Here is a 288358-nt window from a genome sequence, read left to right as displayed (position 1 = left end):
AGATGAAGAATCTGGAGGTCTGCGGTGATAGCGGGAGAGGACTACGGGCTTAAGCAAGGATACGTGGAAGACATTGTGGACTCGAAGTGAGGATGGCAGCCTCAGCCGATATGAAACTAACCCCACTCTCTCGGCGACCTGGAATGGCCCACAGAATCTGGGCGCAAATCTTCGTGAGGGGAGGCGGAGACGGATGTTTTTGGTGCTAAGCCAGACCCGGACTCCCGGCTGGTAGATAGGAGCTGGTCGTCTGTGGCAGTCGGCCGCCTGTTTGGCGGAAGAGGCTGAGCGGAGTAGCTTGGTCTGAGTCTTCTGCCACAATGTCTGTAGCTGGCGCGCCGTCAACTGGGCGGCTGGTGAGGCGCTGGGAATAGCGAGAGGAAGTGGAGGTCTCAGCTGTTTTCCGTAGACTAGCTGGAATGGTGCTAGCCCGGTGGCTGCATGAGCTTGATTATTATAGGCAAACTCGGCCCAGGGCAGTAGCTCCGACCAGTTGTCTTGTTTTTCATTGGTGAAGGCTCGAAGGTAGGTTTTCAGAGACCGATTCATCCTTTCGGACTGTCCGTTTCTCTGTGGGTGGAAAGCTGTAGAGAAGCTGAGCTTTACCTTGAAGCACTTGCAGATAGCCCTCCAATAGCGTGCAACAAACTGGGGTCCCCGGTCGGACACAATGTCCTGCGGAAGGCCGTGTAGCCTAAAAATATGCTGGGTAAAGAGGAGAGCTAGTTCGGGTGCAGAGGGTAACTTGGACAGTGGGACTAGGTGCACCATCTTAGAGAAGCGGTCGACGGTAACCCATATAACCATTTGACCGCGAGACGGGGGCAAGTCCACCATGAAGTCTGTAGCGAGATGGGTCCAGGGCTCTGTGGGGACCGGCAGAGGGTGTAAGAGGCCGCACAGGGAACCAGGACTGGGCTTTTGACGGGCGCAGGTGGGACAGGAACTCACATAGGTGCGCACATCTTGTCGGATGTTGGGCCACCAGTAGAAGCGGTTGATGAGTTCCAGGGTTCTCTCGCGTCCTGCGTGTCCTCCAGTGAGGGAGTCAGGAGCCCAGCATAGTGCCTTTAAGCGATCTCGTCGAGGAACCACGGTCCTATCTTGGGAGAGGATCATCAGGGCAGACAGGCGAACTTTACTGGGGTCGAAGATATACTGAGGAGGTTCTTGGTCTTCCTCGGAAAAGGAAGTTCAGGAGAGAGCATCAGCTCGGAGATTCTTGGCCATCGGCTGGTATTGTAAGACGAAATCAAAGCGACTGAAAAACAGGGCCCAGCGGGCTTGGCGAGGATTTAGTCGTTGAGCCTGAGATAGGAACTCTAAGTTTTTGTGGTCCGTATACACGGTGGTCGTGTGTCGGGCCCCCTCGAGCCATTGCCTCCACTCTTCAAAGGCGAGTTTGATTGCCAGCAGCTCCTTATCGCCAATGGAGTAATTAATTTCGGCAGGGGAAAATTTCCTGGAGAAGTAGGAACATGGGAGGAGCTGCCCAGAGTCGGAGTGTTGGCTGAGGACTGCCCCGACGGCAATGCTAGAAGCGTCGACCTCTACGATAAAAGGTCTGGTGGGATCTGGGTGACTGAGACAGATGTCCGAGAGGAATGCTTCTTTCAAGTTGGTAAAGGCTGCAACTGCAGCGTCAGGCCAGTTCTTGGCGTCGGCTCCCTTGCGGGTCAGGGCGGTAAGAGGAGCAACGGTGCGAGTATTGAGGGATGAAATGTCTGTAAAAGTTAGCGAAGCCTAGGAATCTCTGGAGGGCCTTGAGACCCTTGGGTTGAGGCCACCTAGTTATGGCAGCTACTTTTTCGGGGTCCATTCGGAATCCAGTGGAGGAGATGATGTACCCGAGGAAGGGCAGAGCCTCAGCCTAAAAAACGCATTTTTCAAGCTTGGTGTACAAGTGGTTGTCTCGGAGAGCCTGCAGGACTTGTGCGATGTGGCGACGGTGTGTCTTCAGATCCTTGGAGAAGATGAGCACGTCATCTAGATAGACTATGACATGCGAGTGGAGCATGTCGCGTAGAACCTCGTTCATGAGGTTCTGGAAGATGGCTGGGGCGTTGCAGAGTCCAAAGGGCATTACCAGGTACTCGTAATGCCCATCCCTGGTATTAAAGGCCGTCTTCCACTCATCCCCGGGGCGAATGCGAACGAGGTTATAGGCCCCACGGAGATCTAGCTTGGTGAAGATGCGTGCTCCCTGCAGGCGGTCCAAGAGCTCAGGGATCAAAGGAAGCGGATACCGGTCTCATTTAGTGATGGCATTCAAGCCACGATAGTCTATACATGGCCGGAGGGAGCCATCCTTCTTGGCCACGAAGAAGAAACCGGCTCCGGCAGGCGAGCGAGAAGGGCGAATGAAGCCCTTGGCAAGGTTCTCAGTCACATATTGGGACATGGCAGTAGTCTCGGGCAAAGACAAAGGGTACACCCGGCCACGAGGATGCGTGGTGCCTGGCAACAAGTCAATTGGGCAATCAAAAGGCCGGTGTTGAGGGAGTACTTCTGCCATCTCTTTGGAAAAGACGTCAGCAAAGCCCTGATATGGCTCGGGCAGCAGAAGCGAGGAGCAGAGGTGCAAGGGTTTTGGTGGCCGTGGGAGACGCAAACAATGTTCAAAACAAAAGGGACTCCATCGGACCAGCTGAAAGTTATCCCACTATATTAGTGGCGAATGCTGTCGCAACCAGGGTAGTCCAAGAACCAAGGGATGCACAGCTCGCTCCAGGACTAACAGGGAGATCTCCTCCGAATGGAACAGGCCTGTTTGGAGAGTCAGGGGGGCCATGGAGCAGGTGATGACTCCAGGGAGCAGGGTGCCCCGGATTGAGGAGATCCGCAGAGGAGGGACCTTCTGTAGCGTGGGGAGAGATAGCTGATTCACCAGGTCGGCCACAATGAAATTCCCCTGAGCACCAGAATCGATGAAAGCACGGATCTGGAGTTCCCCACCGGGATATTTCAGAGTTACTGGTAAGGTACATAGAGGAGCTGATCCTGTAGCGCCTAGCTGTAGCTCCTCGGTATAACCTAGGCACGGTCGTTTCCCGGATGTTCTGGGCAATTGGCGAGGAAGTGCCCCTTGCCTCCGCAGTAGAGACAAAGGCCTAGCGAGCGGCGTCTCCTCCTTTCCTCAGGGGTCAGTGGAGATCTACCCAATTGCATGGGTTCCCCACTGCTGACAGAGGCCGGGAGAGCCTTAGGAGCCAGGGTTCTGGAGGCAGTGGACGACTGTGGTGAGGTCTTCCGATAGGAGCGGGTCTCTTTATCCCGCTGCTGAAGGCGACGATCCACCCTGCCAGCGATGTCAATCAAGTCATTTAAGTCCTCCGGGAGGTCCCGATCTGCTAACTCATCCTTGATACGACTAGCAAGCCCCTCGAGGAAGATTCCCCTAAGGCAATCATCTCGCCAACCAACTTCCATGGCCAGCGTGCGAAAGTCTATGGTGTAGTCGGCCACCGGGCGTGTCTCTTGCCTGGGGTGCAAGAGCTCCGAGGCTGCTGTGGTCTGGCGTGCAGGGTCATCAAAAGCGAGGCGGAAGTTGAGGACAAATTCCTGTAGATTCTGTAGCAAGGGATCCTGACGCTCCCACATGGGTGAAGCCCAGTCGAGGGCCTTACCATCTAGTAGCGAGAATATAAACGCTACTTTAACTGCGTCCGTGGGAAACTGCACAGGCAGGAGAGCAAAACGCACGTAGCACTGATTAAAAAAGCCACGGCATGTCTTGATATCTCCGGCATACCGGGTAGGCGTGGGTAACTAGTCACTGAGGCTGAACTGGGTGCTGGTGCCGGGAGAGGGGCTGGAGGCGGTTCCGGAGGAGAGGCCTCCAGACGAGAGACCAGCTGTTCCACGGTAGCAGCGAGTGTGTCGATACAGTGCTGTTGCTGCTGGAGGCGTTGTGCCATCCCTGGAATGGCCTGCAGGCCTGGGGCCTCCGCCGAGTCCATGGCCTTGCAAACTGTTGCAGTCGGACACTGCTGGCGAGGTGGTGGACCCTTGGGCCGGCCTACCTAGGGTGACGGGGTAGGCTGGGAGGCGGAGCCACAGGCAGGAGGTGTTCACCCGGGAACCAGAAACCCCCCAGGAGGAGCCCATAGGGCACTGGGACCTCGGGATTTGGAGTATAGACAGAGAGTCCGGAGGCAGGGATGGCTTTAGGCCGGGACCAGAGTGAATAGGATAGATAGGAAGTCCAAGGTACCAGGGAGGCAGGGAACCAGCTGTACAGGGCCGAGGGCCAGCTGAAGACAGGGTAGCGGGCGGCAGCAGAAACTGTAGCAAACCGGAGGCTGAAGCAGGCTATAAGCTGAAGTGGAGTCTGTAGCAAACCAGAGCTGGAGCAGGCTGTAGGCTGAAGCGGAGTCTGTAGCAATCTGGGGCTGAAGCAGGCTGTGGTCAGAGGCTGGCTGCAGGCTGAAGCGGAGTTGGAAGCAGACCGGGGTCAGAGGCAGGCAGCAGGCTGAAGCGGAGTCGGAAGCAGACGGGCGGGGCCAGGCTTCCGGGAGTTGAGCGTGCGAGACGGAGGGGAAGCAGGCACGTAATGGCGGCCGCCACGTGGAGTGAGAGAAGCCCCCGGGGTCCAGAGCGGGCGGAACGCGGCGATTCCTGAAGCGGAGGTAGGCAGGGTTGAGCCCTAAGCGGGGGGAAGCGGTGGAGACCGCAACAGAGGGAGCATGTATGTATGTGTGAGACCCGCACACATATTTCCTCTGTGTGTCTCTCTCATACACACAAACACGCTTCCTCTATCTCTCTTTCTCACACATGCAGACAAAAACTGAACTGGAAACCACAACAAGCAAGATTCTGTATGCAGTGCAACAATGGAAAAGCAGATCATCACTATTCCTCACAACAATACAATCAAGAAATATAAATCAACCAGAACAGTAAAACCATACTAAAAAATATACAAATCAAAACAGCTGATGAATAGAATAAAGGAGCAGAGACATTGCATCCAATAATTAAAACTAACAAGAATAAAAATAATCTCACTCTCCATACCTGGGAACTTAAGATTTCTAGTCATCCTAAGACTGACATAGATTGGAGGAGAGCACACAAACTTTAACCCCGCACACACATACACACACACACACACCCTTTCATACACATATATAAGCATACACACACTGACTCATATATACACTCACTCTCACAGGGCCAGTCTCTCGCTGTCTTACACACATTTTGGACTTCTTCTTTGGCCACTGGCTGCACAGCAGGGCCTCTTCTTCTGCCACTGGCTCCGCAATATTTTCTTCATCTGCCACTGGCTCGGAAAAAACTCCAGCGGTACTGCAGGGCCTCTTCATCTTCCACCGGCTTGGAGGAAGCGCAAGTGGCACTGCAGGGCCTCTTCTTCTGACGCAGGACCTCGCTTTCATTGGCAGGGAATGGGAACCCTGCCAGCACATCACTTCTCCACACTGCTGCGGGACCTTCCTATATGCTGGCGGCAATGGCACCTCTCCCCCTGTTGTCACCCGGGGCAGGCTGACTTGCCCCCACCCCCTGCCTTTTAGTATGCCACTGTACATAGCCTACCATCACCATGCTGTCAGTATAGAAGTTGCCCATGTCTGGCTGAATGCCTGTTTCACTTAGTTTCAGCTCCACTATCTCCACTGCTCCACATAATTCAAGCCAAGGTATGGTGTGGTTAGATTAAGGAGCTAATTTAGCCTTGCCTGGGATAAGTTCTGTGTGAGAAATGCCTTCTGCATCTGTGGCTATAGTCTTACAGAGCCATCTGAAAAGACACAACGCTCTTTGTAATGCAATGTAGAGAGAGAGAGAAATATACATATGTGGAATTTGGAGCTGCTCAAGATCTCAGAGGGGATCCTTCCACATATTCCATTCTTGCTTCTTTTCCAGAGGCAGTGGGGCATCCCACTCCTTTGTTTCTGATAAAAGTTTTTTTTTAATAGTGACCTTCTTTATGTTATGGTGTTAGAGTTGTAGACCCTTGTGTTGGAGTGAGGTTGATGCTACCTACTGGGAAGGCCCAGTAGATTCTCACTGCCAACTGGTGGAGTAGATAGTGCAGAGACTGAACTGGAGCTTTGTCTTTACCAGCCCTTTTGGGCTTCAGGGGTTGGCAGGTCTTAGGTGATGGTTTCTGGTGTGAATGCTGAAGAGAGGTTCCCATGATAAGCTGTGGGCAAGGCTGGCGGCAAGCAAGGATGGTCGTGGTCACAGATAATGGTCAAGGCAGGCAGGAAGCAAAGGATGGTCAGGTCACAGATATGATCGGTATTGGAGATCAATCCAAGAATAGGCAAGCAAGAGAGAAAGACAAGGCTGGATGAGGCTGAAGGCAAGGCAAGGCTTCAGACACGGAAGGCTGGATGAGGCTGAATACAAGGAAGGCAAAGCAAGACTGAAGATATGGAAGGCTGGACAAAGCTGAAGATGAGGAAGGCGAAGCTGAAGACAAGGCTAGATGAGGCTGAAGATGAGGAAGGCAAGGCTGGATGCAGGAGAAGCAACTAGCACTCTAGACAGAGTCTATCTGTTGCTGAGGCAGTGAGAGTCAGTAGAGACCCTTTATAGGGTTAAGCGGGTGAAGTCATAGAGGATGCTGCAAATCTTTCGCATCGCAGGCCTTTTAAGTCTGGCCAGGTTCAGCGCGTGCGTGCCTAGGGGCATATTTGGAGGAAGAAGGAGCAGCAGTGTTCTCCCACATGTCGACAATCTGGTGACATCCTGCTGTGCTTTGGGAGACTAGCAGTATGGCATGAGTGAGCCGGCAAACATAACAGATAGCTGGAGCTACAAAGTCAAGTGGATTGTTAGGATTGTGGATCCTTGTCTTGAGGTAAGGTTGATGCAACCTACAGGGAAGGCCCTGTAAGTCCTCACCACCAATTGGCGGAGCAGACAGTGCATAGTCTGGATTGGAGCTTTGCTTTACTAACCCCTTTCTCTTTGGGTTGAGTTTTTGGTTCCGGGGCTGGCAGGCCTTAGGTGGCAGTCTCTGGGGTGCAGACAGAAAAGTAGATCCGGTGTCAGGCTGAGGTCAAAGGCAGGTGACAAGCAGGAGTAACGAGTTCAGGCTAAGGTCAATACCAGTAATCCATCCAAGGATAGGAATGATAGGTGGCTAAGGCTGGAGAGGCAAAAGCAAGGCTGGAGAGGCAAAGGCAAGGCTGAGCAAGCTGAAGAGGTGAAGACGAGGCTAGAGAGACAAAGGCAAGGCTGAAGGCATGAAGGAGCAGCAACTCACCACTGCATAGACAGATGACTTGTTGCTGAGGCGATTCTGTATTGCATGGCTGGGGTTTAAATACCCAGCCATGTGATGTCATCAGAGGGCACTGGGGAAGTCTGTTCCCACTGCTGGGCCTTCATAGGTTGGTGTGCGCTGCGTGCGTGCGCCTTGAGGAAGGCCCTGATGGCAAAGACTGCAGCACTCCCAGCTGCGTGGTGCAGCTGCATTCATGGCTTCTTGGAGTAGCGGTGCTGGACTGGTTTGGCAGCATTGGGTGAGTGAGCCGGCTTGCGGGAGCAGTCCTCGAGCTGGCAAATGTAACATGGATCATATAAGCCGCTGACTGTAGACAGACTGTCATAGTGTGTATATGGTTTCTTCTTACTTGAGACTTGGAACTTAAAATATCTCTTTTCAGGTCACGGCGCATGCATGTTATAAAATTGTTGGGCTGTGCGCAAGGTGGGGTAGACTTTGGCAATTTCACATGGCGACGCATAGTGGCCTTCCCCAGGTCCATCCCAGTCTGCTCCAATTAAGAAGCAGACTGGGAAGGAACTTTCTACCACCTACCCTAACCTCCCCTTCCCCTCTCCTCCCTGCCCCCTATCCCTGTCCTATCCTATCTACCCCTGTTTTGTTTTTTTTTTACCTTTGCTCCTCAACAGGAGCAGTAGCAAGTTGCGCACACCGGCAGAGTACCAGCGCACTTCCCCGGCACAGCGGCAAATGGTCACCAAACCGGCGCCTCATGTCCCGCCCCTCCCCACCCCCCAGACTGCCCATTTTCTTTGGCCTGGCACCTTTCCGCTTAACGGAAGTTACGCACGTGGATGAGCCCCTTCTAAAATGCGTGCCTTGCATGCAAGGCCCGGCTGCGCACATAACCCCTGGATTTTACATGTGCGACGGATTAAAAATTCGCCCATTAGTGTCTTTTCTCTAAAACCATGGCATTTCTATAGAGGGTGAGGTTTCCTGTGTATAGGGCCTTGTCTGTCTGGGTCCTCTACCCTCTTGCTTGTGGAGAGGTGAGTAGGAGCTGCAGACATGGTAGATGACACCTCTGTTGTGTACAGAAATTTTTTTTGTGTGTGTTCTTACCTATTAGTTGATCTTCCATTGTAGGGGTGGTTTGCATTGATCACATCCGAGGTGTCTTTTGATACACCACACTTGAAACTCAGATCATTTCTTATCACTGTTTGATCCTGGATAAACCTTAGGAAAACTGTGAATGGAGGAAAAGCTTTATGTCTTGAGCCTAGGGAAACCAATTTTTCCTGCAGGCTGTATGGCAGCTTTTGCACAATTGGCTTCAGTCTATGAGCAGTGTCCAGAGGCTAAGGCCTAGAAGATCTGGATCAACCTTGGCTGCTTCCATTTCTAAGAGCAAATCTCCAAGTTTTTGTAGATCGATTGTCTTGAGATTCTTGGGAAGTTCCTAATTCTTCGGAGAAGAGCATCTCCAATGACTTCAGGACTACCATAGTACTTCTCAATATTTCTCTAAATTATTGCCAGACCACTGAGGGATTATCTTTGTGCACTGACCTTAATCTCTTCAAATATTCTGAAGACTTGTTACCCAGCCATGTCACTAACAGGTCTATTCTTTGTTCATCTTTGATGCATTTAAATGGAGATCTTCATGTTCTGTAATTCTCAGGATGATCACCAAACTTAATGAGCCTTGAGTTGACAATCTCACTATGGGGCCATGTACTTGGCCAGATAAGAACCGTTTGACTCCTCATTTTTCAGGTGGTGAACTGCGTGTGGGATGCTGTTGTGTGACATGTCATTGGCTTTTTGTTCTACTGCATCAGTTCAAGTTATTGACTACATACCCTTGGTTCTTGTGGAGGATAGGTGGCATATATTCTTGCTGATGATGCATTCTCAGCCATGTCTTGAACCCAATCCACATTGAGTTCTGGGGAGTATACTTGAATAGAGTCTCTCTTTGCATATGTACCTGTATCGTGAGCCAGTTTGACTGCATCCATGAACATATGAACATGTGGATGACTGTGGTGGCAATTAAATCCATGGTAGCGCGTGCATTGGGTTGATCTCTGGTAGGCATAGAGTCTACTTCATGGACAGGCTGAGTCAACCCAGCATCTATTATTTCTCTTGACTGTGGGTGCGAAAGTGAGTCTCCATGCTCAGAGGCAAGGCTTAAGACATAGTCTCTGATACACAGAACAGGGTCCTCTGAGAAAGCCTGATCAATATGAATCTCCCCGCTTTCATGTTCCACAGTAGCTTCAAGGCTCTTAGTTTGGGCTTCTGCAGCAATGGCTTTCCTCTCTTGATGTAGCATTTCTAGCTCTGCATCCAGCTCATCCTTCCTGTGTATGGCTGCTGCTGTGGCAATAGCAGCTGCTGTGCATTATTATTTGATTCTTGCCTTCGCTAGCTTTATAATAGCTTCTTGTTTATTGAAAGAAAGCATGTGCACATGCAGCCTCTGCTTCTGCACATGCCCTGGCAGTGGCCGCACTTGCTGAACACAGATTTAATGGACTGACTTCAGTGAATGAAGAGCATTTGGAAAGGTTGGAGAACTGAGATGCAGTATCCTTAGTTCTCAATTTTTTGCTGCACTTGTGCAATACTGTCCTGCACCCAATTGTCATGCTCTAGGTCAGTGTTTCCCAACCTTTTCAAGCCCAAGGCACATCTATATTAACAAAAATTTTGTATGGTATACCAACATCCATGGAACAGGCAATGCAGACATGGAGATGATTCATATGGCCAGAAGAAGAGCCAGGGAATTACTGAAAGGCCTGCTAGTCTCTCTGAAATTTTAAAATAAAGAGGAGAAGGGCCAAGACACGCAGGGGCGGATTTTAAAAGGGTTATGCACATAATATACGCGTGTAACCCTTTTAAACCCGCTCCTGTGCGCGCCGAGCCTATTTTGCATAAGCCTGGCAACGTGCACAAGCCCCGGGATGCGCGTATGTCCCGGGGCTTGAAAAAAGGGGCAGGGAGTGGGCGGGGAGGTCTGGGGGCAGGGCGGGGACGGGACCGAGGCCTCCAGCACATTGGCCGTGCCAGGGGATCGCTCGCCGGTACTTGGCCAGCGTGCGCAAACTACACGTGCCTGGAGGCAGGCGTAAATTAAAAAATAAAGGTAGGGGGGGAATTTAGGTAGGGCTGGGGGGTGGGTTAGATAGGGGAAGGTGGGGGGGGGTGGAAGGAAAGTTCCTTCCGAGGCCACTGATTTCAGCCTCGGAGGGAACGGGGAAAGCCATTGGGGCTCTCCTAGGGCTCGGTGTGCACAAGTGTGCACCCTCTTGCACGCGCCAACCCCGGATTTTATAACATGCATGCGGCTGAACTTGCGTTATAAAATCGGGTGTAGATTTGTGCACGCCAGGTTGCGCGCACAAATTTACGCCCGCGCTTAGATACGAAAATCTGGCCCACGGTGCACTGGTTGGGAAACTTCTCTAGATCAATGTCATTAGGTAGGTCTCTCCCTTCAGTAATTTCCTCAGTATTAATTCTTGACATGAGTGCAAGGTATTTTTCTGATTGAAATCTACATTTATAACTATATTTATGTTGAACTATATCTTGTTGAATTTCTTCTATTCCTGCAGCTTTGACAAGTTCATGTTTGAGACTACTTCTTCCCACATTTTTTATCTACTTCAGATAACCAGATTTCTCAGATTTGTAGTTCTCTAGTGCTTTGATTGTTAACACATGCCTTCACGTACAAGCAGTGGTGCTTAAGAGTGCAGTCTCATTTGCATCTTCACAAACCACAGTGCTCATTGATGAAGCGGCTTCTGCAATAATGACAATGGTAAACACTGACAGGATTTGGTTATAGCTCATAGACTCAGTACTGCTCTTCAAGCTACTGATGTAATCACAAATGGGAGGGGGGATATGAAAGTGCTCCCAGGCTGAGTACTGGACTTGCACAGCAGAAAGAGTTTTGGATACAGGCAAGCAGTAACACACAAGACTAAGAAATATTTCCACTTCCTTCTCTTAAAAATGTATAAAACCAGATCTGTAAATTTTTTATTTATCACTCCTTTAATTCTTAAACATCCTTTCACTGTCTTGCCCTTTGAGTTTGCTCTCTAGTTTGAATTCCTAGACAGTCAGCTAAACCTTTTTTTTTTTTTTTAACCAATTTCCAGATATCAGAACTCATTTCTTAATGCCAATGTTTATTAGAATGAAGAGAAACAGATTCAACACTCACAGAGACTTGCAAGGTGAGAAGAGTAGCCATACAGACAACAGCCTGGTTAGCTGCTGGAGCGCAGCAACAGATGAAGACCACTGTAGCTTGTGGTAGAAGTTGTAGCAACTAACAATTAAGGCAGACTAGCAGCATATGGGAAATAGACATAGAAAGTAAGGTGAAAGGATGATGGCTTTCTAGGAGCTTGAAAAAGGATGAAGGAGAGCTGTTAGCTTACAAGAGCCTGCTTCTTACTGAAACCTCAGCAGGAAGTTATAAAATCCCAGATTGCTTTGAGTCAAGGGACCAGTAGGAAGGAGAGAGAAAACAGAGGGAGAGATAGAAGGCAATCAAGAACACATCCAATAAGGGTTCAGCAACATTCAAACAATATCTACTCCTGGGGAAATTCTGCTCTACTGCGGGGCACAGAATTCCCCTCTTGCACAGATTTTTCCTTTTTTTGTGCAAAATTTTAAGCTGCCCGGTAGGCTGAGTAGAGCCCATTCTGTTCGTGGCCAAAGTGGAGGGAGGCCTGGTGGGCCGCGAGCGGAGCCCATCCTAGTCACGTCTGAAGACGAGGAAAGCGCCGGTGGACCGCGAGCGGAGCTCATCCTGTTTGAGGCCGAAGTTGAGGAAGGCCCCAGTGGTCTGCGAGCAGAGCTCATCCCCCTCATGGCCAAAGTGGAACGAGGCCTGTTGGGCCACAAGCGGGGCCAATCTCACTCCAGCTGAAGACAAGGTGGGTGCTAGTGGAACACAAGCGGGTCACGGCCGAGGAGTAACATTGATGTGGCCTGTGAGTATTAGTGTGTGTGTGTGTGCCAGAATGACAGACACAGGAGGGTGTGTGTGAGATTTGGAGCTTTTGTGTCTGAGAATGTGTGTAAGCAAGAGATTTTCTGAGGGTGTGTGTTTGTATGTGAGAAGCCCATGTGAAGGGGTGTGTGTGAATGAGAGAGAGCCTATCTTCAGGGCTATATGAGTGTGCAAGAGAGAGGAGCTTGTATGAGTGTGTGTTGCCAGAGAGAGATCGAGCCTATGTGAGGGGGGAGGTGTGCTGGCTCAGTAACGAGTGGCTTCTGGTGTGGGAATCTCATCTCTGTTGTCAGGCATCTGGTTGTACTCGATGAGCGTGGGCAAGTTTGACTTGTTGCTGCCTTCTATCGCTTCTATCACATATCCGCCTGCTCTCCTCCCTGTCACACGGGTGACCTCTGAGTAGGTTTGGAGGTTGTACGGAGAGTAGTGGTGACGGATACCAAACAAGTCGAAGAATTCCAGCCTTGCCAGGGATCTGTTGCTCTGCTCATCTATGATGACATATATTTTGACTGCCTTCGCAGGTGACTCTTCGGGATATACTCTGGCCAAGCATATTTTTGTGCAGGATTTCCCGTCGCTGTTTCTCCCATACACTTGTGTGTATTTGGGGATCACTTCAGGTTCTGGCGTTTGCTCGTCCTCCTCCCCGCCGTAGTCTGGGCTGGGGTGTAAGGTTCCCGAAGGGTGAAATCTTGTTCCATCAGGGTGCAGGGCGCTATCGTGTTAGTCACTCCCACACTCTGAACATTTAATGGCTATTTCACAGTCCTTAGCCATGTAGTTAAATGAAGAACAGCACCGGTAGCAAATGCTGTACTTTTTCAACAGTTCTTTGCGCTCTTTCAAAGGTTTCCCTTTGAATCCTTGGCACTTTCTGAGTGGGTGAGGTTTTTTGTGGATTGGGCACTGCCGGTCTGGGTCCTCTGCCCTATCCATATCGGGAAGTTGGTCTGATGTAGATGCTGTAGGCGACACTTCCGTTTTGTGTACGGAAATGGGCTTCCTGCTGCTGCCGTGCTCCTTGGTTGGCCTTTCGCCCACTCGGTGGCTGATTCTGTGTATCTCATGTGTGCTGAATGAGAAGCTGGGGTCATTCCTGTGCCTTGCTAAGTCTCGTATGAACTTTGCGAAGACATGGAAAGGTGGGTACTCTTTGTTGTCGTCTTTGTACTGTGCACCATGAGATGCCCATTTATATTGTATATCACCTGGCAGTTTATTTATGATGGCGTTCGTGCCTCGTGATGTGTCCAAAAGGTTGAGACCTGGATAAATTAGTTTAGCCTTCGCTGTCTCCACCTCTTGGAGGAGATCTCCCAGTTCTTGTAACTTTCGGTTATCCTTTCTGGATATTTCTGGAAAGTTTTCCATTTCCTCGAACCACACATTCTCTATGGTGACTGGGTCCCCATAATATCGCTCAAGTCTCTCCCACACCTCTTTTAGCACTGTAGGAGGATCCTCTGGGTGGATGTTTTTTAATCTTTTCACGTGTTCGCCCGATTCTCGTCCCAACCATTTCATCATCAAGTTCATCTCTTCCTGTGGGGTCAATCTCATATCCTTCACAGCATCTTTAAAGTCAGATTTCCATGCCCTGTAACTCTTAGGGCGGTCGTTGAACTCATAGAGCCCTGTGGTTATGAATTCCCAGCGAGTCCTGTACCTTGCTAAGTCTTCTCTTTCTGAAGACTCGTCCTGAAAGGTAGCAGGCCTTGCTGGGCGGATGTCCTGTGGTTGACTATGCACATCGCTCCTGTTGTGCATTGGCTCAGGTTGTGGTTGGTTAACTGTCTTCTGTTTAGGCTCAGGGTGTGCAGGAGGCCTTTTCTGAGTGTGGCTGCCCAGTTTTTTCTCGTTCCCGATGCCCATGGGACGTTGGGATCCATGGCTGCGCGGAAGCGTTTAGTTTGGGGTGTGTGCTTGGCTCGTGAGTTGGCTGTCATGTACCCGTGTGATTTAGAACCAGTGGATTGCTGCCATGGGGTTTGTTACTCATGGCATTTTGCGTTTCAGGTCTGCTTTCTTGGTTAAAGGCTGCTATTTGTGGAAGAGAGCGGGCTCTCTTGGTGCGAGGTTTGCTCTGGGGGAGGTGGCGTTTTGGCGCCGGCGTGAGTTAGAGGGTGAGCTGTGAGATAGGACCCAGCCCAGGGGATGCTGAACTGTTGGGCCATGGAGCTGAGTAAGTCCTCCCCATTGTCTTGGTCCAGGGCCTCACCCAATAGCTTAATTTCGGCTTCAAGGGCTGCTGCTTCTCTTTGCTGCCGCAACAAGTCCAGGTCGATATTTAATTCGGCTTTTCTGTGTTCCTGAACAGCAGCTGTGGTGGCAGTTGTAGCAGCGGCGGCGGCAACTGTAGCAGCAGCTGCTTTTTGTTGTTCTATTCTGAGCTCTTCTTTTTTAAGGGCTGCTTCTCATTCAACGTACTGTATGCGTGTCATAGCTGCTTCAGACTATGCTTTCTTGCGGAGGATGATAGAGCTGAGTTGAGAGCGGCTCAAGTGCCTTGACCCGTGTGACCCTTAGAGGCGCGAGAGTGCTGAGAGCCTGTCTCGCTCATTGGGTAATCTACTTCTGCACTGTTAATGGTGTCCATTACCATTTCCTGGCGTATTTGGTACAAGTTCTGTTGGCTGCCCTTTTCTTCAAGGCTTTCTGCATTGTTAGTTCATGTCAGGAACTCGAGATACTCTTTTGTGATGAGCTGATAGGTTTGGAAACGAAGCTGCAGGTGTTCTATGTGGTGCTTAAGATGGGTGGGACTTCCTAAGAAGCCTGGAATTTTTACACAAAGCCAACTGCTTCTTTAGTGCTCCTAGTATTCTTTGCTTACAGTATGGGCTGACTTTTAAATCTGCTTTGGATTTTAAATGCCTTGCAGACTTAGTTAGTTCCGAAGTGTAAATCTTTACAATCTAGGGTTTTTTTAATGCTTGGTTCTTCCCACAGCTGAAGGCTCATTCAAATGCAAGGCAGTCTTTAATGATTGCTATTCAATGCAAGCCTTCCTGTAGCAGGATGTGTTGAAATCCCTGTTTCTTTGTACTGCATACACTTCTTTAAAATGTTTTCAGTTCAAACAAGTTTCCCAGACTGTACAAACGAATTTTACTGAGTTTCTACTTGCTGGTTTCTCACTTGTTATTATCTTCTGTATGATTTGAGCTTTTACTTTCAAACCACTGGCGAGCTTTTCTGCAACTTTATGTATGATACAGCTTTTTTACTTGCTGTTATCTAATTAGCTTTTTTACTGTGCTGGCTCAGTAAGAAACACCTGGGTTTCCCTCTTCCAACCAGCTAACTTTTCTTCCCAATCAGTCTTCAGGCAAAGATCTTTTGAAATTATTTAATGTACAGATAATTTTCCATTACTTACAATTGTTGCTTCCAAACGTATATATGCCCCAGGCAGAGATCTTTGTAGCTGGAGATAAGCAGGAGAAGGGAGATGGAGTTTCTTGGGATTCAAGATGAGAAGACAAAGGGTTCTGAAGCTGATTAATCTTTAGAATTAAAGCGGTAAGAAGAAATGTAAAAAAGCTAATTGTATTACAGAGGTCGCAGGCACTTCTAGCTTTGAAGCAGCATGGCTTAGACTGACTAACAGTCTTGGAGAAGATTACAGGAAACATCCCCACAAGCTGGGGCTAGAGGGCGAGATCCAATGGTAGCAAGCCTAGGATCCGAGTGTCACAGGGGGGAGCATGAAGCGTAGTCCCTTGAGCCAATAAGGCACTTAAGAAGACTCAAGTTAGATTGAGAGGGCATACAGGCTCTTCCCAGAGAGAGAAGGCAAAGGGGGAGGGGACTTCTCTTAAGGGCAAAGTTCCCCTTAAAGGCAAGGCTCACAGGCTTTTATCATGGGTTACAAAGTAAGGACTGCACTAGACACAGTTAAACTGCAATGTATATACAGATTCCAACATGTACCCACTGCTGGGGAAAGAACAGGAGGGGTGTGTGCAATAGAGAAAGGGAGTCTTTGTGAGGGGTGTGTGTGTGGGCGCAATACAGAGGGAGCCTATGTAAGGGTTGTGTGTGTGAGAGGGCAGAGGGATCCTGTGTGTGTGTGTGCGAGAGAGAGAGAGAGAGGGTGTGTGTTTGAGTGAAGGACAGAGGAAGCCTGTGGGAGGAGAGTGTGCACAAGAGACAGCCTGTATGTAGGGGTGTGTGTGTGTGAGAGAGAGAGAGGGACAGAGAGAACCTGTTTGAAGGCATGTGTGTGCAAGAGAAGGGAGCCTGTGTGAAGGTATGTGTGTGTGTGTGAGAGAAAGAGGGAGGGTGTCTGTGTGTGAGTGTGACAGAGGGAGCCTGTGTGAAAGGCTGTATGAGAGAGTGGTCAAATTCTAGGAGTGAAGAGGTGGAGAGCAGAGAAGTTAGAACCTGAGAGGGCAGTGTGAAAGCGGTCTGACCAGGGGAGAAGGGAGAGAGAGTGGAAGAGACACGCCTAGTGTACTTCTAGGGGAATTCTGCTCAAAATATTTTAAACTCTGCATCTTTGAATAATAATTTTTCTGTATTACATTTTAAGTTAGTTACCTAAAGACTGTGTTGTATATTGTATTATTTTGACCAATATAAAGTTTGCAGAATTTTATAATTTTGGGGCCGATGCAATAAATCTTTATAGAAAACGGGCACTCATTTTTGAGCGTCTGCTTTCCTAACGCGCGCCCAGCCACCTCTCCTGGGCATGCGATCAAATATTTAAATGAAGGGTCGCGCTGCCAAGGAGGTGCTAGGAACAAATGTGTGCCCTTAGTACCTCCTTGGCAGTGGGCACCCCAGGAGCGATGGCTGTCAGCAGGTTAGGAAAACGGATGCTCAATTTTAAGAGCACCCATTTTCCTAACCTGTAAACAGCCATGGGTTAGGAAAATGGATGCTCGTTAATTGAGCAATCTATCTTCACTTTACAATTTAGCTGGTACCACTGAATACAAATTTGCTGAGCTTGTGGCCTTAACAGACTTTTTATCTAATTATGAGGCCCAGTATTGTTCATCAGATGTCTTCTAACTCACATTATCTTCTATGTGAGAATCTCCATGCATGCCCCAGCTGAGATGACGTCATAGTGGGAGCCCACCAGTAATATGCCAGTGGACTGTGGTAATCAAAGGGTGCAGCAAATCCTTCCCACCGCAGGCCCTGGTTCAGCACATGCGTGCCTAGGGGCACCTCGGGAGGAAGAAGGAGCAGCAGCGTTCTGTCACATGTCGACAATCTCCAAACATTATTGACTTTTGGGTGATATGCATGAAGTCCTGATGAAGAAACTCTGGACAGATTCAACTCTCCACCTCCACCTCCACACACTTCACGCAAACCTCACACCCCGAGACTTTACATAAGACTTTTAATGAAGCCTCATTACCAGACATAGGAGCAAATGCAATAAAACTGCATGGTAAAATGGAGGCTCGTATTGAGCGCCCGTTTTACTGACGAGCGCATAACCACCTCTCCTGGGCACCTGATGCAATAATCAAATGTGCATCCCTAGCGTTCCAAAGCATCAGGGACCCAGGACTCGTGACTGTGCGCGGGTTGGGAAAACGGATGCTCAATTCAAGTATCCATTTTATCCCACTGCTTCAAAATTTTATAAGCTGGCTGATCCGTCATTTGAGAGAGGACACCTTACATACTGAGGGAATGGCCAGCAGAAAAATTAAAATAAACCATTTCATGAATTATGTGCAATCTTTTTTTTTATTAACTTTAGAAAAAGGAGTCAGTTAAACATGTACAAATGGTAATATACGATATATAATGTACTCTGTTACATATGTTTCATGATTTAAGGAAAAATAGTAAAATGGACAAATTCTTCACAGTTTATCACTGCAACACCCCAAATCTGCAAAATAAGAAAGGCTTTATTTAAATGGGAAGCACAGAAAGCAGTATTGTTTTAGTTTTTAGTTGAGCCCTGCACTTGTAGGTTGACAACGCCAGCTCTGGGGCTGGCTTTAAATTTTCTGCGTTACAAAGAGTGTGTTAGCCGAGTGGTGATTTTCTGCATCAGGGGGGGGTAATAGCCTCATCCATATGGTATTTCACTGTGATGAGAGCACTATTAGCTACATGTGAGTTTGGTTAGCATGTTTTGGACATCCTAATCCCCTTATTGCATCGGCTATAAGCCAAATAACTTTAGACCTGCTTGGAAGCAGGTTAGCCAGATATCTCAGCCCCTCCCCGGCACACACCTGAAATGCCCCTTTTTTATATGGCTAATTTATAACCAGATAAGTAGCTGAATATGTCACATTAACCATTTAAGATAGATAACTTGTGAGTTAGCTGTAAATAGCTTTAGAATATCTACCCCACTATATCCCCTCTACTACTGAAACAAATATAAGCTATAGTTTTCTATGAATAGAAGTTAAGCATAGAGGAGGTTAAGTATAATTATATATTTTATCCTGAGGGTCACACTTTTGGGACCAAGGTTAGATCAGGCAAAGGAAGCAAATCTTTTTGAGAGGAAAGAATATTTTATAAGAAAAGGACATGGTATGAGGATCCAAGGAGGTGAATTCAAGAGCAACATCAGAAAATATTTCTTCACAGAAAGGATGGTGAACACATGGAATGAATGGCCTTCCAAGGAAGATGGTGGAAGCAAAAATAATAAGGGAATTCAAGAAAGCCTGGGATCTACAGAGAGTTGCAAAGGGAAACCAGAGATCAACTGAGATCTATAGCCATACACTAGGCATGAAAACAGGCAGACCAGATTGACTTCTTTAAATTCCTTCCTTGTACCCTGCAGACTATCTTCAGCTGGCGGTACAACAGCAGAACTGACTACAAAATTACAGAGGAAAATCTTTTCATTAAAAACAATGTTTCCTCCCAGGGTACAAAGGCTGGATGCCCACATAAAGCATTTAATCCACCTGCCCTCAATGATTTGAAGAGATAGCCTCACTCAGCTAGTGTCCTGCATGGCCTTTTTTCCCCACACTTTTCACTCACACTGTGGCTGGTGCTCAAGGTATGGGTTTTTATTGTATAGGTTTTGGTGGTGGTGATGTTTTATGTGGTTTTATATCATGGCTTTTGTTATAGTACTTGTGGAGCAAGAGAAGTTGCTTGCATCCTACCATTTGAAAGCTCTCAAGACAGATTTGGGGAGAGGATGAAAGCAGTTTTCCCGTCGATAGCAGGGCTGAATTAGCCATGCTGTCATGGGATCTGTCAATCAGGTCCGGGAGGCGGAGCTTGTCAAAGCAGAGTACAGAGCTTTGCTCTCTGCGGCTGCGCATGTGTTCCTGCGCAGGAAAGTAATGGAATCTCCTCAGTCTGTTTTTTCTGTGAGTGGGATTGTTCGCAGAGCTGTTCTTCTCCTCAGCATTAAAAAATAGCCCTGTAATTGCGGTAAGTCCTGTAATTGCGGTAAGGTAATGTCGGTCACGGATGGCCATGACCGATGTTACCGATGCCTGGGGCCAGATCACAATCATGAGGATTGTGAACATTGTTCAAGAATGTCTCCAAGAGCCCTGAAACAACGGGCCTACAGACTTCAGGAATGTTTTGCCTCATCGGAGCCATCGGAGGCTCATTCGTCACCTGGCCCTGCTTCTTTACAGGCTCCCTCAAAAAAGAGGGCATTGTCGTGGGATCCTCAATCCTCCAAATTTGGAGGTAAGGACTTGGCGAACCATCAAGGGCCATTGGATTTTAAAAAATCCACAGACCCAGAATCACCGGCTCAAGAGACATTGGCGCCAAACATCCAAGAGCCTAAAACGTCTGTGCCTAAGATGCCTTAGGCGCATAATGTGAAGAAGGCGCATGACACTTCTGCGGCTGAAGAGGTATTGGCACACAAGATGACTGTGTGCACGGCACCAAAGACACTTGGGCACAGGGCGCCGAAAGACCCTGCATGCACGGAGCAGAAAACTTCGCGCATGGCTCCGAAGATTTCTGCGCACATGGCGGCAGAAACACCTGTGCGCATGGCGCCGATGACATCTACGCGCTTTGTGCAGGACATGTCTGTACGCACGGCGCCGGAGACATCGGCGCCGATGACTCCTGTGCACATGGAACAAAAAAGATATGCGCACAAGTTTAGTTGTGCGCACAACCCCAAATCGGCGCACAAATCACCAGATCATGGGTTAAAGCAATGACATGGACATTCCAGAAGATCTTATTCCACCTATCCATAGCTAACCCCACCTCGTTCTGGTACTTCCCTCTCTTCGAGAGCTACTTCGACAGAGTATACAATAAAACGTAGAAAGCGATCACCGTCTTCACGTACAAATCATACAGACTCGTCGTCACACTATTATCATAAGCACTCACGGCACTCCCACCACAGAAAGTCTGAAAAAAGAAGTGCAACATGGAAAGTAAGCCCTTTGACTTCTAAATCATCTCATGTACCAACTTCAAACACCTTCTCCCACAGAGAGGTAATACAAGTTGATTCCTCTAACGCTTCTACAGCTTCGGAGGATTCAATGCACACAATCAGTGGAAAGAAACAGAAAGTCCATAAAGTGTCTAGTAATTTACCTCAAACCACTCCAATGCAACCGAAAGCATGTGAGTCACAAGAACCAGATGGGCGGACAATAATGCCCCATCGTACAAAAGAGGCATTTTACCAATTGTCACAGTCTTTGGCAGGATTTTATGAAACACTTCAGTCATCCTTCAAAATGTCTAATCTTGCCTCTGTCAGTTCTCCGGAACATAAGACACAGACTGACAAAGAGCCGTCGGTGGAGCCTCCTACATCTCCTATAGTCAACCGACCAACTTCACCGATTTATAAACAAGATACATCTTTTGATTCTCCTTCACTGCAAACATCCCCATCATCAGTTACGGGATTCCCATCGGATCCACAGGAACAACCTCAGGAGCCATATTCCCCTCCGGAAGACCTTACATACCCAAGATTTCTGGAAAAATTGGGTACAATACTGCATCTAGAGGACCAAAAAAAGACAGACCCTAGATCAGAAACCCTTGGTCTCCTAAAGATTTTTGATACTCCAGGGGAACCAACATCTCTTCCACCACAAGAAATCCTGCACTCCGTCTTACAAAAATCCTAGGAAACACCTTATGCAATTCTCAGCGGTATCCAGGAAGATGGACATAAAATTCCGTATGAGGAAAACATCATCATACTCTATACCACAATTACCTCATGCTTCAATTGTGGTAGAATCGGTGATGCACAGATTTAAGAAAACGAAGTTGCATTCCTCATACCTACCAGGGAAAGACAACAAATATTTGGATGAGTTTGGCAGGAAAATATACCATAACTCCATGTTGAGTGCCCGAATTATGCACCATCAATTTTACATGGTACAATACCTATATGAGTACATACAAGCTATAAAAAGGATGTTTTCTTCGACTGCGGATCAGATCCCACAACCTCTTCATGACATGGAAGAATGTTCGTGACATCTTTTGAGGTCAATCTATGAAGCATATGAAACATCTTCCAGAGCGTCTGCAACAGCTATTGCAGCCCGAAGACTAGCATGGTTACGCTCAAGTTCGATACGTGAAGATTTCCACGAGAAACTAACAAACCTCCCATGTACAGGAGATAACCTGTTCGGGGAACGATTTCAGGACACAGTAGGTAAACTGAAGGAGGAAGCTCTAGCAGTACAGTCATTAACATCACAACTTCATTATTGGACTACACATCGTTATATGGGATCTACTCGTTGGTAATCATATGCCAGAAGACCTTACAGGTCTTACCAGTCCTTTCGTACACAGACATACCCTTCTAACCAGCGTCCTGCTCCACAACAAAATACCTCTAACCAACGCAGGGGTAAAATACGTAATCAGAGACAGCAGGCTCAACAGCCGGTTACTACAGTAAAATCGACTCCATCTTTTTAATTACCCAGCCACCATCACAGCATCAAGCACCACCCGGCAGGATTCATTCTTGCCTAGCAGCCTGGGAAAGGATAACATCCAATCAGTGGGTTTTGGAGATAGTACGACACGGTTACCAACTCCAGTTTGTCACAAAACCCACATTACCTCATCTTTCCACTCTCAAGACTCACAACTTCCAACCACAATTAGGGGAGGAAATTGCTTTGCTTCGCAAACAACAAGCAATTCGACGAATTTTCCTGGGAAACCAATCAGTAGGATTTTATTCCCCATATTTCCTCATACCCAAGAAGTCGGGTGGCCTTCGTCCCATACTAGACCTAAGGGAATTGAACAAATTTCTCACCAAAGAGAAATTCAAAATGGTATCATTGAAATCAATCCTTCCTCTGATTCAAACCAACGATTGGATGTGTTCCATCGATCTGAAGGATGCCTACACACACATTCCAATCCATCCATCCTCGTGGCGTTACATATGCTTTCACTACAAGCATCAACACTACCAGTACAAAGTTCTTCCCTTTGGACTATAGGCTGCACCCAGGGTTTTCACCAAATGCATGGTTGTGGTGGTGGCTTATCTCAGACAACAAGGTATAACCATCTTCCCATATCTGGACGATTGGCTCATAATCGCCCCAGCTCCAAACATCTTACTCGATCACCTCCATCAGGTGATACAATTAGGGATGTGAATCGTTTTTTGAAGATTTAAAATATCGTCCGATATATTTTAAATCGTCAAAATCGTTAGGGCCACGATACAATACCAATTCCCCCGATTTATCGTTAAAAAATCGTAAATCGGGGGAAGGGGGAGGGCAGGAAAACCGGCACACTAAAACCCACCCCCGACCCTTTAAATTAAATCCCCCACCCTCCCGAACCCCCCCCAAATGCTTTAAATTACCTGGGGATCCAGTGGTGGTCCAGAACGGCGGCGGTCCGGAACGGCCCCCTCAATTGAATCCTGTTGTCTTCAGCCGGCGCCATTTTGCAAAATGGCCACCGCAAAATGGCGGCGGCCATAGACAAAAACGATTCGACGCAGGAGGTCGTTCCGGACCCCCGCTGGACTTTTGGCAAGTCTTGTGGGGGTCAGGAGGCCCCCCCAAGCTGGCCAAAAGTTCCTGGGAGTCCAGCGGGGTTCAGGAAGCGATTTCTTGCCGCGAATCGTTTTCCGTACGGAAAATGGCGCCGGCAGAAGATCGACTGCAGGAGGTCGTTCAGTGGGGGTTCCGGACCGCCGCTGAACGCGTATGGCCAGCGCCATTTTCCGTACGGAAAACGATTCGCGGCAAGAAATCGCTTCCTGAACCCCGCTGGACTCCCAGGAACTTTTGGCCAGCTTGGGGGGGCCTCCTGACCCCCACAAGACTTGCCAAAAGTCCAGCAGGGGTCCTGAACGACCTCCTGCGTCGAATCATTTTTGTCTATGGCCGCCGCCATTTTGCGGCGGCCATTTTGCAAAATGGCGCCGGCTGAAGACAACAGGATTCAATTGAGGGGGCCGTTCCGGACTGCCGCCGTTCTGGACCACCGCTGGATCCCCAGGTAATTTAAAGCATTTGGGGGGGGTTCGGGAGGGTGGGGGATTTAATTTAAAGGGTCGGGGGTGGGTTTTAGGGGGTTTTAGTGTGCCGGCTCACGATTTTAACGATTTTCACGATAGTTTACACTCCCAAACGGCAACAATACGATTCCCTCCCCCTCCCAGCCGAAATCGATCGTTAAGACGATCGAGGACACGATTCACATCTCTAGATACAATGCTTACTGGAGTTAGGATTGGTGATCAATTTTCAGAAATCACACCTACAACCCACACAGCAACTATAATTCATAGGAGCATGCCCGGACACCACTTGCAACCGAGCATACCTACCAAACAACAGAATATCACACTTCCATCACCTTCTACACGAATTGAACCTTACGCAGAAACCTTCAGCGAGACAAGTTCTAGTAGTCCTAGGCCACATGGTGGCAGCTATCTTCACAGTTCCCAATACCAGGCTACACATGAGATGCCTGCAATGGGGTTTGAAACGTCAATGGAAACAACACTCACAACCATTGACACAGCAAGTATCGTTGACCTCTGAGATGAGGAAAGACATAACATGGTGGCTCCTGGACTCCACCCTGTCCAAAGGAGCATTGTTCAGCTCCCCTCCCCACAACACAGTCTTAACCACAGATGTGTCTCGCAAAGGCTGGGGGGCACACCTCGAGATTTACAAAACACAAGGGTTATGGACAATTTCGGAACAGAACCTGCAAATAAATTTATTGGAACTCAGAGCGATTCGGAAGGCCTTACAAGTGTTCCAAGACCATCTGAAGGGCCGCAGGGTCATGAACTACACGGACAATCAAGTAGCAATGTTTTACATCAACAAACAAGGAGGGTCCGGTTCATGGTCCCTTTGCAAGGAGACCCTGCAAATATTCGAAAACGCTCACAAAAATTGCATACATCTACAAGCAATTTACTTACCAGGAGTAGCAAATACAAGAGCGGACAGGCTAATCCGCATCTTTCATCCTCATGAATGAGCACTCAATACAGAAATAGCCCAAGACATATTCATGCACTGGGGGACACCTGCGATAGATCTCTTTGCAACGGAGATCAATGCTCAAGTTCCCAAATTCTGTTCGATAAGACCAAGCTAATTCAGGATCGCTCAAGATGCCTTCCTCATTCCGTGGATGACAGGTCTCCTGTACGCCTTTTCTCCCATACCACTCATAACAAGGACAATTCAAAAGTGCATAGCAGACAAAGCTCAACTGATACTCATCGCCCCGGCCTGGCCGAGGCAACCATGATACAGTTTCCTTCTCCGACTATCCATCATGGATCCAATTCGGTTACTGAATCACCAAGATCTTCTCTGCCAAGATCAAGGGATGCTTCTACACCCGCTACATTCATCTCTCCACTTGACAGTGTGGAGATTGAGAGGTTCCTTTTAACAGAACAGGGAGTTTCCACTTCGGCACAATTCATTTTGTTAGAATCCAGGAAACTCTCAACCAGGAAAAATTATAGCTATAAATGGAAACGCTATTCTACCTGGTGCACTTCCAAAGGGGTACCACCATTGGACTGCTCACCTGAATTGCTCATTGATTATCTACATACACTATATGTAGCTGGTCTAGCAACATCATCCATTAGAGTTCATCTCAGCGCCATAGGGGCATATCATAGACCAGTTAACAATATTTCTATATCCAATCACCCCTTACTATCTCGTTTCATCAAGGGGTTAACGCACCTTCGTCCTCCGATCTCTAAGCCTCCAATTCCATGGAACCTCAATATAGTTCTGGAACAGCTTATGCTTTTCCCATTTGAACCCATGGACTCGGCACATATTAAATACCTCACATGGAAAGTTGTATTCCTCGTTGCAGTAACATCAGCACGAAGAGTTAGTGAATTACAGGCCTTGGTCCATTATTCACCATATCTGCAGTTTCATCATCAAAAAGTAGTTCTCCGAACTCACCCATCCTTTCTACCAAAAGTGGTTTCTCAATTCCATCTCAATCAAACCATGGAATTATCCACTTTTTCCCCTAAACCTCATGCAAATGATAGGGAAAAACTACTGCACACACTAGATTGTAAAAGAGCCTGAGCATACTATAAAGAGAGAACAAACTTGGACTCCTGTGTTTCTCAACTCTTTGTCTCCTTTGACCAAAGGCACCTGGATTTCCAGTGGCTAAATGCACCATCTCCAGCTGGATAGTGCAGTGCATCAAATTCTGTTACGACAAACAGAAACTACAACTACATTCAGAGCTTAAATCTCACCAAGTCAGAGCAGTAGCTGCCTCATTGGCACACCTAAAGAATGTGCAATCCATAGACATTTGCAAAGCAGCTACATGGTCATCACTTCATACATTCACATCTCACTACTGCCTTGATCAACAGGCAGCCACTGATGCGAAGATAGGGCAAGCAATCCTACAATCTCTACCCTCCTTTCCACAATGACTGCCACACTCTTAAGGATCACGTACAAATATATATATCGTACATAACATGATCGGGAGCTTGGGACTCCCATGACAGCATGGCTAATTCAGCCCTGCTATCGACGGGAAAAAGCAAGTTTGCTTACCGTAAACGGTGTTTCCTTAGATAGCAGGATGAATTAGCCATGCTGACCCACCCTCCTCCCTGGCAGTCATCTCATCTTCGACTACACTACAGTTTAATCACAGACTGAGGAGATTCCATTACTTTCCTGTGCGGGAACACACGAGCAGCCGCAGAGAGCAAAACTCTAATCTCTGCTTTGACAAGCTCCGCCTCCCGGACCTGATTGACAGATCCCATGACAGCATGGCTAATTCATCCTGCTATCTACGGAAACACTGTTTATGGTAAGCAAACTTGCTTATCTTTCTGATTCACCATGGAAACAAAGCTGCTGAGGGACTTGTTTCTGGAGGCAGACATTTGGCTGGTCCTGTTTTTGACTGTATCACTCAGAGCACTGTGGGAATGGTAGTTTTGCTTTATCCATTTGAAATCTGCAGGAAACATACCAAAATTCACCAGAATGGGAAGGTAGAAAGTCAAGATCGGTCTGAGTCTCTAGGAACTGGGTCACTGAGTAGCTCTGCAGAGATACATTGAAATCAAAGAAAGAGGGGTTGCAAATGCATGGCCAAATATCCAACCCCTCTCCAGCGAAGCAGACCAGAAAGTAATAATCTCAGATAAAGGATTGAGCAATTTAGATCCCAATTTTATCAGTCTAATTCTCTTCTCCGATTGCAATCTGTTTAATCTTACCCCAACGGAGAATGAGCATGGCGGGGTTTAGCCTAGGGATTATTGGCGGGGTTTAGCCTAGGGATTATTGGCTGGGTTGAGGCACTCCTTGATAGTTCTTTGATTTTCCCCCTCTTTTAGTAAATGCCTCCCAAACCAACAGGCCGATGCAACACTGGCGCTTGTAAAAGGGGTGCTCATAATTGAGCGCTCACTCTCCTAATGCACACCAATCCACCTCTCCCAGGAGCCTGCTTTGATATTTAAATGAGCTGCCACGGTAAAAAGGGGAAATTTGTGCTTCCTTAGCGCCTCCTCGGCATCAGGCTCCCAGGAGAGGTGGCTGTCAGTGCGGGTTAGGAAAATGGACGCTCATTAATTGAACGTCCCTTTTCTTAACCTGACTGCCATCAAAATTTTTTTTTTTCCACTTACTCCTTTTTTCGGTTCCTCAGACTTCGGATCACCATGCTTTTCTGTTAACTTTCAAGGCTTCTCAAGAATTAACGCCTGCTCCAGGGCAGATGTTAATTTTTGAGAGTAAAAATGTGCATTGGCACTTTTTTTTTTTTTTTGCATAGGTGGGTAGTACCTAATAGCCTATTCCACATAAATTTACATGTGATGAGTGCTATTAGCTATGCGCTGATCCCCTTATTGCATAAGGGGTTTTGGACACGCGTGTAAAGCTGTGTGCTCGGCTGAGCATACTATATTGCACTGGCCTGCAAGTGTTCCTCTATTTATTTATTTAACGCTTTTTATATACCGGCATTCGTAGGACACATCATGTCGGTTTACAGGTAACTGAGAAAGGAAATTACAATGAACGATGAGAGAAGGCTAACTAGATAATATACGACAGTGCAAAGATAGAGAGTCAACGAGCAGAAATACAACTTGGTAGAGCGAAATGGATTTTGATTATCCATATTAAAATTAGATATGCAAATGAACTTATAAACAATGTTAGGGGGGGGCGTGTGCACTTATGAACTTAGCATATGAACTTATGAACAATATAAAGAAAGTATGTGCACTACTGTACAATTGATTGCAGGGGCGGGGGGCAGGGAGGGAGGGAGCGAGGAGGGAAAAGGGCGGAAGGGGTGGGGGAATAGAGCGGGGGAAGAAGGTGGGGCAAGGGGAAAAAAGGGTACTTTAAAGCAGGGGTACTTTCGAGGAAAAGTTGCTAGGGGGTGAAAGGGCGGGGTGGGGGGAGGCTACGGGGCGCTGGAAAGGGTGAGGGGAAAAAGGCAGGGAGAGTCTTAACTTTGCAGGGGATGAGGGTGAGGGAAGGGGCAGAGGAGGGGATGGGGCAGGAAGGGTGCTAGGGTGGTACGGAGGAGGTCAATGAGAAGGATTGTGGGCCGGGCGGAGCTGTGGTTACTCTAGCAATTGATTGTAATGTAAATAAAAACTGTAAACAAATTGCTTAGAGTACTGCAGTGTACTTAGTCATCTCTTGGAGTTTCATTAATTCCCTGTAACACTATCACTTTATATCCCACATATATCCCAAGGGCATTTTTATTTTTAATCCTCCTGCTTTGGCAGTGGTTGTAATGTAATTGTGACCCCAGTGGGGTCAGATGGCAGAGTGTTAACCCCACTTCCCCACCCACCATCTTGTGGCGGTTCTCACTTGCAGTACCAGGCCAAGAATGTTTATTCTCAACTCATGGTTCGGACCCTGCTGATGGCTCTTAGCCACAATCACATTATATGAGCGGACCCAGCTTAGTGAGCGGCGTTGCAAAGACAATGTACAAGGAGGCCTGAGACTGGCAGGCGTTTGGAACTGAAAGCTCAGCTGTTCGTCTGACTCAGGGAAAGTCAGTATTAAATACATGTAGCATTAGGTAGTACAGCTGGGTGCAGGCTGGGCAGTCCTATAAATTGGTGCCTTTCCACTCCCCACAAGCTGCTCATCAGAACTCCTGGAATTACATATTAGATTCAGTCCCCTGCAGCTTGGAAAAAAGTAGCTAAAGACGACTCATGGTATTCTTGGAGTCCAGGAATTTGTATGTTGTGGTTGGATGCTGGTTATAAAAGAGCTGAGAGGAGGAAAAACAGAGTTTATTTAGAACTTTTGCTATATTGCAAAAATGTCTAACACACAGTTCTTCCAATTTTGACAAAAGTTGACCAGTTTCCACATTCTGTCTCCAAAATAATTCCCTCCAATCCATTTCAGTGAAAAGGCTTTCAAATGTTATGGATCGTACAGTGTATGTATCGCTGTAACCATGTGCACCCTCATGGAGCAGTGCTACAGCTGCATACACTAGCACTGCCCATGACTCCAGCCATCACACCAGTGCTGTCCATCACTGCCCATTCCAGTAACCCCACAAACCACCACCTTAGCTATTACCAACATCATTAGATCTGTCCACACCCACATCTAGGCCCTCTCTGGGTGGATCTCCATCCCCGTTTGCAGAGAAGGCCCAGCAAAGAGCATTCTGATGCACAGGATCTTCAAGATTTACAAGAACTTTATGTTGTAACTTTAAAACCATGGCTATACCTGTTTGGAATCCTGTTTAATATAAGTGGGGATCCCTGCGTTGCAAAAAATCCAGAGGGCGCAGAAAAGTTTCCGAGACAGCACGGCATAGAGGTAAAAGGACAAGCTGCAGGAAACCAACCAGGAAGAAATGGACTGGCACCTAGATGGCAGCGCAAGGGAAAAGGAGGAAAACGATTGCGCAGACAAGATGGTCTTAAAGAGGGACACGGCCACAGCGAAGATTGATTTATCCTTGGTATCTGGAGTGGAATGGAAGTATTTGACTATGCAGTGTTATTGTTCCCTTCTCCTGCTGCCTATATACGGGAGAAGCACCTGTACAGTGGATAACAGTCTCAACAGCCTACAGTACATGAGGGACACTAGTGAGCATTATGAGTACGCTGGAGTTTCTAAAGGACTGTTAGGTGCCATGAGGTGGGCAGTTTCTGAATTTGCAATTGTATTTAGTACGGTTATTAAGGTGTATGGTTAGCACTACACAGGATGACGTTATTCTTCCAATATGGTCAGGGTGAGGAAGAATACCTCACTAATGCTGGATGGGGTTGGGGGGAGGGGGGTACTAAGGGGTAGGTATGTGGTGTATAACTGTAAGTCGGGGGGGGGGGGGGGTATTTCAGAGTGCGTTTGGACAACCGGATAGGGGGTCACTCATCGGCGAGCAGTTATATAGCTACTATGGCTGACTTACGTTTTGTATCCCTAAATGTTAAAGGCCTGAATCATCCTAGGAAACGCCAATTGTTATTTACAGATGCAAAAGCACATAAAGCATAGATTTATTTTGTCCAAGAGACACATTTGCTGCGAAAGGATGAGAAATTATTATGGGATAAGGTGTACCCACACATTATTTTGGCATCTAATCGCGAGGAAAAAAAGATTTGTGGGGTGGGAATCCTGATAGCTAAAGATCTTCGAGTGGAAATTTTAGACAGCAGGAAAGACCGAGCGGGCAGATATATTGCTGTAGTGGCTAAACTTGATAATATCCTGGTCACATTACTCAATGTATATGCACCTAATCAAAATCAAGGGGCCTTCTTCACTCAGCTGGAACAAACATTAAGTGGTTTCATTCAAGGGTCCCTGTTAATGGGGGGTGACTTTAACACTATTCTGAATCCGCAACTAGATCACAGTAATTGGACCGGAGGAGGGAACAAGGGGCACAGGGCGAGGTTAAAACTCTTGATGGAGCATTGGGGATTGGTAGATATCTGGCATCATCAGCATTCAAAAGACAGGGACTATTCGTTTTTCTCCAGAGTACATGGGTCTTACTCTCGTATAGACATGTGGTTGGGAAGCAAACTCTGGTATATGGGCTGTAAAGATACCAGGATAGGACATATTACGTGGTCTGACCACGCAAACCTTCAAGGTACCTTTTGTCTAATGCAGGACGTCCCAGGGATTAAGTATTGGCGTTTAAATAATAGCCTCCTTACGGATTCACATCTGTGTGAGTCCCTAACAAATGATATTAAGGACTACCGTATTTCCACGACAATAACCCGCCCACGTATATAACCCGCCCACACACATAACCCGCAGGTTTTCAAGATTTATGAAAAAAAGTTTTAATATACCCCGCCTCCTCATATAACCCGCAATTCAAAAAAAAATAAATTTTTAAATACCTGTCGGAGGGCCGCGTGGGTCCAGGCGGGCGGCGGGAGCCGGGTGGTCGCGTGTTAAATCTAGGCCGCGGGCGGGTGGGCGCTTGTTCCAGGCGGGGGCGGGTGGACGCGCGTTAGTTCGAGACGGCCGGCGGGTGGTCGCGTGTTAAATCTAGGCCGGGTCGCACAGGCGCGCATTCATTCACTGCCGGTGGGGGCAGCCCCCACCGGCAGTGAATGAATGCGCGCCGAAAGCAGCTTGTTCCAGGCGGCGGTGGCGGGTGGACGCGCGTTAGTTCGAGGCGGGTGGTCGCGTGTTAAATCTAGGCCGGGTCGCTCAAGGCAATCTAGGCCGGGTCGCTCAAGGCAGTCACATGCCGTGACGTCACGGCATGTGACTGCCTTGAGCATCGAATCGCAGGGGTCGCATTCATTCATCCAGGCGGAGGAGCCGGCTGCTTTCGCCGCTACTGCCTTGAGCGCCGAAAGCAGCCGGCAGCGGCAGCTGAAAGCAGCCGGCTCCTCCGCCTGGATGAATGAATTCATTCACTGCCGGTGGGGGCTGCCCCAGCCCCCACCGGCAGTGAATGAATGCGACCCCTGCGATTCGATGCTCAAGGCAGTCACATGCCGTGACGTCACGGCATGTGACTGCCTTGAGCGACCCGGCCTAGATTGCCTTGAGCGACCCGGCCTAGATTTAACACGCGACCACCCGCCTCGAACTAACGCGCGTCCACCCGCCACCGCCGCCTGGAACAAGCTGCTTTCGGCGCGCATTCATTCACTGCCGGTGGGGGCTGCCCCCACCGGCAGTGAATGAATGCGCGCCTGTGCGACCCGGCCTAGATTTAACACGCGACCACCCGCCGGCCGTCTCGAACTAACGCGCGTCCACCCGCCCCCGCCGCCGCCTGGAACAAGCGCCCACCCGCCTGCGGCCTAGATTTAACACGCGACCAATCAGGAAGCGGCCGGGCGCAGGGATAGGACGGACTCCTCTCAGCTGCAGCCTATTCAGAGTCGGGAAACTTTATTGGTTGTAAAATTTTTTCTGGATAACCCGCCCACGTTTATACCCCGCGGGGGGCATGCGGGGTAGGTAAAAACGCACATTACCCGCGGGTTATATGCGTGGAAATACGGTACTTTAAACTTAATGATAATGGCGAAGTTCCCCCAAGGACAGTGTGGGATTGCTTTAATGCTGTATTACGAGGGAAGTTAATCGCCAAGGCGGCGGCTAGACAAAGAGAGAACAGAAGAGCACGGGACGAGCTGACTATGGATATTGAGAGGCTGGAAAGGAAACACAAACAATATGAGGGGTGGCGCACCCTACGTGATCTAGATAAAAAGCGAAATGAATTACGTACCTTATTGGACGGGGAAATACTGGATAAGCTAGATAAAAATAGGGGGACTTATTTTCTGGAAGGAAATAGGCCGGGAAGGCTGCTAGCGAGACAGTTAAAACAGCAAATTGCACAGAGTATTATATTTAAAATTAAAGACTCCAAGGGTAACTATATTTTGGATAATACGGGTATTCGGAATTGATTTGCTCAATTTTATAAAGAACTCTACTCGGCAGGGCCCCATGTCTCATACGAGTGGATTGCTGCATATCTGCAGGAGGTTAAGATGCCAGCTCTATCTGCTGATCAATCACGGATTCTAGATAAACCTATAACTAAAGGGGAAATATCTGATGCTATATCTAATCTTAAGCCTTACAAGGCACCCGGTTTAGATGGTTTTACAGGCCTTTTTTATAAGAAGTTTAAGGACCTCCTTGTCCACACCTGCAATTGGTATATAATGACCTCCTCAATACACCTACACTGCCGGCAACTATGGACCTAGCTGGCATAACGGTGCTCCCTAAGCCAGGAAAAGATAAATCAGTGTGTGGTTTATATAGGCCCATATCCCTCCTTAGCTTGGATCTAAAGATCATGGCCAAGGTATTGGCCTGTAGACTGAATATGGTTATGCCCCTGCTAATACTCCCTCCCACCCACCCTCTCCCTCCTCCCTCTCCCCACCAGCCCACACCCTCCCACCTCTACCCTTCCTTTCTCTTCCCCCTGCTCCCCTGTCCGCCTTCCCAAAAAATTTGCAGCCTTGATAGTTATAACCCAAACAAGTAATTCTTCTATTGATTTAATGTATACAAGTACCCCGTCGTATTTTGTAGTTTAGAACCCAGTTACAGTTATGTTTCCTCTTATATTGCTAAATTATTGTTTTGCTACTCTCTCGCTACCTGCCCTATCCTTTCTCGCTGTTCTTGCCCTGCCCCTCTCTCTCCCTTTCTTACCTGCTCCCCCTATCCCCTCCCTGTTTTTTGTATTTTCTGCCTGCTTCAGTTTTTTGTAAACCGGCGTGATATGTCCTATGAATGTCGGTATATTAAAAGTTTCAAAATAAAATAAATAATAAATAATACATCCTGATCAAGCGGGGTTTATACCGGGCAGACAGGCAGGGGATAATATTAGGAAAGTAGTTAGCTTAATATGGACCGCATGAGTACATAAAATTCCATCAGTGTTAATAAGGGTGGATGCAGAGAAAGCCTTCGACAGGGTAAATTGGGACTTTATGTTTGGTGTATTGAGAAAGGTGGGGCTAGGGGACAACTTTAGAAGATGGATTGCGGCAATGTAAGAACATAAGAACATAAGAAAATGCCATACTGGGTCAGACCAAGGGTCCATCAAGCCCAGCATCCTGTTTCCAACAGTGGCCAATCCAGGCCATAAGAACCTGGCAAATACCCAAAAACGAAGTCTATTCCATGTTACCATTGCTAATGGCAGTGGCTATTCTCTAAGTGAACTTAATAGCAGGTAATGGACTTCTCCTCCAAGAACTTATCCAATCCTTTTTTAAACACAGCTATACTAACTGCACTAACCACATCCTCTGGCAACAAATTCCAGAGTTTAATTGTGCGTTGAGTAAAAAAGAACTTTCTCCGGTTAGTTTTAAATGTGCCCCATGCTAACTTCATGGAGTGCCCCCTAGTCTTTCTACTATCCGAAAGAGTAAATAACCGATTCACATCTACCCGTTCTAGACCTCTCATGATTTTAAACACCTCTATCATATCCCCCCTCAGTTGTCTCTTCTCCAAGCTGAAAAGTCCTAACCTCTTTAGTCTTTCCTCATAGGGGAGTTGTTCCATTCCCCTTATCATTTTGGTAGCCCTTCTCTGTACCTTCTCCATTGCAATTATATATTTTTTGAGATGCGGCAACCAGAATTGTACACAGTATTAAGGTGTGGTCTCACCATGGAGCGATACAGAGGCATTATGACATTTTCCGTTTTATTCACCATTCCCTTTCTAATAATTCCCAACATTCTGTTTGCTTTTTTGACTGCCACAGCACACTGAACCGATGATTTCAATGTGTTATCCACTATGACACCTAGATCTCTTTCTTGGGTTGTAGCACCTTCCTGGTCTTCCTGCAATTTATCACAATCTGCTTGTGATTTAACTACTCTAAACAATTTTGTGTCATCTGCAAATTTGATTATCTCACTCGTATTTCTTTCCAGATCATTTATAAATATATTGAAAAGTAAGGGTCCCAATACAGATCCCTGAGGCACTCCACTGTCCACTCCCTTCCACTGAGAAAATTGTCCATTTAATCCTACTCTCTGTTTCCTGTCTTTTAGCCAGTTTGCAATCCACGAAAGGACATTGCCACCTATCCCATGACTTTTTACTTTTCCTAGAAGCCTCTCATGAGGAACTTTGTCAAACGCCTTCTGAAAATCCAAGTATACTATATCTACCGGTTCACCTTTATCCACATGTTTATTAACTCCTTCAAAAAAGTGAAGCAGATTTGTGAGGCAAGACTTGCCCTGGGTAAAGCCATGCTGACTTTGTTCCATTAAACCATGTCTTTCAATATGTTCTGTGATTTTGATTTTTAGAACACTTTCCACTATTTTTCCTGGTACTCTTCCCCAAAGGCATGTATAAAAGTTAATGGTTCATATTCCCCCACCTTTGACCTGGGACGGGGTACTCGACAGGGGTGCCCTCTATCCCCACTGCTGTTTGCGTTGTTTATGGAACCATTCGCAGCTCTGATCCAACAACATAGGGATATGTTGTTGGATCAGAGAACTGGACCAGGCTCTTCAAAGGCGCCCCTTCGTGCGCCTTTGAAGAGCCTGGTCCAGTTCTCAAAATTTTTCTCCTGTCTCCAGACCCATTTTATCGTCTTTCTCCCCCTTACCCCTGCTCCCTTCTTTGTACAACTCTGAACTCCCCATCTTGTTCCCCTTTCTTGTCTCACACCTCTTTCATTCAACTATGCCACCCCAAATTTGTGTTTGTACTTCATCTAAGCGAAATCTCCCCCCAATGTACTCAAAATACTCCTTTCACTCACCCAACCCTTCCGCCCTAATGCAGAGAAGACTCACCCCCATTTTGATATTCCCCTTTACTCAATTCCTTGGCCGATCCCTTATATCAGTACTCCTCTTCAATGCCCAATCACTTCAAAAGAAAACACACCTTGTCCATGACCTCCTAACAGACTCAAAGCCTGAAATCTGTGCTATAACTGAGACTTTGCTTAAACCCTCTGACATCTCCCTATTAAACCAGCTGCCCACTGACATCTACAATATTTTCTCTATCCCTGTAAAAAGAAAAGAGGAGGAGGACTACTCCTCCTCGCCAAAAAAGATCTAAAATTTCTACCCCAAAAATGTGACCTTCCTAACTGCTACGAAATTGGTTACTTTAAATCTAAACTCCTTCAAATATGCCTCATCTACACCCCTCCTGGCCTCCTAGAAAATGACTCCTCCCCTCTGATCGAATTCTTTACCGAGTCCCTCTCCACTGACATCCCCACCATTCTCCTTGGTGACTTTAACCTTCATGTGGACTCCAACCCACAGTCTCCCGCCTGCGAAGCTTTCATCTCTTCCCTCGAAGCAATGGGATTTAGACAAATCATAGTCTCCAACCCATAGAGCTGGCCACACCTTAGACCTGATCTTCTCTAACCATTCCATTAACACAATCAATTCCCCTACATGTCTTGCCGTGCCTTGGTCTGACCACTGAATCATTAAAACTACTCTCTCACTTCAGCAATCAACTTCCCCCTCCCACCCCAACCACAATCCTTTAAATACCATAAATCTTATACTTTAGAAACCCTCTCAACAGCCTGTCTAGACATTCCCAACCAAATCGACCTTTCATCAACTGAGAACGCCATCTCTTCCTGGCTTGATGTCACCCTCAAAATTGCTAACCAAAACTGCCCTATTACAAATAAAACCATCAAACCTACCCAACTAAACAAAAAACCATGGTTCTCTCCCGAACTCAAGAACCTCAAAACCCTCCTCAGAACTGCCGAAAGATGTTGGCGAAAACATCCCTCCCCAGCAACAAAAACCTCATACTACCAACTCATGCATAAATACAGGAAAGCAATTCAACAGACCAAACGAGAATACTATGCAAAAAAGATACACAATCTCCAGTACAATCCCAAAGCCCTCTTTAACATAATCTCCAACCTCACCAGGTCCACCAAAACACAGCTGCAAGAACTGACATCCAAAAAACGCTGTAATGACCTAGCTCAATTCTTTCAGAACAAAGTCACATCACACTCTGCACAATTCTCCACCATCCCCCAAAATGTGATACCTCCCACTACCAACCAGTCCTCTACTCTCCCTTCTTTCGAACCCTCCTCCTCCTTGGAAATAGAAAACATCTTAAAAAAGATGAAACCATCATCCCACCCCTCTGAAACCATTCCAACCAAGCTCCTACTATCCATTCCCAAAATAATTGCCAAACCTCTCTCCTCTCTCCTTAACCGATCCCTAGAACAAGGAACAGTCCCCAACACACTAAAACAAGCTGTGGTGAAACCCATTCTCAAGAAACCTAGTCTAGATCCCTCTAATTTATCTAACTTCCGACCCATCTCCAATCTCCCCTTCTTGTCAAACATCCTAGAAAGACTTGTCAACTCCCGCCTGACTATCTCGAACATTACAACATTTTTCCCTCTACGCAAAATGGTTTCCGGAAATACCTCAGCACTGAAACCTTACTTCTCTCCCTATCAGACACTATAATCAAAGGAATGGACACCGGGAATTCCTACCTCCTCGTGATGTTAGATATCTCCGCAGCATTTGATACGGTTAATCACAATATCCTTACCAGCATCCTCATCAGTATAGGCATTTCTGGAACTGCTCTCTCCTGGATAAAATCCTACCTACAAAATCGTTCCTACACAGTCATCATGGACAACAACGAATCTGACCCAATCAGTCTTGACAAAGGCGTCCCCCAAGGGTCCTCTCTCTCTTCCACCCTATTTAATATTTACATGCTCCCCCTCACTAATCTCCTCACTAACCTTGGCATCAAACACTTCATCTACGCAGATGATGTTCAACTTCTCTTCCCCTTTACAGAATCCCTGCAGACTGCCCTCCAAAACTGGGACTCATGCCTAACCACCATTAAACAACTTCTCACTGACATGCACCTTGCTCTCAACCCACAAAAAAACGAACTCCTTATCATTTCTTATCAACATCTGTTACCTTCCATTCCCCCAACCTTCTCCGCCACCACCTTCCCTACCCACACACGAAGCCTGGGTGTCCTGATTGACAACCAGCTTACCTTTAAACCTTTCATCAAATCCATCCTCAGTGACTGTTACTTCAAACTGCAAACAATAAAAAAACTACGGCCTCTGCTATACTTCACTGATTTTCTCACTGTTCTACAGTCTATTATTTTTTCAAAGATAGACTACTGTAATGCTCTTCTTCTCGGCCTCCCGTCCACCTATACCAAACCATTACAACTCCTACAAAACGCCTCAGTCCGCATCCTCACTAATTCCAGAAAAAGAGACCATATCACACCAACGCTCATGGAGTTGCACTGGCTACCAATTAAATCACGAATCCTTTACAAAACCCTTTCCCTCATTCATAAAAGTATCGTACATGAAAACTTTTGCTGGCTCAATCCTCCCCTCATGACACGCACCTCCACACGTCCGACCCGCACCTCCCATCAAGGAATGCTCCACCTCCCATCCATCAAATCCATCAAACTTACCTCCACCACTAAGAGGGCCTTTTCCCTGGCTGGACCCACCCTTTGGAACTCCATTCCTCCAGATTTACGCACCGAAACCTCCACCCCCAAGTTAAAAAAACAAACTAAAAACCTGGATTTTTCTACAGGCCTTCCCCTCCAACACCACTCTCCATTGAGGACTATGGGTTTCTCTTCCTCTACAGGCTTCTCCCCCCATCCTTTAGTTTTGATCCCCTTCTCATCAACACCATAGATGCCCAAGCGTATGTCCTTCCCCCTGCACTCCCCCTGTCCTCCCAAGCACATGTTCTTCCCCCTGTACTCCCTTAACTTTAACATAATCTTCCTCCACCTCTTGCAGCAACCCCCACTACTCCCCCTACCCCTACGTAATTTCTTCCTTCCCCTTAAACTCCCATCCTCTCCCTTTGCGTTTGACTTTCTCCCTTGCCACTCTTAACCCCCTGTATATACTGTACATAAAACACTAGTTATAAATCAATCTTTCAGTTAACCGATCTCTCCAGATAACTTCCTTAATTCCGATCATGTATCACATATTTATCTTGTTCCTTAGAAAGGCTATGTATCACGTATTTATCTTGGTTCCTTGTAAAGGCTTTGCCTAACTGACAGAGTCCCTGCCAGAGTTTCAAGTTATTTGTAAACCGATACGATGTGCAAATGGATGTCGGTATATAAAAATGCTAAAATAAAATAAATAAAAAATATTAAAGGCATAGTCAGTGGAGATGCCCAATATAAAATATCGCTGTTTGCAGACGACATCTTGTTTTCAATCGCACATCCACAATTGACGATGCCAATTTTGGTACAAGAAATGGATTGCTTTAGCTCCATTTCGGGATTTAAGGTTAACATGACAAAAACGGAGATTTTGAATCTTATGCTCACGGAGGTCCAGAAATCTAGTATCCAGGATCATTTTCCATTTAAATGGACCACACGTGGCTTAAAATATTTAGGTATTATGCTCAATGCGAATTGGAAGCAATTGTTCACTTTAAACTATCTGCCTTTGATGTCTAAAACAGCTAGGGACCTAGAGATATGGGGCCCTTACAGGCTATCATGGGTGGGGAGAGTGGTCACTATTAAAATGAATGTGCTGCCGAGGTGGCTTTATCTTTTCCAGACACTGCTGATAGATCTACCAACTAAATTTCTGAAAAGGCTACATGTTAAGATTTTTCATTTCATCTGGCGGAGGAGACCACCTCGCATCACTAGACAGGTTTTACATAAACCTCGAGAGGATGGGGGGTTGGCTGTTCCAAACTTTACCCGGTATTATCAAGCTGGTATTATCAAGGGTCATTCCTGAATGGAAAGGGGGACAAGACTTGAAGCAATGGGCAAAGATTGAACAAGCCTCAGGCAATGGGGGGCCCCTGTTACATAGAATATGGGGGATGCCACGGAAAACTATTGGTCAGGAATTGGGTAATCTCTTTACACAAGTTACAGTGCGGATTTGGCAGAAATGCAGATCCCTATTATCCGGGTCAAGTTTGGTTACACCTTTGCTACCAATCGGTTTATATAAAAATAACTGCTGGGTACCCGACAAGGGGAGTCCTCCTGACCAGTGGGGCAGATGGGGGGTCTGGTATTATGGTCAGCTGATACAAGAGCAGCGTATCATTCCTTTTGAGAAACTACAGTGCCTGTATGGACTTCCAGATACGGAGTATTATTATTATTTACAATTGCGGCACTGCCTTCAGGAGATGCACCACACAGACGATATGTTTCGGAGGAAAATGGATTTTGAAACTATGTGTCGTGCCCAAACGGGAACGAAAGGCACTATTTCAAATATATATGTTTGGCTGGCAGGTTCGGCGCCAGTAGTGGCTCGATATCAGCTGGAATGGGAAAAGGATCTAAATCTACAGTTGACAGCTACACAATGGAAGCAGTGTTTTGGATATCTGATCCAACATTCCATCTCTGCCAACCTTATGGAAACTAATTATAAATTGTTATCTAGATAGTACCTAACCCCCTTTAAATTACAAAAATTTATCCCAGCCAGGGGGTACATTGTTGGAGGCAATGTGGCCAAGAGGGTACCTTTCTTCACATTTGGTGGTCCTGTCCAAAACTAGTGCCGTATTGGCAACGGATACAGACCATGATTTTTCAGGTGCTGAACATTAATATCTCCCTGCGTCCAGAGGTCTACTTGCTATCCGCCTACCCGGCCACATGGACAGCGTCGAAACGGATCCTAATACATCAAGTACTCAGTGCGGCTACGCAGGAGCTAGCGGCACACTGGAAAACAGATTGATTGCCAACAGTTATTACTGTTTCGCACAGGCTTTGGCAAATGCATTATTGGTATTATCTTAGAGTTCAGCAACAAGATAAGATGGCGAAGCATGTGTTAATTTGGGAACCTTTTCTCCTTTGGTATAAGGTTTATTAAGGAGTCTTGGGTCTATGGCACCAGGGAGTTTATTTCTGACTGGGAATAAGAAACTTCTTTACCAGAGCCCCATGAGGATGGTAAGGGCGGGACAATCCGGGGCACGAATCAGGAGTTGGGTGAGGCTGAGCCCCATAGATATGACGCTTTGCCACGCACTTCAGAATTGGAATCAGTATGCACCATGGGGGGAGGGGAAGGGAGGGAGTGGTGGGGGGAGGGGGCAAGGTGGTGGAACGGGAAATGGGTACAGAAAAAGAAACCAGCACCACTGTAATATGTTCAAAGTTTATTGCAATTTGTTTATACATCATATCAATGTTCAAAGTTATTGGAATGTTTATATTGAATGTGCCAATAAAAATTTAAATTAAAAAAAAAAATCTTTGGTGGGGCTAGATGCAAATTTTAATGACCTCTTCTCCCATCATCTCTCCTTTTGTCTCCTCACATCTCTCATTTTTACATAGATAAGCAGTTGAATTAGCCATGCTGTCTGGGTACATCTTCCGTGCCACTAGGTGGCAGAGCTCTCTAAGTGTAGTAAAGTCTTTCAGCTAGGTGCTCCCTTTTGTATCTTCCCGCCTTTGCCCGAGGCTCATCAGTCAGTTCTTTTCCACGCGACTGTTCGCATGCAGAGCTCCTTTCTCCTGAGAGAAATAGTTTCTGTGAAAAAAAAAAAAAAAGATAGAATAAAATAGTTAGCAGCACATTGATCCAGCGACATGCCTCGTCCAGGATTCAAATTTTGTGCCTGCGGTAAGATAAGGTCAGCCACTGATGGCCACATTTCCTTCTATTTATGCCTGGGTCCGAATCATGACCAGGCAAACTATGCAGACTGCGGACGGATGACCCCGCGAGCGCAGCGCCAGCATGCTGCCAAACTTCAAGAATTAAAGTCAAGACCATCGGGCTCTTATGCCCCTTCGGAACTTCCATCAGATCCTCCCCAGGCCCAAAGAGGAGGAAAAAGTCTCCTTCTACGAGAAGGGCTTCCTCAGTCCACCCCCCCACCCCCGGTCAGAACATGCACCGTTGTTGGCCCGCCAAAAATTGGGGCATGGCGTGGGGTATGCATCGGTAGCATCGCAGCCACATGCTACATTGACGCTGTCAACGCATCGAAGATCAACACGCCAACTCGGAACCGAGGCATCGATGCACCTTCTAAAAAATGACACACCGACGCATCGATGCAAAGAGAACGGTGCGTCGCATCCATGCCCGACCAGCGCAACATTGACGCAGTCGACTCATCGACGCACGAATAGCGATACTTCACATCCACACCTGACCGACGCACCACTGACGCAGTCGGCGCAGATTTCGTCCACCGATGCGACCGACGCAAACCAAGTCCAAAAAACACCACACAGGTCATAAAAGGCCTAGAGAGGTATCACCCCTTCTAGTCATCGATTCAGATCCAGACATCTCTCCGCCTCGGTTGTCACGTGGTGCGCTATCAAGCTTCTCTTTAGCCTCCATCGGCAGTCTTGTCCCTGATTGTTCGGCACCAATACCTCCACCGGTTGCCCCACCTCTGGAAAAGGTTCCACGCAAGAAATGCACACAGGCAGATATACTCAAGGGCGCCCTACCACCTATAGCAGACCCACCTCCTGTACCATCTACCTCGGGACTGGCTAACCAAATTATGTCACAGATAACCTCAATTCTGACTCAATTCCTACATTCTGTGGAACAGTCTCATCTGCCACCTCAGCATTCTCCCATATTACCAACTGTTCCAGAAGACTCCGCAATCCCTGGTCCAACACCAAAAGACATGCCGAGCACATCTTCCTCACCAGTTGAAGATATTTTACAGTCGGATTCTTCATCAGACTCATCGACAGGCTATCCGTCTGACCCAGCGGAGGACCCACCTGAACCCGCCTCTCCGACAGAGGATCTTACATATTCTCAATTTATAGAAAAGGTTGGTCAGATGTTCAATGTGGAGACAAGGAGAATCCCCAATCCACGACAGGATATGTTACGGATTTTAAAGATCTTTGATGCTCCAAATGAGCTGGTGGTGCTACCGCAACACTCAGTATTGACTGCGTTGATGGAGAAGGCATGGGATACCCTGCTATCCATTCCTCCAACATCACGTAAAATAGACCTTAAATATCGTATGAAGGACTCTCCCTTCCATTCAACGGTCCAGCTCCTACATAATTCAATAGTGGTAGAGTCGGCGATGCAGAAGGCTCGGAAATCAAGACTTCACTCAAATACACCACCAACCAGAGATAATAAATCTCTTGATGACTTCGCTAAGAAGTCATTTCAATCTAATTTGCTAAATGCTCATATTCAGAACCATCAATTCTATATAGCTCAAAATCTTTTTGAAAACTTGCAGGCGCTGAAGCCACATCTCCAGGAGGGAACCCAGGAGGCCGGTTTACCTGTACAATACCACAACCTAGAGGAAGGTTTATGACACCTCCTTCGGTCTATTTATGAAGGGTTTGATATATCTTCTAAAGCCTCGGCTAACGCCATAGCAGCAAGACGCCTTGCATGGCTGCATTCCAGCACAATCAGTTCATGATAAATTAGCAAATCTACCCCGCCGTCCAGATAACTTATTTGGTGATAAGTTTATTGACACAGTAACAAAGCTCAAAGAACAGAAAACAGCAGTTCTGGCACTCACATCCCCTCACCAACCATCCACATCTACGCGTCAATATTCTTCTTCTGCTACATACAGAACCAACTACAAACCCTATAAACCTTACCCATACTACAAGCCTCCAACCTATCAACCGTCAAGGCAACAACCATATCCACACCAACCATCACACCAACCATATCCGCACCAAACATCACACCAACCATATCTGCACCAACCATCACCAACCGTCCCAGAGCCCCTCATCAGCCATGTAAACAAGCTGACCCTCAACCTGCAAAAACCCAACTGGGTTTTTAGGAATCATGCTGCCACTGACACAGACACATCTGCCACTGACACAGACACATCTAGTAGGGGGCAGATGGTCCAATTTCCTTCCAGCCTGGAACCACATCACTTCCGATCGATGGGTCCTGACAATAATAGAACAAGGTTACTCTCTCCATTTCTCATCCCTCCCAACCCTTCCGCACTTAGTTCCTCAAAAACAGCAAACAGCGCACAGAGAACCTCTCCTACGGGAACTCGAGATTCTCCTCCAGAACAAGTGCCTTCAGAAATGACCTTACCTGCAATTTCATCAAGGGTTCTACTCACAATTCTTCCTTATTCCCAAAAAGTCAGGAGGACTGCGTCCCATCTTGGACCTACGTTCACTGAATAAACAACTTCACAAGGAAAAGTTCAAAATGACTTCTCTCAAATCCATTCTTCCGTTCCTATGACCCAAAGGATTGGATGTGTTCACTGGATTTGAAGGATGCATGTGCTCACATACCAATGCATCCCAACTCCTGGTGTTACCTCTGTTTCTAGATGGACAACCAACACTTCCAATACAAGGTTCTCCCATTTGGCCTTTTCCTCTGCCTCAGCGTCTTCACCAAATGTCTGGCAGTAGCGGTGGCACACCTGTCGTCGGGGGTGCAAATATTTCCTTACCTAGATGACTGGCTTATAGTAGCACCCAATCAGACTCTCTTATGAGACAACCTGCTTCAAATTATTTCTTGCCTAGACAATCTAGGTCTATTAATCAACCACGAAAAGTCAAATCTAGAGCCAACTCAAACCTTACAATTCATCGGAGCCTACATCGACACAATTCAAAACAAGGCCTTCCTACCACACCCACGAGCATTAGTTCTTTCCACACTATCTTCAGTTCTACTTCACAGTACGGCTGTTCCAGCCCGCCAAATCCTAACCATTCTAGGACACATGGCAGCATCCATCTACGTAGTCCCACATACAAGTCTACATATGCTTCGCCTACAATGGGGTCTAAAAAACCAATGGACCCAATTTCTCCATCCATTGTCGACTCTCATCTCCTTAACCAACAGCATGAAGAAAGACCAGCAATGGTGGCTACTCCCATCGACACTACTAGTGGAATCACTTCTACGACCCCTTCGACATCAGATACTACTTACCACAGATGCATCTCCCAAAGGATGGGGAGCTCACCTAGACCAGCTACAAACACAGGGTCTATGGACCACATACGAACGCACACTACACATAAATCCTCTGGAACTCAGAGTGGTCAAAAATGCCCTTCTAGCCTTCAAAAACTCCCTACAGGGAAAAGCAGTGATGATTCACACAATCAAGTTACAATGTTCTACATAAACAAAGAAGGCGGGTCCGGTTCTTGGAACCTCTGCAAGGAAGCAGTACAGATACTGGAGTGGGCTCACCACAGATCCATCTCTCTCCAAGCAACTTATTTGCCCAGAATCAGCAATTCCAGAGCAGACAAACTCAGCAGAATATTTCACCCCCATGAATGGGAACTACATCAAGAGGTTGCACAGCATCTATTCTCCATTTGGGGCCTTCCTTCTATTGACCTCTTCGCGACCGAAAGCAACAGGAAAGTGGAGAGCTTTTGCTCCGTTTACCCGAGCTCATTCAGACTAGCTCCAGACGCTTTCCTCATAAGTGGGTCTCACAACCTACCATATGCTTTCCCTCTGATACCACTCATCTCTCACACGATTCAGAGATGCATCGAAGATGAGGTGGATATGATCCTAATCGCGCCAGCATGGCCAAGACAACCATGGTACAGCTACCTCATACAGCTGTCAATACACAACCCAATTCCCCTGGGCAACAGCCCTCAACTTCTTACACAGGACAGCGGATCATTACTGCATCCTCTTCACTCCTCCCAGCATGTAGATTGAGAGGGTTGTGTACCAGAACTTGAACATTTCTCCTACTCTTCAAGACATATTGCTGTCCTCGAGAAAACCTTTGACCAGACTCAACTACCAAAGAAAGTGGTCACACTACACTTTCTGGTGCTCAAGGACGGGCATGGACCCACTTACCTGCCCACCAGAACATCTTCTGTCCTTCCTCCATCTTCTCTACAGTGAAGGCCTCGCCACGGCCTCACTCCGAGTACACTTAAGTGCTATAGCAGCTTACCACAATCCCCTAAATGGAGAACCCATATCATGTCATTCTCTCGTATCCAGATTCATGAAGGGAGTATTACACTTACGTCCACCAATAAAGAAACCACCGGTGCCGTGGGATATTAATATAATCCTTTAAAAATTGATGCTACCACCATTTGAACCATTAGATACTTGTCACCCACGATACCTCTCATGGAAGGTACTCTTCCTGACTGCTCTAACATCAGCACAAAGGGTCAGTGAACTTCAAGCATTAGTTCACTACCCTCCTTACCTTCAATTTCACCATGACAAAGTGACATTATGCACTCACCCCAATTTCCTACCAAAGATGATTTCTAGTTTTCACATTAATAAACCATCACCTTACCCACCTTCCATCCAAAACCTCATGCAAACGACAATGAGCGAAAACTCCATACTCTAGACTGTAAGCATGCGCTTGCCTACTACAAACAGTGCACCCATTCGCCCAACAGACCCTCACAGTTATTCCTTTCTTTCAACCCGAATGCACCAGGACGTCCAGTGACAAAAAACTTTATCTGCTTGGATATCCAACTGTATACAGTTCTGTTATCAAAAGCGTTCACAGCAGCTATTTGCTACTCCAAAAGCACATCAAGTACGTGCGATGGCTGCTTCACTTGCCCATCTCCATGAAGTTCCTCTCATTGACATCTGTACAGCGGCAACGTGGTCATCATTAGATACTTTCACATCCCATTACTCTTTGGACAAAGACTGCAGATGATGCACTCATGGGGCGGACTATCCTGCAAAAGAGCACATGTTCCTCACATAAACTGCCTTCATAGGAACTGTCCACCAAATACTCCCGTATTGAGCAAAATAGACAAACTACACTCACATCAAAATGTTCAATACGTCAGCTGGGGACTCCCTGACAACATGGCTATTTCAGCTACTTATCTACGTGAAAAAAGCAGGTTTGCTTACCGTAAACGGTATTTTCCATAGATAGCAGATGAATTAGCCATGCTGACCCACCCGCCTCCCCGGACAGTTCTGACATGGCATACTAACTTGCTTTGATGCAGACTGAGGAACCTCAGCCAAAGGTGGGAAGATACAAGAGGGAGCACGTAGCTGAAAGACTTTATTACACTTAGAGAGCTCCGCCACCTAGTGGCACGGAAGATATACCCAGACAGCATGGCTAATTCATCTGCTATCTACGGAAAACACTGTTTACAGTAAGCAAACCTGCTTTTCCTTCCCCTCTTTCAGCATCTCTCTTTTCCACATTTCACCTTTCTTCCCAGTATTTTCCTCCCCCTCCCTCCCCCCATAGATGGGCAGTTTCATGTGCCTTCTCACTCAGCAGTAGCTCCAGTGGCATTTTTGGCCTTTCTTCCCAATGGCGACTTAGATTCCCTCCAGTGCAGCTCCACTGGTTACTCTGGCTTTCCTTCCCAGAAGCTGCAGGAGCAGCTCTGTCTTCCCTCCTCTGGTGCAATTCCAGCGGTGGCTCCAACGTTGGCGGCGGTGTATCTGGCTTCCCTCCTCTACTGGCAGCTTCCTTCTTCCTCCTGCAGTATAGGCATATGTGCATGCAGCTCCTGCACTTTTGTTGCATGGGTGGTCCATGCCTAGTTCCTGTGCATACTTCACTCTTTCTTTTAGGAAAGGAGATGCTGGCAAGCATCACAGACCTGCAGCTGGGAAAATCAGCTTAAAATGATCATCACTTTTGCAAAAACCCAATTTATTGGTGATTATTGATTTAAACAGAAAATGAAGGATACTAAGTACATGGGAGAGATTTTTCAGGGTTTTACCCATTTACTGTCAAGGAGCACAAGATAACTACCTATTCTTTGAAAAGGCACTAAAATGAATTTTTGGAATATGACTCTCACACCAGTAATTGCATGTGGTATGTATGGTGAATGAAAGGAAGGTTGTAAAGGGTGGATTGTTTCTATTTTTGGTTAAAACTGGAAAACCAGTGTGTATTAAGCTTGATGATTATGTCTGTATGCAACCTTTTTTGTTTGATATTGAACTAATGTATCCATGATCAGATGTTGCTGGACACACTTAATAAAAAAAAACAAAAAACAGCAATACTAAAAGTACTGCTTTATGATGGTAGCCCTTATGATCCACTGCTCGGGAAGGAACAGGTAATGTTAGGGGACAGCCAAATATAGGATGCCTCCCTAATGAAAATGGTGGATGTCTGGAATGCCCTTCAATACTGCCATGGTGGAGGCTGAAACAATAGCAGACTTCAAAAATACTGTACATGTGAGAAACAGAATATTTTTGCTTTCAAAAAGGGACAGCAGAAGCCTGAACTAGTGGCACCAGAGGCCAGTGAGGCAGGACTAGCAGTTATAATGCTAACAGCAGTGATACAACTGCATCCAGCTCCAAGAACAAACTGAGATAACCTGCACAGAGTGGTTGTTATGACCCTAACAGTGGTGGCATGGTTGAATCTGGCTTCTAAGAAGACTGGGGTAATCTGCATGGTTAAAACCCATATTTCAATGAGCATGGGGGAGGCCAGATGTTTTGGACAATAGCCTTGCTTGTTTGGTGGCTGTGGGGATTGTTAGAAAGGTTGGTGCTAACACCTAGACTGGGACCTGTGTGTTGAATTAAATGTTAGTCAACAAGAGTCAAAGAGAAAGATAACAAGGCCTGACATGACCTACCAGTGGGAGGGGCAGAGAAGGCCAGTACTTTAACAGATTCTGGGCATGCTTGGGCCTGATATGCAGGGTAGTGGTACAAAAAAAAGGGTGAAAGATCAGAAAAAAGACATGGGGGTTAGGGACCTGTGTTGGGTTGTATATGGATTTGTATGCTTATCTAACCAAAGTGGAAGAATCTCAACTGGGCAGACTGGATGGGCCAATTTGTCTTTTTCTGCCAATATTTACTATGTCAGAAGATAGAAAAATAAGAAAATATGGGAACCTCTGATCATCTTTACATTAACTGCACAGTGCTTGAACAGTCCTTAGACTACACAAGAATAAACTAGAAGATTCCAACAATCATCATAGCAAGACCAATAAAAGAATGACCACTTTTTTTTTAAAAATTTATGCATCACATAAAAGGGTTCACAGTTAGCAAGAAAACTGCTTCTAAAAAGAATTTACATTATTTTAACTGCCATGTGTCCACCACAGGGCCACAATATCGCAGCGTTCAAAGAAGCTTAACAATTAATATTCTCTATTCTAAAAATAAAATACATACATTGTACATGGTGCACTGCAAACAGCATAAATACAGCCAGTAACCAAAAGCTTCACATCTTGAAAAGAAAACTAAGTAAACTGTTCACGTTAAATGGCTGTTAAGGTTTCATCCTGTAATTGGTGCAAGGGGCAAAACAATGACCTGAATGTGTCATGGCAGGTGGGTGCTCCAGTGGCGACTTGTTAATGTACCACTGTCATCCGAAATACCAAGGCGTGCTTCGATCTAAGCAAACAATCCCAGGGCAGCCACCTCGCAGGCACAATCAAAATGAAAAGGAGAGTGCCACTCTATGGAGTTAAAACAAGCTCTTTATTCTGGCCTCGCTAAGCTTAGACAGGGCTTCCCAAATCTGTCCTGGTGACCCCACAGCCACTTGAGTTTTCAGGATATCAACAATCAATATGCATGAGATACATTTGCATATATTGAGACTTCAATGCATGCTATTTATCTCATGCATATTCATTTGTGGCTATCCTGAAAACTCAAGTGTTTGTAGGATCACCAGGACAGGTTTGGGAAACCGTGACTTATGCAGTTTGGGCCAGCAGAGCAGTAAGATCTGAATCCCAGTGGAAGAATATTGAAATATGTATTGGGGGTTCAGATCTTGCTGGTCCACTATCCGAGACTCCATAAGCCCAGTGGGGCCAGTGTAAATAATTTTATTTTCACTCTGTATTGCACTGCGCTCCTCTGTGTTGGATGTACTACTACTTTACAGCACAGGGCTTGACTGTATTCTTAGGGAACAAAGAGAACTCTATAGGACATCTAGAGGCTAAAAAGTCAACTGAAAGCTCTTCCAAAAAAGTGAGTCAATTCAAAGCAGTTAACCTGAGAAGGTGGGGTACTAGCACTTTATTTATTTTTGTTTCTATTAACATAATAATGCAACTGCTCTCTGATTTGCTGTGAAAGTGAACCCATTTTATTGTAGGGTCTTGCTTAATTTTAATAAAGACATTGTAAAGAATGTGTACCGTGACCTAGGAAACTAAAGGCTCTGTTCATTCCCCAATCTGTGTTTTGACCATAGTTATGGAAGTGACCTCTGTGCACAAAATGCATCGGCACTGCAGAGTTAGAACCCTGCATGCTGAGACAGCACCCTCTTGATGCAGGGCTACAATGACACTGGCACTTGGTGTTGGGTGTCCCCGACACCAAGTTCATGATTTTGAACAGGGAGGGTTTCAAATCATGAACCCCTCCCTGTTTTCCATCATCACCACATCTCTAATGAAAAAAAAAAAATCAACTTTATGCAATTACACAGAATAGAGATCCCTGGTCAAATTTATCCTTGCCAGGACTTAATACCACTTATTATTAATTTTACATACAGGTATGTATGGCAAATGGGCACATAAAATATGAGAAAAGAGCTTAGTTATGGATATTGGTAACAAGTGTCCAGGCAGATTACCTTGTCTTGCACTGGAATTTTTCTTTTTATTCATGTTCCAACAAATCTAATGAATTACTTAGTAAAAAAATATAGTAGATTATACTTATATTAACTAGTTTTGTTAAAATGTTTACTCTTTGCTTTAGGAGTGCTACTAGATTTTTTTCAGTAACAAATTAATTGGCCAAATCTTCTCCAATTATCATAATAAAAAACATGAAACACTGCATCAATGTGAATTGAACCTCCCTACATGACAGTGAGAGCAGTAATTCCAACCTCTGAAAAGTGCCTGGAGCTTTCATTCTAACCTAAAGCTGTTCAAGAGCACTCTACTGCCTCCCAGCAGCTAACACTTTTATGTCTCTCCAAGAGATAATATGAAAAACTGGCAGAGTGGGGCTGCTCTGACACTCACAACCAACTCAGGAGCAGTTGCAGAAATCTCCTATGTAATAAATGCATCTGCCAATAACATGCTTCTGAAAGAGATCTTGCTGTAGTGTGCAAGCTTAAAGACAGAACAAGCTATTTGAGAAACCTCATTAATTTAAAACAGATTGCAGTTGGAAAATAACAGTGACAACCAACTGCTGTTTATCCGTCAGACACACATAGCTGTGATGTCAACAGCTAAATTCTGCAACCCTCTGATTGAGAAGTGGGACTTAAGTTTAAGGTCAAAGCATTGGATTAGCTAATGCCTCAGTTTCTGTACAGAATGGTGCTAGAGTAGAAGAGTTGATAATGCAAGTTTTGAAAATAAAAAGTATGGAAAAGAGGAAAACTTGATTGCATTTTGTAAGATCCTGAGAAACATTTTCACCTCCCCTGCTGTATATCCAAGGTTCTTGTAGCCAGGCACCACAGGAAAGAGATTCCATAGCCTGCCTTTTATTTAGACACAATTGTAGGGCCTATGCCCAGTAGTAACTTTATCAGTCACTTAGGCAAATTATCAGGTGATTCCAGTTGGCTGATTGTAGCCCATTAATTTCCTGTACTAATAAAAAAAATTTGCTATGAGGTAGGCTAGAAAAAAGATACTTTAGGTAGCCATTTCCAAACTCAATGCAGGGGGAATATCACCGTGAGATATGCCAATGAGTTAGGACTGAAGCAGCAATAGCAGCACATGTTTTGCTTGAAAGTCTCCGACTCGTTTATTTCAATTTTCCATCCTCCAGTATCACTCCTGTATAGCACAAATGTTTGAAAATGGAGCATTTTTGCCATTCAATGAGAAATAAGGTTCAGGATGCATTATTTAACTGTAGAAGTCACTTGAATTCACAAAGTGGTAACTCATTTTTAAAAAGTACAAAACTATTTAAGTCAAAAGAGTTCTTTTTAAAAATGTATTTTAAAAATGAAGAGGTCGATATTCAAAAGCTATTTAGACGGATAACTAAAAAGTTAGTCGTCTACATGGCAAAACCGGCATATTGCGAGACTTATCCAACTAAATTCTAGCCGGATAATTAGTTATCCGGCTAGAATTTAGCCGCATAACTTGGGGGCGTTCCGGGGGCAGGCGGGAGGCCTTTCGGGGAGGAGTGGAGTTAGCTGCATAAGTTAACCAGTCATTCAGAGTTAGCCAGTTAACTTATGTGGCTAATTCTGCTTGTACCACTAACCTGTCCTAAAATTAGCCAAATAAACATATCCAGCTAACTTTAAGATGGCCAGGTATATTCAGCAGTGCAACTGTTCCGTTGAATATATCCGGCTAACTAGCCAAGTCTCTGAAGTGGCTGATTATTGCTCCCTCAATTTCTAAAAGGAATAGATTCACTGGTCACCAGTTCTACTATCAAGAATTCCACTAAATTCTAAACCACATGGGAAAAGCTTAGAATGCAGAGGTAAGAATAGTGAGTTTTAACTGGCTGATGCCCAACATTCCATTGGCTCAATACATTCATTATCTTGTTGGGGAGGAGTTCTAAAGTAAACAGAACCGTGAACATGAACAGGTTTTTAAATAAGCACAGTGATTTTATTAGCTTAATGGGAGGCAGATTGTGATTATAATGACCTCCAGCGACTGCATATTGTGATAACTTCCTTTTGGGTTAAGGGACCAAGGCTAAGTTGAGGGTCCTCATCTCCTTCTACCCAAGCATTAAGTGCCAGAAAATGACCTCCGCTATGTTCCTCGTTACTTAAAATTGTAACTGACAGCTAGCGAGCAGTTCCACTGTAATCTCTTAAAATCTCTGGAAGTAGTCATATTTGCAGCAGTGTCAGAAATTTCCTGCCATTTTTACTAGTCCCTTGCGGTATGTGATGTAATTTGTGACATCACAGCAATAAGGACCAATGAGGTCCAGCAAGTGCGATATAATTTGTGATTCTCTTGCTAATGTGGCTACTCACAGAGGCTACAAGAAAATTAAGATGAGGTAAGTTAAAGAAATTGAAGCATGATGTAATATTTTTAATTGATACACGTTTTTAGTGCTTGTCATCTAAATCTCTGAAATGCTACACAATATATAGGGGATACTGCTTTCTCTTTATTCCAGTCCTGCTAGCTTTTGTATTCCTGACATGTCACTTGCTAAACAAGGAACTGCTCTAAAGATCTGACAGTACAATTTGAAGTACATTAAACCTTTCAAGTATTAATCTTAATAGTACCAAAGCATTTATCCATTTGTTTTGTATTCACAGCATTATAATCCATCCCATGTCAATGCTTCCTACTCATTCAGGAAAACTGAGGCAGGGTGCAAAATCCAATCCAGGTGGAGATTTATGGATGTCTGTATAACATACAGTACTATACTATATTAAGGATTTCTGAAAATTGTACAAAACTACAGGAGAATGTCTTTGAATACCAAAGTACAACTACAAACCCGGGCAAATACAGCAGTATCACTAATTAAAAAAAAAAAGTGCACAGAAACCTAAAACATACAGAAGCTAGATAATAAATGACTAGGTGCCATTAGAGATGCTTCTTATGGAATAAACAACATTACTGCTATTGTCTCTCACAGTTTGTAGCAAAAACAGTGCTCAGCTTCTCAGGCCGATGCAATAAGACGCACGGTAAAACAGGCGCTCATATTGTTTTCCTAACACACGCACATCTACCTCTCCTGGGCACCCGATGCTATATTTAAATGAGCTGCTGTGTTAAAAAGGATGCACGAGGTAAAGATTGTGTATCCCTAGCACTCAAAAGCATCAGGCGCCCAGGAGTTGTGGCCATGCATGCATCTCAACATTGTTTAAATTAAAAATTAATAAATAAAAAGACAATATAGGTTATTCTTGTCTGCAATAAGCTCTCTTCCTGCCTTTAAAGCTCCATTGTTCCTCCTGGTCGCCCTGAAATTAAAGAGGCTTTACAAGCTGCTTTGCGTAATGATGCCTTTTATTTTTTGTTTCAAAAGCAGTATTTTTTGTTTTTTAAGGAGCCCCTGATTCGCTTAACTGACTTAACGCCAGCTCCAGGGCTGGGGTTAAATTTGCCGTGTTAGGGTGCATTGGGTGACTGGCAATTTTCTGCATCAGGGGGTAATAGCTAATAGCCTCATCTACATGGAATTTACATGTGATGAGCGCTGTTGGCTACGTGTTTGTTTGGATGCGCATTTTGGATGTGCTAATCGCCTTATTGCATCAGGTGTTATGCTAGTGCGTCCAACCGCGTGTGAACCTGTATGTTAGGCTGAGCGCACTTTATTGCATCGGCCCCTCAGTGTGTGATCCTCTCAGGCAAATTTCATGGTATATATTCACCTTTGAAAGGCTGATTTAAAAAGCAGGAGTCTACCAATGCAACAGTATGGGAAACATTCAGAATCTAGACCAGAGAGTGAACATACTCTTTAAGAGATTTCACACATGTGCTGGACATTTGCCAGAGATTCATATGAGGTGCACTCTTGGCTGATTACATGGGATACTTCAGCACAATACTAGAAGCCTGGAGAAGTGAGTGAAGAGTAGTCTAAGCAACTGGCAGATTAGCAGTGTATGTTCACAAGAATAGAAAAATGCATAAAATCCATCTTTCATTATTCTAACAGCTGGTACTGTCAAATTATTAGGATTTGTAATATCACGGAAGACAGTATGATGACACAGCATGTCCTCTGAATACAATCAGATGGAATTTCTTGACATGCTCAGCACAAACTGAGAACCTGTGACCAATCTCATACTGTCACCATAGTTTCTAGAATAAGGAAAGACATATGATTCAGAGCCTGGGATGAGTCTAACAGCCTACATTGATTCTATAAACTAAAAGTAAGAACTACAGCAAACCCTGCTCTCCAGCTGATGGAATATACTGCATTATTTACCACTGTTTTCTTAGAAGCCAAGCCAGGGAAGAAACCAGCAATTACAGCTGCAACAAACCAAGAACACTGAAACCCTATAGCACTCGTCATAGATTTCCCAGCAGCTGAGTGAGAAGGAAAAGTAATTACAGCTCCAAATCACAGGTCAAAACCACAATCCTACTATGCTTATTGCGGCTTTCTCAGGAGCTGAGCCAGACAGAGCATTCAGTAGCACAATTTCAGTCAACTGACAAAACTGAAACTCAGAAAACTACCTGCAGCTTTCCATGGACTTTCAGCAGCTAGATATTTGAATAAGCTTTTAGTCTGTGGACAGAAACTGAATCTTTGCTTTACTGCAAATCAGTCAGAATCGTAACTGAAATCTGGTTAAGAACTATGCCTGGTTTGACCACCTCTACCTATTCAATAAAGCAACAACAGTTTTCATATACTGACAGCTATTAATGTAATAATTTGTTAAATCCTGATTATCTGCAATTTCTAAAGCAAGTTGGGATGTAATATGTTATAGAAGGGGTCCCAGACTCCAACTTCAAGGCGCGCAACCCAGTTGGGATTTCAGGATTTTCAAAATGAATAAGCAAGAGACATATTTGCATACAATGGAGGCAATACATGCACATAGATTTCGTACATTTCTTTGTGGAAACCCTGAAAACCCTACTGGTTTGCGGCCCTTGACATCAAGAGTTTTGACTCCTGCCATAATGTATAACATCCCTGCTTGCTTAGAAATTGCAGATAGTAGATAGGATGAATTAGCTATGGCATGTGGGTGATGTCATCCGACAGTATGAAATGAGCCCTTCTCTCATAGAGTTTTTGCTCTACTGAGCATGTGCACGAATTCTGCCCTCTCAGTTGATTTTAGAGCTAAGGAAAGCTAAGTAAATGACTCTCCAGGGAGGTGGGTGGGTATTTAGCATGGCTAATTCATCCTGCTGTTTATGGAGAACACCATTTACAGCAAGCAAACTTGCTTTCTCCGTTGACCAGCTGGGCTGAATTAACCATGACATGTGGGGAGTCTCAAGCTGAGGGCTGTAGCAGAGCACTTACTGAAAAAGCAACCCAGACCTCACCAAGGAGAGTAGGCTACTGGGTGAACAGCCTATGCAAAACTGCTTGTCCAAATATACTATTACATTTTGATAAATTGTCCTGACAGTAATGGGACATGAAGATGGGCACTGACGACCAAGTTGCAGCTTTGCAGATGTCTTCAGTAAGTACTGTTTTCAGATAAGCCACTGATGTAGCCCATGGCTTCCACTTGATGAGCCTTGAGAGTCTGTAATCCGGAGGCCTGTTAGGGCATAACAATGTGCAATACAATCTGCCTGCCAACTGGACAATGTTCGTTTGGCAACTGCTATGCCCGGTCGGTTAGGTTTGTAAGAGACAAATAGCTGCAAAGTTTGATGTTGTGGTGGCATTTGTTTTCTGTAGTAAGCAAACACTAATTTACGGTCTAGAGAAAGGTTTGTCTCACCTTCATGTGTGTGTGTAGTCTCAGGAAGAATGCAGATAACGTGATAGTCTGATTAATATGGAAAGTTGAGGCTACCTTTGACAGAAATTTTGGGTGGATGCGAAGCACCACACTATTGTGGAAGAATTACATATAAGGTGAATCTTGAACCAAAGCATGAAGCTCACTGACTCTTCTGGATGAGGTGATAGCCCCAAGGAATAATACTTTCCATGTGAAGTCAATTCCAATGGTTCACAATGTGGTTTCATAAGTTGTGTCTGGACAGGTGTTTTGACAACTAAAGGTTTAGTATGCCATAAGCCTTTCATGAACTTTGACACCAAAGGATGAGTGGAGATTAGTTTACCCTCAATCTGAATATGGTAGGCTGCTATGGCACTGAGGTGTACTCTCACTGAAGAATTACCAAGACCTGAGGAAGAAAGAAAAAATAGTGAAGTAGCTCTCGTGGTTCACATGCGAATGAATCCATGGAGCTTTGATGACACCAGAAAAAGAATCATTTACATTTAAAGTCGTAAGCTCTCTTAGTTGAGAGTTTTCTGACAGACACTATTATGCCCTCAACTTCTCTGGGTAAGGCTGTCAAGTTGAGAGAGGGAAGGTTTAGATGATAAAGACATCCCTCGTTTTGAGTTAATAAGGATGGATCGGCCCCAAGAGAGTTCGGAGGGCTGATGAATAATTGTACTAGGTATGCGAACCACAGTTGTCTGGGCCATGCTAGTGCAATAACTTATCAGAAGAGTCCGGTCTTTTGAGCATTTTTTGTACCATCCTGGCTATCAGTGGAATTGGTGGAAAAGCACATATAAGATCTGCATTCCTGTTGAGCAGAAACGGGTCCTGAGCAGATCTGAGTTCTCTGGGAAAAATGGAACAAAATCTTTCCACTTTTCTGTTCTCTTCCAATGTCAAGAGGTAGATGAAATGATGTCCCCAAAGATTGAACAGTCTGTTGGTTGTAGTCTATTGCAGGGACCATTCATGCATGCAATATTCTGTTGAGGCAGTCCATTAACATGTTGGCAATCCCCAGAAGTTAGATTATTTGCAAAATAGCTTGATGCTTGCATGCCCATTCCCATATTTAATCGCCTCTTGGCAGAGAGTCCATGACTCCATGTCTGTTCGGTTGTCAGTTTGAATGAGATTGCTCTTCCTATTGAGATGATGTGTTAATATTGTTATGGCATATCTGATTGCTCACAGTTCTAGAAGGTTGATCTGAAACTGTCTTTCTGCTAACGATCAAGTACCTTGGATTCAGAAAGGACCTGTCTGGGTTCTCCATCCCTTCATGGAGATAGAAGGTATCTGTTGTCAGTGTGACCTGGAGAGGAAGTAGACAGAGTGGTGCCCCCTCTTGTAAGTTATAGGAGTCTAGCTATCAGCCAAGTTCTTGTTTCATTTCCCATGAGACATTTATCAAAGTAGTCAAAGGTTGAGTCAATTGGTCCCATTAAGAGAGGAGGCCCCATTGAAGGAGGTAGGTTAGTGATACTACATGAGCTGTTGCCATGTGCCTAGCACAACTAGCACTTCTCTGGCTATTGTCTGATCTGTGTTCAGCAATCAATGAACAAGGAATTTGAGAGCATTTGCCTGATCTGTTGGAGGAAACACTCTCTCGAAAATAGTCTATCCATACCCCAATGAATTTATTTAAGATGGAATGAGGATTGATTTTCCAAAATTCACTAGGAATTCCAAAGATTGTAAAAGATGAATTGAATTCTGCAGGGAGGTCAGCACACCTTCCTGGGAATTTGTAGTCACTAGCCAGTTGTCCAGGTAAGGGAAGACACAGATGCCCTGACGATGCAGGGGTGCTCCTACTACAGCTAAGCATTTGGTAAAAGCCTTTGGAGCCACTAACATACAGGGGAACACCCGGTAATTGTAATGAGAGGATTCCACCATCTTTCAGATTCAGGATACACATCCACTCTGCCTGGATGAAAGAATCATGTGGAGGGAGTTCATCTTGAATTTCTTCTGAAGTTGCTACTTTTTCAGACTTCTTCAATCCAGGATAGGTCTCAATTCCCTGAATTTCTTGTGGATAAGAAAATAGTGGGAGTAGAATTTCTAGCCATGTTGATTGGGTGGGACAGGTTCTATTGCCTGCTGTGTGAATAGAAACTCCATCTCCAGGTGGAGCTGCATTAAGTGAGATGGGTCTGGATTAAAGGCTGAGCAATGAGGAAGCAGTCGGGAGAAATGCAAGCAGTAACCAGACTCTATGAGCTTGAGAACCCAATGATTCTTAGTGTTCTTGCTCCATTTCTAAACCTCCTACCACAGAGGATGAATGCTGGGCTTGGAAACTGGTCAAAAACTTGGTCCAGGCTTGGTCTGGACTTATTGCATCACTTTTTGTTGGTGCCTTTCATCCTTTCAGCTTCAAGCTGGAAGCTGTTGTTGTTGTGTAAGAAGAGGCAGAGTTCGGTACCACTAGAATTGCTGGAAGAGGTGTCTCTGGAAATAAGACCACTTACAAGCAAAATAGGGCCATCTTGAAGTGGATTGTTGTTCTGAGCCTGTTGAGAGGTCTTGGACTGCCAAATGTGGCTCCTTGATTTAGGCAACTGTTTCTCTGAGTTTATCTCTGAAGAAATGATCTCCCAAGCAGGGGACATCTCACAGCTAGCTCTCAGTCAAACCATCCGGCATGCTCCCATGGAGGTGAGGAGGAGTAGGCCTTATAAACTGATTGAATAAGATGGCATAATCACTCTTCCAGATCTGTGTGGCTGTGGGATGCAGAGCTGCTATCCCCTGGAGGAAGAAAGGGCTTCAGTTTTTAAATGCAGTCAAATAAGTATTGAACCACATAAAATTGTTGAGTGAAAATGTGTGTATTGAGCATGGAGCTCTGGAACACCTTTTTACCAAAATGGTCCAGGAGCAGGGGGCTTTTCCCTTAAATTTTGCACAAATGCAAATTTTTTTTGTAGAGTGCCAACTAGTCAACCATGTCTACTTGTTCACAGTCAAACTTGGTCCCATGTTGACAACACTCCTTCAGTACCAACAATACTCAAAACAGGAATGCTGCCCCAGAGAACATTGGGCATTTCTTTCTGAATTTCCACAGTATCGTTAGTGGCATGCATCACTGAAAAAAACCAGGGTGGGGGGAAATGATACCTTGTAGCTCCTGAGAACTGCTTTGTTGGAAAAGTCCAATATATTTGGGAGGGGAGGGTCTTGGACCTTTTTTTTTTTTTTAATAAATGTTACCAAAGAAAGATGCATAGACTCAATGTACATTTGTTAGCACCACAAAAACCTTTCAGTTTGTCCTTAGAGCTCTGTTTCTCCAAGACCATGATATATGAACTATGAGTTAAATTACAATTTAGTTACTGGTAAGGCAAGAAGCATAAGACATGTCCATTTTACATCTTAGATCCCTATACTTGTTTGCCAATCCACTGTTTGTTTGGGGGATTTTTTAGCTGCCATCCACTGTCCTCGCTCATCTGTGCCCTGAGCAGGTGTCTGCTGAAACTATTTCTGTTTGGTAAACAATACATTGGAGGTTCTTCCTACTGGTTTACAACCACTGGGGCAGATCATAAAACCTGCATACGGGCGTAGATTTATTCGTGCAACCCGGCACAAACAAATCTACGCCCGGTTTTATAACATGCATGCGCAGCCGCACGCATATTATAAAATCCAGGGTCGGCGCGCGCAAGGAGGTGCACAATTGTGCAACTTGCACGCGCCGAGCCGTGTGGCTTTCCTCCATTCCCTCCCCCCACCTTCTCCTACCTACCCTGCCCCCCAGCCCTACCTAAAACCCCCCCCTTACCTTTGTTGGAGAAGTTGCGCCTGCCTCCTGGCAGGTGTAGCTTACACGCGCCGGCTGATGGCCGGCCCGCGATCCTGGGCACAGCGGCAAATGGCCACTGTGCCTGGAGGCTCCGGCCACGCTCCCGCCCAGGACCACCCATTCCCCGCCCCTTCTTGCAAGCCCCGGGACATAATTGCATCCCGGGGCTTGGGCACGCCGCCAAGCCTATGCAAGATAGGCTCGGTGCACAGGGGCAGGTTTTTGAAAATCTGCCCCACTATGTTTAGACAGACAGAGACAAGAGGGGCTAAAACAGATGAGAATGTCTGGAATATCAGAAAGGGACAGGCACGTTTGGCATGGTCCAATGACAGTGGACAGTGTTTCCAAATCAACTCTATCACAGTACAAGATTTTGGGCATATTTCAATTTTCTTTATTATCTATTTCAAATTCAAATATCATTGGTTTTGTAGAAATATTTTTGTCACAAAAGTGAGGCAATATGGTAGTCTCACTTAAATATGTTTCCATAACAGTATGTCAGAGATGTATTCACAATGAATGTGCATGAGATAGATTTGCATACAATGCAGGCATTGCATGCAAATGTATCTCATGCATATTCATTGTGGATATCCTGAAAATCTGGCGTTTGTGGCTTTCAAAGATGGGAGTTGGTCACCCCTGGTCTATAGTCTAAAATAAATCAGCAAGAATGAGGGTGGCTTACACCAGAAGCTGTAATCTTCAGGAGTAATTCAGTCCTTCATGAAGAAGCTCCTATTAGAGCTTTAACTAAAGAGGGCTTTAACTAAAAAGGGCTTCAGGGGTGATCCAGAAAACTATAGACCAGTGAGCCTGACTTCAGTGCTGGGAAAAATAATGGAAACTATTCTAAAGATCAAAATCACAGAGCATATAGAAAAGACATGGTTTAATGGAAAAAAGTTACTTGATGTAATAGACTTAGTTTTTGGGTACTTGCCAGGTTCTTATGGGCCTGTATTGGCCACTGTTGGAAACAGGATGCTGGGCTTGATGGACCCTTGGTCTGACCCAGTATGGCATGTTCTTATGGAATATAGTCAACATGGATTTACCCAAGGGAAGGTTTGCCTCACAAATATGCTGCTTATGGACATTGACTAGACATTTTAAATGTGGATCCTGTTCAATATGTGGAGTTAATGTACAAAAGAAGAGTTTTGTCAGTCCTCTGGAACAGATGGAATATAAACTTTGATATTTTACTAATTGTGGGACATCATTTGTCATTTATGTGATACAATGTCCATGCTCTATGTTATATGTTGGGAAAACAAGCAGATCTTCTAGAATGCATTGAATTGAACACAGAAACTGGATTTGTTTGAAAAATTCTCAGCAACATTAGTAACACATTGCATTGAGAAGGGACATTCTTTTGAACAACTGACATGCTTTATTATAGATTGTGTTCAAAGACATCCAAGAGGAGGTAATCAAGATGCTCGATTGTGTCATCTAGAACAAAAGTATTTTTTAAATTAAAAACTACAGAATCCTTTGGTTTGAATACATCAGTGTGATTATTGCAGTGACCTTTTATTGATTGGCTAGTTTGTTCAATCAATCTAATTTTTGAGTTGTTGTTTTTTGACCACCTGACTAGCATTATCTGTACATGAAGGCTGCTGTTGCTTGCATTTGTTGCCATTATTACAGTTAACGGGTAGTCACTGTCACCATAAAGATCACATTTTGTTTACAATAACAAAGTTTTACGTTATTTTGAGTGTTTAAGCTTGAATTGCAGTTTTTTTTCATTTTAAATCTTTTTTTAGCATCTATTTTGGAATAACCTCATCTGGTTAAATCACTGAGTACATATGCCCTGAAGCAGCTCTATGTAGCGAAATATTGGCCACTATTAAGTGGCTTCGCTGTGGCATTCATATTTAAGATAAGTGACTGATATTTTGAGATTATCAAAACATTTGTATTCACGTATAAAATAAAGAAAGCAATATTTTGAGGTGCTTTACATGACAGGAGGTTTTTTGATCAATGACTGAAAGTACAGCATATATGTTTGGACACATGGCTCTATGCTGAGATCTTTTTCCTCCTTTATGTGTACTTCTGGAAGTACCATCCATGTGTCATGCTTGCCTCTCTGAGACTCAGGAGAGGACGTTCTCGATTGCTGCCCTGGAATTGTAGAATTCATTTCCAGAGGCCTTACAGCAAATATCTTGCTTGATCCTGTTCAAGAAATTGTTAAATACTTTCTTATTTTATCTGGCCTTCCCTGAGCTGATTTGAATGTCTGGAATGTGTACTGAGACGCTGAGAGCTAATTCTGTATAAGCAAGTTTGCTTACCATAAATGATGTTTTCCACAGTAGGATGAATTAGCCATGCTGAATGGGTGATGTCATCAGGGTGGCACCAGGTGGAGCTGTCGCTTTCAAAGATAAGGCTTTTTTGCCCCACTGGGCATGCCCGGCAGTTCCCATGCGAATGAGCATTCTAGAAGTCTCCTCAGTTCATATCAAAGCGAAAGAAGTCATCCAGAAAGTGTAGAGATGCTATCCAGGGAGAAGGGCGGGAATGAATGGCTAATTCATCCTGCTATCTACGGAAAACACCATTTACGGTAAGCAAACTTGCTTTTTTCCCCGTCGATAAACAGGATGAATTAGCCATGCTGAATGGGGAGTCCCAAGTTGAGGGTTGTAAACAAAAAAACATTTTATCGAAGAGGTTGTTACTGGTTGTCAGTTCTCTTTTCTCTTTGTTTCTTCTTTTACTTTTTACAACCTGGACTCCTCTATGGACAGCTTACTACTGGATGACACATGATGCAAAACTGCTCTTCCCACTGATCCATCTGTGTTAGCCTGCTCATCTAGGCAATAGTGCGATGTGAATGTATGGATGGAGGATCAAGTGGCTGTTTCGCAAATGTCTCCAATAGGCACATTTCCCAGATGCGCAAGCTGCCATTGCTCTGACTTAAGTGCTTTCACAGGATATGTAAGAGTAAAGGATCTTCTTGCGTAACAATGATGAATGCAATTTGCAATCTAACTGGACAGAATTCTCTTTGCAACTGGCATTCCCAATCTGATTGGGTCGTAAGACACAAAAAGTTGAGATGATTTCCTACGATTTTGCTTTTGACGTTTATAATAAGCAAGGCTCTCTTAGTCTAGCGAATACAATCTCCTTTATTGATCGTGTCTATGTGGCTTTGGAAAATTGTAGGAAGCATAATGGACTGATTTATGCGGAAAGCAGAGCCCACCTTTGGTAGAAATTTTGGGTGAGTTTGCAAGATCAACTTGTCATGGAAGAACTGTAGGTTAGGTGGAAAATATACTAGGGCTTGAAGTTCGCTCACTCTTCTTGCTGATGTAATCATCACTAAGAAGAAAACCTTCCAAGTTAAGAACTTTAGCGGAGCCTTATCTAGTTGTTTGAAAGGTGGTTCCATCAGAACCTGCAGTATGATGTTAATATTCCAAGGTATTGGAGGTTTTTTAATAGGAAGGGGGGGAGGGAGTGTCATAAATGTAGGAGTCCTTTCATGTATTGAGAAACAAGAGGATGGTGCCATATGGAAATTCCCTCCTCCAAGATATGGTAAGCAGCTATAGCACTTAGTGGTACTCGAATGGAAGATGTTGCTAGACCTTTCCGGGAAAGGTAGTGGAGGTAATTCAACATTAGTCGAGGTTTCCATGTGAATGGATTTATGGATCGATCCTCACATCATCTGGTGTATCACTTTCATTTAGTTACTAGACTGTTTCCTTGCTGAGACTATGATGTTCTTCAACCTCGGATGATAAGTGGAAACATGCTAGGGTTGAGTGCTCAATTTCCATGCTGTGAATTTGATAGAAGGTTGTAAGGGATGGATGAGTAATCCATTCTCCAGAGTTAGAAGGGAAGAATCTGACCCCAGTTTTTGCGGTGGCTCTGTTGAAAGTTGAATGAGATATGCATACCATGGTTCTCTCGGCCACACTGGGGCTATCAATATCATCTTGGCCAATCCCGAGCAGGCGCCGTGGTTCATGTGAGGAGAATCCTTGCTAATTCCTAGAGTTTGTCTGCTTGGTTGTGGGGTAGAAAAGTCGTGAATGAGGTTGAGTCTATCTGGGCCCCTATGAACTGTATTGTGTTGGATATAGGTTTGACTTTTTGTAATTGATTACAAATCCCAACTCTTCCAGACAGTGGATTGTTAACACTGTGTCTAAATGTAAAGCCTCTTGTGAGAGAGCTGTGATCAACCAGTAGTGCAGGTAAGGAAACAGGCAAATTCCTAATTTGCGCAGGTGTGCTACCACCACAGCTAGATATTTTGTGAATACTCTCGGGGCTGACGAGAGGCCAAAAGGGGTACCTTGTATTGGTAATGTTTGTTCCCCATATTGAAACAAAGGTAACACCAAGACGATGGATGCATAAGTATGTGTGCATATGTATCTTTGAGGTCCAGAGAGCATATCCAGTCCTGTGGCTGGATAAATAGCAGGATGGTACTCGGGGAGGTCATCTTGAATTTTTCCTGACAAAGATGCTTGTTGAGAGCTCTGAGATCCAGGCTAGGTCAGAGCCCCCCTGATTTTTTTCGGATGAGGAAGTATTTGGAATAATAATCTTGGTTGCAATTGGTGTGGGATAACTCCTGTATGGCGTTCTGATTGAGCAGGGATTGCATCTCCTGTTGTGATAGATCCTGTTGGGAATGATCACTCAGTGGAGTGCAGAGGTGGGGGTTATGTGATTGGGTTTTGAAGTTGAGTCAGTATCTCCATTGCACTATCGACAAGACCTACTGGTCGGATGCCAGGATGCTGCAGATAGCTGTAGTCTGCTTCCTATTGGTGTTTCCAGCTGTGGAGGAGTTTCTTAAAAACCCTGCTATGGCTTTGAAGATGTTTGTGATGGCTGCTTCTGCTAACGCCAATCTCTTTGCCTTCCTCTCTGCTGGGTAGATTGTTGCTGAGGCTGTGGAGACTGGAAAGGAAGCTGACGGTAGCCCTGATATGGGCAGTAAGGCCTCTGCTGATAGTATGGCTTTCTATATTGTGGATAGAACCAGCGAGATCCTGAAGACTGATCTCCTCTGCCAATAGTGACTGTACTGCTAGGTTCTGGTCTTTTATTTGGGTGATGGTCTCTTTCAGTCTGTCACTGAATAGATGCTGTCTGGTGCAGGGGAAGTCCATTAATTTCTCGTAGACATCCTCCCAAATACCACTGGCTAAGAGCCAAGTCGTTTGGTGTGCCACACTGGATGATGGCGAGGTTCTTGCCACTGTATCAAAGCCTTCATAAATTGCTTATGCCACCTGTTAAGGGCCATCTTCCATATCAAGAAGGGGTTGTGGGGCAATAACTTCACCCTCTTCTGATTGCACAAACAGTTTTAGTTGCTGGAGGCACTCATACAGGTACTGCACAACGTGGAACTGATGTTGTATCCTGGTCGAGAGCATGGAACCCTGGAAAACATTTTTTTCCAAAGTCTTTTCTCAGAGGCGAGTTGGAATAGAGTCTGGGCTTCTTTGCCTTGCATATAGCCGAGTCCACCATGACTGAGTTATATGGAAGTTGAACTATCCTGTACCCTAGTGATTTTTGCATGCAAAACTTTAAATTCAATTTCCTTGCTTTTGTTGTCCCTGACAAAGGGGTTTCCCAGAATTTTATTAAAGACTTTTGTATTACCAGATGGGACAGAAATGCTGTGGGCTCACTTGGAAGCTCCAGGATTCGTAGTAAATTCATTACTTCCGTGCGGGGGTCAGTCTCCTTACTGATGTCCACCTTCAGCAGAGAACCGACATTCTCCACAAATCAAGAATATGTCAGATTTTCTGACGGAGCGGAGTGGTCTGGCATATCTTTCAGTGGGTCTGTAAGGTATACACCAGTAGCCTTAAAACAGGAGGAGCATCATGAACTTTCAGGCTAGTACTGCACACAGACTGACCAAAGTGCAGGCCTAAAGTTGCAGGCATGGAGTTTTACCACCATGTGATATTTTTGGAAAACTTTTTATAGGTGTTTTTCACACAGAGGAGAAAAGACTGTTTGTTTCTTCATATCAGAGTTGTCAAAATCTCCCAAATAATAAGAAACCTTGGACCAGAACTGAGAACATGACGTTGGTAAAACTTTGATTCCAGCTTGAAGACCACTAAGAAGCAGGTATTGTTCTAACACCTGTTTTTGCTGATGAACTCTAATGAGCATGAGAATATTTCTATGCATTGAGGCATAGATGACATCATTTACATCCCATCAATCTTGTGTCTATAGGAGGTGGCAACATCCAATCCGGTCTAACACTGGAATGTTATAGAGCTGGATATCCAAGAGAGACTGTGCTATACAAATAGATGAACTCTGAAATAAGACAGACGATCTTTGCTATCTGAAGATTTTAACCTTGGCCAAGGGTTTTCTGAGATTTTTGTGTTTTTATTGGTCATCCTCAAAAAGGGATATGGATCCATCCCTTGGATGTCAGACATGGAATCCTGTTACAGGAATGACCCTGGACTGATGCGGCACTTTGAAGGGTGAGAACACTGGTTCAAATACTTTACAGCTGGGATGTTTAAATAGGGTAACTGAGTAATTTTAGGTGCAAGTTAAGCTTAGATAACATTTATTCTCTGCTCATCTCAAATGACATTGCTTACATTGTAAAACTAAAATTGAAACTGTATCAAATCAAAAACAAAACAAAGAAATAATATTACTGTATTATGTCTCCGTGAAGTATGTATACTGCTAATAAACTAATTGACTACCTCATAAAGTATTTTGGATCTGCTCCCTAAGCTAATGAATTTGTTTCGTAAGATTGTTGGTTAAATCTGATAATCTACTGTAAGATCTCCAACCTGAGACATCCTTACAGGTCGGAAGAGATATATGTTAAGCTAGCACAGGACTCCCCAGGGGAAGGTGATGTTGGACTAGTTGACCTTGGGGACAATGGCAGCAAACAGTGCCCAGAGGGTGGAGGATCTTCCTTAGAGACATCAGGAATGTTCAGACTAGGCAACTGGGGTGCAGTGGACTCCAGTGTTTGAACTGGAGGGAATGAAGGAGGGGTTGCTTGAGGAAGCAGTGATGAAAAAAGTTATGAACAATGTCCGTAATTTGCTCTATCCCTTGTTGGGAGTGTCAAGAATGGAGTGTAGAGGTTTCCTGCTACAAGTCTTGCTGGTTTTCTAGTGCTACAGCGGGAGTCAGAAGCAAGAGAGAGAAAATGGGCTGGGGTATAGTCAGCCTGAAGCCCTGTACCATAAAGATGAAGGAAGTAAGCTAACCTGAGTACTTAGCAGAAGCTGAGGTGGCACCGTTAGAGGATGATACAGGGTTTTTGGTATCCTAGGTGGTGAAATACTACTGCTAGAATATCCAATGAACGTTCCTGCCATTCTTCTTGCCTAGCCTCTGGAGAAGCAGGGGTGAAAAAACTGTCCCTAGATGAGCTTGACATGGGAGGGAAATGAGGATGATACTGAGCTTCCTCAATTCTTTCCTTGGCCAACAGATATGGCTTCTCCCTATGAAGTCTGTGTTTCTTAAGGAGGGAATACCAGATGTGGCAGAAGTGTCTTGTTTGTTCTTTTCTGGTGTTCTTGTGGTGCTTTTGTCCTGTGTTCAGTGTGCTTCGTATGCAACCAGGCACGAAGGATATTGTGTCAATTCTTTTAGCTGCCTTTGGCACTGTAAGAGGTCTGTGTACTCCATGCATCGTCAGTTGTGAGTTCAGCACCAAATGCACCGTAGCATGCTTTGTATGAGCCAGCATGTACACTGTGTGAGTCATTGAATGCGCCATCTTATGCGCTGTGTGAGCCGAGTGCATTGCATGTGGTAATGAGTGCGCTGTCTTTGGCGCCAAGTGGACTATGTTCGGCGCTGTGTGTTCAGACTTTGATATATGCAGCACTTTTTTTGGTGCTGTGAGTCGCCTCAGGCTGAGCCATGTGCTTGTGCACCTTAGTTGGATCAGAAAGTGTGCCTGCGGAGGCCAGTTGGTGCTCTGGTGCACGAGGGTGTCAAATCTGGCCCAGGGAGGATTAAGCTGATCAGAGGAGCTCTCCTATCTCTTCCGGGAATGACAAAGAGGCTGAGAATTGGGCCGAGATGTCTTCAGCTCAGAGTCGAGATATTTCTTTTTTACTCGCTGTCTTTTTGCTGTGGCGACATCCTGCTACAATCATGGCAATTTGCCTGATTGTGATCTGGGCCCAGGCACAAATAACAGTAGTTGTGGCCATCTATAATGGACATAAAGTGCTACAACTACAATACGTAAAGCCACCGGTCTTCGCCTGGGCCATGGTAGCACTGAAAAGTGCTGTTGTGGGGTCGAGTGAGAAAAATATTGATTAAATCTGAGGAGGAATTAGAGAGACAGATTCCATGTCCGAGTGAAGCGTGGATGAAAAAATACTGAGGAAACTTCTAGAAGGTTCATTTGTGTGGGAACTGTCACACATGCCCGGTAGGCAAAAGGCCTTAGGATTGAGACAGTTCCGCCTGGTGCCGCCCTAATGATGTCACCCATTCAGCATAGCTAATTCAGCTTACTTACTGACAGAAAATAATTGTTTTGCTTGCACTATTTGGTTGTACTGTATGAATTTTATTATGAATGTTTTATTTTGTGAGCCACACAGAGCCGTAGTATTGTGTCTGCATATGAATATTTAAAAAAAAAAAAAAAAATAATTAAATAATACACTTGTGGGAATTTTTGTTTTTGAATTATTTCACGATATTCTCACTTTCCTTGAGGCTAAATAGGTTAGGACTCTTCAGTTTGGAGAATAGACGGCTGAGGGGAGATTATGATAGAGGTCTATAAAATGATGAGTGGAATGAAACAAGTAAACATTAATCGGTTGTTTACTCTTTCAAAAAGTACAAAGACCAGGGGACACACAATGAAGTTACTGGGTAATACATTTAAAACTAATAAGAGAAAATATTTTTTTACTCAACGCATAATTAAGTTCTGGAATTTGTTGCCAAAGGATTTGGTGAAAGCTATTAGTAAAGCTGCATTAAAAAAAGGTTTGGACAAGTTCCTGGAGGAAAAGTCCATTAACAATTATTAAGAGAGAGTTGCAGAAATCCACTGCTTATTCTTGGGATAAGCAGCTTGGAATTTATATACCCTTTGCGATCCTGCCAGGTACTTGTGACCTGGCTTGGAAACTGTTGGAAACAGGATACTTGACTTGATTGACCCTTGGTCTGACCCAGTATGGCAAGTCTTATGTTCTTATGAGGCTTTTTAAACATGTATTAAATGCTCTATGTAAAAGTTTAAAAACAGCCAACCCCCCCCCCCCAAAAAAAAACAAAAACAAAACAGGTTTAGTTTTGCTGCAAGTACACAAAGTTGCTCAATTACTCTTTTTTTCTACCATCTGCAAAAGAAGTGTTAATGGAAGTCTAAATTCTCTTGCTTTGGATTTCACACACACAGTGGGAGTAACAGGTACTGGTTTCCTAACTTCTTTTCTATATTTCCTCATCTTTCAGTTTTCTTCAAAGAAGAAAAAATACAATGGAACAGAGTTAGAAAACTAACACTGGACTGAAATGTCATCATGAGATGGAGTACACCTGGAAACACTGTAAGAACTACAAGGCCAAGAATGCAGTGGGATGAGAGCTAGTAAATTCAGATTTGGAAAAAAAAACATCCTGAGTTTGGTTGGCAATATTGCCAAAAATGACTAATGCTTTTTAATAACTGGGTTTTTTTCCTCTCTTCTAGTAAGATGCTGAGGGTCTGCATAGGTCCATAAATACTTCAATGATGACCTGGTACTTTATTTGCTGTCGTTAGAAGGTTTGATATTTTAAAATTTGTCCCATTTTACTTTAAACCGCACAATTGTTTCCAAACAGGCCATCTGATACGTACATATTTTCACCATTATTATGTTTGCATGTAATCAGCTCTATCATAACCACAGCAAAATTTGCAATTCCACAAATTTACAAAGCAACTTCCGTAAACCTCACAATAAGAAACAGATGTAAATAACAGAGTTTAACATTTCTTTCTTTCACAAACTGCCTTTCAATAGTCCAAACTATTTTGAGGAACCTCATTGCATGCTGGTGAATTAAGGATTTGTATAAGGTTTTGTTAAACCTGTCACATATCCTTATATTTCCAACCTATGTTATTAAAGATTGGTCTTTACAGAATTATAATTTGATTTTATATTCTGCCTTTCATGACAGGTCAGCCACTTCAAAGTGGATTACGTTCCATTACTATATTTTCCTGTCCCCAGAGGACTTACAATCTGAGGATTTCATTTACTAAGCATTTTTCCCAAGGACACAAAATGGGAGAAAAGTCTTATCAGGTCCTAAGTTTGTACCTGAGACAATGGAGGAGACAATGGAGGGTAACTTGCCCAAGGTCACAAGAAGTGTCAGTAGGAAGTAAAGCCTGGCTTCCCTTGTTTGCAGCCTGCTGCTTTAACTACCAGGCTACTCCATAATGTGAGATCAGTAAGAGATACCCCTACTCTATTTTAGGTCTAGAGAATTCTGAGGCAGAGTGCTCTTCAGATAATGGCACCTACACAATTATCAATTTATTGGATTTGAAATAAGAGGAAGAGATAGTAAAGGGCCTTCTTTTTTTCTTTTTTATCTAAGTGGTGACCATTTTCAGTTTCCTTCTTTCTCATTCAACAACCATGTCAGATTTTGTGAAGTTATTCTTCATTTCTATTACGGATTCTTATACTCTGTGCTATAGAATCATTCAGCCAGCTGACAGTATTCAATATGCCAGTCAAGCTTTATATACCATGGCATCTTGGTCTCATGTAGCACAGTTCACACTGCACAGATAGTACTGTGCCCATACATATTACTCTGAGATCTCCAAGTTAGCCAACTGTAAATTGGAGACTTTATGTTACACATGGAGAATGACCAGGAAGAAGCTAACATTGATGGCTGTAATTCCAACACAGGTTCTTCTGACACCACAGAATATGAAGGTCATTTTAAAAGGAATTATACATGTAAATATAACATACTATTGTAGCAATTTTCAATAGCCATTTACCTGTGTAAAGTGCACTTACGTGTGTATAACCTATGGACAATTTAATGGTATATACTGTAGCAATTTTCAAAAGCCCACTCACACGTTTAAAGTGTATTTACACATATAAAACCCAGTTTTAAATGTGTAAATGCTTTTTAAAATCAGGCCCTAAGAGAGCAAGAGCTGACTCCATATCACCTCTGGAACCTAAATTTCAGCCCCACCTATGTTTTTCTACTCTTTTATTGGTCTCTGGATCATGGGACCCCCTTGACTATCAATGTGTCCAACCTTCAGCATTTGAAGTTCTCCTTCCAGGAGCTGATATTCTAGAAAGGTTTGTTGCTCTAATGTCAGAATGACAACAAGCAAACAAAAATAGATGATCATTATCTATAGGCAAACAGTAGCCATTCCTACTCAAACTTTCAATAATCAATAGTAATAGACAGGAAGTCTCAAAATAGTCTATTTTTGCTAAAACATACAGTGCAACTTCTATATTAAGGACACTGGCAGGATTATATAGGAAGATAACACTAAATCAGATAATACTACTGTACTAAGCCAGTTTCCTTTATAAAGAAGTTTTAAATATACACATTCTGTTAAAACATATTCTTAGTTATTTTTTTAATTTTCACTAAGCATGCTAAAAGCATGGTGAACTGAGAATTAGGAGGTCCATGTTCTTTTTTAATTTATATTTCGCTTTTCAGTCACTTCAAAGCGGATTACATTCAGGTACTGTAAGTATTCCCTGTCTCCAATGGGCTCACAATCTAACAGGCTGATACAGTACAGTGCGCTCCAACAGAGTGCACTGTTAACCTGTCATTGGACACGCGTTTTCCCTTACCCCTTATTCAGTAAGGGGAGGAAAACGCGTGTCCAACCCGCCGAACCTAATAGCGCCCTCAACATGCAAATGCATGTTGATGGCCCTATTAAGTATTCGCACGCGATTCAGAAAGTAAAATGTGCAGCCAGGCCGCACATTTTACTTTCAGAAATTAGCGCCTACCCAAAGGTAGGCGCTAATTTCTTCCGGCACTGGGAAAGTGCACAGAAAAGCAGTAAAAACTGCTTTTCTGTGCACCCTCTGACTTAATATCATGGCAATATTAAGTCGGAGGTCCTGAAGGGTAAAAAAAGTAAAGAAAAAAGAAAAAAAAATTTGAAGTCGGCCGGCGGCTGTCGGGTCAAAAACCGGACGCTCAATTTTGCCAGCGTCCGGTTTCTGAGCCCATAGCTGTCAGCGGGCTCGAGAACCGACGCCAGCAAAATTGAGCGTCGGCTGTCAAACCCACTGACAGCTGCCGCTCTGGGCCAAAAGGAGGCGCTAGGGACGCGCTAGTGTCCCTAGCGCCTCCTTTTGCCCGTTTCTACCGCAGGGCCTAATTTAAATACTGAATCTCGTGCACAGGCGAGTGGCTTGTGTGCGTGCCAGGAGAGCGGGCATTTGCCTGCTCTCCCATGGACTTTACTGAATCGGCCTGTAAGTTTGTTATCTGAGGCAATGGAGGATGAAGTGACTTGCCGAAGGTCACAAGGAGTGACAGTGGGACTCGAACCCTGGCCCGCTGCTCTAACCACTAGGCTAGATCTCCAAAATGAATATTTGGGCACTTAACCTGCTGTTATAGTTGGAAATCTTATTATCCAGCTAAAATTTAGATGAATAACTTAGATAAATTATCTAGCTAATTCTGATATTTATCTGGCTAAGTCTGATCACGCCAAAGAACTGTCCTAGGGTTATCCAGCTAACTTTAAGGTAACTGGTTATATTTAGTAGTGTGGCTGCACTATTGAATATACCTCCAAAATTAGTTGGATAAGTTTATCCGGACAGTGACTGAATAGGGAACTCTAGGTGCCTAACTCTGAGAGCCACCTAAGTTTGAGAATCTACCATCAGAGATAGTGGCAACCAAAACTGACAGAATTTAAATGTTTGAGAAAGACACAAATAGGAAGGGAAGATGGGAGGAAATACGTAGAAGAAATGAAGAGAGGGCTTAAGTATTTGCTCAGACACATGAGGGGAAAATACAAGCACCAAGCTTCCACAAAGGCTGGGGATACCTGCATAGAGTGGCCATGGTTTGAATCCTAACAGCAGTAATATAACAGCATTGGGCTTCCAAGCAAGCTGGGGTAACCTGCACGAACCTGCATGCTTGGGACACATATACAGGCCAGTGGTGGGAGCACAGTTGAGAGATTAGGAAAATAGACAAGGGGGGAGTTGGTACAGGTTTAAGTAAGGAAATTTATGTATTAATCTACCAAGTGGTAGAAAACTAGAGGAAGACAAATGGGCAGACTGGATGTTCTTTATCTGCCATTATTTATGATATTACTATGTAATGTTCAGAAGGCTTGATGATCACATCCAAATAATTAAATAAAACTCCCTGTTCAACTCACAAAGCCATTTCCTTGATGACCATCTGCATCTTAGCATTTGAGTTTAAAAAAAGATCCATAATGTGTCACAAATTTGATTTTCCTGTGCCAGCTCAATCTTTCAAAAACACATTATTAAGGCTTCTTGCAATGCAGCCTGTGAAAGGTTATTCTTCCTATCACATCTATCCCTTGCTCTACATGTGACTGTAACATATCCAAACATGCTGAACACAGTAGTTTAATATCTACTTTTATTCTTTGTAGAAGAAAGACATCTCCTGCAACCGTACTCCAAGTCTCCCCCCCACACTGCCCTACCACACGACAGCAGCAGTGCAAGCTTGTCCTCCCTGTGCCCTAAGAATGTGCCTCGGTGTCTGTCTAAGTCAAGCTCCATGCCTGCACAGAACTTGGCCTCTCTGGTGTTAACGCGTCCCAGTTATGGCAGTGGTCTTCATGGACATTGACTCTCATCATCTGAGAAATAGACCGAGACCTTCACAGAACATGATACAGCCAGGAATAAATGAGGTACTTTAAACAAATCGCAATAATGCCTCTTGGCTTTAAAAGAAGAAAAGATTCATAAGGTTTTTTTCCTCTTGTATTTAACATCAGTAAAGATAAATGCCAAACTGGCCTACCTCTCTCTGGCTTCACATGACTTAATTACACATAGTCTTCCAGTAATCTCAGAAAGTGCTGTGTCAAAACAGTTTCCAAATGAAAGAAAACCACATTTTCATGTTTTAAAGATGACATGCTACTTTGCCAGCAAGGGAGAGCCAGGGCATTACTCAATAGTATTGACAATTACTGACAACTCCTTAGCTAAAACAATTATCAATAATGCAACAATAAGACAAGTCCAGGCACCTGCTGCAGTCTACTATACTTTGATGTGTGCTGCTGTAAACCTGTGTGTATGTTTTTACACTACAGGCCACACTAGCATCCACATACATTTAAAATAGGGGTGTAAACAAAGGGCCATAAATGTAACTAAATCCATTCTTTTTTAACACTGTTTCACACATATGGCACTGAATTACTCATCTTGGAGTGAAGCACAGCAGCTTTGTGATTCTGCTATTACGACTACCAAAAGCAGGAAGAGGTTCTGCCCAGCAGAACAAATGAACTTAATACGCATCTATTCAGCCAGCCAAATTCCAAGATTTTCCAGGTCCATTTTATATTCATGGTCGATGCCCACACAGAATGTTTCCCGCTAGCATGTTGCTTTTCACAGGTTACAATCATGGATATTCACAACCTTGGAGATTCTGCAGTAAAAGAAGATACCGCTACTGTAAACCAACAGGACTCTCCATGGTAACCTCTGGTTTACAGGGCAGCTTATGGAGAGATTTTTTTTCAAATGGTGTATTATAAAAATATATATCCTTAGTGACAGGCATTATTAGCTTGTGACCTAGTTATCATAGCCACAGAAGTTATGTCTTCTTATCGAGCTCCTACGGTACTCTACCGCCAATGTTTGAACCCTCTCCATTCCCGTGAGTGCCACACCACTGCTTGCAACCAGCATCTATACTGCCAATAACTGGTCTTCCTCTTCCCTTTACCCTACCTGATCATGCAGCTTCCAAGCTTTGGTGCGTACAACATATTAGCCACATCCTACTTAAAAACTAGACGTGGAACCTATTTTAACTAGGCACTTGAGGCAAAAAGCAGACAATACCTCACCTCTTTCAGTGCTGGGCACAGTTGACAATTTAAACTCTGCTATCAACTGTGCAAAGGTCAGTGCCCACAAATGGTTACTACTGATCTAAGCTGCTATGGACAGGAAATGACAATTTATAAAGACTAAACAATTTTGCTATTCCTAGTATTTTAATAATGTAGTCAACATATCCATTATCATAATCTGTTGTTGACCTTTCGAAAATCTGTGACTTTTTTTGCCACTCACTCCTAATCCCTAGGTTGTCCACATCACCTTCATGAGGTAATCAGTTACAGGTTACTCCTTATTGGCTCAAAATGGTAATTAGTTAGAGACTATTTATTTATTTAAAAAGTAACCAAACAGTTACATGTTCTACCTGTGTGAAAAAAAAGCACTTTTTGGTGGCATTCAAAGATAGGGAAAAATGTCCATGTTGGAGGCTGAGGGAGACACATTGCCACATGTAAAAAGCAGATGTAAAAGGGAGGAAAGTAATTAAAATAAATCTATCAAGCAGGACCCTACTATACTGACTTTTCTGGTATGGGCAGCACTGCCTGAAGTCACATTTTCTTCTGTTACTTTAATGAAACCAGGATCCAGCTGTAGTGAAGGAGTGCACTGTTTACAGTGAACTTCTGCTGGCCAGCACAGTAGATTTTAATTGTTACACCACATTTATAAAAGCCTCCCTCTTCCATAGTCAAATTATTAATGCAAATAGGACCTAAACTCATCAGAAGCGTAAGGGATTAACCCTGCTAGTGATGCAAGTAAATGTCTAACAGTCAACTAACAAATGTCAACATGCATTTAAACAGAGCCAGAAGATGAAGGAACTAGCCCTTTTAGAAGACAGAAGTTTCACCAATAAAAGTCAGCCTTTGTTTTCAGCTGTGATCTATGGCTCACGGGATCTCAGAGTGGACTGGCTGGCATACATGTATTTACCTGCGTAAGTTCTTCACACCACATGATACAGGCATCTGATGTTTCAGACACAGTTAACAGCAAAAACGACTTTCTCCTGATACAGTGCATCTGTTTCATATAAAAAGGAGTTCACTATGAAAGGTCCCACTATCAAACTTTGCCAACTAAAAGTAAAGCAATTTGATTACCATTTAATTTACTTTCCTTATTATAATCTGTTTTTCATAAAAGAAATCAGATTACAGGCACTACATTAATTAACCCAGGGATATAACTGAGTTTAAAAACATAGTGAACTTCAACAGACAGCAAAAATTAAAATATTTTAGTGTTAGTGCTTTCTATAAGAATAACTGGGAAATCTAGGTACATAGACAGGGTTTATTTAATAATAATTGATCTGAATCTCACCTTTCCTTCAAAGAGGATCCCCATGTACTTTATAATTATATGACTTCAAAAACCTTATATGTAACCACCTTTGGGGCTGATGTTCTGGCTGTACATCTAGCCCCACGAGAGCTTCAAAATGGGAAAGGAAAGGGTGTTCTGATTACTATGCACTTACACTTGGATAATATAACCTGAGGCCCAGATAGATAAAGTGACGTGCCCAAGGTCACAGAGAGCATTCATGGCACAGCTGGAATTACAGCTGAGGCCCAAAGTCATCCAGAATCTGGGGCAGAGTTGGGATTACTGCTGAGGAACAGGGAGATAAGATTTGCCCAGGGTTATAGTGGCAGAGAAAAAAAAATGGAACTTGCATCTCAGTTCTCCCCAACTTAATGCCTATACTTTTAAGCACAAGATCACAACTACTCCCTCTCTGTCTACACTCCAAGTTAGCTTCATAACCCAGTGACTATGAAACAACTGGTACAATACAAAGGATATTAAAAAAAACCATGAGGTTAAGTGCCTGCTGCAGAGACCTAAATGTGACACACAGGCCACTTGGAAGAAGACTTTCTCCAAATGCAAGAGTGGCTGATAAAAATCCTGCAGGAGTTCTTACGAAGCAAGCTGGGAAATGGATGGCTTCGGTATCAACCAGACATGTCTGCCTTGGAAACAACTGTTGGCATCAAACAAGCAACTTTAACCCAACCAAAAAATAAAGCAAAAATGAAATAAAAATGTAAAACAGATGCAGGTAGTGTAGTAACACAGAGTCGAAAGCACTCAGAAACCCAAGCATCTTCATGTTTCTGTTGTAGAAAATTCTTCATGAATGGCACATGGTATTAGGTAAACAATTGGTAGCCAGTCTGTAGTTTATTTTTCTTGTTTCTAATCTGCACTGAAGTTCCAAGTAAGAGACTTGTCCCTTTAATTTCTTCTTTTGGAAAAAAAAAAAAAAAAAAAAAAGCTTTTTTTGTAAAATTGGCTTAGTTTGTTTTGTTTTTTTACATTGCATATTTCTGTGTCCATTCTCTTGCTAGCCTGTTGTATCTGAAAGAGAAGAAAGGTATGTTAATAGAAAGGAAATAGACCTGTTTATGTGTCTGTAGCACAGAAAACAAGCCAGGGCTCACTATTCCCAGTGCAAGGGCTTAGGAGTCAGAGCTCTAGCCAAGTCAAATGAAGGTATTTGCATATGAATGTAGAAGAAATCCTTTAAAATTAAAAGACAGATTTACTCTCTCTGTATTGAGCCATGCTCACGTTAATTAAATATTATACTGCTACATCAATATGAAATTCTTTCAGCAGTTCCTCTGCTATTCCCTTAACCCCCTCTCCAGAACACAAGAAGGAATCTAATTTTTTTTTTTTTTTCCATTTATAGCTTTTATTGGCATAGAATATAACAATAAGGCACCTGATACAGAATAAAATGCAACCATAATAAAACACAGAGTGCAGATACGCTGCATTCCATAGCTAGAAGCCATTTTACACATATTTACCCCCTGATAATCCCCCCTCCCCATAGAGGTAGCTGATAAAGAACATGAAGACACATGTTCTTTATTAGATTCCTTCTGATAAAGAACATGTGTCTTCATGTTCTTTATCAGAAGGAATCTAATTTATGTAAGGGCAAGTGGGGGCAACAGGTAGAAGAAAGAAGAGAACGAGCTTGACTGTTTTCTCAGTCACAGAAAACGTTAGATCCAGCAACTCCAATCATTGAGTGCTGCAAGTCAGTTGGGTTTTCCTGATATCCACAGTGAATATGCATGAGATGCAACTGCATGCAATGGAAATAGGGCATGCAAATGCATTTCATGAATATTCAACATGGGTACCTTGAAAACCCAACAGATTTGCAGCACTTGAGGACTAATGGGCAGAAAATGGGAGAATGACTTCATCAGACTTCCAAACAGGCTGGAATAACCTGCACATGGCAACCATGGTCACAGTCCTCTTAAGAATGATTTGGTCTGATATAGAGGGTAGTGCTAGAAACTGGGTTAGAAGGTATGATAAAAGACATAGGAGGAGTTGGTATTGGTTTAAGTACAGTGTTGGGAATCTATGTGCTTAGCATCCCAAAGTGGTAGAAAACCAGAGAGGAAGTTCACTGGGCAGTCTGGATGGGCCAGCTGATCCTTATCTGCAATCATTTACTATGCTATTGACTATGACAGCAGAAAAGGGTCATCTAATCTGCCCCATCTCCATTCCTGTTGCAATACTGCAGATCCCACTTGATCTCTGGCTTTTCCTGTTAAGGATCCTCTGTGGTTACCCCAGGCTTTGTTGAATTCTATTACTGTTCTGGCCTCCACTGGGATGTTTATTTTATTTTTTTTATTTATTCATTTATTTGGGCTGTTTTATATACCGTTGAATGGAGAAATCCATCTCAACGGTTTTCAAAATTCAAATTTAATAATAACAAAAGAATAGTTAGAAGAAAGAAACAATACATATTATAATATTATAAATAATTGAATAAGGGGTAAAGCTAGTGCGTCCAAAACGCGCATCCAACCCCCCCCCCCCCCCCGAACCTAATAGCGCCCGCAACATGCAAATGCATGATGATGGCCCTATTAGGTATTCCCGCGCGATTCAGAAAACAAAATGTGCAGCCAAAGGTAGGTGCTAATTTCTTCCGGCACCGGGAAAGTGCACAGAAAAGCAGTAAAATCTGCTTTTCTGTGCACCCTCCGACTTAATATCATGGCGATATTAAGTTGGAGGTCCCGAAGGGTAAAGAAAGAAAAAAAAATTTGAAGTTGGCCCGCGGCTGTCGGGTCGAAAACTGGATGCTCAATTTTGCCGGCGTCCGGTTTCTGAACGTGGCTGTCAGCGGGCTCGAGAACCGACGCCGGCAAAATTGAGCGTCGGCTATCAAACCCGCTGACAGCCGCCGCTCCGGGCCAAAAGGAGGTGCTAGGGACGCGCGTTTTGGACGTGCTATTACCCCTTACTGAATAAGGGGTAAAGCTAGCACATCCAAAACGCACGTCCAATCGCGGGTTAACAGTGCGCTCCATCGGAGAGCACTGTACTGTATCGGCCCGATAGTAATTAAATGAAAGTCATTCTAAGAATTCATAAACATCAATAACAAATGTAATTGCTGGTACTTGTTGTGTACTCCTGAAATACTACACAGGACTCAGAGACTCATTGAGCAGTACAGTCCTACTCTACAGGATAATGATCCATACGGGGTCCACAAGTGCTGCAACTGAGATTCTTTACAGAATTAGCATAAGCATCTCCTGCAAACATTAACACAGAGGCAGAGCCAACATATCAAAGAGAAATGGTTGATTGCTGAATTCATCTGGTTCTAGTAAAGCAAGCATACTTATTTTAAATGATGTTTTCTGTAGATAGCAGGATGAACTAGCCATGATATGTGGGCAACATCATCTGGCAGCACCAAATAGACTTCTCTCAGTTAGTAGAGCTTTTGTGCTACTGAGCATGTGTGCGAATTCCTTCATGGCCATTGCCTTGTGAGCCCCCTCAGTCGATTTTAGAGATAATTCTAGCTAGGTAGTTGACTCTCTAGGAAGGTGGTCACATATTTAGCATAGCTAATTTATCCTGCTATCTGTGGAAAACACCATTTATAGCAAGCAAATTTGCTTTTGCCATTGGTAAGTAAAGCTGAATTAGCCATGACTCGTGGGGCGTCTCAAGCTGAGGGTTGCAGCAAAGCATTTACTGAGTAAGCAACCTGGAGAGTAGACTACTGGGTGAACAGGCTACACAAAACTGCTTCTCCAAATTTACTATCAGTCTTTGATAGGTTATCCAGATAGTAATGGGATGCAAAGATGTGCACTCATGACCATGTTGCAGCTTTGCAGCTGTCTTCAAGTGGTACTGCTCATAAATGAGCCACTGAATCAGCCATGGCTCTGACTTGATGAGCCTTGATGGTATCTATGATTTGTAAGCCTGCTAGAATGTAGCAGAGTGTGATACAATATGCTAGCCAGTTGGACAATGTATCGGGCCAATACAGAAAAACCCGCGGGAGAGCAAGCAAGCGCCCGCTCTCCTGGGTGCACGATTCAGAAAAAAAAAATGTAAATGAGGGCCCGCGGTAAAAGGAGGTGCTAGGGATGCTCAATTTTACTGGCGTCAGTTCTCGAACCTGCTGACAGCCACGAGTTCGGAAAACGGACGCCGGCTAAATTGAATGTCCGTCTTCCAACCCGTGGGCAGATTTTTAATTTTTTTTTTGGGCTCCGGCTTAATATCGCTGATATTAAGTCGGAAGATGTACAGAAAAGCAATTTTCGGCAAAGAGCGAGCCAATATCTAGCAACAACTGTGGACCACTATCAGACGCAATATCCTTGGGTAGGCCATGCAATCTGAAGATGTGAGGAAGAATAGGCATGCCAGTTCTGGAGCAGATGGTAGGTCCGGTAGAGGGACGAAATGGGCCATTTTTTAAAATCGGTCTATGACCCTTAGATGGAGGCAAATCCAAGATAGCGGCGTGAACGTCATGCCACCCAGGATCATCAAAGGTCCATTGAAACATAGCCACGAACTGGGATAACTCCCTTAGGAGGGAGTCTGATCGTTCCCATAGGGGCAAAGCCCAAGCCAGCGCCTTCCCTTCAAAACGAGATAGGATGAAGGTGACTTTGGTCAGTTCGTCATGGAAGACGGAGGGCTGCAGAGCAAATTGCATATAGCATTGGTTGATAAACCCTCTGCAGAGTCTGGAGTCACCGTTGAAGCATGGGGGTGCTGGTAGGGCCAACAGGGCTCGAGGCATCGTAGATGATGGCTGTGGAAGAGGAGGAGCTGGTATGGAAATCGGATTACTGGTGAGGGCATCAAGCAAGGTATGGAGATGGTCAATGGAGGAGGCCAATGCCTCAAGAAACTGCTGCTGTTCTTGTACCTTGGATGCCAGGCCTGGAATGGCCTGGAGGGCACACGACTCCACCGAGTCCATAGCCTTTGCAATCTGTTGCGTCGGAGGTGGACCCTTGGGTTGAGGTGGGGTTGATGCAACCCATAGGTAAGGACCTACGGGTCCCCACCATCGGCAGGTGGAGTGGGCTGATAGACTGAGGCCGCTGGAGCTTCACCTATACCAGCCCTCATTCCCCGGGGGTTGAGCCTTTGGGTGCCGGCAGGACTTAGGTGGGCCTCTGTGTGTAGTCGAAGTAAGAGTTGGTTCAGTCCAGAGACAGCAGGTGAGAGATGGTACAGTCTTACTCTGGACTGGGTAATGTCCTGGAAACTCGGGCGCCAATGGAACGGACTTGGAAGGGCAGGCTTGAGTCAGGGCTGGCGGAAATCCGAAGGTAGTGGCAAGCAAGGCTGAAGTTTGATCACGGAGATAGTCAAGAGCGTAGTCAGGCAAGGCAGAGGACTGATCATTGAGATGGTCAAAAGCGTAGTCAGGCAAAGCGGAGGTCTGGATCTGGAGATAGGCAATGGTGAAGTCGGATGAAGCAGAAGTCTGGATCTGGAGATAGGCAGTGGCATAGTCAGACGAAGCAGAGGTCTGGGTCTTGAGATAGGCAGTAGCGTAGTCAGACGAAACAGAGGTCTGGGTCTTGAGATAGGCAGTCGCGTAGTCAAACGAAGCAGAGATCTGGGTCTGGAGATAGGCAGTAGCGTAGTCAGACGAAGCAGAGGTCTGGGTCTGGAGATAGGCAGTAGCGTAGTCAGGCGAAGCAGAGGTATGGGTCTGGAGATAGGCCGTAGCGTAGTCGGGCGAAGCAAAGGTCCAGGCTTGGAGAGATTAATGGCGTAGTCAGGCGAAGCAGAGGTATGGGTCTGGAGATAGGCCGTAGCATAGTCAGGCGAAGCAAAGGTCCAGGCTTGGAGAGATTAATGGCATGGTCAGGCGAAGTGGAGGTCCAGGCTTGGAGAGAGTCAATGGCGAAGTCAGGCAAAGCAAAGTCCAAGTCCGTGTAGTCAATCCGAGGTATGAAGCAAGGTAGGAACCAGGAACCAGGAGACAGGAACCAGGAATAACGAGGAACAGGAACGCAAGGATGAGACGAATCTCTAGCAGGCAATGAGTACTCGATCAGCGAGGAGACCTGTTGCAAAGGCAATGCTAGGGAGCAGAGCCTGAGCTTAAATACTGTAGCTAGGTTGACATCATCATCCGGGGCTGCGGCTAGGTTCCCGCCACGGTCCCTACTTAAGGATCAATAGTGCGCGCGCCAAGGGAGGGGTGCGGTGCGAGTAGCAACGTCTCTCCATGGGCTATGCAGAGAGGCCTGACGAGAACTGGTAGCAGGACCGGGAACACCGAGGACTGTGGCAGGGCTGGAGGCACAGGGGGAGGTCCGAGGATGGAGCTGATGGCCCACCGCCGCCAGCAAGGAAGAACCAGAAGCTGGAGTCATTGAAGAAAGGTGAGGAGGCCGTGCTGCGGGTAAGCTGCGGACGGCACGCGTAACAAGGCATCAATCACCGACTTCTTGATGATTAGAAAGTACCGGGAATAAAATCCCTGGCCACATTCCTGAGGCAGGACAAGTTTAATCACCTTGTATTGAAGAAGAGAGGCTACTGTAGCTGAGCAGACTGAGAGGGGTCGAAACTGAAAATCAAATTTCACTGGACTGGAGGAGGGTAAGAGACATGCAAGAGGTAGCCATATTCCACAATTTTCAGGATTCTTTTATCCTTAGTGAAGGAATTCAAAATGAAATTTCTGATCTATTAGATAAAATTTGTACCTATCATTAAAATCATCCATTGTACCTGAAGGCTGGAAGGTGGCCAATGTAACCCCAATATTTAAAAAGGGCTCCAGGGGCAATCCGGGTACCTATACACCAGTGAGCCTGACTTCAGTGCTGGGAAAAATAATGGAAACTATTCTAAAGATCAAAATCGTAGAGCATATAGAAAAATATGGTTTAATGGAACACAGTCAACATGGATTTACCCAAGGGAAGTCTTACCTAATAAATCTGCTTCATTTTTTTGAAGCGGTTAATAAATATGTGGATAAAGGTGAACCAGTAGACATAGTGTATTTGGATTTTCAGAAATCATTTGACAAAGTCCCTCATGAGAGGCTTCTAAGAAAACTAAAAAGTCATGGGATAGGAGGCGATGTCCTTTCATGGATTACAAACTGGTTAAAAGACAGGAAACAGAGAGTAGGATTAAATGGTCAATTTTCTCAGTGGAAAAGTGTAAACAGTGGAGTGCCTCAGGGATCTGTACTTGGACCAGTGCTTTTCCATATATATATATAAATGATCTGGAAAGGTATAGTTACGATGGTGAAGGTACAGAGAAGGGCAATCAAAATGATAAAGGGGATGGAACAGCTCCCCTATGAGGAAAGGCTGAAGAGGTTACGGCTGTTCAGCTTGGAGAAGAGACGGCTGAGGGGGCATATGATAGAGGTCTTTAAGATCATGAGAGGTCTTGAACGAATAGACGTGAATCGGTTATTTACACTTTCGGATAATAGAAGGATTAGGGGGCATTCCATGAAGTTAGCCAGTAGCACATTTAAGACTCAGAGAAAATTCTTTTTCACTCAGTGTACAATTAAGCTCTAGAATTTGTTGCCAGAGGATGTGGTTAGTGCAGTTAGTGTAGCTGGGTTCAAAAAAGGTTTGGATAAGTTCTTGGAGGAGAAGTCCATTAACTGCTATTAATCAAGTTTACTTAGGGAATAGCCACTACTATTAATTGCATCAGTAGCGTGGGATCTTCTTGGTGTTTGGGTAATTGCCAGGTTCTTGTGGCCTGGTTTGGCCTCTGTTGGAAACAGGATGCTGGGCTTGATGGACCCTTGGTCTGACCCAGCATGGAAATTTCTTATGTTCTTATGACCTTTCCCTCTGCTGGAGGAAGGGATGTCATAAACTAATCCTTGGCTTAGGCTGTGACTGTTGCTGGGACTTCGGCTAATGCCTCAACTACTGCCGACCTTTAGCAGGTAGCTGCTATGGCAAATTAGAAGCAGCTCAGAAGGATAGAAGAATAATCTCTAGAAAAATTGACACTTGTAGGTGAAATGCTGGCATTTGGTAGGAGATAGCTGGTCACACACCACTGCAGTAGCGACTTAGTGTTGCGACCGTTGTTGCCCGACGTCTCCACTACGCCCAGCTTACCTCTTTGGCGACTCCCTCTTTGCCTGTTGGAAGTTAGGCTGCCAGGGGTTCATTTTGCCATTCTCCGGCGTCCCTGGACCGGCTAGATGCTGCACTCCGCCATGTTTCCCAGCAGCGTAAGGGCTCGCGCACGGCGCGGCCCCGACTCGAGTACCAACAGTGGCGCGAACCTCAGGGGCGTCCCCCTGAGGTGACATCATCCTCACCGGATATTTAAGGTCTCTGAAATTGCTAACGAATCAAGTTAGCAAGGACTTTCCTCCAGGTATCAGCGGATGGGATTCGCTCTCCGCATACCTTGCTACTCTGCCTCCTCGGACTTACCAGGGGTATCCGCTCCTCAGGGGCCTCGCTTTCTCTTTTGCTTTTCAGATCACAGTCTGGAACCGGTACTCGCTCCTCGAGGGCCCACGTTCCCAGACTTGCTACTGAATACCACTTCTGCCAGGAAGTCATCGCTGCCTACAACACCAGTGAGTTACCATCTCTCTCTCAGAGCGTTCCCTGGAACCAGGTACTCGCTCCTTGAGGGCCTTCTTCATCCCAGCTCCTGGGCTGCTTCTAAGAGACTATTGTGTGAGTGTTACCATCAAAGTTCTGTTCCTGAACTCTGCATACCCTGCCTACTCACTATATTCAGTTTCTCTACAGCTCAGTTATCCAGGATCGCTGTTCCAGTATCTGAGGGACTACAGCCCAGCCGGGCACTTCCAGCTCACTACTGCCACCTCTGGTGGATCTCAAAAACTGTTTAATAAAAGAACTAGTGTGTGTGTCTCCATACTCTGAGCCTGACCGGTGGTCCCTCTAGCGATCTTCCCCCGGGGGCGTGGTCATCTGCTACCGGCCCAAGGATCCACCCACAACTACCATGAACACTAACACTTAGTGGCTTGATGCTTCTTAATCAGGGCCACTGTCTTCTGTACCTTATCCCCAAATACATTTTCCCCTGTATAGCGCACATCCACCAGGTGGTTTTATCATCTTCAAGAAAGCCACTCACAATCACATGAGCCTCCTGGCTCCTACAGAGACAGCAGAGGTTTTGGCCACAATATCGAAGGCCTCACACACAGAAGGGATAAGATACTTCTCATAATCCTCTACATCTTTCACAGCTCATGAAATTCCACATGCCCAGGATCTGATGATTCTGTCAATGGCATCAGCTCTTGCAAACACTTGTGTAAACACTGCTCCATGAACAACTGATGAGCACAATTCAAGCACTAAGCATGAATCCCTGGAAGACCTTCCCTAATGTATCCAACACCTTTGGATGGACAGACTAGATAGGATGTAAGAATCGTTTTATATCGTCTTGTTTCTAGGTTCCTATGTAGAGTGATTCTGGGTTTGCTTTGCTCACTTCAATGCCAATTCTACCACATGAGAGTGGTGTGGCAGCTGGACAACACCAAAATCTGGGCAGTCTTGGACTCTATACTTCAAATTGATTTTCTGAGCTAGCAGAAAACATGAAATTGGAGCATGCTACATTCCCATTTGCAGATCCTTGAAGAAGCTATGAACCAAGATGGCTGCGGAGTCTACTAGAAGTTGGAGAAAATGTAACAAACTGAAAATATCCATTCCTGGGTCCTATTCCTTCATGTTGATGGACAACATCTTCATCTACTTATCTAGAAAGCAAAAGTAGCTGAAATCTTCTGGAGGAGACAAAAACAGAGTTAAGTCTGACAGGGGATCTGAAGGGATTCCTGTAGAATATTCCTCACCTGATTACAGATGGATATTTAGTCAGAACCCCTATGATGATGAGGAAGTCTGAGAAGGAGATCTCTACTGGTCTGGGGGAGAAACTGGCTCATCTTTACCAAGTGCTGCTGCTGCCAACAGTGCCAAATAGGAGTTTGGAGATGCAGTAGTCGCAACTGAAGAAGCAACAAATTGTGACAAAATTCATGCCAATTGCACAGATGTGTCCTGACACCTGCACTGATTGCTGGGGCCACTAAGGCCACTCTCTGTGCAAATGCCACACCTTTTATTGTTGAAGAATGCCTATTCCTGTGTGCCAAAGCATGCCACTCAAATAAGATCGAGGGCACCAGAGTTCCACACCAAAGGGGGCTGACTGTACCTGGAATGCACCAGTATGCTCTGTGCAGATGAGTGCCTGCGCCAGTGACTAGTACAGGAAAAACAAATGGCTTTGCACCATGGGGTTCTACTGTGCCAAAAATGAGGACACCTGCACCGAAGAAGGTAACTCCTGTCTCAGCATTAAGGTGGGGTCTGCCCTGGCTGAGCACTGTGTGGAAGGTATTGGCTTCTTCAGTGCCAAGGGAGACAAAGCTGGAGGGGATCACTCATGCTATTTCAGCTTTCTTCTCAGCGCTATGCCCTTCTGCGTGTTGCTCAACTCTTGACCTGTGGAGGATCTAGGTACCTCATACCGGGAGGAGGAATGGCTCTGCTGCCTTCTGCAGGGCCTTCCTGCTCCCTCAGGGACATCTGACCTCAACCAAGGAAGTTGAGAGCATCATGAACTGGGCCCTGCTAGTGATAGCAAACAGAATGCTAGTCTGTGTTGGACATGTGATGCTCACATCTGCAGGCCTTAAACCTGATAATTGTAGGCACTTTGGCCTTGGGTTTGCTTACTTTCTTCTCTCTCTTTTTTTTTTTTGGAAGAACTGAAAAATTCTATTGAGGGGCTGCCGGGTAGCAATATGAGAAAAAAGATTTGCAAAATGCAAACTGAGGCAAAAACAAGGCCAAAACGTCAAGGTCACAACAACAAGGCCAAAAGTTTGAGAGCAAGAGACTGAGAACATTTATCTGTGCGGTATCTCGGACAAAGGACTGAGGGACTTATGAGGCAGCATGCATGCATGGGAACTCCCATGCATGCTCAGTATGACTTTTACTGAGCTCTGAGAGATGGATCTGTGTTGGTGCCATCAGATGACACCATCCACACATTATGGCTGATTCTTGCCTGCTTGTCAATGGGGAATTGAGCAATTCATTCAATATTTATTTATTTATTCAAATTTATTAATCACCTATCTTGAGGCTCTAGGCAAAAAAGATCAGGAAAACTCTCAAAAACGTGTGTCTTTTTTTCCCAGCAGTAATTTTTGGTTTTATAGTGAATAACAATAAACACTCTATGCAATATGCCAGTCAGGAACAGAACTAGCAGTTACAAAATGCTCAGTATTCCCTGTTGTAGAGCTGCCATGCATGCAGTTTAGAAAAGATTTTCAAAGTTCAATTCTGCAAAAGAATTATGTTCAATTTGCAGCCTCTACAGGCATCTAAAGTAAAAAAGATTAGGAATAATCCCTGAAACTCAATTTTCTCCATCAAATCCAATTTAACTTTTTACTGATTTTTCCTCCTTCAAACTGTGAGGAAATGTGACTGTTGGTAAGTAATGATTCTATTCGATCTCTGCTAGAATATGAAAGATCTTACTTTTCTTTGTCTGCTTTGTACGTGTGAGCTATCTCTGGTACCAAAGGATCATCTGGATTGGGGTCACATAGCAGGGAACAGATAGACAATAGAACTGCAAGGAAAAAGAATGAGCAATTTAATATAATGAGCAAAAAAGAGGGCTACTCATAGCCCAAATCTGGTACATACAAAACCCTCAACACCACCATAGCAGTGAAATATATGTACTTGCACCTGTTTCAGTGGAGGTGCAAAGTACAGAAGTACAAATGTACTCATGTTGTACAAACTGGCTGCATTTGCAAAGGGAAACACCGTGAGGAGTCTCCTTTTAAAAATGAGCTTGCAGACCCATAAGCGCTTTGCAAGATGCCTACAGAGTCTCCTAATTGCCCTCCCCATTTTCTGCAATCTCTGGAAGATTTTAAAAATTCCACAGAAAAAAAAGAAAATTCATGCAAGCAAAAACTTGTGTAAAATGCACTGAAAACTTTTGCCCAGTTCTTAAAATTTAGTACTTTTGGTCAAAAAGCACACACAACCCTTTTATAATCACGCATGCAACCAGATGTGGAAGCTTTTATGCACTTGTCCTGCTTGGGCGCACATGTACACACATATGCTGGCTCGTGCCAGTAGATGCAGCCATTTTATAACATGCCGCATATATGCACGCATGGTATAAAATAGGCAGTATGTGCATACGTGTGTGCACAATTTTATATAGATGTGTTCATGTGCGCGCAAATGCCGCTTCTATCATGTAAGTGGGGAAATTGTAGTAGACCCACGCACTGACACAATTACCAGTCTCCCCACTTCATTCCCAGTTCGCCCAGGTAAAGGTTAGGACTTTCTAACCCTCCCCTAGTTAAATAGCCTCCCTTTTACCGTTAGCCCCAACCCTTAAAACCCTTCTGATTAGCCTAGTTTTTATTCTTGCATGACTTATATACCATCTATAGCAGAAGTAAAGTTACGTGGTAGGGTACCCAGTGCGCGATTGTGCGTGGAAATACTTAAGTGTTGGTTTCATTCAAAAATACAGGAATGTCCACATCCCGACCCTTTTTCAAAAAAGGTTTTGGGCCTGTTTCAGGAGATATGCACGTACTTGTGCACCTTTTACAATATGCATGGCACGCGCTGGCTCGACTTCTGATGCGTATCTCCTGGCTTTGGCATGTATAGGGCTTTAAATATTTGCCTGCTAGGGCTGCCAACTTTCAACTGTGAAAATTCCGAATTCTTGGACGTGCAGAGTAAAATTTTCAGCTATGTCCTTCCACATGACTATTTAGTTTAAACTTTTATTACTAGAAAACTGTACAGAAAGCAAGTTACAACCAAATGATCCCAAATATAATACCAATAATATTCCACTTTTTAATTGTGTGTGGAAAGGGGGGTCTCGCAAAGCTGTAAGCTTTGCCTAGCACACCTCCTATCCTTGACCTGACTTTGGGAAGGCAGTGGTGGATAAAGGTGTGTGTGATATCAGGTATAAAAGACAAGATAGTGAGGGGAAGTTAGTGTTTGGTTGTATGTGGGAATATGTATGCTCATCGACCAAAGCAGAGGATTCTCAACTGGGTAGACTGGATGGATCAGTTTGGACTTTATTTGCCATCATCTGTATCGTACTATGAGACTGATCACTGCCTCATGGGATAAGTAAACGTAATAGGGCAAAATAGATTTAATGAGTTATTAGAAAGTTTGTGTGACCCAATAAATGACTAGTATTTGCGATTATAACAAATTTCACATGGAAAAGGACATTCAAATAAGGTAAAATATGAATTACAACATTATATTATATTTACATGTACCATTGTAATAAAGAGCAAGAAACCCTACATAAAATACACTTGGAACCCATACTGGAACAAGGGTGGGTGTGGGCTTGGCTGTCAGAAAGCTAAGAGTAAACTGAATTACAATTACAATATAGTAAACCTCTCAAACCACAACAGCACTAACTGCCAGCACTCAAACAGTAAAAACCCTACCTGAGAATAGATAACACTGCAAATATTACACCAGGATCTAAAACATCAATAAGCTATTAGGAAAACAGAACAAACTAGGCTGCAACAGATCCCTACACAGAAACTATATGCTAGCGGAATATCTCATCTTGGTCACACGTACAGAAAACAGCTAGACCCTGAACAAATACAAAAAAAGTGACCATAAAGTATAAATAAAAATGTGCAGTTGGAAACTGCAAAAAGCCAGACTGCATATTGGGGTACATTAAAAAAAAAAGCGTGAGCGCGTACTTTTGTTCGCGCACCAGGCGCAAACAAAAGTACACCGCATTTCAATAGATATGCGCGTAGCCGCGCGTATCTTTTAAAATCCGGGGTCAGCATAAGAACATAAGAACATAAGAAAATGCCATACTGGGTCAGACCAAGGGTCCATCAAGCCCAGCATCCTGTTTTCCAACAGTGGCCAATCCAGGCCATAAGAACCTGGCAAGTACCCAAAAACTAAGTCTATTCCATGTAACCATTGCTAATGGCAGTGGCTATTCTCTAAGTGAACTTAATAGCAGGTAATGGACTTCTCCTCCAAGAACTTATCCAATCCTTTTTTAAACACAGCTATACTTACTGCACTAACCACATCCTCTGGCAACAAATTCCAGAGTTTAATTGTGCGTTGAGTACATAAAAACATAAGAACATAAGAAATTGCCATGCTGGGTCAGACCAAGGGTCCATCAAGCCCAGCATCCTGTTTCCAACAGAGGCCAAACCAGGCCACAAGAACCTGGCAATTACCCAAACACCTAGAAGATCCCATGCTACTGATGCAATTAATTGCATGCGCAAGGGGGTGCAAATTTGTGCACCTTGCGTGCGCTGCTCGTACCCTTCTCCTATCTAACCCACCCCACAGCCCTACCTAAATCCTCCTCCTAACCTTTATCCAGGAAGCTACGCCGGTCTCCGGGCAGTCGTAACTTGCGCGTGCCGAATGTCTGCTGGCGCGTCAGGCCCCGACACAGGCCGCTGTATCAGGGCACTCAGCCACACCCCCGGACCGACAACATAAGAACATAAGAAATTGCCATGCTGGGTCAGACCAAGGGTCCATCAAGCCCAGCATCCTGTTTCCAACAGAGGCCAAAACCAGGCCAAAAGAACCTGGCAATTACCCAAACACTAAGAAGAACCCATGCTACTGATGCAATTAATAGCAGTGGCTATTTCCTAAGTATAATTGATTAATAGCCATTAATGGACTTCCCCTCCAAGAACTTATCCAAACCTTTTTTGAACCCAGCTACACTAACTGCACTAACCACCTCCTCTGGCAACAAATTCCAGAGCTTTATTGTGCGTTAAGTGAAAAAGAATTTTCTCCGATTAGTCTTAAATGTGTAACTTGCTAACTTCATGGAATGCCCCCTAGTCCTTCTATTATTCGAAAGTGTAAATAACCGAGTCACATCTACTCGTTCAAGACCTCTCATGATCTTAAAGACCTCTATCATATCCCCCCTCAGCTGTCTCTTCTCCAAGCTGAACAGCCCTAACCTCTTCAGCCTTTCCTCATAGGGGAGCTGTTCCATCCCCTTTATCATTTTGGTTGCCCTTCTCTGTACCTTCACCATTGCAACTATATCTTTTTTGAGATGCGGCGACCAGAATTGTACACAGTATTCAAGGTGCGGTCTCACCATGGAGCGATACAGAGGCATTATGACATTTTCCATTCTATTATTATTGTGAAGGCTACGCCGAGACAACGGTATATAAACACAAATAAACCTTAAACCTTATTAACCATTCCCTTCCTAATAATTCCTAAAATTCTATTTGCTTTTTTGACTGCTGCAGCACACTGAGCCGATGATTTTAAAGTATTATCCACTATGATGCCTAGATCTTTTTCCTGGGTGGTAGCTCCTAATATGGAACCTAACATTGTATAACTACAGCAAGGGTTATTTTTCCCTATATGCAACACCTTGCACTTGTCCACATTAAATTTCATCTGCCATTTGGATGCCCAATCTTCCAGTCTTGCAAGGTCCTCCTGTAATGTATCACAGTCTGCTTGTGATTTAACTACTCTGGATAATTTTGTATCATCCGCAAATTTGATAACCTCACTCGTCGTATTCCTTTCCAGATCATTTATATATATATATATATATATATATTGAAAAGCACCGGTCCAAGAACAGATCCCTGAGGCACTCCACTGTTTACCCTTTTCCACTGAGAAAATTGACCATTTAATCCTACTCTCTGTTTCCTGTCTTTTAACCAGTTTGTAATCCATGAAAGGACATCGCCTCCTATCCCATGACTTTTTAGTTTTCGTAGAAGCCTCTCATGAGGGACTTTGTCAAATGCCTTCTGAAAATCCAAATACACGACATCTACCGGTTCACCTTTATCCACAAGTTTATTAACCCCTTCAAAAAAATGAAGCAGATTTGTTAGGCAAGACTTCCCTAGGGTAAATCCATGTTGACTGTGTCCCATTAAATCATGCCTTTCTATATGCTCTACGATTTTGATCTTGAGAATAGTTTCCACTATTTTTCCCGGCACTGAAGTCAGGCTCACTGGTCTATAGTTACCTGGATCGCCCCTGGAGTCTTTTTTAAATATTGGGGTTACATTAGCCACCCTCCAGTCTTCAGGTACAATGGATGATTTTAATGATAGGTTACAAATTTTAACTAATAGATCAGAAATTTCATTTTTGAGTTCCTTCAGAACCCTAGGATGCATACCATCTGGTCCAGATGATTTGCTACTCTTTAGTTTGTCAATCTGGCCTACTACATCTTCCAGGTTCACAGTGATTTCGTTCAGTTCGTCTGAGTCATCACCCCTGAAAACCATCTCTGGAACTGGTATCTCCCCAACATCCTCATTAGTAAACACGGAGGCAAAGAATTCATTTAGTCTTTCTGCAATGGCCTTATCTTCCCTAAGAGCCCCTTTAACCCCTCTGTCATCTAATGGTCCAACCGACTCCCTAACAGGTTTCTTGCTTTGGATATATTTTAAAAAGCTTTTATTATGAGTTTTTGCCTCTATGGCCAACTTCATTTCAAATTCTCTCTTCGCCTGTCTTATCAATGTTTTACACTTACCTTGACAATGCTTATGTTTTATCCTATTTTCTTCAGATGGATCCTTCTTCCAATTTTTGAAGGATGTTTTTTTGGCTAAAATAGCCTCTCACCTCACCTTTTAACCATGACGGTAATCGTTTTGCCTTCCTTCCACCTTTCTTAATGCACGGAATACATATGGACTGCGCCTCTAGGATTGTATTTTTAAACAATGTCCAAGCCTGTTGAACACGCCCCCTTTTTGCAAGCTCCGGGACATACGCACGTCCCGGGGCTTGCGCGCGCCGCCGAGCCTATGCAAATAGGCTCGGCGTGCGCAGGGGCAGATTTCCTCAGGTTATGCACGTAGCCTTTGAAAATCTGCCCAATAGTGTAAGAATGGAAAAACAGAAATATCAGAAATATCAGAAAAAAGTCAGTTTAAACTTACCTGATGAAAAACACACTTGCTAAAAATGTATACTTGTAGGGGTATTACTCAAAGGTGGCAACCACAACCTACTTTTATTATACTGAAGGAGCCACAAATCATCGTTACCTTTTACGTGTACAGAGCACAAATATTTTTACTATTTTTATGCAAGTCCCAATACTGCAAGATGAGTCTTATTCCAAGTTTGTTTTGAAAGCTGCGAGATAAGTTTGAATCTTATTAGATTTAACTGGAGTTTTTTTTATTGCATAATTAAAAAGCAAAATTCACATTTGGGACTTAAATAAAAATAGTAAAACAATTTGTGCTTGAAGGCATCCACGGCTGGTCTCATTCGGCTCCCTTGCAGGGAGCATAAGAACATAAGAAATTGCCATGCTGGGTTAGACCAAGGGTCCATCAAGCACAGCAACCTGTTTCCAACAGAGACCAAACCAGGCCACAAGAACCTGGCAATTACCCAAACACTAAGCAGATCCCATGCCACTTATGCAATTAATAGCAGTGGCTATTCCCTAAGTAAACTTGATTAATAGCAGTTAATGGACTTCTCCTCCAAGAACTTATCCAAACCTTTTTTGAACCCGGCTACACTAACCGCACTAACCATATGCTCTGTCAACAAATTCCAGAGCTTTATTGGGCGTTGAGTGAAAAAGAATTTTCTCCGATTAGTCTTAAATGTGCTACTTGCTAACTTCATGGAATGCCCCCTAGTCCTTCTATTATTCGAAAGTGTAAATAACCGATTCACATCTATTCGTTCAAGACCTCTCATGATCTTAAAGACCTCCATCATATCCCCCCTCCGCCGTCTCTTCTCCAAGCTGAACAACTCTAACTTCTTCAGCCTTTCCTCATAGGGGAGCAGTTCCATCTCCTTTATGATTTTGGTTACCTTTCTCAGTACCTTCTCCATCGCAACTATATCTTTTTTGAGATGCGGCGACCAGAACTGTACGCAGTATTTCAGGTGCGGTCTCACCATGGAGCGATATAGAGGCATTATGACATTTTCTGTTTTATTAACCACTCCCTTCCTAATAATTCCTAACATTCTGTTTGCTTTTTTTGACTGCTGCAGCACACAGAGCCAACGATTTTAAAGTATTATCCACTATGATGCCTAGATCTTTTTCCTGGGTGGTAGCTCCTAATATGGAACCTAACATCATGTAACTACAGCAAGGGTTATTTTTCCCTATATGCAACACCTTGCACTTGTCCACATTAAATTTCATCTGCCATTTGGATGCCCAATCTTCCAGTCTTGCAAGGTCCTCCTGTAATATATCACAATCCGCTTGTGATTTAACTACTCTGAATAATTTTGTATCATCCACAAATTTGATAACCTCACTCCTCGTATTCCTTTCCAGATCATTTATATATATATTGAAAAGCACCGGTCCAAGTACAGATCCCTGTGGCACTCCACTATTTACCCTTTTCCAAGGAGAAAACTGACCATTTAATCCTACGCTCTGTTTCCTGTCTTTTAACCAGTTTGTAATCCATGAAAGGGCATTGCCTCCTATCCCATGACTTTTTAATTTTCTTAGAAGCCTCTCATGAGGGACTTTGTCAAACGCCTTCTGAAAATCCAAATACACTACATCTACTGGTTCACCTTTATCCACGTTTATTAACCCCTTCAAAAAAATGAAGCAGATTTGTTAGACAAGACTTCCCTTGGTTAAATCCATGTTGACTGTGTTCCATCAAACCATGTCTTTCTATATGCTCTAAGATTTTGAGAATAGTTTCCACTATTTTTCCTGGCACTGAAGTCTGGCTCACTGGTCTATAGTTACTCGGATCGCCCCTGGAGAAAAAGGCTATTTAAAAAAGGCTCCAGGGGCGATCCGGGTAACTATAGACCAGTGAGCCTTTTTTAAATATTGGGGTTACATTGGCCACCCTCCAGTCTTCAGGTACAATGGATGATTTTAATGATAGGTTACAAATTTTAACTAATAGATCAGAAATTTCATTTTTTAGTTCCTTCAGTATCCTAAGGATGCATACCATCAATCTGGCCTACTACATCTTCCAGGTTCACAGTGATTTCGTTCAGTTCGTCTGACTCATCACCCCTGAAAACCATCTCCGGAACTGGTATCTCCCCAACATCCTCATTAGGAAACACGGAAGCAAAGAATTCATTTAGTCTTTCTGCAATGGTCTTATCTTCCCTAAGAGCCCCTTTAACCCCTCGGTCATCTAATGGTCCAACCGACTCCCTCACTGGTTTCTTGCTTCGGATATATTTTTAAAAGTTTTTATTATGAGTTTTTGCCTCTATGGCCAACTTCAATTCAAATTCTCTCTTCGCCTGTCTTATCAATGTTTTACACTTAACTTGACAATGCTTATGTTTTATCCTATTTTCTTCAGATGCATCCTTCTTCCAATTTTTGAAGAATGTTTTTTTGCTAAAATAGCCTCTTTCACCTCACCTTTTAACCATGACGGTAATCGTTTTACCTTCCTTCCACCTTTCTTAACGTGTGGGATACATATGGACTGCACCTCTAGGATTGTATTTTTAAACAATGTCCATGCCTGTTGAACACTTTTAACCTTTGCAGCTGCACCTTTCAGTTTTTTTCTAACTATTTTCCTCATTTTATCAAAGTTTCCCTTTTGAAAGTTTAGTGTTAGAGCTGCAGATTTACTTCTTGCCCCCTTCCAGTTATTAGTTTAAATTTGATCATGTTATGATCACTGTTGCCAAGTAGCCCCACCACCGTTACCTCTCTCACTAAATCCTGTGTTCCACTAAGAATTACATCTAAAATAGCTCCCTCTCTTGTTGGTTCCTGAACCAATTGCTCCATGAAGCAGTCATTTATTACATCCAGGAACTTTCTCTCTAGCAAGTCCTGATGTTACATTTACCCAGTCAATATTGGGGTAATTGAAATCTCCCATTATTACTGCACTGCCAAATTGGTTAGCTTCCATTCTGAACTTTCCCTTCTGAAGAAATTTGTTGAGATTTCTGAGGTCCAGGATGGGCGGAGATCACCTGCTTTCTGTTGAAAAAAGGAAATAGCGGGATTAAAATTCTCCGCCTTGTTGTGTCCAGGGAATGTATCCCGAGCCCTGGTTCTCAGTGAGATGGCTGCTCAAATGTCTGGCAAGGTTGAAAATTCCAGGAGCCTGCCTGACTAGCAGAGCTGGTGTAATCTGGATATCAGTTAGTCTCACGCGGGAGCGGGAGTGGTAAAAGTCCTTCCTGCATCCCTCTCTGCTGTGCAAGAAACGTAGAGAGCTGTTGCAGGGTCTCGAGGTGGTCTTGCAATTGAGGCACTGTCTGCTGGACCTTGTGCATGGCAGATCAGCTAGTGTATCTTGAACTTCAGGCCGTATATCAGGGTTCGGAAGCCAGGCTACTATCAAGTACGGAGTCCTTTTGCTGGCAATGGAAGGACGTCTTGAAGCAATCCCATGTTGCTGGCAGAGAGGTTCCCTTGGTGTTGTGTCAAACATAGCTGGTAATAGCTATATGTGACACAAATATGGTTTTTGGAAGATTTTACGACCTAGAATCTTCCGAAAACATCTGGTCCGTTTTAGTGTCTAGGTCTCAATAGGATCAGTGCCGAAGCGGGATTAGGGTGCCCATTGCCCTTCGTGGTGGAGGCTCAGAAGGACGAGTCGGCAGCGATGACAGGTTGTCGTTGGTAGGTATCGCAACGAGGCGGTGCTACAACAGTGCGAATATTGATGGCTTCGGTGTTAGTAGATTTCGGGAGGCATTGAGGACAGCCTAAAGGACGTACAGCTCCACCCTGTAAGCTGGTATGGGTAGCGCAGCTACAGGGGAGACAGGCTAGGCGTTACCGGCATTCCACATTATTTTGTGGTGGCTCAGTACCCGGCACTGGTGTCGGTGGGGAATGCCTCGGCGCCTTGGGTGCAGAGGAGCATGGAGACTCGTGTACCCGGACCCGCTTCGCAACTGGCTCAATGGACATTGATGCCAGTGCGGTATCAGTGCCAGCACCGAACTTGGAATCAAGTCAGTGCTGGCAGTTTCCCTTGGAGCTCAGCCCAGTCATTCTCCAGCACAGAGGAACTGCAACCGATGTAAAGAACAGCGTCGGCGACAGTTGTTTACCGTGGCAGTAGCGATGTTTCCATCGGTGCTCGGCCTGGTCATTCTCCAGCACTGAGGAAGACGCCACCGATGTCATGGCTGGTGTCAGTGGCGGACAGTCACCGTGCTGGTGACGATAATTCCCACGGTGCTCCCACGGGGCTCGGCCCGGTCATTCTCCAGCACTGAGAAAGATGCCCTTGCTGTCTCGGATGGCATTGGTGACGGAGTGTCACCGTGCCTCCACTGCTCCTGGCAGTGTTTGTCGCCCAAGGATTACACGGGGCTCTGGTTTAGAACCCAAAGTATAGAGCGTTTTCTTTAGTCGAGGGCATTGATTGAGGTATAGATGCTTCGGCAGTATCAACGGTATCAATGGCGGCATTGAAAGCGGCATCGGCGAAGGCATCGAAGGAAGCATCGATGGCATGAACGGAGCACCGATGGCATCGACGGAAGCACCGATAGCATCGATGGCGGCATCGATGGAATCGAGGAGGGCATCGATGGCAGCGATAGAACCGATGGGAGCATCGATGGAATCGACTTGGGCATTAATGGTATCAATGTGGGCATCAATGGCATTGACGGAACCAATATGGGCATCGATGTCATCGATGGAACCGATGGGGGCATCGATGGAGGGCATCGAGGGAATCGATGGAAGCACCAATGGAATCGATGTGAGCATAGATAGCATCGACGGCGGCCCTGGCGGCAATGGGAACCGTGGACATTCCTATCCCTCTAGCCCTGATGAACCCGGTGGAGGATCGCAGGAAGGACACTCACGGGAATCACCGGGCGGACAGAGGGTGATAGACATAGGGAAAAGAAGGCTGCAATTCGGTTGGTAACCCAGGGAAACTGATAGTGAGGTGACAGGAACCGACCGAAAATCAGGGCATAGTACTCACAGAGCGTCGATGAAATGTACGCGAAGGGAGACCCGTGTAGGGAAAAATTATTTGTGAAGTAAAACTTCAAGTGTTTCTGTGAGGGAAAGTTGTGAGAAAAATCTCACAGAGCTCCTGAACATGAGGCAAACTGCATCTTGGAAAAAAAGAGACTGAAGGGACACAGGGATCATAGCATGGACACAGGGATCATAGCATGCTGGGCATGCTCAGTGCACTCAGTTTGCCTGTCAAAGTTTCTAGAAACTTTGACAAAAGTGTTCCATAATAGGGCTCCGTCTGCTGACGTCACCCATATGTGAGGACTACTGCTTGTCCTGGGAGAATGAAGGGATTCTGAATAGGGCTCTTACATGCCCAAACTAATAACTTACATTCCAAGTAAGAATTTCACAAAATTCGATTAATATGTTAACATGTTAGCAGATAAGAACCAACTGGCCCACCCTTTCTATCTGGTTCTTCCCAGCAAGCTAAAGATATCTCCCACTTGTCAGTCCTACACGTTATTATTCCTTTTCAAGGTCAGTTTTATTTTCTTCCCTCTTTGTTCCTCTACCAATTTGGATAAACTTAAAAATTCCCAAACTTAAACCAATTTCCAAGACCTCCCTTACTCACCCATGACTTTTATCCAATGTCTTGGTCATGTTCTTACCACTGTCCTCTATATCTTTCCCAAGCAAGTTAAAATTCTGTTACAGTACTGGTTTTATGATCATTTAAATCATTTATGCCCCTGCTTCTTGCTTTAAGTACATCATCCCCACCCTCTTCTTCTGTAAACAGTAAGTAAAATAAGGTGTTTAAGATTTCTGCTGGTTTCCCTCCTGGCTAACTTTAAGTTCTTACTTAACTATTCTTTCTTTGTTTTTTGTCTTTCCTTTGTATAGCTAAAGGTAGTTTTTCAAACTCCTTTTATTGATTGGACAGTTTAATTTTCATTTTGGATCTTTACTTGTCTAACTGCCCTCCTTACCTCGTTTGCTTTTCCTGGTAATATGTGCGAGATTCTCTGTATTTTCTGGATGCTAGTCCCTTTACTCTTAACATTTTTTGTTACCAGGTCCAGTCTCTGGGAAAACAGCACCCTATGAGTGTCAAAAAATGGTTCCCCTGCCACCCACAGGGAAAATTTCTCTGTGCAAACAAATCACTGCATATCAAGACAATAAGTATAGCCAAACAGATGCATCTGTATATACATGTATATACATGTATAATATAGGCAATCAAATGGTAAAATACATCCCCAAAATAAAAAAACAGCCATAGTCTGTCAAGCTTGTTTAAAAAAAAAAAAGAAAATCAAACGCAACAGCAGCATGGTCCAATACAATATCCAAGGGATGACAGATGTGTATGTATGCACACACATACCAAGCCTGGGTGCAGGGTTTGGGAGGGAAATTGAGATTTAGGACACTTGCCTACCACCTCTTCAATCTTTCTCAGACACTCAGAGCCACACAAGATATGGGAGAGAGAGAGACATGCTAAGGCCCTCAGCAAATTCTCCAGCAGTCTCTTCCAGCTTCCTCTCCATCCATAGGAATGATCCTCCCCTAGCCATTAACCTCTTCCCCCCATCCTTTCCTAATGCAATCCCCTCCCCACCAGCAGAAGGAAAGAAGCACTTCTTATTTGCAACTACCTCCTCCTCTGAAGACTTCAGACTTCATAGTGAACTTTGTTGGGCCAGTGGGTTCAAAGAACCATAGGGTCCCTACATGGTTCAAAAGTAAGCCAGCAGAGGAAGAGACTGCTTCTCTCCTCCTGCTGGTGAGGTACTGGGGGATGGGGATAGGGGAGTGGGAAGGGTCACACCTGGAGCAGGGAACACACAAGAGCCTGCCAATAACACTACTGCGGACCTGCTGCACCATGAGGAAAGATACTCCTCACACATGGTGTCCTGTGTGGTTACCTCCTTAAAGAACATTATTGACCTGTTTTCTCTTCCCTTTACTAACCTGCCTTAGACAGAGATATGTTGCCTTTTCCTGTTTTTAAACTAAGCATTATTCAAATATAATTGACATCAAATGAAGAAGAAAAAATTATCACACCATGTTCATACCTTATTTCAAAGTATTAGGACTTTTCGTAAGTAACTGAAAGCCACACTATTTCAGGAAGCATTTTAAGATGAATTGCACTGATTTTCGTTGGCCTTATTCACTTTTGTATATTATCTGTGTATATTACGCTTTTATTTTAATGTCCTGTTTTACTCTTTTGGTTTTACTGTGTTTCTATAATGTATATGCTACTTTGTTTACAGCTTAGAATGGTTTAGTCACTGTAAAGCTGTCTATATTATTTGTAATAAATAAATAAAATAAGAACACATAAACAAGAACAATACCATCACAATGAGAAGACTGACCGCACTGAATGTCATTCAAGATTATGTGGTTTATTAAAATGAAGAAATAAAAAGTTCCCAACAGACAAAATCCAAGACAGAGAAAGAAAAATACTCTCTTAAATATTAATAATTTAGGAAATAAAAAAGGAACCCCCCCATTAATATATCATGATGGAACTCTAAAAATGATACTATACTATCCAAATACATCAGTTCTGAGGTACCCCATTTGCTCCATGTACAGCCATAGCAGCACTTGATTCCTTATATAAGATTTGCCATTCTGGATCAGACCAAAGTCCATCAAGCCCAGCATTCTGTTTCCAACAATGCCAATACAGGTCACAAGTACCGGGCAAGATCCCTAGAGTTAGATAGATTCCATGCTGCTTATCCCAGGGATGAGTGGATTTCTGCAACTCCAACTTAATAATAGTTTATTGACTTTTCCCTTCAGGAACTTGTCCAAAACTTTATTAAATGCAACTATACTAACAAACAGCTTTCACCACATCCTCTGGCAATGAATTCCAGAACTTAATTATGCATTGAGTAAAAAATTATTTTCACTTATTAGTTTGAAATGTATCACCTAGTAACTTAATTGTGGGTCCCCTAGTCTTTGTACTTTTTGAAAGAGTAAATAACTGAATCATGTTCACTTTTAAGAACATAAGAACATGCCATACAGGGTCAGACCAAGGGTCCATCAAGCCCAGCATCCTGTCTCCAACAGTGGCCAATCCAGGCCATAAGAATCTGCCAAGTACCCAAAAACTAAGTCTATCCCATGTTACTGTTGCTGGTAATAGCAGTGGCTATTTTCCAAGTCAACTTAATTAATAGCAGGCAATGGACCTCTCCTCTAAGAACTTATCCACCTCCATTTATTATTTTATAGACCTCTATCATATCTCCCCCTCAACCGTCTCATCTCCAAGCTGAAGAGTCTTAACCACTTTAGCCTTTCCTAACAGGGGAATTGTTCCATCCCCTTTATCATTTTGGTCAGCCTTCTCTGTACCATTATCTTTTTTAAGATATAATGACCAGAACTATAAACTATACTCAAGATAAGTTCGCACCATGAAGTGATACAGACGCATTATGGTATTCTCTGTTTTATTCTCCATTCCCTTTCTAATAATTCCTAACATTCTATTTGCTTTATTGGCTGTAGCTGTTGTGTTCCGCGGCCGTGGCGCCCCACGACCGCGGCCCCCTACCGTGTTCACGGCGTTCCCTTGCCGCAGGAGCCCCGGGGGAGGGCTCTGATTCAGGCCGTCGCTCCCGCGCGGCCTCCGGTGCTGCTCGCTGCAGGGGGAGCCGTCCTGCTCCCCCCTCGCGGCGTCCAGCGGCGTCTCTCCTCCGCGGAGGAAAATCCACGATGGCCGCCGCCATCCTTAGGCGCGAGGCTGTGCCTCCTCTTCAGATTTAAAGGGACCTAATCCCTTTAACTGGCTTCACCTGTTCCTGATCAGCCTAGGCAGGGGAAGTATAAAAGGAAGCTTCCGCTGCTCATCCAGTGACTTGGCAACGTCCTCCAGCGCTGTCTAGTCTGCTTGCTTCGGTGAGTTCCTTGAGCTTTGGATCCTGTTCCTGTTTCGTCTTGGTGTTCCCGGTTTCTGACTTCGGATTGGCTTACGGTGATTCTCTGGTGAACGACTTCAGATTGGCAAGCGGTGATTCTCTGGTGTGTGACTTCGGACTGGCAAGTGGTGATCCTTCAGTGTGTGGCCTCGGACTGGTGAGCGACGACCCTCTGGCACTCGACCTAGGACTCCTGCTAGACTACCGTCTCCAAGGGCCCGCCTAAGTCCCAGCAGCCCGGGTCCCTACGGGCTCCTCCCGGGGGGACCGCGGGCTTCCAGGGCAAAGCTCCAGTCAGCCCTTGCACTGACACCCTGACCTCTCAAAGGTCCGCCTAAGTCCCAGCGGTCTGAGTCCCTACGGGCTCCTCCTGGGGGGACCACAGACTTCCAGTGGTGAAGACACAGCATCTCTTCTCGTCTCTTCACCCGCCTCCACAGTCGCCTCAGTCTCCAGTGCCAAGGGTCAGCTGGTCCCGTCTTCTGCGCTGCCTCGCCATGTGGACATGTGCAACACTTTGCACATGTCCACATTAAATTTCATTTAACATTTGCATGCCCAGTCTTCCAGTTTTGCAAGATGTTCTTGCAATTTCTCACAATCCTCTTGTGATTTGACAACTTTGAATAATTTTGTGTCATCGGCAAATTTGATCACGTCCCTCTATGTTCCCATTTCCAGGTCGTTTATATAGAAACATAGAAATGATGGCAGAAGAAGACCAAACGGCCCATCCAGTCTGCCCAGCAAGCTTCGCACTCTTTTTTTTTTTTTCCTCATACTTATCTGTTACTCTTGGCTCTTAGTAACCCTTTGGTTCTATTTCCCTTCCACCCCCACCATTAATGCAAAGAGCAGTGTTGGAGCTGCATTTAAGTGTAATATCTAGCTTAATTAGTTAGGGGTAGTAACCGCCGCAATAAGCAAGCTACACCCTTGCCCATTTGTCTACTCAGACTATGCGACTTAGTCCCTGTTGGTTGTTGTCTGTATATAGATCCACTTTTCTTCATTCCCCCTGCCGTTGAAGCAGAGAGCTATGCTGGATTTGCACGAAGTATCAGACTTTCTCCTCTGCCATTGAAGCAGAGAGCTATGCTGGATATGCATGTAGTATCAGACATAAAATAAAAATGTTAAAAAGCAGTGGTGCCAGAACAGATCCCTTGAGCACTCCACTATTCACGTTTCTCCATTGAGAAAATTTACCATTTAGCCCCACTCTCCGTTTTCTATCTTTTAACCAGTTCCCAATCCACAATAGGACACTGCCATGACATTTTAATTTCTTAAGAAGTCTTTCATGAGGAACTTTGTCAAATGCTTTCTGGAAATCCAGATATATTATATCAACTGTCTCAACTTTTTCTACATGTTCATTTGTGCTCTCAAAATTGTAGCAGATTGGTAAGGCAAGATTTTCCTTGGCTTTGTTCCTTTAAACTATGCCTAGCTATATGTTCAGTAATTTCATTCTTTATGATAAGTTTCTACCATTTTGCCTGGCACAGATGTCAGATTCACTGGACTGCAGTTTCCTGGATCAACCCTTGATCTGCTTTTTAAAAATGGGTTACATTGGCAACCCTCCAGTCTTCAGGTACCAAAGATGATAGTTTACAAATTACAAACTGCAGGTCTGCCATTTTCTTTCTCAGTATTTTCAGCACTCTGGGAAAAATACCATCTGGACCAGGTGATTAGCTATCCTTTAGTTTGTCAATTTGCCCTATTACATCTTTCAGGTACACTGAAGTTTGTTGCAGTTCCTCTGAATCAACACCTTTAAATATTGTTTCTGGCATGAGTATCTATCTTACATCTTCCTCAGTGAAAACTGAAGCAAATAATTCATTTAGTCTTTCTGCTATGGCTTTGTCATCCCTAAGTGCCCCTTTTACTCTTTGATCATCTAATGGTCCAACTGATTCCCTCGCATGTTTTTTTGTTTTTTTTTAAATTTCAAATGTACCTTCAAAAGATTTTATGAGTTTTTGCTTTCACAGCAAGCTTCTTTTCAAATTCTCTCTTTGCCTTCCTTATCAATGCTTTCCATCTAACTTTCTAACTTTGCCAGTGCTTACGTTGTTTCCTGTTTTCTTCATTTAGATCCCTTTTCCATTTCTTGAAAGATGTTCTTTTAGCTCTTATAGCCTCTCTCACCTCACGTTTTAGCCAGGCTAGTCATTATTTAGCCTTCCACCTGCCTTTTCTAATGCATGGAATACATCTGATCTGGGGTTCAAAGATGGTATTTTTAAACAACATCCATGTTTTTAAGATGTAAACTTTTAACTTTTACGGCTGCTCCTTTCAATTTTTTTCCTAACCATTTTCCTCATTTTATCATAGTCACCGTTTTGAAAGTTAAATGCTGTCACAATAGATTTCTTTAGTGTCCTCTCTCCAGTTATTAAATTTGATCATGATGTGATCGATATTGCCAACTGGCTCCAACACTGTTGCCTCTTGCACCAAATCCTGTGCTCCAGTAAGGACTAGGTCGAAAATAGTTTCTCCTCTTATTGGTTTTGTACCAGCTGCTCCATGAAGCAATTATTTATTTTATCTAGGAACTTTACCTTTCTAGCATGTCTCGATGTGTCATTCACCCAGTCAATACTGAGGTAATTGAAATAAAAAAATTGGTTCTTACCTGATAATTTTCGTTCCTGTAATACCACGGATCAGTCCAAACCATGGGTTATGCCTCCCTTCCAGCAGTTAGAGACAGAGAAAAACTTGAAAGGCACCCTCACTTAACCTGGTGTGCCTCCTGCATCCCTTCAGTATATAGAGTATCAAAGCAGAATAATACTAGCAATGAATCAAACAAGAACAGAACTATAAGAACGAACATATAAACATGTAAGCTGTAGCTTTCTTTTTTAGTATGCTGCAATAACATAACCTGAATATGCATGCGTGGACTTTACAGATCTCCCTGCTACCCACTCCTAGTCTTTGGGCGGGTGTCTGGACTGATCCGTGGTACTACAGGAACAAAAATTATCAGGTAAGAACCGATTTTCTTATCCCTGTACTTACCTGGATCAGTCCAGACCATGGGATATACCAAAGCTTCCCTAAACTGGGTGGGACCTTGCGAGTCCCGCGGCAGCACGCCACTGCCAAAATCTCTGGGCGCTTGAACGTCCAAGCGGTAGTGGCGAACAAATGTGTGGAGCGTCTTCCAAGTAGCAGCTCTGCAAATCTCCTGAGGTGATACCAACTGGCATTCGGCCCAAGAAGCTGCTTGAGAGCGAATAGAATGAGTCTTCAGGCCCTCAGGAACAGGTCGTCCTTTACAAATGTGTGCAGACGAAATTGCTTCTCTCAACCAGTGGGAAATCATCATTATAGAAGCCTTGTGACCTCTCCTGGGACCGCTCCAAAGGACAAACAAATGATTTGAGAGTCTGAAAGAATTTGTGACTTCCAAGTAGCATAACAAAGAACATCAAACGCTCTCGTGCTTGTGGAACATCGTTCGATAAATTAGGAAAAGCCGGAAGCTCAACTGACTGACTTAAATGGAAGGACGTGACCACCTTCAGCAAAAAAGACGGAACAGTTCGAAGAGAAACCCCCAACTCAGAAATTCTCAAAAAAGGTTCTCTACAAGAAAGGGCCTGTAACTCAGACACTCTACGAGCTGAGCATATAGCCACCAAAAAGACCGTTTTCAGCGTGAGATCTTTCAACGTCATCGTTTTAAGGGGCTCAAACGGCGGATCACACAATACGCGAAGTACTAAATTAAGACTCCACGACGGACATACCAGACGAACAGGAGGCTTTAAATGCCTTACTCCTGAGAAAACGCACCACATCTGGATGCGACGCCACTGAGCTACCAACCAGAGTGCCTATGGCCGCTACTTGTACCCGGAGGGAGTTAAAAGACAAGCCCTTGTCTAAACCATTTTGTAAAAAGGCTAACATCTGAGCAATCGCAGCATGTCTGGAGAGAATCTCTTGCTCACGACACCACTTCTCAAAAACTCTCCACACCCTACCATATGAGAGAGAGATAGACATTTTTCTGGCTTGTAGCAGTGTAGTGATAATGTCCTCAGAGTACCCTTTCTTCCTCAATCTCCACCTTTCAAAAGCCAGGCCGCTAGACAAAAGCGATCTGACTTGACGAAGAAGATGTGGAAGATGCCTGAGCCTTAGAGGGCCATCCACCGCCAGATTGATTAGAACCGCAAACCACAGTTGTCGGGGCCACTCAGGAGCTACTAGGATTACATTCCCTGGGTGGACCTCTATCCTGCAAAGCACCTTGCCCACCAGAGGCCAAGGAGGGAACATGTACAGGAGAACTGATGTGGGCCAGGGAAGTACTAGCGCATTGACCCCCCTCTGTGCCGTGATCCCTTCTGCAACTGAAGAAGCGAGGAGCCTTGGCATTGTCCTGTGTCGCCATCAAGTCCAGGTGAGTCCCCCACCTGCGAGAAATGAGATCCATTGCTCGATCCGAGAGTTTCCACTCTCCGGGATCTATGCGCCGCCGACTTAGGAAGTCCACTTGTATGTTGTCCTTCCTGGCGATGTGAGATGCCACTAGCATCCCAAGATTTTGTTCCGCCCAAACCATGAGCAGCTCCGCCTCGTCTGCTACGGCTTCTGGTGCCTCCTTGATGGTTGATGTAGGCCACTGTCATCGCATTGTCAGAGAGAGCGCGAACCGCCTGATGGCGTAATTGGGGGAGAAAGTGTTGCAAAGCCAAGCGAACCGCTCTGGTCTCCAGGCAATTGATTGACCATCCGGACTCCTCCGGGGACTGGGAGATATCCTGAAAGAGAGGGCCTGGGACTGGGAGATATCCTGAAAGAGAGGGCCATCCTCCTGCACTTAAGCCACAGAAGTGATAGAAACATGGAAACATAGAAATGACCGCAGAAGAAGACCAAACGGCCCATCCAGTATGCCCAGCAAGCTTTCACACTTATTTTTTTCATACTTGTTACTCTTGGCCCTTATAAGTAACTTTTTGGTTCTATTTCCCTTCCACCCCCACCATCGATGTAGATAGCAGTGCTGGAGCTGCATCTAAGTGAAATATCTAGCTAATTGGTTAGGGGTAGTAACCTCCGTAATAAGCAAGCTACTCCCACGCTTGTTTACCCAGCCTGTGCAATTCAGTCCATGTTGATTGCCTGAATATAAATCCTTTTCTTCATCTCCCCCCGATGTTGAAGCAGTGCGCTGCGCTGGATATGTATTCCAAGTGAAGTATCAGGCTTAATTGATTCGGGGTAGTAACCGCCGTAACAAGCAATCTACACCCATGCTTATTTGTTTACCCAGACTATGTAATTCAGTCCTTGTTGGTTGTCGTCTGAATATAAATCATCTTTTCTTCATTCCCACTGCCACTGAAGCAGAGAGCTGCAGCAGTCAAAAAAGCAAACAGAATGTTAGGAATTATTAGGAAGGGAATGGTTAATAAAATGGAAAATGTCATAATGCCTCTATATCGCTCCATGGTGAGACCGCACCTGGAATACTGTGTATGATTCTGGTCGCCGCATCTAAAAAAAACAGATATAGTTGCAATGGAGAAGGTACAGAGAAGGGCAACTAAAATGATAAAGGGGATGGAATAGCTCCCATATGGGGAAAGGCTGAAGAGGTTAGGGCTGTTCAGCTTGGAGAAGAGACGGTTGAGGGGGGATATGATAGAGGTCTTTAAGATCATGAGAGGTCTTGAACGAGTAGATGTGAATCGGTTATTTACACTTTCGAATAATAGAAGAACTAGGGGGCATTCCATGAAGTTAGCAAGTAGCACATTTAAGACTAATGGAGAAAATTCTTTTTCACTCATCGCATAACAAAGCTCTGGAATCTGTTGCCAGAGGATGTGGTTAGTGCAGTTAGTGTAGCTGGGTTCAAAAAAGGTTTGGATAAGTTCTTGGAGGAGAAGTCCATTAATGGCTATTAATCAAATTTACTTAGGGAATAGCCATTGCTATTAATTGCATCAGTGGCATGGGATCTTCTTAGTGTTTGGGTAATTGCCAGGTTCTTGTAACTTGGTTTGGCCTCTGTTGGAAACAGAATGCTGGGCTTGATGGACCCTTGGTCTGACCCAGCATGGCAATTTTTTATGTTCTTATGTACTGAAAGATACTAGCAAACAGTTCACCAGCCGGAGAGACAGGCATCCGTGGTCACCACTATCCAGTTCGGGACTTCCAAATCCACCCTTCAAGACAGGTTGTGTGGGCAAAGCTACCACCCAAGACTGGACCTGGCGTGATCAGTGAGTGGCAGAGGGAATTGAAAATTCTCTGACTTGGGATCCCACTGGGAAAGCAATGCTCGTTGTAACGGTCTCATATGAGCGAAAGCCCAGGGAACGACCTCCAGAGTAGATGCCATTGAGCCGAGAACTTGAAGGTAGTCCCAGGCCTTGGGCAGTGGAAGAGCCAACAAGTAATGAACTTACCCAATCATTTTGTGCATTCGATCTGTCGCGAGAAAAATTTTCCTGATAGCAGTGTCGAACCTGGCTCCCAGAAATTCCAATGTCTGAGAAGGGACAAAGTTGCTCTTGGCCTGACTGATTACCCATACGAGGGATTCCAGGAGAGCAGTCACCTTGTGGATGGCCTCCACATAGCAACCTCTCATCTTCACCCTGATAAGCCAATCGTCCAGGTAGAGATGAATGAGAAGGCCTTGTCTCTGGAGGGCCGCTGCCACAACCACCATGACTTTGGTGAATGTACAGGGGGCGGTCACGAGACCGAATGGTAGCGCGCAGAATTGGTAATGCATTCCCAGGACCATAAAGCGAAGGAACCTTTGCTGATCCTCACGAATGGAAATGTGCAAGTAGGCCTCCATCAGATCCAGAGAGGCCAGGAATTCGCCCTTGCGTACCGCCGCAATGACAAAACGCAGAGTCTCCATGTGAAAGTGCGGCATCTTAAGAGACTTGTTTACCCTTCTTGAGGTCCAAATTGGTCGGAAGGATCCCTCCTTCTTTGGAACTACAAAGTAAATGGAGTACCTCCCTTTCCTCCAGTGTTCTGGAGGGACCGGTTTTACAGTTTTGAGAGCTAGGAGACGGTCGAGAGTCTGACGAACAATCTGCCGTTTGATATCAAGTAGAAATCTCGGAGAGGTGGAGCATATTCCAAAGCGAAGCCTCGTTCTATTATGCTTAGCACCCACTGATCGGAAGTAATTCTGGTCCATGCCTCGTAAAACCGGGACAGGCGGCCCCATCTCATTGTGTAATCTTGGAGGTGAGAGAGGAGGAAGAACCACCCTCCCGGGAGGTTCTGCAGCCACGAAAGGACATGGTCCAGGCTTGGCTTCTGGCCAACGGTTGTTGCTGCCCGGCCGCTTGTTGCCTGATCTGACGAAACCTCCGTTGACCCCAAAAACGAGAGCGGGAGGAAGGAAACCTTCTGGAGGGTTTCAGTCTGTCCTCTGGTAACTTGTGAACTTTGTTCTCCCCCAGGGACTTTATCAACTGCTCCAAATCATCACCGAACAAAAAACCACATTTAAACGGAATAGCCCCAAGCTGAGCCTTGGATGAAACACCCGCTGACCAGTTTCAGAGCCACAAAAGACGCCTTGCTGACACTGCTGACGACATGGTGCGAGAGGAAGTGCGGAGCAGGTCATACAGTTCATCCGCTCCATATGTCACGGCAGCCTCCAATCGTTCCGCTGCTCTGACTCTCCTGGAGGCTCGCCTGCAGCATATAACTGCTACATACCACCGCCCGGATACCCAGGGCCGACACTTCAAATATGCGCTTAAGCATAGTTTGATTACCTTAAGCATAGTTTGCTTACCCTGGTTTAATGTAAGACATTCTCATGTCATTGTTATTGTTGGAATGTAAACCGACGTGATTGGTAACTATGTTACTTGAATATCGGTATATAAAAATGCTAAATAAATAATAAAAAAAATAGGCAGGACTTCCAGCTTGCAGTCCTGAAGATCCTTGAGAGCCGCCGAACCTACGACTGGAATAGTGGTCTGCTTGACAACAGTCAAAACTGAAGCATCTATCTTAGGGGACCGCAGGAGCTCCAGAGATTAATCTAATAGTGGATAAATCTTATCCATGGCCCGACCAACCCGCAAACACGCATCCGGAGCATCCCACTCCCTTGTCATCAGCTGCTGAAGCATGGGATGGAAAGGAAAAGCCCGGGTCGGTGATCACAAACCCACCAGGACTGGGTCCATCGAGTCCTGCGGCGGAGCATGCAGGGAGAGCTCCACTCTGAGCTCAGAAAGAACTGCAGGAATGAGGGGTTCTAATTCTCCATCCAAGGGGGTCTGTTTCCCCTGGTCTTCATCCAATCCCCCACCAGCGGGGGGGAAAGGAGGGGCCCCCGCATCTATAGCCGCACTGCCTGGAACCTCTGGAGCAGCTGTGCCTCCTGAAGCCAAAGCACCTTTTAACTTCGCGACCCGTAGAGCCGCGGGCACATCCGTGCGCTTGGCTACCTTGGGGTCCCTGCGCAGGTCTCACCGACAAAGCACCACCTTGCGGAGACCTGGAAGCCAAAAAGGCTTTATGCATAAGGAGGACAAAATCTAAAGAAAAAGAATTAGAATCAACATCATCTCCTCCTGAGATATCAGGGTCCTCCTGAAAAAAATCCTGGTCCTGATCAAGAGTATCATCAGGACTGGCAGGGACCGGTGACAGCGCTGGAGGAAGCTCCCCCGCCCCCATAGCCCTTGCCTGAACTTCAGCAAAGGTGTTTAAGATGGCTGCTGTCCCTGCATTGAGGGGAAATGGGTCAGCCAGAGGCTTCCATGGAGCAGATCGTTTTTGAGCCCCTCGAGGCTTAGCAAATGCTGAAGACCCAGAAAAAGAGCTGCCTTCCCCACCAGGAAGGCAGCGGGAGCAAATACCAGCCCGGAAAAGCTGCGCGGACGATTCTCCACATGTTACACACAAAGATGGCCGCGGCATCGTGGAGGGGGAAAAACAGCCCAAAACTCGGCAAAAACGCAGCAAAATTTGTCGAAAATGCGGCAATTCAGACAGGGAGGGGTCCTGGATTGCAGCTCACCAAAAAAAACATTTTCAAAAATTTCGATTTTTTTTTTTTCCCAAACACTGAGGTAAGAGAGGGACCAGACCACCGGTAATCCCTTCCCTAGCTCCTTACCTGACTGGAGCCCCGCGGGGTTACCAACCCCAGATCCAATAACCTGCCACCAGAGGGGATGACCCCGCAGGATCTATTAACCGCCCGGGAGGATTGGGAAACACTCCCTGCTGCAGAAGAACTTCTTCTCTTAGTTTTTTTAAACTTGCTTGATTCAAAACTTTATATGGCTAGTTCACTTTTAGTTATTTTAAGGGATAGCCTACACCCCAGAAACAGGACAAGACTGCAGGGTTTGCACCACCTCCATCTACTGGAGACAGAGAAATACTGAAGGGATGCAGGAGGCACACCAGGTTAAGTGAGGGTGCCTTTCAAGTTTTTCTCTGTCTCCACCTGCTGGAAGGGAGGCATAATCCATGGTCTGGACTGATCCGGGTATGTACAGGGAACACCCATTATTACTGTGCTGCTGATTTTGTTAACTTCCCTAATTTCTTTTAGCATTTCATTGTCTGCTAGTTCATTCTGGCCAGGTGGATGGTAATTCATTCCCACTGATATTTAATTTCTCTTTTCACCTGGAGTTTCTATCCATAAAGATTTAACATTGCATTTCATTTCTGCAGAACTTTTATCCTGTTTGATGCAATGCCCTCTTTAATATATAGTGCCGCCACTCTACCAATTTCATCTATCCTATCATTTTGATATAATCTGTAGTCTGGTATCACAGTGTCCCATTGGTTATCCTATTTCCACCATGTCGCTGAGATGCTAATTATATCTACCTCCTCATCCAGTGCTAAACACTTTCCCATTTTATTTTTTTAGACTTCTAGCATTTGTATACATATATTTCAAAGTATGTTTTTTGTTTGTATTAATAACCTGTTTATCAGTTGACAGGGATAATTTGGAATCTTTCTGATCTTTACTTAAAGGCACCTGATCCACTTTAGCATTTATTGAAACCTCTCTACTGGGATGCCCTAATTTGCTTGGGTTATGAATCTGAAGGTGGACCCCTGTTCCGAGGTAGAGTCAGCGCTACCTAAAAGGAAAATGATCCCCTTGGATCTCTACCATTGAAGGGCAAGGCCAAATGCCGTAGCTGTAGAATGAAGACTTTGCCCTGGAAGCTCGAGATCCCCCCAGGAGAAGCCTGTAGGGACCTGGCCGCTGGGACTTAGGAGACTCCCTTGAACTGAAGAAAGGTCTGGATGCAGGCGTCTCCTGCGGGTCGTGGGTTCCAGATGGCCGGCGACTCCAGCAGGTTGTAGTAGTCTTGAGGACGGAGTCACAGAATAGTCCAAAGCCGGTCCGAGTATTCAGTACACAAGAAGGGTCAAAGTCCAGGCCAGGATCAAAACAGGAGAAGGGTCCGAAGCCAGTCCAGGAGAAGTCAGGAGAAGGGTCGCAAGCCGTACCAGGATCAAGCCAGGGAAACACGAATACCAGTCCAGAAGTCAGAAGCCAAGAGTCAATCCACGGAGCAGGGAAGCAGAGCGGGATGAAGAACCAAGGACAAGAAGCTCTGAGCCAAACTCAGCCAGGAACCTTGATACCAAGGCAAGGTCTGAGGATCAGAACTTGCCTTAAGTAGCGGAAGTCAGGGGAGGAGTCTCAGGGGGAGCCATGACTATTTCCTGTCATGGCTCCTTTAAGAGTAATCCTCAGCTGTGCGCGCGGCTCTTAGTGAAGGCAGAGGGGGAGGAGCCGAAGCGCGCGAGGAACCATGCTGCCGAGCCTGGCCGTGGCAGCGGCCACAGAAGCTGAGGGGGGCTGCCTGCAACCGCAGGAGCCCTCGACGATGCCTGACGCTTCAGGTATTTATTTTATTCACGACCGCCGGCCTGGCCCTGATTGCGGCCCGCCGCAGCCGGCGGCCATGACACCCGGTCCCGGTCGGCGATGCTAACAGCTTGTTCTGTTAGTATCTTTCAAAGATGCATAGTTCAGAATGATGTACTTCTGAGCAACTATCAGCTTCCCCCATCACCTAGTTTAAAATCTGCATTATCTCCTTTTTAAAGGTTAGTGCCAACAGCCTGGTTCCACTCTGGTTAAGATGGAGCCCATTCTTTAGGAAAAGACCCCTCCTTGCCCCAAAATGATGCCCAGTTCCTAACAAACCTAAAACCCTCTGCCCTGCACCATCTCATTCACACCTTGAGGCTCTGGAGATCTGCCTGTCTCTGGTGTCCTGCATGAGGAATGGGGAGCATTTCTGAAAATGCTACCTTGGAGGTTCTGGATTTCTACTTAAAATCAGGTTCCAGAACCTCCCTCCTGTACTTTCCTTTGTTATTGGTACCCACATGTATCTAGATAGCCGGCTCCTCCCCAGCACTATCTAAAATCCTTAAAAGGTTCTGCTATGCACTTACAGCAAAGCAATTTAACACACCAAATTTTGGCTATATTGAATTACTGATCTAAACTCATAGTTTCCTTACAAATAAACTAAAGAATCTCATAAGTGATGGATCTATTATTACAAGGAAGTACATCTTTCTACTACAAGCTAAACACTGGTGTATTTTTTTTGCTTTTCAGCACCTCGTCTTCTCCGTTTCCCTCCTACCTGCTGGTTCTATTCCTACCGTTGGTTCAGCATATTCTGGTTATTTTTTGCTCTAAAGTTTCATCCATAGGGATTTATAAATGACAAACATTTGCTGGCAGTTCAGTTTCTATATTTGCCTGTCTTTGTGCACTTGGCCCAGTGACAGCTGCTAACTTGCACATTATATTATCAGATGCAGGATTTCAGCTATGCAATGACTCCTATTAAGAATCTGGCACAAGTCAATAGAGTCAATAAGTAATAAACAAAAATTAAAGAGGAAGTTCGCTGTATTAAAGAACTGATACTGCATACAAAAAGGAAAGCAGAGTTGCTTACCTGTAACAGGTGTTCTCCCAGGACAGCAGGATGTAGTCCTCACATATGGGTGACGTCATCAGGCGGAACCCTATTACGGAACACTTTTGTCAAGGTTTCTAGAAATTTTGACTGGCACACTGAGCATGCCCAGCATGCCATGATCCCTGTGTCCACAGGGGTCTCCCTTCAGTCTCGTTTGTAGCAAAAAATGCGAGCGAAGAAATAAAATAAGAAAACGTAAGCGGACCCAACTCCGCAGGGTGGCGGGTGGGTTTCATGAGGACTACATCCTGCTGTCCTGGGAGAACACCTGTTACAGGGTAAGCAACTCTGCTTTCTACCAGGACAAGCAGGATGGTAGTCCTCACAGATGGGTGATTAGCAAGCTACAGGCTTGCTCATATTACAACAGGCCAATAGCAGACAACTCGTACAGCAGGCACAATAACTGGGATGCTATTGGCAATGATGAGGTAGCCTGAAATCACAGCAGGTGGTTGTGGAAGAAGTTGGGGATTATACTGAAACAAAGTTTTGCAAGACAGATTTGCAAAAGGCAGAGTCTTGACGGACTTCCTTATCTAAGTAGTAGAGGGCTGTGTATGTGTGAAGAGAGCTCCATGTCACGGGCTAGCAGATGTTGGCAATTGGTACTGAACGACAGTGTGCTACTGATGTTGCCATGGCCTTTTCAAAACGTGCCTGCACTCACCCCTGGAGAGGAAGGCCTGTTTCCTCACAGCAGAATTCGATACAGTCAGCTAGCCAGTTGGAGAGAGTTTGTTTGCCCACTGGAACTTGCAGCTTGTCTTTCTCAAAGAAGTTAAGAGTTGAGTGGATTTCCTATGGAGTGCAGTGCGGTCTAGATAGAATGCAAGTGCATGCTTACAGTCCAAGGAGTGCAAAAACCCTCCCGCCCTGGTGAGAGTGAGGCCTTGGGAAAGAGTGGGCAGACTATAGACTGAGTAAGGTGAGAGGATGTGTCCACTTTAAGAAGAAAGTTACGGTGAGTACGGAGGACCACTCAGTCACGGAGGAACCTAGTGTCGGGTGAGTATGCAACAAGGGCTTGTAACTCACTGATCCTTTTAGCAGAGGTGATGGCTACGAGGAAAAGAATTTTCCATGTTAGAATTGTAATGTTATAGGAATGCAAAGGCTCGAACGGGGAACGCATGAGCCTTGTAAGCACTACATTTAGGCCCCATTCCGTAACCGGTGATTGTAGACGAGGCTTAAGTTGTAGAAAACCCATGATAAGCCGACTCAAGGGGTTGAGCCGTTAACAGGGCATCCTCTACTCCCTGGTGGTACGCTGAGATGGAACTGAGGTGTACCGGTATGGAGGATGGCTGGGGACCAGAATCCGAAAGGTATCCTAGATAGCCCAATAAAGTTGGAGTGGGGCAGGAAAAAAGGGGCCAATACCTTTTTGTGCATGTCATTTGATAAATCTTGCCCATTTCGAATGGTAAGATTTACGTGTGGAAGGTTGTCATGAAACTACAAGTACCTGAGAATATCAGTGAGTCTGTGTTATGAGGTTGACCTGTGGGCAGGCGAATTGATAACCGGAGTAATAGGTAGAGAAGTATGGGGAAGCATACTTGTCGAGGCCAGTACGGGGTTATGAGAATCATTGAAAACCTGTCCTGCTGTAGCTTCACGAGAGTTTTGGCTATGAGCGGTATCGGAAGAGACGCCTATAGGAGGCCTTTGTTGCAGGGGCAAGCAAAGGCACCAATGGCTAACGCATTTCGATGCCTGTGTAGGGAGAAGAATCTGTCCACTCTGTGGTTCAATTCAGACACAAGAGGTCGATGGTTGGTTGACCTCAGCGCTAGAAGATTTTGCTCACTACACATGGATTCAGAGACCACTTGTGGGGATGGAGACATTGATTGAGATGGTCTGTTAGTATGTTCAGTATGCCTGTTAGATAAGTGGCCCGGAGATGCATGGAGTGTGCAAGGGCCCAGGCCCATAACTGCATGGCTTTCTGGCAGAGCAGATAAGAGCCTGTGCGTCCTTGTTCGAGTATCACATTGCTAATATGTTGTCTGTCTATATCCACAAAGTTTTGTGTGAGAGGCAGTGTTTGAAGGCATAAAGGGCATAATGCATGGCTCGAAGCTCCAGGAAGTTGATCTGAGACTTTTCATGGAGCAGAGTCTATGCATTTTGGGTTTGGAGGGTGTTGATACGAGCTCTCCAACCCAAGTTGGATGCGACCGTGGCCAAGATCATCTGAGGATTTGGTTACTGGATCGGTGATATGGATCAGGGACAAAAGCGGTTGAACGGCTTAGAGCCACTGAAATTTTAAAATCCACTAAGTTTTTCTCATGGCTAGTCCGGCCATAGGAGGGACGGGAATCGTGGAAACCATGTGGCCTAGCAATGGAAGAATTGATGGACTGAGGCTATGTTGCTTGCACGCAGAGATGTAGACAATTTGATAGGATGTCTGCGCAGTTGTTGGGCAGGAAGGCCATTGCGACTGTAGTGCCCAGATCTACTCCATATGGGATTTATGGTAGTTGATCAGAATTCCCAGCCAAATGTAGTAGATTTATAGTAAGTCTTAGAGAATTTAGAGTTCCTTGTTTGGATTGACTCCTTATTAGGCAGTTGTCCAAGTAAGGAAATGCGTGAATGCTGTTGTTCTTTGTAGATGAGCGGCAGTCCTGCTAGGCATTTGGTGAAATACACAAGTTGTCGAAGCTAGTTCGAATAGCAGAACTTGGTATTGAAAATGTTGTTGACTCACTGTGAAGCGTATGGAAAGTCCAGAGAATAGAGGCAACCCCCTTGTTGTAGTAAGAGAAGCATGGTGCCGAGAGACACCATTCTGAACTTTTCTTTCTGAAGAAATTTGTTGAGATTTCTGAGGTCCAGGATGGGCGGAGGTCGCCTGTTTTCTTTGAAAGTAGGAAATAGCGGGATTAAAATCCTCTTCCTTGTTGCGTCCAGGGAACGGTATATCCTGAGCCCTGGTCCTCAGTGGGATGGACTGTTCTGTTCTCTGGCAAGGTTGAAAAATCCAGGAGCCTGCCCGACTGGTGGAGCTGGTGTGATCTGGATATCAGTTGGTCTCATGCGGGAGCGTGAGCGTTAAAAGGTCCTTCTAGCATCCCTCTTGCTGTGCAAGAAATGTAGAGAGCTGTCGCAGGGTCTCACGGTGGTCTTGCAATTGAGCCACTGTCTGCTGGATCTTGTGCACAAAGAAATTATCTGCGGTGCATGGCAGATCAGCTAGTTTATCTTGGACTTCGGGCCGTAAATCAGGGGCCGTAAGCCAGGTTACCATCTAGTACGGAGTCCTGTTGCTGGCAACGGGAGGACGTTTCAAAACAATCACATGCTGCTCCAATTTCATGTGGATGGCAGAGAGGTTCCCTTGGTGTTGTGTCAAATATAGCTGGTAAATAGCAATATGTGACACCAATATGGTTCTTGGAAGATGTTATGACCTAGATCCTTTTGAAAACTTCTGGTCCTTTTTAGTGACCAGGTCGAAAGGGATGGTTTCAGACATGTCCTTTACTTAGGTCTTGATGGGATCGGTGCCGAAGCAGGATTAGAGTGCCCATCGCCCTTCGAGGATCCCAGGATAGGAATAGGGGTCTGTGGAGGCTCAGAAGGACAAGTTGGCATCGATGACTTAGGCTATTGTTGGTAGGTGCCACAACGGTGCGAATATCTATGGCTCCGGTGTTAGTACATTCCGGAAGGCATCGAGGACAGCCTGACGGATGAGGACGTCCAGCTCCTCCCTGGAAGCTGGTATAGGTAGCGCAGCTAGGCGTTAGTGGCACTTCCACATGAATCTGTGGTAGCTCAGTTCCCGGCACAGGTGTCGGTGGGGAATGCCTCGGGTACAGAGGAGCATGGAGACTCTTGTACCTGGGCCCGCTTCGCAACTGGCTCAATGGACATTGATGCTAGTGCGGTATCAGTGCTGGCACCGAACGCGGAACCGTTGGTGCCGGCGACGATGTTTCCCTCGGTGCTCGGCCTGGTCATTCTCCAGCACCGAGGAAACTGCCACCGATGTCCAGAATGGCGTTGGCGACGGTTACCATGGCAGTAACTATGTTTCCCTCGGTGCTCAGCCCGGTCATTCTCCAGCACAGAGGAAGATGCCACCGATGACATGGATGGCATTGGTGACTGACGGTCACCATGTCTATACTGCTCCTGGCATTGTTTCTCGCCCAAGGATTGCATGGGGCTCTGGTTGAGAACCCGAAGTATGGAGCGTTTTCTTTAGTCGAGGACATCTATGGAGGTATCGATGGCGGCTTCGATAGATTCGACGGAATCGAAGGCATCGACAGAAGCACTGATGGTATCAACGGAGGCATCGATGGAGCATCGATGGGGGCATGGACAGCATCGACGGGACCGCAATGGGAACTGTGGACGTCCCAATCCCTCTAGCCCCGACGGAAGATCGCAGCAAGGACACTCGCAAGCATCGTGGGGCAGACCAAGGGTGATAGACATAGGGAGAAAAGAGGGCCGCAATTTGGTTGGTAACCCGGGGGAACCGATAGTGAGGTGACAGGAACTAACCGAAGAACAGGGCATAGTACTCACTGAGCGTTGATGAAATGTAAGCAAAGGGAGACCCGTGTAGGGAAATTATTTGTAAAGTAAAACTTCAAGTGTTTTCGTGAGGAAAAGTTGTGAGACAAATCTCACAGAGCTCCTAAAAGTGAGGCAAACTGCAGCGCGGAAAAAAAGAGATTGAAGGGAGACCCCTGTGGACACAGGGATCATGGCATGCTGGGTATGCTCAGATTGCCAGTCAAAGTTTCTAGAAACTTTGACAAAAGTGTTCCGTAATAGGGCTCCGCCTGATGACATCACCCATATGTGAGGACTACCATCCTGCTTGTCCTGGGAGAATCATCAAACCTTTTCCATTGGAAAGAGATCAATAAAACTAGAGATCATGAAATGAAACTCCAGGGAGGATGACTCACAACCAATATCAGAATATATTTCTGTTACGCTTGGGCTCCGGTCAGGAGGCGTGAACACCACCCAGCAGGGTGGCTCCAGGTGGAGAGAGACAGGAAGCTAGAAACAGTGTCTGGTTCCAGGCTGGGTCAAGGCAGGCAGCAATAAGCAGTGTCTAGTTCAGGCTGGGTCAGAGCAGGCGGCAAGGAGCAGAGTCTAAGTTCAGGCTGGGTCAGGGCAGGCGGCAATGAGCAGAGTCTAAGTTCAGGCTGGGTCAGGGCAGGCGGCAATGAGCAGAGTCTAAGTTCAGGCTGGGTCAGGGCAGGCGGCAATGAGCAGAGTCTAAGTTCAGGCTGGGTCAGGGCAGGCGGCAATGAGCAGAGTCTAAGTTCAGGCTGGGTCAGGGCACAGTAAGCAGGGCAAGGCAGGTCAGAAGGCCCGTAGGCCACACACACACAGAAGGCCCGTAGGCCACACACCATAAGCGGGGCAAGGCAGGTCAGAAGGCCCGTAGGCCACACACACACAGAAGGCCCGTAGGCCACACACCATAAGCGGGGCAAGGCAGGTCAGAAGGCCCGTAGGCTCCACACACACAGACAGAAGGCCCGTAGGCCACACACCATAAGCAGAGCAGGGCAGGTCAGAAGGCCCGTAGGCCACACACACACAGAAGGCCCGTAGGCCACACACCATAAGCGGGGCAAGGCAGGTCAGAAGGCCCATAGGCTCCACACACACAGACAGAAGGCCCGTAGGCCACACACCATAAGCAGAGCAGGGCAGGTCAGAAGGCCCGTAGGCCACACACACACAGAAGGCCCGTAGGCCACACACCATAAGCGGGGCAAGGCAGGTCAGAAGGCCCGTAGGCTCCACATACACAGACAGAAGGCCCGTAGGCCACACACCGTAAGCAGAACAAGCAGGTCAGAAGGCCCGTAGGCCAGGTGAGAACAACGAGGAAGGAGGCCCGAAGGCCGCGCAAGGCTAGAGCAGGGAGCCCAGGTGAGCTCGATGCCGAAGCACCGAGGCAACTGTCAGGCAGGGTTATAAGGACACACCCAGAGCACAGAGTGGACAGATAAGATGGACTGGGCCTGTCCGGAAAGCCAGCACTAGAGGGACCCCTGGTGGTGAGGCGGTTGCACTGCAGCCAAAACTGTAACAATTTCTTCACAGAATGTAAATGTATGGAATGCCCTTCCGGAGGAGGTGGTGAAGATGAAAACAGTGAAGGAATTCAAAGGGGCATGGGATAAACACTGTGGATTTATTTATTTATTTATTTATTTCTTTTGTATACCGACATTCGATCGAGATATCACATCGGTTTCCAGATAACTAAAGGAATAGGGTGATAACAGCCCTATTTTACATTATAACATGGTATTAAATAGATATAAGAATATTTTACATTATAACATGGTAATAAATATAACAAGAATATTTTACATTATAACATGGTAATAAATATAACAAGTTGTAACAGAACTAACAGGAGTACATGGAACATTAGACTATAGTATATAACATATGTACATAAATGGCTTGTTGATGAGCAGGGAGTGTAGAGGGGGGAGGGGAGAGAAAGGGATGTGTGGGAGGAAGGTAGTGATAAGGAGGGAAAGGGTGGTGTGAGATGCTTGTGTAGGGAGGGAAAGGTGTGGGGCGAGATGCTTGTGGAGGGGGCATGGAGTGGATGGTGCGATTGGGCGGGTTATGTGTCGGGTGGGAAAGCTTTTAAAAATAGCCATGTTTTGAGGTGTTTTTTGAAGACTTGCAGTGAAGGTTCGTTTCTGAGACAGGTGGGGAGGGTGTTCCATAAGGTGGGGCCCGCTATTGTTATGGCTCGTTTGCGGGTGACGTTGAGGTGTGCAGTTTTGAGATTGGGGACGGCTAGGAGTCCAGTGTTGGTGGATCTGAGAGTTCTTTGAGTGGGGTAAGGTTGTATTCCGTTGTTTAGCCAGTCCATTTTGTTGTTGTTTATTTTTTTGTGCATGAGGGTGAGGGTTTTATACTGGATTCTTTGTGTAATGGGTAGCCAGTGGAGTTCTTTGAGCGTGGGTGTGATGTGAGGGGATTTTTTGTTGTTAGAGATGATTCTGGTGGCAGCGTTCTGTAGAACTTGGAGGGGTTTGATGTGTATTTCTGGTAGTCCGAGGAGGAGGGAGTTGCAGTAGTCGAGTCTTGACAAGATAATTGATTGGAGGACTGTTCGGAAATCGTGCTCTTGGAGAAGGGGTTTGAGTTTTTTTAGTGTCTGCAGTTTGAAGAATCCATCTTTGATTGTATTGGAGATGTGTTGTTTAAAGTTGAGTTGGCTGTCAATTGTTACGCTTAGGTTTCTTGTGGATGGCGTGAGTGAGGTTTGTGAGATTTGTGGCACTCCCGGGTTGATTGAGTTTCCTGGGTGGTCAGAGAGGGTGCACATGAGTGGATAGGAGGGATGGTCATCGTGGATGTGAATGATTTCTGTTTTGGCTTGGTTGAGACATAGTGATAATTGAGATAGTAAGTGGGATAAGTTTGAGCTGAGTTTGTTCCATTTTTCCATAGTGAGTTGAATGGAGTTGTTTATGGGGAGTAATATTTGTATGTCGTCTGCATAGACAAAGTAGGTGAGGTTTGCCTCTGATAGGTATTTGCATAGTGGGATGAGGTATATGTTGAAGAGGGTTGATGATAGGGAAGAACCTTGTGGGACTCCATGAGTGAGGGGCACTTGTGAGGATTCAGATGAGTTCATCTTGACGATGTAAGATCTGTTTGAGAGGTAGGATTTGAACCACTTGATTGTGGTGTCTTGGAGACCCTTATGGCATTGAGGACAATCATGCACCTCGATGGTTCCAGGGCACCCTCGATACCTCGACACTGTCAAGGGTGACCATGGCGCTGAATGGCACACCAGGTCCCTGACGCAGTTCTGATATGTCAGATCATTGGTGCACTAGTCACAGATGTGCGCGGACATGGCACCAAAGGTGCAGCAGCAAGCTGCTTGCCTAGGCTCCTGCTCATCCTCTTTCACAAGGAGACTGTACTGCCATCACAGGCAAGCAGGAGGGGAGGCTACATCAACTAGGGCTCCTACCCATGAAGACTACTTTCTTTGAATGTGGGGAAGATGAACTCTCTCTCTCCCCCCCCCCCCCCACACACACACAGGAATGGTGTGGTCCTCCATCTCTTCACTGTTTGAACCTCCATAGATTCTGATCGATTGGTGAAACAACATGGAACACCTCCCCGGGTAGAACTCAGAGGAGTCCCCAGGCTCAGCAGCCTACACAGATCACCCATGGACTGCTTTCTGTCAGTCCTGCCAGCACATGACCAAGGTACAAAAAACAGACGGAGCAAGGAGAGGACACATATATCAAACTGCAGGTGCAGTATTTGTTTAATAAGGGATAGTATTAGACTCTGCCAGGTTGCACAGCGACTAAGACCCACCATGTGGCTGGCTGACAGTGGAAAAGAAAATGTAAAATAAAACTACCATAAGGTAAGGGAAAGAAAAACAGCTGTAGTTCTAGGAAAAAAAAATCACTTACAAAAACTGTGAGGAGAAAGCAACACTGAATACCGTGAGACACACGGCTGATCTTACACAGATGCTATTATGATATTACTAAACTTTTTAGCATGGGGATAAGTGATTTTGATAAATGGGGATAAGTGATTTTGATAAATGCACAAAGGCACCTTTTCTCACAGCTTTATTTTTTTTGTGGTAGATTATATTCCTACTGGGAGAAGGTTTAGTACAGTACCTGAATGTAATCTGCTTTGAAGTGCCAGACATGAGAGAGAGAGAGACTGGGAGAGACTGGCCATAATATCATGGACCATAGGTAGGTATTTGTATCCCTATGGTAGGGCCACCTAGTAACTCGAGGTGGGGATTAGGGAAGAGTGTAGGGGGTTAGGGGCCACTTTGACATTCTACGTGATACCTACGAACAGAACAGTGGTCTCTTGTGAAGATTTGCTGGCCTTTGGAGTGAGGAAACTCACTCCAAGATGAAATTTGGGCAATGTTCTCTCAACCTAGCTTGATGTTTATTTTATTTATTTATTTTATTTATTTAAAAGTATTTATATACCGCTTTTTAAAATAAAATTTTATCAAAACGGTTTACAATATGTTAAAATAAAGTAAAAATAAAATATAACTAAAATAAACTTTAAAATACATAAATTTAACTAAATAGCTAGATAAATGTTAGCTAAAACAAATTATTAAATAACAAAATAATAATAATGGTAACATGCCATGGGTAAAGAGTAGGGAGGGTAAAAGGGATGGAGGGGGGAGGAGAGGGGGGGGGGTAGCAACTTATCGAATTGTAATGTCCTAGAAAGAACATGGATGGGATAATAGAAGAGAGACGATAATGTAGTATGTATCTGATGAGAGAAAATTAGGGGATGGAGTTTCATTTTTGATCGGGGAGATGTTTAGTGGGAATGTTAAATGCTTGTTGAAAAAAGAATGTTTTTAAAGCCTTTTTGAAATGATGAGGATTTGATATTAAACGGAGTGGGTTGGGTAAAGAGTTCCAGAGAGATGGTCCTGCAACAGAAAAAGCTCTTTTCCTGGTGATATCTAATCTGGCCTGTCGTGGTGATGGAATGTCTAAGAGATTTTGAGTAAGTGATCTTAAGTGTCGGGTGGGTTTGTAAATGCGGAGTAAGGTGCAAAGCCAAGTGGATGTAGAGTTGTAAATTAAACTATGAATGATTGAGATTACTTTGTATTTTATCCTGTATTTTATGGGTAACCAGTGAAGGGAATGTAAGATAGGTGTAATGTGATTGCGAATGGAGGTACCGGATAATAAGCGAGCTGCACTATTTTGAACTAATTGTAGCGGGTGAATTGATGAGTCAGATAGACCTAGATATAGAGCGTTACAATAGTCTAGACCAGAAAATATAAGAGATTGTAGAACAGTCCTGAAATCACGATAGAAAAGAAGAGGACGAAGACGTTTCAGAAGCTGTAATTTGTAGAATGATTTCTTTGTTAGGGAGGAAATTTGTTGTTTCATAGATAAGTCTGTATTTATGGTTACACCTAGATTTATGGCATGGCAGTTAATTGGGATGGTTGAGCCATTGAAAGTGAAATGAGATGGTGGGCCTATAGAGGAATCTGTAATGGATGTTAAATGGACTAATTCAGTTTTTGATGGATTTAATTTTAAACGATTATGAGATAGCCAAGAGTTAATGGTGGAAAGATAGAGTGAAACTAAAGATAGAGTATCGGACCAGGAAGTTTTGTAGGGGACCAGAAATTGAATGTCGTCTGCATAAATTTTGAATTGTAGGTTGAGTGATGATAAAATATGACAAAGCGGAAGGAGATATATATTAAATAATATGGGAGATAATGAAGATCTTTGGGGAACGCCGGATGGGATTGTGTAGGGGGTAGAAGATTGATGGTTAATATTAACTTGCTGAGGACGATCTGTGAGAAAAGATGAAAACCAACTTAATACTGTTCCAGTGATGCCTATTGCTTGTAGGCCTGAGATGAGAATTTGGTGATCGACCGTATCAAATGCTGCTGAGATATCTAAAAATACTATAATGTACTCTGTATATGAATCAAATGCCCGGAATAATGTGTCAAAGGTAGATAGGAGAAGTGTTTCTGTAGAGTGTCCCTTTCTGAAGCCGTGCTGGTTAATGTGGAGAATGTTATTTTCGGATAGAAAGTCAGAAAGTTGACGTAAAACTGCAGATTCTATTAGTTTAGCTAATGATGTGAGGGAGGCAATAGGTCTCTCAACCTAGCTTGATGTTACCCAGGTAGAGAGTCCATCAAGCTAGGTTGAGAGATAGTAGTTGTCTCTAAAGGGTGGCAAGTGGTTATTTAGCATGGCTAATTCATCCTATCTCCGAAAAACAACTTTTACATCAAGGAAACTTGCTTTTTCCGTCTATAAGCAGAGTTGAATTAGCCATGACATGTAAGGAGTCCCAAACTGAGGTTTGCACTGGAATATTTACCGAGTAAGCAACCCAGACCCCAATGTGGAGAGTAAACTACTGGATGAACAGGCTATGCAAAACTGCTTGTCTGAATTTACTGTTAGTCTTTGAGAGATTGTCCAGACAGTAATCAGATGCAAAGGCGTGCACTAAAGACACGTTGCATCTTTGCATATATCTTCAAGTAGTACTGCATGTACATGAGCCACTGAAGCACTCATGGCTCTGACTTGATAAGCCTTAATCGTATATGTGATCTGTAAGCCTACTAGAGTGTAGCAGTATGCAATGCAGTCTGCTAGCTAGTTGGACAATGTACATTTGGCCACTGTTATGCCTAGTCTGTTAGGATCATAGGAGATAAAAAGCTGAGAAGCAGGATGATGAGACAGAGTTCTTCTCTTGTAGTAAACCAGTGCCCTTTTACAGTCTAAGGTATGAAGAGCTTTTTAACTTTCATGAGTGTGTGTAGCTTTGGGAAGAACATAAGTAACACAATACATTGAATATGAAAAGCTAGTATACAACCTTTGATTGGCTGGACTCCGCTGCAAGTTACTGCTGTGGGCTAGAACGCCCTGGCAAGGATTCGAATTAAATAGTTAACTGAACTGGAGATATTGGGACTGCTTCTCATGTAAGTAGATCTGATATCCTAGAAAGTAGAGGTTTCAAAGTGCTCTCTTTTTCTTTAGCCACCATAGAGTTAAAGAAATCCTTCACCAACTGCGCTATTTGGTCAATAGGCTGATGCATCCTCTGAGGGTGGTGGAAAATCCTCTTCTGATGCAAGTATGGAATCCTATACATCTTCTGGGCTCTGCAGAATTTGAACTGTAGACCAATTAGATATGAGAGATACCAGAAAGAAAACGGGCTCTGGAGTCTCCAGATGAAACCCTTGTTTTATTAATTATGTTGGTGCAAAGGATCTAGCAATTGGTGGGATACAGGTATCATATTCTCCTTTGCTTCCATTAAACTTTTGTGTAAGTCAGTATATAGTTGTGTTGGAAGCACTGACATATGACTTGGTGGTACATGTGTTGAGGATCGATACAATTCACGATCCAGGGCTCAACGCATCGAGTGCATAAAAAATGTTTGTGTTGACATCGATTGCTTTGAATTTTTGTGTTGATGGCACCAATGCACCATGTGCTCATGTACTTCGGTGCTTTCTGTGCACTGGCAGCTCTGCAGAATGATGATGCTTCTTTTTCAATACATGTCGCTTACTTGACCCTAACAATTCAGCCTGTCCCGCCAAAGGGGGAGATACTTTCGTGGAGCTCATGCTCAACTTGATTCCCGAGAGGCAGACTAGACTGGCTTCAGAAGGAGGACTGACTGTGGCTTCTAAGTGACTTATGCAGTTCTTCCATTTTCCAGGCCCTGGATTTGTGAGTAATTGGGGATATCCATCTGCAGTTGTAATAACTGGCCTGCTCTTGGTCCAGTCCAAGGCTGTGGTAGCAGTTTGTGCCCATTGTAATGGAGATTATCCTGCCACAAACACAGTCCTTGAATCCACTGACTGTAGATTTCTTCTTTCCAGACATTGTGAGAAAAAATATATGTTCTTAATTTTTTCTCCTTTTTTATGTAGCACTGAAAAGTGCTGTTTGGGGCTGCTAAGGCAGGGAGGCAACTTTAAATAGAGAAATATTACGTTTTTAGAGAAAAAATAGAGATAAGAGGTACATGTCCACACTGGTGCTCAGATGAAAAAAAGACTGAGGGGGGCTCATGAGGTAACACCCACATGGGAATTCTTATACATGCTCAGTAGAGCAAAAGTTCTACTAGAGTGAGAGAGAGGTATGTTTGGTGCCACAGGAGGACATCACCCACATGTCATAGCTAATTCAGCCCTGCTTACTGACTGAAAAAGCAGCTACTTGAAATATCAATGAAATCTGGGATCAAACCTGAATGCAACCCTCTTTGAAAGAAGGCTAAAATGTTGGAAGTATTCAATTGCCACAGTAATACAGACCACTCCCTGCAGCATTCTTCAAACAGATGCTAAAGTCAAACATAAACAAGTGAAATGGCATTCTTATGGGCCTTCAACAGGGTAAATAAAATCAAGAGAAATTATCCCTTACTATGCATTGCGACCTTTAAAGAACCAGGCTGTAAGGTAAATGGAGCTTGACCCTCCATGAGGATTAGACCATGATTCAGAAAAGCTCGATCCCCTAGGAATAGTATCAGAAAATCAACCTGTAATCTCATAAGATCTGCATGCCAAGGACAACGTGGCTAATCTGGAGCCATTAGAATAACATGCAAACACTGTTTCACTATAAGAACATAAAAACATAAGATTTGCCATAGTAGGTCATACCAAAGATCCATCAAGTCCAGTATCCTGTTTCCAACTGTGGCCAAGCTAGGTCACAAGTACCTGGAATAATCCCAAAGGGTAGATCGATTCCACGCTACTTATTCCAGGGATAAGCAGTGGATTTCTGCAACTCCACTTTAATAGTAGTTTATGGACTTTTCCTCCAAGAACTTGTCCAAACCTTTTTTAAACACAGCTACACTAAAGGCTTTCACCACATACTCTGGTAACAAATTCCAGAGCTTAATTACGTGTTGAGTAAAAAAATATTTTCCCTTATTAGTTTTAAATGTACAACTTAGTAATTTCTTTTTGAAAGAGTAAACAACCGATTCACATTTACTTGTTCCAGTCCAATCAGTGTTTTATAGACCACTATCATATCTCTCCTCAGCCGTCTCTTCTCCAAGTTGAAGAGTCATTGTTACGGCTGTGGCTGCTGTGCTACCGCCTCACCACCAGGGGTCCCTCTAGGGCTGGCTTTCCTGACAGGCCCAGTCCATCTCCTATGTCCACTCTATGCTCTGGGTGTGCCCTCTTAACCCTGCCTGACAGTTGCCTCGGTGCTTCGGCATCGAGCTCACCTGGGCTCCCTGCTCTAGCCTGCCTTGCGTGGCCTTCGGGCCTATCCTTGCCTTGCCTTGCGCGGCCTTCGGGCCTATCCTTGCCTTGCCTTGCCTTGCGTGGCCTTCGGGCCTATCCTTGCCTTGCCTTGCCTTGCGCGGCCTTCGGGCCTATCCTTGCCTTGCCTTGCCTTGCGCGGCCTTCGGGCCTATCCTTGCCTTGCCTTGCGTGGCCTTCGGGCCTATCCTTGCCTTGCCTTGCCTTGCGCGGCCTTCGGGCCTATCCTTGCCTTGCCTTGCCCTGCGCGGCCTTCGGGCCTATCCTTGCCTTGCCTTGCCTTGCGTGGCCTTCGGGCCTATCCTTGCCTTGCCTTGCCTTGCGCGGCCTTCGGGCCTATCCTTGCCTTGCCTTGCCTTGCGTGGCCTTCGGGCCTTTCCTTTCCTTGCCTTGCCTTGTGCGGCCTTTTGGCCTTCTTCCTTGATTTCCATACCTGGCCTACGGGCCTTCCGTGTGTGTGTGTGTGGCCTACGGGCCTTCTGACCTGCCTTGCCCCGCTATTGGTGTGTGGCCTACGGGCCTTCCATGTGTGTGTGTGTGGCCTACGGGCCTTCTGACCTGCCTTGCCCCGCTATTGGTGTGTGGCCTACGGGCCTTCCGTGTGTGTGTGTGTGGCCTACGGGCCTTCTGACCTGCCTTGCCCCGCTATTGGTGTGTGGCCTACGGGCCTTCCATGTGTGTGTGTGTGGCCTACGGGCCTTCGGACCTGCCTTGCCCCGCTATTGGTGTGTGGCCTACGGGCCTTCCGTGTGTGTGTGTGTGGCCTACGGGCCTTCTGACCTGCCTTGCCCCGCTATTGGTGTGTGGCCTACGGGCCTTCCGTGTGTGTGTGTGTGGCCTACGGGCCTTCTGACCTGCCTTGCCCCGCTATTGGTGTGTGGCCTACGGGCCTTCCGTGTGTGTGTGTGTGTGGCCTACGGGCCTTCTGACCTGCCCTGCCCTGCTTACTGTGCCCTGACCCAGCCTGGACCCAGACACTGCTGACTGCCGCCTGCCCTGACCCAGCCTGTACTTGACACTGCCACTTGCCGCCTGCCCTGACCCAGCCTGTACTTAGACACTGCCACTTGCCGCCTGCCCTGACCCAGCCTGAACCCAGACTCTGATTCTTGCTGCCTGCCCTGACCCAGCCTGGTACCTGACTCTGTTCGAGCTTCCTGTCTCTCTCCACCTGGAGCCACCCTGCTGGGTGGTGTGCACGACTCCTGTCCGGAGCCCAAGCGTAACAGTATGCCGAAGCCATCACATTTTCCAGGGGAAGAGATAGGTCTGTGTCCTGCCGGTGAGTCAACTTTTCACTAATTCAAGATGCCTCCTTCTTTAAAGTTTTATACCTGCCATTCCTGTCAGACTTTGAATTATCCCAGCTATCAGAACTGTCTAGCCTGTGAACTTGTTGGTCAGGAACACTGGTCATGCAATAACTGCAACAAGAAAAATGTCTCTGTCTATCAGGAGTGTTTGAACTGTCTGGCTCCTAAACCAGGGTGGTGGAAATGCTCCTGTCTCCCGTGTTTGTTACCTCCAGGCAAACCCTGCCCCTGTTGTTCTGCTCTAGGACCAGCTGTGCAATTAGAAAAAGCTATCAGCTCTCCTAACCAGTTTTCTGTTTCTGGCTCAACTAAAACAGACATTTTTGCTGGCAGTTTGTGGGTAGAAAAACCCAGGACTTACCTGGCCAAGAAGGCTTCTGTGAGACCAGTGCTAGAGCCTCGGGAACAGGTTTCTCTACAACGGAGAGAGCTGATTAACTCTAGCAGGGCTCAGCTTCCCACAGCTGCCAAGTGGACACTAACGAGCACCTTCCCTAGACGTCCTAGAACTGCCTGTGCCTTCTCTAAACTGCTCCTCCAGAAACAAAATCAGGAGCATCAGACTTTGGCTCGAGGTATCAAGCCCACGGCAGTACTATCTGTGTCTTCCATGCACACTACCTTTAACCATGCTACTCTGCCATCTGAACCTGCTGCACTACCCCGAGAAGAGCCTGAGTCTGCTGAACCGGCCCTGCTGCCGTCCTCGGAGGGGTCCGCACCAGCCCTGCTGACAGACTTTCTAACTCTGCCATCTGAGCCTGCCGAACCGGCCCTGCTGCCGTCTTCAGAGGGGTCCGAACCAGTCCTACTGACAGACTTCCTGAGTCAGCCATCGGAGTCTGCTGAACTGGTCCTGCTGCCACCCCGGGAGGGGTCCATACCGGTCCTGCTGCCACCCCTGGAGGGGCCTGTACCGGTCTTGATGCCGACCTTGGAAGGGTCCGGACCGATCCTACTATCGCCTCAAGAAGGGTTACGGACTATTTCTCTGCCCCAGGTGGGGTTTGTGTTCCCCTTGTCACCCCAGGAGGGGTTATGGAAATCTGCACCGCCTCTGCTACCCCAGGAGGGGTCTAACCCTGCCGCCTTATCACCCCAGGTGGGGTTATGGACTGCCTTATTTCCTCGGGAAGGAGTTGACCCTGCCGCATCACCCCCGGAGTGGTCTCCCGTTATTCTTGATTACCTCCTGCACAGATGGGATCCAGGAGGAGGGGGAGGCCTTGAGGGGGGGGTACTGTTACGGCTGTGGCTGCTGTGCTACCGCCTCACCACCAGGGGTCCCTCTAGGGCTGGCTTTCCTGACAGGCCCAGTCCATCTCCTATGTCCACTCTATGCTCTGGGTGTGCCCTCTTAACCCTGCCTGACAGTTGCCTCGGTGCTTCGGCATCGAGCTCACCTGGGCTCCCTGCTCTAGCCTGCCTTGCGTGGCCTTCGGGCCTATCCTTGCCTTGCCTTGCGCGGCCTTCGGGCCTATCCTTGCCTTGCCTTGCCTTGCGTGGCCTTCGGGCCTATCCTTGCCTTGCCTTGCCTTGCGCGGCCTTCGGGCCTATCCTTGCCTTGCCTTGCCTTGCGCGGCCTTCGGGCCTATCCTTGCCTTGCCTTGCGTGGCCTTCGGGCCTATCCTTGCCTTGCCTTGCCTTGCGCGGCCTTCGGGCCTATCCTTGCCTTGCCTTGCCTTGCGCGGCCTTCGGGCCTATCCTTGCCTTGCCTTGCCTTGCGTGGCCTTCGGGCCTATCCTTGCCTTGCCTTGCCTTGCGCGGCCTTCGGGCCTATCCTTGCCTTGCCTTGCGTGGCCTTCGGGCCTTTCCTTTCCTTGCCTTGCCTTGTGCGGCCTTTTGGCCTTCTTCCTTGATTTCCATACCTGGCCTACGGGCCTTCCGTGTGTGTGTGTGTGGCCTACGGGCCTTCTGACCTGCCTTGCCCCGCTATTGGTGTGTGGCCTACGGGCCTTCCATGTGTGTGTGTGTGGCCTACGGGCCTTCTGACCTGCCTTGCCCCGCTATTGGTGTGTGGCCTACGGGCCTTCCGTGTGTGTGTGTGTGGCCTACGGGCCTTCTGACCTGCCTTGCCCCGCTATTGGTGTGTGGCCTACGGGCCTTCCATGTGTGTGTGTGTGGCCTACGGGCCTTCGGACCTGCCTTGCCCCGCTATTGGTGTGTGGCCTACGGGCCTTCCGTGTGTGTGTGTGTGGCCTACGGGCCTTCTGACCTGCCTTGCCCCGCTATTGGTGTGTGGCCTACGGGCCTTCCGTGTGTGTGTGTGTGGCCTACGGGCCTTCTGACCTGCCTTGCCCCGCTATTGGTGTGTGGCCTACGGGCCTTCCGTGTGTGTGTGTGTGTGGCCTACGGGCCTTCTGACCTGCCCTGCCCTGCTTACTGTGCCCTGACCCAGCCTGGACCCAGACACTGCTGACTGCCGCCTGCCCTGACCCAGCCTGTACTTGACACTGCCACTTGCCGCCTGCCCTGACCCAGCCTGTACTTAGACACTGCCACTTGCCGCCTGCCCTGACCCAGCCTGAACCCAGACTCTGATTCTTGCTGCCTGCCCTGACCCAGCCTGGTACCTGACTCTGTTCGAGCTTCCTGTCTCTCTCCACCTGGAGCCACCCTGCTGGGTGGTGTGCACGACTCCTGTCCGGAGCCCAAGCGTAACAGTCATAACCTCTTTAGCCTTTTCTCATAGGGGAATCTTTCTCAAGGTCCTCACTCTCAGAAGACAGGAAGGAAACACACACAATATTTCCACTTCTGACCATGGCTGGACCACAATGTCTATCTCTTTGGAGCCAAACTTCCTGTGATAACTGAAGCACAAGAGGGCCTTGGCATTCTTGTAAGTTGATATCAAGACCATGTGTGGAGGTTCCCATCAAGCCACTGTCTTCTAAAACGTTTCCTGGCTGAGTTCCTTCTCTCTGGGAACCAACATATCTCTGAAGAGAGTGACAGACTTGATGTTTCCAGTTCCATAATATGAGTTGTGGAAATTGTAGAAGATTCTGCTCTGTTCATTGGAAAACAGAAGGTTCATTTCCTTGGAGACCCCTTGATGTGTCTGTTCTCATAAGACACTGCATAACATTGTCACAGAGAATCCAGACTGCCAAGGATAAGAAAAGTAGAGGAGGAAATGCAGCAAAACTAATTTGAAGACCCTGGTTTCTAGCCTGTTGATAGACCACTAGCCATCCTCCTGAGCAACCCAGTCCAGGCAGTGGGCTCAACAATCCTGCATCTGCTTTGAGGAGCACCAAATTAAGGAGGTCCTAGACTCATTCTCCTCAGCAAGTTCAGCAGTGTCGATCCCATGAGAGATTTTTCCTGCCCAACACTGGGAGAAATAGACAAACTTCATAATTCTGAGATTGAGGGGACCAGCGAGAGAGATGGAAAAACAGCAGTGGGCCCACTGAATCAAATCTAAGGAGGAGGCCCAGAAGTCAAGGAGCTGTATATAATTCTAAACTCTGGGAGCTCTCTAAGCAAGAAATTTCTCTGTCTGGCTCATAACTGGAAATACTCTTTCCTGAGTCAGATAGGTTAGGCCTGTTTTGGCATGAAAGAGAGATCCCAGGTATTCCAAAGGTTGGGAAGAAACAGCTTGCTCTTGGCAAAGTTGATTACCCAGCCCAAGCATTCTAAAACTTGCCCAACTCTGTTGGACACCATAAAGACCTTGCACAAAAAAAGCGGGGAGTAGCTTGCTTGTTATGGCGGTTACTACCCCAAACCAAATAAGCCTGATACTTCACTTTCAATGCATATCCAGCATAGCTCTCTGCTTCAACGGCAGGGGAGGAAGACCGATACTTTACGCATATCCAGCATAGCTCTCTGCTTCAACGGCAGGGGAGGAAGACCGATACTTCACGCATATCCAGCATAGCTCTCTGCTTCAACGGCAGGGCAGGAAGACCAATACTTCACGCATATCCAGCATAGCTCTCTGCTTCAACGGCAGGGGAGGAAGGTCGATACTTCATGTATATCCAGCATAGCTCTCTGCTTCAACGGCAGGGGGAATGAAGAAAAGTGGATCTATATACAGACAACAACCAACAAGGACTGAATTACATAGTCTGGGTAAACAAATAAGCATGGGTGTAGCTTGCTTATTGCGGTGGTTACTACCCCTAACTAATTAAGCTAGATATTTCACTTAGATGCAGTTCCAACACTGCTCTCTACATTAATGGTGGGGGTGGAAGGGAAATAGAACCAAAAGGTTACTAAGAGCCAAGAGAACCAGATGAGTATGAGAAGAAAAAAAGTGCAAAGCTTGCTGGGCAGACTGGATGGGCCGTTTGGTCTTCTTCTGCCGTCATTTCTATGTTTCTATAGTGGGACTTGGCCCTGTTAAGCAATTGCCAAGAAATGGATGAAACATATTCCATTCTTTTGTAAGAAAATTGCCATTACTACCATTGTCTTGGAAAGATTCTTGGGGCAATGGTGAGATCAAAATGAGTGTGACCTGAATTGAAAGTGCTTTTTTAGGATGCAAAATTGGAGGAACCAATAATGATCTTCCCAGATAGGGAATATGGAAGTAAGCCTCAGAAAGTTTACAAGGAGTGAGAAACTCTCTCTGCTGCACAGTCACTAATGTAGGCTGGAGGGTTTCCACACTGAAATGGGAAATGCAAAAACTGTCATTTACCTCTTTCAAATCAAGGACAGGTCTGTAGGAACTGTCCTTTAGTACAAAAAAATAAATGGAGTACTAACCATGCCTCTGCACGTCACATGGAACTGGAAGTGCTGCTTACAAGTGTGGAAGCTACTCAAGAGTATTAAGAACAGCCTTCCTTCCAGTAGGTGAAACTTACTGAGAGCCCATACAGACATTGGGAACTAAAGCGGCAAGAACTAGGGTGCAACCATGAAGATATCTAGAACCAGTCTTAGTAAAATTGCTGAAGGCAAATTTCTACAAGCACCCCAAGGGGGGAAACCATCAACCTTCATTGGGTGGACCAGATGGACACACTGGAAATAGATTATTTATTTATTATTTTATTTAGTGCTTTTTTATACCGGCATTCATGATACATTCATATCATGTCGGTTTACAAGGAACCGGGGTACAAAAACCTTAAACATTAACATCACGAAGAGAGGCAAAAAGTTACAATGAAACAGGGGTAATGGAACTGGGGGAAGAAGACGACAAAGCAGAAAGTAACTCAATGATCATAATAATTATTTACAGTGTGCTGAATGTTCAGTAATGATAGCTATGGCTATCATTACTATTATCATTATTATTAATTTCTTGGCCTTATGGCTGCTTGAAAAAACCAATTTCTTCTTCTGAAACTGAATGATTGGGAAGCAGATCAGTTCCCTGAGGTTTTGCTTCCCCTAGTTTCTATATAAGTGAACGGCTTCTATCATTCTCACATTCTCTTTTCCCACAAAGCGGGAGGCAGAGATCTCCTGGAGATGTACCTCTACTCATACCATGAGTTGGTCTATTTCCTGTGACGTCCCATAAGCATGTACTCTCTCATGATGAAGCACTTAGGCACTTGGATCAGAGGAATGCATGAACTACGGACGCCCAAACCGCACAGAGCAGACACACGCCCAAACTGCAAGTGCAGGCAAGAAATGACAGTCACTGTTTCGCGGCAGACTTGTGCAGAAGGGGGCGAGTGAATGTCGCTGCGGCCTACCACCGGATCGAGGCACTCACCTGAGGGAGGGATCTTGAGATATCACCTCAGGAGAACTCGACTGAGGGAGAGACCACAAGATATCACCTTTGGAGAAGCTGTGCATGATTAATCTCCTTCTTCTTTTCTTTCTCTCTCTTTTTTTTTTTTTTTTTTTTTTTAATTAAACAAGCAATCCCCAGTAGGGAACTGCACATCCACCATCTGCTGGAGTCAGAGAATACAGGTAGGGTGATGTCAGCTTTGCTCCGTCTCCATCTGCTGGTAGAGGTGCATAACCCACTGGTCATGGATTAAGCTGTCTGAATGCTGAGAAAGTTTGCTTAGATGGGCTTTGGAGGAAGCATATGCCGCCCAGTGTCATAGCCTTCACGCTGCAACTAACAAGGCTACAGAACTAGACGAGATCCCAATAAGATTATACAAGGCATCCTTGAGGAAAGCAGCCCTGGAAGCTGAGCCACCTCCTGCCTTTCAAGGAGCTGTTGTACTCAGAGGAAGTGCCAAAGCTACAGAGATGTCACAGATAATGATCTACACTGATAAAGAAATAAATGAAAAGGCATATTTCAATAAAGCATACATCTTTCTATCTTGGTCATTTTTGAAGGCTGTGCCCCTTACTACCAGAATAGGTGTTTTGCAGGCATCCACCAACACCAGGGCATCCCTCCACAGCATTTGAAAAAAAAGGCATTGGTTGGCATCCAGTGACAAAAGAGGACAGCTTGGTGAAGCCTCAATACCTTTGAACTATTCTCAGAGTATTCCTACTTCATTAGGAGCATACCATGAACTTCTGAATGAAGAGGAAAGGCTTTAGATGAACTAAGGATTTCTTGCAAAATAGGATCCCAACATGGAAGCTCCACAACCTGATTAACTGATGTCCTAAGGGACATGACTACCTGAGATAAGAGAGAGATATTTGATTTTTTTTTTTTTTTTTTTACAAATAGGCAAAATACAGGTTTATTCTCACCCTCTGTTGCCATCTCTTCTTCCTCTAATGACTGCTACATCCATTTTATCCTTCAGGACAGAAGAAAAAGCAGAATTGCTTACCTGTAACAGGTGTTCTCCCAGGACAGCAGGATATAGTCCTCACATGTGGGTGATGTCATCAGACGGAGCCCTGTCACAGAATACTTTTGTCAAAGTTTCTAGAATTTTGACTGGCACACTGAGCATGCCCAGCATGCCATAATCCCTGTAGCCACTGGGGTCTCCCTACAGTCTCGTTTGTAGCAAAAGGTGTGAGCGAAAAAATAAAATAATAAAACGGATTTGGATCCAACTCCGCGGAGTGGCAGGTGGGTTTCATGAGGACTACATCCTGCTGTCCTGGGAGAACACCTGTTACAGGTAAGCAACTCTGCTTTCTCCCAGGACAAGCAAGATGGTAGTCCTCACATGTGGGTGATTAGCAAGCTACAGGCTGACTCATATTTAAATTGGATCAACAGCATACAACTTGTGCAACAGGCACAACAACTGGTGTACTGCTGGGAAAAATGAGGCAGCCTGAAAATCACAGCAGCCGAAGAATTTGGCGTGCCGATGCATGCGATTGATTGAATAGATGCTGAGCAAGAGAGGACAGAGTTTGAATCCTGTCTCGTGGTAGGTAAGCTCTCTGTTGCGCTGTATTGAGTGCCCCAATGAACTGCAGAGCCTGTGTTGGTTGCAGGTGGGACTTTTCGTAATTGAATATAAATCCCAATGTCTGAAGACAATTGATTGTTTGGAACGCGTGAGTCTTCAAGGTAGTCGGATCCGAGGCTACCAGCAGCCAGTCGTCGAGATAGGGAAAAATCTGTATTGAGAGCTGTTGGAGATGAGCCACCAACACCGCTAAACATTTCGTGAATACCCTCGGGGCTGAGGAGAGGCCAAAAGGTAGAACTTTGAATTGATAGTGGTTGTTCTGAGCTTGGAAACAAAGGTAATGCCAGGAGGAAGGGTGCATGGATATATGGGAATATGCATCCTTCAGGTCTATGGAGCATAGGCAGTCGTTGGGCTGTAGAAGAGGAAGAATACTCTTGAGAGAGGTCATCTTGAATTTTTCTTTCTGGATGTGTTTGTTGAGGTTCCGTAAATCTAAGATTGGTTGAAGACCTCCGGACTTTTTTGGAATGAGAAAATAGGGGGAGTAAAACCCTTGATTTTTTTTTTTGTGTAAATATTTTTATTGGAGTACAGTAGGTAAAAGAGCATCTGAAAACACACAAAGTGCTAAGAGTGCGACAACAACATCAAGAAGAGCCATAGTGCAATGAAACACAAAACCAGGAGTCTGATCTGGAAGTCAGCTATGAAACACAGGACCCCAGTTAGGTAATCGCACAAAGAAACCAAACTGTAAACCGGTTTTTTTTTAACAATAATAAACTACAGAGATACCCTCCCCGCCTCCCCCCCCCCCCTTTTTCCCCCGGGCAGAGCACTGGTGTATAAGCTAAGAAACAGAACATTATCAGCAGAGGTTACGAAGAGCCATATACTTAACTAGTATAGTTAGTGTAACGTGTAGAAGTCAAAAACAGGAGACAGAATACAAAAGTAATAATACACATCATGATATGACTCCAGATTCCTCCACTGGCAGAAGTTTCACATAGTCCTTCCATAATAATTGGATTTTTTGGTATTTCTCACTAGAACTGTGTTTGGCAGTTAAGAGTTCCATATGCATGAGGTTGTGAAATTTAGTTTTCCAGACTGGAATGTAAACAGGCGTGTGCTGAGTCCATTGCGCCAAAACCGCTGCCCGCGCAATAAGAATAATCTTTTGGAATAAGCCCTGTTGGAGGCCAGTAAGTTCGGTGTCCGCCAGCTCCCTCATGCCAAGGAGCCAAAGTCGAGGGTCTAGAGGAAGATCAAGTTGCCACATTGAATGAACTAAAGACTGCAAATACCCCCAGAAAACCTGTAAAGTTGGGCATGACCAAAAACAATGATAGAAATCAGGGTGTGAGGCGGCACATCGAGTACAGTGTATATCTGACGTAAGTCCCATATAATAAGCATGACATTGAGAGTAGAAAGCTTGGTGTAGAAACTTGTACGTCTGGTCCCGTAGCGTGACATTCACCACAGTTCGAGAGATATGTGTAAAGCATGCCTGAAGGTCCCGCGAGGAGACAGCCTGTGGCAAAACCTTATTCCATTTTGCAGTAACGCTCTCCAAGGTTGGTGCTAAAGTCAGTATCGCCAGTGCCGAGTAATATTGTGAGGCAGACATTCTTTTCCCGTCCTCACCAATCAAAAAATCACGGACCTTGTGGCCCTGAAAAAAGGTCGGATTTGCCTTTTGCTCCTCCAACATAAAATGCCGAAGTTGTAAGTATCCATACAGATCAGAATGAGGGACAGAAAAACGGTCCATGAGGTCTTGAAAACTGCACAGCCGATAGCGATCTGCTTCCGACTCCAGGAGTTGGTACATACACTGTAAACCTTTAATTGACCACAACTTGAAGATCATTTGCGACATTCCGGGCTGGAATGTTTGACAGCCACGAATGGGTAAGCAAGTGGTCACTCCCGGAGTAAGTTTAAATTGCCGACACAGCCGCCTCCACACTTGACGCAGGGGCCGTACCACCACACTGGTAGTTATTAATTTTGGAAGGGAGGAGTCCGATAGGTGTAGAGTAGCCCCAGGAGCGTGTGGAGAGAGCCAAGCTGTGTAGTGGTCCATTGGAGAATAAAAAGCCGTGCCACAGACCCAGTCCCTTACATGACGTAATAAACATGCTTGATTATAGCGCTCCAAATCCGGGCAATTGAGGCCTCCCTGTCCTTTGGGTTGCATTAGAGTCTTTAAGGGAATGCGGGCCTTTTTACCATTCCATAGATATTGCTGAAGTCCTTTGTTAACATCTCGCACATCCTGTTTCCTAAGCCATAGCGGCAACATATGAAAAAGATACAACCATTTTGAGATTTCCATCATCTTTAATAGCAAAATTTTTCCAGATAGTGACAAGGGTAAGTCCCTCCACGCCGCGAGATGGGTAAGCAATTTCTGCTTCAGAGGGGTGACATTTAACCCATAAAGCTTACTAGGTAAGGCAGGGATGTGGATACCCAGATACTTTAGAGAGGTGCCCACCCACCTCAAGGGGAAGGTACCCGGCCACGTCGAGTGCAAAGTCCCCAGTATATCCAAAGCCTCTGATTTTTCCACATTGATTTTTAACCCGGAAAATGTCCCAAACACAGCCTGTAAATGGAGGACATGTGGTAAGGAGGCAGCAGGGTTACAAAGAAAAACCAACATATCGTCAGCAAAGGCCGCTACTTTGAAATTCCCATTCTTGTAATGGAGACCCTGAATAATAGAGGATTCAGCCAATTTCCTTAACAGGGGGTCAAGGGTAAGAATATATAGAATCGGGGATAGCGGGCATCCCTGCCGTACCCCACGTGCAATACCGAAGGCTTCCGATATAGTGTCATTAGCTACAATATGAGACATTGGTTGATGATATAGAATAGAAATGGCCTGTATAATCTTATTGGGAAACCCAAAACGCCGCAGGACAGAAAACATATAATCCCAGGAAACTCTATCAAAGGCTTTTTCTGAGTCAAACCCTACCGCCATGGATTCAAGACCAAGGGAATGCGATGTTTCTATGGCAGAGAGTAGGCGAATAACATGGGCCCCTGCATTTCGGCCCCCCACAAACCCTGCCTGGTACTGTGAAATAATAGAGGGCAAGACAGAATTCATTCTTTGTGCCAAAATCCTTGCATATAATTTTAAGTCGCAATTTAACAAAGATATGGGGCGGTAAGAGGAGGCTAAAGTGGAATCCTTCCCTGGTTTGGGCAAAACAGTAATAAATGCTTTGTTAAACGAAGGGGGAAATTGGTTAATATCACAAGCATGGTTGAAAAAGGCTGCTAAAGGCCCCGCCAACGAAGCACTCAGAATTTTATAATATTCTAAGGTAAACCCATCCGGACCTGGGGACTTATGGTTTTTACCTGTTTTAATAACACCCCGTATCTCCCCTTCAGTAATAGGTCTGCAAAGAAAATCCCTCTTGTCCTCTGGGACCTGAGGCAATCTTATATCTTGAAAGAATGCCTCTTCTTCTGCCGAACCCCCTGCTCTGTCCTCACTGTAAAGTCTTTCATAAAAATCACGCAAAACTGTACAGATCTCTTTAGTAGAGGTAACATGATGGCCAAGGTGGGTTTTTAGGCCCCCAATAAAGGTTTTACGGCGTTTTATGGCTACCATCCGTGCTAGTAATTTACTAGATTTATTCCCATACTGAAAGAAAAAATTTTCAGAGGCTTTAAGTGACTTTTGCGCCCGAAGATGAAGGTGGGAATTTAAGGCAGTGAGGCAAGCGTTATAGGCATCTTTATGCACCTGGGACGGAGAGTTAGCTAACACTCTCTGGGCTGTGTGGAGCTGGGAATCAAGCTGCAAAATGAGTGCGTTTAATTTTTTCCTCTGCGCAATAGAATAAGCTATAACCTCCCCTCTTAACACTACCTTGCTCGTTTCCCAGTATAGAGTGGGGTCTACTACATGCTGCTCATTATTCTGAGCATACTCATCCCACTTTGTCCGGAGATACAACTGAAAATCCTTATCTGCATGTAAAGATCCAGGGAAGCGCCACGTCCTCTGTCCTGTCCTGGGAGCAGCTAGCCAGAGGTCCACCCACACTGGGGCATGATCAGCTATCACAATAGATTCAATATCTGCTGTGTCCACCTTGTCCAACAAGGGTTTGGACAGTAAAATGTAGTCTATTCTTGACAAGGTATAGTGCGCCCTAGAGATATGTGTATAAACTTTATTTTCTGGATTTAAGAGGCGCCAAACATCTAACAGCCCCAGACGTTTACAGAATTGGCGAACCCCAGAGTCCGCGGAGTCCTTGAAGCTTTTTGGAATGTAAGATTTATCCACGCCAGCCTGAAAAACACTATTAAAGTCTCCCACCAAAAGGAGTTCGCCCTGAGAGCTAGTTAGTAAGATATTAGTTACCTTATTAACAAAGGCTGGGTCCGGAGTATTGGGAGCATATATAGTGCCAATAGTTACCGTGTTCCCTGCTAGAGTTCCTATAACTATTAAAAACCGTCCCTCCGGATCCTTAATTTCCTGGATAAGTGTAAAGGGGATATTCTTATTGATAAGTACCGCGACGCCTCCCTTCTTCCCCTTAGCTTCCGAGAAATAGCAAGCAGCAACCCAGTCCCTGCAAAGTTTCTTACTTTCAAGGGCAGTTAAGTGTGTTTCTTGTAAGCAGGCGATACCAACCTTTAAACGCTTTAAATGTTGGAAAACTTTCTTTCTTTTAATAGGGGTACCCAACCCATTAACATTCCATGAAATTATCCTGCATTTACTACCCATAACGGCCAAGGTATGGTGTGAGCCATAACACAGGATGAATAAAAAACGGAAGAGCAAGCTCCCAGCCTAACTCACCCTCCCTAGTAAAGAGCTGTGTCCAGCCAACAAAGGTGTTCATCACACAGAGAAATACCAGTAAGAAAGGAAAATGAAAATTCAAAAGCATACATAATCCCAATAACACCAGTGCCCTCCCCCCCCCCCCCCATCCCCGGTCCCATAACCCCAACAACTAGTAACCCGTCCAGACACATAAGCCTGGTAGTGGAGTCAATCATGAGTGCTCGGACCTTCCAGAGCTCCCCCTCCCCCTCCATTTTAACTATATAGCCTTCCATGCGGTATTAATACTTAAGGGCTAGAATTCAGGGAGTCCAAGAACTTCGTAGCCTCTGCCACTGTTTCATACGATTGCCATTTGCCTTCATAATTAACGCGAAGCTTAGCTGGAAACTGCATGATAAACCGTAAGTTCTTGTCAATTAACTTTCCGCAAACAGGGGCAAAGGCTCTCCTCATTGCAGCCACTCTCGCCGAGTAGTCCGGTGCAAGCCGAACGTTTGCTCCCTGGAATTGCACAGTACCACATTTCCTAGCTGCTTGCATCAGTAGTTGCTTGTGATGGAAATTGAGTATTTTCATAATGACCACTCGCGGCCGTGACTGGTCTTGACCCTTGGCTCCCATCCGATGGGCCCGCTCGATTTCTAGACAGCCCTCCAATTCCGGCAGGCCCAAAGCCTCTGGCAGCCATTTTATAAGAGAAGGCCTAAGCAGGTGTTCCTCTACGCTTTCCGGTATTCCTAGGCATCGAATATTAGACCTGCGGGCCCTATTCTCAAGGTCATCAGTCTTAGCAATCTGCTCTTGTAGCATTTTATCAAAAGTAGCCACCTGCCCACGCAGGCCCGTGACTTCGTCTTCCAAGGAGGACGTGCGGTCCTCGATTTGATTGAGTCGTGGCGCATAATCCGTGATCACCTCTCTCAGGGCCCCAATCTGGTCTGAAATGCCCGTCAATTTGCAGTCCAAAGCCGCTAAGACTGCTTCTTTAATTTCAGTCACCGTAAGCGAAAGCGGCACAGTTACCTGTGCTTCGCTCTCCTGCATCGGCACAGCCGTTCCGGGCGCCATCTTGGGATCCGGCCCCTTGCCTTTTTCTTTATCACGTTTTGCCAGCTTAGGAGGCATGGGGGACGGCGTTTTGGACATAAACGAGGTAATCGACATAGGCTAAGTCCGTCTTGAGCAGAAAAGGGGTACCGCAGAAGATTGTTGCCAGTGGATGGAGGCGGAGGGGAGCCTGGCGTCCGGAGCGAGATCAGATGCGTCCGATCCCGTTCACCACATCACGTGACTCCCCACCCTTGATTTTTTGATGAGATTGGTATTGTTTGAATTGAGTTCTGCAACTGTAGAGTAACTAACTGTTCCTGAAGGTCCCGGGAGTGGTTTGATATATTCCTTAGAGGGGGAACTTGAGGGAGGCGTGGAAGAGTTAGAAAATTTAATTGGTAACCCTCTCTTATGATGTTTAGTATCCAGTGATCTGTAGTAATTGCCTCCCAAATGGCATAAAAATGTTGAAGGCGGCTCCCTATGTATAGCGGTGGAGGTGGCTAGGGGTAGCACAAAAAGATGGAGTCTGCTTTGGAGGAGCTGCTGGAGTTTGTTTTTGTGCACGTGGTTGGCGCGGACGTCCACGGGAGGGATGAGCCTGTGGTTGGTAACGCTGATGGGGTAATATTGCATTCTATAAGTGTTGTATGGTTTGAAAGGTGCTCTTGCATAAGGCCATCTTCTGAATGAAGGGTAGAATCTTCTAGAAGAGGCAGGAGGGTCTGTCGGTGATGTCAAAGACTGAACCGCAGTATTCTGTTCTTTCAAAAGGGTAACAGTTTCCCTAAACTTATTACCAAAAAGATTGTCTCCAAGACAAGGTATATCAACCAACTTGTCATGGACATCGTCACGTACTGAACTGGCTCTCAACCATGCCATGCGCCGTGCTGCTATTGCCGTAGCTGAGGATCTAGCAGAAGATTCAAATGATTCATAAACAGATCGAAGCAAATGTCAAAGACCTTCCTCCATGTCTGTAAATGGCTGTGGCAAGAAGTTGTCCGAAGCTAGACATATGGGACGTAATCTCTGGAGACATTCAAATAGATATTGGATTTCGTAAAATTGATGGTGCTGGATTTATGGTCACCACCGGGCAAGGATTTATGGTCCTTGCCCGGTGGTGAATTTGCATGACGTTTTGATCTTTTGGCTCGTAGTAATGCAGATTCCACTACTACGGAGTTGTGGGATAATTGTGTGGACTCATAGATCGTGGAATTTCACATACGGTATCTTAAGTCCATTTTCCTTGACGCAGCTGTGGTGCTAAAGGGTTTCTCCCACATCTTATGCAGAACAGCATCTAGTACCGCATGTGGTGGCAGAACTATGGGTTCTGGCAGCATTTCAAAAATGTTTAGAATCCCTAGAACCTCTGCACAAGGGTTGGGAACCTTTCCCGTTTCAATATTTAATAGGGATCCTACATTCTTGATGAACTTTGCATAGGATAAATCTTCGGGAGGGGAATAAGCTTCCGGAAGACCCTCGGGAGGATCTGACGGGAATCCAGTAGATGAGGACGGTGACGACGTAGACCATTGTGAATGTGGAGAATCCAGTCGATCTGGGATTGGAGCCGGTTCTTCCGGCTGAGTTGGATGTATTTATTTATTTATTATTTTTTATATACCGACAGTCATCTCAATTGAGATATCACACTGGTTTACATTCAGGTACTGTAGGTATTTCTCTATCCCCAGAGGGCTTACAATCTAAGTTTTTGTACCTGAGGCAATGTAGGGTAAAGTGACTTGCCCAAGGTCACAAGGAGTGACAGCGGGACTTGAACCATGGTCTCCTGGTTCATAGTCCACTGCTCTAACCACTAGGCTATTCCTCCTCCCTACGTATAGGAATTGGTATCACCTGAGGAGAAGGTGGTGAAGATGGAATTGGAAGCGGAGGATGCGCGGCCTCCAGATCCTGGAAAAAAGTATTTAACGCCAATGAAATTTGTGACATCGCTTTTGATGCGAGGCTCTGCTGTGAAGGTGCTGGAAATGGGGTTGGAGGTGGAGGCAGTGCTCCTAGAAGCAAGTCCTCAGAAGGTCGGCGTGGTTCTGGGAGATGGAGTGAATGAGGTCGACTAAGAGAAGACCAATCAGAATGAGAACCTTCTGCACTTGAAGAGTCGTGGTTAGAATCAGAGACCACTTCTACGTCAGAATCTGTTTGTGGAGATTCAGACGGCTGGAGATGCTTTGTTTTTGATGTCTTCTTGGCATGGTGTTGGCCTTGTATTGAAGACTGTGCAGAGGCAGGTGTTGGAGCTTTAGGTTGAGCGAAGTATTTCGCATGTTTTGCGTCACCATGTTTGGAGCTGTGATGTTTGGAATGCTTTCTTTTTAAAACGTCACGATGTGATGCCCCATCTGGTGATATAGCTGTTCCTGATGCACTGTCTGATGCACCCTGCGCCGGTGCGACGTACTCCAATGCGCCGTGTGTCCATGCGCCATGCGTCGATCTCTGCGCCGATGCGTCTCGGCTGTTTTGACTTCCCATGCTCCAAATACTGTGGCGTCGAGGAGCGGGAACGAGCGGGTACAGAGCCCTGTGACCCGAACGGCGCATGAAGGGACTTTTTCTTTAGAGGAGTCAAAGCCTCGATATCCTTCAGCGGCCCTGGTGGTGGTACCGACCTGGCCGAAGCACCTTCCAATGACGCCGATCTTCTGGCTTGAGTTTTCTTCACTTTCTTCGCGGGGCTGAAAAGTGAGGAGATCTTAAGCACGCAATTTTCTCAGCGCATTGTCTTTAGACCCAGGTCGACATCCGACCACAGTCTCGACATGAGGCTGGGTTGTGCTCTGGGCCCAAACAGATATAACAATAATTATGTCCATCTGTTATAGACATAATTTTCCTGCATTGGCAATATTTGAAGCTTGATGGCTTCAAATATTGCCAAGAAACGGGAAAACAATTTTGAAAAAATTCTTCAGAGACGAGGAGAGAGAAAAACCCCGTGTGCAGTCCTGCTCGTGGAAAAAAAAGAGACTGAGGTAAAAGGGCAATCGAGCGGGAACCTCACCGCGCAGCCGTACAGGGTTCAAAACTCTGTACTCTATGAGAAAACTCCGCCTACTGACCTGGTCGCGACGCTCCTAGACAGCATGGCTAATTCAGCCTGCTATTCCTGGGAAATGTTGATGACCCACTATAAAATGCAGGTATTTGCAGTGATGTGGGGATATGGCAATGTGTGCATATGCGTATTGAAGTTTCAGAGAACAGAGCCAGTCTCTTTGTTGTAGAAGGGGAAGCATGGTGCCTAGAGACACCATCCTGAATTTTTCTTTTTGTAGAAATTTGTTGAGATTGCGGAGGCCGCCTGATTTCTTTGGAATGAGAACATAGCAGGAGTAGAACCCTCTGCCCTGCTGTGCCCGGGGAACGGCTTCCACAGCCCTGGTGCTCAGTAGGGTGGACAGTTCTGACTCTAGAAGGCTTGTGTGATCTCTGCGGATCCACAGTGGATTGGGTGGTGAATCTGGGGGTACCATGAGGAAATTGAGATGGTATCCCTGGGTTATGATGGATATTACCCATTGGTTTGTTGTAATGAGGTGCCGGTTGTCTATGAAGTGGTGTAGCAGACCTCCTACAGGTAATTCTGGTCTTGGATTCATGGAGTGGCTGCTATTCTCTGGAAAGGTTTCAAAATCCAGAGGCCGGGACCTTTTGCAGGACTGGTTGAAATCTAGACGTTGGTAGTACTTGCGTGAGTGATAAAAAGGCCTTCTGGGATCCCTTCTTGTGTTTTTTCGAGCAGAGGAGGGAACTTCAGCAGTGACTGTGGAAAGCTGACGCAGGGTCTCGTCATGATCCTTTAATTGAGCCACTGCGTCCTGTATCTTGTCGCCAAAGAGATTATCTCCAGTAAACAGAAGATCAGCGAGGTTATCCTGGACTTCCGGCCTTAAATCAGAGACCTTAAACCAGGTCCATCTTCTGGCACTGATTCCTGTTGCTGATAAACGAGAAGCCGCCTCAAATGAATCATATGTAGCTCTGACCTCATGTTTCCCTGCCTCAAGGCCTTTTTGGAGAATGGCAGTTAGGTTTCTCTTGTTGTTGTTTGGGGAGGGAGTCTGCTATCTCTCTTGAACTTGTTTCCATAGATTCCTCTGGTATTGTGTCATATATACCTGATAGGCAGCTATGCGTGACACTAACATAGAGCCCTGGAAGATTTTACGACCTAGACCGTCCAAAAACCTTTGGTCTTTTCCAGGGGGAGCTGAAGAATGAGGGTGCAATCTCTTGGCCTTCTTCTGCGCAGATTCCACTACTACTGATTGGTGAGGTAGCTGTGGCTTCTGAAACCCTGGAGTGTGCAGGACCAGATATGTTGCATCTGTCTTCCTATTAACTGGTGGGACAGTGCAAGGGTGCTCCCATAGGCGACGTTGCAGATCCAAGAGCACTTCATGGACTGGGGTGGCCATAATTTCCTTGGGGGCATCCACAAATTGAAGGACTTGTAACGTCTCGTGACGGGTGTCCACTTCGGTGCCAGGTCAAAAAGGATGGTTTCAGACATTTCTTTTATGAAGTTAGCAAAGGAGAGGTCTTCGCGGGGGGGACCTTCTCCTTTCTTCTGGAGGAGAAGGCTCTGAGAGTAGGTCCTCTGTGGAAGTGTCCGTGTCAACATCCTCCCATGGATCATAAGGGGTCTCTGGTTGAGATCCCAAAGGAGGGAGAATGTCTGTTACTCCAGGACGTGGAGTCATCGATGGAGGTTTCAACGGCATTGATGGCAATCGAAGGGAACCATAGGCACTTCGATCCTGAGAGCCCCGATGGACCTGGAACTGATTCCGACACTGATGGAAGTGGAGCTGGGGTAGGACTAGAGTCCATATCCTCATCCTCCGAGGACCCCGGAATGGGTATCGGGGGCTACGGAGGTTTGGAAGGTCGACTCGGTACCGATGGCACAGGCTGGGTCGGTAGGGCACCAATGAGGGTATCAAGGTGGTCGACCAACGGTGTAAACATCGATGGCTCCGGTGTCGGTATGGGGACCAGCATCGATGGCGGATGCAGGCTCTGGAAGGCATCGAGGACTGCCTGGTGGACAAGGATGTCCAACTCTTTCCTGGAAGCTGGTATAGGCAGAGCAGCCACAGGGGAGGCAGGCTAGGCGCTACTAGCACCTCCACAGGAATCTGTGGGGGCTCAGTACCCGGCATAGATGTCAGTGGGGAGCAGCTCGAGGTCTCGGGTGCAGAGGAGGATGGAGGATCCTCTCCCCGGGACCTCTTCGCAACTGGCTCGATAGCTATTGAAGCCGATGTGGTGTCGGTGCTGGCACGGTTGTGGAATTGCGTCGGTGCCGGTGACTATTTCCCTCGGTGCTTGGCCCGGTCCTTTGGCACCAAGGAAGACGCTACCAATGTCCTGGATGGTGTCGGTGACGGACAGTTACCGTCCCCTTGCTGCTTTCTGTGAGGTTTTTCAATGAAGGAAGATTTTCCTGCCGGTGATGACTGCGCAGAAGTTGATGGAGTTAGTTTTATCTTAAAAAGAGACTCCATCTTGTCCAAACGGGCACGCCTGCCTTTCGGAGTCATTTGAGGCAGCTAGGACACTGATGTACATCGTGTGATGGGCCAAGGCATAGCACACAGACATCGTGCGAGTCAGTGATAGACATTGTGAACGGACACTCTGAGCACTTTCTGAAGCCCATCGCCATGGCGAAAAAGGGGCCACAGAACGGTCAGTGGCCTGCAGGAATCGACAACAAGGTAGCAGGAACCCACCAGAGATGGTGGAAAATTACTCACCGAGCGTCAAGAAACTGTGTCGTGATGGGAGACCCCTATGAGGGAACTTTTTAAAGAAGAAAACTTCAAGTTTTTCTATGAGGAAAAGTGGTGAGAAAATTCTCAGAGAGCTCCTAATCGTGAGGCAAACTGTAGTGCGGAAAAATAGAGACTGAAGGGAGACCCCTGTGGCTACAGGGATTATGGCATGCCGGGCATGTTCAGTGTGCCAGTCAAAGTTCTAGAAACTTTGACAAAAGTATTCCATGACAGGGCTCCGTCTGATGATATCACTCACATGTGAGGACTACCATCCTGCTTGTCCTGGGAGAAATGGGAGTACTCTACCACAGAGTCCTCTGCTCCAAACACCATTGAAAATAGCTGAATCTCCTTTTTTCTGCGGGTCCTTATTCCATGGAGAATAATATGCATTCATTTGAAATGCAATCTATGAATATCATTTTCCTTCCCTGATCTAAATACATCCCTAGAAATGCCTCCTCTTAACCCAGATAAAAGTACATAAGCTGTGGAATTCCATGTGTGCTTTTAGTTGGGTTAAACCTGTGCAATTTTCAGACAGCCCTTTTACCTGGGTAAGCAGCTTTTGAAAATTGCTTCTAGACTATAAGGACAGTTACATGGTTCCTGCTAGGTATCTTCTGAAGAAATTTCAGGTCAAAGGGCTTTGGTAAGAGACCAAAAAGCATGTGAACATGTGGTTGAATAACCATTTGTGGGAAGAGCACAGGGCAATAAACAAGTATTTATGACCGCTCCTCTTCCTGCCCACCCTACCTGTAATGCAGCCATGTCAAGTAGTTTTCTGACCACCCCAAATATTTCTCAACTATTCCCTTTTACAACAGCAGCTTTTCAGTAAAGCAGAGTGGCTTACCTGTAACAGGTGTTCTCCTAGGACAGCAGGATGTTAGTCCTCACACATGGGTGACATCATCGAATGGAGCCCAGCACAGAAAACTTCAGTCTACGTTTCTGGAACCTTGACTGTGCACACTGAGCATGCCCAGCATGCCCTAAACCATATATCCATTGGGGGCCCTCTTCAGTCTGATAACATAGAATTACAATTAAAATAAAAATACAGGAGAAACCCAACTCCTTGGGGTGGCCAGCGGGTTTCATGTGGACTAACATCCTGCTGACCTAGGAAAAAACCTGTTTTCTGTGTGGTGTAAGCAGAAGGCCCTAGATCCGTGCTCCTGCCCCAATATCCAATTGGATAACAGATTGCATCTCCTTCAGTTATGCCCAGGCGGGACTGCATCTTGGGGGTCATCTCAAGGCTCATTCTGTCAGAGATATGGCAACGTTGGTGGCCCACTTGCAAGCAGTTCCTGTGGAGGAGATCTGCAAGGCTGCAATGTGGATTTCTCTCCACACATCTCTCCACTCATTCGTATCTGGATAGGACTGGCTGACATGACAGTAGGTTCGGCCAGTCTGTTCTTCACAATCTGAGGTGTAGAACCCAACTCTCCCTGCCTAGGATCCATTGTTTGGGTTCAGGCTGTCTCCCCCTCTGCCACCAACAGCACTGTTGTTGTTGTGCCTGTTGGCACCTGGTTGGTGCTTGTTGGTCCCATTTTGTGTTGGGGAGCTGCCTGTAGCAAGGAATTCACCCATGCCTCCCTGCTTGTTGACATACCACATTGCTACTTGGTTGTCTGTTTGGATCAGGACAATTGTGTTGAACAGCTGATTTCTGAAAGCCCACAGTATGTATCTGATTGCCCGGTGCGCCAAGAAGTTGATTTGTCACTGTGCTTCCTCCCTGGGTGCTGAGCCCCTCTACATGAGCTCAAACTCCAGGGTGGACGCATCTGTGATTAGGATAATTTGGGTAGGGGGATTTTGGAAAGATATTTCTCGTTCCAAATTTGAGAGAACCCACCACCAGGACAAAGAGTCCCAGAGAGACGGAGTAACTCAATTGCGAACCTGGCTGAGGAGGGCTGATCGGAAGTGTTGGCGGAGAGTTGCTGTAGGGTCTCATGGTGATCCCGCAACTGGGCCATCGCGTCCCTCATCTTACCTCCGAAGGTATTCTCTCCTATACACAGCAAATCAGCGAGTCTTTCCTGTACCTCTGGTCGGAGATCTGAGGCCCAAAGCCATGCCATTCTGCAGATGCCAATTCCCGCTGCAGAGATTCTCAATTCCATCTCAAAGACATTGTAGGTTGGATGAACCTTGTGTTTTTCAGACTCTAGGCCCTGACACACCAGCGATAAGAAGGTGTCTTGCTGCTGTTGAGGCAGCCACTCAGCTGCCTTCTGCACCTGCTTCCAGAGGTTGCGCGAGTATTGGCTCATGTAGAGCTGGTAAAGAGGTGATGCAAGCAATGAGCATGGCCCCCTGGAATACTTTCCTCCCAAGAGTGACCATCGCTCTGTGATCCTTCCCTGGGGGGTACCAAGGCATGGGTCCGACAGCGCTTGGCCCTGTTGAGAGAGGATTCAACCACTACCAATTGGTGTGATGGCTTATGTTTCTCGAATTCGGTAGTCTGTTGGACGAGGTAAACCCCATCCACTTACCTGTGTACAGGAGGTACCATGAGGTTGTGATCCCAGATCCTGAGCAGCAACTCCTTAAAGATCTCATGCACGGGACCATCACGATCTCTTTAGGAGCCTCCAGAAAGTGAAGGATTTCCAGTATCTTTTATCTGGCTTCCTCCTCCGTCATTAACTGAAAAGAGATGGCCTTGGCCATTGCCAGCACAAAACCTGTGAAGGTCAAGTACTCCAATGGAGACCTCCTTCAGTCCTCTGGATGAGACTGCTCTGAAGGGAGACCCTCCAAGTCCTCGGAGGAGGATTCTGCAATGTCATCCTCCCAGAGGTCATACGGCGCCCTCATCTTCACTGTAATCCACAGGGAATGGAGCCCTAGGTGCTCAGCCTTCGTCCAGAGGCATGAGCACAGGTGGCACTGACGCCGGCCCCAGCAAAACTGGATGGGGGCTACAGGTCTCAGTGTCCCTGCTAGCTTTGATAGAGCTTCCTCCTCCTTGGAACTGGTTGGGGGGAAGCATCAGTGCCCCACCGGGCACTATCGCCTCCCGGGAACCAATGCCAACTGGGTTGGTAACACACCGTTGAGCACACTGAGCCATTGCAGCAGCTGTTCCAGCAGGGAAAGTGTAGGCATCGTTTCCGTTGGTGCTGCCAGCTCGATGCTCTGCAACACCCGCTCCTCCGCCAGCTGGACCCTGCACTTCAACTCCTCCTCGAAAGTTGCAGATGCCAAAACTGAATGGGAGGCAGGAGGGGTGGCCAGATCTTCCTCGGATCCCCAAGGTGGACCGGTGACTGGCACCAGGACTGGTGGAGACTGTCGCAGACCCCAGCATCGATGAAGGATGGGCACTTCTTGCTGTGGGGTCGCTTCAGGGTCAACAGGGTATGAGCCGGTGCTTTCCCGTGCATGGCACTGTGCATCAAAGGTGACCGGTGCCGATGCTTCCTCGGCTTCCCTCAGTGCTCAGCCCAGTCTTTCCCCAGTGCCGAGGTCAATGATGATGAACAAACATCCTCGACTTGGAAGAGACCGACAGGGGCCGGTTCCTGGCACCCCTATCTACTGGTGGCATTGATGGAACCGATGGCCCCACTAATGTCGATGGCTTGGTGTCCATCGGTGCGGCTCCAAAGTCTATTGGTGCAGATGCTGCCGATGCCATTGTCTTGGACTTCCTCGACCCGAGTTTCTCCATCTTATCGAGTCGAGCACAAACTCCCTTAGGGGGTCATCTGGGCACACAAGCGGCAACCCCGGATGTTGTGCAATGCCCCCATGCAGAGAATACATACCTCATGAGGGTCTGTGATGGACATGGTTCTCAACAGAAACCAGACAAGCCATGATGAACGAAAAGAAAGGGAAAAACTGAGAGACGGTGACGGCGGGTGATCAACGTCAGCAGGCTCTGAGGCACCGCCGCCACGGGGGGAACGGAAGCGAAAAACCTGACTGAGGAGTGTAAGCAGAACCAAGAGGGACCGCGGGTTGTTGAAACACACAAAAAACGAAAAATAATCAGTGAAAATGTTTTCCAAGGCAATTTATTGAAGAAAAGCCAAGAGCTCACCTAACAGTAAGGCGAAAGCTCTGCGGAAAAAAAGAGACTTAAGAGAGACCCTGCGTGGATACATGGTCTAGGGCATGCTGGGCATGCTTAGTGTGCACAGTCAAAATTCCAGAAACTTTGACATAAGTTTTCCATGCCTGGCTCCATCCGATGATGTCACCCATGTGTGAGGACTACCATTCTACTTGTCCTAAGAGAAAATCCAAATACAGTAAAATATTCACCCTCCAGAGCCCAAACGCACAGGGAGTGAATAGAGTTATTATTATACAGCCTAAATGCCAGAAATGTGCTGCAGCGTCATCCACTCTATATGGGGCTGCCCAATGGAAAGCAGACCACTATCCTATCGGGATAGAAAGTGCCACAGGAATGCAAACTAAGATTATCATTATTTTTAGAATTATTGAACCCCCATATGCCCGATGGCCCTAGAGTGAACACCAACAATAGATAGTCTAGAATGCTTGATCTGTCTTCATCCTTTTCTTGAGGGATCAAACAATAACTTGGAAGGGAAAAGTAATTTAAAAAAAAATATTTCTTAGAAATATTCATAAAGTTTGAGCTAAAAATAGCTAACATTATTACTAGACATGAAGGGATTCTGCAAAACTGAAGAGATATGAGCTTCTAGAGATAAAGAAAGCTTTTACAGAAAAAGCTTTTTTTTTTTTATACACAAAAGTGCAGCTTCTTCTATTTATAAACTACACATTAATAATCCAAGCAATATTCTCTCATAGAATCCAGGGGGAAGAATGTTTTATTTTCATTGACATCACACATTTTGCAAGTGTGAAATTAACCCACTGCTATAAAACAACTGCTTGTATTATAAAAGATTTCCTACAGGCACAGAACTAGTGAAAACCCTTTATTTATTTAAAAACTTTTATGTTCCGCATTTTCCATAGTTCATAGCGGAGTATAGATTGACATACAAATCAGAAATCATATAAAAACATTAAATCATATAGACAGAAGGAAGTAAAAACACACTACACTTCAAATCTGTGTCGAAAAAAGATGACATCTAACATGTTTGCAGGTTGGTAAAAGTATATGTTTAACTCTGCATACACAAAGAAAATTGTGACAGATATAGGTATGACCGAATGATTGGTCTCACTGAATTAAACGATGCAGAGAATTCTCCTTACAGACTACCAAATGTGAAACATGCTATAGCTCAGCATGTGAACAGCTGAAGCACATAAAAACCAAGCTAGGCAGCAACGAAACATTTCTGACAGCTTTATACACCATGGTTAGGTTCACACTGATTCATGAGATTTACTCTCTTGCACTCATCATTTTGCTCTAATAAAGATAATTTGCTGGTAGATCATTTGATGATTTTTCTGGGCATACAGAGAATATAAAGCAAAGTCAGGAGAACTGCTACTGGCATTGCCTATACCTGCCTTTTGGGTTTTACTGCCCTATTAGGTCCCACTCTTCTTCTCTCTGTCCTGGCTCATAAAATGTGGCACCCCCTCTTGTGTCAGTCAGTTCACTCTAGAGTACTGTCTTATGCTGCTATTTAAGCCACACACCAGAAAAGGGTCTGATCCTGACCCTCTGCACCCTCAAACCCCCCCCCCCCCCCCCCCACCAAATATTAAGTATGTTTCCTCCCCAGCATATGTGACACTAGTCAATTTGGGATGCCAAAAGTTAAAAGCAGAACTTATGCTACCCATAAGTTTGAAGTGCTATTAAATGTCTTATATGTTATTTTATCGGGGGTGTTTTTAATGTTTATGTACATGATTACACTGAATGTATATTTTTATCGTGGGCTTTAATTGTAAACTGCTCTGGCCAGATCTGGAATCTGTTGTGTGGTATATAAGGAATTAGAAATAAATAAATAAATAACATAGGGCAGGGTGAAGAAATGAGAGTTACTTACCTGCAGGATGGCAGTCCTCACACATGAACTGGCACGGAAAACTTCTAGAAGCTTTCATAATGCCCTTCTGGGCATATGCAGCCATGACCTGTACCCCATGCAGGGTGTCCCTCAGTATATAATAAACCTAATACTTGGAGAAACCAATATCAAGGGGAGGTGGGAGGGTTTTGTAAGGATGTTTCCTCCCCAGCATATGTGACATCCTTCTGTCCTCAGAGAACACTTGCTATAAGTAACAGGCCAATTCAGTATGGTGCGCTCAGGCCGAGCGCACCATTAGCCCCCATTTGGACGCGCGTTTTCGACGCGCTATTATTACCTTTTATACAGTAAGAGGTAATAGTGTATGGAAAACGCGCGGCCAACCCCCCGAAACTAATAGCGCGCATCGCATGCAAATGCATGTTGATGAGCCTATTAGTTAGTCACGCTCAATACAGAAAGTAAAATGTGCGGCCAACGGCAGGAGTTAATTTCGACCAGCACCGGGCAAGTGTACAGAAAAGCAGAAAAAACTGCTTTTCTGTACATCCTCCGACTTAATATCATAGCGATATTAAGTTGGAGGCCCCAAAAATAAAAATCTACTCACGGCTCGCGGGTTGGAAAACGGATGCTCCATTTTGCCGGCATCTGTGTTCCGAACCGTGGCTGTCAGCGGATTTGACAACCGACGCCGGTAAAATTAAGTATCGGCTGTCAAACCCGCTGACAGCCGCCACTTCCGCCAATTAGGAGGCACTAGGGATGAGCTCGTGTCCCTAGCGCCTCCTTATTAGCGCGGGCCCTAATTTAAATACTGCAGCGCGTGCCCAGGAGAAGGGCCTGGTGCGCGTTGGGAGAGTGGGCGCTCGCCTCGGAGCACCGGCTCTCCCATGCAGTTTACTGAATAGGCCTGTAAGTAAGTAAGTTTGCTCAGAGGATAAGCAGGAGGCAGTCCTTGCAAATCCCAAACTATAGGCTGCCTGAACGAAAAAGGATAAAATACCCCCCATAAACTCTCAACAGGGTACCAATGGGCAAGCCTGATTTTGGTAGCCATAAGCCATCCTGTTTTGGTTTTTTTCTTTTTTTTTTTTAATGGCAGACCGGAACCAAAATAACAGGCCTTAGGAGGAATGGAGTTGGATTTACAACTTCGAGAGACTCTGTAGCACCATCTGGCCAAAACTACTGTCATGTCAGGAGCCCCAATTGAAAGTGTAGTGATATGTATAGAAAGAACTTCAGATTGTAACTTTGCTTATCTCCTGAATGGAGGCAGATCTCAGGTAGGCTACCAATGACACCATGATTCTAACACTGTGAGCCTTGAATAGGCCCATCAGATACAGGGCTGCCTGGATGTAATAGGAGGAGATATAATCTGCTATCCAAATAAAACTAATGTGTTTGGATACAGCAGTTCCAGGTTTATTGGTGTCAAACAAAAAAAAAAAGTTGGGTGGACAATCTGAGGACTTCAGTCTGCACTAAACAGAAAATTATGGTTCCCTTGCAATCTAAACTGCAACATCCATTCACCTTTGTGGACTCCGACACAACCACAGGCAAAAGCTTAGGATTCATGTCACCATATTGTAAAAAGCTTTGCAATAGGTGGATAAGTCTTTAGGGCCTGGAGCTCGCTGAATCCATGTGTTGAAATGATCGCCACTAAAAATATGATCTTACAATTCACAGTTACGTCTGTCCACAAAAATTTAGAGACTCAAAAGATACGTTCATCAACTGGGCGAGTACCACGTTAATGCTCGATGGTAGGCTTCAACTGAAGCAATCCTGACATAAACCAGGCTGTACAGAAATAGGTTCACCTTTTATATGGTGGTGATTAGTGCTAATTGCACTGAGGCAAACTCTGAATTCATCAAACCCGACAGAGAGATGTTACTTAAGCTGCTTTTGTGTGAAACAGGCAAAAGGATCTAAGGCCTTCCCTTCACACCACACAGCAAAAGTCCTCCTCTCCAAATCATAGTTTCCTCTTGAAATCCTTCCTAGAAACCAGAAAAACACTAGACTTCGCCAGACAGATCCAGGGGTTATAGGGCTACTCCTTTAACTTCTAAGCTGTGACAGCCAGATACGCATGCTAAGGTGGTGTAGTAGTCCCCAATCTTGAGTGAGTGGAGGAGAAGCCTAGTGGTTAGAGATTTGTACATTGTAATCTCGACCTAGCTTGATAGCAGCTAGGTAGAAAGTGCATCAAGCTAGGTTGAGAGTACATTGTACAAATCTCATCTTTTTATACCTTTCATCACTCCAAATCACATCAAATCTTCACTGATGTCTACTATGCTGTTCGTACCTCTGACTGTGCATGTAAAACTTCCCCCCCAAAACCTAGCCCACCACCAAAACCTCACCCCAAGTTCAGAATGCCCCTCCTACAGTGGTATAAAAAGTTGACTAATGTGTGTGCCTCCCCAAAGGCTCTCTTTCTCTCTCTCCTTCCCTCCCCGAAATGGGATTTACGATATTTATTGCAAATCCTGTTTCAGCCATAATGCACAGCATAACGCCCACAAAAAAAGGTGTAGTTATTTCTGGCAATAAATCCCGCAATAGTGTGCATTACGCTATCACATGCAATGTTAAGCGCCCCTCATTTTCATTTATTCTGTCCAAACTCCCAAACTCCTTCCACTTGACTAAATTTTTAAAATTTGTATACACATCTTGTGATGTGTTATTGCATGCGTTATGGTGTTATCGTGGGTGTTAGGGCCTTATCGCTGGCATTAGGGCCTTAATGAGATTTGAAAAATGACCTCCTTAGATTGTAAGCCCTTTGAGGAAAGGGAAATATTTGCACTACCTGCTTTGAAGTAATCTGCTTTGAAGTGCCTAAAAGCAGAATATAAACAATAATAATGATTAGAGGAAAAATTACCCAACCCTGATGGACATCTCCTTAAGAAGCGGGAACCAAGGCTGTCTCAGCCAAAAGTGAGCTACAAGGATCATAGTTTCTTCTGCAACCAGAGGAATTAAAGGATATGCTTACAGAAGACCCCCAACTTCAATCTAGGATATAGGTATCCAAGGCTAGTTGCCACAAGCTCCTCTCTTGTAACAGAAGATCGAAGACCTTTCTGTTCAGAAATGTAAACAGAGCTACCATAGGTATGCTCCACCTGTGGGAAAACCTAGTCTGCTATTCCCCTATCTAGGAACCAGTTGAGGGGTTCCAGGACCTGACTCATTCTATCCAAGAGGACAGTCATCTCACCACCAGATACGCATCCATGATTTGGACAATTTGTATCAGAGGAATTTGGAATGAATCAGCCAACAGGTCAGAGTCCCTCAAGGCTGGAATCCACTGAGTTCTTAGTGTCTGAAATCCACTAAGATCTTGGGGTCCACTGGACTCTTTGACTTTGAAAATGTGCCATATGTGTAACACATACAATCGAAGATATTAAGAGTGGAGGAGTAGCTTAGTGGTTAGAGCAGTGAGCTACGAACCAGGAGACCAGGATTTGAGTCCTGCTGTAACTCCTTGTGACCTTGGGCAAGTCATTTTACCCTCCATTGCCTCAGGTACAAACTTAGATTGTAAACCCTCTGGGGACAGGGAAATACCTACAGTACCTGAATGTAATCCACTTTGAAGCGCTGAAAAAAGTGCAAAAAACAAAATATAAATCTAAATAAATAAATAAAATAAATAAATAGTTATGTAAATATAATATGTAATATAGTTGATATCTCTCTCTATAAAGTTGTTTAAGTTTGCTGTATTCTCCTGCGATTACACTCACTTGGTCCCTTAGACCGTTCCTCATTCTCTCCCCGTTCCTTACGAATCCCTGTTAATTGTAACTTTATCCTTCCTTTCTCCCAACTAGTTTTTTGGCTCCCCAGTTATATGTGAACCGATGTGATATTCATTTGAATGTCGGTATATAAAAGTTATAAATAAAATAAATAAATAAATAAATAAAATAAATATAAGAACCAACAACCTGGGCATTTCCCAGTGCTGATATCTGCTGGCCATTCCTATCCTCTCCACAGTGGATATCAATGCCTTAATCCTCTCGCAAGAGAGGGGCTTTTACCTAAGCTGCGACTAGCAGAGCTCCTATAAATCCAAATGAGGCAATGGCCTCAGGTGAGATTTGGGGTGATTAATAATGAACTGTAGCAATTCTAATATCTGGATGGTCTTGCTCACTAATTCTGCTCGAGATGTGTTCTTGACCAAACAATTGTCCAGGTAGGGAAATACATGCAGCTATCTCCACCCTACAACCCCACACACACACAATTTCTGTAGGTGCCATTGCATCATAGAAAGTTAATGGGTGGTTATCCGAGTGATGAGCATTGAGCTTTGGAAAAAGATTTTCCCTAAATCAGTCAACCAGCTTTGGGTCCCTTCCCAGAGGGTTATTTGAATAAAATCTTGTCTTCTCCTTTTTCAAGATGGATTCCACCATCATTACTGACTAATGGGAAAGATGGACCTCACAAAACCAGGAGATTGCTACACTCCTTCACTCTCCTTGCCACTAGAGCACAAGAAGCCAGACTTTCTCACATTCTGATCTGGAGGTTTTGAAGAATTTTATGAACTGGCAAGACTACAGGCTCCAACAGCAACATTGAATCCTAACGTATTGACAGTGCCGATTGTGCCATTGCCTGATGCTTTGTCAACATCGACTGCACCGAGCTCTGGTGCTTTGACAGCACTAGACTTTATTTTGGCGCCAAAACTGCTGGTGCATCAGGCCCCTGCCCTGGTGGTGCTGAGAAGCTCCAAGCCTGTTTCCGATGCTCTGACAGGGCCATGTCAGCTGATGTCCTTCGCTTCTTAGATCCTTTACTCGACTGGCCGTACAAAGAGCTCACAGATAAGAGGAGCTATGAGAGCCCCGGAGTCCAGCCGTTTCATAGGCCTATTTTTCTGCAATTTGGGGGACATCAGCTACAACTGTAGGCAGTTCGAAAATGCATGGCACAGCCTCAGGCACCTATAATAGAGGTCACAATCATCTGTGGTAGATATCATTTGCTGGCAGATGCAGTCCTGTAAGCTGATGACTCTAGGCTTCTTGGGCCCAGGCATTTTCCTCTTATTTTATTTCTTCTTTTCTTTTTATTGGTAGCACTGAAAATTGCTGTTGTGGGGGGTGCCAAGAGAGTGAAGCAGAAAAGGTTAGCAGAAAAACCAGAGAAATATTTTGACAACAAGAGAGAGAAAGAGGTGAATGTCCAGACAGAAGTATGGACAAAATTTGACAGAGAGACTCATGAAGCAGTGCTCACACAGGGATTCCTGTACCTGCTCAGCAGAGCTCAGATAGAGTGATCTGTTCAGCGACATCAGATGACATCACCCATGTGTCATGGCTAATTCAGTCCTGCTTGTTAACACAGAAAATCACACAGCCCCCAATTTCTATAGGTGTGTAGCCACTACTGCAAGGCATTTTGTAAACATGTGGGGTGCTACTGGAAGGCTGAAAGGCAACTCATGATATTGGAAGTTGTTTTCCTACTGTAATCCTGATGTCAATATTAGTGGGTGTGTGGGCCCTGGGCCGAGGTGAGAGATGGTACCGCCCACGGGGAGGAGCCCCGTGAGCCTCACCATCGGGAGGCAAGGTCTCAGCTGACGTCAGACACAGTACAAGTACAGAGTCTTTATTAAAGAGAACGAGCAGCACTACACGCAGAGCAGGGGGGTGCCAGAGAAAGTCTGTCAGACACTGAGGTACCACTGGCCAGTGGAATGGGGAATACCCAAGGAGGGTACCTCAGAACAAATGGTAATGATCCGCAGAGCGGGGTACACTGGAGAGGTCCTCAGTATAGATGGTAATGGTCCGCAGAACGGGGCACAACGGAGAGGTCCTCGGTAGAGAAGGTAATGGTCTGCAGAGCGGAGTACTCACGGCTGGAGTAGCGATGGTTCCAGGGAAGCCCCGGGGAACGGGGCAGGCAGAGGTCCAAGGCATTAGGCCCTCCAAGGAGTGGATAGCCAGAGACGAAGGAGAGGTCCCTGAGGAGCGGGTACCCAGGACATCTCACGCCACGGAAGTTGAAGCTGGAACAAAGGGTCCTTCAGTGAGCGAAGCGGAATTATCAAGAGGGAACTCATTGCCAAGTCGTAGGTAGGCAGGGCCAGCCGGCTTAAATGTGCAGGAGGATTGACATCATCTGGAAGGGATGCCCCCGAGGTTCCTGCCATGACGTGCTTAAGACTGGCCCATGCGTGCGCGCGCACCTCTAAGTGACTCCGAAGGCAAGATGGCGGTCAGCGGTGTCCGTGCCGCTCTGGGAGCAGTATGCAGGCTGGCTGAGGCCGCAAGTCTTCCCAATGGAGTCGGGGATGTGAAGAAAGAGGTGAGCAACAGCGGTCGCAGTTGTCTGCGACCGACGGGTGTAACACCTGAGATACTTCCTGAAAGCTGGATGATCTCTATGTGGGTGCAAGCATCCCCTAAGTCTAGGGAGCACAGCCTAGAAAAGGAATCAGGGTGCCAAGGTAAACCACTGTGAACCTTCCCTTACCTGGTACTTGTTTAATGCCCCCAGGTCAAGGATGAAGACTGAGTCCTCCCATCTACTTGGGGATTACGATAAGCCTGGAGCAGAATCCTGTCCTCTTATACCTGGTGAACTGGGTTTGACTCCATAGTCCTTTAAGAAGCAGTAAAGTTTCTCTCACAGTATGTCCTGATGCAGAGAGGCTATCCAAGCACCTCTCAGTGGGTATTTAGAAGAATATCGAATAGGCATATTCTCCTCTCCTGATTATGATGAGAACCTGAGTGATTAAGGATAAATTGGGTCAATGGTTTACTTAAAAGCTTAGCCTGCCCTCGACTGGAAAGTGAAAGGTGGGCCTGGAGCAGCAGTGGATAGGGTTTGCAGTGGCCTTATCACTTAGCCACCTCTTCCTTGACACTGTTGTGGCATTCAGAACAATATAGGTTGGCTAGCCATTGCCATATCCATACTCCAGCACATCAACACTAGCGATTTAACAGATATAATGGCATTTGAAGGGCCAATAGGAGGCTATGCAAGCATGAAGCATATCTCCTTAATCTACCTTCCTTTCAAGAATATCCAGGGTAAAGTGGGTGCTAAACCTTTTGGTCTTCTTGCACACAGATTTGACCATCACAGACCGATGTAGTAGCAGAAAGGGAATTCATTCTTATCTGTGTTTCCTGGAAGATCTCATGAACAGGCAGTTCCACAATATCCCTGAAGGGATCCATGAACTGATCCTGAACGTTTCCTACTTTTCCAAGTCGAATGAAATGACATTCACCATTCTGCTCACAAATTGACAAAGGAGAGATACTGTGAAGAAAGATTTCTCCTTTCCTTCGGTGTGAGATGGGTTGGAGAGGCACTGACTCCCCTGATCAGAGCCCACCCCCATCCAAACCCAATAGGCATGATGGATGTGGTATAGGATCTCACTGAACTAGCAGGCGATGCCCCACAGAGTACTCAGTTGCCTGAGGGGCCCAGCCAGAACCTCTGCACATTGGGGGGAGCTTCCCCTGCCAATGGGTATGGCGATTTTTATTTGTGTATGGGCAACCAATGTCACCATTGGTGTGGCAGCACCAGAAGGAACTGGACTTCAGCCTGCTTTGACACACATGTTGATTCCTGTACACCAATGAACTCCCGGGCCTCCTGGAGCTTTCTTTCCAGCTCCTCCTCAAAACTGCCAATACCAGCATAGACTGGGAGGCAGGAGGGAAGGCCACATGTTACTAGGCGCCAGAGGCAAATCAATCACCTGGACCCTTGGATATTGATGCGATTCTTCTGACTGTGGTGAGGATGAACTCTCCTCCCCACAGGAATGCTTGTAGAGAGATTCATGGCTGCTGTCAGAATATCCCCTCTTCTGGTACTGTGTATTGACCCAATGTCGATGCCTTCTGATCCTTCCTAGTGCCTGGAAATAGGGGGCGGGGAAATTGATGCTACCCCGATATCAATGGCTGGTTCAGATCCTGGGTTACTTGATGTCAATGCTTCTCATGTCAATGCCTATTAGCTTAGGTTAAAGTCTCCCGAGTTTATGCGATCTCACTGAGAACCATGTCCTCCAAGGATCATGGCTTCACTAAGAGAGCAGCACAAGATATCATGGTCAGCCCTCCAGGCAAAGCACCCACTGATCATGAGGCATAACAGACCAAACCCAGACATGCAGCGGGCACTTACCTAAGCCATAGGCCTTCTAAGGCATCAGATGAAAAATATGCAAGTCAAATAAACTGCTTGACAATGGGGCAAAAAAACCCAACAATATGCCCTGGAGCACCAGAACCGTGCACGATGTAGCCAACAAAAAAATTAGGAAACTTAAAACCATATGAAAAAACCTGCCTAGAGGACTAGAGGGTAAAAAAACAACTTGTGTGGTCCTAAGAGAAACAGCTCCTGGAGCTCCAGAAAACTTTCTCTGTAGCAGCTGTGAAAGAGAGAGAGAGAGAGAAAGAGAGAATGAACCGCAGTCTGCAATTTCCTACAAAAAGATGAGACTGAGGGGTCCTGAATGGGAGTGGTCTGGTCTGCACATGCCCAAGTAGGGCATACTCAAAGCTTCTAGAATTATTTTGATAGCTAAATTCACTGCCAAGATCTATCTGATGTCATCCATGTATGAGAACTGTCATCGTGTCTCCTCTGAGAACCTTTGCCCATAGATTGCATCTAGCCCCTTGCTCAGTTTACCACAGACAATAACAAGAAACAGCTGATTGCAGTGGGAGCTTCACTACAATCAGCTGTATGTATGCCAAGCTGTTCTTAGTTATATTCTCTCCCCCCTCCACCCCCATTAATATGGCCTGCCAAGGGGCTCTATGATCGCCATTATGAACATCAAGTACAAAGGTTTCCTCCACTTCTAATGTAGAGCAAGACAACAGTACAGAAACCAGTAGACCAGCCACACTTTGAAATGGCAAACTGGAGAAATCAGTAAGGTATGGTCCAAGGAAGCAAACCGGTAACCGATCCAATGTGGCGAACAACAGAAGAATGAAAAGATGGATCGGTAAAAATGGACTTTTATTGGAACTTGCCCGACTCTGGCCGAGTTTCGCTCTGCCGAGCTGCCTCAGGGGCTTGTTGAGCCAGAAACTTGGCTCTATATACTTTTGCTGATTTCCTAAGATGAAGGAGTATGAGTGAACACACCGAATCCGGGCTTGTCACTTGTGATTCATCAATCACTTGTGTGAACAGTATTGATGCAATTCTTTGTTGAACGTGCACCGGTCACATACTGCTCTGACAAACACTGCAAGAAGTGTTTGTCAGAGCAGTATGTGACCGGTGCAAGTTCAACAAAGAATTGCATCAATACTGTTCACACAAGTGATTGATGAATCACAAGTGACAAGCCCGGATTCGGTGTGTTCACTCATACTCCTTCATCTTAGGAAATCAGCAAAAGTATATAGAGCCAAGTTTCTGGCTCAACAAGCCCCTGAGGCAGCTCGGCAGAGCGAAACTCGGCCAGAGTCGGGCAAGTTCCAATAAAAGTCCATTTTTACCGATCCATCTTTTCATTCTTCTGAAATCAGTAAGGTATCCAGAAATAAATTATTATGTACATATAATTTCTGTACTTACCTTTTGATACTGTGAGTGCCGGAGACCACTGTGATCTCAAAATATCAAGACATATACTACCATTGCTGTTGATGTTGGGATGATATATTTTAGTTGTAAATGCAACCTACAAGAAGAGACAAACCTGTTAAGTTACATCTATCTTCACTCATATTAAAGGGAAGCTGCTGGCTATTTAGACTATCCTATGAATAGTTTAAAGCAAAACAATATAACTGTGCAACCAAATTAAAATTCTAGCCCTGATTTAATATTGGAATTGGGTACCTAATTCACCTGGCATTGAATACACCACAGTATAATAGCTAGTAAAATTTGTATAGCCTCATTAGGCAATGAGCCAGAGTCGATTCAAATTTGATTAATATCATCCCACACTGATGTCTAGAGAGAATGGGGGGCTTTCCAGCAGAAAAGTTTCCAATTTTTATCAATATGTTAAAAGCAAGTTTGCTTACCGTAAATGGTGTTTCCGTAGATAGCAGGATGAATTAGCCATGCTGACTGGGAGCATGCACACGGCCGGAGTAGGTGGAGTTTTTCTTAGTTAGTGACAGAGTTTTAACTCTATGCGGCTGAGCGGTCATCTTCCTGCTCGATTCTGTCGATTTCTCCTCAGTCTCTTTGTAGCCAAGCGAGATGTATAATAAAAAGTTGATTAATATTAGACTGTCTAGGGAGGTGGGAGGGATCGCATGGCTAATTCATCCTGCTATCTACGGAAACACCGTTTATGGTAAGCAAACTTGTTTTTTCCCGTCGATAGCAAGGCTGAATTATCCATGCTGTCTGGGAGTCCCAAGCTCCCGGGTTGTGTCCACGCAGTATGGCTGTTAAAGTTCAGAACACCAACCCTTAGGCAGAGTAGACAGTCTCATCGATTATTAAGGGTTGACAAGACTGCTGAACCTAGTGCTGCATCGAAGATGCTTGTTTTTCAATACAATAGTGTGATGTGAGGGTATGAAGAGAAGACCAAGTTGCCGCCTTGCATATGTCCAGTAGCGGAACCTTTCGTACGTGGGCACAGATGCTGCTGTGGCGCGTATCTGGTGTGCTTTAGGCCTCTTGTTAAGTTTAATGGAACATTTGTTATATCAGAACTCAATGCATTGGGATAACCAACTTGTCATGGTTCTCTTCGAGATGGATTGACCAGGGTTATTTGGAATGAAGGAAAGGAAGAGTTGAGAAGGTCTAGAGGGAGAATGAGTTCTCCGTTTATAGTAAGCTAGTGCTCTTTTACAGTCTAGCGAGTGTAGAAGTTTGTCTTGCTCATTGTTATGAGGCTTAGGTTTGAAGATTGGCAGAGTGATGGTTTGATTAATATGAAAAGCAGAGACCACCTTGGGGAGGAAGGCAGGATGAGTTCGAAGAGTAAACTTGTTGTGGTAAAATTCCAAGTAAGGGGAATAGTGAACCAAGACTTGTTCACTTACTCTCCTTGCCGATGTGACGGCCACTAGGAATACCGTTTTCCAGGTTAGGTATTTTATGTGGCATGAATCTAAAGGTTCAAAGGGAGACACCATTAGCTGTTCTAGGATGTCGTTTAGATCCCATGGTACAGGTGGTTTTGTCACTGACGGTCGTAGATGTAGCATGCCATGCATGAATCTGGAAAACAAGGGATGGTTAGAAATGAGAAGGCCGTTATGAGAGTGATGAAAAGCTGCAATAGCACTGATATGTACTTGAACTGACGTGACAGCTAGACCAGCTTGGTAGAGTGTATAGAGATATTCCAGCAGTTGTGTGACTGTAGATGAGAAAGGATCCAAGTTTTGTGGTTTGCACCATTCCGTGTAACGATGCCATTTCCCTGCATAGTTACATCTGGTTGAAGGCTTTCTGGATGCAATAAGTATATCTTCCAGTTGCGAAGGAAGGCCCAGGTGGTTCAATATTTGCCTTTCAACCTCCACACCAGCAGATGGAGGGAATGATGCATTGGATGGAGGAGGGAGCCTCCGTCTTGTGTTAGCAATGTTTGGTGGTTTTCCAGTGGAATTGGTGGGCGTTTGGAAAGTCGAATGAGATATGCATACCATGGTTGTCTCGGCCATGCCGGAGCTATGAGAATCATGTCCGCTATGTCTTGAATACATTTCTGAATTGTCGTTGATATTAGTGGTATGGGAGGGTGGGCGTACAGCAAGCCCTCCGTCCATGGAATGAGAAAGGCATCTGGAGCGTAACGAAGTTTGCTGGAGAAAATGGAGCAAAAGGCTTGTGTCTGTCGATCGCTTTCCGTGGCAAAGAGATCAATTGTTGGGAAGCACCAGTGTTGAAATATACTCAGAGCTACTTCCCGATTTAAAATCTATTCGTGTGGGTGAAAAATCCTGCTCAGGCGATCCGCCGTGACATTGTCCAGACCTGGCAGGTAAGTGGCTTGAAGTGACACTCTCTTTGCGTTTGCCCAAAGTAGTATCCAAAGAGCCTCTCAACAGTGTCCATGAACCAGATCCTCCTTCTTTGTTTATGTAGAACATGGCGACCTGGTTGTCTGTGTACACCATGAAGCGTTTTCCTTGAACTTGAGAAGAGAATGTTTGTAGTGCTCTCCAGATGGCACGGAGTTCCAGGAGGTTGATCTGGTACATGGACTCCTGGGAAGATCATAGACCTTGGGTTTTTAGATCGGCAAGATGGGCTCCCCAACCCTTCCTGGAGGCATCTGTCATGAGCGTCAGCTGATGCAGAGGCACCCGAAAGGGAGCTCCTGAGGACAGGTTGGTGGGAGAAAGCCACCATCGAATGTCTGTGCACATCAGTGTGATAAGTCTTATCCTGGAGGAGAGGGGTTGCAGGAATTGTGACCATTGAGTTTTGAGGCCCCATTGTAAACGGCGCATGTGTAGTCTCATGTGGGGAACCACATGGATAGCTGCCGCCATATGACCCAGCAGTTGGAGGACTTGATGTGCCGATGCATGAGATTGATTACATAGTCTTTGTGCTAGGTAGGAGAGAGTTTGAATCCTGTCTTGTGGAAGGTAGCTCTTTCCTCCACTGTATTGATGAGAGCTCCTATGAACTGCAGTGTTTGGGTTGGTTGTAGATTTGATTTTTTGTAATTTATTAGGAATCCCAGTGTCTGAAGACAGTTGATTGTGCGCACCGTGTATGCTTGCAGAGTGGTCTGATCTGAGGCCACTAATAGCCAGTCATCCAGATAGGGAAAAATCGATAAGTTGTCTGAGATGAGCCACCACCACCGCTAAACATTTCGTGAAAACTCTCAGGGCTGAAGACAGGCCAAAGAGTAGAACCTTGTAGTGATAGTGCCTGTTCTGAGCTCGAAAACAAAGGTAGCGCCATGAAGAAGGGTGCATTGGTATACGGGAATATGCATCCTTCAGGTCCATAGAACATAGTCAGTTGTTGGGCTTTAGGAGGGGTAGGATGCTCTTGAGAGAGGTCATCTTGAACTTTTCCTTTTGGATGTGCTTGTTGAGGTTCTGTAAATCTAAGATAGGGCGAAGGCCCCCGGATTTTTTTGGAATGAGAAAATAATGGGAATAGAATCCTTGATTTTGTTGTGGAACGTTGAACTTGTAGATTCCTTATTTCTTCCTGGAGATATGGTAAGTGGGTCGATGTATTTCGGAGAGGAGGTACATGAGGAAAGGATGGAAGATTCATAAAGTTCAGGCGATAACCTTCCCTAACAACAATCTGAGGTGATCGCCTCCCAATTGGTGTAAAAATGTTGTAGGCGACCTCCTATGAATGGTGGTGGAAGTGGCTCGAGATAGCTCAAAAAGCCGGTGGTTGCTTCTGTGGAGCTGTGGTTCCTTGTTTATGTGATCGCTGATGGCGAGGGCGTCCACGCAATTGGTGAGGTTGAGATGAAAATCTTTGTTGACTATAGTGCTGTGAGCGGTAAGTATTGTAAGGTTTGAAAGATGCTCTTGGATAGGATTTTCTTCTATAAAAGGGTAACATTTCCTGGAGGCGGCATGAGAATCGGCAGGAGATATGAGGGAATGCACTGTCGTACTTTGCTCTTTTAAATGAGTTACAGTTTCTCCAAATTTATGCCCAAACAAGTTATCCCCATGCAAGGGATATCTGCCAACCTGTCGTGTATGTTTTCTCGAATTGCACTTGCTCTTAACCAGCCATGCGTCAGGCTGTTATAGCTGTAGCTGTTCTTATACAGGATTCGAAAGACTCGTAAACTGACCTAAGCAAGTGACGAAGACCTTCTTCCATGTCCGTGAAGACCTGCGGTAAGGTGTTATCAGCGGCTAGACAAACAGGGTGCAATTTTTGAAGACATTCAAACAAGTATTGGATCATGTAAAATTGGTGATGTTGTATTTTGGTTGTCAACATGGAGGAATGGTATACTTTACGGCCAAAGTCGTCCATAGACTTATGGTCTTTCCTTGGAGGTGAATTAACATGAAGCTTCGATCGTTTTGCCTTTGACAGTGCAGACTCCACAACAATACAGTTATGAGGCAACTGGGCAGAATCATAGATTGTTGAATTTCGCATTCTGTATTTAAGGTCTATTTTTCTAGATGCGGCTATAGTGGAAAAGGGTTTTTCCCACATTTTGTAGAGGACTCCATCCAAAACTGAATGAGGTGGTAAAGCTGTTGGTTCTGGTGGTATATCAAAAATTGTTAGTATACCAAGAACCTCTGACCTGGGATCTGGAACTTTTCCTGTCTCTACGTTTAGCAATTTTCCCACCTTTTCTATGAATTTTGCGTAGGACAGATCCTCTGGTGGTGAATAAGGTTCTGACAGACCCTCCGGTGGGTCGGAAGGCATGTCAGTGGAGGAACTTGGCGAAGATGATGTTCACTGAAAATCCGGGCTATCTGGATGAGTTGGAATTGGAGATGGTAAGTGCAGCTGAGTAGGTGTGTCGAGGTGATGCAGGTGGTGAAGATTGAGGAGATGCCCTTGGAGGCTGGGGGTGCGTAGACTCCAGATCTTGAAAAAACGTATTCAGAGCTTGTGAAATTTGTAGCATGGCCTTGGATGCTAGATGTTCTGGTTGTGGCTGTGATGGACCCAGTAATGGAATTGGTCTGGGAGGTAGTGCTGCCAAAAGAAGGTCTTGAGGCGTCGGCAATGGTTTGTGCTGTTTATGAAGAGGCGCCTGCAGTTGAGGGGAATGTCGTTTACTATGGGATGCTGATGACCATCCCGAGGTAGAACCGCCACTAAGTGAAGCCTCTCTAGAGGACCCAGAATCTTGATCAGCGAGGAGCTCTACTTCCACGTCGGAGTTTGTACTTGGTCGTTTTGATGTGATAGAATGACCAGAGAGCTCTGAGTGTGTAGAAGGAGCTTTATGTATATGTTTCGTCTTTTCTGTTTTCTTGAGGTGTTGTTTCTGCCCCTGAAGCAGCGACTGCATTGAAAAAAGCGTCTCGTGCGTCGGGGTTTGCGCCTGGCGCGCGGGATGTGCCGTGTCCTTCGCAGGTGTCGAGTGCTTCGAATGCTTTCTGTGCGTCAAAGATGCGCCGTAATCTTCTGGTGCTCCATATGCTTTGATGCATCAATAGTTTTTGGACGCTTCGATTTTGCATGCTCCGATGGCTTCGGCGCCGAGGAGTCCGGTTGAACGGGAACAGGTCCCTGTGTCCCGATCGGCTCATGAGGGGGTCTTAGAGGAAGAGGAGTCAAGGCCTCAACTCTTTTCCCCGGCCCTGAATGTATGTCAAACCTGGCCGTGGCGCCCAGGTCGGCGCGAAGATGATCCCCCAGCTCCAAAGAAGAGGCTCTCTTCAACGGCGTCTTCTTAGATTTCTTCACCGGTCCCATCGAAGATTGAGTTGATGGTGCCCTCAAACGCGCCATTTTCTCCACACATTGCCTTTGGGCCCGGGGGGACATAAAACCACAATCTCGGCATGAGGCGTGGTCGTGGTCCGGCCCTAGGCAAATGTAGCAATAGTTATGTCCATCTGTGATGGACATAACTTTGCCACATTGACAATACTTGAAACCTGATGGCTTCGGAGCCATCGCAGTGCCAAAAATGTTTCGAAAAAGTTGAGACAAGGAGGAGAGAAAAAACCCCGTGTGCGAACGGCTCGCGGAAAAAAAGAGACTGAGGAGAAAACGACAGAATCACACGGTAAGACAACCTTGAGCCGCACAGAGTTAAAACTCTGTCACTAACTGAGAAAAACTCCACCTACTCCGGTCACATGCACGCTCCCAGACAGCATGGCTAATTCAGCCCTGCTATCGATGGGAAAAATAAGCTTAGAGATGGGGTGTACTGATACAAAAAAAAGTTAGGGAGGAGGATTTTAATTGGTCTCTAGAATAGGAAGTTTGATCTAAGATTTGGGAAAAATCCTTCTTTATAATAAATTGTCACAAAGACAATATATTATATAGCCCATAGAATAATCTGGACACCCTTATTCAAAACAAGCAGGGAATAAATGTTGTCTATGATTTATACTGGCAAGAGGGGATTCCTTATATTGCACTGGCTCTGGATGTGACACACATATGGGTTTGATTGCTTCTATAATTTGTATTCCCTGCTCTTCTTGTTGGTGGCTCAGTTCCATGCAACATTCGCACTTCATAAACTTGGGCCCACACACCTCTTGCACCTGCAGTGATGGTGGATCATTACACACTGGCAGCTCATGGGCTTTTTCAAGCTGTTAATATCCTAGATAAATGTTTCATATATTGTGATTCACTGTCACAGGTACCAGACACAACACTGAATCTGCAGTTGTTTACTGCATCTTTTGACTGGCTGGGACTAAAGGAGTATTTTTGATACAGGCCATCTTTTGTTATATGCACAGATGTTGTTGGGCTATAGCAGTATTTTATGAGCGTCATTTTCAATAGAATGCTTAAGTCAGCACATATGTGTATAAAAGAATGTGCACAAAGTTATGTCTGTATTTTATAAATTGGGTAGCAGGAGTTGCACAGTTCATAAAATATCACATATCTCTGCCTAGAAGCTATGTGCGTATATTTCAGGAGGCATACAGTTTTTTTAATGCATTGAGCTACATAGTTTTTATACATATTTTACAAAAGTATGCCCATATATTTTACATGCAAAATAATTGTAACATGTAGTTAATTACTGCAGATAACATGTGGAGGAAGGTATTTTATAAAGTATACATGAACTTTTAAACACCAGTTCACCCTGACCCCTCCCATCACTTAAAATTGATCTTCCACCCAAAAACTCAAGACAAAAAATCAAGTGCGATTTCAGTTCCGAGATTCAATTAGAAGGTGTAAAAGACTGCACGAACTTCCAAACCCTGCCCCAGAACACTCTTAAATTGCCCCCGCTTTTCCCCTACAACACTTATGCACAACATTGTTAGTATGCACATACTTCCAGCCTTTGCAAAATACTACTTATGGGTATAACTTCTAATTTATGCACTGAAACCTTTTGAAATTACTCCCTCAGTTTTATGCACTGCAGCTGCATGTGTGAGTTCTGCATTGAAGAAGGGAGTCCCAACATGAACACACATGGAAGCCAGGGTTTGTGGTCCCTGGCCATTGGGCAATCACTCCAATGTTTAGACTATCGAGGGAAGGAGGCTATAAACTTGGGAGAAAGCTAAAAAATTAAAAGAAAGCAAATGTTGCTTACCTGTAACAGGTGTTCTCACAGGACAGCAGGATGTTAGTCCTCACATATGGGTGACATCACAGGATGGAGCCCAATCACGGAACACTTTTGTCAAAATTTCCAGAACTTTGACTGGCCCCTACTGGGCATGCCCAGCATGGCACAAACCCTGCAGCCAGCAGGGGTCCCCCTTCAGTCTTGTTTAAAAGCTACAGGTAGTGCCGAAAAATAAAATAAGAAAACGTTACGAACCCAACACCATGGGGTGGTGGGCGGGTTTCGTGAGGACTAACATTCTGCTGTCCTGTGAGAACACCTGTTACAGGTAAGCAACATTTGCTTTCTCACAGGACAAGCAGGATGGTAGTCCTCCCATATGGGTGAGTACCGAGCTGAGGATGTCTGAGAATGCACCAAATGTACCCAGGTGTGCAAGGCACTAGGACTGGGATAAAAATTTGGCTGAGGGCATCCTGAACCCTAATGGGCAGGCGGATGGGTGTTGGTACGTCACGTTGTAAATAGGTTACAAAGGACAGACTGGACGAAGATAGAATTTTGTCTTCCGGCCTTGTTCAAGCAATAGTGGGCTGCAAAGGTGTGGTGAGAACTCCAGGTGGCAGCCCTGCAAATGTCAGGAAGCAGCACCGATCGTAGGTGTGCTACTGAAGTCGCCATGGCCCTCACAGAGTGTGCTTTAACACGGTCTTGAAATGGAATGCCCACTTGTTGATAAGAAAAGGATATGCAGTCCGCCAACCAGGAAGACAGAGTCTGCTTACCCACAGGCTGCCCTAACCTGTTAGGATGGAAAGAGACAAACAGTTGAGTGCTTTCCCTGTGGGCAGCTGTACGGTCTAGGTAGAATGCTAGAGCCCGATTACAGTCAAGGGTATGCAGAACCTGTTCTCCTGGATTGGAATGGGGCCTGGGAAAAAAGGTAGATAGTATAATGGATTGATTGAGATGAAAGTCCAAAACTACCTTAGGCAAAAATTTAGGGTGAGTGCGGAGTACTGCCCGGTCCTGCAGAAGTTTAGTGTAAGGCGGATAGGTAACTAGAGCCTGTATTTCACTAACTCTGCGAGCTGAAGTGATTGCCAGTAGGAAAATCACTTTCCGTGTGAGATAGCTAAGATCACAGGATTTAAGAGACTCGAATAGTGATTTCATGAGCCGACCCAAAACCAGATAGAGGTCCCAAGAAGGGGCCGGAGGACACAGAGGAGGGTTGAGGTAAAGCAAGCCCTTCAGAAAACGTGTTACAAGGGGTTGTACTGATATGGGAACATCCCCGACACCTTTATGGAAGGCGGCTACCACACTGACAAGCATTCTGATGGAAGACGTTTTTAGACCTGACTCTGATAAGTGCCAGAGATAGTCCAAAAACTTCGTGATTGGACAGGTAAAGGGGTCAAGGGACTGAGAAGAGCACCATGACGTAAACCTGTTCCATTTGTAAGAGTAAGATTTTCTCGTGGAAGGCTTCCGTGAAGCAATCAGAACATGGGAAACTGGTTCGGAAAGGTTAAGTGGCTGAAGGATTAACCTTTCAATATCCATGCCGTCAGGGACAAGGCTTGAAAATTGGGGTGGCGGAGGCACCCGTCGTTTTGAGTGATCAGAAGCGGGTCCTTTCCTAAGGGAATGTGCCTGCGAATGGAGAGATCCTGAAGTATTGGAAACCACACTTGGCGTGGCCAGTGAGGTGCTATCAGGATCATGGTTCCCTTGTACTGACGTAACTTCACGAGAGTCTTCGAGACAAGAGGAAGTGGAGGGAATGCATAAAGTAGACCGGTTGCCCACGAGAGGGAGAATGCGTCTCTGGGCTGAGAGTGTTTGCTGCGAATGAGAGAGCAGAAGTTCTCTACTTTGCGGTTTTGAGGAGACACAAAGAGGATATCTGAGGATATCCCCATTGTTGGAAGATGGTGTTCGCTACTGAGGGGTTGAGAAACCACTCGTGCGGTTGAAAGATGTGACTCAGCTTGTCTGCCAACACATTGTCCACTCCCAGCAAGTAGGTGGCCCTGAAGTATATCGAATGGGAGAGAGCTTCCGCCCAGATCTGTGCAGCTTCCTGACACAGAAGGAAGGAGCCCATGCCTCCCTGTTTGTTAATGGACCACATGGCCACCTGGTTGTCCGTCTGGATCAGGATAACTTGATTTGAGAGGTGATCCTGAAATGCCCTGAGAGCATATCTGATTGCTTGAAGCTCCAGGAAATTTATTTGGTGTTTGGCTTCCTCTGGAGACCAAGATCCTTGTGTCTGCAGATTGGCCACATGGACTCCCCAGCCGAGGTTGGAAGCATCGGTGGTGAGAGTTAATTGAGGGTCTGGAGCCTGAAAGGGCAAGCTTTGGAGGAGATTGATCTGATTTTCCCACCAGGCAAGAGACTGACGGAGTGAGTCAGTTACATGGACAATGATCGACAGGGCTGAATGCTTTGAGTCCATTGAGACCTTAGAGTCCACTGCATGACTCTCATGGCCAAACAGGCCATTGGTGTGACCTGAACTGAGGACGCCATGTGTCCCAGGAGGATGAGAAAGTGGCGTGTAGTCGCGGAGTGCTGAGACTGCAGCTGGTGTGCAAGAGACATGAGGGTGAGAGCTCGCTGTCGAGGCAGAAAAGCGTTTGCCTGCAAGGTGTCCAAGTCTGCCCCAATGAACGACAAGGTTTGAGATGGGACTAAGGAGGATTTGTCGTAGTTGATGAGAAATCCCAATGAAATTAGAGTGTGTAAGGTTAGATTGAGGGACGACAGAGCAGCTTGCTGAGTGGGAGCCCTGATTAACCAATCGTCTAGATAGGGGTAGACGTGGACACCTTGAGTCCTGAGGAAGGCTGCAACTACTACGAGGCATTTTGTGAAGACTCGTGACGCAGACGCTAGGCCGAATGGAAGCACTCGGTACTGATAGTGCTTGGAGCCTACTAGAAACCTCAGGTATTTGCGATGAGATGGAGTTATCGCAATATGAGTGTATGCATCCTGGAGGTCCAGAGAGCAGAGCCAGTCTCCTCTTTGTAGAAGAGGAAGAAGCGAGCCTAAGGTTACCATTTTGAATTTCTCTCGCTGGAGTTACTGGTTGAGGGCCCGTAGGTCCAGAATAGGACGAACGCCTCCCGATTTTTTGGGGATTAGAAAGTACCGGGAATAGAATCCTAGGCCGTGCTGAGAGTAGGGTACGGGTTCTATTGCCTTGGACTGGAGAAGGAGGGAGACCTCCTGATCCAGAAGGATGGAGTGATCGGATGTTCTCCACGTCGGTAGAGGTGGGAGTCCGGTGGCACGGAGAGAAAGTTCAGATGGTAACCCTGAGCAATTATCGCCAGTACCCATTGGTCTGAGGTGATTGAGTGCCATATGCTGTTGAAGTGGCAGTAGACCTCCAACTGGTATGTGAGGCAATGGAAGCTGGCTGCTGCTCTCTAGGTAGAAGTCAAAAACCTGAAGCAGGACCTGGTTGAGGAGCTGCTTGTGGTTTTTGTTTCCGTTTCTGACGAGACTGGGCTTTTTGAAAAGGTCTCGTGGAACGGGATCTGGTTGGTGGCGGGTAGGACTTCTTCGGGCGGAAGAATGACTTCTTAAGAGTCCTTTCGGAAGGGCTGTTTTGAAGAGTAGTCAGAAGGAATCAGAGAGAGCTGTCTTAGGGTCTCATGATGGTCCCTAAGTTCCGCCACCGTCCGTTGAATCTGTTCGCCAAACAGATTATCTCCTACACAGGGTAGGTCTGATAACCTGCCTTGTACCTCAGGGGGAAGGTCGGAAGACTTGAGCTAGGCCCATCTCCTTGCCAAAATAGCGGCTGCAGATACCCTAGTAGCAGTGTCAAAGATATCATAAGATGATCTGATCTCATGCTTGCCTGCATCAAAACTCTTGTTTACTAGGGTTTGGAGCAGATCTTGAAATTGGTGAAGTAGGGAGTCTGTGAAATCTTGTATCTGCTTAAAAATGACCCTATTATATTGGGTCATATAGAGCTGATAAGCAGCTATTCGGGAGATCATTGATCCTTGGAAGACACGGCGACCAATGGCATCTAGAAACTTCTGTTCCTTGCCAGGGGGAAAAGAAGTGTGAGGCTTTGATCTCTTTGCTCTTTTCTGTGGAGATTCTACCACTACTGATTGGTGATCCAATTGAGTTTTCTGAAAACTCGGAGCTGACTGCACCAAATAGGTAGTGTCAGCTTTTCTGTGGACTGGAGCAATGGAGCCAGGATGTTCCTAGTTCTTCTTGAGGAGATCCAGAAGAACCTGGTGGATAGAGATGGAGGTTATTTCCTTGGGAGCATCCAGGAATTGTAGCAACTCCATCATCTGACGTCTATCATCCTGTTCAGTCTGTAATTGGAAGGGAACCAATTCAGACATTTCCTTCACAAAATTTATAAAGGAAAGGTCCTCTGGAGGAGAACGCTTTCTACTTTCAGTGGGTGAAGGTGGTGAAGGCAAATCATCGGTGTCTGGGGAGGAATCATCAGTCCAGGTATCATAGGGATCAGCACCTGCCCCTCTAGGAACTAGAGGAGGACGGGGTGGTGGGATACCCGAGGGTCCTGGTCTAGGCTCCGAAGGAATCGAAGGAATAATTGGAGGCACCAATGAAGGCATCTAAGGCACCGGCACAGGCATCGAGGGCATCGATGGATGGCTCAGTGGTGCCGATGGGCGTATCGGCACCGGTGGTTGGACCTGTGGCGATGGACGTATCGGCATCGATGGCTGAGGTAGAACTCCCGATGGAGGGATGCGGAACGGTGTTTCTCCTCCCGATGACAGAGTAAGCAGGGAGGGCACAGCAGCCATCAGAGACCCGGGGTCCATCGGTGGAAAAGCGGCAATGAGCGCTTCCATCCTGGAAAGCAGCGGTGCCAATGTTGCCAGAACCGGGTCGGTGGTCAGTTCCACAATTGGTACCAGTATCGGTGCCGGAGAAACCTGGAGTCATTGCATCGCCTTGTCGATGGCCTCCTGAACCATCCGATACAGTTTTTCTCAGAGACCTGGAGCAAGCAGCCCTGGCTCCAGCAAGAAAAAGAAGGCAGAGGTATAGCCAGAGGGACCACCGTTAAAGGCAGAGTCGCGGCTCCCGATACCCTGGGTATTTTATGACCTGGTCGCCAAAAAGGTCGGTGCCTTTTCTGGATGGGGTTTCTTCGACGACGGCTCGGACAATGGCGAGGTCGATGATTTTGCTCCCTCGATGGTCCGAGACTTTCGATGTCGATGGCGATGTTTGTCTCTGCGATCCCCTCGGTCCTGAGGGGGAGTAGAGGATGTCGAAGGCCGAGATGTCGTCGATGCCAGACAGTCACCGGCCGGTGGTCGATGCTGGCGCGAAGTTGACGGAGCCGGTTCTGACAACGTCCATGCAATGGACGGAGTCGGGATTTGAGCACGGAAGAGAAGTTCCATCTTGTCCATTCTGGCCTTGCGACCTTTCGGTGTCATTAGGGCACATTTGATGCAGGTCAAGACATCGTGCTCTCGTCCAAGACACATTACAAAGACTTTATGGGTGTCTGTGATGGACATGGTGCGATTACAGTCCGGGCACCGACGGAACCCCGACGCCATGGCCATGGTGAAGGAGGGACCCCTGTGGGGCAAATTAACTTTTAGTAATTCCGTGAGGAAAATTCCTGTCAGGAATCTCTGCAGAGCTCCTTAACCGCGAGGCTACTGCTGCGCGGACAAAAGAAGACTGAAGGGGGACCCCTGCTGGCTACAGGGTTAGTGCCATGCTGGGCATGTCTAGTAGGGGCCAGTCAAAGTTCTGGAAACTTTGACAAAAGTGTTCCGTGATTGGGCTCCATCCTGTGATGTCACCCATATGTGAGGACTACCATCCTGCTTGTCCTGTGAGAATAACTGATAAAATATTCTAATTAAAGAACTATGGAAAACATGGCTTCCGGAATGCTTTCTAACATAGATTTGTAGAGGAGGTGTGAGTAGGTGCAGGGCGTGTTTGGGGGAAACAGAGGACTTGAGTGTATGAAGGGGTACAGATGGGTTGTTTACAGGGATGGATGAGATGGTGTGTGGATGGGCGTAGCGGAGGCGTGTGTTTGGGATGAGGAAGGTATAGGGCTGTGTATAGTGTGGATGTGTGCAGCGAGGGGCTATATGGGGGGCATGAGGTATGGTGTGTTTTTGGATGGATAAGAGATTTGTGGCTAGGAAGAGTTTGTGGAAGGGTTGTGGGGGTATGGCTGTGTGTCTGTAAGTAACAGATGTGTTTGTGAGGGAGTATATGTGGGTGAAAGCTGTTATTATGGGGGTTGTGTGTGAACTGGCTATGTGTGGAGGAACTGTGTATGGGGGTGTATAGATGTATATGTATATGTGGGGGGATGTAAGTGGATATGTGTAGATGTCATGGTGTGTGTTAGGGGATAGATGGATATGTTCTGGCAGGTTTGTATGTGATGGCAGTTCTATAGGAGTGTAATGTGTAGTAGGGGAGTGTGGGATGTGTTTTGTTGGAGGGGAATGGCTGTGTGTTTGTGTGTAGCCGAGGGGTACATGTAAATGTAAATTTATTTTAAGATACCAATTTTCCATAAAATCAAGAGTATAAAATAAAATATAAAAACAAATAATAAAATAAACTTAATAAAAAAAATGTACAGTCAATAAAATATATGCCTCTTAATTAACTAATGCCAGAATCAATATAACAAAACCTAAGATCAATCAACCAAACAACACTAATAGAAGCTCAGAAACTGTCCTACAATCCTGACAGTTAATTAAAAACCTGAGGGGTAGATTTTAAACGGTGCGTGTGCTGATTTTATAACATGCGCGTGCTTGCGTGCGCACACATACGCACCAGATTTTATAATCCGCGTGCGTATGTGCAGGCGGCGTGCACAAGGGGGGTAAAATTTTGCAAATTCGTGCAGCAACAAGATCGGGGCGCCCCCAGTCTGCTTCAATTTAGGAGCGGACTGGGAGGGAACTTTCCTACCATCTACTCTAACCTCCCTTCCCTTTCCCCTTCCCCTCTCCTCCCCACCCTCTAAATCCTCCTTTTTTTTTTTACTTTTTTTCTTCAAGTTACTTCAGGGTCCGACCTGAAGTAAATTGCGTGCGCCGGCAGCTGGCCAGCGCGCGAAGCTCCAGGACAGCAGTGAATGGCGCTGTCCCGGCCTGCCCCGCTCCATCCCCTGGACTGCCCTCCAGCCCGCCCATTTGTCAAGGCCCGGCACTTATGCGCGTATCACCACTTACACATGTGACTGGGCCCTTTTTAAAATGCGCGCAGCATGCGCAGGGCCCAGCCACGTGCATAAGTGGCAATTTTTACGCGGGCGGCAGATTTAAAATCCGGCCATGAGTGAATAACCAGGATTTAACACGTATCCACAAATTTAAAGGAAGAGAATTCCATAATAATGGCATCTAGTATTGAAAGTCTGTGTGTGTGCGTGTGTGTGTGCATGGGTTTAGGGAGGGTGAACTGAGAAGCTGTACCATTTACTTTGCCATCTATGGAGGGTGTAGGTGTGTGCTGGGAGCAGGAGGGTATGTGTAGGGGTATTTATGCGGGGATATATTTTGGGAAGGATGTGGGCAGGCTCTGTGCATGTGTATACTTTGGAAGCATCTTTTTGTGCTATCCTTCACCATCTGCATCAGTTATTTTTCCTGTCTCTATTTTCTGCCTGTGTTGCTCTGTGGCAAAGTGCTGGAAAAGTGATGGGGGTGTTCTGAATGGATAAGCATTCTAATAGTTCAGCTTCTAACAGTTTCCCACAGAAAGCAATGGGGATTTTTTTTTTTTTGGAGGCACGGTTTTCTGAAAATACTGACCTGATATTTCTGGTTTTAAAATTTGTCCAAGATAGTCACATTCTCTTTCTGTATGCCAAATCTCATGAATTTTCATCCCTGTTTTGGAGAATTATTATGCTTACAGACAGACAGATGGACATCGATCACTTTTATATAATTCTTTCCAACATTCCATATGTTGGAAAGTATAAAAATGAGAAAAAAATTCTCTTTAAATAGTTAAAAGACCTAAATCATATTTGACGATATTCAATTAACATCCTCAATCACACATATAACCACCTACTTTATTTCTTCTCAGTTATGGCCTTGCTATCTTAATTCAAAGCTTTTTATTTGATTGGTTGTGTATCTTGTTTGTTCCTCTTTACTAGATTGTGAGCTTCAAGTAGTTGGGGCTATCCATTATGTTTCTCTGTACAATGCTACATACATCTGGTATGAGCTATACCAAGGTCAGAGCATTCTCTGGTCCTTGAATGCTGCAAAAAGGTCTGGTTTTAAGGATATCCACAATGAATATGCATGAGATAAATTTTCTTACAATGGAGGCAATGCATATTCATTGTAAATATCCTGAAATCCAGACCTATTTGCAGCACTCGAGGACCGCAGCTGCCTATCCCTGCACTATACACATGATTAATAAAACAACTGATGTATGGTAAGGGAATCAAAATACAATCTGTATGTGTTAGCATATACTATTATTTCTTGACTTATGGAGCCCAATATTCAAAACATGCTGAATGCTAATTAGCCGGATAAGTAACTACTTATCTGGCTAAGTGGCAGCCGCTGATTATCCGGCTATGTTCAGTGGCCGCCACTTATCAGCTAAGTAGACAGCTAGATATCCAATGTGTGGGCAATAGGCATAACAGGACAGTGCTACTTAGCTGGATAACTTAGCTGGATAAATGCCGATATTCAGACTTTTCCAGTTAAGTTATTCGGATAAGTCAGACCTGCCATAGAGAAGGTCTAACTTATCCAGATATAACTTGTCCAGCTAAGTAGCGCTTTTTGTTGGGATATTCAGCAGCGTAGCTGTATTGTTAAATATCCAAAGTAAATTATCCGTATAAGTCTTATCCAGCTAACAGGCCGATTCAGTAAAAACGCCCGCTCTCCCGGCGCGCACACTGGCCACTCGCCGGTGCGCGCAATACAGTATGCAAATGAGGTGGTGCGGTAGAAACAGGCAAAAGGAGGCGCTAGGGACACTAGCGCGTCCATAGCGCCTCCTTTTAGCCTGGAGCGGCGACTGTCAGCGGGTTTGACAGCCGACGCTCAATTTTGCCGGCGTCGGTTCTCGAGCCCGCTGACAGCCACGGGCTCGGAAATCGGACGCCGGCAAAATTGAGCGTCCGGTTTTCGGGCCCGACAGCCGCCGGCCCATTTAAAATTTTTTTTTTACTTTTTTTTACCCTTCGGGACCTCCGACTTAATATCGCTATGATATTAAATCGGAGGGTGCACAGAAAAGCAGTTTTTACTGCTTTTCCGTGCACTTTCCCGGTGCCGGCAGAAACTAGCGCCTACCTTCAGGTAGGCGCTAATTTCTTAAAGTAAAATGTGCGGCTTGGCTGCACATTTTACTTTCTGTATCGCGGGGAATACCTAATAGGGCCATCAAAATGCATTTGCATGTTGAGGGCCCTATTAGGTGCCACGGGTTGGACGCACGTTTTCCGCCCCTTACTGAATAAGGGGTAAGGGAAAACGCACGTCCAAGAGCATGTTAACAGTGCGCTCCGTCGGAGCACACTGTACTGTATCAGCCTGTTAAGTAGATGTTCAGAAATGAATATCTATCTCATGCAAATTAATTTTGGGAACTACATTATACCAAAATTATAAACTTTTGTTTTGTTCTATACTTCCACTGTTAAAACATCCTTGATTGTACTGCGACATTTAAAAAAAGTGGTATGCAAATAACTAAAAATTAAATTGTTAGCATGTCAGGTGAGTTGAAGCAACAGAATCAATGTATGCGCTGGAAAAGAGCACTCACTCAGTGCTGGTTTGGAGAAGAATGCTTTTTGAAAGAAATCTAGTCTTCATTTTTGACAGCAGAACCATGTGTCCTTCTTGCTTCTGGTAATTTTGAGGGTATTATAATTTTGAAAAACTTTTGGTTTTCTCGACAAATTCTCTCGCTTTCTGGGATTTACAAACTTCTCCAACATATTTGTCACATCACAGGAACAATTAAAAAATAACAAAAAAATTAGTATTTCAATAGAGCTGACCCAGTGTCCGCAATGTTGAAATGCTTTGCCACAGGTATCTAGATAACATTGGTAAGTTTCCCCAAACTCTGCCAGCTGCTTACCTTTGGTGGTTTGAAAGGATAATCTGTAGGAAAGTGAATAGTCAGGAAGAAAACACCACCTTGGTAAGGGCTATCATTCTAGAATGACAAAATGTCAGGCATCAAGTCATCAGAGAGAACCGGAAAAAAAAATCAAATGAGAGAGAGAGAGAGAGAGAGAAAAGAGAAAGCAAGACAAGATGAAGCAGATAGACATGCTACTCACCGGCCCCATGATGGTGGCCTGCCAATGGAACACTAAAAAGAGGGGGAAAAAGCAAAAAAAAAGGTAACGACACACAAGTTAGAACTCCTTCATCCAGCAGGTCCCCCAGCAAACAGTCACATCGATAATATATGTGTGCACTCCACTTAGGATTTCTGCCTCATTCCAAGATACCTTAACTAAAGCTCATGAAACTTCCCTGCCCACTTTTCCAAGCTATTTACTTGGAAGATTTTAAATGTCCTAAAACAAAAACTGAAAATCTTTATTTCCACCCAGTGACTAAGGCTTTCCTGCAAATCTTTTTAACAGACTAGGTCACTGAGAATAAACCTTTCCCAGCTCAGCTGCCTTTTGTAAGTGAAATGTCTAGAATTTCCAGCTTGGTGAGTACCCAGAAATCATCATCAGTTGAGAGCTGTGACTTTTGATGATCAAGTGAATTTGCCACAAGTGCGGTTCTGGGCCTTTATAAGAGGTTCATCAGTTTTCTTGGATTGTGCATGAAGGTTTCACTACTAGGAATCTTTTTCTAGACTTTTAATATATCTGCCTAGCCAACAAACATTTGGTAAAAGGTATCATAAGCAAGTTCACTTTTGAGTTGAAGGTGTGACAAAATACACTTTTGGTATCCTTAAAGAAGTTTCCAGAATAGATGTGTTTTTATAAGGTCCAAAAAAAAAGCAAGCTAGGTTGTCCTGGAAACAAAAAAAAATACTGGCAGATAGGAACTGCAAGGGCCTTCAAGACTGCCCATTCCTAGTGCAAAGCAGAGTTGCTTACCTGAAACAGGTGTTCTCCCAGGACAGCAGGATGTTAGTCCTCACAGATGGGTGACATCATCAGATGGAGCCCTGTCACGGAATACTTTTGTCAAAGTTTCTAGAACTTTGACTGGCACACTGAGCATGCTCAGCATGCCACCAACCCTGTGGCCACACGGGGTCCCCCTTCAGTCTTGTTTTATAGCAAAAGTAGGAGCGAAAAATAAAATAACAAAGCGAAAGCGAATCCAACTCCACAGGGTGGCGGATGGGTCTTGTGAGGACTAACATCCTGCTGTCCTGGAAGAACACCTGTTACAGGTAAGCAACTCTGCTTTCTCCCAGGACAAGCAGGATAGTAGTTCTCACAGATGGGTGAATAGCAAGCTGCAGGCTGCTCCCAGAACAGCCTGGGCCAACAGACACCTAATAACGTGCAACAAGAACAACAACAGGGGTGCTATTGGCAACAAAGGGGCAGCCTGAACACCAGTTGGGGCCCTAGGTAGGAAGATTTGGGTTGTTGCACTGGAAACAGATTACGGAGGACAGATTGGCCAAAGACACTGTCCTGTTGACCATCCTTATCCAGACAGTAATGGGCTGCAAAGGTGTGAAGGGAACTGCACGTCGCGGCTTTGCAGATTTCAGAAACAGGCTGCTCGGATGTGTGCCACTGACGCTGCCATGGCTCTCGCTGAATGCGCTTTTACTGGGCCCTCTAGCGGAAGGCCTGCTTGCTGGTAGCAGAAAGCAATAACGTTCGCCAACCAATTAGAGAGGGTCTGCTTGCCTACTGCAACTCTTAGTCTATTCTTATCGAAGGATACAAAGAATTGGGTGGACTGCCTGTTGGCTGCGGTGCGCTCTAAATAAAAGGAGAGAGCACGCTTGCAGTCCAAGGTATGCAGAGCCTGCTCATCTGGGTGTGAGTGTGGCCTCAGGAAAAAGTGGGCAAAACAATGGACTGATTTAGGTGGAAGTCCGTCACTACCTTAGGCAGGAACTTAGGGTGAGTGCACAGTACTACCCTGTCGTGGAAGAACCTCGTGTAAAGCGGATAGGTTACCAGGGCCTGCAGCTCACTGACTCTGCAAGCAGAAGTAACCACCACGAGGAAGAGGACTTTCCAAGTGAGGTGCTTGAACTCGCAGGAGCGCAGGGGCTCAAACGGAAGGCGCATGAACCGTTTCAAAACTAAGTTGAGGTCCCATGCCACAACAAGAGGGCATAGTGGAGGCTTTAGTTGTAGTAAGCCTCTCATGAAGCATTTCACTAGGGGTTGCACCGAGATTGGGGTATCACCCACCCCTCGGTGGTATGCGCTAATGGCACTCAGATGTACCCGAATTGAGCTGGTCTGTAGACCGGACTCCAAAAGGCAGCAGAGGTAGTTCAAAAGGGTCATTGTGGGGCAAGAGAAGGGGGTCAATGCCTTCTTGCGTGCACCACGAGGAGAACCTTTTCCACTTTGTCCGATATGACTTCCGCGTGGAAGGCTTTCGCGAAGCTACTAGGACCTGCGAGACACTGGCCGAAATGTTGAGGGGCTGGAGTATCAGGCTTTCAACATCCAGGCTGTCAGGGATAGGGACCGGAGCTTTGGGTGGCGTAGCCTGCCCTGATGTGATGAGGTCGGGCAAGATGCCCAGGTGAATGGGTTCCTGGACAGAGAGGTCGCGGAGTATGGGGAACCAGACCTGATGCGGCCAATGTGGCGTTATGTGGATCATGGAGCCTCGGTCCTGCTGTAGCTTCACAAAAGTCTTGGTTATTAGCAGAATCAGAGCGTACACATATAGCAGACCCATGCTCCAGGAGTGGGTGAAGGCATCCATGGATGGTGTCCTTCGATTCCCCTATAGGGAGCAGAATCGTTCCACCTTGTGGTTCTGCGAGGATGCAAAGAGATCGACGTCCGGCTGACCCCACCAGCGGAAGATCCTGGTCGCCACATAGGGATTCAGAGACCTCTCATGGGGCTGGAATTTCCGGCTGAGGCTGTCCGCCACTACATTTCTGTGTGTCTGCCAGATAGGTGGCTCGCAGGAGCATGGAACGCGACAGGGCCCAGGCCCAAATCTGTGCCGTCTCTTGGCACAGCAGGTAAGAAGAGCCTGTGCCCCCCTGTTTGTTGAGGCACTACATGGCTACGTGGTTGTTCATCTGGATTAGGATGACCTTGTTAAGACAGGGAGTCCTGGAATGCGTAGAGGGCGTACCGCATCGCCCGGAATTCCAGGAAGTTGATCTGGCAGGCCGCCTCGGCTCTTGACCACATCCCTTGTGTGTGGAGGCCGTTGACATGGGTGCCCCAGCCCAGGTTGGAGGCATCGGTGGTGAAAGTTATTTGAGCAGCTGGGGGCTGAAAAGGTAGCCTTTTGTTCAAGTTGGTTTTCTGCATCCAACAGGCGAGGGAGAGCCGAAATGGAGTGGTTATGTGGACCTATGCCGAGAGTTTTTGAGAGGTTTGGCTCCATTGAGATCGCAGGGTCCACTGCATGACTCTCATGGCTAGGTGGGCCATTGGGGGTGACGTGGACAGATGATGCCATGTGCCCCAACAACCTGAGGAGCAGATGGGCAGAGGTCATCCGCTGGCGTCGGATGAAGGCCGCCAGGTTGGTTATGCATTCGTTGGAAGGAACGCCTTGGCCAAAGTCGTGTCCAGGTCTGCCCCGATGAATGACAGTTTTTGAGACGGAGTCAAGTGGGATTTCGGGTAGTTGACCAGGAAACCCAGTGACTGAAGGAGTTGTAAGGTTAAGTGGAGGGACTGAAGGGCTCCCTCCTTGGACAAGCTCTTGATGAGCCAATCATCAGATATGGGAATACATGTACGCCGCTTTGGCACAACTGTTCTCAGACAACTGCCAGGCACTTTGTGAATACCTGGGGCACGGAGGCAAGCCCGAAGGGGAGATACCTCTACTGGAAGTGACGGTGACCCATGACGAACCGCAGATATTTGCGATGAGGTGGGAAAATCGCAATATGTGCGTAAGCGTCTTGTAGATCCAGAGAGCACAGCCATTCCCCATGCTGCAGTAGCGGGTGTCCAGGGACACCATTTTGAACCGCTCTTTGTACAGAAACTTGTTTAAGGCTTGAAGGACAAGGATGGGACGGAGGTTGCTTGTCTTTTTTGGGATGAGAAAATAGCATGAGTAGAACCCATGGCCTCACTGGGTCCGGGGAATTGGTTGCACAGCTCTGGACTGTAGCAGGGCAGAAAATTCTAACTCGAGGGCCACTGTTTGATCAACCAGACTTCACGACGGAGAAGGTGGGGAGTCTGGCGGCACCGCAAGAAGAATGAGGTGGTAACCATGGGCTATGATGATAATACCCATCAGTTGGTGGTGATTGGTATCCAATTCCTGGCGAAGCGGCACAGACGACCTCCGACAGGTGGGTTGGCAGGTGCAAGCAGGGGGAGTTGGATTCTGCTCTCTGGATGTGAGTCAAAATTCAGCTGCAGGGCTAGGCTGGGGAGCTGGCTGTGTCCTAGGTGCCCTCTGTTGGCGAGGATTTCCTCGATGAGAGGGCCGAGTTGTACGAGCCTGTGATGCTGGGGGGTAGTATCTCCATGATTTGTAGAACTATTTTCTGGTGTCCCTCCGTGGACCACATCGGGCCGCTGAGGGGGCATCGGTGGTAGCAGAGAGCTGACGCAGGGTCTCATGGTGATCCTTGAGTTGAGCCACTGCGTCACTGATTTTATCACCAGTTTCTCTCCTGTACAGGGGAGGTCCGCCAATTTGAGGCCTTAAGCCAGGTCCAGCATCTGGCACAAATGCCAGCTGCTGAGATTCTTGAGGCCATTTCGAAGGCATCATAAGCCGCCCTCACCTCATGCTTTCCGGCTTCCAACCCCTTTTGGAGTATGGAGTCCAGACCCTCCTGAAACTGCTATGGCAGGGTTTCCAAAAACTCTTGGACTTGTTTCCAAAGGTTTTGATTATACTGGGTCATATAAAGCTGGTATGCCGCTATGCGAGAAACCAGCATAGATCCCTGGAAAACCCATCAACCAAGGGTGTCCAGGGCTCTTTGGTCTTTTCCCGGAGGGGCAGAGGAATGAGGGCAGGTCCTATTGGCTTTCTTCTGGGCTGACTCTACCACCACTGACTGGTGGGGCAACTGGCTTTTTTGAAAACCTAGGGCCTGTTGCACTAGGTACTTGGCATCAGTCTTTTTATTGACCGGAGGCACAGTACCGGGATGTACCCAAAGATGGTGCAGGAGGTCTAGGAGAACCTCATGGACTGGGATAGCCATGACCTCTTTCAGAGTGTCTACAAACTGTAGGACCTCCAACATCTTGTGGCAGGCATCTTCCTCTGTTCCAAGTTCCAAGTCTCCATTTCCCTTACAAAGCTAGCAAAGGAGAGGTCTTCCAGGGGTGAGCGCCGTCTCTCCTCTGGGGGAGAAGGTTCTGAAAGAAGGTCCTCAGAAGCCTCTGAAGAATGGTCCTCGGAAGCATCACCCCATGGGTCTTCAGGGACCTCTTCCTCACCAGAGATGTGACTGGGTCGAGGAGAGAGGGCTAACCCCAGAGTATGGGGTGGAGGTACCAATGGGCAGCACCGATAATGGTGGTGCTGGCACCGAGGGCACCGGGACGCCAGGGCACCGGAAGGCCCGATGGTCCAGGTACGGGATCTGGCATCGCTGGTCCCACCGCATCTTCCTCGTCTGAGGAGCCCGGGATTGGGATGGAGACCGGGGGAGGTATCGGTGGTTGGCTGTGCACCGGAGGCCTGGCTGGTACGGGCTGCATCGGCAGAGTACCGAGGAGGACATCCAGCTTTTCAAGAAGAGGTGCCAACATGGATGTCGCCGGTTCCGATGCTGGTATGGGGGCTGATGTTGGTAGTGATTGAAAACCCCGAAGGGCGTTGAGCACTGCCTGTTGGACCATGCTGTCCAACTCCTCCCGGAACAAGGGTGTGGACAGAACCGACCCTGGAGGAGGAGGCAGGCTAGGCTTCACTGGAGCATTCATGGGAGTCTGTGGGGGCTCGGTGCCCGTCACCGTTACCAGTGGGGAACGCCTTGGGCTCCCGGGTCCAGAGGAGGATGCGGGCTCCTCTCCCCAGGGCCTCTTCGGAGGAGGCTTGGTCGAGGCCGATGCCAGTCCGGTGTCGATGCCAGCACCGGACGGAGATGTGTGTCGGTGCCGGTGGTGATGCTTCCCATGGTGCTTGGTCCAATCCTTCTCCGGCGCAGAGGATGACGATGCGGAAGCCTTGGGATGGATCGATGCCGGCGAAGGTTGGTCTCCTGCTCCTCGGTCCTCCCGGCGGGGCTTCGATGGAGAGGGACCAGAATCAGATGGACCCCCTCGACCTGATGTACCCATCACCAGAGTCGATGGAGCAGGTTGCTTGGGCCCAAACAAGTGCTCCATCTTCTCCAGGCAGGCACGCTGGCCTTTGGGGTGTTCTGGGTGCAGCTCGGACATCGACGGACGTCATGGGAAGGTCAGAGGCAGAGGATACACACAAGGGAGGAGGAATAGCCTAGTGGTTAGAGCAGTGGACTATGAACAAGGAGACCAAGGTTCAAGTCCCACTGTCGCTCCTTGTGACCTTGGGCAAGTCACTTTACCCTACATTGCCTCAGGTACAAAATCTTAGATTGTAAGCCCTCTGGGGATAGAGAAATACCTACAGTACCTGAATGTAAACCGGTGTGATATCTCAATTGAGATCGAATGTCGGTATATAAAAACAATAAATAAATTGTGCGGGTCCGTTATGGACTTGGGGCACTTCCTAAACCCGGTCGCCATGGTAAAAATAGGCGGCGTGCGGTCAGTGACCAACAGTCACCATGAAGAAAATAAATGGGAATCGACCGCAAAAACGCGAAGTGAACTCACCGAAAACGTCGGAGGAGTTGATGCACGATGGGGGACCTCGACACAGGGTAGAGAGTGAAGGTAAACTTCAAAAAATTTCTGTGAGGAATATTGTGAGGAAAAACTCACATAGAGCTCCAAGAACCGCGAGGAAAATGTTGCGTGGAAAAAAAGAGACTGAAGGGGGACCCTGTGTGGCCACAGGGTTGGTGGCATGCTGAGCGTGCTCAGTGTGCCAGTCAAAGTTCTAGAAACTTTGACAAATGTATTCCGTGACAGGGCTCCATCTGATGATGTCACCCATCTGTGAAGACTACCATCCTGCTTGTCCTGGGAGAATACAACAGAGCCTGCCCCATCTCAGGCTTGACCCTCACTCTCTCATACCTTCTGTGCTTATCCTAGGCTTTCTTGAATGCTGTGATTGTTTTGGCTTCCACTGCTATATTCTGCATATCTCAGCAGTGCTAGGTGGCCTGACTCTGGAGATGCAATATCAGCTCCTTCCATCCCCCTCAAACATCCTCCTGTTTGCTAGCGGTGGCAGGCCAGGGGAAGGCATACATAATGAATGGTGTTGCAAACCATTCTTTACATGGTTGTTCTGAATTAGGCATTACCACCTCTATTAAGGTATTTAATTTCTCTTTGAAAGATTCTGTTTCTTTTTCTCTGGCACTCTTCAGGGGTACTTGCATACAAACTTTGTCATTTTTCAACTTAAAAGGATAGATTTTAAGAAAAACAAACACAGAAAAAATAAAATGCTGCTCATACACATGTGCAGTACACAAGTCACTTACACTGAAACAAGCAAGCATACAAAGGTTTCCAAGTTCAAATTTAACACACCTGTACTAGGAAGATGTACAACTGAGTTTTTCATGCACCAAAATCCATGTTCTGCAGTAAAACTAATCCAGCCACATCTCTAAACCATGATCTTCAGCAAATTATGTAGGGCTAAGGTCTATAGATACTCTTTAGCCGGACTTTTCAAGGTGGACTCATGTACATAAAATTCCCAGGTTGTGCTGGTATGCATATGGACATATGCACAGGAATTTAGCACCTGCTCCCTAGAAGGTATAACTTTGTATGTACGTATATATGCACACTTTCAAAAATTGAAAGTATACATATGTAAATGCTTTCCCCACCACAAATGCACTCCCTGAAATACTTTCCCCACCACAAATGCACTCCCTGAAACACCTATCACGAGTGCAAGGAAAAATACACGCAAAATCGTGTTTTGCATGTCCTTTTCCCCACACAACCCTCCCTACCTTTTCAGAAGGCAATTTACACACATAAATCCTCTTGAATATTATCTCCCACGAGGTGCTCTCTGGAAATGGCCAGGATATATCTAAGCTCAGACAATGTATACCTATTGCACAAATCACTACCTAAATTAATTCTGGATCCAATTTCTGTTTCTTTGGACCAGAGATTTTGCTTATCACCTCTTCTAAAAGATCTATCATTTTTCTAAGATCAATATGAAGGGAGCGCTTCCCCACAAATCTCTACAAAATGTTAGGCAGCTGCCTGTCTTGTATCTGGTTCTAATCATGCTAATGCATGTCCTGAAACCAGAGAGACAACAGGCACTTAAGTACATGGGACTATTTATTTTTAGCTCTGCTGTAACACAGAACTGGAGTTTCAGACAATGGCTCTTGGAAGGGATTTTTAGAATCTCAAAAAAGGTGGCAAGCCAGTAGCTCAAATAGTAGTGTTGCAAGCTGCCAAGCAAAGGGTACCCTGGTTCGATTCCTGGATCAGGTCAGCATCATTAAGGATGATACCTGGTGGCCATGATACAGGATTGCAGGAGTCCTGGTACATGGTTCCTGGCCTCAGGACCGTTACTGCAACAATGGGAGGTGAGTCTATTAGAATAGAGGAAACATCCCAGAGTAGTTGTGAGTGAGTGAAGGTTCATGGTGCCAGATCCCAACCCTGGTTCTGACTGAAGTAGAAGAAAAAAGAAAGGAGGAACTACCAGGAAAACTACCCAAAGGAAAAAAATGTTGTGAATCTGCCCGCACCCGCGGACAGATTCCCTACCTTCTCTCTTCCCTGACACGGCAGGACGCTGCTGACTCTGTTCACCATGGCCCGGAGGCCGTGGCCGTCTCCTGGCCTGCGCGGCAGGGCTGACGCTGAAGCTCCTCCTTCGCAGCAGGGAGCCGCTGCCGGGGTCCTTGCGGTGCAGGGAGGCCACCTCTATCAATGCCTGCCTTCTTCGCGGCCTAGTGCTGCTGCTGAGACCTGCGTAGTGCCACCGCCGAAGTCTCTCTTGAGCGGCAGGGAAGAGCCACTGCCGCTCCGGTCATCGTGCAGCCTCGAGGCCACCCTGAAGCCTGCCTGCCTGTCTCCACGCTGAGGTGCAGGACAGCACCGCTATCCATGGTGCTGCCTCTCTCTTCAGCCTTTCCTTAGGCGCCGGCGCACGCCTCTTCACTCCATTTACAGGGCCAGCCACAGGAAGTGCTGCTGGCTCCTTCTGATGATGACTTCTCGCTTCAGCCCTATAAAAGGGATGATTCCTCTTCAGTCTCTCATCGCCTTCGGATCGGGTTCCACAGTCGTCGGTGTCTTCTGACCAGTCCAGGTCCTCCGTGGTCTCCTTCTGCTTTGACGGCTTCGTCTCCATGTCTCTGTTGTCTTTTGTCCAGGGCTTCAGTTGTCTTCATGTTCCAGATCTCTTTTGTCCAGCTATTCAGTCGTCTCCATGTTCCAGTTGTCTGTCGTCCAGGTTTTCAGTTGTCTCCATGTTCCAGATGTCCTTTGTCCAGGTCTTCAGTCCTCTCCGTGTTCCAGATGTTCTTCGTCCAGGTCTTCTGTTGTCTCGATGTTCCTGATGTCCTTGCCTTTGTCTCTGCCTCCATGCCTTGGTCCCCAGATGTCCACCTTCCTGGTGTACCGCTGTCGTGGTCCGTGACCAGTCCCATGGGTGGGCTGTGTAGGGTGCCTCATGGTACAAGGCCATCCTCATCTCCACAGCGCAACCCTCTGGAAGACCTCCGGCTTCAGTCCATTGTTTTTAATCCTTGAGAATTGAATCCTGCTTCAGAGTTGTCCCGGTCTTCAGAGCCTACTGCAACCTGCGTGTAGTCCATGTCAAGTCTCTGTTTGAACTTGCCCTGTGTCCGGCGTGGTCCGCGACCAGTCCCGCGGGGGCTGTGTAGGGCGCGCCCCAGTGCAGGTCTCTGCAGTTGCTTTGTCATGTTCCGGTATCAGCTTCCACTATTCCTCCTGGAGTACTGCCTCGAGCCCAGCGTGGTCTGCGACCAGTCCCGCGGGTGGACTGTGTAGGGCGTGCTGATTTGCAGACTCACCCCAGCTCTTGTTCCTGCTTCAGCCCTCACCTACAATGTCTTGCTTCAGCCCTCATCTACGATGTCTCGCTTTAGTCCTCATCCATGATGTCTTCGCTCCAGTCCTCGTCAATGGTGTCTTGCTTCAGCCCTCGTCTATGATGTCTTTCCTCCAGCCTTCGTCTACAGTGTCTTCACCTCAGTCCTTGTCTACAGTGTCTTCACTTCAGTCCTAGTCCAAAGTCTTCTGTGTTCCAAGGACTCCATCTGCCCTCGTCCTCTGTCCGGCCTGCCACCCATTGCAGTACCCAGCGGCAGGTCCGAAAGGGCTTGGAATGGTCGGAGGACTGTTCATCAATCAACATTGCATTGTTGGTTATCCTGGGGTGTGCAGGTTCGGTTGAGGGTCAGATCTGTACCCTAATCCTTGCTTCAGTCTTGTCCTGCTTTCGTTACCCATGCTCACACCAGCTCACCTCCCACGATGTGGCTTGGGGCTCCTCCCTGGGCCATGCCGTGGCCCAAGGGCTCACATCACCAGCTTCAGAGACGACCGCGCCTCCGCACCTCGGAGTGTAACAGCTGCCGGAGGTCTTACTCGTAATAGGACCCAAAGGCCACCGAGCCCTCTGGTTGTAACGGGATCCGAAGACCCCAAGCCCTCGGTCCCTACATCTGCCGGAGGTTGCACTCGTAACAAAAAAAAAACCTCAAAATAATATGGGTGACATCTTTGCTTTTCTTCCACATGTACAAGGAGGCACGTCTGTTTAATTCTAAAGCTAGGTCAATAAAAAATGCTTAGCTCAGAGTAAATGCTACTAAAACTGATTATTTTGAACAGTAGAATTACTTTTGTTATTGCCACCAATAATGATGATGAAACCAGAAAGTTCTAGCAGGGTGATGTTTTTTGGGGGGTGGGGTTGGCAGGGCAGACGGGAACTCAGCAATTTTTTCCTGCTTTTCTGGGATTCCAGTAAGAACCAAAGCTGGGATCTGATACCATGAGCCTTCATTTATTACTATACGGGGATTCTTTCCCTATTTTATATCCCCTCCCAACTACTTCCTCAGCCCGGTCGCTGTGGTGACAGTTCTCAGCCGGAGGTCATGCAACAGAGCTCCTTCCAGAACCCTTCAGTCATGAGCCCCAAATCCAGCCACCAGATGTCACTATTGCCTGATGAATGGGACAACTGAGGGCTACCTCCACAGCTAACCCAACCCCCAGCTGAACCAAAGAGCAGATGACCCGTGCTCGGAATCAACCCCAGGTTCCTCCACATGGCCATGCACAGCACTGCCACTGAGCTGGCCCACACAAGGTTACTTCTGAATTAAATGGACAATGTCAGCGCTGGTAAAATGGGAAGTGGAAATTCACTGGCATTTCTTTACCAAAGTGGTGCAGCCACAATAATATACAAAGTGATTTTATTCAGTAAACTAAGCAGGTAACACCAGATTAAACAGTACATGCCAAAAGGGGTGTATTTTATAAACAGACTTCTAGAAGGCCAAATTAAGGCTCATTTGTCCCTGATCAATGAGTTTCCCTAACAACAACCTAAACTCTCTGCCATTTTGACAAAAAACAAATATTGTTTGCTCATCAAGAACAATGTCACGCATCCCTTAGGTGAAAAAAGTCAATTTACAAAAATGGTAACTTTAGACCAATTCTTTGCCAGTTCGATTCTACTCCATTTACTAATTATCAACACACAGCCACTGCAGAATACAAATGGAAGTGGAAGCTCAACCTGTGTCCCTTCTGTAGCCAATGCCAACAGAAATCAGAATGTATTTTATCTAATTGTGTTGGTTGTCTTCTGAAACTAGTTACAGAAGAACGCACCCTAACCTTTGAGTTCTATTCTTCTGTAAGCTAACTGCACTCAATTAACTGAGCAATGATGGGCTAAAAGTTAAAGAACAGACACGCAGGACAATCTGACACTCTCATTTCCAAGTACTGACTTATCCACAGGAGGACACTAGCTCATAAATACACAGATGTGTTATTCTATTGACATTAGCAGGCATTGGTGTAATGTTATTATTTCATTCTATAACAAACCATCACAATACTCTCTGTGGGGTCAAGTTAATGACTATTTTAAAAAGAAATAATTTCTTTGTAACTGGCGGTTGAAAAGTAATTACACTTCATGAAAGAAAGCCTATGCTGGACTGCTCATAAAAAATTCACTCTGTATAATGTAATCAGTGCTCATTTGTGTGCTTGGCTTAAAGGCCTGTCACATTCCCATCACAGAGCCCTGATTCTGATTGTGCAGTGGGGTCTAATGAAGAAATGAACAGAAAAACTCTTCACACAACAATAATAATTTTTGGACCAAGGGACACACCTGGAAAAAATGTTTCTTCACAGACTTCCACTATATTTGACAGAAATCTTTTAATGTGATATGTTAGACATCCACTGAAAACCCTGAGTTTCCTCCTTTTAGCTTCCAGCGCAATCAGAACCTGCCTCTGTGTTGGGCTACAGTGCCATGAGCCTTCATTTGCAACAACCCAGATTCTTTTTCTGCCATCAAATTCTGCGTTTCTCTATTTCCTAAAAGAAAATTATTCCTTACCTGCTAATTTTCGTTCCTGTAGTACCATGGATCAGTCCAGACAGTGGGTTATATCCCCCGACCAGCAGATGGAGTTAGAACAGAGTTTGAGAGCGTCAGCATATAGAGTAGTGCACCCTCTGCTGGAGCTCAGTATTACGCATAGCAAAGCCCAAAAGCAAAAAAAACACAACATTTTGGATCCAGAACCGTTCCCAAAGAGGAACAGAGAAAGATATAAGTAAACAAACACATAGAGCAGTTGATGCGACGGCCACGGAAGGGCGAGGGCATCCACCCCCTCCGCGCCGCGCTCTCTTCTGCGGCTGAAGAAGCGTGGAGCCTTGGCGTTGAGAAAGGTCGCCATTAGATCGAGGCGTGGAGTCCCCCAATGACGGATGATGAGATGCATTGCCTCGTTGGAGAGAGCCCACTCGCCGGGGTCTAGCTGTTGACGACTCAGGAAGTCTGCCTGAACGTTGTCCACCTCGGCGATGTGAGAGGCCGCTATCCGGACGAGATTGCTCTCCGCCCACTCCATCAGGGGAGTAGACTCGAGGGAGACATGCTTGCTTCTTGTCCCCCCCTTGCCGATTGATGTAGGCCACGGTGGTGGCGTTGTCCGAGAGGATCCTCACCTCCCTGTGTCGCACCAGGGGAAGAAAACGCTGGAGAGCGAAACGCACGGCTCTCGTTTCTAGGCGATTGATTGGCCACTTTGCCTCCTCTGGCGTCCAAGTCCCTTGAGTGGCGCTTCTTTCGCAGATGGCGCCCCATCCCGCGAGGCTGGCATCGGTGGTCACCACCACCCAATTGGGAACCTCGAGCGAGACTCCCCGAGCCAGATGCGAGGGGACAAGCCACCAATCCAGGCTTTTCCTGGCTAATGGTGGGAGCGGCAGGATCACCTGATACTCCTGGGAGACTGGTTTCCAGCGGGATAGTAGGGACGCCTGCAGGGGACGCAGGTGTGCAAACGCCCAGGGTACCATGTCGATGGTGGAGGCCATTACTCCCAGGAGCTGCAGATAATTCCAGGCGGTTGGTTCTTCCAGAGCCGAAAACCGAGACATGTGCTCTCTCAGGGCTTGCGCCTTGTCCTGGCGCAGGAACACCATCCCCCGCCGGGTATCGAAGCTCGCCCCTAAGAAATCCAGGTGTTGCGAGGGCACAAGGGAACTCTTTGGAAGGTTCACCACCCAGCCCAGAGAGCGTAGGAATTGTACTACTCTGGCCACTGAGGTCTGACCATGTGAGAAGGACTTCGCTCGAATCAGCCAGTCGTCTTGGTAAGGATGTACTAGGATACCCTCCTTGCGGAGGGCCGCCGCTACCACTACCATGATCTTTGTGAAGGTCCGAGGTGCGGTCGCCAAACCGAAGGGAAGCGCCTTGAACTGAAAGTGTTGACCGAGAATCTTGAAGCGAAGATACCGCCGGTGAGCCGGCAGGATGGGAATGTGCAAATACGCTTCCGAGAGGTCCAGTGAAGCGAGGAATTCTCTCTTGTGCACTGCGGCAATCACTGATCGGAGAGTCTCCATGCGGAACCGGGTGATCCTGAGGGCCTTGTTTACCTCTTTCAAGTCCAGGATGGGGCGAAAGGAACCGTCCTTTTTGGGAACGATGAAGTAAATGGAATAGTGGCCCAAGCCCACCTCGTCGAAGGGGACGGGAACGATGGCCCCTATTTCCTGCAGTCGGTCTAGTTTTTGTTGAACCGCTATCCTCTTGAGATCCGAACCGCAGGGGGAGAAGATGAACCGGTGCCTCGGGGGGCGGACAAATTCCAAGGCGTAACCGTCTATTATGGTGTCCAGCACCCACTGGTCCGTGGAGATAACTGCCCACTCCTCATAGAAGTCAATGAGGCGGCCTCCGATCCGGGGAGGTGAGAAGTGGGCTCCTTTGGCATCATTGGGATGACTTTGTGGGCGGAATTCCCTGCCCTGGACCCTCTCTTGCGGGCCTTTGCCCACGAAAGGAATGAGACCAAGGCTGGGGTCTTGTCTGCTGTGTCCGGGAAGCGGACTGTCGGTAAGACCTATAACGTCGCTGTGCCCTGGCCCTGGTTCTACCGGAAGAAAATGATCTGAAGGAACGCTGTCTATCCTCCGGCAGCCGATGCACCGAATTTTCCCCCAGTGACTTGATGATCTGATCCAGGTCCTCTCCAAATAAGAACTTCCCCCGAAAGGGGAGGGAGCCAAGGCTTGACTTGGAGGAAGCATCCGCTGCCCAGTTGCGAAGCCACAAGAGCCGTCGGGCTGCTACAACCGAAACCATGGACCTCGCCATTAAGCGAAAAAGATCATACAGGGCGTCCGCCCCGTATGCTATGGCAGATTCCAGCCGGTCCACCTGGGCGGCCTCTTCGAGGGGCAATTCCTGAGAGGTGAGAAGCTGCTGTACCCAGAGTAAGCTGGCCCTTTGCGCGAGCGAACTGCACATCACGGCCCGCATACCCAGGGCGGAGACTTCGAAGACCCTCTTGAGGAAGGTCTCTAGTTTACGGTCCTGCGTATCCCACAGGGCCGTTCCCCCCGTGACCGGGATGGTTGTCCTCTTGGTCACTGCCGACACCGCTGAGTCCACCTTGGGAACCTTGATAAGATCCAAAAAATCCTCAGGGAGTGGGTATAGCTTTTCCATGGCACGTGTGACTTTCAAGGATGCCTCGGGAGTGTCCCACTCCCTGGTGAGAAGCTGTAGGAAGGACTCATGAATAGGGAAAGCCCTTGCTCTAGGACGGAGGGTGGCAAGTACTGGATCTCCTTTGCGAGACGAGGTGGCGACAGCAGGAGCCACAGGGATCGGCGGATCTGGAGGTGGGTCGAGGTCCAGCTCCTGAATAATGTGGTGGATGAGTTCATCCAGCTCTTCTTTTTGAAAAATCCGTAGGGCTCGAGGGTCATCCCCCTCCGTATGTGCCTCCGGGGGTTCCGGGGAGACGTCTCTCACCGGCGAAGCCGCCCCCGTGGTATGCCGGGGTGGCACGGGAGAGGGACCCGGCAGGGATCCAGGCGTAACGGACGAGGCGGTGAGACCAACAGCAAGTTTAGGAACCTTGGGGGGAGGGGCCCCCAGGGGATTAGGGGCCTGCGCTCCCATACCCTGCAAATAAGCCATGTGCATTTCCAGAATAAAGTCAGGTGAGAAAAACGGAGAGCTGATTGGAATCCCTGGGGGGGGGGACCGTCCTGGGAGCCCCGGTCGGGCAAACCTCCCGCCGGGGGCAAAGCCTGTTGAGAGCCAGTGCAACCAATCCTGTCTGCATCTGGGAGCGAGTCCGTCTCAAGCTGACCCCCTAAAATGGCCGCCGTTCCCGCCAAAGGCGGCGTCGTGGCCGGCCCGCGCCACCCGGGCTGAGGAGGAGGCAGGTCCGAAATCGCACCGGAGGACTGCAGGGTGCCTTCCCCGTTGGGGAAGCACCGCTCACAAAGCCCCTCCCTCAGAAATTGATTTCCCGGCTCGCCGCAGGCCTCACACCTCGAGGACCGCGGCATGTCAGCACCGGGAAAAAGAAAAGCCTGGGGGGGGGGGGGTGCCAAAGACGAGCTAGTGCCGCGGGGGGGCCTGGAAATGGCCCTAACAACCCGCTGAAGGGGTCCAGTAACTGCGGGGTAAAACCCCCGTTTTAGTTGAGCACACACCCACGGGCGGAGCTTGCGAACCGCGGGACCCCCAACGACGCGTGGAGCGGCCGGAACCACCGGCATCCACGGGGCACCACCAAAAAGAAGCAAACCTGTGGAGAAAGAAACTCAAAAAACTTCCACTTACCCCAACGGAAGAGGAAAGGAGTACAGAATAGAGAAGGCAAAGCCACAGACACACGCCTCCTCAAAAATTAAAAACTTTTTTTTTTTTTTTAAACTTTAAGGATCCAAAATGAAGAGAAACATAAGACAGGGAAATACTGTGGAGAAAAAGAAAGAAATAACTAAAAATGAAGAAACCCTGTCAATCTGGGGGAGCTAGTGGATCCCCCCACTCGCATCTGCTGGAGTCAGAAGAATACTGAGCTCCAGCAGAGGGTGCACTACTCTATATGCTGACGCTCTCAAACTCTGTTCTGACTCCATCTGCTGGTCGGGGGATATAACCCACTGTCTGGACTGATCCAGGTACGTACAGGGAACACCTCCTTTTTCATTCTGGCTGAGAGAAACAGACTCTGTAAAATCTCATTGCAATTCTTCCCTGGCCCCTTTTACTGGTTTCCAACTGCTTTTTTGTCCTTGGCTACCTCTAATAGAATGGCTCAGAGTCAGAGGTCAGCTGAGTGGAAGTAAGAGAAATATAGAGAAACAGATTATGATGGCAGATAAGAACAGTAAGGAATATCTAGTCTGCCCAATTTGCTTTCTTACCCTGATCACATTCCCTTCACTTCTTTGCAGCCAAGGATCTTCTGTGCTTATCTCATTCTTTCTTAACATTCTGATATGGTTTTTATCTTCCCTGGGAGAATGGTGGTTCCAAGCAGCCACCATCCTTTCCGTGAAGAAATAATTTTCTGATATTACTCCTGAGCCTACCCCCTAGGAGCCTCATATCACCTGGCCCTCCAAGAATAGTGTGTGATGTTAATTTTACCTATTTAAAAACAAAATATTATTTTTAAAATGTAGATTACACAGTTTAGAGCTATACTATACAAATAAAGTCTCAAGGATTAGTACAGCAGAGACAGTGACTTTCATTTAAAAAAGGATGCTATTAAGAAGTAGTGGTGTGTTTCAAAGGAAAAAAATAGGAATTTTATATTTGAGATAAAATGGCTAAATCCAGCTTTATTGTATTTAACATTACAAAATCTTTATAAGACATAGCACCATCCACAAGAGAGAAAGCTTTTGTCAACAGAAGTCTGTAACCATAGGTAAACTGACATTAAACAATTACTTACAATCATCTCCCACTGGTCCTGCTGAACATTGGGCAGGTGGGTCCCTTTGCAAATCTGTTAATTCCTACATGGAGAGGAAAAAGTAAGAAAATGACACATTTTTTGAAGTTTAATCTTTATTAAGTCAAAGAGTAGTTTAAGATAGTAAATAGTATGGGGCAGATTTTTAATCCTACGTGCGAGGGGTACATTTGTGCGCGCTACACGGTGCGCACAAATGTACACCCGATTTTATAACATGTGTGCGCTGCCGCGCACACATGTTATAAAATCCAGGGTCAGCGCGCACAAGGGGGTGCACACTTGTGCACCTTGCGTGCACTGAGCCCTAGGGGAGCCCCGATGGCTTTCCCCGTTCCCTCCAAGGCCGCTCCGAAATCAGAGCGGCCTTGGAGGGAACTTTTCTTTCGCTCCCCCCCAACTTCCCCTCCCTTCCCCTATCTAACCCACCCCCAGCCCTACCTAAATCCCCCCTCTACCTTATTTTATTTTTTTACACCTGCCTTTTGCAGGCGCATCTTGCGCATGCCGGCCAGCTGCCTGCGTGCCAACCTCCGGCACAGCGGCTGTGCCGGAGGCCTCGGTCCCACCGCCGGACCGCCCCGCCCACGACCCCATCCCCTTCCCGCTCCTTTTTCAAAGTCCCGGGACATACACGTGTCCCGGGGCTTGCTCGGCGCACGCAGGGGCAGGTTTTCGGGGTTATGCACGTAACCCTTTGAAAACATGCTTAGCAAAAAAAAAAAAAAAATGCAGTTACACCAAGACAGCTTCCTTAAACAGTCAAACATTCATGCAAGATTTCAAACTCCCTCCTGATGGATTATTCACAATTTTAAAAAATGAAACGAGTGAGGGTTGACCTGGTGGCAAGTTGAGGGACAGGAGTCCAATTCTCCAGGTTGGTAGGGGCTGGGGATGCTGCCACATTTCCTGATTTCAAGTCTGCCAGATTATATTGATATATTATTGTATTAATGTGATGCACATCTGAGAGTCTGAAGAGGATGTGCACAGAAGTGGGAGTGGTTGAGTGGGAGGAGCTTAAAAAAAAAACCTAATCATGTCTCTTCAAACATTACAAAAAAGCCTTGCAAATGAATTAGCTGGAACCAATTTGCTAGTAATGCTGCTTCAGAAGAACACATTAACCTAACAGGACTGCAAACGGAGGAGGTTGAAATGCTACCTTAAGGGTGTACAGTTTTAAACTACAGCACCATGTCGTCTTTAGGAAGAAATAATAACTTTTTTAAAAATAAAGTTCCTGGAATTTGGGAAGAATGATAGAATCACAAATAGGCCAGGTTTCCAGAGTAACAAAGCTATGACAATTAACTACAAACACACAACTATAGCATATGAATATTCACAATATTCTTAAAACCAGGAAATGATATTCTTTTGATGGAAATGAAGTCCTAGATATGGGTCTGTGAGAAGGGTAGATGCAGGAGAAAATGTCAGGAAATAATTTTTCACAGAAAGAGTGGAAGAACAGAATGATTTCTGAGAGCAGGTGATAGAGCCTGAAACAATAACCATGTGTGGGATAAGCACAGAAGATCCTTAGTTGTAAAAAAAAAAAAAAAGTAAGTGATAGCAGAGGAACAACTTAGCGGCACGTGTTTACATGTTTAAAATGCCCTACTCCAACAATTAAATGAGAAATGTTGGGGATGACAGAATGAATGACAAGGTGGGAAATACAAAATTTTAGAAGTCCTATCATAAAGACAGGCACTCTCGTAACTAGGTCTGTCTGGCAGACTATTCAGGAAACCTAGAAGGCAATAGCTATTTAGATTAGTACAAAGCTTTGTGGTTAGAAATAGGAGGTGAGGGATGCTGGTAGTAAACTAAGTGTGGTTTCTTGTATGCCCAAGATAGTAAGGTACAAATGAGAAAGACAAAACTGTCTAAGATTTATTTATTTTATTTAAAACATTTCTATACTGACATTCATGGGAATATCACATCGGTTTACATTGAACAGGGGTAACCATTAACTTTAGGAATTAGAAATGACATGTAACGAAAGGGAGCTAGAACTGGGGGTAAAAAGGGCAAGAGTAGCAGAGTCAGGTACATGAAAGGTATGATAACAATATAGAATGTTAACGAGTATTTACAATATAGACAATCTGTAGGGTAATTACCTGATTGAGATTATAACGTGTGGTGAGTGTTTAAGGAAAAATTGGTGGGAGGATATGGGATAAGGCTACGGGAGTAGCAGATTAAGCAGGTAGGGGGGGAGCTTAGTTGAAGTGAGGCAACTATAGTTTGAGGGGTACAGGGAAAGGCAACTTAGAGGAATGGGGGGCTAGTTGTGACATAGGAGCGGCAAGGTTATGTAAAGGCTTGTGAGAAGAGCCATGATTTAAGGTTGGTTTTTTTTAAAGGTTTGGGTACAATGTTCTTGGCGCAGGTATGGGGGCATTGAATTACATAGGGTAGGTCCAGCAATGGACAGGGCCATTCTTTCGTGGCTATGTGATGGGTGAGTTTGGGGGGGGGGGGGGAATGTAGAGGGTTCCTTTATCAGCGGTTCTGGTAGGTCTGTTCGATGAGTGATAGTGTAGGGAGTTATCCAGCCATTGGATGTTTTGGTTATGTAGGGTTTTGTGGATAATAGTAAGACTCTTGTGAAGGATTCTAGAGCGTATTAGGAGCCAATGGAGGTCCATGAGTATGGGGGTTATGTTATCTCTTCTGCGGGAGTTGGTGAGGAGTCTGGCCGCTGCGTTTTGGAGCAGTTTGATTGAGGTAGCAGGGAGGCCTAGGAGGAGGGTATTGCAATAATTGATTTTGGTGAAACATAAGGCTTGGAGGACCATGCAAAAGACGTAGGGATGGAGAAGGGGTCTTAACTTTTTTTAGTATGTGGAGTTTGTGGAAACAGTCCTTCGTGGTGGTGTTAATGAATTTTTTTAGGTTCAGATGGTTGTCTAAAGTGACTCCTAGATCTGTGACATATTGGAGCTTAGTTACAGATGAGTCGGGTTGGGGAAAATTGTGGTGGTCCGGTGAGATGAGAAGGAGTTCGGTTTTGGTTGTGTTGAGGGCAAGGTTGAGGTTAGTAAGGAGGCGGTTGATTGAGGTGAGGCAGTTTTCCCAGATCTTGAGGGATTTGGGGATAGATTCTGTAACGGGAATGACGATTTGGACATTGTCCACATAGATATAGCGAGTAAGGCCTAGATCAGCGAGGAGTTGGCATAGGGGAAGGAGGTAGATATTGAATAGTGTGGGGGAGAGGGAGGAGCCTTGGGGGACTCCTCGTATAAGGTTTATAGGGTTAGATTCTTTGTTATCTATTCTGACCTTATAAGATAAGAAAATATGTCTTCCAAGAGGTCACACTCTATGGCTAGCAGCTGGAATAATTATTTAGAAGCATGGAAATAATACCTAGGCAGACTGCATGGGCCAGGTGATCTTTTTCTCCCATCATCTATTATATTACTATATTTGTGGTCCTTACTGAAACATAGAGCATGATGGCAGATAAAAATAAGGCCCTTCCACTCTGCCCATTTTCATTCCTGGTGAACTGTTAGAGACACCAGTGGATCTCTGGCTTTTCTTTCACTTCTTCACACCTAGGGATCCTTTCTACTTATCCCAAGCGCTCTTACATTTTGTTACTGTTTTTGTCTCTACCACATCTACCGGGAGGTTGTGCCATTCTTCCATCAGCCTTTTTGTGAAAAAATATATTTTCTGATGTTACTCCTGAGTCTATCCCTTGAAACCTCATGCTGTGACCTACAGCATTCTTTCCTCTGAAAAAGTTTTGTTTCTTGAGCATTTATACATTTGAGATACAGTTCTGATTATAAGTTTACATACCCTTAGCAGAATTTGTAAGATGTGTAACATTTTAAGAAACATGGTCTTGTTCAAAAGTTTGTAAACCCTTGAATGTTTGAGCTGATAATATATACTCACATTGACACACACAAAGGTTGAGATGGAAATGAAGGGTAGGTATGCAAACCTGTGCCTTATATGATTGCAATTAGTGTCTGTATATAAACAGTCAATGAATTTCTTAGCTCTTGAGAAACCCTTGTGCCTTTCATCCAGGGTGGCACTGACTTTGGAGGTTATTGAAGCATGGGGAAAGCAAAAGAACTGTCAAAGGATCTGCGAGCAAATGTAGTTCAACTTTATAAATCAGGAAACGGATATAAAAAAATATCAGAAGATTTGAAAATGCCAATCAGTACTGTTCAAACTGTGATTAAGGAGTGGAAAATTATGGGTTCAGTTAATACCAAGCCAGACCAAAAAAGATTTCAGACACAACTGCCAAGAAAATTTGTTGGGATGCAAAGAAAAACTCACAAGCAACTTCTATTTAAATACAGGCTTTTCTGAAACAAAGTGGTGTGAGTGTTTTAGCAGGCACAATAAGGAGATACTTGAACAAAAATAGGCTGCATAGTAGAGTTTCCAGAAAAAAGCCATTGCTGCACCAACACCACAAAACAGTCCACGTACAATACGTCAAACAGAACCTAGAGAAGTCTCAAAACTTCTGGAATAAAATAATTTGGAGTGATGAGACCAAAATTGAACTTTATGGTCGCAACCATAAACGCTATCGGGCCAATGTTAGCCGGCATTTGGACGCGTGTTTTGGACATAAGAACATAAGAAAATGCCATACTGGGTCAGACCAAGGGTCCATCAAGCCCAGCATCCTGTTTCCAACAGTGGCCAATCCAGGCCATAAGAACCTGGCAAGTACCCAAAAACTAGGGGGGTTATTTTCAAAGGAGTTACGCGCATAAATGTAACTACTATTGTAGCAATTTTCAAAAGCCATTTACTCACGTAAAGTGCACTTATGCGAATAAATCCTATGGACGATTCAATGGCATATATTGTAGCAATTTTCAAAAGCCCACTTACTCGAGTAAAGTGCATTTACATGCGTAAAACCCAGATTTACGCATGTAAATGCTTTTTAAAATCCGCCCCTAAGTCTATTCCATGTAACCATTGCTAATGGCAGTGGCTATTCTCTAAGTGAACTTAATAGCAGGTAATGGACGCGCTAGCTTTACCCCTTATTCAGTAAGGGGTAATAGCACGTCCAAAACGCACGTCCAACCCCCCCAAACCTAATAGCGCCCACAACATGCAATGCATGTTGATGGCCCTATTAGGTATTCCCGCGCGATACAGTAAGTAAAATGTGCAGCCAAGCCACACAGTATTGTTTGCTTTTGCTTTTCTGTGCACCCTCCGACTTAATATCATGGCGATATTAAGTCGGAGGTCCCAAAAGTTGAAAAAAGTAAAAAAAAAAAAATAATAATTTTAAATGAGCCCGCGGCTTGCGGGTCGAAAACTGGACGCTCAATTTTGCCAGTGTCCAGTTTCCGAACCTGTGGCTGTCAGCGGGCTCGAGAACCAACGCCGGCAAAATTGAGCGTTGGCTGTCAAACCCACTGACAGCCGCCACTCCTGTCAAAAAAGAGGCGCTAGGGATGCACTAGTGTCCCTAGCGCCTCTTTTTACCGCTGGCCCTAATTAAAATAAATTAAAATACTGTATCACGCGCACAGAAGAGTGGCCTGTACGGTTGCCCGCTCTCCCGCGTTTTTACTGTATCGGCCAGTATATTTGGAGAGGAGTTACCACCATCCCTACTGTGAAGCATGAAGGTGGATCTCTGCTTACTTGGGGGAGTGTGAGCTACAGTGGCACAGGGAATTTAGTCAAAATTGATGACAAGGTGAAAGTAACATTTTATCAGAAAATACTGGAGGAGAATTTGCATTCTGCAGCCAGGAAACTGCGCATGGGGCGCACTTGGACTTTCTAACATGACAATAATATGAAACAAAAGGCCAAGACAACCCTTCAGCGGCTGTAGCAGAAGAAAGTGAAGGTTCTGGAGTAGCCATCACAGTGTCCTGATCTCAACATCAATAAGTCACTTTGGGGAGAACTCAAATATGCAGTTCATGCTAGACAACCAAAAAATTTACAGGATCTGGAGGTTTTTGCCAAAAGGAATGGGCAGCTTTACCAAATGAGAAAATAAAGAGCCTCATTCACAGCTATCACAAAAGACCGCAAGCCGTCATTGATGCACAAAGGGGCAATACACAAAATTAAGAACTAAGGAATTACAAACTTTTGAACAGGACCATTTCATTATTTCCTTTATTGCTATGGTTTGTTTAATGATTGTGCTATTCTGTGATGCATAATAGTTTAATTTGAAACACATTAAAAATAGTAGACGTGTTTTGTCTGACCACTCATGTTTTCTTAAAATGGTACACATCTTACAAATTCTGCCAGGGATAGTAAACTTATGAGCACAACTGTATTTGAATGTCTACAATATCCCCCCTTCTCTCTTCTCCTCTACGGTATACATATTTAGGACCTAATATCACATCTCATAGGGCTTTTGGTGCAGATTCTGGACCATCTTTACACTATCTATATCTGTTCAGAAAAATGGCCTCCTAAACGGGCATAAAAGTTTAGTTGAAGTCTCACCAACAAGTTGTACAGAGGCATTATTACCTCCTTTTTCTTATATACCTCTCCCTATGCATCCCAGCAACCCTTTGATTCTAGCCACCACCTTATTACATTGTTTTGCTACCTTGAGATCATCAGACATGATCATCCTGCAGTCTCTTTGGTGCACAACAGTACCTCATCCCCCATTATATACTGTTTCCTCAGATTTTTTAATTTGAAAATTTATTTAAATTATTCACCTTTCCAAATCCATGCTCAAGATGAGTTACAGTTTGGGTAGGTACAGTAGGTAGGTATGTCTCTTCCCTAGACAACTTATTTATTTATTTTATTTATTTAAAGTCTCTTATATACCGATGTTCGTATGCACATCGCATCGGTTCACAAAGAACAAAAGCTTTTGGGCGGAGCCCTTACATATAACAGCAGAAATCCAGGCCTTACAATCTAAGGCCTGGATTTATCAAAATGCACTAAATATTGCATACGATAGGAAAAGGGGCATGTTTTATGGTAATAGGCAGTTTATCGCAAAATGCGCTATCTTAGCGCTTCGCATAGGTATTAGCGCAAACTGCGATAACTTTTTCGCACTTTGCGATAAGTGCCAGAATGGTTGTATTTCTTACATACAACCACTGGGGGGACCAATTTAAGCTGCTGGAGATCCAGCCTAGCTATCAGGGCCCTTCTATAACCACTGAGGGGGGGGAAAGAGGAAAGAGAGAGAGAGAGAGAGAGAGAGACTAGCCATAATACCCTCATACTAGGTAGGTATTTATACCTCTATATGAGGCCTACCTACAGTAGTCACTCGAGGTGAGGTTTAGGTATTAGTGTAGGGGTTAGGGGCCACTTTGACAATCAAAGTGAGACATACGAACAGTGCTCTCTTGTGAAGATTTGATGACCTTCGGAGTGAGGAAACTCACCCAAAGATGAGATTTGTGCAATGTTCTCTTAACCTAGCTTGATGGACTCTCTACCTGGTTGTAGAAGGGCCCTGATAGCTAGGCTGGATCTCCAGCAGCTTAAAACTATGAAAAACGGCATTTGCGAAAACATTGCATAGCGTGATAAAGCCCTATTGCACGGCTTTACGCAAATGAAAAAGATGTAGTTAAAATGCACGTTAAAGGAAAACGCTATTGATTATGCATGTATATGGATCGACGGTCTGTGTTCAAAAATCAGGCATGACACTGGTTGTTTAAAATGCGTTTTAATCCCCACATTTCATGATGTATCTTTTCTATATGATGGCTCTGGGACGGATCCTAGGAGTGGGGGATAATTATGTTTCTATATAGTATGTTTATACGCACATGTAATTGATCCTGACTTCGTCATGTGTTGTAACATTTGTTTTTCATGCAAAAATAAAAACTTACAAAAAAAAAAAAATGCACGTTAAAGCTGTGCGATATGGCTTCGCAAATTATGAAGCCAGCCCACTTGGCTACAAATCCCGCCCCAAACTCCTCCCCTTGTTCTAATTTGCATCACACAATGCGTTATGGCGTTTTCACATGCGTTAAAGGCGTTTTTTCCATGCGAAAACGCCATAACACATGCGAAAATGCCATATAGCACTTTGATAAATGACCCCCTAAATTTGTATGTCAGACAATGGAGGGCAAATAGACTTACCCAAGATCACAAGGAGCATCAGTGGGAGAAAGACTGCAAGATTTGAACCCTGGTTTTCAGCCTGCTGCTTTAAATACCCCAAAGAGATGATTCTTCAATTTTTTTTTTAATTGAATTTCAGCTGCTAAGCAGCCAACCAATCCTTGAGCTTTCTCGGATCACTTCTCATTCTGTGTACTCAGTGGTGTCTGCTCTGTTACAAATCTTAATATCATTTTCAAAAAGATAGATCTTCCTTTTAACCCCTCTGCAATGCCACTCATTAAAATATTGAACAGAACCAGCACCAAGACAGATCCATGAGGCATGCCATTAATCACCTTTCTTTCCTTCAAATGAATTCCATATACCATCATCCTTTGTTGTCTCTCACTCAAGCAGTTTCTAATCCCGTCCACCAACTTGGAGTCCACCAACAGGCTCCTCAGTTTATTTATGAACCTCCTGAGAAGCCCTGCTCTAACAGTTTACAAATCCTATCAGGGAGCCTGCAACAGCTGCCGGACAGGTCCAGCTGGTTAGAGGTAAGCCAGGAGCATGACAAAATCTGGAAGACAGGCTCCCTTAAAAAAGAATAAAATATCAAGCCTAGATTCATCAAAATGCGATAATTTTAGCATGAATCACATGCTGCAATAAAGAAAAGGGGTGCGGCTATGATAATCTAAGAGTTACTGTATTGTACACTATATTAGCGTTTTACAGGGGTACTTTATCACACCCCGCGATATTTGTTCAGAGAGAGACTCTTTATAGGGCTCTCATAATAGTCAACTCTTTATACCACTATAGGAGGGCCAGCTAGTAACTCGAGGTGAGGTTTTGGTGGTGGTCTAGAGTTTTGGGGCCAGTTTTACATGCATAGTCAGAGGTACAAACAGCACAGTACACATCAGTGAAGATTTGACATGATGTGGAGTGAGGAAAGTCACACAAAGATGAGATTTCTACAATGTTCTCTCGCCCTAGCTTGATAGTACCCTGGTAGAGAGACCATCAAGCTAGGGCGAGAGAACACTGTAGAAATTTCATCTTTGTGTGATTTTCCTCACTCCAAATCATGTCAAATCTTCACTGATGTGTACTGTGGTAATCTCACTGTGCATGTAAAACTGGCCTCAAAACCCTAGATCACCACCAAAACCTCACCTCGAGTTAGTAGCTGGCCCTCCTATAGTGGTATAAAGAGTTAACTACTGTGTGTGCCACCCCATAGGCTCTCTCTATCTCTCTCTCTTCTCACTCCATTCCTCTCCCTCTCCCTTCGCTCTCTCTCTCCTCTCTCCCTTCCCCTCTCTCCCTGCTTGAAAATGCCCAAAACGAATTTGTGATATTTATCTCAAATTCTGCTTTGAGTGTATCGCACAGCTTAAAGCCAGGCAAAAAGGTGTAGTTATTTCTGATGTTAAAAATGTGTGATAGCGTGCATTACAGTATCGCACGGTGTGATAATGCCCCTCATTTTCATTGATCCCACCCCTTTGAATAAATTTAAAAAATTTGCATTCGTGCTGTGTGCTGCGATAAATATTGCATGTGTTATGGCGTTATAGCAGGCATTATGGCCCTAAAGCCCATGTTAACGCCATAATGCATTTTGATAAATGACCCTGCAAGTTAGTAATTCATACTTAATAAACAGTTTCTTTCCCTTGTAAGGATCTACAGCATTGTGTCAGCAATATGTACTCATTCTGGCAGATTTTAAAAGTGCTATGTGCGCCAAAGCCGCAAAATATGTGTGTGACTTGGCCCAGCGTTCCCCACACGAATTTTTAAAACGTGAGTACATGCATATCTCCTAGAATGCACACAAATCAAAAAGTTCAAAAAGGGTGAGGGGTCTGGGCGGGCCGAGTCTGCATGTAAGTATTTACGTGCACAAGTGCACCAGTGTCCCCTACCACGAAACTTTACTTCTGCTATGTACAGCGTGCAAGTAATAAAATTACAAAAACTAGGCTAGTCAGCAGGGTTTTAAGAGTTGGAGCTAATAGAGTAAAAGGGAGGCAAGTTAGCTAGGGGGTTTAGGAAGTCCTCTCCTTTACTGGGGCAAAGTGGGAACGAATTGGGGAAAAGGTAATTGTATCGCCACACGTATCTACTAAAATCCCCCCCCATTTAAGTAACTGAGGTAGCATTTGCGCACCCATGCACACGTCAATATAAAGTCATGTGCACATGTATGAACATATAGCCAATTTTATAACAGACGCACGTATACATGCATGTGTTATAAATCGCCACATCCATGTGCGCAAGCCAGCAAACGGGTCTTAAAATTCACCTCATAGAGAGACATTAGCTGGCTTTAGAGCTAATGACGTTGGGGTGCCCTTTAAACTGATCTTGAACGATTCATAGTATTACATCTGAATTTAAATTAATGGAGGTAAGACCTTTCCATGTACTGTTACCAGTTCGAAAATAAGAACTTTCATTTCAGCCTACTATTCGTATGGTCTGATCAGTGTTCTCCAACAGAGTATTCAGCCAGCATATAAGGAGTCAAACTTCTTCACTAGAAATGTGATACCTCTTTTGCCTTTGTAAGCCCTTTTTCATTGGCAAGATGAAGAATAGTGCACAATTTATTTCAGTGGGCTTGCACCTGTCATTTAAACAATATTCTGAAAAGTAATAACTTGATGGTAACCATCAAACGTAATGCTGCAGTATATACTGTCAATTTTCTCAAACTTCTCACCAGTGGGAAAATAACCCAGAGCTCTCACAATGTCACTCTAGTCACTGGCACAGAAATAGCTCCTGCCTTTCACTAGAAGACTGGGAAGATGAAACCCCTCTTGGGATCCATGCAACAAGCAAAAACGAATTTGTGCACAATGCTTTGAAAATACATAAGCAAAAGGTATCTGGGGCAGGGGTTGAGGAATGGTAGTGGCAATTATTCAGCTTTAAAAATAATCCTTTTTCACAATTTAACATCAAGATGGCAAAGCTAACTTGACTTTCAAATAAAGGTCTATAGCAAAAAGAAAAATGATTTAAACCCATGAACTGAGTTGGTATGGCTTGAAAATTAAATAGCAGGAGCATAGAGAAAATGCAACATGAAAGCCTCATTTTCACAGAATAATTCATCACTGGAGAGCCAAGTAAGGAAACTTTCAGACTAGCTTTCATTCCAGTTGTCAGATTCTTTGTGGTTGTCAGCAGGCAGCACAATACCAGCTCCTTGGAAAGTTGCATATGACCTAGCTACAAGTTTCTTAACAGAAACCCACTTTTTAACTATTACATGATCTATTTTAACTACTGGGGTTAGGATATATCAGTAAAATCCATAACAGCTGGGGGTTTAACTCTGCTATAATAAGGAATGGTTTGCTGCGGCGTGGCGTTTTATGAACCAGACACATCGTCAGGCTTGCTGACACCTTTATATTCAATTTGGGGTAAATTTTAAAAGATACGAGTGGGCGTCCATGTGCATGCGCTATCTGGCGCGCACACATGGATGCCCGATTTTATAATATGCGCACGCAGGTGCGGGCATGTTATAAAATCAGGAGTCGGCGCATGCAAGGGGGTGCACACTAGTGCATTTTGCGCATGCCGAAACCCGCAGCCTTCACCCATTCCCTCCCCCCTATTCTATCCTTCCTACCCCCTAGCCCTATTCTAACCCCCCCATTTCTTTAACTTACCTCTTGCGCCTGCCTCTGAGCAGGTGCAAGTTGCGCGCGCCAGCAGCCTGCCGGCACACAATCCTCCAACACGGTGGCAAATGGCCGCCGTGCCGGAGGCCTCTGGCCCCACCCTGCCCCCAGACCTCCCCACCCCTTTTTCAAAGCCCCGGGACTTAGACGCGTGGGCTTTACATGCATCGCCGGGCCTTTATAGAGTAGGCCCGGCACGCTTAGGGCTTTGAAAATCTGCCCCTTTATGTTTAAGTTAGTTGCTGACCGATTGTGTTTTTTTTGCTTTGGTTCCCCTTTTTTTTTTATTTTTGTTTGATTTTGGGGTTATCATCGGCTCTTTTGATTGTTTTGACTTGCTCAGTATGTTTGCCATTTTCTAATACTGAGAAAGGTTTTTTCCCACAACTTATGGCGCTTGGTTAAATACCTAGCTTCAGTTTAGTTATCCTTTTTCCACCAGAAATAGGAACTTCCACATACAGTTTTTTTCCATTGCTAGTGAAATACCATTGTACCTCAGATGTTGACATTTTGTAATTTTATTGTATGCTATTATGTTATTTATTATGCTATTATTCTTATACGTGCAGGTCACTCAGTCTTTTTGAAAAGAATGGAGTACAAAATTAAAATATAAATATTAAATATTTACAGTGGTCCTGCTGCTGCTATAATCATTACCTTGGCTAGGCTCTCCAAGGTATCTCCTGCCAATAGTTCTCATTCATCGCATTAACTCGCTTGGTCTGTAAGCCAACTGGGGTATGTACAATACCTTATAAAAGTCTTGGACAAAGCAGTGTGGTTGCAGTGTTAGTTCACTTGAATGCACAGAAATAAAAGTTATCAAATAAAAACAAAAAAATAGAGAAATTAAAGTTTACCTGCAAATTTCCTTTCCTTGAGTTCAGACAGACTCGTCCCAGACAATGAGCTCCCATCCCACTAGTCCAAAGAGATGGTTTATGCACCCTGACCAGCAGATGGAGACAGAGATAAACAGGCTTGCTAACGTCACCCTTATGCATCTGTGCTGACCTTAGCCTGCCAATTTACCTGTAACAAGCTAACTGAGGACAATATAAACCCTCATCTTTTAACCTAATCATTTTTTTAAACCACAGGGCTGCAAGGCCATGAAACCCTAATCAGAAACAGACCCCCCCCCCCCCCCCCAGCAAGAATCACATGAACAGCTGTAAAAACAACATACATGATTATACCACTTCAACAAACACAACAACTCTTCATGTACTGCAAGAAGGAAGGCAAGAGCTTGGCAGCATAGGGAAGGTCCTGGAATGGTCTGACTGGACTTGAAGAAAGTAAATTATCAGGTAAAATTTAATTTCTCCTTCCTTTTCAGCCAGTAAGGCCAGAAGGATGGGATGTACTCCTGAACAAGGTGGGTTGCTGCCAACTCATTCTCAGGCCTCAGTGGCAAACATAGCTTCCTAACTGGCCCCCTACATCCAAATGATAATGCTTAGAAAAGGAATGTAAGGAGGACCAAGTCGCCACCTTGCAGATATCCAACGGAGAAACCAAATGAAGCTCTGCCCAGAACACAGCCTAAGCTCTAGTAGAATGTGCCCTAACTGGTTTAGGCAAGGACCTATCATTATATATATATGTCACCATTATGGTTTAGGGTACCCCTGGTAATCCGAGAAGGCAGAGTAGCTTAGGTAGAGTAACCTGAACCCTTGCTAACTCAATCTGTTAGTAAATTCTAAGACCTTATATATCCGTCACAGGTGACGTTATCTCAGGGGGACGCCCCTGAGGTTCGCGCCATCTCCAGTACTTCAGTCGGGGCCGCGCCGCGCACGCGCCCCTAAGCCTCCAGGAAACATGGTGGGTTGCAGCGTCTAGCCGGTCCGGGGACGCCAGAAGACTTCGGCAGAAGGACGCTGCGGCAGCCAATCTTCCCGCGGGCGAAGAGGGAGGCACCAAAGAGGTAAGGAGGGCGGAGAGAGGGCGTCGGGAACCGACAGACACAACAGGTCTTTCCATGGTGCAGAGGATGGAGATGATCCCGAGGTCCTTGAACGTGACAATGCTGGAGAATGCCTATCTCTTGAACCACAAGAGTGGGAACAGAGAGGAGGCTGGTAACTACAGACCGGTTAGCCTCACTTCAGTGGTGGGAAAAGTAATGGAGTCACTGTTGAAAGAGAGAATAGTGAACTATCTACAGTCTGGAGAATTGATGGACCAGAGGCAGCATGGATTCACCAGAGGAAGATCCTGTCAGACAAATCTGATTGACTTTTTTGACTGGGGTAACCAAGGAATTGGATCGAGGGAAGAGCGCTCGATATCATATACTTGGATTTCAGCAAAGCTTTTGATACGGTTCCGCACAGGAGACTGGTGAATAAAACGAGAAGCTTGGGAGTGAGTGCCGAGGTGGTGACCTGGATTGAAAATTGGTTGACGGACAGAAGACAATGTGTGATGGTAAATGGAACCTTCTCTGAAGAGAGAGCAGTTTTAAGTGGTGTACCGCAAGGATCGGTGTTGGGACCGGTCCTGTTCAATATCTTTGTGAGCGACATTGCGGACGGGATAGAAGGTAAGGTTTGTCTTTTTTGCGGATGACACTAAGATCTGCAACAGAGTGGACACGCCGGAAGGAGTGGAGAGAATGAGACGAGATCTAAGGAAACTGGAAGAGTGGTCGAAGATATGGCAGCTGAGATTCAATGCCAAGAAGTGCAAAGTCATGCATATGGGGAGTGGAAATCCGAATGAACTGTATTCGATGGGGGGGAAAGGCTGATGTGCACGGAGCAGGAGAGGGACCTTGGGGTGATGGTGTCTAATGATCTGAAGTCGGCGAAACAATGCGACAAGGCGATAGCTAAAGCCAGAAGAATGCTGAGCTGCATAGAGAGAGGAATATTGAGTAAGAAAAGGGAAGTGATTATTCCCTTGTACAGGTCCTTGGTGAGGCCTCACCTGGAGTACTGTGTTCAGTTCTGGAGACCGTATCTTCAAAAAGACAAAGACAAGATGGAGGCGGTACAGAGAAGGGCGACCAGGAAGGTGGAGGATCTTCATCGGATGACGTACGAGGAGAGATTGAAGAATCTAAATATGTACACCCTGGAGGAAAGGAGGAGCAGAGGTGATATGATACAGACTTTCAGATACTTGAAAGGTGTTAATGATCAAAAGACGACAAACCTTTTCCATAGGAAAAAAATCAGCAGAACCAGGGGGTCACGATTTGAAGCTCCAGGAGGAAGATTCAGAACCAATGTCAGGAAGTATTTCTTCACGGAGAGGGTGGTGGATGCCTGGAATGCCCTTCCGGAGGATGTGGTGAAGACCAGAACTGTGAAGGACTTCAAAGGGGCGTGGGATAAACACTGTGGATCCATAAAGTCAAGAGGCTGCCAATGAAGAGTGGGTGACTCGCCAGAATGATGGCTACTGCCTGGAGTCAATACCCTTATTAAATAAACATACACATGCTTACTGTGACTCCAACATCGCTCTAAGCTTCAACAGCAAGAGGAAATGTGGAAAAAAAGATTCACACTCACAAAGAGGGGAGTAGCTGGCTTGTTACGGCGGTTACTACCCCAAATCAAATAAGCCTGATACTTCACTTTCAATGCATATACAGCATAGTTCTCTGATTCAACGGCAGGGGAGAAGAAAATCTGATACTTCACACATCCAGCAGAGCTCTCTGCTTCAACGGCAGGGGAGAAGAAAAGAGGGCTCGCACTCACAAAGCGGGGAGTAGCTGGCTTGTTACGGCGGTTACTACCCCAAACCAAATGTGCCTGATACTTCACTTTCGATGCACATCCAGCATGGCTCTCTGCTTCAACAGCATGGGAGAAGACTGATACTTCACGCATATCCAGCATAGCTCCCTGCTTCAACGGCAGGGGAGAAGAAAAACAACCAATAAGGGCTGTATAACATAGTCTGGGTAAAACAAATAAGCATGGGTGTAGCTTGCTTATTGCGGCGGCTACTACCCCTAACTAATCAAGCTAGATATTTCACTTGAATGCAGCTCCATCACTGCTCTCTACATTAAAGGTGGGGGTGGAAGGGAAATAGAACCAAGAGCTAAGAGAAACAGATAAGTATGAGAGAAAAAATGTGTGAAGCTTGCTGGGCAGACTGGATGGGCCATTTGGTCTTCTGCCGTCATTTCTATGTTTCTATATGTTTCTATGTTTCTGTGCACACCAGTCTATGTATCGTTTACATTTAAATGCAAAATTTTCCTTGCTGTTATAATTATGACTTGGATTGACGACGGGAGGGCTAAGTTTCCTAAAACCTCACATTCAACATTCACACTGTCAGATATAGAGATGCATGAAAAGGATGGAGAGGGGACCTCGCCTCCTATGTCAGGAGGTCAAAGTATTGGTTGTCTTGCAGATACTGCACTAGATATGCATACCACTGCTGCCTCGGCCATGTAGGAGCTATGAGTAACATTCATGCTCTGTCTTGAATAAGTTTCTGGTCCGTCTTTGAAATAAGTGATATTTGAAAAAAAGCATATAGTAGACTTGTCCTCCACAATAGGAGGAATGCATCTAGAGTCCCTCTGTGACAAATGGGTAGAATGGAGCAGAAGCAATTCACCTTCTGGTAGTATTCTAAAGCGAATAGGTCTATCCACAGAAGACCCCACTGGAGAAATATGCAGTCAGCCAATGTCTGATTCAGGGATCACGTGTGGGGATGAAAAGTTCTGCTTAAGCGGTCTGCCAACTTATTTGCCACTCCAGGTAGATAGGTCGCCTGGAGGGAAATTGAGTTGTCAATAGCTAATTCCCACTTCTCTGTAAAGAATCCATGAACCCGCACTCCACTGCTTGTTCACGTAGAATATGGCCACTTGATTGTGTGAATCATTATAGCTCGGCCGCATAAAAGATGGCTGAAAGTGACCAGAGCGTTTCTTATGGCTCTAAGCTCTAAGAAGTTGATTTGATGAGCCTTTTGTTCCAATGACTGAAGAAGATGGTCATGCCAGTCCTGAGTGGATGCATCAGAAATGAGGATTATCTGATGCGGAAATTGCTGCAGAGGCAGTCCTTTGGCTAGCACTCCTGGCTTCAACCACCACGTTATGTCCTGTTTCATGGGTTCTGTCATGGTTACTCTTGTCTTTAAGGGTTGGTGATACTGCGACCATAGGGTCTTTAGACCCCACTGAAGGCATCTCATATGTAGCCGAGTGCAGGATACCACATGTATAGCTGCCATGTGTCCTAGTATCATTAGCACCTGACGAACTTTGACTATTGGCCTGTGGAGTAGCTGGAATCCCAGGCTGCAAGTTTTTTAAGATCCTGTCTTCTGGTAAGAAGGCCCTTACCTGTATGGAGTCTATTCTGGCTCCTATGAATTGTAAGATCTGAGTCGGTTTGAGTACAGATTTCTCGTAGTTGATGAGGAAACCTAAAGTTTCCAGGCAATGTATCACCTTGTGGAGATCAGATTGAAGACTTGTCTGATTGTGGAAAATGACGAGGCAGTCGTCCAGGTAGGGAAAAACCCGAATCCCTTGACTTCTTAGATGAGCCACAACCTCAGAAAGGCATTTGATGAAAATTCTTGGAGCAGAGAACAGGCCAAAGGGAAGCACAAGGTATTGGTAGTGTTTGGAGTTGACCTGAAAACACAGGTATCGTCAACAGGACGGGTGGATCAGAATGTGAGTGTAGGCATCCTTGAGGTCCAGGAAGCACATCCAATCACCCTGCTAGATGAATGGTAGAATAGACTTGAGGAAGGTCATCTTGAACTTTTCTCTCTGGAAATTTATTTATTTATTTATTTAAAAGTGTTTGTATACCGTCTTTACAAACAGTGTTTAATCAAAATGGTTTACATAACTAAATAAAAAACAAATGTAAATAAAGATTTAAATTTAAAAGAACAAAGATTATCAAATTATAAAAGCTCAAAATTACAAAAATATATAATAAAAATAAAAATCTAAAACAATGAATAGTTTACATAAAAAATAAATCAATATATAATAATGTTGTGCCCTGTCTGATGGAGAAGTAGTTATGTTATTTAGTGTGTGATATATGGAAATCAGATTGAAATAAATGTGTTTTTAGGGATTTTTTGAAGTGTTTGGAGTTGGATATGGATCTTAAAGAGTCTGGTAATGCGTTCCATAAGATTGGTCCAATGACAGAGAATGATCTTTTTCTGGTGATGTCAAGACGGGCCTGTCGTGGTGATGGGATGTCTAAGAGGTTTTTGTCCAGTGATCTTAGATGTCTGGTGGGTTTGTAAATCCGGAGAATGGAACATAAAGTAATTGAATTAGGAGTGTAGATGAGAGAGTGTATAATGGACAGGATCTTGAATTGTATTCTGTATTTAATTGGTAACCAATGTAATGATTGAAGTATCGGAGTAATGTGATTTTTTATGGAAGAGTTTGTTAAGATACGTGCTGCTGCGTTTTGGATCAGTTGAAGTGAATGAAGTGTGTTATCTGGGAGACCTATATAAAGAGAATTACAGTAGTCAAGCCCAGAAAAGATGAGTGATTGAAGTATAGTCCGAAAATCGTGAAAGAAAAGTAGAGGACGAAGCCGTTTCAAAAGTTGAAGCTTATAAAATACTTGTTCAGAGACCTGAGGTCCAAGATTGGACGAAGACTTCCCAAACACTTTGGACTGAGGGAGTAGAAGCCGGTGTGGATCTGGTGTTCCAATACCATCTGGATGGCCTTCTGTTGAAGCAACTGAGGTACTTCCTCCTTCAACAGGGACAGTTGGGAAGGGTCACCTTCTAGGAATGGAAAAGTGGGGAAGATTGGGAGATTCCCTGAAATTCAAATGAAAACCCTTTTGAATGATGTTGAGAAACCATTTGTCTAATGTGATCTGCTCCCATTCCGATGAATAGTGGCAAAGTCTGCCTCTACTGGGTGCTGGGGCTGTGACTGTGCTCAGCTCAAAAAGACTGAAGGTTTAGACGCAGGCAGTTGCAACTGCTTCTGTTGCCTGCTGTCTCATTGGCGCCCCTTAGGCTGCACAGACTGGGGCTGGAGGCAAGGTTGCTGGTATTGTTGGTAAGATTGCATTCGGTAGGTCAGGAAATGTTTGTATGGTTTCCTCTGATAATAAGGTTTGTGATGCTGGGAATAGAATCTTTTAGATGTGCCCCTGAGAATCCAGTGATTTATTTATTTATTTAACTCTTTTCTATTTAACTCTTTTCTATACCGACCTTCATGGTTAGAACCATATCAGATCGGTTTACACAGAACGGGGTAAACTGAAACAAAGAACAATCGTTTAACAGAAGAAGCAAAGTTACATTCAACAAGGAGGTTAAACTTGGAAGCTTAGGCAACCGGAAAAAAAGGCCAGAGAGGGCAGTTAACTACGAACATGATACAAATGAGGATTAGGGATAGTGCTTGATTAGGTGCTTAGAAGAGGTACAAGGTTTCATAGCTCGTGAAGGGTGGCTAGGCCAAATTAGTATGTATCAGGAGTGTATGAGAAGGCTTGACGGAAAAGCCAAGTCTTGAGTTTTTTCCTAAATGTTAGATGGCATGGTTCCAGTCAGAGGTCTGAGGGGATGTTGTTCCAAGTAGCTGGGCCAGCTGTAGAGAAGGCTCGGTCTTTGGTCGTGGTGAGGCGTGTGGCTTTGGTTGGAGGGGCTTGCAGAGTTCCTTTGTAGATTTCTCTAATCAGTCTGGTGGAGGTGTAGAGTTTGAAGGGGATTTCGAGGTCGAGCTGAAGATGATTGTGGATGAATTTGTGTATTATGGTGAGTGATTTGTGTAGGATTCTGTAGTTAACTGGTAACCAGTGTAAGTTTCGGAGGATTGGTGAGATGTGTTCTCCACAGTTGGTATTGGTCAAAATTCTCGCCGCGGCGTTCTGTATTATCTGTAGCGGTTTGGTGGTGGAGCTGGGGAGTCCTAGGAAAAGAGCGCTGCAGTAGTCTATCTTGGCAAATATCATGGACTGCAGAACTGTCCTGAAATCATGGAAATATAGGAGGGGTTTGAGTCTTTTTAAAACCTGGAGTCTGTAGAAGCAATCTTTGGTTGTAGTGTTGATCATTTTCTTTAAGTTTAGGCGGTTGTCGAGGATGACCCCAAGATCACTTACATGTGTGTGTGTGATCTGGGTGTTAGGGTGGGTCTGTGGGGGGGGAGTTATCTTGGTTGGAAGAGATGAGGAGGAGTTCGGTCTTGGTGGTATAAAGGACCAGGTTTAGACTGTTAAGAAGGCTAGTGATAGATTGAAGGCAGTTGGTTCCAGAAAGAGCGATTTTGAGATGGACTCTGTTTTAGGGATTAGAATCTGCACGTCGTCTGCATAAAGGTGGTGAATAAGATTAAGATCTGTTAGCAGCTTGCAAAGGGGAAGGAGATAGATGTTGAAGAGGGTAGGGGATAAGGATGATCCTTGAGGAACACCAAGTAAAGAATTTGTAGTGGGTGATTCTTTATTGTTAATTTTGACTTTAAAGCTTCTGTTGCGGAGGAAAGAGTTGAACCATCTGTGAACTGATCCGGATATACCTATGTCTGAGAGGCGATTCAGGAGGATGGAGTGGTTGACAGTGTCGAATGCCGCCGAGATGTCTAGAAGAACTAGAAGAAAAGAGTGGCCTTTGTCGAGTCCCATGATAATATGGTCTGTTAGGGAGATGAGGAGGGTTTCCGTGTTGCGTGATTTGCGAAAGCCATATTGGGACGGATATAGGATATTGTGTTCTTCTAAATATTCTGAGAGCTGGGTATTTACCAGTTTCTCTGTGAGTTTGGCTAAGAATGGGAGATTAGAGATGGGGTGGAAATTGGCTAATTCTCTAGGGTCTAAATTATGTTTCTTGAGGAGGGGTTTTAGAGAAGCGGTTTTTAGACTGTCTGGGTAAATACCTTGAGTTAGCAGGCAGTTAATAATGTTGGCCAGTGGTCCAAAGATAGTGTGAGGGATAAGTAGCAGAAGTTTAGATGGGATGTTGTCTGTGGGGTGGCTGGATGGTTTCTGTCTCTTAAGAAGAGATTCAATCTCTTTGGGGGAGGTTGGTTCAAAATTATTGAGATTGGCTCCAGAAAGGTTGGTGATGTTGGGGAATGTAGCGAGGGGGGTAGTATTATTTGGGAGGAGTGCAAGAGTGTTCGAGATCTTCTTCTGAAAGAATAATGCGAGCTCGATAGCCTTGGTTTGTGCCTGTTCGTCAGGTATCGTCGGAGGGGCTGCGTTTGTGATTTGTGAAACATAGGCAAAGAGAACCTTGGCATCAAATTTGAGATCGTGGATTCTGTTGGCATAGAATTCTCTTTTTGTCCTTAGAATTGAGGTCCTGTAATGATGTAGGGTTTCTTTGTATGCCGATAGTGTGGATGAATTGGGGGCTTTGCGCCATCTATTTTCTTTGTGTCGGAGGTCTTGCTTCAGTCGTTTAAGTTCAGGCGAGAACCATGGTTGTTTTCCTTTTTTTGCTGGGTTAATTATTTTGGAGACTGCGGGGCATAATTTATTTGCTACTGCTTCAGTGATCTTGAGCCAGGAAAGTATGGCCGAGTCAGGGTTGGATATATCCAAATTTGAGAGTTCCTTGGAAAGATGATCACTGAGTACATCGGCAGCACATGGTTTCCTAAAGTGGATGGTGGAATGGTGCTGTGGGGTGTATGGCTGCTTTTTTGTGGAGAGGGTGCTGGATATCAGAAAGTGGTCTGACCATGGGACTGGGGTACATAGAGGTTCCGTCGTGCTAGAGAAATTAGAGTTAATGAACATGAGATCCAGTGTGTGTCCTGCTATATGGGTAGGTTTGCTGATGATTTGATTGAACCCCATTGCACTGAAGGAAGTGAGGAGGATGTTGGCAAGGATTGCATTGCCACATTTTTCTCCTTAATTTGGGATAATCTGTCTTTTAGCTTGTCCCCCAAATAAGTTCTCACCTGAGCCCAAGAGGTCTGCTAGTTTTTCACGGTCGTCCTCATGAACAGAACTGGAGTGCAACCAGGCCATGCGATGAGTTGCAATGAATATAGCGGAAGTGCAAGATGATGTTTCGAAAGATTTGTATGCTGCCCTCAGCAAATGACGCAAGCCCTCCTCTAGGTCATAGAGAGGCTGTGGAGATATCTGTTGCCCTGATTCCGAGCGAATGAAAGGTTTTAATTGCTGGAGGCATTCATACAGGTATTGAACCAAGAAAAATTGGTGTTGCTGAATTCTGGAGGTCAACATGGCATTTGGGAATACCTTTTTTCCAAAATCATCTAGGAGCGTATGCTCCTTACCTGGAGGAGCAGAAAAATGAAGCTTCGTCTTTTTTTGCCCTCTTCATTGCAGAATCCACAATGATGGATTTTTATTTATTTATTTAACATTTTTATATATCGACATTCGTTGGGAACATCACATCGGTTTCCAGAGAACAAATAATTCAGCATGACAGGGCTTTACAATAAACTTAATTCAAACTAGGGAGGGGGGGGGTGTAAAAGGACTATAAAAGGATGCATGATGCAGATGGACCACCCCATAAGTAAGTGACTTCTGCAAGTGAAACTTAAGATCTAGCTTCCTGGACACAGGAAGATTGGAGTGAGGGGACTCCCAAGCCTTGGAAACATCAGCATCCAAAAACTTATGCGAAGTTCCGCTGGAACTTTCAGGATTTTAAGAATTCCAAAGACTTCTGCTCAGGGGTCCAGGATCTTTTGGATCTCCTCGTTCAATACAGTGCCCAATTTCTTGATGAACCAGGAGTACGTAAGATCCTCTGGCGGAGAAGAATGATCCGGAAGGTCCTCTGGCAGATTGAATGGTATCCCCGTCGAACTGACTGGGGACTGATCTAGAGGGGAATCGTGGTGTTCCGACTCTAGGATCCCCGAAGATCAGTTCTATCTGGTAGATCTAGATCTGGCCTTGCTGGTGAGGGCAGTGGTTGATGGGGACTAGTAATTCTACGTCCTCCATGCTGGAAAAGTCCGGGAATTGAGGAAAAGCTTGCAGATGTAAAGAGAAGAGAGTCTTAATAATGGAGGAAATCTGTTTCATAGCATGGGTGGATTGGCAAGTGGAAGATCCTGCGGGTGGGTTCTGTTGTACCTTTCCCACAAAAGAAGTAGAAGGTGTACGCTTGCCATGAGGATGAACTGCTGCTGCCGCCAAGATGGCAGCTGGTTGTTGGCGATGGCCTTTGAAACCTTTCTCAGGCGCTGTCTGCTTGTACCTTGGGGACAACTCCTCTAAAAAATCATAGTTAGTGACATGAATACATCGCGAGGTCTGAGTAGAATGTCCTGCTCCCTCACGAGAAGCAGGAAGCTGAGCTTTGAAGATAAAGACCAAGGCGGGTGAGACAAGATGTCCAAAATCGAATCTACTTCCTCTGGACGTAGTACCCTCTCTTTTTTTCTTTTGACTTGAAAGTTGTTGGCCTGACTGAGCAGAGGACCTTCCGGTCCAGTCCGGTCTGGGGAGACAGCCCGGTGCTGATCCCTCTTTGGGGATAATGCTAGCGTCATGGGAGTCAACCGCTGAACCATCCATTTCTGGGCCTTCTGAGGACACGGCACATCCTTGTCTGCTTCGCGCTGTTGTGAGAAGTCAGTATGCATTGGGTCAGCATGAGCCTTAGGAGTTGCTTTCTCATCCCTGTGCATCTATGTATCATAGGATGACTGACACCACAATGCGACTCTTGATGTGCATCGTCTGAACTGTTGCCTGTGTCAATGCATTGTGTTGTTTTGCAATAGGCACATGGTCCAACATTTGTTTGTCTGCGACACGTCGGTGCGCATCATACATGGATGACGCTCCAGTAGACTGCGACTGTTGTGCCTGTCTGTGCGAAGACTCGCCCAATTTTGGCTTGGGGTTCTTAGGTGTTGCATCGACTTTGTCCCTCGAGACCCCACTCACCCAGGATGAAGAAGTGGGTGTTTGGTGGGTAACTGGCTTACTTTTATGTTTCAGTGACATCTGAAGATCCATGGATGCTGACCATCTCCACGTGTCTTGGTGGTGTCGTTTTCTGCCCAGAGACAAACGGACAGAGTGCCTCGGAGACAGAGCATAGCTTCCCAATGCTGAGGAACCTCCTTTTTCCCTTAGGGAAGCTATCTTCCCGGCTCTTTGCAGTCATGGCACGAAGCCTGGTCATGCTCCGGGCCTAGGAAAATATAGTAATATATTTCCTTTCCTTTGACCTCCCTTTCCTTTGACCTTCACCCACTCCTCCTTCTTTTATTTTACCTTCCCCTTATCCTCTGCTTTAAATTACTCTAGTCAATATACCATCATTTATTATTGTTCTCAAATCCACTGCTTTACATTGCTCTAGTCAGCTCCTCAACTTTCTAGTTAGCGTTGCTGATGTTCAGTTAGTTATTTATACTGATGTTGTTCAATTAGTTAGTTATTTATATAACCCTAATCAATATTTTATCTTTTATTTAGCTTTGCTGATGTTCAACTAGTTATTAATTACCCTTCTATGCCTTAAGCCCCTGTTTCAAATGCCCTTGTTCCATGTGATTTCTTGTTTCTGTTAATATTGTTCGATGTAAGTCGGCATGATGTTCCTACGAATGTCGGTAGATAAAAAACCTCAAATAAAATAAATAAAATAATAGTTGTGACTGTCAGTGATGGACATTATGTGTCCACACAGTATTTGAATACAGGCTTTTTTGACATGTTGGTAGCACTTAAAAGTGCTTTTTTTTTATTGGGGGGGGGGGGGGGGGGGTTCCCTAGCATGAGTGGAAAACAAAATAATAGGTCTAGAAAAGCCTGAGGAGAACAGAGAAGAGAGAAGACACACCTGTGCGGGAGAGCAGAAAAAATAAGACTGAGGAGATTAGTGATGCTCTCCATGTGGGAACTACCATGCAAGTGCAGCAGAGCAAAGCTCTGTTATATCGGGGAGAGAGTTCCATGTGTGCACTGTCAGATGACATCACTCAGACAGCATAGCTAACTCAGCCTGCTTAGACAGAAAATTCCCCATTTTCACTGAAAGACCTGCACTTCTATTGTACAGAATTCTGTTTACATGGTGTGCTGGAATCTATTTGGTGTCAGGGGCAGCGAGGATCAAACTTGTGACCTTGAGTGTTCAAAACCAGGGGATTTTGCCATGGAACCTCAGGAATTCAGCAGGATCTGAATGGGGAGGGGCTTCTGCTAAGCTCCTCTCTACTAGGACCAGTCCTTACTACAGAGCTTCTACAGTGGGGTGGGGGGGGAAGAAACTGTACCACAGAGCCCAGACTGTACTGACCCCCCTTGCAAGGGAGTACCCAAGGGGTCCTGCATATGCTCCATGGTCCTCCTTGAGACTTACAATGACCAGTGCAGATGAGGGCCCTCTTCAAAGGAAACGCCTCATTGCTTACCTTTCCTTCCTCTAGCCTCACCAGCCCAGATCCCTATGTCCAGACCTCCCCCCTTCTTTGAAGATCCTTACCTGTGAAAAATGATCAACCTGGCCTCCACTGAGGGATGTTAGCCTCACCGCAGGAGGTCTTGAAATGCCAGTTACCATACCTAGCAGCCTGGAGAGAAAAAGGAAAGGGAAGACTTTCTGAGTCAAGCCTTCCTACTTCTGACCTGGGAGTTTTGAATACCACGCGTTACCCCGCCACCAATGGCTTCATAGCTGACGGGAACTCCCATTTATCTGCTCCAGCATCCCGACCTGAGCAATTTTCCTTCCTGTGGGGGAACATAACTACTTATTGGTTGCATGTGGGTTTTCAGGTCAGACGAGTTACAAATGCTACTTCTCATCACTTTATATAAGGTACAACCAAACTTTTTATACACTGTTTTTTGGCAGCTTTATGGTCTGCCATCTTCTGCTTAATTTGGTTTTACCAACCTCTCTAGGTAGCTTCCCTCTTATAGAGGGGAAAAAAAAAAAGGAAAGGTAAAAATATGGTTTGCTTGCCTTAATATACTCTTCACTGATATATGACTATAAATGAATGTTTTATTGGAAGCTGCTTAAAACTTGGAATAATGCACCTATAAATTTTCTAAATAACAAAAATAAAAAAATATATCTCTCTCACACCAAAACAAAATCTTTGGCACAAGTGGCAGGTAAGAATGTAAGAGGCTATTTAAATTGCCTCAAGACTGGGTATCTTTGCCTTTCAAAGATTTTGTCTTCCTCGTACTCCATTGGACCCTTCTATAGATTCTAAGAGATTTTATTTTGTTGATTTGTTTTTTAAACAAGGCATTCAACTTTCTAAAAACGAGAACCAGACAAGGAACTAGAGTAAGAACTGACACTGGAACTTGGAGCTTATCACCAGGTTCCAAGATTATAAACTGCCGTTCTGCATCTGAAATCAACCCAGGAGGTTACTAGAATTCAAGGAAGATAATCAGCTAACTGTAGCGAGCCTGATTATCAGAGATTCTATAACTCCTAATTGGCCTTGCCTATTACTGAAACACCCTCCTTAAAGGAATTTCTCACAGCTAAGAAATTGTTACTCCAATCACTGAGCTTAGCTACTTTTACCTCAAGGTGGCACACAAAGCTAAATGGGTATGATAGCCTAGGCAAAACATACCAACATGCAGTTATGCATTAACTGACTTGCTGATTTCCTCAGTCTTATCTGCGGAGCCTTCTTCCTCTGATTCCTATGCCTGCTGTACTGGGAGCCCACTCAACCAGGAAAATCAGTGTCCTCTACTTGCTACCCTAGGAATTTATGTTTACCAGGACATTCAGGCTCTTTGCCTATTAACCTGGGAACTCTCTTCCACCAGGATCTTCAGGGCACTTTGGCTGCTTACCTAGGCTACTACTTCTAGCAGGACATTCAGGATCCTTTGCCTGAATCCAGGACTCTTTGCCTGTTTTCCCAGGCTTCTGCTTCTACCAGGAAGCCTGGTCTGCAGCTCCTGATGCTGAAGACACCACAGGAAACAAGTTACTAAGTCTTGATCTAAGTCAACACATCTGCTGAGGCAGTGACATACTGAGGAACTGAGGTAGCACCAGGCCTTTTATAGGAAGTGAAGTCAGCTCTTGAATTTTTGTCTCTGCCTCCATCTGCTGGCTGGACAGACACATCCCAACTATATGGACTGGTCTGCAAGACATAAAAGAAGCTGCAGTTTTTGTCCATTCTTCTTCGCAGAAGAGCTCAAGCTCTTTCAGACTGCCTGGGGATTATATGTAGACTGCAGTCTTCAAGTCTTGCCACAGATTTTCTATTGGATTCAGGACTGGGCTTTAACTAAGCCACTTGAGGACATTCACTTTCTTCTTGTTAAGCCACACCATTGTTGCTTTTGCTTTCAGCTTAAGATCACTATCCTGCTGAAAGGCGAATCTTCTCCCCAAACCCTGGTCTATGGCAAACAAACAAGTTTTCTTCCAGGATCTGCCTGTACTTTCCATCAACCTTCAAAAGCCTTGCTGTCCCTCCTGTTGTAAAGCATCTCTACAACATATGAAATGCCATGCTGGACCAATGCAAGGTCCATCAACCCTATTCTGTCCCTGCTGCATGTTTCCTATGTGCAACTTATGTTTACATATTTTTATTGAAGTGCAAGGTAAAACAAAACTGACACACCAGTGGTGTTTGATTCTAAACACCTCATGTCAAACTACTGAAAAGCAGTTTCCAGTAACACATACATTTTAATTTTTTCTCCCCACCAGCATATAGAAACAAAGGTACAATCTCATATTTCAGGTTACATAAAAAGAGAAAAAAATCAAGTAAAACTGAGTCAACCTAAACCATTTAAAAGCTAGCTTCTAGTTCTAATAAGTAAAGATTCTAGATAAGGAAACCAAATACACACAAATTCAGACTTCTGCTTAGGAGAGGCCCATTTTGCTTCCAGTTTCTCCATCACAGCCAGAGTATGAAACAGTCCTCCAGTACATAAAACTTAATGAATACAAGGTCCTCCAGAAATGGAGAATAGCTTTCTTATCAAGTAAGAATCCTTCTCTTAACCATAATTTTGTATATTAACTCCAAGGAAAAGAAGCGGTAAAGCCTTCAAACAATGCCAAGTCACGAGTACAAGGAACAATGAAGCCCACTAACCTCCCCATATATGAAAACACTTTGTACCAAAAACTATGAATTATAGAGCATGACCAGAAAGTGTGTCCCAAAGTCTCTGAATAAGCAGAACATTTCAAACAGGATTCAGAGGATGTAGTCTTGGTCAGAAAAGCCCTATGTTGGAAAATATAGAAGCAAATTAAGAATTTGTACTGGGTTTCACACAACTGAGCATTCTTAGATACTGTATTAATGTTCAAAAAACAAGAAAAATGTTTAATAGATAATTCCAGTTGCAAATACTGTTGACATTTATCTACTAAAGTCTGAAAATCAAACTGATTGTCTAATTTTGTCAAAAATTTGCAAAGAACTGATAGTGAGGAATGCACAGGGTCTTGCATGTCAAAAACATCTAAAACAGAAGGCTAGTACGTATTGATCAACTGGGCAGAACCCAAACGCCAGACATAATGTCTAGATTACAAACAGCTGAAAAAATCTGCACCGGCTAACTCATATGAATGTTGTATCTACTGGAATGAAAAAAACTACCATGAGAATCTATAAATTGTGAAAGCACCAACAACCTTTTCTGGCTCTCTTCAAGAAAAACAGCTTGAAACATGCCTGGAGGAAATGAGAAATTACTACTTGCCTAATAATTTACTTTACTTTAGACCAGACAGATGAATCCAGAACCAGTGGGTTATGTACCTCTACCAGCAGATGGAGACGGAACAAAGCTGACATCATAGTATCTATACCTCTGCAGTGACATCAGCCTGCCAATATTCTCCACAAAGTCAGCTGTGGACAGACTAACAAAAACTTGATTAACAGCAAATAACCATTCTAGTACTCAGCTAACAGGAAACATTGAGCTTAGACAAAGAATGTATTATCACTAGTCTAGGGACTGGATTAACACTTACCAGTAACCCCTGGAACATGTAGCCACGCAGGAGGACCATAGCACAATCATTTGGCAGCTAACAGTAGGAAACTGGATTCATCTGTCTGGTCTAAAGAAAAGGAAATTATCAGGTAAGTAGTAATTTCCCATTTCTAAGCATCCAGACAGATGAATCCAGAACCAGTGGGATGTACTCAAGCTATTCTCAAATAGGGCAGGAGGCTGCCTGCGGTCCAGTCAAAACTGCACGTGCAAAGGCTATGTCCTTCCAGGCCTATATATCCAGACGATAATACCTGGAAAAGGTGTGTAAGGAGGACCATTTCGCAGCTCGGCAAATGTCGACGGGAGACAACAATCTAACTTCCGCTTATGACACGGCCTGAGCCCTAGTGGAATGAGCTCTAACCTGACTAGGCAATGGCTGTTCAGCAACCACGTATGCGGACGTGACTACCTCCTTAATCCAGCAAACTACTGTAGCCAGCGAAGCCAGCTTGCCCTGTTACTACCACTGTGGAGGATAAACAGGTGATACGTCTTCCTGAGAGGTCTAGAAACCTCCAGATACCTCAGGTTATGTCTCTTAACATCCAAGGGTCGCAACAGGAGATATTCCTCTGCATCTCTCTCCCTATCCAGAGACGGAAGGGAAATAGACTGATTCAAGTAAAAATCTGAGACCACTTTTGGCAAAAAGGAACAGTACGCAGCCATAATCACTCCTGAAGTCACTCAAAGAAACGGTTCTTGGCAAGACAAGGCTTGTAACTCGGATATTCTACGTGCCGAACAAATTGCCACAAGGAACACCTTTTTCAAGGTCAGTAACAGCAAAGAAAGGTTATGCATTGGTCGAAACATAGGGCCCACTAAGAAATCCACAATGAGATTAAACCTCCACAAGGGCACCGATAACCACAAGGGAGGATGAAGATGTTTCACTCTTTTCAAAAAACAGGCCACATCTGGATGAGCCGAGAAGGGTCCACCATTCACCTGACCCCTGAAACAGGCAAGAGCCACTACCTGTACCTTTAAGGAATTAAGGGCCAACCTTTTATTCAATCCATTCTGCAAAATTACAAAATGAATGGGATCTCAACCAAACGAGGAAAAACTCCTCAATCTTCACACCAAGCCTCAAACACTCGCCAAACCCTCACGTAAGCTAAGGAAGTGGAGAACTTTCTCACTCGCAGCAAGGTGGCAATAACCGCAGTAGAATATCCACGCTTCAGCAAGCGAGCCCTCTCAAGAGCCATATCATAAGACAAAATCAAGTTGGATCTTAGTGATGAACAGGCCCCTGCCACAACAGATTCCTGTGTGCAAGAAACAAGATGGGGGAGTCTTACCAGGAGCTTTTGCAGATCCGCATACCATGGTCGCCTGGCCCAATCTGGTGCCACCAGAAGCACCATCCCTCTGAGACTCTCGAACCATTCCTGCACAAGAGCATAGATACCCAATGAATTTGAATCTCTTCTATGACTGAAGAATCGAGGAACCTTTGCATCGCAAGAAGTCGCCAACAGGTCCAGAAACGCAAGGCCCCAGTGATCCACCATTAGCTGAAATGCCTCGTCTGACAATACCCATTCTCCTGGGTCCAGACTCTGCCTGCTGAAAATGTCTGTTCTTACATTGTCTTTTCCTGCAATGTGCAAGGCTGAGATCTCCTGAAGATGAACTTCCATCCATTCCTTAATTTGGTCTATTTCCTGCGACACTTGCTGGCTCTTGGGTCCTCCTTGCCGATTGATGTGGGCCACTGTCGTTGCATTCTCAGACATTATCCGGACCGCTCGACCCTGCAACCTGTTGCCGAACTGCAAGCATGCCAACTGGACTGCCCAGGCTTCCAGCTGATGTTGGAAGCAAATTTGGGAATAACAGTAATGATGGCCTTATTTGACCCATAAACAAACTCCCCCGTATCAAATAAATCATCAAATTAAAGTACCAGTAAGGTTATCTGCTCCAAAAGTAATCTATAAAATTCACTAGTGAAGTTCCTGGATGTAATAAATGACTGCTTCATGGTGCAATTGGTTCAGGAACCAACAAGAGAGGGAGCTATTTTAGATGTAATTCTTAGTGGAATGCAGGATTTGGTGAGAGAGGTAATGGTGGTAGGGCCACTTGGCAACAGTGATCATAACATGATCAAATTTAAACTAATAACTGGAAGGGGGACAATAAGTAAATCTGTAGCTCTAACACTAAACTTTCAAAAGGGAAACTTTGATAAAATAAGGAAAAAAGAAAAAAACTGAAAGATGCAGCTGCAAAGGTTAAAAGTGTTCAACAGGCCCTTTCATATGCAGCTACCTGTTCATTTAATATGTACCATGTCAGCCCTTTCTTATGCAGCTACCTGTTCATTTAATATGTACCATGTCAGCCCTTTCATATGCAGCTACCTGTTCATTTAATATGTACCATGTCAAGCTGGCCATGTTGCGGGCCCTTTCTCCTGCCCGATGTATCCCTTACCAGTTACTATTTATTTATTTACCTTTTTTACTTCTCTTTCTTGTTTCTTCCTTCATGGTCCCAATAGATCACTGTGTCTCGATGTGTGCGGGGGGGGGGGGGGGGTGGGGGGGTATTGGGGACGGGATGTTCATATAATGTATAAACTTGTTCAACTGGAGTTTGTTTTCTTGTTCGTGGAAAACCACGTTTTCACTATTATTCGGTTCTTGATACATGTTCGGAGATTTTGCTGTGTTTTCTACTGTATTGTTGCTGATTATTGACAATAAAAACTTTTTATACACACAAAAAAAAAAAAAGTGTTCAACAGGCATGGACATTGTTTAAAAATACAATCCTAGAGGCGCAGTCCATATGTATTCTACACATTAAGAAAGGTGGAAGGAAGGCAAAATGATTACAGTCATGGTTAAAAGGTGAGGTGAAAGAGGCTATTTTAGCCAAAAAAAATCCTTCAAAAATTGGAAGAAGGATCCATCTGAAGAAAATAGGATAAAACATAAGCATTGTCAAGTTAAGTGTAAAGACAAGCGAAGAGAGAATTTGAAATGAAGTTGGCCATAGAGGCAAAAACTCATAATAAAAACTTTTTAAAATATATCCGAAGCAAGAAATCTGTGAGGGAGTCAGTTGGACCATTAGATGACCAAAGGGTTAAAGGGGCTCTTAGGGAAGATAAGGCTATTGCAGAAAGACTAAATTAATTCTTTGCTTCCGTGTTTACTAATGAGGATGTTGGGGAGATACCAGTTCCAGAGATGGTTTTAAGGGGTGATGAGTCAGACGAACTGAACGAAATCATTGTGAACCTGGAAGATGTAGTAGGCCAGATTGACAAACTAAAGAGTAGCAAATCACCTGGACTGGATGGTATGCATCCTAGGATTCTGAAGGAACTAAAAAATGAAATTTCTGATCTATTAGTTAAAATTTGTAACCTATCATTAAAATCATCCATTGTACCTGAAGACTGGCGGGTGGCCAACGTAACCCCAATATTTAAAAAAGGCTCCAGGGGTGATCCGGGTAACTAAAGACCAGTGAGCCTAACTTCAGTGCCAGGAACAATAGTGGAAACTATTCTCAAGATCAAAATCGTAGAGCACATAGAAAGACATGGTTTAATGGAACACAGTCAACATAGATTTACCTAAGGGAAGTCTTGCCTAACAAATCTGCTTCATTTTTTTGACGGGGTTAATAAACATGTGGATAAAGGTGAACCGGTAGATGTAGTGTATTTGGATTTTCAGAAGGCATTTGACAAAGTTCCTCATCAGAGGCTTCTAAGAAAACTAAAAAGTCATGGGATAGGAGGTGATGTCCTTTCGTGGATTACAAACTGGTTAAGAGACAGGAAACAGAGAGTAGAATTAAATGGTCAATTTTCTCAGTGGAAAAGGGTAAACATTGGAATGCCTCAGGGATCTGTACTTGGACCGGTGCTTTTCAATAAATATATATATATATAAATGATCTGGAAAGGAATACGAATAGTGTGGTAATCAAATTTGCGGATGATACAAAATGATTCAGAGTAGTTAAATCACAAGCGGATTGTGATACATTACAGGAGGACCTTGCAAGACTGGAAGATTGGGCATCCAAATGGCAGATGAAATTTAATGTGGACAAGTGCAAGATGTTGCATATAGGGAAAAATAACCCTTGATGTAGTTATACGATGTTAAGTTCCATATTAGGAGCTACCACCCAGGAAAAAGATCTAGGCATCACAGCGGATAATACTTTAAAATCGTCGGCTCAGTGTGCTGCAGCAGTCAAAAAAGCAAACAGAATGTTAGGAATTATTAGGAAGGGAATGGTTAATAAAATGGAAAATGTCATAATGCCTCTATATCGCTCCATGGTGAGACCGCACCTGGAATACTGTGTACAATTCTGGTTGCCGCATCTCAAAAAAGATATAGTTGCGATGGAGAAGGTACAGAGAAGGGCAACCAAAATGATAAAGGGGATGGAACAGCTTCCCTATGAGGAAAGGCTGAAGAGGTTAGGACTGTTCAGCTTGGAGAAGAGACGGCTGAGGGGGGATATGAGATAGAGGTCTTTAAGATCATGAGAGGTCTTGAACGAGTAGATGTGAATTGGTTATTTAGATTTTTGAATAATAGAAGGACTTGGGGGCATTCCATGAAGTTAGCAAGTAGCACATTTAAGACTAATTGGAGAAAATTCTTTTTCACTCAACGCACAATAAATCTCTGGAATTTGCTGCCAGAGGATGTGATTAGTGCAATTAGTGTAGCTGGGTTAAAAAAAGAATTGGATAAGTTCTTGGAGGAGAAGTCTATTAACAGCTATTAATCAAGTTTACTTGGGGAATAGCCACTACTATTAATTGCATCAATGGTATGGGATCTTCTTACTGTTTGGGTAATTGCCAAGTTCTTGTGGCCTGGTTTGGCCTCTCTTGGAAACAGGATGCTGGGCTTGATGGACCCTTGGTCTGACCTAGCATGGCAATTTCTTATGTTCATCAAGTCCAGGGGCCTTGTACTATTTGGCTTGAGAAAAAAACTCTTCAAATCTCTTCTAATGTGATGAGCTCATTGAGAAATGGAGAAATTACTTACCTGTTCATTTCGTTTTCCTTAGTGTAGACAGATGGACTCAGAACCAATGGGTATAGTGTACTCCTGTTAGCAGTTGGAGACAGATCAGATTTCAATCTGACGTCAGCTCATAGTACATATACCCCTGCAGGAAGTGCAGCTCTTCAGTATTCTCCTCGAAAAGCATTGTGGATATATGTGTGACTGACTGATTAACTTAATAATATGATTAACTTAAATAACTTCATAACTTGTTAGAACGTTTAAAACATGATTAACTTGATTAACTTGAACTGGTTGATTGACTATAGCTGGAGACCGCCAGTGTACTCAACCAGAAAGCATTGACACCCGGCAGGGTGGATGCCCTAGGTAGATGAAAACATGGCTTACCCTTGATTCATTGACAAAAAACCATGTATAACGGCAGCCAAGGGTGGGATGCTGAGTCCATCTGTCTACACTAAGGAAAACGAAATTATCAGGTAAGTAATTTCTCCATTTCCTAGCGTGTAGCAGTTGGACTCAGGACCAATGGGATGTATAAAAACTACTCCCGAACCAGGTGGGAGGCTGCCCGTGGTCCACTTAGAATTGCCCTTGCAAATGCCGTGTCCTCCTGAGCCTGCACATCCAGACGGTAAAATCTGGAGAAGGTATGGATGGAGGACCACGTTGCTGCCCTGCAGATCTCGGCAGGTGACAACATTCTAGTTTCTGCCCAGGATACCGCCTGGGCTCTGGTAGAATGGGCCTTGGCCTGTAGAGGTGGAAGTTTTCCAGCTTCTATGTAGGCCGCCTTGATGACTTCTTTGATCCAGCAGGCAATGGTTGGCCGCGAGGCCGCTTCTCCTTGCCTCTTTCCGCTGTGAAGGATGAAAAGGTGGTCCATCTTTCGTACTGGTTCTGCCATTTCCAGGTATCTGATAGGAGTCTGCCGATGTTGAGGTGGCGTAGACTACGGGCTTCTTCCGAATTCTTCAAGCCATCCATCATTGGTAGTGAGATGGTTTGGTTAAGGTGGAAGTGTGAGACCACTTTGGGGAGGAAGGAGGGCACTGTGCGTAGTTGGATGGACCCCGGGTTGAGTCTGAAGAACGGCTCACGGCAGGACAGTGCTTGTAGTTCCGAGATGCGGCGGGCCGAACACACGGCCAGCAAGAACACCGTCTTTAAGGTTAACAGACGTAGGGACAGGCCTTGGAGGGGTCTGAAGGAGGATTCCGCTAGGAACTCCAAGACGAGGTTGAGGTTCCATAGAGGTACTGGCCACTTTAGTGGTGGGTGGATGTGTTTGACTCCTTTCAGGAAGCGTGATACATCTGGGTGCGAGGCTATGCTGTTGCCCTCGCTCCCGAAGCATGACAATGCTGCCACTTGTACCTTGATGGAGTTGAGGGACAGACCCTTCTGTAGTCCATTCTGTAAGAATTCCAGGATCATGGGGACATTGGAGGAGCGTGGCTTGACGTTGTGGTCTTCGCACCAGGCCTAAAAAACTCTCCAGATCCTTATGTACGTTAGAGATGTGGAGAACTTGCGTGCTCGGAGGAGAGTATCTATTACCACCCCCCGAGTATCCGCTCTTTCTCAGGCGGGCCCTCTCAATGGCCAGACCGTAAGAGAGAATTGAGCTGGGTCCTCGTGATTGATTGGACCTTGTTGTAGTAGGTCTCTGTGTGGGGGCAGGGGTAGTGGATTCCCTGCCAGTAGTCTTCTCATGTCTGCGTACCAGGGTCTTCTTGGCCAATCTGGAGCCACCAGAAGAACTAGACCCCTGTGTCGCTGTATCTTGTGTATGATTTCTCCCAGCAAGGGCCACGGCGGGAAGGCATATAGCAGGGTCCCCGGTGGCCAGGTCTGTACCAGGGCATCGATCCCTTGGGACTGCGGATCCCGCCTGCGGCTGAAGTATCTGGGTACTTGAGCGTTGGATCTGCTTGCTAGAAGGTCCTTGTCTGGGGTCCCCCACCGATTCACTATCACCTGGAAGGCTGTGGAAGACAGCTTCCATTCTCCTGGGTTTAGACTTTCCCTGCTGAGGAAGTCTGCCGTGATGTTGTCTTTCCCGGCGATGTGGATGGCGGAGATCTCCTGGAGATTTGCTTCTGCCCACGCCATCAGGAGGTCTATTTCTAGGGACACCTGTTGGCTTCTGGTTCCGCCCTGTCGGTTGATGTAAGTCGTGGCGCTGTCCGACATCACCCTGACCGCTTTGTCTCGGAGTCTGTGGGTGAACCGCAGGCAGGCTAGTCTGACTGCCCGCGCTTCTAGGCGGTTGATGTTCCATCCCGCTTCTTCTGCGTTCCACCGTCCTTGGGCGGTTAACTCTTCGCAGTGTGCTCCCCATCCGTGTAGACTGGCATCTGTGGTGAGCAGGGTCCAGGTTGGGGAGCATAGTCTTGATCCCCGGCTCATGTAGCTGGTCTGCAGCCACCACCGTAGCTGGGTCCGGATTCTGCCTGGGAGTGGTAGACGTACGGTGTAGTTCTGGGACCGTGGGCTCCACCGCGATAGAAGTGAGTGTTGTAGGGGCCTCATGTGGGCTCGCGCCCATGGCACCACTTCCAGTGTGGATGCCATCAGACCAAGGACTTGCAGGTAGTCCCATGCTATGGGACGAAGAACGCTCAGCAAGATCTGCAGCCGGTTCCGCAGTTTTAATCTATTTGTGGGGGTCAAGCTGACCTTGTGTTCCTTGGTGTCGAATCGGACTCCTAGGTATTCCAGCGACTGTGAGGGCTGTAGGGAGCTTTTGTTTATGTTGCCCACCCATCCTAGGCTTTCCAGGAGTGTTATGACTCTGCTGGTTGCTTGGTGGCTTTCCTCCGGTGACTTTGCCCTGATCAGCCAATTGTCTAGGTAAGGGTGAACGAGGATTTCTTCCTTCCTCAGTGTTGCCGCCACCACTAATATCACCTTGGTGAACGTCCGGGGTGCTGTGGCTAACCCAAAGGGTAGTGCCCAGAACTGGTAGTGACGATCCAGGACCTTGAAGCGTAGATAGCGCTGGTGTTCCTGATGAATTGGGATATGTAAGTAGGCCTCTGAAATATCCAGGGATGTGAGGAACTCTCCTGGTTGTATTGCGCATATGACGGAGCATAGGGTTTCCATGCGGAAGCGGGGGATCCTTAGGTGGCGGTTGATCGACTTGAGGTCCAGGATGGGCCTGAATGTACCCTCTTTCTTGGGTACGACAAAGTAGATGGAGTAATGTCCAGTATTCATTTCCCGTGTAGGCACCAGGGTTATGGCCTCAAGGGCCAGAAGTCTGGATAGAGTAGCTTCCACTGCCACCCTCTTGAGGAGGTCGTGGCAGGGGGATTCCACGAACCTGTCCGGAGGGGTTCGAAGGAAATCCAGGTAGTACCCCTCCTGGATGATGGCTAGGACCCACTTGTCCGAAGTTATCTCGACCCATCTGCGGTAGAATAGGGCTAGTCTGCCCCCTATGGCTTCTTCCCTTGGATGGGTTGGCTGATTCTCATTGTGGGGCGCAGCTGGGGCCTGTCGCCGAGCTGGCTCCCCTCTTGTTGTGCTTGGTCCGAAAGAACTGGTTCCTGCCTGTAGGGTGGGGTACTTGATAGTTGCTCTTGTAAGGGTTGAAGCGCTGCGAGCTTCTGCCCCTGGCAGACCTGTGGAAGGGACGCTGGCTTCTCTTCATCTTGTCTTCTGGCAGGCGTGGTAATGGGGAGTCGCCCCATTTGTTGGCCAGTTTCTCTAGTTCGCTGCCGAACAGGAGGGATCCTTTGAAGGGCATCCTCGTGAGGCGCGTCTTGGAAGAGGTGTCAGCCGACCAACTTCGAAGCCAGAGTTGTCTCCTGGCCGCCACTGCAGACAACACTCCTCTGGCTGCTGTGCGCACTAGATCGGAGGCAGCGTCAGTGAGGAATGATACTGCTAGTTCCATGTCTTCTCCTGGAGTGTTGTTCCTGGCTTGTGATAGGCAGGCACGTGTCATCACGCTGCAGCAGGCCGCAATCTGCAGTGACATGGCTGCAACTTCAAATGACTGTTTTAGGATGGCTTCCAGGCGCCGGTCATGTGCATCCTTGAGCGCTGCTCCTCCCTCCACTGGGATGGTAGTGCGCTTGGCGACCGCGCAGACTATGGCGTCCACTCTAGGGCATGTCAGAAGCTCCTTAGTCGCTGGGTCCAGGGGGTACGTGTCTGACAAGGCTCGTCCCCCTTTGAATGTGGACTCCGGGGCATTCCATTCCAGGTCAATTAGCTGTTGTGCCACCTGTAAGAGAGGAAAATGGCGAGACGTCTGACGAAGGCCCTCCAGCAGGGGGTTCGCTCTAGGTTCCCCCGAGGTGCCTTGGCCCGGGATAGCGAGTTCCGTTAGACATTGGGATACGAGGTCCGGGAGCTCGTCCTTTGTGAAGAAACGTCGCATGGTTCGGTGTGGCTCTGTCCCCGAGGGAAATTCCCCCTCCTCCAGGGGCTCAAATTCCTCTTCGGAGAAATCCGTGTCCCCGTAGGCTGGACTTCTGGGTGGTGGAAGCCTGTGCCTAGGCCTCGAGGGTCCTGGGACATGAGGGACCTCCGGTGGAGCATGTGGCTGATCAGCCAGAGGTGCAGTTTGCATCTTGACAAAGGCGTGAATCCCCTTGAATAACTCCACCCAAGATATCGACGCTGGGTCTAAGTTGAGGGGCACAGGTTCTCTGGGGGTCCCCGTCTGTGGGGGGGACCCACTGGGGCCTGCTAGGTCCGGGGTATCCCCTGAGGAGCTAGCACTGGGCCCTGGGTGGGGCTGGCCCTGACCTGGATCTCCCAGGGCCTCCTCACAGTGTGCGCACAGGGCGTCGGCCTCCTTGCTCTGTGCGGCTCTGATGTGGCATGCAGGGCAGAGGCCTTGAGCTTTTCTCCTGTTTCTGGAGGTGCCATGTCTGTGGACGCGTAAGCTCTTGTGCGCTACAGTGCGCCTGAGATGTGCGCGCAGATATGCGCCTAGCCGTAGATATGCGCCCGGCTCTGTGCGTGCAACTTATGTGCGCAAGGTTTTATGTGCGCGTAAGTTTATGCTCACAAGGATTTTGTGGGCTTAGCTCGATTTGTGCGTTCGGATCGAACAGCGGGCGGCGCAGCAAATAGGGCCAAGATGGCGACGGTGAGCATGCAGGTAATATGGCGACCTCCTCGGAGGGTCTCCACGTGGGCAGACCCTTGGAAATAGCCAGGGCCTGGCCCTGCTAGGGTGAATCAACCCGGTAGCACTGGTTCCGATCGGTGACCTGTGCTCCTCCTCGATCCTCGGAGACCAGATTCAAACAGATTTCCACCTTACCTTGTCTTCGGCGCTTCCCGGTTTCGTCCCGGGCGGTCTCCGGCTGCGGGGGGAGAGGGCCAATACCTTCACCGCCGCGCTCAAGGGGTGCACCCGCTGCCTCTCAGCCGCGCCCGAGGATCAGGGGCTAGGTTCTCGCCGCGATTCGGCCGCCGGACCGAGGCTCACCTCCGAGGGACAACGGAAATCACCTCGGGAATCTCAACTGGTGGAGGGACCCGAGGGTATCACCGCAGGAGAGCGGGGCTCGTCTTCAGGTAGGTTTTCCCCTTTAATTTTGGTTTCTTCTTTCGATTTGGTTCAAACGCTGCGAGAGCGTGCAGATAGTCCCTAACTGCTATGGAGACGGAAAATACTGAAGAGCTGCACTTCCTGCAGGGGTATATGTACTAGGAGCTGACGTCAGATTGAAATCTGATCCGTCTTCGTACAGGAGTACACTATACCCATTGGTCCTGAGTCCATCTGCTACACGCTAGGAAATTGAAGTTGATGCTAGGAGAAGCATAGTAAGCCCACAGAAGAGAGATATGCTTTTGCCTCCTCAGTATTACAAGGAGCTTTAGAGTATAGCTGCTCACAATAAATAGAGAAAATCCATGTAATATCACTATTAGAATTAACTAAGTTACCTGAGTCCGTCCTCATTTATCCTTCCCAACTCAAAAACCCCTCCAGAGCTTTAGAAACATATGTAAAATCTCTCTCCAGAGGGTGTAGAATACACGTGTCAATCAAATCTAAAAAAAATTACACAAATAGAAAACACCCTGTAGTCTCCTATCCTTGGACATTCCAGAGGCACAGATTTATCTAAAGATATATCATGGACACAATTAAATTTTCCATCTACTAGCAAACTGAGCGCTTAATAATAGAGATATGCTAAAAAAAATAAATCTCAGAGAGTAAATATTAGGTGCATATATATATATTACAGAGCACAATGGGCCAGATTTTATAATATGTGCGCGGGTGTACATTTGTTCGCGCAACCCGGCGCAAACAAATCTACGCCCGATTTTATAACATGCGCACGCAGCTGCGTGCATGTTATAAAATCCAGGGTCAGCGCGCGCAAGGGGATGCACAATTGTACAACTTGCGCGCACCGAGCCTAGCAGCCTTCCTCTGTTCCCTCCGAGGCCACTCTGAAATCGGAAGGAACTTTCCTTCCGCCCCCCCCCCGCACCTTCCCCTCCCTTCCCCTATGTAACCCACCCTCCAGCCCTAACTAACCCCCCCCCCCCGACCTTTGTTGGAGAAGGTACGCCTGCTTCCGGGCAGGCGTAACTAGCGCGCGCCGGCTCTCCATTTCAGAGGCCTCGGTCCCACCCCCGGAACATCCCCGGGCCAGCGCCCCGCCCCTGGAACGCCCCCAGGCCGGCACCCCGCCCCCAGAACGCCCATTTTTTCAAGCGCCGGGACTTGTGCGCGCCGCCGAGCCTATGCAAGATAGGCTCGGCACGCGCAAGGGGAGGCAGGGGTAGGTTTTCAGGGGTTGCGCGCGTATCTTATGCACACAACCCTTTGAAAAGCTACCCCAATGGGAACATCATATAACGTACCTTGTACAATGAGATAATGGCCTTTTTTGTCAGCAGTGACTGTAACATTACCCAACCAAGTTAAGATGCCACTAGCGGCCATCTACACTGGCCACATGTGTCCCTGCACTATCGGGACCACCCCCTCCAATTAATGAAGTCAAAATTACCTATATGTTGATGAATATGAAAAATGAAAGTAGTTAAGTAGTAGTAGTAGTAGTAATAGATAAGAAAAAGAATATAAGAATGTAAGTTTTGCATACTGGGTCAGACTAAAGCTCCATCAAGCCAAGTATCCTGTTTTCAACAGTGCCCAATCCAAGTTACAAGTACTTGGCAGGATTCCAAAAGATCGACAGATTCAATGCTGCTTATCCCAGGGATAAGCAGTAGATTTCCCAAAGTATACTTAATCAATAGTTTATGGATGTTTCTTCTAGAAATTGTCTAAACCTTTTTTATACCCAGCTATACTAACAGCTTTCTCCACATCCTCTGGCAACAATTCCAAAGTTTAATGATGCACTGAGTAAAAAAAATATTTTCTCTTATTTTAAATGTATCACCTAATAACTTCATTGAATGTCCCCTACCGTTGACAGAGTAATCAACCGATTTGCGTTTACACTTTCCACTCCACTCATTAATTTTATAGACCTCTATCATATCTCCCCTCAACCATCTCTTCTCCAAACTGAAGAGCCTTAATCTCTTTAGCCTTTCCTCATAGGGAAATCGTTTCATCCCCTTTATCATTTGGGTTGCCCTTCTCTGTGCCTTTTCTAATTCTGCTATATCTTTTTTTGAGATGCTGTGATCAGAACTGCACACAATACTCAAGGTACAGTCATACCATGGAGCAATGCAGAGACATTGTGAATTCTCTTTTTTCTCTCTTTCTTAGTAATTCTTAGCATTCTATTTGCTTTCTTGGCCACCGCCGCACACTGGGCAGAGGATTTCAGCATATTATCCACAATGACGCCTAGATCCTTTTCCTGGGTGGCAACTCCCAATGTGGAACCTTGCATTATGTAGCAATAATTTGGATTGTTCTTCCCTATATGCATCACTTTGCACTTGTCCACATTAAATGTCATCTGTCATTTGGATGCCCAGTCTTGCAAGGTCCTCTTGCAATTTCTCACAATCCTCTTGAGATTTAATAACTTTGAATAATTTTGGATCATCAGCAAATTTGTTCACCTCACTGGTTCCCATCTCTAGGTCATTTATGAATGTTAAAAAGAGCAGTCTTAGTACAGATCCCTGGGATATTCCACTATTAACCTTTCTCCGTTGAGAAAATTGATAATTTATCCTTACTTTCTGTTTGTTTTCTATCTTTTAACAAGTTTTCAATCCACAATAGAACATTGCTTCCTATCCCATTTAATTTCCTCAAGAGTCTTTGCCAAACACTTTCTAAAAATCCAGATACATGATATCCACGTTTATTCACGCCTTCAAAAAAGAAGAGGGCTAACATCAGCCAGTAAACACTCCCTTTGAGGTCAACCTTATCCAGTATACTGTTGCGCTTACCGTATGCCTCTCCTGGACACCCCAGGCCCTCCTCTAGCGATGCCGGACTGCCGCAGGCCCGCCGGACTGCCGCAGTCCTCCCAGTCAGCTAGGCCTGCTCCCTAGGCACGCGCGCGCAACCAGGGATCCCCCTTAAAGGGACAAGGGCAGAAAATGCCTGGAGGTGCCCTCTGATGATGCCATCACTTCTGGCCTATTTAGGCCTGCTCCACCTGCTCCTCCCTGACTTGGCAACAAGTCTGCTCACCTCGGTGAGGTCTCCGGTGTTCTGTGGTCTTTTGGTTCCTGTTCCTGCTCCATTTCCTTGGTCCCCATGGATGTATCTTCTGGCTTCCGACCTTGGATTGGCTATCGATGACTCTCTGGCTTCTGACCCCAGACTGACTCTTGACAACTCTCTGGCTTCTGACTCTGGACTGGCTATCGGCGACTCTCTGGTTTCTGATCCCGGACTGGCTCTCGGCAACTCTCTGGCTCCCGATCTTGGACTGAATATCAGTGATTCCTTCATCTTCACAAGGGCCCACCTAAGACCAGCCAGCCCCACGCACCCAAAGACTCAACTCGCGGGGAACGGGGTTGGTATTGGTGAAGCTCCAGCCGGCCCTTGCGTCAGTCCAACCTCGCCTCCCGAAGGTGGGGATTCGCTTTCTCAGGTAGTGTCAACTCCACCCCGGGCAAGGGGTCCACATTCTCCTTCATCAAGATAACATATACATGGAATGATGGCATGCACACAAAATGCACTTGCCAATTAAAATGTTTCTAAAATGAAATAAAGTGGCAGACTCAGGTCTACAACATTCTCCTCCCAAATGTGTTTAGAAAATCTACTAGGCTATCAAAAAGACAAAACTGTAAAAATGAAAAGGAAAATCATTTAAACCACAAAACATCTGAAAAGGCTGATTAACTGACAATAAACAAAGGAATCAATGGGAGCGAGAACATTAGAAAATATTTGTAACCCAGTGCAGTACCGCCATGAACACTAAGTTCATAAAATTGTCAAATAGCAATAAAACACAGCTAAGGAAAGAATAACAAGCACTCTTATGAAATTGCAATTCAAATCCAGATCCTTGGAAACACATATCACAGTGTCAGATCTGACAGAGATAAAAGTCTACTTGAATCAGTCAAAAAAAGGTACACCAATCAAAAAGGTATAATCAAATATGCGAGTTTGAAGTCCTATTAAAAAAAAAAAAAGTGAATGTCACAACAGAACCCATTCTTTGAACAATGCCTCATTTAGTGAAAGTGCGCAAAATAGTCTCCATCTAAAGTACAATTAAAACAACAAAAATAAAAGTACTCTTTAAATAAAAACCAGGAAACTGCCACTGTGGTAGCCAATGTGATTTCAAAAATCAAATCTCAAAGAGGCAATAAAGAAAAACTCCAGGACAGAACAAAGAGCAAGTGAAAGGGATAAATTAGCACAAATCTGGGAATTCGGTCTTACACATAGTAGAGGAAAGTCAAGCTTCCAAAAGTACTAGTTAATTACTGCATCAATGCCAACTGCACTCAGGCAACAAATGCTTAGAAGTTACAATATCAGTATACTGATATCAAGAATCCAGAGTTTGCAGAAACGTGACAGCTGCTTCTACCTTTTCAAATGTAAGAGGTTTTCCTCAATGAATCACACATAGAAGCACAGGGTACAGCAAAGTTAGCCTGAGCTTCTTCTTGGCTGAGTACAAACTGGAGCAAACACCTGCTGCTGTGCAGACACTGCCGCCAAGTAATCCTGGAATACCAAGATTTTATTACTGTATAACACTTTGGAGGCATGCCTATATGCTCTGAGCATTTCTCCTTTATAAGCAAAGTTGAGCAGCCTGGCAATAACCACACACAGATGCTGAGATTAAGAAGAGTGCACTCCAATCCTGTGTGCCCTTTCCAGTCTTAAGGGCCCATACTAACCAGATAACATGAAGACCTCGGAGATCCATTTCTGTAAAATACCCAGGAACTCCCTTTCTACAATAGATTCAGAAAAATCAACAAACCAGAGATTATTCCTCCTGGAACAATTCTCCAAGTCTTCAAGTTTAAGTCACTGTGGCCTTAAAGTTTTGTAATGCAGCAGTCTCCGATTCCATGGGGTCCCCACAGACAGCTGTTGTTCAGCTTCTTACATCTGCTTAGCAAATTCAGCAATTTGCACAGTAAGTGAATCAAATTTCTGATAAATGTTATCACATTTGGAGACCAATTTGGCATCCAAGGTGCAATTACTGCAGTGACAACATCATTTGCTAGTGTTTCAACTGTTCTGGTGCCAAGGCCCTTATCACCAGCATCGGGCATCTTGGTATCCTGTGGTTTGCTTTTCTCTTTACCCTTCTTTCCCAACTTACCAGACATCGCAGGAGATAAGGAGGGACAAAAAATCACCAAGAACAAAAGTGTAAAACAGAGTCGATTACCTCTAACAGGTGTTCTCAGAGGACAACAGGATGTTAGTCCTCACACATGGGTGACATCATCAGATGGAATCCCAATGCGGAAATCTTATAACAAATTTTCTAGAACTTTGTCTAGGCACACTGAGCATGCCCAGTAAGCCACTATCCATGCGTCCACGTGGGGGCCCCTCTTCAGTCTCGTAACATAGAATTGCAATTAAAATAAAAATAGGAGAAATCCAAATCCGTGGGATGGCAGGCGGGTTTTGTGAGGACTAACATCCTGCTGTCCTGGAAGAACATCTGTTACAGGTAAGCAACTCTGCTTTCTGCGAGGACAAGCAGGATTGTGGCAATGGGCACAACAACACCAGTGCTATTGGTAACAGAGGGGGAGGCAGCCTGAACTCAAACAACGGGCCCTAGGCGGGAGAGTTGGGTTCAACACCTGAAACAGGTTCCAAAGGACAGACTGGCTGAACCTACTGTCGCGTCAGCTATCCCTATCCAGACAGTAATGAGATGTGAATGTGTGGAGAGAACTCCACATCGCAGCCTTACAGATCTCTTCCACGGGAATTGCTCACAAGTGGGCCACCGAAGCTGTCATGGCTCTGACAGAATGAGCCATGAGATGATCCCTAAGATGCTGTCCCGCCTGGGCATAACAGGAAGAGATGCAATCTGCTAGCCAACTGGATGGTGTGTTTGGCAACAGCAACACCCAACCTATTCTTGTCAAAAGAAATAAAAAATTGGGTGGACCTGTCTATGGGTTTCTGTCTGCTCCAGACAGAAGGCTAAGGCTTGCTTGCAGTCTAAACTACTAGCAAGCCCCATTCGCTTTGGTGCAAATTTGCCTTAATGCGAATGGGGCCTGGGAAAGAATACTGGCAGGACGAATGACTGGTTAAGGTGGAAGCTCGTCGCCATCTTAGGCAGGAACTTAGTGTGCGTACGCAAGACCACCCTGTCATGATAAAACTTAGTAAAAGGTGGATAAGTTACTAAGGCCTGGTGCTCAATGACCCTGCAAGCTGAAGTGACTGCCAACAAAAATATGATCTTATAGGTCAGTTACTTCAGGTCACAGGTGCGCAGCGGCTCAAAAGGAGCTTTCATCAGCTGAGCTAACATCACGATGAGGATCCAAATCAGAGTAGGAAGCCTTAGGAGAGGTTTCAATTGAAGCAGGCCCCGCATGAAATGTATAACTATAGGCTGGACAGAAATAGGAATCATGTGGCACAACGGATGCAAGAACCAGGACCTCCCTGACCACAGGCAGGGTTATCCCTAAAAGGGGGGAGTATAGCTTGCAAGCCATCACAACAAACGTGTAGCACCTCGATTGTGAGTTCCTTCATCCTCTAACTCACGCAGCCATGGATATGGTGAGAGGTCGAAAGGCATACCTGCCAACTGGGGTGCAAATAGACCAGAGCCCTCCTCACTGAGATAGGGGTCTGTATGCGAGAATGACTGGCAAGAGTGGTCATCTGCGAAAACTGCATTGTGCTCAGCAGGTGTCAAAAGGGTGTCTCCCATGCGGAAGAAACCCTTAATCTTTGCCAGGGAGCTGCCTAGAAGGGGAGATCCCGGGTACAATGAAGAGACTGAATCCAGAATAATTCCCTTGCGAAATAGATCTGCTGTGCCTTAGGATGATATAGGAAAGAATGCTAATGCCCGATTTGATCTTGGATCCCGCAGGGAATAGAGAGTGACTGCCAGTCAGAGGTAATGAAATCCCTTTTTCGGGAACCGGAGAACAAGGGCCACCCCTTGTAGGGGTGGATAACCTGGTGTCCAAGGGGGAACTCAAAAGAGTCACCTCTGGAAACCCAGTCGTATCCTCCCTTTCTAACGGGATAGGAAAGTAACATGAATTAGGGCTTCCCGATCACGAAAAACCTTCCTACTCTCCACGGGAAAATATGTTACTGATAAATAGTACCATACTGAGTGAACAATGTGGCAAAGATGGAATATACACATCCCAAATGAGCAGAAAAGTTCTTTTCTTATGAGGAGTGCTTTCTTTCCTCACCATTTTTTCCATTAATATTAACTGATGAATATATGTGATATGTTGCATGGTTTGTTTACTATGGAATTAATAATAATAATCACAAAAATAATTGAACTTAAAAAAAAGAATTAAGTTTTCCTCGTCTTTCACCTTCAAAATTCTGTTTAACTGGTATGTGGTCATCAGGTTGCTCTAGACCAGAGGTTCTCAAACCAGTCTTGAGGATATCAACAATGAATATGCATGAGATAAACTTTGGAAGCAGTACATGTAAATGTATCTCAAGCATACTTATTGTGGATATCCTGAAAACCTGAATGGCTGGGGATCCTCCAGGGCAGGTTTGGGAACCACTGCTCTAGACACTCAATGTTATGTCCTCACTCAACCTGCTTTAAGGTTGAGCAAGGACAAGTGGAACAGCTGAACATCTGCATTTACCGAATCCTTTCAAAATAAGCGAGGATTTCATTTATTTGACATGCACAGCAAAGAGAAAAATGTTTCCAGCTGTGAGCACACTGCAATGCTCAGGCAGCTCATGTATTGGTACTTGAAAAGTAAAATGTTATGAAACAATCTTCCTGGAGAAATTATTTCCAACTGGACAGGGCCTATTTCTGATCTTCATTCTTTATGCTAAGCAGATGAAGAAGGTCCAAATTAAGACAGCATTTTTGACCAAAAAAAAAAATCAACATTTCTGATATTAAATAGCACAAAAATTTCTAGAGAACAAAAATAACTTTCAAACTAAAAGTTAATTGTGATTTTATTTTCTCCCACATCCCTACCAGGAAGTTTGTCTCCTTTACCAGGCAGCTTTTGGCCTCCTCCTAAGCTTTTTCATGGAACCTGCCCTTTATGAGCTGCCTCTAAGGCCCAACTGGAGGAGCAGGAACCAGAAGAGATTTAAAAAAAAAAAATCATAACTAATTGTAATTTTACAAAGTAAAATGATATATCCTAATGGCTTACATAGGTCTTTGGTCAGATGTTGTGTAGCAGAAACCCTATAGCCAGGTATAAGCCATCAGAACTTAAATGGGCACCAGCTTTCATTCACAAATGGAATTATGGTAAAGTACATGAACAGTACTTCCGATAGAAGTGTCAGTACCAAAAGATGTTCTTTTTTTTTTTTTAACTGTTTATTTTCATTTTTTAACATCACAATTGCAATCATGAAAACAATAAGAAGATATAATCGCATAAAAGGTCCACCCGGGTTGTAACAAGTAGTAAGAGATAGCTATTAACTTTCTGCAAACTCCTTTTATCTCCAGCGAGGCAATGATCCTAACCAAGAACATTATTTGTGAAACTGATTGTTGCAACCGTCGGTCGCAGACGGCTGTGACCGCTCTGCCTTACCTCTTTTCTACCCTTTTCCTCCTCCTTGGGCAAGATGGCTGCCTCCGGTGCCGAGTGCCGAAACCCTTGGCATCTCCAACTCAGCATGGGCGTCCCAGTCCGCTATGCTCCTTCTTGTGGTCTCCTAGGGTGCACGTGCGCACGTTACCTACACCTATGTACACGTCATGGCGGGAACCTCGGGGGCGTCCCCACCGCATGACGTCAATACCTCCGGGTATTTAAGCCTCCGCTACACTACCTACTTTGAGTTAGCAAGGACTTCGGTTTAGCTACTCTGACCGCTCTAAGCTGCTCGTTTAGACACCTCGCTACCCTCCGGGGAATCTCGCTCCTGACGAAGCTCTAGGCACCCGCTCCTCGGGGACCTCTCGCTTCCAACGACCCTTCGGGGTTTCTACTAACTTGACACACGTTCCTCGGGGGTCTCTCTCTTTATTTCAGAATCTTCTGTACTATCAGGTACTCGCTCCTCGAGGGCCTACCAGTCCAGTGTATCCTGCATCATGGACCTTTGGTCCCACCATCTTCATTGCCAGGAAGACGCTTGCACTACGCTCCAGTGAGTACCTCTACGATCCGGTTCTCCAACTCCACCCACCAGGCTCGGCTTATCCCGCACTGCGGGTTCCTATCTACCTTGAACATCTGGGTGAGACTTCTACATCTGAGAGTGTCAGAACGTATTGGCTCCTTGCCGGACTCCAGTGCCTTTCCTTCCTGCCTCATACCATCTATCTACAGCAGTACAATAAAGCTTTCCACCTACAAGTGTCTGCTCTCTGCGTTTAGCCTATCGTTGTGGTTCCCCACGGGGCTCCTCCCTGTAGGAGGAGTCATCTCCACTGCGACTAAGGGTCCATACAATGCCACAAACACAACACTGGTCCAGGACTATCATATAATATAAGCTCTTTCCAGACCATCTTCTCCCTAAACAATACAGTTAACAATCATCTCATTCCCCCCCTTGAGACCAAAAAGGTATCCACATTTTTTCATATAAAGACATTTGCCTGTGTAGCATTAATGTGAGTTTTTCCACCAGGCAGTACTTGCCAATGCCAGCAGGCCATCGTAGGAGCTGACTTCCACAAGATTATGATTGTGAACCTGCCTGCTGTTGCTTTGCCATACTTAAAATGTGTCTGTCTATTCCACCACCCCAAGAGACAAAGTAGTGGCTCCAGGGAAATGCCCACACCCAAAACATGCCAAATCTCTTGCCCAATCTGCTTTGAGGTGATTGTTGAGAATTTGGTGTAATGATCTGGGAACCTATACACTCTATGTAAGAGCTTAACCATTAACTCCACTCGCTTACTACATATTGATATCTTATGCGCCACTTTCCAGATACTTGTCCAGTGTTCAGCACTTAGGTCCATCTGCAAGTCCCTGTTCCAAATAGCTATAAGGCTTAAGGGAGGATCCTGCTCCATTTGACCTTCTAACACTGCCCTATAAAGCTTAGAAATATGCCAAGGCAAGGTGTCTTTTTTTTTTTACTATAACTAGTTCAATAGGGTTAGAAGCACAGTCCAGATGTATTCCACACATTAAGAAAGGTGGAAAGAAGGCAAAACGATTACCGGCATGGTTAAAAGGGGAGGTGAAAGAAGCTATTTTAGCCAAAAGATCTTCATTCAAAAATTGGAAGAAGGATCCAACAGAAGAAAATAGGATAAAGCATAAACATTGGCAAGTTAAATGTAAGACATTGATAAGACAAGCTAAGAGAGAATTTGAAAAGAAGTTGGCTGTAGAGGCAAAAACTCACAGTAAAAACTTTTTAAATATATCCGAAGCAGAAAGCCTGTGAGGGAGTCAGTTGGACCGTTAGATGATCGAGGGGTTAAAGGGGCACTTAGAGAAGATAAGGCCATCGCGGAAAGATTAAATGATTTCTTTGCTTCGGTGTTTACTGAAGAGGATGTTGGGGAGGTACCCGTAATGGAGAAGGTTTTCATGGGTAATGATTCAGATGGTCTGAATCAAATCACGGTGAACCTAGAAGATGTGGTAGGCCTGATTGACAAACTGAAGAGTAGTAAATCACCTGGACCGGATGGTATACACCCCAGAGTTCTGAAGGAACTAAAAAATGAAATTTCAGACCTATTAGTAAAAATTTGTAACTTATCATTAAAATCATCCATTGTACCTGAAGACTGGAGGATAGCAAATGTAACCCCAATATTTTAAAAGGGCTCCAGGGGCGATCCGGGAAACTACAGACCGGTTAGCCTGACTTCAGTGCCAGGAAAAATAGTGGAAAGTGTTCTAAACATCAAAATCACAGAACATATAGAAAGACATGGTTTAATGAAACAAAGTCAGCATGGCTTTACCCAGGGCAAGTCTTGCCTCACAAATCTGCTTCACTTTTTTGAAGGAGTTAATAAACATGTGGATAAAGGTGAACCGGTAGATGTAGTATACTTGGATTTTCAGAAGGCGTTTGACAAAGTTCCTCATGAGAGGCTTCTAGGAAAAGTAAAAAGTCATGGGATAGGTGGCGATGTCCTTTCGTGGATTGCAAACTGGCTAAAAGACAGGAAACAGAGAGTAGGATTAAATGGGCAATTTTCTCAGTGGAAGGGAGTGGACAGTGGAGTGCCTCAGGGATCTGTATTGGGGCCCTTACTGTTCAATATATTTATAAATGATCTGGAAAGAAATACGACGAGTGAGATAATCAAATTTGCAGATGACACAAAATTGTTCAGAGTAGTTAAATCACAAGCAGATTGTGATAAATTGCAGGAAGACCTTGTGAGACTGGAAAATTGGGCATCCAAATGGCAGATGAAATTTAATGTGGATAAGTGCAAGGTGATGCATATAGGGAAAAATAACCCATGCTATAATTACACAATGTTGGGTTCCATATTAGGTGCTACAACCCAAGAAAGAGATCTAGGTGTCATAGTGGATAACACATTGAAATCGTCGGTGCAGTGTGCTGCGGCAGTCAAAAAAGCAAACAGAATGTTGGGAATTATTAGAAAGGAATGATGAATAAAACGGAAAATGTCATAATGCCTCTGTATCACTCCATGGTGAGACCGCACCTTGAATACTGTGTACAATTCTGGTCGCCGCATCTCAAAAAAGATATAATTGCGATGGAGAAGGTACAGAGAAGGGCTACCAAAATGATAAAGGGAATGGAACAACTCCCCTATGAGGAAAGACTAAAGAGGTTAGGACTTTTCAGCTTGGAGAAGAGACGACTGAGGGGGGATATGATAGAGGTGTTTAAAATCATGAGAGGTCTAGAACGGGTAGATGTGAATCGGTTATTTACTCTTTCGGATAGTAGAAAGACTAGGGGGCACTCCATGAAGTTAGCATGGGGTACATTTAAAACTAATCGGAGAAAGTTCTTTTTTACTCAACGCACAATTAAACTCTGGAATTTGTTGCCAGAGAATGTGGTTCGTGCAGTTAGTATAGCTGTGTTTAAAAAAGGATTGGATAAGTTCTTGGAGAAGTCCATTACCTGCTATTAAGTTCACTTAGAGAATAGCCACTGCCATTAGCAATGGTTACATGGAATAGACTTAGTTTTTGGGTACTTGCCAGGTTCTTATGGCCTGGATTGGCCACTGTTGGAAACAGGATGCTGGGCTTGATGGACCCTTGGTCTGACCCAGTATAGCATTTTCTTATGTTCTTATGTTCTTATGCTCTTTGTTCCTATCCTTTTCTCCTATGTCCTTCAAGCTCTTCCATTAGCCTTTGATAAAAGAGTTCAGAATCCCTCAGCACCTCATACTCCTCCCTCAAATCTTGAAATGATTTTATACTAGCCGTCTCCTCTTCCCACAGCTGTCCTAGAAATTTCAATCCTAGCTTCCACTGATCAGCTGCTGCTTTATGTAAAGTGGTAACTGGCAGCCACGAGTTACGCCTTACAGGCATAGTTCCTGTCAACACCTGTGACAGAAAGGCCAATAATCTGCTCACTGCCCTCCATACCTTCATGGTAGGTGATATACTGTATTGAGACTCACACTGCTAGCCCTATGTCAGTGTTTCCCAACCAGTGTGATCAGGTGTACAACGGAAAAGTCACCACTGTCTGATGCTCATATCCAAGCCTGCACTTGGGCTCTGCTCTTGGCACCTTGCAGCAACAAGAGACACAAGTGGTAACTCTTAAACTCATAGAAACATCTTTGTGAGAAATGTGTAGTTATGCATGCCTCTTCTTCCTGGCTACATCATGAGCCCCAGTGTGTGATAATTAATTGGCAGCAGGTAAGGCATGGATAACTGGGACCTGCTTTGTGCAGCACATACACAGCACTTCCTCATCTTTGGGTCCCTCCAGCCTCTCTCTCATCCCCAAGCTGAATGAGATGGGGAGAGCGTTCACCAAGCAGTGGATGTGACTCACTTTGAGTGTTGGGAGCAGCAGTAGTGCAGGAGCTCTGGCAAGTGCTTGCGGCAGCCCAAGTAACTAACCAAGCTGACCTCCTGCACCATACCAACTTCTCCTTTCTCCTGCACTTGTATATAGAGGGAGTTGTGACTCTGCCCCTCTCTCTTTGTTTTAAAATGTAAAAGAGAGACTGGTGGGGCTTTCAGTGCTTCCCTAGCTCTTCTTTTAGGATTATGAGTTCTCTCCATGTCAGCACTGCCTGCTCTCTCTTTAGAGGTTGGTGTGCCATACAACATTTTTACTGATGTAGGTGTGCCTTGGACGTGAAAAGGTTGGGAAACACTGCCCTACACGATCCTGGAAATCACTCAGGCTGCAATAATAACGTAGGTAAATCCATTCCCCCAACCAAGAATACCAGAATGTCCAGTGGTCTCTATGGAACCATACCATAGCACCCAGCAGTCCCAACACCCAGTAATATCCTTCTAAATAGAGGAGGGCCATTCCCCCTGCTTCCTTTGGCCTCCATAAGGTCCGAAGCTTAATATGGGCCTTCTTCTTATTCCATATAAACTTAACCAATGATTCCTGTCACAGTGTGCTCTATTTCCGGACATTCCCGAAGATGCGCATATGCTTTCCCCAGTGTTGGTAGCAATTCCTGGGAAAAACGCTTGTAAAAATCAATGTGGTAGCCATCCAGTCCTGGATTCTTTCCATTAGGGAGTGCCACTATTGCCTTGCATATTTCCTATGCTGTGATAGGCACTGCCAGTTTAGCTGCTAGCCTCTCCATCACCCTAAGCAGGACCACCTCCTACAGATACTTTTTTATATATGCAGGCGGTCTCCCCCCCGGTCGGTGTACAACTCCTCATAGTAGGCTTTGAAGGTGTCATTTATTTCTTTGATGTCATGAGCTATCTTCCCTGATTTTGTGCAGATATTATTTATCAATGTCTAGGCCTTCTTTTTCTTTATTCTTCTAGCCAAGAGCGCTCCTGTCTTGTCCCATGTTTGTAAAAGTTTTAATGGGAGTATTGCATTGCCCTTTCTAGTCCCTCTATTTGAAGTTGCTGAGTTCCCCTCTTATTTTCTGCAAGGACTTGTATAAAGAAAGTTTGAAGACTGGTTAAGGATTTGGCAGCTGGGATTCAATGCCAAGAAGTGCAGAGTCATGCATCTGGGATGCAGTAATCCAAAAGAGTTGTATGTGATGGGCAGTGAAAGACTAATGTGCACGGACTGGGAGAGGGACCTAGGTGTGATAGTGTCTGATGATCTGAAGGCGGCAATGCAACATAACAAGGCGATAGCTAAAGCTAGAAGAATGCTGGGCTGCATAGTTAGAGAAGTAACCAGTAAGGAAAAGAAAGTGTTGAATCCCTTGTCAGGTCCTTAGTGAGGCCTCATCTGGAGTACTGCGTTCAGTACTGGAGTCCATATCTCAAAAAGGATAGAGACAGGATGAAGGCGGTTCAAAGAGTGACCAAAATGGTATGGGGGTCTGTATCGGAAGAATTATGAAGAGAGCTGAAGGATCTGGATATAAACACCCTAGAAGAGAGGAGGTACAGGGAAGATATGATACAGACCTTCAGATACCTGAAAGGTTTTAATGATGCACGTACTTCGGACTTTTTCCATTGGAAAGGAAACATTAGAACTAGGGGTCATGAAATGAAACTCCAGGGGGTCAACTCAGAACCAATGTCAGGAAATATTTCTTCTCGGAAAGACTGATGGATGCCTGGAATTCCCTTCCCTTCCCTAAAAATAGTCAAAGTATTGAAAGGGGCATGAGATAAACACAGTGGATCTCTAAAGGATGAAGGACAGAAATGAAAAAAAAAGGGTGCATGAGTGTAACCTGCTCAATGGTGGTTACTATCCTTAACAATATGCATGGTGATTACAATCCTTAACCAATAAACCTTGATGCTTTTGACACAACTGTTCTCTCTGCTTTGACATCACTCTCCGCTTTGACGGTATGGGGGGAAAAGGGAAATTGGATTCAGAGGACAACCAACATGGGGCCCCAATTTTTACGGGCTGGGGTACTGATACACAGACATAAGGGGAAAAGCACAGAACTGCTTCTACAGCCAAGTTCAAAAGCAAAGTACATCAAGCAGCATCGCCTGAATTTTCAAGAAGGCTCTAAACTCTTTAGGCACTGCTCTAGAGTCTTCTCTTTCTGCTGCCTCATTTTTTGGAAGGTAGGGAGATAGCCTGTTGGAAGGTAGGGATAGCCTGTTGGAAGGTAGGGAGATAGCCTGGTATCAAGTAGAGGGCCCTAGGTAGGAAGAGTTGAGTTTAAGTCTGGAAGCGATTGCGCAGGACTGGTTGGCCAAATTTACCATCTTGTCGACCATCCTTGTCCAAGCAGTAATGAGCAGCGAACATATGTAGGGAGCTGCATGTCGCAGCCCTGCAGATCTTGGCAATGGGGACCTCCTGTAAGTGGGCCCCCGATAACGCCATAGTCCTCACAGAGTGAGCTTTAACCCGGGCTTCTAGCTGAAAGCCCAATTGCACATAGCTGAATGAGAAGAAATCTGCTAGCCAGTTGGATAAGGTCTGTTTGCCAACCACAACCCCCCAAGTCTGTTCTTATTAAAAGATATGAGCAGCTGGGTGGACTGTCTATGGCCTGCTGAGCGTACCAAGTAGAAGGCCAGAGCTCTCTTGCAATCCAATGTATGCAAAGCCCGTTCCCCCTAATGAAAATGGGGCCTCGGGAAAAAAGGTGGGCAACACGATGGACTGATTAAGGTGAAAATCAGTCACAACCTTAGGCAGGAACTTGTAATGTGTACGGAGGACCACATGATCATGAAAAAATTTTGTGTAAGGTGGGTAAGTCACCAAGGCCTGAAGCTCGCGTACCCTACGAGCCGAGGTAGCCGCCATCAGGAATAGGACCTTCTAGGTGAGGAATTTCAGCTCACAGATGCGCATAGGCTTGAAAGGAGGATGCATGAGCCATGCCAGCACAACATTAAGATCTCAAGAAACCACGGGAGGCCGTAGAGGCAGCTTTAGCTGTAGCAGGCCCCACATAAAGCGACCTAAGATGGGCTACACCAAGATGGGTGTGCCAGCAACACTCCGATGGTAAGCACTAATCAAGCTCAGATGGACTCTGGCCAAGGTGATTTTAAGCCCGGCCTCGGAAAGGTGCAACAAATCCAAGGATCTGGGAAGTGGGCATGTAAATGGATCCAATCCATGCCCCGCATACCACATTGAGAACCTCTTCCACTTCAACTTGTAAAACTTCCTAGTGGAAGGCTTCCTGGAAGCTATCAGCACCTGGGCAACACTTTCTGAGAAAGCCAGGGCTGAAGGATTAAGTGCTCAACATCCAGGCCATCAAGGCTAATGCCCAGAGGTTCAGATGGCGTAGGGTGCCCTGATTCTGTGTTATAAGATCGGGCGCAGTCCCCAGGCGGATGTGATCCCTGATCGACAGGTCCTGAAGGAGAGGAAACTAGATTTGCCTGGGCCAGAGAGGCACTACTAGGATCGCTTCAGAAGAGTTTTCATGACAAGATGAAGAGGAGGGTATGCATACAGCAGACCCATACCCCAATGAAGGGTGAAGGCATCGGCGGGTGGACGGCTGTCCGTCCTGAATGGGGAGCAAAAATTGCTCACCTTGCAGTTGAACGGGGAGACAAACAGATCCACATCCAGAGTTCCCCACAGGCAGAAGATCCGAGCAGCCACTTTTGGGTCCAGCAACCACTCGTGCGGTTGAAAAGAGCGGCTTAGACAGTCTAACAGCATGTTCAGCGTCCCGGGCAGGGTTGCTCGCGGGGACATGCCTTGCAACAGAGCCCAGGACCAGATTTGCACAGCCTCCTGGCAAAGGAGGAATGATCCTGTGCCTCCTTGCTTGTTGATGTATCACATCGCACCCTGATTGTCCATTTGGATTAGGACCTCCTTGTGGGACAAACAGTCTCGGAACACCCAAAGTGCGTAACAAATTGACCGAAGCTCCAAGAGGTTTATCTAACACAGAGCTTCTTGAGCTGTACATTGACCCTGCGTGTGGAGGTTGTCCACGTGGGGCCCCCAGCCCTGGGGAGAGGCATTGGTGGTAAGCACTATTTCAGGCAGGGCAGCCTGGAATGGAATCCCCTGTTCCAGGTTGGAGAGGTTTTCCCACCAGGATAGAGAGACCCTCAGAGGTTGCGTGATGGAGACACGTCTCGAGGTCCTGGGATGCCTGCTGCCATTGAGACCGCAATGTCCATTGTGCTCTGCGCATGCAGAGTCGAGCTAATGGGGTAACATGAACAGAGGCTGCCGTGTGACCCAACAAGCGAAGCAGTAGGTGAGCACTCACTCACTGACTGTTGCGCACCAAGGTTGCCAGTGAGGATAGGGCAAGAGCCCGATTGGGGGGGCAAGAACGCTTTTGCCTGAGCCATGTCTAGTCTGGCTCCTATGAAGTCCAGCTGGGGAGACGGGCAGAGGTGAGACTCAGGTAGTTGATAACAAATCCCAGAGACTGCAGCGCCCGCATAGTCAGGGCCAAAATGTCCAGCACTCCTGCTTGGGAGTCGCTTTTAATCAGCCAATCATCTAGGTAAGGGAAGATGTGCACCGCCCATCGTCTGAGATGTGCTGCTACCACTGCTAGGCATTTGGTGAAGATGCAAGGGGCTGAGGCCAAACCAAATGACAGCACTCTGTATTGGTAGTGAGCCTTCCCCATCACAAAGTGCAGATATTTCCTGTCTCTGGGAAAGAAGACACTGTGGGCATAGGCATCCTTGAGGTTGAGGGAGCAGAGCCTGTCCCCCTTTTTGAGCAGAGGGATCAGAGTACCCAGAGAAACCATTTTGAACTTTTCTCTTCTGAGGAATTTGTTCAACACCCTGAGATTGACAATGGGGTGCAAGCCCCCAGTTCTCTTGGGTATCACGAAATATTGCGAATAGAAACCTTAACCCTGGTGGTGATAGGGGATGGGTTATACTGCTCCCACCTGTAGGAGGGTGGAGAGCTCTGTGAGAAGTATGTCCTGTTGGGTGGATGAACCCCATGATGGACATGGAGGAGAATGCTCCAGGATTTCTCTGAAGTTCAGTCGATACCCCTGACGAACAATAGTGAGGACCCATCAGTCCGAGGTGATGATCGACCAACGATGAGCAAAGCAGAGAAGTCTGTCCCCCACTGGGGGATTAGGTGGCAGGAGTACGACATGCTGACTCCTCGCCTGCAGTTAAAACCCCATAGCTGGGGCCTGTTGGGGGGCCATCTGGGGTCTAGGAGTTCTCTGTTAGCAGGAGTGGCTCCTGGAAGCAATATGAGGCGTGCAAGACCGGGAGGCAAGGGGATAATATTTCCGCTGCCTATGGAAAGACCTCCTAGAACTGGGTCGGGGAGGTTTCTGTGGGGAGGATGGTGGGTCTGAAGCACTGGCAGATAGCTGTTGAAGGGTTTCGTGGTGATCCTTCAACTGGGCTACCGCATCCCTGACCTTGTCTCCAAAATGTTTCTCTCCTGTACAGGGGAGGTCAGCCAACTTCTCCTGGACCTCTGGCATAGGTAGGAAGCACGGAACCAGGCCATCCTATGGGCACTGATGCCCACGGCGGCCACCCTGGCAATGGTCTCAAAGTCATCACCTTATGTTTTCCTGCTTCAATGCCTTGTTGCATGATAACGGTCAGTGACTCCTGCAACTGTTGTGGGAGACGCTCAATTTCCCTTCTTCCTTGTTTGAATTCTCACCACCACCCTTTAATCATTAAGGCCCATCCCTTTCGATGTACTTAGGGAAGAGTAACCCAAATTATCGTTACATAATGCAAGGTTCCACATTAAGCGTCACCACTCAGGAAAGCCACTGGAGCGTGGGTCCAACATCCCTAACTGGGCCCGATCTTTCAGCAATCTTTGGGGTTTTATTTCCCTCAAGTTTTTTTACCAACTTCTCTAGGTCTTCTACAAAGAGCAAGCCCCCTTTAAAGGGTAACTTACAGAGGTCCACTTTGGACACTAAGGACCTCATTTTCTAAAGTATCGCAGGCCTGCGATACTTTAGGAAATGAGGGGCGGGTGGACGAAACGGGGGGCGGGCCTGCGCTAGCCGGCAGCGATCGCTGCCGGTTTCGCACCCAATAGCGCCACCATAGGAGGTGTAGCTATTGGGAGCAAAAGCAGACGCAAAAAGGGCCTTACCTTTTCGTCGTCCGCGGCGGCTTCGTGGAGTCGGCCCCGGTGAAGCCCCGACTCCTCCTCTTCCGGGGCCGACTCTGCCCCCATTTTGGTATCGCACGCGAAAAGGGACATTTCGCGTGCGATACTTTTAGAAAATAAGGCCCTAAATCTGCCATAAAAGCCTCCTGGCTGTCACTCCAGAGGTCAATGCCCAGGAGGACATCCTTACCAAGTCGTACATAGCATCTTCCAGGAATGCTAGGGCCAACTCTAGCCGCACTTTTTCCGTGCTTTCCAGGAGCTGCTGGATCCAGCATAAGGTTACTCGGGCCACAACCTCCACAAATGGGTGCCTGTAAGGTCATGGAGTCTGTAGAAAAAGTATATTTTAAAATAGATCTTCACATCCTGAGGATCTTTTAGGCTGTTCCTTCCTCAACAGGGATTGTTACTGCTGAGACCAAAGGGTCCACCTAGGGTATCTTAAGATTGTTTCTCTCCTCCAGGGATAGTGGGCATATTTTACTCATAATCTTACCTCCTTTAAGTCCCCCTGATGATTGTCCCATTCTGTCAGTATCATATGTTTTCAGGCACTGTGCAACGGGAATGCTTTCTGAAGGTTGCTTATTGCCTGAAGAATGTGGTCCCCTTCTGCCACATCCTTTGGGCAGGGGTCCACTATCTTTAACACAGATAAGACTCTAGAGATCAGTACCGAAAGTTTCTCTTTCCTAAACAACCAAACTATTGCTGATTCTTCCTCTTCTAAGAAGCATTCCCCTTCCTCCTCTGAGCCTGCAGGATTTGAATCATCCCCCTACCAGAAGCCATCCCTGGATTTCTGTGTTTAACATGAAAGGGGGAATTTGGGAATCTCCTTTTCCTGCTCGAGTACAGGTCTTTTTATGGGGTGGCTGTATCTTGGGGCCCTAAAAGGGGGAGATCCCCCAGGTTTTTGCAGGACACAAAACACCTGATGCATCAGTACTGCAAATTCTGGAGAAAAACTCCTTGCCAAGTGCCTGCCTGCCCAGGTTAAAATTCCAGAGGGGTTGATCCCCCTATGCCAAGTGCTTTAGAACCTGCTATTCCCCCGCCATAGAATCCAAGGAAGGGCATTGAGGGATCTTCCTCCCCTAACACAGGCTGGGCTGGTTCAATCATTGTATCCAGAATTGATTGCTGTTCCCTAGCCGAGGGGGGGAGGGGTATCTTCCTCCTCCTGTGAGCCCAGGTCCAATCTGCCCTTGCTAATGGAGCAGAAAGAACCTGCAACACCGGGGACTTGTTATGTCACGCAGCTCATGGATCTCCTGCCTCTATACATGGTGTCGGAGGGGCTGCTAGTTGCCATTGTTCTGGCTCTGCACTCCCGTGGCATTGATTGTAGCTCCCTGTGATAATATTTACCCTGCTACCACAACTGTGTTACCTCTGCTACTTGCAGCACTGGAGCAAACCACTTTTTTTTTTTTTACTACAATATGCAGTACGATAATGCAATGCAGTCTAGATCAATTTCCCTTCTTCCTTGTTCGAATTTTTTTTAATTCTCACCCCCCCCCCCCTCCCCGGAGAGCCTGCTGGGCAGAAGCCAAGCTCTGTGCTGTCTGACTTATATTTTTAAACTTTGTTCACACAAGGCAGCCAGAGGGGAGGATTAGTGAGAGTAAGGGGAGAGGTGAGAGGTAAGACAGAAAGAGAGAGGTCTTGAGGACTCTGAGTACTCACAAAGACCCCTCTTTGGTTCATCTAGAAAACTAGGTAACTCCTATCCTGGAGAGTCCGCAGACCTCTAAGGGTACTGGGATCACCCACACGAAAACTCAACCAGGGATTCCTGGAAGATGGGCTTCAAATGAGAAAATAGTCCCTACAGACTGTTATCCCTGGAGCAAAGAGAGCCCCACCAGGCTGAGGCAGAACCCAAGTTCTGGGAGTTTGAATGATCAGTTCTCATGTATCTACAATTGCAGGAGACAGACTACTGGCGAAAGCCTGTGACCACACCTCCCTTATAGTACAGAGTGAGGTCATAAAAGAGGTGTGCCCTTCGCCAATGTCAACTGTTGGGAGGAGAAATCCCATGCAAAGGACTAATCTAGCAAGAAGAAAAGGAATACATTTCTTCTAGCTGACTTAAACCTTGTAGAAGAATGAATAATTGATAAGAATGTGGTGTCTAATTCTGTTGTCAGGAGAACAGCTACTCATCTATTACGAATTACAACTATGGATACAGAACTTGCATACCCTGAGGAAGCTTGCTTTAGTGGCTCAGCAGTGATGCACAGAAACCTGCATTCAGTTTCAGGTCAGATCTTCCACTCCCCCGGTTGGCTGAGGTTACTGTAGCATTCACAATCCCTGGGGGGGGAGAAGTCCTTCATCATACAATGGCAACATCTAGTGGTCAGATTTAGGGTCTAACATTGTAGGATAGAGGCCAAGGCCTGTCACTGCAATAACTGGACTAATGTACGTTAGGAGAGGGCTATAAAATTGGGGAAACAAACTCCCATGTAGTTGCACTTGAAGGCTCATGGTACCAGATACTAATCCTGATTCTGAGTGAGTTGAGTGAAAATAAACAGGACAAAACTGCCAGATATATAAAAAAAAAACTATGTGTGTGTAAATAAGTGGAATTCACAGATAAAAAAGTGTGAACTGTGAAGTAGGTTAAACTGTCCAATACCAAAGTGAAACATGTAGACACAAATTGTTTCATCACCCTTACAATATGATGCAAGAGGTCTTGCAGAAGTAGTGAAGAGAGTCAAATCATGATGTCAAGGACTGAAGAGTCAATGTTCAATAAGATGGGGCGATGGACGTGATAGGCAAGAAAAGGTGTGGGGAAGATGATTGACAAGAGATGGAAAAGAGCAAAAGAATAAACAAGAAAGGAAGAGTTTGGAAAGTGGCAAGAGGAGGACACCCTCCCAATCCCTTCCATTCTGCTGAAATCATGTCCTTTTTTTGGTCTAGCTCTTTACTGTCCCTAGGTTTTAGTGCTACATATTTATCACTGTTGTACCAAAGAACACAATGCCAGTAGATCTACGTCAGGAATCTTGTCCAAAGAAATTTAAGCAGAAACTAAAGATGTGGCTGTTCAAACAGGCATACACCTAAGCCTTTTCCCTGTCCCTTCCCTTCTGTCAATCCGGTTGTTTGTCCCCCCCCTTGAAACGCCTGTTGCCCAGCAGTCTTATGATCCCGTTCTTTTCACACTCAAAGTGGATTCATCTCCTGTTGTCTCTGTACCTAGCATGCATTTTCGGCATAAGCTGATTATCTTCTATCCTGTAAATTCTCTATATATATGTATAAATATAAAATATAGTTAAGCTGAACTTCTGCTGTCGCTATATTTAGTGTGTAACCCTATATTTAACCTGCAAATTCTATATTTAACCTAGAAATTCTCTATTCATAGCCTTTTACCAGCATAAATATGGTATGTAGTTAAGCTGAACTCCTGATGTCTCTATATCTAACCTGCAGATACTGACCCTGTACTCAAGTTGCATAGTCTGATTATCTTTATTCAGTAATTTCTCTAGATATAATATAACTCTATATTCAAATTGCATAGTCTGACTATCTTTACACTGTAAACTCTCTAACCATAGTCTGTATATAGTATGTATTTAAGCTAATCTCTGCTGTCTACTCTTCTCTCTGTATATAATCTGTATATGGCCTACACCCCCCCACCTCACTGTCTATAGCCTGCATTTAGCCCATACCCCTTCTACCCCCTCCTGTAAGTTTATATTCTGTATATAGCCTCTACCTCTCTGTTTATAGTCTGTATATAGCCTGCATTCCTTCTTCCCCCGCATATTAGCACCCTCTCGCCCCTACCAATCCACTCTCTATCTTCAGTTCTATGTTGTAGTATTATCAAGTTCTCTGTAAAGCATTTTTAAGCTTTAATGTAAACCGATGTGATATTCCCAATGAATGTCGGTATATAAAAGCCAATAAATAAATAAATAAATAAATAAATAAATAAATAAATAAATACATTATGCGCCAATAACTGCTTCTCAGATACTAAGAGTAAAACCATTTGGGAAGACTGTGAGAGAAATCCCCTCCATGTTAGCCCTGCTGGTTCAGCCACTAATATGATTCAGATGGGAACTGAGGCAACGGAGCTGCGGGCTCTGGATGGCTCCCTTCTCCCTAACCCAGATGGGGAGTTCCTCTTTAGTTACTGCTTCGCTGGCATGAACCCCATTCTCACAGCCAGATGGACAGACCTGCACTTCTCATCTTGGATGTTTTATGGACTGCAAACTGGAAAATTCCCTTTCTTCGGGAATAGATTCCGTCCAAACTTCTTTGGGAGGTGTGTCAAACCCAAGTTAATGTGCTGTACGACTTTCATCAATTAAGGAGAAGTGTTCCAACTTAAATGGAACTAATGCCTCTTTGATTAAGGATACTTTATTATTGCATTAAAAAACTGAGAATTTAGGGAATTCCTAAACTTTTCTATGTGCCCTATTATACCCCCAGTAGATATGTTCAAAAAGTTCTATTTAGATTTCCTTAGAGTTTCTAAAGAAATCATTCCCTCTATTAACAAGATTTATTATTTGCCTGAATCTAACTCTGTTTATTCAAGAGATGTAGGTCGTGATGACCCAGGTTCCTTTGATCTCTCAGGCTTCTTGGAACAATTCAATTCTGTGGTTAAAGAGCGCACACTGTGTGATTGCACAAGGCACCATGAGTGAGAAGGTGCCACAAGCTGGCACCCCCCTCCTCCATACCCTTCCACATCATGTAGGCAGAGGGGAAAAGAGAGAGGTCAGGGGACAGTGGGGCTGGGTAAATGGGGAGGGGAGGGAGAACAGGGGATGCTGAGTAGGAGAGAGAGAAAGGGTGATCACTGAGCTGGCACCACTGCCACTGCTAAAGGAGGGAGTGCTGTGCCAGTGCTGCCACCACCGAAGGGGAGAAGGAAAGGGGCACCAATCTCAGTTTCTGCACAGGGCATTAATTAGCCTAGAGCCGGCCCTGTTTCCTTTTCTCTCAGACATTCATTTAAGAAGTCTCTATTCCACCTCTTTTCTGATTTTCCAATCATCTTCAAGGTTACCAGATGCAAACAGTGATACTGAAGTAACACTTTACTCTGTCTTCTTTTCCTGCCCTTCATGCTGTAAACTGAAATCATGGGAATTTGTAAGAAAGCCACATACACCAAATAAGCCTTCAAACTCAATCAGGATATACACCATTAATTCTATTTTCCATGAACCTGTCTATATTCTGCTGAATACTAAAACCAATCCTATAATGTCTTTCTTTGTGAATACTTTGAAAAGAAACAAGATTCTTTTTGTATGTTCAAAATTTCTACAGCACATTGTTATGCCCATCGGTCGCAGACGGTTGCGACCGCTGTTGCTCACCTCTTGCCTCACGGCTCTGACTCCACATGGAAGACTCGCGGCCTCCGCCAGCTATCACCGGCCTGTCCGCCCCTGTTCTCGGGCCTCCCTGGATGGCGTGGACGCTGCCGACCACCATCTTACCCTCGGAGCTCCTTAGGCGCACGCGCTTCCAGGCCAGTCTTATCCACGTCATGGCGGGAACCTCGAGGGCGTCCCCCCGGCTGACATCATTCATCGTGGACTCTTAAGCCGGCTGGCCCTGTCTGTCTACAACTTGGCAACGAGTTCCCTCATTGCTGAATCCGCTTCGCTCACTACGGACTTCCCGTTTTAGCTCCTGCTTTCTCGGCGTGAGACGTCCCGGGTACCCGATCCTCAGGGGCCCCTTCCTCATCTCTGGCTATCCGCTCCTCGGAGGACCGTGCGCCTAGGACCGCTGCCTGTCGCGCTCCCCGGGGCTTTCTCTGGAACCATCACTACTTCCACTGTGAGTATTTCGCTTGCGGACCATTACCATATTCTCTCTACTGAGGAACCCTAATCAGTGTACCCCGCGCTGCAGACCACTACTGTATCATCTCTACTGAGGAACCCTCATCGCGGACCACTACCGTACCATCTCTACATAGGGATCCTTCCTCCTGGGTATACCCCACTCCACAGACCCTGTGGCACCTCTGTTACTTTCTTACCTGCACTCCCTGCTCCGCGGGCAGTGCCTCTCCCTCTCTCCAGTACCTGCTGTCCTGCACACCTAGCAGCTGAGACCTTGCCTCCCGACGGTGAGGCTCACAGGGCTCCTCCCTGTGGGCGGTACCATCTCTCACCTCGGCCCAGGGCCCACAAACTCACAAATCCTAACACACATGATGTCTGATTATTTTTCTGAACAATCTCAAACTCACTTCTCTTAACTTTTGTCCTTCAGGTTTGCAAAACTCTTGATAGTCAACATATCTACTTGAAATGTGACTACCACCACCTAAACGTTAGGAACATAACATGAGTAAGGAGCCAAAACTTGTGTTTTTAATATCTTTTATGTGCATGGATTTTAGCTGCACAAATCATGTTCTGCACTCAAAGCAAATTTAATTCAAAACATGATTTGCATATAAATCCTGAGTAAAAGACCTCTGCATCACAAACTCTATATTCAACCCCATAGACTATAACTAGCTCCAGAATCTTTATTCCCCCTCTGGCCAGGAATTAAAATTTCCAGCATTAAAAAAACGAGTTGAGCCCATCTGTATTGGGGAGTAGTAGTTAATGTCTTGATTAACATGGGATTTCCATAAAAGAGGGTTGTTTGTACACATAGTTCTACTCATGTTTGTGTGCATATTTTTGTCCGCTAAACACTTTGGTGAATCAGGAGTAAAGTTGAACATGCTAACATGTACACAGCCAAGCGCAACTTATTATAATTGGACCTAAGTTTGGTTGAGCTAGGTCCAGCCCCTCAAAAGGACACGGACGCAAACACACACACACACACACACACACACACACACACGCACACATACAGGCCGATACAATACCCAGTGCGAAAAAATGTACGTCCTGGGCACCTGATGCAGTAGGCAAATGAGCTGCCAGGCTAAAATGGATGCGCTAGGGATAAATTGTGCATTCCTAGCGCGTCCATGGCATCGAGCGCCCAGATGTGACTGTGCGCAAGTTAGGAAAAAGGACATTCAATTAACAAGCACAGCCATGGGTTACGAAAAACGGACACTCGTAAATTGAGTGTCCGTTTTCCTAACCTGACCGCGGTCAAAATTTTTTTTTATGCTGCTTCCTGTGGTTCCTCCTACTTAGTATCGGGAGGTCGTGGCCTGAGCAACCTTATGCTGGAACCACAGAAAAGCATTTTGGGCATTTTGTGGCAGCTTGGAGCACACGAAGACTTAAGTTTGCATGTTAAAATGTGCATGTCGGGTGCACGGTGATTTTTTGCATCAGGGTAATAGCTAATAGCCTCATCTACATGGCATTTACGTGTGATGAGCGCTATTAGCTACGCTCTGGTTAGGACGCGCTAATCTCATTATTGCATGGAGAGTTATTGTAATGCATCCAAAACGCATGTCCAATCCCACGGCAGGCTGTGCACTAGACTAGGCGCACTATATTGTATTGGCCCGATAGTGCTCCCAGGCTCCAGTGCTCCCAGGTGCCAGTGGAAGAAACCGCATAATTAGCCTATTGAAGCAAGATTTATAACCTGCCCCAAAATGAACAAAGCTGAAGCTCCCCTACCCCCCAATGCAATCATCTGAACCAAAATTACAGGGTGCCTGCCCTGTGTAGCGCTTTCTCTCTGGCTCCTACTCCAGACCCTCCCCCTTGCAAGCAGCCTGCAGGGAACAGGAGGGGATTAAGACTGAAGCAGTTGGAGCAGAGGTTCTCTGTTTCCTAATCTAGTCCTTTCCCTTCTGTTGTTCCCCTTACTCTCCCCTCCTGTCCTAAAGGGAACAGGAGAGGAGGGGGTGAAGTTGGAGTAAAAAGAGAAAGCAGTCAGAATGCATGATCCCTCAAAGAACTTTTAAATCAAACCAAAGATTATTCTGATATAATTCTTGGATGGAATGATGTCCCTTTAGAACAGTGTTTTCCAACCTTTTTCAAGCCCAAGGTACACCTATATTAACAAAAATATTGTGTGGCACACCAGTCTCCATGGAGCAGGCAGTGTAGACAGGAAGAGGACTTGTATGGGTCAAAAGAGCTAGAAAGGCACTGAAAGCCCTACCAGAGGGGGCAGAGACACACATGAACTTGTCACAATAGACCATCTCCCTCTATGTACAAGTGCAGGAAGTGCAGGCAGCTGGCTAAAGAACATGCCATACTGGGTCAGACCAAGGTCCATCAAGCCCAGCATTCTGTCTCCAACAGTCTCCAATTCAGGTCACAAGAACCTGACAGATCCCATAAAGTAGACCTAATTCCTTTTACTCCCAGGGTAGTAATGGCTAATAATGTTTTATGGACTTTTTCTCCAGGAACTTCTCCACACCATCCTCTGAGCCATTCACCCCTACCACCAGAAAATGTACTTATACAAACTTATTGACCTTGTCCTCAAAAAAGTCTTCTATATCATCAAAGTACACGAAAGAAAAATCTCTCTCATCTAGTTTATGCATCAACCTTTTAACTGTATAAAACAATTATTTGGGCCAATTTATAGAATGCAAAGAATGCTGAAGTGTTAAGTGTGCTGTTGCATCACCTTATCTCAAAAGCACACTGGCCTTCAGTCAGCAAGAAGCTGGCAAACTAATGGTATTGCAGAAATACGCCGCTTATCCAGATATCCCAAATTGTTTCAAGATGCGCTCACATTGTGTTCTCACTATCAGATTAATTTTACTTTATGAAACCAGAGTGCCAACTAGTGACTAGCAAGATTAATCAAAACTATATATATTCTCTAGGGCTTTCGTTTTTATGGTATTTGCAGACAAAAGTATCAGACCATGACATTTTTGTTAAAAGAAAAATAGATGGTTGAATGGAGTTTTGCCGGGGCTTATACATAATGACCAGGTGGGGTTTGTGCCCGGGAGGTTAGCTGCGGACAACGTCCGTCGGATAGTGGACATCATAGATCTGGTGCAACGGGAAGGCTTCCCGGCTGTCCTCCTAGCGCTGGACGCTGAAAAGGCCTTTGACCTTGTTAACTGGGACTTTCTCTTTTCTACGTTACAGGTTATGGGATTTGGGACATCCTTTCTTGCTTGGCTACGCAAAATGTACGACCACCCTGCGGCCAGGGTTAAGGTCAACAGGAGATATGGTCCTCAGTTTTCGATTCACAGAGGGACAAGACAGGGGTGCCCCCTTTCCCCTTTGTTGTTTGCCATATTTTTAGAATCCTTTGCTAGTCGTATACGGGGCAACGTGGGTGTGCGGGGCATTTCCAAAGGAACTGACCACTTTAAAATTTCCCTGTTTGCAGACGATGTCTTGTTTACCCTTACTGACCCGGCGCTATCTTTGAGGGGAGTTATGGATGAATTGGGGGAATTTACGAGGCGATCAGGGATGAAAATTAACTTCGATAAGTCAGAAATATTGAACCTCACCTTGCCCTCTGAAGTAGTTCAGGAGCTACGGGAGACGTTTCCCTTTAAATGGGCCACTACTTCGTTAAAATATTTGGGAGTTCACTTGGGGACGCATACTGGCTCCCTCTATGACTTGAATTATCGGCCATTACTCGTAAAGCTGCAAGGCGACTTGGATAGGTGGGGGGATCATGCACACTCCTGGTTGGGTAGGATAGCCATTTTAAAAATGAACGTGTTGCCTCGATTCTTGTACTTTTTTACCACCATTCCTATCTACCTCCCAGATAGTTTACTTCGTAATTGGCAACAAATTCTTGGGCATTTTATTTGGAGGCGTAGGCCCCCCAGGATAGCAAGGGCCACTCTGTATCAAACAAGAGTACGAGGGGGTCTCCAGGTGCCCAACCTCATCTGGTATTATAGCGCGGCGCAATTAAGGGCGTTAGTTGCTTTACATGCTACAAGGGAAATACCACAATGGGTTAAGTTGGAACAAGCTTCCCTGGGCCGCTTTCCTATAGATGCCCTTCCCTGGCAGCCCCGATCTCTCTGGGGTGACACTCTTTTTTTACCCTTTGCCTTACGCACTACCATGCAGATATGGCATAGATGGAAGAAGGTTTTGGTGGGGCCCGAGCGTTTTTCTCTGATGACCCATTTATTTTCCAATACAGTTATTCCATTGAGAGATAGATCGAAAGCCCCTCTGCAGTGGACAAGCCAGGGGGTTTTCAGGTTGGGACATGTTTATCAACAGGATGCCATGCTCTCACCAGAGCGATTGCGAGATGTGTCTGGGTTGTTGTCAGTTGACTTTTTATTGTATGCCAAAGTACATCACTTTACTCTTAAAGGGATTCGAGAGGGATTGATTCGAACTCAGGGCACATTATTTGAAATGTTTTGTAAAAATGCTTCTACCCTTAAAGGAGTGATCTCCAAAATCTATGGACTTTTGAACACCAGGAACACGCCTCCACTTCGGCATCGCACTCTTTGGGAACAGGACTTTCAGCTAGCTTTGGATGATGAGGATTGGGCACAAATTTATGCCGCTGCACATAAATGCTCTATATCCACAGGGCTTCAAGAAAACTGCTATAAATTGCTCTATCGCTGGCACTACACGCCGGTTGCCCTTCATAAATTTGCTCCAGACATACCAGATACGTGTTGGAGAGGATGTCACGCCAAGGGTACTTACTATCATCTTTGGTGGCAATGCCCTATCGTTGTTCAATGTTGGAAAGCGGTGTTTACCTGGCTCTCCCAGCTTGTACACGCCCCGCTTAAGATTGAGCCTTGGCACGCGTTATTGGGATTACCAATCTCGGATACTTCACCTCCTGTGCGAAAATTGGCTCTTCAAGTATTTATTGCCACACGAGCAGAAATTGCCCTTTATTGGAAGCAAAAACTTACCCCATCTTTAGCCACCATTCAGCAGCGCTTGCATTCCTACTACCAGCTGAATAGGCTCACTGCCTTGCATCAGGATCGTCTTGCTGCATTCCAAGGTATATGGCATCCATACTCAGCTTGGCTGGAGGCTCAGAAGGATTGATTGGAGGGGTAGCTTGGAGAGTACTGCGGGCCAGGACAAAACCCTGACCAAGGACTGTTGCCACTCGAAATATGAGCCCTCATTGTTTTCTTCTCTATTGTTTTCTTCTCTATTGTTTTCCTCTCTCTTGGTTTTTTACCAACTATATCGCATGCTCTAGTTAGCCATCCTGCCTGATACTTGCTGCCGTGTGTTATGGTCATGGGGAGAAGGGGGGGAGGGGGATTTTCTAGGGGAAGCTTCACTTTGGCAACTGCAATATGGCACCTTACGGCCATAGCGCATTCCTGATTTTTCACGTGCAATGTTTGTATTTGGTGTCTTGCATAGTGGCCATGTTATTTTGGTATTCTTTATTGTTGGCTGTATATTTTGCATACTGTTATTTCCATATTGCTTATCAATAAAAAACAAAAACGTTTAAATATAAAAAAAAAAAAAAAGAAAAATAGATTCCAGCAGAGCAGAGGGATAAAGCAGCACTATACACCAAATCTGTAAAAACAAATATAAACACTGTAGACCAAGGAAATAAAAAATCTCAGCAGCCCTGTGGACAGAAGTAGTTTATAGATAGCAGGATGGCTGTTGGTCATGAGGATTGCTTAGTAAGTTGTCTACCTGGTGCAAAGGTAGCAGACCTCACACATCACCTAGAAAGGATTTTAGAGAGTGCTGGGAATGAATTGGCTATTATAGTCCCTATGGATACCAATGACCTAGGATGGTGCACCAGGGAATTTCTGGAGGCTAAATTTAGCAAGTAAAGACTAAAATCCAGAACTTCCAAGGTAAAATGCTCATACATGCTCCCAGTTCCACACGCAGAACCCCAGAGGTAGGCTGGGTGCTCTGGAGTTTCAATATGTGGATGAAACAATGGTGCATGGAAGAGGACTTTAGATTCATTAGGAACTGGGGAACTTTTTGCGAAGGTAATGGAAGAGAGGCTGAGAATTATTATTCTTTTTATTAAACTTGATATACCACATATAAAAACAAATTATTTAAGCAGTTTAGTTACATATAGAGCCAGGGACAGCAGAACATCATTTTGCTTAAGGGAGAAGGCCAACATCAAGGAAAACAAGGTTTAAATCCCACTTCTCCTACTGGTGCTCCTTGTGACTTCCATTCCTCTGGTACAAACTTAGACTGTAAGCCTTCTGGGACAGGGAAATAACTATTGTACCTGAATGTAACTTGCCTTGAGCTAGGGCTTGGAAAAGCGAGTAATTAAATCTAAAATCAAATCCAAAGAGTTACCAATCTCACTCTGAGAGCGACTGGGGTTTCCCCGACTGGTCGCTGCTTCTATTCAGGAAACAGGAGCTGCTGTTTTTAAGAAAGCAATTCAATTCTGCATTAATATGTTAGTAGATCAGATATACAGATAATGTTGAGTTTAATAAGAGTAGGGCAGAAAGTTGGAAACTGGGTGAGAAACTAGCTGAGTGGAGATAAGAGGCATCCATTCTGATGAAGGTGATGTGACCGGTGGGGTTCCCCAGGGTTCAGTACTAGGATTAGTTCTTTTCAAATATCGTTAGTAGCGCCATTGCTGAGAAATTGGCAGGGAAAAATGCTTCTTTGCAGATGAGATCAAAATCTGTAGCATAGCAAACATGCCAGAAGAGTTGGAAAATAATGAAAGAGGAGGGCAAAATGAGCTTCAGTGCTAAGAAGTGTAAATCGTACATTCGGGCTGCAAAAATCCATTAGCTACATTTCAGTTAAAAGAACAAAAACTGAAAAGTGTACAAGACATATCTAGGAGTAATCATCTCAGATGACCTCAAGGAAGTCAGTCAATGTATTAATGCAACAGGGAAAGCGCAATATGCTCTGATACATAAGCAGAGGTATGATCAGCACATAAAAAAGAAGTAATATTATCCTTGTAAAGCTCACCAGCAAGCCCCCACCCTGAGTACTGTGCGCAGTCCTGGAGGCCGGACCTTCTCAAGTACACTAAGAAAGATGCAAGTGGTTTCAAAAAAGGGCTATGAAAATGTTTGCAGCACAAACCCTTCAAAAAACATTTAAAGACACTCACTAGAGGAAAGGAGGAGGTATATAGAAACATTCAGATATCCAACATGCTTCCATAAAGCATAGAAAGGTGGAATTTTATATAAAAATGGAAATTCAGATGGTAAGGTAGAAGAAACATGAGAAAATATTTCTTTACTGAGAGGGTAGTACATGTCTGGAATAGATTACCTGCAGAGGTAGTGGCAACCAAAGCCATGACAGAACTGAAAAATGCTTAGGATAGACAGAGAGTGCAGTGGTAAGGACAGGTGAGGGGGAGGGCCTTAAATGTTTGCTCTGTCATAGGAAACTTTAAGGGACCAAAGAACGAAGAATACAAGTCAGTGGCCAAGGAGTGGTGTAAGGCTGGAATAATCTGCACAGAGCACCAAAAAGAAAATAGCCTATCAGAGGTGGTGGTGGTGGCCAGTAATGTAACAGAATCTGAATGTGCTTGGGATACATATAAAGAACAATCAGGCCAATTCAATACAGCACCCGTTTGCCCGCGTGTTTTCGACATGCATCTATTACCCCTTATACTGTAAGGGGTAATAGCGCCTTGAAAACGCGTGTCCAAACTCACGAAAACTAATAGCGCTCATCACGTGCAAATGCATGTTGATGAGCCTATTAGTTAGTCGCCTGGGATACTGAAAGTAAAATGTGCGTGATGCCACCACTGCTTTGCCTCGCAAGCACTGACAGGTGGTGCCAGTACTCCTGCAGTTAAATGTGTGCTGGCGCCAGAAGAGTGGCCAAGCGAGTGGAGTTTTCTCCCCCATCTCCTCCATGCTTCCAGTGCACTGAAGTGAAAGCATCTCTGAGCAGCAGTACTGGCAAGAGGAGATGGTGTGCACTGCCATCATTCTGGCGTATGTAGCCTCCTCCTCTTCTGGTGATGGCAGTAGCTTCTTCTCACGTCCCCCCACCACTGCCTCCTAATCCTCCACTTTGCAGCCGCTGGAGTTCACCTGGATCCCAAGGGCTCCTTGGGGCCGCAATCAAACTCCCACAACTGCTATCAGCTGCTGCTCTGTGGTAGGGCTGGCCAAGAGGTACTGGCAGATCTACATGGTCAGCCATTCCAGCAGGAAAGAGACATACTGCTGGGGCTGCAGGTGACACCAACTCTCTGTCCCCCCTCACTGTGGGGAAGAGAAGGGACCAAATGAGATTGCCCGTGGTTTTTGTGGTTCCTATGTGGAGTTGAGGGTATTGGTGGAGTTTCTGCTGGCCATGCTTCCTATGCAGCATAAATGTACTTTGTCCAAGCCTCAAGCCATGGCAAATACTTTTTAGACCTGAAACTTTGCTTTTATGATAAGCGATAGTCATCAGATCCAGAATATGTCTACCACTGTCCCCTGAGTCACACACACCCTCCTCCCACCACACATTCTCTGACTGGAACTCTGAGGAGGATCTGTCCTCAGGGGCACATGAGCGCCACAGATGTGATCCAGTGTAAAAAAATGTTTGCCCATCCTTGATCTAGAATGAGGGATCATGCGATGATGAAAAGGGTAGACCAAGGAATAATATCCTTTACAGAAAGGATGAAGGAGATAAGGACAGTTTCAGGATACAAGAAAAATGAGAAAAGCAAAAAGCATATCAGAGGGAGAGGAAGGGACTGTAAAGCCAAGCAGGAGGTGGATGAGCAGACTGGACGGGCCACGGTCCTTATCTGCTGTCATGATCTGTTTCTACTACTTAATATTTCCACAACATTACCAGGAATATGCAGCACTGTATACGCACATTCAGGCAGTCCCTGCTCCATGGAACTTGCAATCTAGTTGAATTCTATTGAGGAATTTTGTGCATGTTTTTTCAGGCAACTATAAACATGAATCCCTGATTATGGCATAGCTGTTTTTCAGTCCTTAATGAGCATTTTTCCAAGCTAGCTCTTTTATGTGTCACATTACTTGTTTAATACATATTTATTTTCTTCCTACGTATATGCTACACAAATACATTCTTGCTTCTTGTTTAAATCATCAAGCTTTTCTTGCTATTCTGAAGATCAACCAACACTCCTCGACCTGAAATAAGATAACAGCACTCACAAAACCACCTGAAATAGCCAAAGCAAATTCAGTTCAGGTCATGGAGTGCTACCTAACCATAAATAGGTTTTCATAAAGTAAACAAAAATGCAGCAAAATTAAAAACACATATCAGGTCTGTAATATCAGATGTATTCAGGCTAGAAATGGGCAACTTTTTTTAAACCAACTACAGAAAGCTCCAAGGGGTCTTCTGGTGATCAGTCACCAACTTAGGAGGAGACACCTCTGTAGTTACCTAGTGATTCAGTGCATGTGCTCAGTCTGAATATGCATAAAATTCTTATTGTAACAGAGCCCCAATCACACCATGAAAACTGAACAAGTAGTTCAGGATGCAAAGATTTCAGCAACCAACATGCACATTCCTTTACGTTGCTGCTTCATCTGCTGCTTAAATAGTGTTTCAATATCACCAACCAAAACATCAGCAAAGGTCAAACGTGTACAGTGACAAAATACAGTGCTATCAATCCTTCAATAATTCAAATAACTTTTCTTTTAAGTTACCAGCTCCATAATGCGCTGCTGCATCAGGAGCTTACCTTTTACAGCACTTCCCTGACCCTTGCTTGGGCTACAGTCTTGATTTATTACATTTATTTCAAGATTTATATTCTGCATATTCCAGCTGTTCAAAGCAGATTACAAAATACATACATATCATAAAAATAAATAAATAAAACAGTATAAGAAATTAATGTTAAAACATACATAAAACCATAAAAATCACAATAAGAGTAAGACTAAAACAAGAAAACGTAAAAACGTAAAAGTTGCTTTGTGGAAACAGTCCTACAAGAGGTTCCAGACCGCCAGGAATCAGAATTAGAATCACTGTAATCAAATCTTGTCCTTTCAAGCATGCAAAGCACTTACATCTGAACAGTACGTAATAATTTAATTTAACATACTGTTGTTTAACTCCAGTGACCATCTCTCACAAGCCTTGTTAGATTGTCTGGAATATCTGATGCCACGATTTCATCACAAAGTTTTGTAACAAAAGCAAGCCTTTTTATCTATTTAACATTTTTTGTTTACCACCTTTAACGGAATACCACTTCTAGTTGGTTCACAATGTACACATCTGTAATGAAGTGTGAACATAGCAGAATTCTCAAGAAACAAGCTAGAAACAAACCAAACTCCTGGCTATGCCTTTTAAAAATAAAGCTGTGAATTCCATTCCACTATGATCTCGCAACAACATTTAGAATGCTACAGTTGCAGCTCATCAGATCATTTTCCAAATAACAGTCTAAAAAACAGGTGCCAAGTTAAATTTGTGAGCCTCCACCGAAACTGTGCCTCGGTTTTCTTCAGTCCGCCTTGCTTGCTTTGCTCTATATCAAGCGACTGAGTATGGATGCAGACCTTCATTCTCAAGAAATATGATAGCATTTTGCCCCCAGTAAAGGATGAATTCCTTTCTAAGAAAGCAGACTGATATTTGGCTAGGGAAGTGCTTTAGTTCAAAATAATAAATTCCCAAGGTTCATTTCTACTTAGTTTATAAAGCGTTCTGTGATACTCATACATAAAGAGGAAAAATCAAAAGGCAACAAATGAGAAAATGTATCTATATATTGGCATGTTATAGTCCTCCATTTTTATGGAACACCAGATTTTCATAATCCATTGTGCTTATTAACTACTTTTACTACTTTCAATCCAGTTTCTAGTTGACCCAAAAGATATTCTCACTAAACAGTTCTTCTTGTACCATGGGTATAAAGTATCAGTAATGTAAGAAGCATTAGCCAGTGAAATGCTGCCATTACTTTATATATGAGACAGATATAACAAAAAGAGGTGATCTGCACACAATGAAAATTTAGAATTCTTCTGCTAAGCAAAATATTCTCAGTATAGATGTGAATCGGAACCAGAATCGGATCCGATTTCAGTTCCGATTCACATCTCTATAGATGTGAATCGGAACCAGAATCGGATCCGATTTCAGTTCCGATTCACATCTCTAATTCTCAGAACAGAAATCACAAGAGGTGCAAGCCCAGGAGAGGGAGTGGCCTAGTGGAGACTGGCATAGGCATCAAAACGGAGTGGGCCACACAGGTCCTGGCTCCACCAATTTTTAGCCACTCTATCCTGGAAGTAGTCTGGCAGGCATCGCGTGGCTCTGCAAGTCTGAGCCGTGCAGATCCCTATAATCTTGTGCCGAGTCTCATGAGATTACAGAACCCTGCTAGGCCTGCCGGAGTGCTTCTGCAGGGTACAGGATACAAGGCCTGAGGTTGGGGGCTGGCTGGCGTGGGCTGGCAAGTAAGGCTGGGTGATAGCTGACTAGGGGAACTAGCTTGTAGACTAAGGCGGGCCACACCGGTTGGCTGAAGGGGAGGAAACGGTTATTTGGGGACAGGCTAGCTGGGGTGGCAATGCTAGCTAGTTGGGGGAATGACCAGCGAAGGACAGGTTTGAACGCTGGTGGGCTAGATGGGATGGGAACAGGAACACCTTCCTCCCTTTATCCAATTAGGATGTCTCCTTGAACCTGAACCTCCCTTCCTTTTCTCCCCCATCTCATATTCTCCCTCTTCTCCTCTATCCTCCTCCCCTCCCTGGTGCTCTTCCTTTCTTCTCTCCCCATCCCGGATCGCACACTCTCTCTTTTCCCCATTCTTGTTTCTCTGGTGGGACGAGAAAGAGAGGGAGGAGGAGATAAGCTGCCGGGCACAGGGAAAGAGAGGGGTTGGGAAATACTGGTGCTGGGGTAGAGGGAGCAAAGTACCTTGGGATGAGGTAGGAAGTGTTTTTTGGGGCCAGAGTCCCCATCATTATTCTTGTGGGTGTTAGGGGTGACAGAAACTTGACAGCCCCCATATAACACCCCTCACTCACCACAAGAATGACAATGGGAGTTTAGCTTGGGAGGAAATGTATTTCTGTTTCTAGTTTTGCACTGCATGCTGTTTAGCTTCTTAGAGTTTTCATTTCAGTTTCTGTCTGCACATTTGAAATTTGTGGATCTACTTTTGAGATCTGCCAGCTCCTTGTGACCCTGATAGTCCACTGGTGGAGACAGAATGCTGGGCTCGATGAGCTCTGGTCTGAACCAGCATGGCATTTCTTATGTCTTATGTGGTCAGCTATTCTGTATTTGGTAAAGGTCAGTCTGTGTTCTGCAAGTGTGACCAAACTGAGGTATTCTGCTACCATCCAACGTCCCCACCCCCTCCCACACTCCCTCCCCCTGGTACCATCCGTAAGAGATCTAGGTATAACATTAGACCAACACCTCAACTTTAAACCCCACATCAAATCACTTCTAAAAGGGGGATTCTTTAAACTACAAATTCTCAAAAAAATAAAACCCCTCCTCCACGCCAAAGATTTCCGTCTAGTTTTGCAGTCCACCATTCTATCAAAACTAGACTACTGCAACTCCCTCCTCATAGGTCTCCCACACTCTACCATCAAACCCTTACAAATCCTGCAAAACTCCATGGCAAGAATAATCACTGACACCCGAAAAAGAGAACATATCACCCCAGTCCTAAAGGATTTGCATTGGCTCCCCATCCCCTTAAAATACAAAACCCTCACCGTTCTTCACAATGTACTCTATGGCAACAACCCCGCCTGGCTCAAGGAAATGCCACGCTTCCGTGCATCCAATCGCCCATCCAGAGCCACCTTAGCTGGCACCCTCCACACCCCACCGCTCAAAATTGCGCATCTCTCCTCCACCAGAGATAGAGCATTTACCATAGCAGGACCCACCCTATGGAACTCACTCCCCACCTCTCTCCGCCTCGAACCCTCCCTACTCAACTTCAAAAAAGGCATCAAAACATGGCTCTTCCTGCAGGCCTACCCCAACTCTAACCAAACCTAACCCCCCCTGCCACATCGCCACTCTACGTCCTGCCACACCTCCCTACAAGAAAAGGTTAGTTATGCAATCTATGAAAATGTAAGGATTTTGTTAATGCTGTTATTCCACTAAGAATATTGTTAAGACTGTTATTTCAGTTCCTATCCACTTTTCTCCTTTCTCTCCTACTCTTGTTTTTCACGCCCCTCAGGCTCTAGCTTTCTCCCTACCCCCCCCCCCTCCCTTTTCCTCATCTGCTCCCCTTCCCCTTTCCCGGTTATTTGTAATTTCTATTTCCTTTTCTGCATGAGTTTATTGTGAACCGGTATGATGTGTCTCACGAATATCGGTATATTAAAAGTTCATAAATAAATAAATAAATAAATAAATATATATATATATATATATATATATATAAATTTAAGGATCTGCAGCAGTCTTGTTCATTATCTTGCGCTAGCTGTTCTTACAGTTTTCGTGAATACTTCCAATTGCTGGTTGAAGACCAAAAGGTTGTCCTTAAACATCAAAAATTGAGGTTTTCATCTTAAGCATAACTCCTGTACCAAATCCCCTAGTAAGTTGTCAATTTGGCAATATTGTCATGCCAATCGCACACCAGGTAGGTAACTTTGGAGTCACAAACCTTTCCTTTCATGCACAAATTAAATCTCTAGTAAAAAAGTGCCATTTTTAAATTGAGAACCCTGTGTAAGCTAAAACTGTACCCAAGACTGACATATTTCAGAACTCTGCAATCATTAATCCTGTTAAACCTTATTATAATTCTATTTACTTAAGTCTTTCCATGTCAGTTTTAAGAGCTTTACAAATAATCCTCAACTCTGCAGCACAAGTATTGACTGGTACAGCCCGAAATGAACATTATACCTGTTCTGCAGTCTCTCCACTGGCTCCTGGTCCAGTGAAAAATTAAATTTAAAGTTCTAACTCTGCTACATAAGGCACTTAGTAACAAAGTGCCATTATGCATTAGTTCTCTCCAGAAAATCTAATGGCTGACCAGGAAGAAAACCTTTGCAGTGGCTGGACCCCCAGCTCTGGAATACCTTACCAGAGTTGCTTCAGAAGAAAGCATTTGAAGCCACACTTATTCAAAAAGGCCTTTGGGCCTACTAGCAGGGAGGGAGGACAGAAAGGGAAGAAGAATGGGAAGCAGTGTTAGGCATCTTCTCTTTTCCCAATAACTTCTGCTTGCAATCTTTTGATCTGTCAGGACTAGTAGTATATATTACTTCCCTTTTAGCAGGTTTAATTATTTTCTTCAGCTGATTATTTACTTTGAGCACATTAGAAGTAGAAGGTATCTAAATAGTTTGCAGCATACCGTAGTATTTTGTTGAGTGTCTATTATGTATGTTTTGATATTAGTCACCTAGAACAAGGGACTGTGCAGCCTAAGCAAAAGGTACTGTAGACTGATGGTGAAACTCATCTTACCCTCAGATACCCATTTAAACTGCAAGGTCTTCAAAGAAGAGACTTTTGGTACTTATATGTAATTTGCTGTAAAGTGCACTGGTTTGGAGGATTACACAAAGACTGTCATTTCAATTTTTTTCACACCTGATAAGAGTTTAGCTTTCAAAAGTTAGTCAACAAATACAAGTTTGTCCAATAAAGAGAAATCACATTTGCTTACATTTATTTTGGTTTTTAATTTTTAGTTCCAAGCAGAACTACAAAATAAATAAAAAGCTCACACCACTAGAAGTCCAGTCAGTTAACTCCATAGTAGTGAAAGAACTCCTTACTAAAAAAAAAAACTCTCTCGCTAAACTAAAAACGTGATTTACTACTTTTTTCCCCCTATTGAATAAAATAGCGTGGTTCATGATAGTTCACGTGCATGCTCAGAAATAAAGGCTAACAAACGAAAGCAAAACAAAAAAAGTATATAAGGTGATACCTTTTTATTACATTACATTAAATTAATACATTTCTTGATGAGCTTTCGAAAGTTGAAGGGCATAAAAAAAAAAGGCCTTACTAAATATTCTCGATACCGGCATTGCTACAGAAGAGCCATAATGAGTCTGGCTCTGCCCTCCTTTAACTATGTTAATCTAATTACCCGAGTCCTTTCATTCTCTAGTTGACCATCTCATGAAGAAGGTTCAAGGATCGATAAGAAAAACAAACAGCAGCCTACAATCCTACTACTCCTAGTGAGCTCTCTTGGTATTCACTGGAACAGATCGCACCAGACATGATATACAGAAAACTCCCTCCCCAACCCAACCATCTTTGTTGATTGCACAGCTTTGATTGCCTGGCAGGGATGGATGCATGCTCCAGCTGCCCCCAACCCTCGCAGTCCCCGCCCCTCCGCCGGCGCACACTCTGCACGAGCTCTGCGAGCAGCCCCCAGCCCGGACTCCCCTTAAATGGAAACGTGCGCGCAGGCTGCACTATTTGGCAGCCCCCTGGAGCCCTCCCTCACCGCGCATGCGCCGCACCCACACGCTCCCTAGCAACCCACTGCGGCTCACAATTTGGCAACGGCAGCCTCAACTGCCCTTGTACGATCGCTATAGTCTGATCCATCTTACCTAGCTAGATGAGTCTGGCGCTCTAAAATAAATCTTTTATATTTCTTCCCCTTTTTTAGAAACTGGAAGTAGAGAAGCAGGGGTGGGTGGAGGCGGAAATCAACCATAATTAAAGTTTGGAATTTTGGGGTTGTTTTTTTTCCCCCCAAGTCCCACTTCGATCACAAAATCACTACCTCGTTTCTATTTCTTCTTCGCTTTTTTTTCATAAATTATAAACGTTACTACTAAATAATGACATGAATAATTTGGCTTCTCCTTCCACTCCTCCCCTCACATGCAGTTGACGGCGGCCCCCGACACCAACAAAGAAGAAACGCGCGCGCGAGGGTCTCTCCTCACCTTTTGGATTCTTTTCAGCGCCATTACTCGCCTTATGTGAATGGTGATGAGAGGGGAATTTACACACACACACACACGCGCAAACCGAGGGCAGGAAGCGGAGCCTGCGCAGCCCTGACTCACACGATGAAGGTGGGGGCTTGGGGGGGGGGGGATTGTTTTTCTTTTTTTTTTTTTTGGTTCGTGGTGTCTGCGGGCACTAGAGAGGAAGGGGCCGCTCTCCGCTGACAGGATCTTGCGGCGTCCCACCAAAACGGACACTGCGCAGGCGCTAGGCTGACCGAGCAGCGAGAAGTATTCTGGAAGATGTAGTCCTTTGAGGGAGTCAGAACTTATATCAGGTTTTGTTTTTTTTTAACTCGCGCGCACACTAAAGTGTTTGTGTGTATATATCTATTATATAATACCGTATATAGCTATAGATCTGCCTGAAGCCTTTGATCACTTTCATAGCGGAGCTGATGATAGTGGGCTGTCAGGTTCAAAAATGTATTTACATATATCAATATATATATGTATTGATATATTTTTATATAGATACATATAGAGTAGTAACATATATTATAGATATCTGTGAATCTGTATCAATATAATAAAGAAAATTGGCAGTGGAAACTGGGTGCAGAGCTTGGTACAAACCCCCCCCCCCCCCGAAAAAAAGGTGTTCTGTTGCCCCCGTTTTTGAGGAGGGGGAAACAAGCTCTACGCCCAGTTCCTACTGCCAATTTACTTTACGTTTAAAGTTAACATAATTTTTTCTTACATGCATTCTTTGCATAAATCACAGAGTATAATTATTCATTCCCAGATCAATAAAAAGTAAACATAGTGGTAAAGAAGAAAAAAATCAGCATTACTAATACAAGTCTTAATACTAAGTGTCTATTCTGTGTTATGTATGGAGCGAGAAATGATCATAAAGTACCAAAAGATTTATTTAATTTATGTAAAAAAAAATTAAAGACCACCTAGGTGAAGTTCAAGGTTGATTACAAAATGACAAGCTTGGGAACCAAGATAGTCGCTCTCTGAGACGCATGCTGAGAGAGCTCTCTCCATGCTTTGCTTTCTGGCTCAATTTTCCTGCTGTTAATATGCCTCATAGCAAATGTAAGGCGAAATTAAGAGAGAACACTTGTTTCTCTCCCTTAATGGAATTACACCAGCCTTGGATTGAGAACTTCTTCCTGACCCCACCGCAGGTTTCACCAGATGTGCCAGCCACTTCGGATCCCAATGCAGAGTGAGCATCAGCTCCGTTAGCCAAAGAAGTTTCATTCAGCTCTGGTGTGCCAACAATGCCCTGACCTCCGCACACGCTTTTTCTGCTACTCTGGCAGCTCATCCATTGCGCCCTGATGGGGGACATGGAATTTTGTCGTTGGGAGGGACTGGCCCATAAGAACATGCCATATATTGGAAACAGCATCCTGTTTCCAACAGTGGCCAATCCAGGCCCTAAGAACCTGGCAAGTACCCAAAAACTAAGTCTATTCCATGTTACTGTTGCTAGTAATAGCACTGGCTATTTTCTAAGTCAACTTAATTAATAGTAGGTAATGGACTTCTCCTCCAAGAACTTATCCAATCCTTTTTTAAACACAGCTATACTAACTGCACTAACCACATCCTCTGGCAACAAATTCCAGAGTTTAATTGTGTGTTGAGTAAAAAAGAACTTTCTCCGATTAGTTTTAAATGTGCCACATGCTAACTTCATGGAGTGTCCCCTAGTCTTTCTATTATCCGAAAGAGTAAATAACCGATTCACATCTACCCAATCTAGACCTCTCATGATTTTAAACACCTTTATCATATCCCCCCTCAGCCGTCTCTTCTCCAAGCTGAAAAGTCCTAACCTCTTTAGTCTTTCCTCATAGGGGAGCTGTTCCATTCCCCTTATCATTTTGGTAGCCCTTCTCTGTACCTTCTCCATCGCAATTATATCTTTTTTGAGATGCGGCGACCAGAATTGTAAACAGTATTCAAGGTGCGGTCTCACCATGGTGCGATAAAGGCATTATGACATTTTCCGTTTTATTCACCATTCCCTTTCTAATAATTCCCAACATTCTGTTTGCTTTTTTGACTGCTGCAGCACACTGAACCGATTATTTCAATGTATTATCCACTATGACGCCTAGATCTCTTTCCTGGCTGGTAGCTCCTAATATGGACCCTAACATTGTGTAACTATAACATGGGTTATTTTTCCCTATATGCATCACCTTACATTTATCCACATTAAATTTCATCTGCCATTTGGATGTCCAATTTTTCAATCTCACAAGGTCTTCCTGCAATTTATCACAATCTGCTTGTGATTTAACTACTCTGACCAATTTTGTATCATCTGCAAATTTGATTATCTCACTCGTCGCATTTCTTTCCAGATCATTAATAAATATATTGAAAAGTACGGGTCCCAATACAGATCCCTGAGGCACTCCACTGCCCACTCCCTTCCACTGAGAAAATTGTCCATTTAATCCTGCTCTCTGTTTCCTGTCTTTTAGCCACAGAATTTTTGAAGAAACATGGTTGCTTCGCTTTCATCAGAGCCTTTGAGTACAGATGAATCCACAGGCCTTGTCCCTGCTAAAACCCTCCCTGGAGCTGAGGAAGGCATTAACATTCCTACGAGAGTAGGCGATGGAGATATTATGGTATGTCCGATATCAAGACCTTCTTTGATTAAACCTGTCATGATAACCTTGGAGGCAGTCTGGAATGCACTTGTTTCTTTGGAATCAGCCATTTCTTCTTTAACTGCTGTTACCCTTGATACTAACCGTCGTGTTCTTACTACTGAAAGTTTGGTAGCTACTCATGGAATAAAGTTTGAAGACCTGGAATCTCAGATTTTTACAGTGGAGAATGCCCAGCATAAGATAGTTCAATCTGACTTGATCTACTCCAAAAAGTTGGAGAATGTAGAGAATTCTTTAAGAATTTTGAACTTGAGGGTTCTTAATTTTCCTCTAATCAAAATGATTTCCCTGTATGAATTATTTAAGAGCTACTTGTCTCAAATTTTTAAAATTCCAAAAGATGCTATGCCTGCGATTTGCTTCAAAGCAAAGACAGAACACCTGAAAATCAACTGCCAGAATCTACCATAGGGGGTCATTTAGCAAAATGCGATAAGGCGTTTTCGCATGTGTTAAGGGCTTATCACATGCGAAAAGCCCTGTTAATGCATGCGATAGGCCTTTAACGCATGCGAAAACGTGTTTAACGCATTTCTGAATTTGCATCGCATGGTGCGATGCAAATTCAGAAAATAGGAGTGATGTCTCCAGTAAGGCCTATTTCAGAGGAATTGAAGAGAGAGAGAGAGAGACTGGCCATAATGTCATGGCCCATAGGTAGGTATTTGTATCCCTATGGTAGGCCCACCTAGTAACTCGAGGTGGGGATTAGGTAAGAGTGTAGGGGGTTAGGGGCCACTTTGACATTGTACATGACACCTACGAACAGAACAGTGGTCTCATGAAGATTTGATGACCTTTGGAGTGAGGAAACTCACTCCAAGATGAGATTTGGGCAAGGTTCTTTCAACCTAGCTTGATGGAGTATTGTCACGTGGGGAAAATTTTACTTTAAGATACCCTTGTAAATGCTTCGTGAAATATCTTAATTCCAATTATGTCGTTTTTGAACCTTCACAATTACGGATGCTCCTGGATTCCCATGCCTAAGATCTCTTATGTAGGTTTGGCTGGATTGATGTTATGTGGTTGGGTTACCTCTAGAAATTTGCTTTTTACTTTTTTTTCATGGTATATTTTGCTCTTTAACCTCTTGGTTTATTCTTATTTCTTGCTATCTGGAGATATGTATATTAGTGATATATTCACTTTTGTATTTTTTTTTAGTTTTCTTCAGCAATGATTCTGATGCTTATCACCTTTTTCTGATACAAGACAATTCTTGTGTTTATTTGTAAAATTTTTAAAAAACAAAATTAAAAAAAACCCAAAACAAAATGACAAGCATAAAATCGGACAAAAACAACAAACAAACAATTCTGGTTTAATCAGAGACCAATAACATGTGGCCTAAAGATACAGAAACTGTCCTAATTGTTTGGCAGCACTCGCCTGATTAAGAGAACTTCCAAGCTCACCTCATTATGTTGCCTGTGTGTATTACACTGTACAGGATTCAGAAAGAAGCTGTACACAGCAGTAAATCTGAGAAACTGAGATTATACCCAACATACTGTACCCTGTCTTAAGAGTCAGGTTCATTCTTGTAATTGTATATACAAGACAAACCCAATATAAATCCTGTATCTCCTGTTCTGAAAATATACAGTATATTCTGTATTCACAGAAATGCCCTTCCCTGTCACACACACACACACACACCTCTAAAAGTATGGGCAGAGCAGGATATTTTCCCCTACAAAGAAATTCTAGTGTCATAATAAATTTAATATATATTCTGCCATTTGTGACACATCAAAGCAGATTACATTACTACTACTACTATACTAGTGTACTTGGATTTTCAGAAGGCGTTTGACAAAGTTCCCCATGAGAGGCTTCTAGGAAAAGTAAAAAGTAATGGGATAGGTGGCGATGTCCTTTCATGGATTACAAACTGGCTAAAAGACAGGTCCTTCATCTTCGCCGGGAACAGAGCGCGTCCTGCAGCATGCCAGTGAAAGAGAATGTGTGTCGCGGAGGGGAGGGTGAGAAAGAGCATTGGGGGGGGGGGATGCTGGTGAGAGAGAATGTGTGTGTGAGAGAGGGGAGGGTGACAGAGAGCATGGTTGGTAAGGGGGGGGTGGGGAGGGTATGAGAGAGAGCATGGGAGGTAAGAGAGGGTGGGTGGGGGGATGCTTGAGTGTGGATTTCAGAGAGAGGGAGCCTATATGAGGGGAGGGGGATGCTGGTGAGAGAGAATGTGTGTGTGAGAGAGGAGAGGGGGAGTGGGGGGGGTGCTTGAGTGTGGGTTTCAGAGAGAGGGAGCCTATATGAGGAGATTGTGAAGGAGTGTGTATGTGTGTGAGAGATTGGGATCGTGTGTATGTGAAGGTGCTAGCCTGTGTGAAGGGATTGTGTATGTGTGAGACAGAGCCTGTGTGAAGGGCTGCGTGAGAGAGAGACATAGGTAGCCTGTGTGAAGATGTATGTGTGAAAGAGAAAGGGAGCTTGTGTGGATGTGTATGCAAGAGAGAGGGCCTTGAATGAGGGGATGTGTGTGTGCGAGAGAGTGAGGGAGCCTGTATAAGGGTGTGTGTATGTGGAAGGGACACACAGTGAATTTCTAGGGAAATTCTGCTCAAAATATTTAAAATTCTGCAACTTTAAGTAATAACTTTTTTCTGTATAATTTAAAATGTAATTACTTAAAGACTGTCATGTAAATAGTGTTATTTTGACCAATATAAAGTTTGCAGAATTTTGCCGAATTTTCAGTTTTTGTGCGCAGAATTTTAAATTTTATTGCGCAGAATTCTCCCAGGAGTAGGGAAAAATAACCCATGCTATAGTTACACAATGTTAGGTTCCATATTAGGTGCTACCACCCAAGAAAACGATCTAGGCATCATAGTGGATAACACATTGAAATCGTCGGCTCAGTGTGCTGCAGCAGTCAAAAAAGCAAACAGAATGTTGAGAATTATTAGAAAGGGAATGGTGAATAAAACAGAAAGTGTCATAATGCCTCTGTATCGCTCCATGGTGAGACTGCACCTTGAATACTGTGTACAATTCTGGTCGCAACATCTCAAAAAAGATATAGTTGCGATGGAGAAGGTACAGAGAAGGGCGACCAAAATGATAAGGGGAATGGAACAGCTCCCCTATGAGGAAAGACTAAAGAGGTAAGGACTTTTCAGCTTGGAGAAGAGACGGCTGAGGGGGGATATGATAGAGGTGTTTAAAATCATGAGAGGTCTAGAACGGGTAGATGTGAATCGGTTATTTACTCTTTCGGATAATAGAAAGACTAGGGGGCACTCCATGAAGTTAGCATGTGGCACATTTAAAACTAATCGGAGAAAGTTCTTTTTCACTCAACGCACAATTAAACTCTGGAATTTGTTGCCAGAGGATGTGGTTAGTGCAGTTAGTATAGCTGTGTTTAAAAAAGGATTGGATAAATTCTTGGAGGAGAAGTCCATTACCTGCTATTAATTAAGTTGACTTAGAAAATAGCCAGTGCTATTACTAGCAACAGTAATATGGAATAGACTTAGTTTTTGGGTACTTGCCAGATTCTTGTGGCCTGGTTTGGCCTCTTGGAAACAGGATGCTGGGCTTGATGAACCCTTGGTCTGACCCAATATGGCATGTTCTTATGTTCTTAAAAGGTGGGTCTTTAGGTGGGATTTAAACATGGCGAGAGAGGGAGTATGACTCACCAGTTCAGGAAGACCATTCCAAGCACACGGCACAGCCAGGTGGAAAGCACGGAGTCGGGAATTGGCAGTAGAGGAGAAGGGCACAGATAGGAGTGACTTATCCGACAAGCAGAGTATGTGGAAGCGAATAGGGAGCCAATGCAATGACTTCAGAAGAGGGTTTTTGTGAGTGCAGCGTCTTTGGCAAAAGATAAGTCACACAGCTGAATTTAGGACAGATTGCACTGGAGAGAGATGGCTTGCCGGGAGACCTGTGAGGAGCAGATTGCAATAGTCTAAGCGGAAGGAGATGAGAGAGTGGATAAGGATTCTGGTAGTTGGTTCAGAAAGGAAAGGATGGATTTTGGCAATATTATAAAGAAAGAAATGACACATTTTAGCACTGTTTTGGATATGCGTAAAGAAGGAGAGAGAGGAGTTAAAGAGGACTCCAAGGTTACAGGCTGATGGGTTCGGGAGGATGACCATATTATCCACAGAAACAGAGAAAGAGGAAGAGAAGTGAGCTTGGGGGATAAGGATCTCCATCTTGGCCATGTTGAATTTAAGTTGGCAGCAGGACATCCAGGCAGCAAAGTCAGCAAGCAGGCCAAGATCCGGGATTGGGTTTCTGATGTACATAGGTAGATCTGGGAGTCATCAGCATAAAAATAGTATTGAAAGCCATGAGAGAAAATCAGAGTACCAAGGGAATTATTATATAGTGAGAAGAGAAGAGGGCCCAGGACAGAGCCATGAGGCATGCCAATTGGTAGTGGAAAGGCAGTAGAGGAGGAACCACCAGAGGAAATGCTAAAAGTGCTATGGGAGAGATAAGAAGAAAACCAAGACATGACAGAGTCCCAAAATCCAAGAGAGGACAGAGTATGAAGGAGTAGGTGGTGAGCAACAGGGTCAAAAGCAGCAGGTAGGTCAAGGAGGTATCTCCTTATCCCCAAATGGATTACAGTCTAAGAGCCTGATTTACTAAGGCTTTTCTCCCATTCTGGGTCTATTATTTATTTATTTATTTATTTTTAGTTTTTATATACGATCTTCTTGCATTAGATACAAATCAAACCGGTTTACAAGGAACAAAAAACTGCCTGTAAGGCGATACATGGAACCAAGAACATACAGTATAATAAACTGGGCAACTTATTTATAAATTTAACTGACCAGAGAAAAACAATTTACATTA

General features: G+C 45.4%; 1 protein-coding gene across 3 annotated transcripts; it reads right to left on the bottom strand.

Annotated features, from left to right (window-relative positions):
• Positions 1-72773: 72773 nt before the first annotated feature.
• On the bottom strand, positions 72774-281042 carry UBE2D4 (ubiquitin conjugating enzyme E2 D4 (putative)). Of its 3 annotated transcripts, none has more exons than XM_029604172.1 (7): positions 280800-281042; positions 200179-200242; positions 182717-182748; positions 182512-182589; positions 164736-164841; positions 88302-88395; positions 72774-77763 (listed from the first exon to the last, which is right to left on the bottom strand). In XM_029604172.1, exons 1-7 carry the CDS (start codon positions 280821-280823, stop codon positions 77718-77720), a joined length of 444 nt encoding a protein of 147 aa, XP_029460032.1. In that variant the 5' UTR covers positions 280824-281042; the 3' UTR covers positions 72774-77717. The 3 variants fall into 3 exon arrangements, with proteins under 3 accessions (XP_029460032.1, XP_029460031.1, XP_029460033.1); XM_029604171.1 differs by lacking the exon at positions 280800-281042 and adding an exon at positions 225495-225578; XM_029604173.1 differs by lacking the exons at positions 88302-88395; positions 280800-281042 and adding an exon at positions 225495-225578 and having other exon boundaries at positions 77698-77763.
• Positions 281043-288358: the final 7316 nt, after the last annotated feature.

Source organism: Rhinatrema bivittatum, chromosome 5, assembly GCF_901001135.1.
Source record: "Rhinatrema bivittatum chromosome 5, aRhiBiv1.1, whole genome shotgun sequence".
Taxonomy (NCBI): domain Eukaryota; kingdom Metazoa; phylum Chordata; class Amphibia; order Gymnophiona; family Rhinatrematidae; genus Rhinatrema; species Rhinatrema bivittatum.
The sequence above is the reverse complement of the archived record's forward strand: the minus strand, read 5'-3'. Positions and strand labels throughout refer to the sequence as shown.

Bases quoted from the DNA above. Each gene is read 5' to 3' on its own strand.
- UBE2D4 (XM_029604171.1), bottom strand. From the start codon at position 225,572: ATGGTAACTGGCATTTCAAGACCTCCTGCGGTGAGGCTAACATCCCTC. The intron at 88,396-164,735 runs GTAAGTACAGAA...TTTTCCTTGCAG, and splicing joins GGCACTCACAGTATCAAAAG to TTCTATTGTCTATCTGTTCC. The intron at 77,764-88,301 runs GTAAGATCTTTC...CTTCTCTTTCAG, and splicing joins TACAAAGCAGACAAAGAAAA to ATACAACAGGCTAGCAAGAG.